Source organism: Orcinus orca, chromosome 3 (genome assembly GCF_937001465.1).
Source record: "Orcinus orca chromosome 3, mOrcOrc1.1, whole genome shotgun sequence".
Classification (NCBI taxonomy): Eukaryota; Metazoa; Chordata; class Mammalia; order Artiodactyla; family Delphinidae; genus Orcinus; species Orcinus orca.
The window spans coordinates 9,320,826-9,547,596 of NC_064561.1; the positions used below are offsets into that span (position 1 = coordinate 9,320,826).

The following is a 226,771-nucleotide window of genomic DNA, read 5'->3' on the forward strand; positions in this document are numbered from 1 at the left end:
TAGGTTCATCAGTACCGTTTTTTTTAGATTCCATATGTATGCGTTAACATATGATATTTGTTTTTCTCTTTCTGACTTACTTCACTCTGTATGACAGACTCTAGGTCCATCCACCTCATTACAATAACCCAATTTCGTTCCTTTTTATGGCTGAGTAATATTCCATTGTATATATGTGCCACATCTTCTTTATCCATTCATCTTATTTATTAGCTTTTCAATTACAATCAACAATAAACCTACTAATGATAACGAATAACATTTTTAATGAAAAATAATCACATTCAAAACAAAAACATGCCATAAAAAGAGAGGCATTGTTTTACATGTTTGCTTCCCATTAATGTTGACTGAACAGAAAGCAGCTGGATTCTCATATCTGATGCTGCATTCCACCTGTTGCAATAGCCAATCTCCCCTGGAAACTCCACCATACACCTGTGAGAGAATGAAAGTGAGAGAGGCAAAGGACATCTTAATATTATAAAAATAGTTCATGGGAATTCCCTGGCAGTCCACTGGTTAGGACTCCACACTTCCACTGCAGGGGGCATGGGTTTGATCCCTGGTCAGGGAACTAAGATCCCGCATGCCGTGGAGCACAGCCAAAAAAAAAAATAATTCAGCCTGATGGGCCCCCCTGGAAGGGTCTCAGTAACCCCCAAGTTTCTGGACCCCTTTGAGAACTGCTGTTCTCAGAACAAATGATATCTGGCCCATAGTAAGCGATTTTTTGCTATGGCCATTATTACCATTACATCAAAGAAGAAAGTTCCAAAAGGACTTGCTCCAGACCCCAAGCCTTGAGCTGAACTCGGCTAGAGGAGGCTGAGGGACTCCAAACGGCAGGACAGGCAGAGCGCCCCCTATAATAATGGCACCTAAGAAGAGACCAGTGGAATAAGAAACTAAAGAGGGTTTTAGCTTCCTAACCAGGCAGCTTGCCCAGTCACAACCCCCGCAGACTTCTAGACCAGCTGCCTGCCCGAGGCAAGGCTGGTCTCTGGCAAAGGTCCCCTTCCTGGGGTGCTGGGGCAATGCAGGAACAGGTAGATGCATGCAATTCCCTCAGGAGCCAGGGAAGCTGCAGCCACCTGTCCACCAGGGAATGAGACCCACTGCCCAAGCCCCCCACACCTCTGGACCCAAAGGGCAAGACTCTGGCTGAGTGCTGGGAGGCTGAACCCCAGGCGTCCACAGCCCACACATTTAGGCTGGAGCGAGTGTAAGTTGCCCAGGAGACACAAAGTGGGAGGATTAGAGGATAAAGAGGCAGAGTGGGGCTTAGGCTGTGGTCTCACATCCCTTTGGTCCCTGATCTGAGCTGCATCCTACGGAAGGCTGAAGAAGGGGCAAGGAAACAGAAACTCTGAGAGCAAGGCATGCCGTACAAATGCCCTGGGCAGCTCCCTTCATAGAGATCCAAAAAATCCAGACTCCATTTCAGATGTGTCCTTGGGGCTTCAAGGAATCACTGCCCCTTCCCTACAATCCACAGCCTCCAATTGCTACCTGAGCCTCAAGTCCTGTCTGTAAAATGGGGACCCACTACTGTGTCAAGGAGGCAAAACTTTTCCTCTACCTCCTTAGATTCAGTGACTAGGGTCTGTGAATTAAACCAACAAATGACAGATTCATGGAAGAAAAGGTACACACTTTTTATTAATATTTACATGCATGGAAGTTCACAGAAAAGTAGTGAAACTCAGAGAGCAATTAGACTCAGGGACTTATCTAACATTTTAACAAAGGAAAAAGGGTTTGGGGAGTCAGGGCTGGAGACGTATGGAGAGTTTCTGAGTTGGCAAAAGCATCCCCATGCCCAGAGAGTGGCACAGCCCAGCTCCATGGGGACAGAAGCTTCTGCTCTCAGGACCCTCCCAGGTCTTGCCCTGTAAACCTCTTCATCTGGCTGTTCATTTCTTTTTTTTTTTTTTTTTTTTGTTCATTTCTTTATGATAAACCAGTAAACATCAAAAATGCCCTCCTGAGTTCTTTGAGCCATGCTAGCAAATTAACGAACCTGAGAAGGGGGTCTTGGGAACCCCTGATTTAGAGCCAGTGGGTCAGAAGTACAGGTGGCCCGAGACTTGGGACTTGTGTCTGAAGTGAGGGTGCTCTGTGGGACTGAGCCCTTTAACTTGTGATGTTAGCTCCAGGAAAATAGTGGCAGAACTAAATGATTTGTTGGACATCCAGTTAGTGTCAGAGAATTAATTGGTTTAGCATGGGGGAAAAAACCCACACGTTCGATGTCAGGAAACATCCCAGTCCCATTCTGAGGTTCTAGGTGGACATGGATTCCAGAAGGATACTATTCAACCAGTGACAGTAATACAAGCAGTAAAGTAGATTTGGAAAACCTGAGATGGTGCTCGTGAATGAACAAAGTGTGGGACACAGCCAGACAAGGAAGCGTTTGGCCCCTGGCTCTGTCACCCATTGTGTGTCCTACAGGAGCTGACTTCACCCTGAGCCTGTGTCTCCTGTACACAATTACTGTGATCAGGAGTCACCCACTCCCTTGTCAATGCTGGCTGATGCTATAGATTGAACGTTTGTGTCCCCCCAAAGTTATCTGTTAAAACCTAATCTCCAATGTGATGGTATTAAAAGGTGGGGTTTTGGGAGGTGGTTAGGTCATGAGGGTGGAGCCCTCATGAATGGGATTAGTGCCCTTATAAAAGAGACCTCAGAGAGACCCCCATGCGAAGACACAGAGAGAAGAGAGCCATCTATGAACCAAGAAGTGGGTTCTCACTGGATCCAATTGATCTCGGACTCCTAGCCTCTGGAACTGCAAGAAGTAAATGAATGTTGTTTATAAGCCACGAGTCCATGATATTCTTAGCACCTGAACAGACTAAGCCAAACACCTGCTGAAGGCCTGGTGGGGATGCTGCAGAGGACGAGCAGAAGAGGGCTGCTGCCCCAATGTTCATTGCAGCACTATTTACAATAGCCAGCATACGGAAGCAACCTAAATGTCCATCAACGGAAGAATGGACAACGAAGGTGTGGTAGGTATATACAATGGAATATTGCTCAGCCATAAAAAAGAATGAAATAATGCCATTTGCAGCGACATGGATGGACCTAGAGATTGTCAGACTGAGTAAAGTAAGTCAGACAGAGAAAGACAAATATCATATGATATCACTTGTATGAGGAATCTAAAACAATGGTACAGGGACTTCCCTGGTGGCACACTGGTTAAGAATCTGCCTGCCAATGCAGGGGACACCGGTTCGAGCTCTGGTCCAGGAAGATCCCACATGCCACAGAGCAACTGAGCCCATATGCCACAACTACTGAACATGCGCTCCAGAGCCCACAAGGCACAACTACTGAGTCTGCGTGCTGCAACTACTGAAGCCTGCACGCTGCAACTAATGAAGCCTGGGTGCCTAGAGCCCGTGCTCCGCAGCAAGAGAAGCTACCGCAGTGAGAAGCCCGCGCACCGCAACGAAGAGTAGCCCCTGCTCGTCGCAAGTAGAGAAAGCCCACGCGCAGCAATGAAGACCCAATGCAGCCAAAAGTATAAATAAATAAAATTTTTTAATTGGTACAAATGAACCTCTTTACAAAACAGAAATTGAGTCACAGATGTAGAAAACAAACTTATGGGGCTTCCCTGGTGGCGCAGTCATTGAGAGTCCGCCTGCCGATGCAGGGGACATGTGTTCGTGCCCCGGTCCAGGAAGATCCCACATGCCGCGGAGCGGCTGGGCCCGTGAGCCATGGCCGCTGAGCCTGTGCGTCCGGAGCCTGTGCTCCGCAACGGGAGGGACCACAACAGTGAGAGGCCCGCGTACCGCAAAAAAAAAAAAAGGGGGGGGAGGTGGGCTGCTGGCTGGAGGAGAGTCTGTAGAGGGGATGGACACAGAACCAAAATCATCCCACCCCCGCCCTCGATCTGCCATGATAGCCCCATCTGCCAAAAATGCCACCCATTTTCCATGGGGTCTCCTGTCCCTGTTGAGAATGGAGGCCCGGGCCCTCCTGCAATCTCCCCATCAGGCCCACCACCTCGGGCCCTGCAAGCTGCCCAGAGCTCCCACCTTCCTCCCCACCTCCCAGACAATTCCCCACAGGCCCAGCTCCTCCCCACACCCTCCCCCTCATCCACCCTGCTCCAGCTCTTAAACAGGAGAAAGAATTCACCATCGAGGAAGTATCCTCCAAGACCCCATTTGCTCAGTAGAAAATGATCCAGAGACGTGCTCAGCCAGCTGTGGACCGTTTTGTTTATCTCTGAAGAGGGTGGGGAAGGCCCTCAATGGAGGGAGTGTAGACTTTGGTACTGTACTTAATTAATTCTACAAATACACACGATCACTTTTGTAATCAGGAAACAGTTTTTAAAGGCATCCAGACGCCTTCTCCTGCAAAAAGTGCTTTCTCTGATCTCCAGATCTCCCAGGTCAATCAAAGACTACATAATAATAATCAATCCACTGGACAACCAAATGAGGCTGTGTTCCCCCCAAAACCAAGGCCTGGGTCTTGTTCAAGGACATGTCCCCAGCTCCTGGTCCGTGGGAGCGCCCAGGGGGCGTTGGTTGAGCTGAGGTTGCACAGGCTGGACCAGTCAAGGTGCACCAGGCAGGCAGGCAGCGCCACCTAGAGGCCAGATGGGGAATGGCCGAGCGCGTGATCGCTGTAACTAGGAGTGGGGCGGGGGGGTGGGGGTGTCCGCGAACGCGGAAGTGGAGCCAGAAGAGAGCGTGAGAGCGCCCCTACTCCCTGCTCCAAGGTCAGAAAGAGGACCTGCGGGACATCACGCAAGTAAACGGCAGGGCGCTCTATTGAAAGGACTTTCTAACGACTACTCAGAACGGAGCAGATGGTTCAGGGGGACCCAGTATCCAAGCCAGCTAAAGCTGGCTGAAGCTGAAGACCCTGTGAGCCGCTAAGTTTCTGGCTCCACTTTTCGCAGGAAGAGCCCACTGGAGAGGGAAGCCAGAAGAGATGCTTCTGGGAGCGTTGTGAGAGGAGGGACTGGATAGGAGGAAATGAGGGAGGCACTTTCAGATAAAAGGTTGAGAGTCTAGAAATGTTCGATCCTTTGCCCAAGGTCACATGGGTGGAAAAGGGTAGACCTTGAACCCTCATCCACTTGGTTTCCCTCCAGTCAGCCCTGGACATGACATGCCCCTGCCGGTTGGAACCTAGTGACCTCTTGTCTCCTCCATGCTGTGCCCTCTTTTCTGGTTCTGCTGTCATCTCATCCTAAACCCACTCCCAGGTGACACCTCCCTGCCCACCAGGACTGCTGGGGGCATAAACCACCAAACCACCAAGCAACAGGAACAGTCTCCAGGTCTCTGAACTTCAGGTGTCAAAAGTTCAAAGTGGTTCAGAGTATTGCACCAACCTCAGTCCTCCATTCCTCTGGCCAGCCAGGGAGAGCAAGGTCATGCTGCCTCACTATCTGAAAAATACATCAAAAGTCCCCTGGTGGACAGGGATGGACAGTCACAGCTCCCTTCCCCCTCTCCTCAGCCCCCAGGACTATATCTCTTCCCTGCCCTGCTCCAGGTCAGCAGTGGTCCTGGGGGTTTTCACCCCCTGAGCAGAGAGTACAGGTGTGATTTGATCCCCCTGAAGGCACAGTGATCTAGACCAGCCATGTCCAACGGCAATTTAAAATGAGTCACACTTGGGTTTTCTAGTCACCACATTAAAGGAAGTAAAAATGGAACAAGTGAAGTTTTTTAGTTTTTTTAAAATTGCGGAGAGATTCGAGATTCACATAACATAAAATTAACACTTTCAAGTGGACAATTCTTCAGCATTTAGTACCTTCACAATGTTGTGCAACCACCACCTCTAGCTAATTTCAATATATTTTTATCACCCCAAGATAAAGTCCATCCCCATTAGCAGTCACTCTCCAGTCTCCCTTCCTCAGCCCCCGGCCACCACTAATCTACTTTCTGTCTCTGTGGATTTGCCTCTTCTGGGCATTTCACATAAATGGGATTACACAATCTGTGACCTTTCAATCTGGTTTCTTTCACTCCGCATAATGTTTTCAAGGTTCACCCATGTCATAACATGTGTCACAACTCCATTCCTTGTTTTTTTATTTATTATTATTTTTTTAATTTATTTATTTTTGGCTGCGTTGGGTCTTTGCTGCTGCGCACGGGCTTTCTCTACTTGTGGCGAGTGGGGGCTGCTCTTCATTGCGGTTCGTGGGCTTCTTATTGCGGTGGCTTCTCTTGTTGCAGAGCACAGGCTCTAGGCACGCGACCTCCAGTAGTTGTGGCACGTGGGCTTGGCAGTTGTGGCTCACGGTCTCTAGAGCGCAGGCTCAGTAGTTGTGGTACATGGGATAAGTTGCTCCACGGCATGTGGGATCTTTCCGGACCAGGGCTCGAACCCGTGCCCCCTTCATTGGCAGGCGATACTTAACCACTGTGCCACCAGGGAAGTCCTGGAAATTATTTTGAGTGATATGTTTATTTAATAATACAACATAGCCAAAATATAATCATTTCAACATGTAACCAATATGAATATTATTGTGATCTTTTACATTGTTTTTTCGTGCTGAGTTTTTGAAACCCAGCATGTGTTTTTCACTCAGAGCACATCTCCATTCAGATCAGCACCTTTTCAAGCACTCAATAGCCACGTGTGGCTCATGGCGACCATCCTGGACAGCACAGGTCTATCTCACGCTCCTGGCATCATTCTCCAGCTCTGTTGTGCCTGGCAGGGGAAGGGGGGGTCACCCCCACCGCTGCCCACTAGTGTCCAAGTGCAGGATCTCACTCATCTGTGGGCCTCAGCACTGGGGTAAGTAGGTGATATCTGCATAGTAGGGTTGGACAGACCATCCTCCAATCCCTTCTCTGCCACCTACACACATACACACACATGCTGCTATGGTCTGAATGTTTGTGCTCCCACAAAATTCATATGTTGAAGCCCTAACTATCAATGTGATGGTATTAGGAGGTGGGGCCTTTGGGGTGATCAGGTCATGAGGGTGGATGAAGCAACTGACAAAGGATTAATCTCCAAAATATATAAACAGCTCGTGCAGCTTAATATCAAAATAACAAACAGCCCAATCAAAAAATGGGCAGAAGACCTAAAAGACATTTCTCCAAAGAAGACATACAGATGGCCAACAAACACATGAAAAGATGCTCAACATCACTAATTATTAGAGAAATGCAAATCAAAAATGAGGTATCCCCTCACAACAGTCAGAATGGCCATCATCAAAAAATCTACAAACAATAAATGCTGGAGAGAGTGTGGAGAAAAGGGAACCCTCATGCATTGCTGGTAGGAATGTAAATTGATATAGCCACTATGGAAAACAGTATTTTTAAAAAACTAAAAATAGAACTACCATATGACCCAGCAATCCCGCTACTGGGCATACACCCAGAGAAAAGCATAATTCAAAAAGACACATGCACCCCAATGTTCATTGCAGCACTATTTACAATAGCCAGGACATGGAAGCAACAGAGGAATGGATAAAGAAGATGCAGTACATATATACAATGGAATATTACTCAGACATAAAAAGGAACAAAATTGGGTCATTTGTAGAGACATAGATGGACCTAGAGACTGTCATCAGAGTGAATTAAGTCAGAAAGAGAAAAACAAACATCATATACTAAGGCATATATGTGGAATCTGAAAAAATTGGTATAGATGATCTTATTTACAAAGCAGAAATATAGACACAGACATAGAGAACAAATGTATGGATACCAAGGGGGAAGGGGGGGTGGGATGAATTGGGAGATTGGGATTGACATATATACACTATTGATACTATGTATAAAATAGATAACTAATGAGAACCTACTGTATAGCACAGAGAACTCTACTCAATGCTCTGTGATGACCTAAATGAGAAGGAAATCCAAAAAAGAGGGGATATATGTATACGTATAGCTTCACTTTGCTGTACAGTATAAATTAACACAATATTGTAAAGCAACTATACTCCAATTTAAAAAGAAAATGTGATGGTATTAAGAGGTGGGGCCTTTGGGGTGATCAGCTCATGAGGGTGGAGCCCTCATGAGTGGTATTAGTGCCCTTATCAAAGGAAACCCAGAGCACTCACTTGCCCTTTCTGCCATGTGAGGACACAGCAAAATGACACCATCTGTGAACCACGAAGCCCTCACTGGACACCAGACCTGATGGCACCTTGGTCTTGGATGTTCCAGCCTCCAGAACTGTAAAGAATAAATGTCTGTTGTTTATAAGCCTTCTGGTCTATGGCATTTTGTTATAGCAACCCAGATGGACTAAGATACATCCCAACCCTGGACTCAGCCTTCTAATCAATAAAATAGGAGTAAGGTAAGGAGGACATGTGTGTGCAGGCCCCTCGGGGCTACCTGGCACTGTGTGTGCATGCAGTGCCAACCACAGTGGCACATGGTGATGCTATAAAAGCAAGAAAACGTAACAGTGCACTTCCAGAGGAAGAGGATGCCTTGGGAATCCTGCAGGAGTTACCTGGCTACAGAGGCCACTGCATAAGCCCAGGGAGCCATCACTGGTCCTCAGCTGCCTGTGGGTACCCCTAAGTCAGGGGTCATTCATTGGGCTTCTCACCTGGTGCACAGCTGGGGCAGGGATGGGGAGGGTGGCCTGAGCAAGGAGATGCCAGGTCAGTAGGGACCCTGCTGGGGCTGCTACAGGATTATTTCTTGAGGAGTTTGCTCCCAGCTTCTCAGGGTGGACCCGGCCAAGCCTTGGGGCCACACCAGCCCTCCTTCTGACTCATTCATCAGTGGAGGCAGAGAAAGCAGCCTTTAAATATAGCTCAGCACCATCTGAGACTCTGGGGCTGATGGAAGGAAGCCAGCAGCCGCCCCTGACCCAGCCAGCCGTCCTCCACGCTGGGCTCAGACACCCCCGCCTCTCTGCCTTCTCGCCCCTTCCCTTGCAGCCTCAAACAGCCTGCTGTCACGAGGCCCAGGCTCAGATGTTTAGGCTTTCTGTAAATGTGAGCTATAAAAAGAACCATGGGGCGGGTGGAAGGGTGGGAAATGGCCACCAGCTTGTTAAGAGATACCACCCCCATGCTGCCCCTAGCACAGCAAACATCCCCCCAACCACCGCCCCTAGAGATGAAGGCTCCTGCTTGCGTGCAGACACACTGTGACAAGCTGGCATTTAGAATCAGGGATAAGGAGGCCAGCCAGTTGGGGGAAAGCCAAGTCTGACTTTATAAAGGTCCCTCTCCTTGGCCGGAACTGGGTGCTGGAAATTGCAGATTGTGCAGATGCCTCCAGCTGAGGCAGGTCAAGCCCGCTCCAGGAGCGTACCTGGGTGGGGTGGGGGGGTGAGGGGACACATGGACACTGTGGGACACAGGCTGCCAGCCCTTAGCAGGGCTCCAGCCCCAGGCTGGCCTCCCCAGGCTCTGAATGTGCATGCAGGACAGCCACCCATGCAACAGCATCATTCATCTGTCCCTCAGCCTCACCTCAACCTGATCACGCTTCCAGCTTGCACTTGTGCCCAGTCGCCCAGCTCTCCACACCCACTGCTCCACACGGGCAGACCCTCCCTCCTCCATCAGGGTAACTGCAGCCCCCACCCAGCCAGCGCCCCCCTTTCCCTGGGCTCTCTGCTCATGCAGCCCACCTGCAGCCCAAGCTCCCCACACCATCCGGAGCTCGAGATGTCCACCTCCTGCCACAGCCTATCCCCCCCTCCCTTGCGGGGACTTTCTGCCAGTCCTTCAACTGTACATAGGGCACCGGTTAGGTGCCAGGCGCAGGTCAGGAGCTGAGAATGCACGGTGGAGAGTAAGATGGGCACTGTCACATCCTCACGGACTCCCAGTCAGATGGAGGAGGCAAAGGGCACATTGACAAAACTACATCGACAAACCAAAAAGAAAAAGCAGGGAAATAATGAATGACAACTGGGATGTGTGCTGTGAAGGAACAGCCCAGAGCACTGCAGAGAGGCTGACCTTCCTCAGAAGGGGAAGGGAAAATATACACATGGCCTGAAGGACAAGGGTCTAGTGGGAGAAGGGGGAGGGGTGGGGACATTCCATGCAGGGAAAGAAGTTCTGAGTAGGAGCAAATTGAGAAGACCAAGGTCCCATGTACATCCTCCTTGGGACTACTTGGTCTTTATTCTGAGAACAGAAGAGAGCCTCTGAAGGCTCAGGAGAGCTGGCGTGCTCAGACTTCCATTTGTAAAAACTCACTGACTTAGAGACAGAAAGAACGGTGGTTACCAGGTGCTGGCGTGAGGGGAGTGAGGAGTTATTGTTTAATGGGGACAGAGTTTGGTTTGGGGTTTTTTTTGGGTTTTTTTGTGTGTGTGTGCTATGCGGGCCTCTCACTGTTGTGGCCTCTCCCGTTGTGGAGCACAGGCTCCGGACACGCAGGCTCAGCGGCCATGGCTCACGGGCGCAGCCGCTCCGCGGCATGTGGGATCTTCCCGGACCGGGGCAAGAACCCGTGTCCCCTGCATCGGCAGGCGGAGTCTCAACCACTGTGCCACCAGGGAAGCCCTGGTTTGGGTTTTTTTGTTTGTTTGTTGTTGTTTGTTGGTTGGTTGGTTGGGGTTTTTTGTTTGTTTGGCAGCATTTCACGGCTTGCAGGATCTTAGTTCCCCAACCAGGGATTGAACCCGTGCCCCTTGCAGTGGAAGCATGGAGTCTTAACCACTGGACCACCAGGGAATTCCCAGGGACAGAGTTTCAGTTTGGAATGATGAAAAAGTTCCAGAGATGGATGGCGGTGATGGTTGGGTGACAATATGTAAATGTATGTAAAACCACTAAACTTTAACTTAAAAACGGTTAAAATGGTAAATCTTATGTATATTTTACCACAATTTTAAAAAGTTTAAAAAATTATCAAAATGGTAAAATTTATGTTAGGTGTATTTATGTCATGGGTTAAGGTGAAAACAACCCACATGTCCATCAGCAAATGAATGGATAAACAAATTGTGGTATATCCATACAATCGAGTGTTCATTCAGAAAATGATCAAAGTTTTGATACATACTACAACGTGGATGAATCTCAAAAACAAACTAACTGGAAGACACTAGACACAAAAGACTACATAGTGTATGATTCCATTGATATGAAGTGTCCAGAAGAGGGAAATGCATAGAAACAGAAAACAACGATTGGTGGTTGCCATGGGCTAGGGGAGGTGGAATGGGTATGGCGGCTAATGGGTACAGTGTTTCTTGAGGTGATGGAAATGTTCTGGAGATGGATGGTGGTGATAATTGCACAACATTGTGAACGTCCTAAATGCCAGGGAATTGTACACTTTAAAATGGTTTGGGGAATTCCCTGGCGGTCAGGTGGTTAGGACTCCACGCTTTCACTGTGGAGGGCTCGGGTTCAATCCCTGGTGGAGGAAAAATAATATCCCTAGTCGAGGGAACTAAGATCCTGCAAGCTGCGCAGCATGGCCAAAAAATAAAAATATAAATAGATAAATAAATAATAAAATGCTTTGGAATCCCCTGACAGGCCAGTGGTTAGGACTTGGTACTTTCACTGCTGGGGGCCTGAGTTCAATATCTGGTCAGGGAATTAAGATCTTGCAATGGCTTCCCTGGTGGCGCAGTGGTTGAGAGTCCGCCTGCCGATGCAGGGGACACGGGTTCGTGCCCCGGTCCGGGAAGATCCCACATTCCGCGGAGCAGCTGAGCCCGTGAGCCTTGGCCTCTGAGCCTGCGCGGCCGGAGCCTGTGCTCCGCAACGGGAGGGGTCACAACAGTAAGGCCCGCGTACCGCAAAAAAAAAAAAAAAAAGATCTTGCAAGCCACGTGGCGCAAGCCAAAAAGAAAAAAAAAGTGTATTTTATGTTATTTATTTTGCCTCAATTAAAAAAAAAAAAAAAAGGAAAGGAAAGGAAAGTTCACTGGCTACGCTGAGAAAAGAGATGATTGGGGCAGGGAGACCAGGGAAGGGAGGTGGGGCACATCTCGGAACCCAAGGCAATGACAGATGATGGCACCAGGGCGGGGCAGGGAAAAACAGAGGGAAGGGAGAAACACGGAGACAGGAGATGGGACCCTGTGACTGGTTAGATGGCGGGTGGTTAATGGGATGGTTCTATCCCATCCATCAGCCCAGGGTGAGGCCATTACTTGAGACAGGTCTGGCCTTCCTGTCTTTGCTCCTGCTGTGCCCCCACCAGCCTGCCCATCTCAGTGCTCAATCCCACTCCACCTTGAAGGCTCAAGTGTCCCCTCCCCCCCGGGGGGAATCCTCATCGTCCCCTCCCCAGTGTTAATCATCAGAGTCTTCTGCGTGTCCTCACTCCCCTCCAACTCCAACTCCCACCCACCTCTTTGCTGTGCCAACCAGGAAACATCCCAGGAAGCCCCGAGTCAGCATCAGGTAACATTCAGGTCTTAGGCTCCTCAGAGCAGGGGTCTGCAAACATCTGGAAAGGGCCAGACAGGAAATATTTTCTGCTCTGAGGGCCAGGCAGTCTCTGTTGCAATGACTCAACTCTGCCTCGTAGTGTAAAAGCAGCCCCAGATAGTAGGTAAATGAATGAGCACAGCTGTGTGTCAATAAAACTTTATTTATGAACTCTGACTTTAATTGAAATATATTTGCCATATAACACTGTGTAAATTTAAGGTGTCCAACACTTGACACATTTATATATTGTAACTGATTTAGATATTATAATATGATTGCCATTGTATCCATAATTAGCACCTCTATGATGTTACATCATTATTTCTTTTTAGTGGTGGGAATAATTAAATTGCTAGTCTCTTAGCAAGTCTGATGATTATAATACAAGACTGTTGTCTATATTTACTCTTCTGTGCATCTGTGGAACTCTAGGACTTATTTACTACTCATTGCAAGTTTATGCCCTTCAACAACATCTGTTCTATCCCCCCAATCCCTTGGACATTAAAATTTGAATTGCAGATAATTTTCAAGTCGTGAAAATTTTTTCCAGCCATTTATAAATGAAAAGGCCTGGGGACTTCCCTGGCGGTCCAGTGGTTAAGACTCCATGCTTCCACTGCAGGGGGCATGGGCTCAATCCCTGGTCAGGGAAGTAAGATATTGCATGCCGTGAGGCATGGTCAAAAATGAAGGAAGGAAGGAAGGAAGGAAGGAAGGAAGGAAGGAAGGGAGGGAGGGAGGGAGGGAGGAAGGAAAAGAGACAAAAAGAAAGAAAGAAAGAAAGAAAGAAAGAAAGAAAGAAAGAAAGAAAGAAAAAGAAAGAAAGAAAAAGAAATAAGAAAGAAAGAAAGAGAAAGGAAGGAAGGAAGGAAGAGGGAGGGAGGGAGGAAGGAAGGAAAAGAAAAGGCCATTCTTAACTCACAGGCTGTACAGAAACAGACAGCAGACTGCATTTAGCCACCATGCTGTGGATGGTTCTAGCACAATCTCTTGCCCCACATCTGTCGCTTCTAATAGTGTATATCAGGGAGTCTTGGTTATCTTTATAAGGGCACTAATCCTATTCATGAGGGACCCACCCTCATGACCTAATTCCCTTCCAAAGGCCCCACCTCCTAATACCATCACCTTGGGGGGTAGGATTTCAACATACACATTGGGGGTGGGGGGAGACACAAACAGTCAGACCACAGTAGTGAGTATGCAGGTTTTCAAAAATTATTATAGGGGTAATATAAAACTGCACTGTTTAAGCAAAAGGTCACATGGTACAGAGCCCTGCTACCTGCTCTCTCTCATGCTGCACCTATGGCTTCCTGGGGAGGTCCCTACCATCAGTTAAGGGAAAGAAAATTCAGGCCTGGTTTACAGATGGTTCTGCATGATCTGCAGACACCCCCTGAAACTGAACAGCTGCAGCACTATAGCCCCTCTCTGGGACACCCCTGAAGGACAGTAGTGAAGGGGATCCCAGTGGGCAGAACTGTGAGCAGGGCACCAGGTTTTGTTGTTCATTTTACCTGGAAGGAGAAATGGCCAGATGTGTGATCTTATGCTGATTCGGAGGCTGGAGCCAGTGGTTTGGCTGGAGGATCAGGGACTTGAAAAGAAGATGATTGGAAAATTCATGATGAAGAAGTCTGGGGAAGAGATCTGCAAACAGGCTTCTCTGAATGGGCAATAAGTGTGAGGTATCCCATGTCAATGCTCACTGCTATGTTCTGATTGTTTGTGTCCCCCCCCAAACAAATTCATATGTTCAAATCCTACCCCCCAAGGTGATGGTATTAGAAGGTGGGGTCTTTGGAAGGGAATTAGATCATGAGGGTGGGTCCCTCCTGAATGAGATTCAGTGTCCTTATAAAGAGACCCCGGAGAGCTCCCTGGTCCCTTCTGCCATGTGAGGACACAGCAAGAAGATGCCATCTATGAACCAGGAAGTTAGCTCTCACCAGACACCACATCTGCCAGCACCTTGATCTTGGACTTCCAGCCTTCAAAACTGTGAGAAATAAATACCTGTTGCTTATAAGCCACCCAGTCTATGGTATGTCTGTTATAGAAGCCTGAACAGACTAAGACATTCACTGAAGGGTGGCCTTAGCAGAAGAGGATTTTAATAATCAAATGGATAGGAGTCTGTGGATAACAACTGGCCTCCTTCCCCAGCCACCCCTGTGTTGACCCAATGGGCTCATGAACAATGTGGCCACCCAGTGCCTTCCTGCCTGGGTGACCACTGTTAGCCATCTGGTCTATATTGGGACTCTGTTCTCACCACCATCCTGAGAGTTCACTGTTCCTGAGCCCCTCCAATGGGCAGGCACAAAGCAGCCACCCTTCCCACAGACCGGAGGCCACATCCACTTGTGCAGACTTGGCTGGGAGGCGCAAAGCCTTGAGGACTGGTAGGAGAAGGGGATTGATACTGGGCAGTCTCTTTCCTTCACTCCTGGACGGCACTGCCTCCCACCCCACACCCTTGTAAGTCCTTTTATTTAAAGACAAAGCAGAAGCATGCAATACTTACCTTTGGTGACTTGCTTGTTTTTTTTTTTAAGTTGAGGTAAAATTCACAGAACATAAAATTAACTAGGAACCACTTCCTTTCTTTCTTTCCTTCTTTCCTTCTTTATTTCTTTTTTTTTTTTTTTGACTTCCAGAGAATTCCCAACCAGTAACCATCATTCTAAACTGTACAGGGACTTCCTTGGTGGCGCAGTGGTTAAGAATCCGCCTGCCAATGCAGGGGACACAGGTGTGATCCCTGGTCCAGAAAGATCCCCCATGCCACGGAGCAACTAAGCCCGGGCGCCACAACTACTGAGTCTGCGCTCTAGGGCCTGTGCTCCGCAACAAGATAAGTCACCACAATGAGAAGCCCGCACACCGCAGTGAAGAGTAGCCCCAGCTCGCTGCAACTAGAGAAAGCCCACACGCAGCAATGAAGACCCAACGCAGCCAAAAATAAATAAATTTTTTTTAAAAAGTAATAAACTCTACGATTTGGTGGCATTTAGTACATTCACATTTTTTTGAAGTATAGTTGATTTACAATGTTGTGTTAATTTCTGCTGTACAGCAAAGTGATTCAGTTATATATATATATATATATATACACACATTCTTTTTCATATTCTTTTCCATTACGGTTTACCACAGGATATTGCATATAGTTCCCTGTGCTATATAGTAGGACCTTGTTGTTTATCCATTTTATATATAATAGTTTGCATCTGCTAATCCCAAACTCCCAATCCATCCCTCCTCCACACCCCCATCCCCCTTGGCAACCACAAGTCTGTTCTCTGTGTCTGTCTGTTTCTGTTTTGTAGATACGGTCATTTGTGTCATATTTTAGATTCCATATATAAGTAATATTATACGGTATTTGTCTTTCTCTGTCTGACTTACTTCACTTAGTATGATAATCTCTAGGTCCATCCATGTTGCTGCAAATGGCATTATTTCATTCTTTTTTTATGGCTGAGTAATATTCCATTGTATATATGTACCACATCTTCTTTGTTCATTCATCTGTGGATGGACATTTAGGTTGTTTCCATGTCTTGGCTATCGTGAATAGTGCTGCTATCAACACTGGGGTCCATGTACATTCACAATGTTTTGCAACCATCTTATCCAGTTCCATAATATTTTCATCACCCCACAAGGAGACCTCATGTACATTATGCAGTCACTCCTTATCCCCTCTTCCCAGCTCCTGGCAACCACTCATCTACTTTCTGTCTCTGGATTTGCCTATTCCATAAATTTCATATAAAACAAAGTCATACGATACGTGACCTTTTCTTTCACTGAGCTTAATGTTTCTGAGGTTCGTCCATGTTGTAGCATGTATCAGTGCTTCATTCTTTTTAAGGCTGAATAAAATATTCCATCATATGGATGGACCACTTTTTGTTCATCCCTTCATCCATTGATGGACAATTGTTTCCACCTTTTGGCGATGGTAAACAGTGCTGCTATGAACATGTGTGTAAAAGGATTTGTATGAATGTTTTCAATTATTTGGGGGATGACGACTTGCTTTTTTACTTAACGATACAGCAAAGACATCCCAGTGGCGGGCCAATTCTGCACCCAGTCTTTGATGGTTTGCAGGATGAGCTCATTAGAGGTGTGTGGAATGAAGCAATGAATCAATATTTAGATGAAACTTTCCTGGGAGCACTGCAGTTTTTGTTAACAGAGAAGTTGACTGGCTAGGGTGATGGCCTTAAATGCAGCAGCTGGGATGGGATGGTGGTCAGGTGAGCCCAGAAAAATGGAGAGGAATGTAGGCTCCTCCTTCCTGAACTCTAGGGACCCAAGTGGTTTTCTGGAAAGGTCTCAACCTTCAAAGTCCAGCTTTAACGAACAGAAGGAACAGGGTGCTGGGGTTCCCCCGAGACAGCTGCCCAGAAGGTGAGGCCAGCCTGTAGGGTAGAGGCAACATCCCCCCACAACGTGCCCTAGGTCATGTGTGTCCACCATCCTGCAAGGCCCACTCCCTGCCTGGCCCACACTACAAATGCCAGGGTGGGAGTAACCCAGGAGAAAGGGGCAGAGGAAGCAGACAGGGCAGGATGAGCCCTTTGACAAGCTTATGTGGAAAGGGTCAGGGAGAAATGTACAGGACTCAGTGAACGAGAATTCCTCTTGCTCTGCATCCTCACCAGCATTCCATGCTGTCAGCGTTCCCAGTTTTGGCCATTCTAATACATGTGTAGTGGTATCTTACTGTTGTTTTACATTGTGGAGTTTTAAGAGGGTTTTTCTGTTTTGGTTTTGGTTTTGTGTTGTTTCGTTCTGGTTTTGTATGTTTTGGATATCAGTCACTTATCAAATGCTTGTTTTGCAAACATTTTCTCCTAATCTGTAGCTGGTCTTTTTTCTCTTAACACTGCCTTTCCCCCAGCATTAATTTTAATAAAGTCCAAGTTATTATCCAAAAAAAAAAAAAAAGGAAATGTATAGGAGTCTGGCACTGACTTGCATCTGGCCGTCAGCACAGAGTGGCTATAAGCAGGGTGGCAGGTGACAGCTGGGGACAGCTTCCCTCTTCTCTTCCCCCCTCCACATCAAGCACCTTCCAAATCCCCAAGTTAAACTGCCCTGAGACACTGCCCTGACCCCTGGGACACCAGGTCACTTCATCATGGCCACAGTCAGAAGCCAGAAATCCCCTAAGCACTCCCGGGGCCGTCGGCTGCCCAGGAGGAACAGGTTGGCAGAGATCAGATGAGGGGGTCTTTGCAGCAACACACACAGACCTCCCTTCCAGGCCTGGGATGGGAAGAACATTCAACTGTGCCACTGACCATCTTTCTAAATTGGCCACCACTCCGCTCTCCCCCCAGCACTCTCTCCTTCTCTTGTAACCCCATTGTATTTTCTTTTTTCTGAGCTTACCAGTGCACTTGAGTATCAAATATTGCCTGTCTCCCCGACCCTGATGGAAAGGCCCCCACCTGTACAATCCAGATACCAGCAAGCAAGAGGCAGGTCAGGAAATATGTCCGGGTTGGGAGGGGGGTGGGTCTCTGTCACAACTCCACTCTATCCCTTATCGTGAAACCGCACAACTCAGACTGGGACTCGAACCCAATCGCACCTCAGATGAGACTCGAACTCAGCCAAAACTCAGACTGGGACTTGAACCCACAGGCTGACACTCAAACCCACTGTCTTTTTTTTTTTTTTTTTTTGGCGGTACACGGGCCTCTCACTGCTGTGGCCTCTCCCGCTGCGGAGCACAGGCTCCGGACGCGCAGGCTCAGCGGCCATGGCTCACGGGCCCAGCCGCTCCGCGGCATGTGGGATCTTCCCGGACTGGGGCACGAACCCGTGTCCCCTGCATCGGCAGGCGGACTCTCAACCACTGCGCCACCGGGGAAGCGCCCCACTGTCTTTTAATTGAAATAGCACACCTGGTCTCAGGACTTACTCTTTACATCTCATCGCAGAAGGAGTTCAGCAAGAGGCAAAGTGACAGGTAAGATTTATTGAGAGAGATACACAACCCATAGACAGAATGGGGTCTGTTTCGAAAGGTGAGAGCAGCCCAAACTATAGGGTGGTTAGTTTTTATGGACCGCTCCCCAGCACACACACTCTCTCATCCTGGCCTAAATACATTGCAACCTCAGACATTCCATGCCCCACGCTCATTTCTGTCTTCCTGCTGTAGCGCGGTGCCGAGAAAAAAAAAAAATCCCACTGGTGGGGGGCGGGGAAGGGGGATGGCAGTGTCACGCAGGGAGAGTAAAATGCAGAGCCCTCAAGGGTCCTGGTCTTAACGGGGATGCTGGGAAGGTTGAGGATGAGGGGGACACCCCACCCTGCATTGTTTCTCTCCTGGGCTCTGCAGCTCTGTGAGTCACTATCCTGGCAGTTGCTGGCCTGGAGCCAGGGCTGGGTGGGATGTAAGGGTGGCAGGCAGGCAGGTGGGGGAGACCTACTTTAGCCTCTGGTTTTTCCTCCACACCCACAAGGGCCCTTGTGTCTCAGAGCACACACCCGGGCACCCGCCCAGTAAATCCGGAGGCCAGGTCGTGGCTCCCCATACCCTCTGGCTCCTGGGTTGCCTCTGCCACTATCACCCACCCCTGGGAACCAGGAAGGAAGAAAAGGGCTGCCTGTCTCCACCTGCCAGGGCCTGGGGAACCTGCACGCCTCCCACCAGGAAAAGGGGACATGGCCTAGAATGACAGCCCCACTGACCCCTCCCTAAGATGCCAGAACCTACCAATCACCTCCATCCCCAGAACTCCATGCCTGTTTTGGGGAAAAGACACACACACACACACACACACACACACACACACACACACACACACATTTTTCAGGCGGGCACCTATGTGGAGAGTCAGGGCAGTCAAAGGCAGGTGGTGAGGCTGCCCCACACCCCACACCAAATTAAAGCCACATCTGGGGACATTATTTGTTGCCATGACTGTAGGAAGAGGCGCTCTGATACCTAGTGTAAGTAGATAGGGTAGGGGGTCCCCAAAGAAAGAGAACCAGACATGGCTTTCTTGACATAAGTGAAGCCATTTCTGGCCTAAGCCACTTTGTGATCTAAGCCTGGCCACCACGCTTGCCCTTGAACGGGTCTCAGTAATCAGTGACCTTAAGGGAAGCGAGGGAATGCGGGAACACAGGAAAAGTAGTCAAGAAACAATATTTCAGCAATAAAATAGAGATCTAGCTCCTCCTGAAGGGATATACATAACAATCTGATACAGGTCTTTGAGTTCTGCAGAAACTAAGGCCCCAACCCAGGTGGAGGATAGAATGATGTTGTTGACCCTTCTGACTTCAATCAAGTAAAGCTTGGACTCCATCTACCTCTGCCCCAATTCTATGTTGAATTCTCTTCTGCTCAAGCCCCTTCCTAAATATACACGTACCCTTACTTAAAACTTCCCCAGTTTTGCTGTTCAGACAGACACTGCTTTAGGAAAGATCTCTGGTATTCTCCTTACCTGCTGCAAATAATAAATCCTTCCTTCTCCCAATCTTTACCTTGACACCCTCCTAGAGGTGATCCCAGTTTTCAGGTAACACTAGTGGATGGAGGCCAGGACTGCAGCTCAACATCCTGAGATGCACAAGGCAGAGCTCCCACCCCCAACAGAGAACGATCCAGCCCCAAATGTCAAGAGTCAAGAAACTGGCACTGGGCTTCCCTGGTGGCGCAGTGGTTGAGAGTCCGCCTGCCGATGCAGGGGACACGGGTTCGTGCCCCGGTCTGGGAAGATCCCACATGCCGCAGAGCGGCTGGGCCCGTGAGCCATGGCCGCTGAGCCTGCGCATCCGGAGCCTGTGCTCCGCAGCGGGAGAGGCCACAACAGTGAGAGGCCCGCGTACCGGCGGGGGGGGGGGGGGGGGCAAGAAACTGGCACTTTTTCGCTGTAAAGACTATATAGAGCAGGCAAGCTATCCAGCCCCCCTGGGCCTCAGTTTCAACAATGTGAAATGAGGATAAGGTAATAAATCTTTGCGGTGAGGACTCCATAGGTAAAGTGCCTCACTAGGAAGCAACAGCTGCTATGATGATTGTCATTCTTAAGACCTTAGGCTCCAAGGCTCCCACAGACCCCAGTTCAAATCCGAAATTCAGACAAGTGCTATCACTGCCTGTCTCAGAGTCATGGGGGGAGACTACTGGGGCACACAGCCTCGGTGTGGTGGGGGGGATTTAGGGGTACAGAGTAAACTCTCACAGAGCTCAGAAGTGCCTGAGCCTGGAAGGGGCATTAGGGAACATAAGACCATCTGGCTTCTGGGTACCACAGATGCCATGGCAACGGGACAGGACGGGCTCTGTTGCGATATGAATTAGAGAAGGTTTGGGGGAAGAATCATGCTGGCCTTGAGCACAGAGCAGGGAGCATGCCTGAGACCTGGCCCATCTGGTGGGTGGCTGGCAGGACGATGGTTCTGAGGATCCTTCCCTAGCTTTCTAGAACATATAGGGTAGCTGCAAGGAGGGAGATTCACCAAGAGCAGGGACAGGTACACTAGGGTAATCCAGGACAATCAGAGGGAACCTGGGCCATTCAGAGGGTGGGCAGAGAATTTCCCAGAGCCGAGAAGACCCAGCCTGCCTGCCCACTCGCCCAGTCTGACCAGAAACCCAGGTCCAAGCTTGGGACATGTGGCCCTGGGGGTGCACCCTGGTTCCAGCCTCCAGGGACAGAGCTGGCTTTAGTCACAGTGGAATCACTGGGAGATTGGGCAACAAGTATGCACCGCCCACAGATGTCCAGAAAGTCGTGAGAAAAAGGGACAAGCCTGGGGATAAGGGAGGGGGGTCACGGGAGACAGAAGGACGCCCAGGCTGCAGAGACAGACACATTAGTGCCCGCTGACTGCAGTCCCCAGAGGCCCTCTCTTGCACATTCCCTCCTCCGTAGCCTCATCTCCGCAGCAGCAGCAGCCAGAGACACAAAGCCAGGAGAGGGGAAGCCCCCCTTCCTAAAAGGAAGGTTCTGGAGATCCTGGGGTAAGCCCCTTCTCACAGCCTCAGTTTCTCCCTCAGAGGGAATTCCCTGGCAGGCCAGTGGTTAGGACTCCGTGCTTCCACTGCAGGGGGCACGGGTTCGATCCCTGGTCGGGGAACTAGGATCCAGCAAGCCCCAGGGCATGGAAAAAAAAAAAAAGGAACTGGTTTCATACCCACCCCTCTCAGAAGGTAATGCCTTGTCCCAAACAACAGGAGAGTACTTTGAAAATCCGAGTATCTGTTTACAAGACAATATCCCTGGGTAGCCAGAAGCCAGCAGGGGACTACCTGGGGGTAGAAGCTGCAGACTTGAACCACCACTCCAGGCACACGGCCCGACGGGGAGGAGCTCCACCCCCGCCCCATGCTGAGCCTCCAAGCCGCAGCCGGCAGGGCCCCAGCAGTAATTGCAGGCTTGCTTTGGCCTTCCTGGTGGCTCCAAGCCAGGACAAGTTTCATTCCGGAAGGGCGGGCCACAGCAGGGGAGCGGAGTGGCGGTGGAGGCGGGGTGGGGGGGGCGGTACTCAGGTGGAGGCTGGTTGGCAGTGGGCTGGCCTGGGGCCCATGGGCTGAGGCCCAGACTCCTGCGGCCTCTAACACACCCCTAACATGGCAGGTGGCCTCTGATGGCCCTCCCGGCCTTCCCTCGCCCCACCCCCGGGTCTAAAGGGTGAAGCAGTGAGCCATTTCTTGTTCCAGACACCTGCAAGGGGGCCCAGCAGCAGCCTTTCTAGTCTAGCAGTGTGGGCGGTTTGGATTTGCTCACCCAAAACAAAAAGCAACAAAAACTAAAACCCAAACCCAACTTTGTCCTCATCAAGCCCCTGGGCTGAGCACGCACAGATTGGCCTCTGGGGATGTTTTCACCAGAAGAAACAGAAGAAAAGACAGTACAGAATCACCCAGCAAGTGGGTCTGCAAATGCTGAAGGAGGAAGCTGGTGGGCGAAGCTAGTGGGTGGCTAGCCCAGGATGCACGAGAGAAAAGGACGCCCGGTGGTGGCCAGAGGACCTGGACCATGGATCTCACCACCCTGAGCTCTCTTTCCTTATCTATGATAAGGTGCTGGGTATACACAAGCAAAAGTCCACTGGTCTGGAGAAAGATCGCTACCCACCCACCCCATCCTCTGCCCCCAAATCCAGGAGAGAAAGAAAAACAATGGGCTTTGTTTTAGTAGACACGTTTTCTCTGTGCCTCAACTCCCTCATCCGTAAAATGGTGCTAGTGAAAGTGCCTACTTTAATTCTGACCCAGGCTTGGGCAGGGGTTAACTAAGTGAATATGCAGAATGAGCCCAGCAAAGCACCTGGCGGGCAGTAACTATAAATACACACTGTCTCTTCTAAGAACAGGGCATGTGATCTGGTCTCTAACCGGCAGCCCCTGGGGTTGAATGCTGAGTCTTCAGGGGCCCTTCAGAGGCTCACAGAATCTTCTGAGGGTGCTTCTCAGGTTAGCTCTGTAAACACCCAGGACTTTGCATGAAGCCTCAACTAACACAGCGGCTAATTCCCCAACATGTCTTTCCAGGGCTCCAAGGAAGAGCAGAGCATTTCCAAGACTCCCCGCTCAGCTCACCCTGGCCCCCTAGGACCACCCTGTGCTCTGGTCAATCCCTTGGGAGAACTTCCCAAACTGAGGGAAACTGAGGCCCAGACTACCAAGGGAATGGCTCGGGGGAGCGCAACCTCCAGTTCGCCCGGCAGGGCAGTTAGAACAACCGTGCTTGGCAAACATAGCTGTACTTTGGACTCACCTGGGACACCTGAGTCCCCTGCCCGGCCCAGCCCAGCCCAGCCCCAGATATCCCGGGATTTCTAGCCATGCCCCGTCCCCTGATGGTACAACCCTCAGCAACAGAGGGGAAAAGAAACAGGCCCTGTGACTCCATTGAGGAGGACAAGGTCTGCATTCATCTCACCATTTCCAGGTACTTTCACAAACAAGTCGTGGAACAAGAGAAAAAGCTGTGCATTTGCTGGTTTTGTCATTCCCCTCGCCTTGCTCCCCCCTCTGCAGCTGGGCCCCGAGTGAAGAGTTAACAGGAAGTGCCTGGCGTCCTGCAGCCACAGAAGCCCATTGTTCTCCAGCTGGCCCCCTCCCCCTCGTCCAGGAAGACCCTCCAGGGAGCTCCTTCAAAAGGGCCGGGCCGGTGTCGCCATACTGCAGGCCAGCCAGTCAGGAGAGCCAGCACAGGAAAAGGAAACCCGCCGGGCGCGGGCTGGGGCACAGCTGTCACCGCAGAGTCTCGGGGGGTTTCCGAGGAAGGGGGGCTCAGCCTCATCCGCCCCTGGCGGGGGGATGGTGCAGCCCTCCCCCACAGTCCCCATCTGGAAGCCGGAAGGCTTTGATCTCAATTCTTTAAGTACAACTTAAGCTTCTGCCTCCCTCCACCCATTTGCCCCCCACCCCTCCCACCCCCAGCATCTCTGGGTTAGAAAGTTTCACACCGCACCCCTCCTCCTTCTGATTTCAGATCTCTCTTGCAGGCACTAACCGCCGGCTTTTTCTGATTAGCAGACTCGGATTGCGGGGGGCTGGGCAGTGGGCGCTGTGCTTTGGCGGGGTGGCCTGGATTTGGGGGGCCAAAGGAGGCAGAGAGCTGCGAGCAATTCCCTGGGAGACCCTGGGGGGCAAGCAGGGTGAGGGTGAGCAGCTGGCAACCAGATGTGAGTGGACAGGTTGAGGGGGAAATTAATTGGTGCCAGTGGGGGTGGGCGGAGAAGGCAGGACCCCAGGGGGCCCCCGGGTAGCTACCTAGGTACAGGAGGGAGGGTGGCGAGACTGAACGCTGAGATAACTTCTTAAGTGAGAGTCAACAATGTGCTGGGGAGGGGGCGCTGATCTGAAGCCGATTGGGCCAGGAGGCTGGAAGGCAGCGAGAACTAAAAGGGCAGGGAGGGGCGGCGAGGTAGGGACTCAGGGGAATTTCTGCTAAGAGGGGCTGCAAGAAAGAGGCAGGCAGGAAGCTGGCCTTGGAGAGGGTTCGGGCCTGGACATAAGGTGGAGGGCCTTAGGCCCTAGGCTCAGCTCTCCTGGACACAAATTTGGGGTGACCTTAGCTCCCCGGACACAGGTGGGCAAAACACCCCTCTAGGCTGAGCCTCAGAAAACAGATATGAAATACCCTAGTGAGAGCAGTCCCGGACACAGGTGGGGAAGGTCTGGGCTCCCCCGAACACAGGTGTGCGGATCTGAGCTCCACTACACACTGCTGTGGAGGTTCTGGGTTCCCCTAGACACCGGTGTGGGGTTCTGGGCTCCCCTAAACATACATGGGGGGAGGGTTTCAGTAGCCCCCACGCCAAGGGCGGGTAGCGTGAGCCTCAAACTCTGGCAACCCCCATTTCCCTTCAGCTTTTCTATGCCATTTACCTGATTCCGAGCCGACGCCCAGCCCCAGGAACCCCCTGCTCGACCTCTGCCTTCCTGCTCGGCGCCTAAACCCCGCCCCGCACCTAAACCCCGCCCCTACAACCGCAGGGCGCCCTGGGGCGGGAGGGGGAGGCAAGCGCCGAAGGTCTGGGCGGAATCCGGAAGGGACCAGTTTGGGGGCGAGGGGGCGGAGCCGGGGTCACAGACCAACACCTGGAGCTCTAGGAAGTACTTAGCTCGGTGCAGCGCGCGGGGGCGGGGCCCAGAAAGGAGTGCAAAGCGGGTAAATTTGCATATCCCGCCCCCGTCTGTGATTGACACCCAGATAACCCCGCCCCGCGCCCTGGCTACGTTACCCACCCAGAGAGCCCAGCCTCGGACTTAAATTTCCCAGCCTAAATCAAGTCCCCGCCCCGCGCCACTAGCAATCTGGACGAGGCCTGCGTTTTACCGCCGCGGGCGGGTGGACGTCTCTCAGGTTCCTGGAACCGGGTAAGCCGGTCTGGGAGCCGCTTCTGGGCTGGTCTCGACCTGTGGACCGGCCCTTTCGCAGCTCAGCGGAGTCCGAACTGGGGCATCTGTTCCTTGGGTCCCACACAGTGGAGGAGGCGGGGGTGGGGGTGGGCGTGGTGAGCGAATATCTGGATGGTGGGGGGGCGGGAACACCACTAGACCTGTCCCGTATTTGCTCTCCTGCAGGACAATCCTCTCTGGACCTCGGTTTCCCAGTCTGTGAAAAGTGGACATTAAAAGGACGGACCTCAAAGGAAAGTAGCAAATGCATTATTCACTCACAAAAAACACTTAGTAAGCATCTACTAGATTCATCTCTGCCCTGATGGAGGCCACAAGCTAGAAGAGGAGACAGACCCAGAAAGAAATGTAACATTGCAGTTGTGATAAATACTACTGCTACCACCACTACCACTACCACTACTATTACTACTACAAAGTAGTTCCTGATCAGAACAGCAATAAATATAGGGATCTTAGGCTAAAACGGAGGGCAGAAAGGTAAGTTCCCTGATGATTTGCCCTTGAGCTAAGCTGACTTAACTAGGTAAATAGGGAAGAGAAAAGACTCTTAGCAGATAATAGCATATACAAAGGCCCTGTGGCTGGAAAGAGTGTGGAAATATAAGGAACAAAAAGCAGATCAGTGTGGCCAGAGAATGATGCAAGATTAGCCAGAGATGGGCTGGGCACAGATGAAGCAGTCTTTCAGACAGTCGTAGGGGTTTTGTCCCTCTTCCAGAAGCAGAATTTCCCTAACTCTGGGACAGTGGGCAAAGTGATTCAATGTTATTTAAATAATGTAACGAATCCCTCAGAGTCTCTCCCTTTTCAGCTAGTCTAAGGATTGTCTTTGGCAATAATGTGTCTTTAACCTTTCTAATCTTCCTTTGTAACAAAGGAAGCTGTCTGGAACCTAACATTGGCTACTGTTTCAGCAGGGTCTTACGACAGTGTTTCATTTTCATTGTAACTTTTATACACTGTTACCTTCTGAGTATGGTGAGTGATTGACAAGTGGGTTAAGTTTAAAATATATATTACTTAAATAATAGTACTGTTGTTAAGCAGATATGACAAAAATCCTGACCCTCGACTGTCTGAAGTTTGGGAAATTCAATTCTAAGAGCCATGGGAAGCCACTGATTAATGAGATAATAAATATTAAGCATTTAGCACCTGCTTACCCCAGCCAACCTCATTCACTTACTCAGGACTGGGCTGGGCATTCATGGAATTGACATTTATATGGGGCCATGGATGCTAAATAGAACTTAAATATATCCTTTCAGGAGGTGAGCAGTGCTCTAAAGAAGGCTGAACAGGGTAAAGGGGTAGGTAGCAGAGTGGGGTGCTATTTTAGATCAGGTAGCCAAAGAAGGCCTCCCCAGGGAGGTGACATTTCAGCAGAAAGTGAGGATGGACTTGTGGATGTCTGGGAGAAGAGCATTGCAGGCAGAAGGAACAGCAGGCGCAAAGGTCCTGGGGTTGGAACACACCTGTCCTGTTCTCCAAGCAAAAAGGAGGCCAGTGTAGATGAAGCAGAGGAAAGCTGGGATAGTGAAATGATCCCGTTTGCATTTTTATAAGATCAGTGCAGCTGCTGCATAGAATAGACTGTGGGCGTCAAGGGCAGGGAGGAAGCCACTGCCCTCACCCAGGTGAGAGGTGAAGGCAGCTCACAGCAAGGTGGGAGCCATGAGGATGGGGAAAAGCTTGGAGTGGGATGGATAGTCAAGTTGACAGCACCTGCGACTGGACGGGGTATGAAGGAAGGAGAAAAGGGAAGTCAAGGAAGATTCCTCCTCCGGTGAAAGGCTGGCAGGAAGCAGCAAGAATCCTCTTTAGGTCCTGCTAGGTTTGGAATACCTTAGAGCCTCAAGGGGAGACAGAGAGAGAGGACTTGGCCAGACAAGTCTGGAGGTTGGGGGGAGGTCCAGGATGGAGAGCAAAATTTGGGAGTCAGCATAGAGGTAGCAGTTAGGGCCTTAAGACTGAATAAGCCTACCTAAGGGTGAGTATAGACAGAGATGGACCCAGGGCCTGAGGCAGGAACCACAGGTGAGGTGGGAGTGTGAGTGTGGGGGCCTGAAAGCAGGAAGAATCAGCCCTGTCAAATCATTAGCATTAGACCAGACTCAAGCTGGGAGGGGAGCTCTCGTTCACACTGAGCTACTGGATGAGGAACCATTCTTCCAGCTCTCTGGGCTTAGCACAGTGTCTGTACACACTTTCCCATACATATACATGTACTTGTATTGCTGTATGTGCTTTTATTATTTTTTTCAAAACAAACAACTTTTTTTAAATTGAAGTATAGTTGATTTACCATGTTGTGTTTGTTTCAGGTGTACAGCAAAGTGATTCAGAGATATATATAGACATAGATAGATGCACCTTTTTTTTTTTAAGTCTTTATTGAATTTGTTACAATATTTCTTCTGTTTTATGGGGGGTTTTTTGGCCCTGAGGCATGTGGGATCTTAGCTCCCCAACCAGGGATCGAACCCACATCCCCTGAATTGGAAGACGAAGTCTTAACCACTGGACCGCCAGGGAAGTCCCTAGATATATATTCTTTTTCAAATTCTTTTCCATTATAGGTTATTACAAGATATGAATATAGTTTCCTGTGCCATACAGTAGGTCCTTGCTGTTTATTTTATATATAGTAGTGAATATCTGCTGTATGTGCTTTTTTATAAATTTATTTATTTTTGGCTGTGTTGGTTCTTCATTGCTGCGAGCGGGCTTTCTCTAGTTGCGGTCAGCAGCCTTCTCATTGTGGTGCTTTCTCTTGTGGCAGAGCACGGGCTCTAGGCACGCAGGCTTCAGTAGTTGTGGCTCGCGGGCTCAGTAGTTGTGGCTCACAGGCTCTAGAGTGCAGGCTCAGTAGTTGTAGCACATGGGCTTAGTGGCTCCGCGGCATGTGGGATCTTTCTGGACCAGGGCTCGAACTCATGTCCCCTGCATTGGCAGGAGGATTCTTAACCACTGCGCCACCAGGGAAGTCCCCAATTTGTGCCAATTTTGGACAATGCTGTAGTGAATACCCTTCTGGAACCTCTTTTTCCAGGCCTGAGGTTCCGTGGGGATCCACGGGCTATGAGATCTGTGACAGTTTTAGTTTTCACAGCTATTGTCCAATCGATTATTCCCCAGAGGGCTTGTCCCAATAACCCAATGCCATGTAATGGCGTGGAAAGTCCATGGCTCATCAGTGTCGACTGTTGTGACAAATTTTCAATTTTGTCTCTTCTGATGGGTGAAATGGGGTCTTGGGGAAGGGTATACGTTAAGCGGATGTATGTGAGGGGCACTTGGCCTGTCTCCCACAGCATCACCTCCAGCCCTCAGCCCCCAGTGACCGAGTACCGGAAACCCCCAGGCGGCCCGGGCGGGGGCGGGGGTCGGCCAAGCAGCTTCCCGTGGAAGGAAGCGCCCGGCGGTTCCTGCGACAGGATGCGCAGTGATGCCCCTCCCCAGCCGCCGGGGACTTCCCGGGCCGGGCCAGGTTCTCGAGGGAGTTGCCCCCACGCGGACGCATTGAGCTACCGCGAGGGGTGTGGGGCTCCAGTCCCCCAGCATCCCACTGCGGAGCTGTGGGTCGGTCCCCCGAGTGGGCGGCACTAAAGTCTTTCACATTTCCCGGGAGGGAAACGGGCTGCGGTGGAGGCGAGATTCCCCTGAGGGGCCCTGAGGGAGGCAGGGAGGAGGGAGTGCGATGAGTGAACGACGCAGGAGGGGAGCCAGGGGCGGGCATTCGGGGGCGGGGCCTCCCCTCCCCTGCGCCCTCCTCCCTCAACCCTCGGGGTCAGGTCCCCCGGGTCTCGGGAGGCCAGCCGTGGCGGAGCCTGCCGTCTGGAGGCGGGGCGGGAGCTTTCCCGGCGCCTCCCGCCGCCTTCACCGCCCGCACCTGCGGCTCCTTTGTCCTCCCAACAGCCCCCATCCCCCACCCCCCAGTCCCAGTGCAACATCTACAAACGCTCTCCTAAACCAGCACTGGGGAAATTGTGAGGGGTTCCTCCTCTCTGGGGGGCTAACCTGGGGATGGGGTGGGGCCAAAGCAAACAAGCGCTCCCACGGGAATTTCTAAACCCACAGCCTCGCAGGGAAGCTGTTGAGGCCCACTTTGCAGATGAGGAAACTGAGGCTGGGAGCACACCTCCTAGCCTGAACCACAGTTATACCGCCAGGGACTGGAACTGGGCATAAAGTGTGCTCCAAAGCTCACCTCAGTTCCACCCCAGTTGTGGGATCCCTGCTGATTCAGTTAATCAAGCGGGGGGGGGGGGGAGGGAGGACTGTTGGGAGACATCCTTCAAGTCTCCAAAGGAGGTGTGGTCCCCCGACTCTGCTGCGGGCACAGTACCCAAAGTATCCCCCAAACGTCTGAACTCGGAAAGCACTCTGACCCAGCCAGAAATACAGGAGAATGTCCAAGGAACCCCCAAACGTGAGAGGGTTAAGGAAAGGTCAGAGCACCAGGCAATCAGCACTCAGTGCTCTGGCAAAGAAAAGGCGCCCGGCCCCTTCCCGCCCACTCTGCCCACGTGGTAGCCGGTCAGACCGGTTTCTGGGGCCCCAGCAAGCCGCCAGCCAGCTCCTGACCCCTTAACCCTGCCCCTCCCCCACCAGGGAAGAAAACCAGACGGGCTCCACAGACTTTTTCTTCAAATGGTCTTTATTTTCCTATCTGGCATTTCTAGCAAAAAGGCCAGACAGATGGAGTTAACAGAATCCACCACAGTAAAGGTAAACAGAACCCCCCTCCCCCAAAACTGGCCCAGTCTCACCAGCAACTGATCCCAGCTCAGCTTTACAGCGCTCTGAACAACCCCCTCCCCCCATTTCCGTGATTCATACCAGGAACGTCTGGGTTGATTGTGTCTGTAGGTCTGAGGGAGGCTCAAGCTTGAGACTGTCAACATATTCCCACCTCTCACACACCAGATGAGAAAAATTTTAACCTGAAATTTGATCTGCCCTCTGCCCCCGAAGGCGTAGGGGCTCGGGGCAATAACCCACACCACGCGGAGGCGAAGTGACTCAGGCCGCCCTCCTCCCATTCCCCTGGGCGTCCACACCCCAGATCCTCCTCCCAGGCCTCACACCCACGCAAGACAACAGGAAGCTCCCCACGTCTGCCCATGACGCAACGATGACCGCTTGCACAAGTATGTCACTGGAGGGGAAAGGGAAGTGCCTGGAATTCTCTGAGGTTGGAAACGCAAACACCAACTATTGAAAAACCTTGAAAGGGCAGCACAGCCCCCAGTAAAAAATAAAGTACGACCCTGAGGAGTTTAAAGAACCAAAGCTCCCTTCTCCAAGTCCCAGAAGGAGAGCGTAAGGTCCATATCCCAGTCCGTTAAGACAGCACCTGTGGGCGCGGCAGGTCTGGGGGAAGACGCCCGCGCCCCCGGCTCAGGTTTCTTGGTGTCGCCGCTGCACACATGTGGCGACGGCACCCCGTGGGTAGAGTCCCTCTCAGGGCATCTCGGCAGCCAGGGCGGCTGCCCCTCTCCACGGTTTCCACGGGCGCTCCCCCGGGGGTGGGCCTCGCCTTGGGTCTGCTCACTCTGGCCGACGGTTCGGCCCGCGCTATGGGCTCTGGTAGCGCCGCTCACGGACCCTCAGAAGGCCACCACGGCCCGCACCAGCACGTTCAGCATATTGTCCGCCGGGCGGCAAGCCGGCTTCGCCTCGCACGCCGGCGGCGCCGTCGGGGGCGCGGCGGGGCTGCAGTTCAGAAGGCCGGAGAAGCGCCTCTGCAGGACACGCGCCAGGTTGGGGAATGCGCCCTCCGCTTGCGCTGGAGGGGGCTGCAGGCGATCAAGGACGTCCGAAGAGGCCCTTTCCTCCTCCTCCTCTTCTTCTAGGCGGGCTTTCTTACTCGGGACCAGTGCAGCGTCCCCACCGTCGCTCAGGCTGCAGCTCCGCCGCTTGCGGCTGACTTTGGCGGGGCGCTGGGCACTGCGGGCAGGGGTCTCCTCCGCTCTCGGTGTCTCCTGCGTGTCCATGGGTTCCGGAGAGGGCTGCTCACCGTCGCAGGGCGCTACCTCTGCTGCGGCTTCCGCTTCCCGCGGCGGGTGCAGGCAAGGGTCAGGGGAGCCGGCGGGCGGCAAGGGCACCTCGGGCTCCTGGGCTTCCACCTTGGCCGAGAGGTAGAGCTCCCGGGCGCTGCGCATGACCAGCGACAGCTGCAGACTCCGGTGCAGCCGCAGGCCACCGCGCTGCATGCGCGAATGGTACATCTTCCACACCGACAGGGTCATGATGCGTTGCGCCTCCTTCTGCACTTCCATAGCTGCTTGACTGAGGGGCGAAGGCGGCGGGGACACGCGGCTGGGCAGGGCAGGTGGCAGGTGCACACTGGACAAGGCGCTCGTTCACGCCTCTCTGTACAAGTCAACCCACGCCGAGACGCTGCCAGGACGCTCTACCCCGGCGCCCGCCACCCGGGCCCTTTTGTACCTCAAGTGAAGTCACTGAGACGCCCCGCCCAATCAGAAAGTCGCATCCGGGCTTTCCACAGCTCTGAGGCGAAAGACTCCTTAAAGCGACAGGGTGGAATTTACCGAGCAAAGAAAAGGGACCCGAACTCGTGTGAGGAGGAGCGTTCCCCAGGCCAAGCTGAGCTCTCGGGGTGGTCTGCTTCTTCAGGGCCCCCCACTGCACCCGCGCGCGGGCCCAGGGGACAGGCGCCGTGGGTGGGGCTCAGGGTCCACCCACGGGTTGCGTCTGGAGACCCCTGCGGGTCGTAGGCGGCACGTTTCCCTTCGCACCCGGGAAGACTTGGGTTCTAACTGATACATCCCCCATGGGAACTGTGCCTAGCATCTACCAGGCGCCTAATTAATGTCTTGTTTTTGTTTTTTTTAATCAATAACGATGCTTACACTTACTAAGCTCTTACTACGTGCCAGGCGCTAAAGGCTTTCCTTTCACAAACATCTCATTGATCTCTCACCTCCACTCCGCGGAGGGTAGTTATATCTTATTTCTTCAGGTGAGGAAACCGAGGCAGAATGACTCGTCCAATATTTGCTAAACGAATAAATGAGCCACGGCGGTGAAAGGGGACCACTGGAACCTGAAGCTCTCCTGTCTCTCCAGCGTCCGCCAGCCCCCGTCACTCCCCTCGTTTGGAAGCAGTTAAGAAAGCGGGACACGCTGGCTGGCTCTAGGTCAAAGTTGCCCACTACACGGGCGGCGGACGTCTGCAGACACAAGCGCAGCCCAGGCTTCCATCTCTGCGCTCCTCTTTGAGCATCCCCCCTCCGCCACCCCAGTTTCCGTCGGCACGAAATCCACGATGGGCGTGGAGCTCGTAAGGCGGAGGACCCGGCCGCAACACAGCCCGAGTGAACATGTGGCTGCGGTCCCCCAAACGACGCAGACGTTCTCCGCCTCTGCTTCCCGGGAGGCGGAGTTGGAATAGGACCTAGAAACTGAGCCACGCATTGATAGAGCAGATAGAAAACATCGGCCCCACCTTCCGCTACGCACTACAGTTCCAAGAAAACCTAATTCCAGTTCCTCAGAAAATGCAGAATTGTTCGAACAGCTCCATTCACTCGTGGTGCGGGCCCTTTAAGGGGAGGCTTCCCCCGCCACACACACACACACACACCCCCGCACCGGTGCGCGAACCTTCCCGCCACTAGATCTGCCAGATTTCCACAACTATATTTGGAAGTAATGACGTAGGGCATGCGCGCTAGCCGCTTCCGGCTGCCCATATAAGGACTGGGGCCAGGATCTCTATACAAGACTTCAGCCGGCTTTTTCCGGGCCAGCGGGCGGGCGTGGGTGGTGCCTTACCCTCCTGGCAGGCCCCCTCCGCTCTCCCTCTCCCAGCCGCTAGAGCTGGTTGGAGCCCCCGGTTTCAGGAGCGGCGTCCAGGGGGGGCCCGCAGAGAGCGAGAAGAAACTTTCGCTTCCTTCCCTCCGGAGTCCAGGAAGGTGTGACGCCCCTCCGGAAAGCCCCCTGCCGGCAGGTAGGGGCCACCTCAGGGCTCACACTGACGCCATCTCCCAGAGACCTACACAAAGACCTTGCCAACACAAGCAGCTACTCCCTGAGGACCACTACATTCCTGTCCCGCCCCTCCCCCCCATGGACACCCTGCCAGGCCCCCTCTCATGTATTCCTGCCCCTCCGCCAAAAAATTGCTCTTCTCGTTCACATTTGGAGCATGCTCATGTCCCCCACTCCCAACCCCGGCACATGAAAACAACAATTATTCTCTCTTCTAAAAGACTTCTCCCAAAACTGTCCCCATTCAGCGATCCTGCCACATATTACGGCAACCTGCTGAGGACACCCCCATCCTCCCCCCCCACGAAACTCCACAATGACATCCCCAGCCCAGACGCTATCTGACACACAACGGGGGCGACCCTCCGAGGACTTCTTCAGACATCCCGCTCCAGAGATCAGGACCCCACTCAGCCGACAGCTGCCTCCCGCCCCCATAAAAAAAAGTGCTTTCCCGGAGACCCTACACAGAAGGGCTCTGTCACACAGGTGGCGACCCTATGAGTCCCTCTCCAGACATTCCTGACCCCTCCTCACAAGCAGAGGATTTCCCTGCAGATCATCCTCAGAGCCACCACCACACCCACTCCCGCACCCCCAGGCTCGCACCCAGAAAGACCTCACCCCCCAGAAGCATCTCCGGGCCCCCACTCGCGGCCAACCCGCCCTAGGGCGATCTCGAGGCGTCCCTCCTCCGCAGGAAAAAAGAGGAGGAGAGAGTCCAGCAGAACTCCCCACACTTCACCCTGACCCCGCGGGAAGGTGGGGATACCACCTCTCCCAATACTCCTTACCAAACTTGCCACTCCCGACCCTGGGCTGGGACCATCTCTCATCTCCCATCTCCTAGGACAGGATCTAGGTGCAGGCTCAGGGAGCCCATGAACATGATCTACAAATTGAATGAGCCCCTTCCCCAGCCATAATCTCTCCTGATTTAAAGGAGACTATTATTATTTACATTGCCCGGAAGGGAAACAGGTTGCGCAGCAACAATCCGAGAGGTTGGGTCTCGAACCGAGGGATTTGGAGCTCTGAGTCGAACCCAGCCAGACGGAACTAGGACACCTCCGGGGACCAGGACGCGAAGGGGCGGTACGTGCAGACAGGAAGCCGTCTCTGCCCACAACCAAGATGGCGAAAGAGAGAGCGGATGTTTCCGCACTTCGGGCTGCCAAGGCCTCTCTTTCTCTCCTGGCGGCCCAGCTCTCAATGATGGCAGTGGTCACGTGACGGGGGCGGGGGTGACGGCTCGTTTTGCACCTCTTGGAGGGAACCAGCTTCCCAGGCCGAGAGGGGAGGGGGCTTGGCTTCGGGCGGGTGAGGGGCGTGACATGTCGCTCGAAGATCCGTTTTTTGTAGTCCGAGGGTGAGTGACAGCGATGGGGGAGGACAGAGGGTGTGCTGTCCCCCTGCCAGCCAGTGCCCGCGTGCCATACGGAGCATGTCAGGCATTCTGGGCACCGCCGTCGGGATCGCCCCGTGGCCGTGTGGGAGGGGTACGCAGTGGGATATGAGGGTCTCCTGAGTCCCCAGCTCGTTTGGGGGCGCAGTGGTGGGAGGGAGGACCGCCTGCCCCCAGCCGCGCCCGCTGTGCCCCTGCCCGCAGCGAGGTGCAGAAGGCGGTGAACACGGCCCGCGGGCTTTATCAGCGGTGGTGTGAGCTTCTGCATGAGGGCGCGGCGGTCGGACGCGAGGAGCTGGACTGGACGACCAATGAGCTGCGGAATGGCCTGCGCAGCATCGAGTGGGACCTCGAGGACCTGGAGGAGACCATCGATATCCTGCGGGGGGGGGGTTGGAGGGCGGCATGGGAGAGCCCATTGAAGTGGCAGTGGGCCGTGGGAGCCAGCCCTCGGGGAGGCTGGACACCTAGGAGGTGTTTGAGGGCTTTGAGGCAGAGGAGGGCGTTCTGTCGGGCTCTGGCCTTGACTCTTGACTCGCGGCTTACGCATAGTGGAAGCCAACCCAGGCAAGTTCAAGCTCCCAGCCGGAGACCTGCAGGAGAGAAAGGTGTTTGTGGAGAGGATGCGGGAAGCAGTCCAGGTGAAGAGAGTTTCCAGTGGGGTGAGGGTGGGGAGGTTAGGGTATCATTACTCTCTGATGCTGTCCTTACCCCTAGGAAATGAAGGACCATATGGTCAGCCCCGCAGCCATAGCCTTCATGGAGAGGAATAATAGAGAGGTAAAGGCATCCCGACCCAGTATCCTCACCCCCTGTCTCTCGGGGTGACCCTCCCCTTGGAGTGCAAGCCACCCTCTGTGTCAGTGCTCATCTTCTCTGTGCACAGTTGTCTCCATGCTGTCTACCCGCCTGCTCTTTCTGGATGTGAGCTCCTTCTGTGTGTATAATCTCTTCTGCCTTCTCCTGTGGGTCTATACTGGTTTCCTGTGGGGGGGGGGGGTGGCCTATCTCCTTTCTTTTTTTTTTTTTTTTTTAGCTCTCTGTGTTACTGTTTTCAGGATTTGATGCTTACCTTTTTAATCTGTGTATGCACTTGACCTCTCTGAACTTGACCTCTGAGTGGATCCCCACCTGCCTTGTGCATGCACACCATTTTCCTCTGTGGGTGTGCTTGCCCCACGTGTGTACCCACTCATGCCTTTTGTGCGCAGTCTCTCTGCTGCCTCTGTCTGTACACCTTTTCCCTCTGTGTTGTGTGTTCGTTCTTGCATGTTGTAAACAGCAGCCTCACCCATTAAACCCACATGGGGTCTGGGAGGGTGGAGGGCTGAGGTCTGCAGCAGCTTGGAGTCCTATAGCAGGGTCCACATGCCTTCCATGTGTGCTGCTTTGGGTATTAAAGTTCAATTCTTAAATACATGTGTTTATAGGATAATAAGTGTTCTCCCTGGATTAATTCATTAAATCCTTATTCCATCCTCAGGAAACAGGAATTATAGCTCTCCCCATTTTACAGATGAGGAAACTGAGGCACAGGGAAGTCAAGTGATATGGCCTCGGGGTCACCTTGCTAGTAAGTGGTGGCTCTGAGGAACCCAGGCCGTCCCACTCCAGAGACTGCCTTCCTGACAAACCACCATCTAAATTTGCCACAAACCTTGTCTGTCTCTGCCGTGAGTGGGCGACCCTCCCTGAGCCTGTGGTCTTGGCCTCCACAGATGCTGACAGGCAAGCCAGCCACCCTGAAGTCAACCAGCGACTTGCTGGACGCCAGTGTGGTCTCAACCACCTCTCGCTACATTGAAGAGCAGCAGGCCACACAGCAGGTGTGTGTGGGTGGCTGGAGGCCCCGGGCTGGAGGAGCCTTCAGGCAGCTCAGGGCTCCCTGCCGACCGCAGTTCCCACCCCTCCAACCTGCAGCTGATCATGGACCAGCAGGACCAACAACTGGAAATGGTGTCTGGGAGTATCCAGGTTCTGAAACACATGTCCGGCCGCGTCGGGGAGGAGCTAGATGAGCAGGGCATGTGAGGCCAGGACCCCGGGGGTGGGCCAGGAACCCTTGCCCGGCTGCACTGGTGTGCACAGACCCTCCAGGGGCTGATTACCTCCTGATCTCGGCAGTATGCTGGACACCTTTGCTCATGAGATGGACCATACCCAGTCCCGGATGGATGGGGTCCTCAGGAAGATGGCCAAAGTATCCCACATGACCAGTGGTGAGTCCCGTGGAGGTGGGGGGGGGGCAATTCGGCAGTGGGGGGAGGGGGTTGTGGGTGGTGCTGCCTCCCCTCTGTGAACTCTGACCCTCTTGCTCCCAGACCGCCGACAGTGGTGTGCCATTGTGGTGCTGCTGGGGGTGCTTCTCCTGGCCCTCATCCTGTTCTTCTCTCTCTGATCCTGGTCCTCCCCAGGAAGCTGGTCCCTCCAGCTGGGGGGCTCAGCAGAGCCTTGCCCCCTGGGAGGAGGGGGATCATGCCTGGGGAGCTGTCCCAAGGCTTCATCCAGAGCCAGTAGGACCCTCATGGCCCTGGGTGGGAGCCCCCACCACTGGTTCTGTCTCAAGTGCGCTTAGGGGGTGGTGGAGGTAGGGGGACCTCAGACACGCCCCTCCCCATCTCTCCTTCCCGTGCCCCAAAGCCATCGCTTTGCCCGTGTGCCTTCTACATGTGTCAACTTGGAAATAAAATCCCAGCCTTTGTTATATACATTTGTATCGTATGATGTGTCGATCTGAACTTGTGGCTGTCCCTGAATGGGAGCTCCTGTTCTAAGCCCCCTGCTTGCACACGCTGGGGCCAGGTGTGCATGTGTGTGCATGTGTGTGTTAAGAATTTCAATGGTTGATATTTGGTGCAGAAAAGACTGTTCTGGTTTATTTCTTGGATTTCATGATGGATAATTTTATTACCATCGAAATTCCAAACACTGATTCTTCTTGAGCTTTTGAAGTTCAGCCTAAACGTCTTTTGCTTGTTCTTTGTCTAAGGTAGGTAGGTGAGTCCCTTAGCTGTGGAACTGAGCTGTCACTTCCGAGGGGCCTCTGAGTACCACTAGGCTCCCTCATACACCTGGTCACTCTAACAAGAAAGCATTTGTCAATTTAAGGGCTTTGCCATAGAGCCTTCCTGAGTAGGAGAAATGATTCCTATAAGCCAGGTAAACTTGTAAGTGCTGTGAATCTTAACTTATTGTCTTAAATGTTTCCGTCTTGAGCATTATGTAATCAGGCATCAGGCCCACCCTTCTCAGTCGCTCATTTATACATTGTAAAGTGCTCTTACAAGGATGTCTGTCATTCCATTAGGCTGATTTGTCAGAGAACCAAATATGTTCAGATTATTTTTTTTTGGTCGCACCATGTGGCTTTTGGGATATTAATTCCCCGATCAGGGATCAAACCCAGGCCCCCTGCAGTGGAAGCGTAGAGTCCTAACCACTGGACCGCCAGGGAATTCTGCTCTCCCCCCACACACACACACACTTATTTTTTAAATGCAAAACCACTACCACTAATGCTGTGGTTCAGGTTGTCTTGATCCATTCTACACTTGGTTCTAAGTCTTCCTGGGGTTAAAAAGATGTGCTTCTGGGAGTCTGACAGTGTTTCCACCTACCTGGGCTTGCCTACATGTTAAGACAGGCAGACTTCCTGTTACTTGAAGTGATTCTGGACCAGAGTCACCTGAGGATTTTTGTTGATGCTGCTGTTGGCTCCCCCAAACCCCTGCTTTCTGTTGGTTGAAGCTGGGCTTCAGGACTCCAGAGGGGGCTGGTCTTACTGAAGCATGCCCAAGTCACCCTGTGAATTGAGTCACCCTCAATCATCTGCCCCAAGGAAGTCTGGAGCTCCCTCCAATCATCGTGGGGTGGTGAGACCTGGACTGGGCGGAGATGAAACCCCTTGTCCACCTCCCCAGCAAAGATCTTTTGATTTGGTGGAATCCCTAAGGTCTGTCAGTAGTCTTCCCACACTGCTTGAGATACCTCTGAATCAATGGGACCCTAGGGCACGTTGCATCTTTTCTATTTCGGTTGTTAGAACATTTTCCCACTCATATCCTCAGGGCCCTACAGCTCTTCCAGTTTTTTTTGTTTTTTGGCCACCCTGCACAGCATGTGGGATCTTAGTTCCCTGACCAACCCGTGCCACCTGCAGTGGAAGTGCAGAGTCTTAACCACTGGACCACCAGGGAAGTCCCTCTTCCAGGTATTTTAAACAACCACCGGCTGATTTTAGGCTTGCCATCCCGACTTTAGTGTTCCTTCTGACTTTAGTGCTCCTTCCAGACGCAGTGGCTCGGGACGGGGCGAAGGGTGTGGGCTTACGTTCAGGACACGTTTCTGGGGCTGGGAGTGTCAAATACCATGGAAGGGCAGCAAGTGGATCTGTAATACAGATAATTCCATGGAGCAGCTGGCCTTCTAGCTTTGGAGGGGCTCCCGTGGGACGCCCATGCAGGATTTAGGGCCCACACGTGTGAGGGAAGAGCCTAGGGAGGGTATTGTTTGTACATACTGGGGCAACTTGGAAGCTGCTGGAAGCTGTTTTCCCACCTAAAGAGGGCCCTCCCCTCAGGCCGACATTCTGAGGCATGACGTTTGGCATGGCCGTTCTGAGCACACCCCAAGCCGGGCCCCCACTGCATTTGTCAGTGTGAAGCCCTGGGGAATGGGGATGTCGCTCTGCGGAAGGAGGGGGGCCCACCACCCCGCGCCCCCAGTGAGCAGCTTGCAGCAGGGCTGTTACAAAGGCGTTTAGTTTATTCTCCTCATCAGTATCACTGATATTCTCATGGTTCACATTTCCCAGTGCGGCTCCTCTTCTTACAGTAGTTAATGTGCAATCTCACTTATGGGCCCGGGGAGGAGGGGCTCGGCCCAGGGCAGGGAGGGTGTTGGCACTCCACGCGGACAGGGCGGGTGGTCTGTCCTGCGTGAAAGAGACGTGGGTGAATGGGCGGCCGGGGGAGGTGGAGGGGGGCCCCCATAGTCTTTTTTGCGTTGGTCGGTGATCCTCCATTCATGTTCCTTCCTGGCTGCCCCGGGGGGTGGGGGGGTTGTGGGGTCCATGCAGCTCAGGGCAGGGCAGGGCCAGGGGAAGGGAAAGCAGGAAAAGCAGCAGGCCGCCCAAGAACGGGGAGGGCACGGCGGGAGGGCGCAGGGGTGGCTCCTGGGGTAAGGCACAACCCTGTCTTTGGCTCTCCTGGTGAGGAGTTTCCTCCCCTACGCCCCTGCCCAGCCCCTCTCCCCCGCCCCATCCCCAGACCTATACACACAGTCCAGGGAGCCAGGGGCACCTCCTGGAGTCCCTGAAACAAGAGGGCTCTGCCACCCAACCCAGTGCTGCAGGGGCTCGGAGGAGGGACGGGGCAAGCCCCACCCGAGGACAAGGCGAGGAGGGGCTGGACAGGGGCCTGCCCAGGACAAGGGGGTGGGGAGGGAGAAGACCCCAGTCCCAGAGAGCTGGCCCCCGCTGAGGCCTGGAAGGAGGGGAGCGCCCGGGGACTCCTGCTTCCTTTGGGGTCTGGCTGGAGCCCCAGCCCACCCCCGGCCTTGGTCGGCCCGGCAGCTTGCCGAGTGCCAGGATATTGTGCTTTGGGATCTACGCTGGGGTGGGGTGTCGAGGCCAGGATGAGGGGGCAGGGGAGGTGCGACTAAGGTGCTTGTGCTTTAGCTGGGGCTGTCGACTCCCCCCCCACGCACTCGGACCGGCTGAGGGCTAAGGTACTGGGGCTGGGCCAGGAAAGCAGAGCGCCAGGGCCCCGCTGGTCTGACCCCACCCCCACTCCCACCCCCACCCCCCGGCCCCTGGCAGCAAGCAGATGTCAGGAAGGACCCGCTCCCCGCAGGCTGGCAGGGGCTTCTGGGGGGGGCGGGCAGGCCTCCAGGTCAGATCCCAGTGGTCCAGCTGGCCACCACCCCACCTCCTGTAATCCCCTTGCCTTTGGAAAGAGAGAGGCTGCTGGGAGCAACGGGCTAGTCAGACTGCGGGGGAGACAGAGGCGGTGAGAACCAGGGCTAGAGACAAAAATGTGAAATTGCAAAGAAACGGACACCCAGCATGTGTGGGGAGGGGTGCGGGGGGGGGGGAGAGTTAAAAAAACAAAAAGAACCCTCCGAGTTTACATGTAGAACTCAAAAAAAAAAACACAAAACCACTCGTGGAGCTAGGCCAAGGATAGAAAGAGAGGAATGGTAAAAGAAGATTCTGCAAACAATCTTTAACCATGAAGCGGACCTGGCCCTGCCAGGAGCTGGACTCAGCCAACCGGACAAACCAGGGACACCCTTGCAATGTAGCCCTTGGGGGGAGGCCCTGGGGTTGAGTGTGAGCCGGCCAGACCCACGGGAGCCCAGGCAGAGCAGGGCCTGGGGGGCCCCCCCCTCGGCAACGCGCGCCCCCACTCCACACACACGCGCACATTCAGCCTGCCCCTGGCTCCCCACTCCGTCCTGCCTTCCACAGCCCCGAGGACCGAAGGGGACATCAGACACGGTCCCGTTGGTTTGAAAAATAAAAGGAATCTTATACTTCAATATTTCATTAGCTAAAAAAATGTTTTAAAAAGTATGTACAGGGGGTGGGGGCTGGGAGCCCTGCCGTGGGGGGTGGGGGTTGGGGAAAGGAGGGAAAGGCAGCAGCACCCCCCAGCCTGCTCCCCTGGGTTCCACCCCTGGTCCTACTGCCTCTCACGTCTTTATCTGTTTAAAAGCAAAACTTCTACACACGCACGCGCACACGCACACACACGCACACCCACACGCTTCTGTGAGCCCCGGAAACCTCTCCTATTCTCAGAGACCCTCGGTCTGCCCCCAAGGGCCCCCTCTCAGGACTTGCCCCTCTCAGGCCCCAGGGGGCTGGTGGCGGCAAGAGAGGCTGAGCACAGGTGGGGGAAGAGAAGGGCGCTGGGCCTGCCACCGCCCGCCACCTTAGGTCGGTCATGGAGTTTCTCTGAGCCTCAGTTTCCTCAGCTGTAAAACGGGCAGTCCTCACGGCCTCGCCTACCCCAGCCCCCAGGCGCAGGGACAGACAAGGGAGACAGGAAGGCGCTTTTGGAAACGTGGAAGCACTGGGAGGTGGTGGCGGGAGGGGTCCTGAGAACCCGGGGCCCCTGTGAGTCCCCAAGGGGCTGCAGTGGGGGGCGGAGGCTGAGGAATGCTCCGGCTAGGTGACCCAGCGCCTGGGAAGGGGGTCTTCCCAAGCCCCCCAGGCCAGCCCCTCCCTGTGCCTGGCCTGGTGAGTGGGGAGACAGTTGCTAGGGGTTAGGAGAGGGGGAGCAAGAGCCCCCCGACTGTGCACGAGTGTGTGCTAGAGAAGGCAACGCAGACCTCGCACCACCTGCCGTCCTCTCCCAGCCCGGATCCCTGATCGGATTGGGGTCAGGGGGTGGGACGGGGAGGCAGAGGGGCCAGGAGCATGCAGTGCCCCCCGCGGGTCCTGGGGAAGGACAGACAGTAGCTCGTGACCAAGATGGTGGGCGGGTGTGACAGGAGGGGGAGTGTGACAGCCCCGCGGGAGGGTCCGGTGGGGGTTACTGGAGGGCCTCCTCAGCCGAGGGGCCGGCCTCGCCGTCATGGCTGGCCGTCTCGAAGCCGTGCTCCACACCCATCATGTCCGGCTCTATCTTGCCCGTGTAGCTGATGAAGGTGGTGTACGCGTCACCCTCGGCCATAAGCGGCTTGACCTTGGGGATCCAGCTCTTCCTCACAACGCGGCGGGCATTGGTGCACATGTCGGCTGCGATGGCGTTCATCTCGCTCTCCTTGAAGTTGGGAGCAAAGTTCTGGCAGTAGTCTGTGCGGGCAGAATGGGTAGCTCATGCCGAGCGTGGCCTGGGCCTCCCACCCTCCCAATAGGCACTCAGCCCCCACGCTGCTCCTGAACCCCCCCCCCGGAACCATGGCACCCCTGAACGCCCCCCTTGGAGCTGAGGAAACTGAGGCCTTGCGGACAGCACGCTATACCACATCAGTGGGCCCAGGACTGACAGAGCTTGGCCATGCGTATGGGATGTGTGGATTTGATGCGGGATGGCCCAGTGCTCTTGAAAAACGTGGGTCATTCGCCAGAATTCAGAAACTGGGAGATTCCACTTGAAAACCTAGACTTCCCTCCTGACAACTGGCTGAGGCCTGGCCACTTCATCACTCTGATGACCAGGATAAGTTTGAGACCCCCCCTCCCATAGGCTTCGTGGCTTTCCTTCAGTGTCCTACCCACCCCCTCAAGAAATCTCTAACCAAGAACCCTCTAACCAATCACAGCCCTCTTCCCAACAAGCCTAGACTGAACCTCAGAATCCTTCTTAATACCAAACCCTACCTACCCATCCATCAGGGCCAACACCAGAGAAAAGGACCACCTGCCCGCCCCAGACCTCCATCCCCCAATCCCGACTCCAGAAAGGTGGACACTTACACTTGACAGCGTGCAGGACGCGGCTATCCAGCGGTTTGCGGCTGGGGTTGTTACTGGAAGAGCGGATGCCAGTGCCACAGCTATTGGCCAGCGTGTTCCTGGGCGAGGGATATGGGGGAGGGGAGTCAGGCCCCCTGTGGTGGTGGTGAGGGGCATGGGGCACCCCGTCCTCCCCCACATCTGGGCTCTGGCATGGGCCTCACCGGTCAAAGAAGGAGGCCAGGAGGCGCCGCAGTAGGACCTTGTGCCGCGTGCCCGCGCTGACGTGGCAGTTCATGAGCTGCGCCCTGGTGATATACACGTTGGTGCCTGGGGGAGGGGGAGCCAGAGGATGATGGGTGTGGGGGGCAAACCGCCATGTTCCCCACTCGGCCAAGCCCCGTCCTGGGCCCAACCAAGACCCCCCCACCCCGCCCCAACCACTCAACTTAGAGCGTCCTCCTCAACACTCAGGAAAGGACAGAGACTGTGGCGCCACCATCCACAGGGCACCCAACGTGCCGGGGCCCTTGCCCACAAAACCACCAGCATCAGAAAGAACAGGCAGCAGATGCTCGCACCCTGACACCCTGAGTCCGAGGGCCAAATTCTTAACCACCGTGTTGATCAACCCTCAAACCACGCTATGAAGCCACTGATCTACTCCCATGTGGCCAACAATGCTGGCCCACACTTACACCAGCCTCCGGGGTGGAAAGCTACAAGCCAGTCTTTGATTTGTATCAATGCAAAGAGGTGTCAGCTGCCCCAGGACACAGCCAGTGGGTGGCAGGGCTGGGGTTGGACCTTGAGCCTGGCTCCTAAGCACTGTGCTGCAGGCTGCTGGCCCAGAGGGCATTGAGGCCCAAGGTGGGGGAAGGGGGAATTCAGGGAGCAAGTGAGGCCAGCCCACCTGTTACCAGCTCCAGCTTCTCAGAGGGGTCACCCTCATCGTAGAGCTTGGGGTGGCAGCGGTTGCCGATCTGGTTGATGAGCTCAGCAGGGAGAGACGCCAGGTCTTGCCGCACTCGGATGCGGTTCCGGGACTCGGGGGCCACCTGCTCAGGGAGGGCCTCCACCTTCTCGGCTGTCAGGGGCGAAATTGGTGTGTTGGGGGCAGGGCCGGGGGCGGGGGCGAGGGGCCAGGCTTGGGGTTGTGGTGGGGCACCTCACCGGTCTGGCCGACGTTCATCATGCTGTACATGGTGTACATATTGCAGATCTGCCGGTACTGCTCGTCTGTGCCCTCCTCGCCCGCGTCCTCCTCCTCATCCTCCTCGTGGTAAGAGCCGGGGCTGTCACTGGTGTAAGCGCTTGAGGTGCCCGGGCTGGTCCGCTCCGACGTGCTGGGCCCACTCACCACTCCGCCTGCCGCTGCTGCCACGCCCCCTGCCGGCTGCCCGGCCCCGGGCCCCCCCGCCACTCCGGTGGGCTGTGCTGCCGCCACCACCGGGGCCTGCTGGGGCGGCCGGTTAGCGGCCAGGTCCGGCGTGGAGAACTTGGCCATCTTGCGGCTGCCGTTGCCACTGCTGCCACTGCCGGCCTCCTTCTGGCTGCTGTCCCACAGCCGCTTGGCCACGGGCGTGCACTGCACAGAGTCCGACTCCTGCTGCTCTGTCTTGACGCGAGACACGAGGGGCAGTGGGGTGCCGCAGGCCGGCCAGCTCGACGTCTGCGCCACAGGGCTCTGGGGCTCGGACGAGGGGGCCTCCTCGGCGTGCAGGCCCTGGGAGTCACAGCTGGGGGAGCTCACCTTGAGGAAGAACTCTGTGCCCTTCTCCATGATCTCCTGGATCTGCAGGAAGCCCGCTGTGTACATGAGCAGGAACTGGTCGCCCATGTTCATGCTCAGCCGGCCCGTGTAGCAGAAGCTGAGGATCTGCTGGAAGGACTGGGGCTGCACAGCCGCCGGCAGCTCCACCACCGCACTCCGGCTGCTGTTGAACAGGTCCCGGAAGTAGGAGCTGCTGGCGGCCAGCACGGCCCGGTGGGCCTTGAAGGCATGGCCCTTGACCACCACCGAGACATCACAGTACAGGCCCTGCAGCCGCTGCTCGTTGAGGCACTCCAGAATGCTGTTGCCGAAGTTCGGGATCTCCATCTGCAAGGTCTGGGCCATGGCGGCGGCGGCTGCGCAGGGGACAGGGAGAGACGGAGGGACAGGGTCAGATGGCAGACTCAGCCCGCTGCAGGGAGACACACGGGAGCGTGGACATCCACGTGGTGGAATTTGCCACGACTGTAAGAATCACAGGTGCTGCCCACTCCTGTCCCAGCATGGCCTTTCCTCTGTGACAGACTGTCAAATCAGCTAAGTCAGCTATAGGCCGGGGTGGCCTATGCCGTCCCTTTGCAGAAAGGAGGGCAAAGGCATACTCACACATCTGTGCTTGAATATTAAATGAGATAACACAGTGAGCCCCCCGTGAGCATTAACCACCACTAGCACTACACACACTACACACATAGGGTAACAGACACCAAGAAGGCAGAGTCATCCGATTTTTCACACTGCGTTTGCAGTGCTGAGCACGTGACCCTCAATCACCATTTGCTGAATGACTGAATGACCACTCGAGAAACCCTGAAACTGCATGAGAACATCACTAGTCATCAGGGTAATGCAAATCCAAACCACAATGAGACACCATTCCACACCCACTAGGCTGGCTAGAATAAGAAAGATAAGTATTGGTGAGGATGAGAAATGAACCGGAACCCTCCTACACTGCTGGTGGGAATGTGAAATGGTGCAGCTGCTGTGGAAAACCGTTCCTCAAATGGTTAAACATGAAGTTGCCATGTGACCCAGCAATTCCACTTCTAGGAATTATTCCTGAGAAATGAAAACATATATCCACACATACACCTGTACGTGAATGTTTACAGCAGCACTGTTCACAATAGGCAAAAGGTGGAAACAACCCAAATGTCCATCAACTGATGAATGGATAAACAAAATATGGTCAATCCACAATGGAATACTACTCAGTCATAAAGAGGAATGCACTACTGCTACATGCTACAACTTGGATAAACACTGAAAACGTTATGCTAAATGCAAGAAGCCAGACGAAAAGACCACATATTATACAATCCCATTTATATGAAACGTCCAGACAGGCAAATCGATGAGAGACAGAAAGCAGATTAGTGGCTGCCTGGGGCTGGGGGTGCTTGGAGGATTAGGGGAGTGTGAGCAAACAGGTGCAGGGGTTCTTCTTGCCCTCGTGAAAAATGTTCAGAAATCGTGGTGATGGATGCACAACTCCGAATATACTAAAAACTCCTGAACCTGTACACTTCAAACGGGTGAACTGCTTGGTATATGCATCTCAATAAAGCTGTAAAAGGACGAAAGAAACCATAAGACTAATGTCCTCTGTGTAGAACTGGGGATGAGACTTACCATGTACATTCTTAGGGTCTTTTTTTTTTTTTGGCCACACTACACGGCTTGTGGGATCTTAGTTCCCTGACCAGGGATTGAACCCAGGCCCTTGGCAGTGAAAGCTCAGAGTCCTAACCGCTGGACTGCCAGGGAATTCCATCTTAGGGTCTTTTAAATTTTGAACCTGGTGAATGTATTACCTATTTACAAAAGTAAATAATATTTAAAATAAAGTGTGTGGGACTTCCCTGGTAGCGCAGTGATTAAGAACCTGCCTGCCAGTGCAGGAGACACGGGCTCAAGCCCTGGTCCGTGAAGATCCCACATGCCACGGAGCAACTAAGCCCGTGCACCACAACCACTGAGCCTGCGCTCTAGAGCCCGCGAGCCACAACTACTGAAGCCTGCGCGCCTAGAGCCCATGCTCTGCAACAAGGGAAGCCACCGCTCGCCTCAACTAGAGAAAGCCTGTGCACAGCAACAAAGACCCAATGCAGCCAAAAATAAAATAAATAAATTTTAAAAAATAAAATAAAAAAATAAAGTGTGTGAAATCACACCACAAACAATTCACCCCAAAGTGCTTGAGGGGTGGGTGGAGAAAGAAATGTGAATTTAAGGAACTGCATGAGATCCTGCTCAGGGAGCCCACCTCCATCCTGACCTGTGAAGTACCACCTGGGGGGCCCTGGCACCTCTCAAATGTGTGACCTTCTGCATCAGAGCCTATTCCATCAGTGCATGTTCCAACCCAGGAGGAAGAACTGGTCGGGTGAGGACAGCATGTCTGATGCTCTGGGGGCAATCATAAAAGGGCTCTGAGGGAAGATATGGCTTTACAAGTGCCCCCATTGGTAAAACTGAGTCCCCTGCCATTCTGTAGTTGTGGAGGGCAGTCGTCCTGAATGCGCAGGTATGGGTGAGAAGAGAGGCCTGAGCAGAGTGTCAGGCTGGTGAGAAGAAAGAGGAAAAAGGTGAAGAGTGTGTGCAAAGGCCCTGAGGCAGGAACTAACTAGAGCCCCCAGCTGTTCGTCTCTCACTCCCATGTTAGCTCTCATGCATCTTTCAGTTTTTTTTCTTTAACCAGTCTATTCTAAGCTGCCTCGATGGGCTGAGGATTGGGGATGCAGTGAAGACTTGGGCCCTACCCAGGTTCATTCAGAAAGGGCTACCTGGAGGAACACAAGGGGCCATGCGCCCATGGGCTCAGAGGTGCACTTCAGGGCAAGGGTGAGTCCTGGCTCCCCCAGATCTGTCTGGGCACTGAAATCCATGATTCCCCTCTGCTGTACCCTCCTCTTCCTCATCAAAATCATTGTCGCCACCGCGAAAAACAAAAAGGCAATCAGGAGGGGGAGGCAGAGACAGGGAAATCCTAATTAGACGGCAGCATGCACGTCCCAGGAGGTCAAACTAAGGGCCGGACAGGCTAGGAGCTGGTGCTTCAGTTTCCCCTACCACCTCATTCAGAGCTGGGCCTCTGAATGAGGCGGTAGGGGAAACTGAGGCACCAAGAGGAGGCAAAGGATAGAGCCCAGAGAGCCTCCTCCAGGGCCCTGGTAGCCCTGACCCGCCTCCCCAGGCTGCCAAACAGAAGACCCCCCGGGTACTAGGGCCCAAGTGACCAGGGCCGAGGCAGCCAAGGAAGAGGCTGCCTGGCCTCTAGTCCCTGGAGGGGTGCTCTAGACCCCTGGCTTGGAAGGCTTACACCCCAAGGGGGAGGACCAAGGCAGGACATGCATGCGGTGGAGCTAGAGTCCCTCAGACCTGGGTTCTGCTGCTAGCCCCACTCTGAAGCTGCATGACCTCAGGCCAGCCGCTCACCTCTCTGTGCTTCAGTTTGTTTATGTGTAAAATGGGGAGGTATACATCCAACCCACCCGATGGACTGCAAGGTGCTGGGGACATAGCCCTGAAGAGGACTGGTTGTGCCCACATGTAGCTCACTGTCTAGTGAGGAGCCACAGGGCGTGATTTTAGTTGGGGTGAGTGTGTCACTGAGTGAGCGAGGTAAAGATGGGGAGATGGAGAGAGCAACCAACAGTCCTGGGCAGGAAGGAGCCAGTGTGGCTGGAAAGCGGCACAGGGTGTGGGACAGGTGGGCCCTGGCCTGGTGAGGATGAATGTCTGAGAGTGAGCAATGGGAAGCCCGGAGCAAGGGAGACTGGGCCCAGACCAGCTTTGGGAGAATTCCCAGCATCAGTGGCGGGGACAGAGAGAAGCGGGTGAGTGACTCAGGAATGAGCCTCTACGGGAGACAGGGTATTGTTTTAAAAGTTGTAGACAGGGGACTTCCCTAGCAGTCGAGTGGTTAAGACTCCATGCTTCTACTGCAGGGGGCACGGGTTCGATCCCTGGTTGGAGAACTAAGATCCTGCATGCTGCATAGCGCAGTCAAAAAAAAGTTGTGTAGATAGGTACTCCGCAAGGAGACTGTCAGCTCCAGAGGGGCAGGCATGCTGGCAGATTTGCTCATGATTAGCTCATCAGAACAGAGAGAGGCGGTCAATAAATATTTGTAAACGTGTCAGATAGTGTACCAAGGCAGGAATAGACTGCTCCTGTCTGGGAAATGGCAGCTGCGGGGTGGGGGTGGGGAAGCATGGGGGAACGGGGGGAGGGGGCTGAGGCAGTACACATACGGGCGTGGATGCTTCTGGGGCTACGGAGGGCATTGCAAAGTGTCCTCCTAACTGTGCTCGGTGTGACGGACACTGTTGCACGCATTTCCGGAAGGCTACCAAAGTGCTCACAGCACTCCACAGTGAAGGCTAGCAGGGCCCCACTTTGTGGGTGGTGATCACAGCACCGCCCTGCCCCGTCCCAAGCAGTTGGACTTCAGGGTCTGACCCCTCACCGGGAATTGGTGCAGGATGGCTTTGTGGTGAGCGCTCAGCATGGGGACGATAAGGTTCTCAACAGGAGGGAAAAGAGATGCAAGGAGGAGGGCTCCCGAGGGCGAGAGCCAACCTGACATTCAGTCTGGGGTCCCCAGGCCTCGTGAACCCCATGGGGCCTCAGAGCCCAGCACCCAGGGCTTTGAAGCCTTCAACTAGCAATGGCAGCGGGGGGCGGGGGCACAACTTGTGCAAAAGGCTGATGCAATCCGTGCACAGGCACGCACCCTCTGCAGTGACAGGGAGTGGGGTGCTAGGTCTGCCTCGCTGCCCCTGTAAGTAGGACAGGGTATGGGGTGGGGGGAGGTGGAAGAGGCCACTGGAGACCACTAGAGACCCACCCCTGGATCGTGGCACCAATCCAGGCTGCCAGACTCAGAAGAACAATGGCCGGTGGTCCTGCCCCTCACCTACACCAGCTGTGAGGGAGGAGCCATAGAGCCAGATCAGGCTTCCAGAGGAAACAGGTCGAAAGCAGCTGGCGCTCGGCCTGGGTCACCTGCTGGTTGGGAAGTCGTAGGATGGAGAGCCGGGGTGGGGTGGGGGTGGGGGGCGGTGCGGTTCTCTAAACCAGCCAACAGTTCTGTCCTCACCAGCCCGAGCCCCTCGCCTGTACTGCACGGTTCCCCTCAGCCAGACCTTTACCCAAGCTGTGCACCCTGCCCGGAGCGCCCTTCTCCTCCCACTACCCGCATCTTCCTCATTCACCCTCAGCTGCCCCGTGCTCTGAGAACTCACCAGACTGGAGAAGATGCCCTCTTCGGCACTCCCCGCAACCCCCAAGCCACAGGGCCCTTATGCTTACCTCTGAGAACATTAAATCCCACTTGACTATAATCTCCCCAGGGGCAGAAAACCGTATTTGAATTCTCTCTCCTCACAACTTGGCACATGAGCCGGCACATCTTCTGGGGTGCCCAGATCCCCCTGGAGGGAAGGGGCGGCCCCCAGACCCACATAAGGCCAAGGGGACCCTTCCATCGCTACTCCTGGTCCCGGAAGAGAGTGGGTTTCCTGACGAGACGCAAGGGCACGACACAGGGTTTCCATGACCTCTCAACAGTCACTCAACAAATATTTGCCAAGCGCCTTGCCTGGGGCAGGAAGTGCCCAGAGCCTGAGGCAGGCCACCACTAAGACAAGGCCCTGCCTCCGGAGCTCATGGTCCAGGAAGAGACATGACCATTCATCCAGGGTCACACGGATCAACGAGCTGCAGGTCTGCGCCTCTGACCTCACCCGGAGGAGGGGACACTGGAGCTGAGATCTGGGGGGCACAAGGGGGTGGAGGTGGGGGGTGATCTAATGGGGCAGTGGTGGGCTGGGAGCGTGGCCCTCAAGGAACAAGGAAGGTGTGCAGAGCCCCAAGGGAGAAGCAGGCACGGCCCTTCCAGAAACTGGAGGAAGGCAAAGCTGGCTCTGGGCTCAGTCTTCAGTCTGCTTCTCTCCTTGGGGGATCACACCCAGTCTCAGGGCTCTGATGTGGACTAAATTGTGTCGCCCACCCCAATTTCTAAGTTGAAGTCCTAATCCCCTGTGTGGCTGTATTTGGAGACAGGGTCTTATCTGAAGGTAATTAAGGTTAAATGAGGTCATAAAGGTCGGGCCCTAATGCAACAGAACTCTTTGTCCTTATAAGAAGAGGAAGAGAGAGTTCTCTTTCTCTCTCCAAGCGCAGACACTAAGGGCCACATGAGCACACTAGAATCCAACCAGAACCTGACTGCGCTGGCATCTTAGACTTCCAGCCCCCAGAACTGTGAGAAAATGTCTGTTGTTTAAGCTGCCCAGTCTATGGTATTTTGTTATGGCGACCCAAGTGGACTAAGACAGGCTCAAAACACCATCTACTTGGACTTCCCTGGAGATCCAGGGAAGTTAAGACTTCATGCTCCCAATGCAGGGGGCACAGGTTTGATCCCTGGTCAGGGAAGATCCTGCATGCCGTGGCCAAAACCAAACAAACACCATCTACTCACCCCACAACTCCCTCATGGAGCCCCTGGCCTGGACCTCCCCTTGGACGGCAGACTTGCACATACCCCAGATGCCCACACAATGCGTCCTCAGCCGAGCCCTTCTCCCCTCAAGCCTGCTCTGGCTGCAGTGCACACAGGTTCTATCTAGCCCTCCTTGCTTGGGTGAAGAGCCTAGGATTCACACCTCCGATTTCTTCAAAACCAGTTCTCACCACCTGGGCCCCTACGATGTGTATGGGGGTCCTGCACAGTAAGGACTGCCTGCTCTCAGACCTCTTACAAGGCAGGCCCCAAGATGGTCACAGCCCTTCATCACCTATCAGGTCACACCCCTGATCACCTATCTCAGATTTCCAAAGACAGCCTTTGCCAACCCCAATTCCTCCGGCCACTTCTGCTTCATTTTTCCTCCTTGGCACTTCACACCATCTACCAACTAGATGTGTCCTTGGCTTTGTGTCAGCTCCACCAGGGCAGGGCGACTGCCTGTCTGGTTCACACTACTATGTCCCCTGCCCCCAACTAGACAGGCACACAGTGGACGCACAATCGTTGTTAGCGGAATGAATGAATGATTTGTTACTTCCAACTACACTCCCCTTTTAGTCGCACTGTGACTAGAACAGAGTGGGACTTGGAAGAGGTCTCTGAGGCTGGGCAGGGGTGCCACCCGCACCGCTGTGGGGGCCGCCGGGGCCAACGCAGACGGTGCTGCTCAGACAGACACCCTCCTCTGGCAGCCATAGCAGGTGGGTAGCCTGCAGTCAGGGTCCCACTTGGGGCTCAATGTAACTGAACTTGGGATTCCCACTGACTGCTGTCCTACTGCCGGATCCCGCTAGGGTGCGGCAGGCTTGAAACTGAGGTGCTTGTGTTGCAGTGCAATTCCTAGGGGTGGAAACTGCCAGCTCTTTGAAGGAGCTCCGAGTACCCCAGCCAGCAGTGGCTGGGGGGCAGATCTATGTCTGCCTCACCAAGGACTGTCTTTTCTGGCTGACTTTCCAGGGAAGTGGTGAGCTGCCCATTGACATGTAAGCTGGTTAAGGGAACCCACTAACTCCAAGCGTAAGAAGGACAGAGGCCCCTGGAAAGTCCCACAATCCTTCACCCAGCTCAGCATGAGGTCAGAGTGACAACTGGGGGCAGGAAAGTGGCACACCCCGCAGGCTGCTCGGAGTGCATTCCTGGCCCAAAGCCATTCGGACCCTCTGCAGGAGCCGAACTGGAAGGTAGTTTAGGCAAACATTAGCTAGTGAAGAACAAGGCAATACCCGATTGTACAGATCTTTTTAAGGTACATGCACATTTAATTCATTTTCTTTTTCCCTGAAAAGCTCCTGTTAACTCCACAGTGGGTGACAGGATTAGCAATGGTTGGTGGCATGGAAGTTGCCCCTACTGTGCACCAGCACCCGACGAGGGCTCAGCTATTCCTCTCACCAGTTTCTGAGGAAGAAATGAGTCTTCCTGCCATTTTACAGATGAGGAGAGCAAGGCCCAGGATGGCATCCAGGCCACGTGGCTCCTGTCCAAGAATCAGGAGATAATGGCAGTTGGGGCTCCCTGACCATGGCTGGCCCAGGCTGCACTCATCCTCCGCATGGCCCTGCTGCTCCCTGTGGCAGGCGGCCACCACAGCTAGACCCATTTCATGACTGGGAAAACTGAGAAACCAGAGCTGAGAAGGGAAGCCGAGACCCGAGTTGGGGTCTGCTGCCCACCTGAGGCCCCAGCCCAAGGGTTCTAGGTGCTGCTATTCCCGCTCTCCCTGAAGCCTTCTTCTTTCCCCCAGCCTCCCCCAGCTACTCTCTACTCTTCCTCCCCTCACTGCCACCTCCGGGAAAGAGCAATCCAGCCTGCTGCCTCTCCTCCCTCCCCCCTCCCACTCTCTCCTCGAAGTCCTCAGCAATCTGGCTTCTGCCTGCAGCAGCTCCTAAGAGAACCCAGCCAGGCCCCACCCCCTTCCCACTCTGACCTCAAGCCCACCTTTGTGAGTTACCTCATACTCCCAGTGTGCCTCCAGACCCAAGGACAAGGGGGCAGGGCAGCAACTGCACAAAGGGTGGAGGGAAGTGCAAAGGCCCTGAGGTGACCTTGGGGAGGCTAACACAAAGGAGGCTGGGCGTTACTGGGGATGGGTCATGGAGATGTGCTTGGAGACCCTGCAGGGCCTTGGCAGGACAAAAGAATCAGAATCCTGTTTTACTAGGCTCAAATATCCCTTACAAAGCTTCCCCGCTTAGAATTACGCTTTCCTTCCTCTACGCTCCCAGAAAACATTTATCTGTACTAGTGCTTACCACCCCCGTCAGTCTTTCCCAACTATAAAACAAGCAGCCGCCTCACAAGGCTGTTTTGAGGATTAAACCACCTTAAGGTAACACAGGTAGGTAGGCTGGTGCTGACTTTGCAGTCAGTGCTCAGCTGCTATTATTAGTTATGTTCCCCCTTCTGTCTGTCCCCCTAGCCCCTCACAGGACTGCAAACTCCCTGACAGCAGCAGAGGCATCTTATACCGCTCACCATCTCCCAGAACCTTAGGCCATTTCATGAGCTATCAGGCCATACTTACTGAGGGCTCCCTGCACTGCCTTCCCAGCACCAGCTGATCACACCCCAGACACCAACGTCTCACATGACCCTCCCAATAACCACGCAGCGGGGAGCCCCAACTGAGGCCCTGTTGCCACTGGGGCCAGATCATCCGCTGTCGTGGAGGCTGCCCTGTACATTATATGATACTGAGGGGCATTCCTGGCCTCTACTGTGACAGCTGTGACAACCAAAAATGTCTCCAGACATTTCCCAAGCATCCCTTGAGGGGGGCAGAATCACCCCTGGTTGAGAACCACTGCAGTGCAGGTATGCCTGCTTGTCCCCACTTATCAGATACTTAAACTGAGGCGCCAAGGCCACAGCGTTTGCCCAGGGTCTCCTGGCTGAGCAAGGTGGCACTAACAGTGGAATCTGACTCTCCACTACACCATGTTTGCTCACCTTTACCCACCCTCTGCTTAATTCAGTCACGGTCCTCACAGAGGGCCCTCGGATCTCTAAGGATGCTGAGACCTTCACATCCTGTCTATCCTGAGGAGACAGGGGCAATGATCACAACCAGATACTGGACACAACGAGACAGCCACCTGTTCAGTCCCACCTCACAGCCTCTGTGGCTCAGAAGGCTCTTCAGGAGGAGACAGAGGGATGACACTCTTGCCCAAGGGGACCCAGGAGCAGAGGCAGGGAGGTGGGCCTGCGTGCTCATGCTAGGCATAGGCTTAAGTGATTTACAAATGGGTGAAAGTGCTCAGAGCAGCGTGACACCCAGGAAAGGGATGGGAGTGATGAGAGGCAGGGAGGACCCAAGAGAAGGAGCAGAGGCTGGTGCAAACACCACCTCCGTGTCTTCAAGGCTGGCTCACCTTTGCCTCAAATGCTGCAAGCCCCACCTGAACCTGGCAGGCCCTCCTCCACCACAGTCTCTGGCAGTGACACTGATGAGCCGGGTCAGACTTTCCTGGACCAACCCGCAACCCTCTCCAAACCCCATGCCTCCAGGCTGACCTCCATGACGGGTCCTGCCAAACTGACCGAAACTCATTTCCTTGCAGCCCTGTGCAAGAACCTGCTGGGGCTTCCCACTGCTTGGCCGGGGCAACAGATTTTAGAAGGCCTTGGATGTAGGCCAAGGGGTCTGGACTTGCATTTGTGGGCAATGGGGGGATCCAGGACACCCTGAGATCAGACGCTTCTTTTCTGGGAACGGCACTAAGGGTCTCTTATCTCCACGCTAGGGTCACCCTTCACTCCTTCCCTCATGAAGACAAAATGTTTAGAGCACTTAGCAGGAGCCTGGCACATGCTAAATAAAGGCTTTCAATGTGTTGTCCTGTCTGCCTAGAACATTCGCCCCTCCCTGCCGCAGCTCCCCCACCAGCAGGCTGATCTCTTATTATTCAGAGCTCAGCTCGCCTGGAAGCCTTCCCTGACCACCCAAATCTAATGCTTTCCACCCACCCCAGCACCATCACTTCACTTGGTTTTACTATATTCATGAACGCGGGGATATCAGAAATGAGCTTGATCATTTGTTTGTCTGAGGTCAGTCACCTTCAGACAAACTTTTGTCTAACCTTCACTAGAAGTTGCTGAGAGCAGTTCTAGGAGCTGCTTTTCAGGGCTGCTCCCCGGGCCCCAGCAGGGAGTTGGCACCCATGTGAAATCAAACTGTCCCAAGGGTCCCTTAACTTGTTGCTCTTGCCTGCCAGGCTATTTTGGCCTCCTCTGGCGCCCCAGGTCTGGGCACCCTAAATCCTCACAGAAAAGCAATTATTAAGAGTGCTTTCTCCAGCTCCAGGCACAGGCTCGGACTCACTGCCCCCTTCTCTGCCATCACACACAGCGGCCAACTCCTACCAGTCTCTGCCCCCGTTCCAGCTCTATGACTGGAGGCAGCTGTGCCCAATCCTAAGTACCCAGCCCGGAGCCCCGGCCGAGGCCCCAGGCTGCGCCACGGCAGCCAGCCTCAGCCCAACCAGGCAGGGGGAAGGCTTCTTTACATGGGGCTGCTGGCCCAGTTTCTACCCCTCCCAAAACCAGGAGGCCAGCCAAAGAGGGGAGGAGGGCCGAGCCCAGGTGGGGGCAGTTCTAGGAACTACAAGGAGACTGGGGGAAGGGAGGGAATGAGGTGACAAGCCATCATTAAACCCAGATCTAGCTGATACCACTCGACCCAGCAGTTTGTGGTTCCTGCCTCAGGTACTGAGGCTCCCAAGTCAACGTTCCCAGGACACATTGGTAACAGCTTTGCAGTTAGCCCAGAGAGAAGGAACAAAAGCAGGGGTGGTCTGACTGGGGACCAAACAGAGGGAAAGATAAACCAGGAAAAAAAGCAAAAATCCAGCTCCAGAGCCAGGTTCCATCCTCATAACCACCTCCCTCTGCCAGCCCACAGCTCTGTGACCCCTGACCTCTTGGCTCCCATTATAACAGGGATGACCTTGCCTCTGGGAAAAAAGCTTCCACTGATCTGGCTCCCTGGGACACCAGCAAAACTGTCCGCAAGGGATGGGCAAGAGAAAAGTCCTGGACAGAGAATTCCCACCAGGGAATCCAGAACAGTGGGCTCTTCCAGTCACGCCCCTAAAAGGCCAGCTCCAGGGGACTGCGGGCTGGGGCGGAGGATCAGTCAATCCCAGTCGGCCACTGTCTAGCTGTGGGACCTGGGACAAGTCATGGGGTCGCGGCTTCCTCCCCAGTACCATGAAGAAGGCCTAAGTTGACCTGGTGGTGGTGAGCAATCAATGAGCTCATTTAACCAGCAAGCTCAGCACAGGGCCTGCCCCAGGAAGAGCACCGCAGAGGCAGAGCCCTGGGACCCGGAGCACCAAAGGCCTGGGCCAGGGTGTAGGTGCCTGGTTTGATCCCTTTCTTGGTGACCTGCCCTCCCCCCATCAGGAGCCTTCAAGACACAATGAACAGAGCTTTATATGCTCACCTCCCAGTAACTCACCTGCGGAGAGCTGGTGCCTGAAAGGTAGTGAGGTCCCAACCCCTAGGCTTGAGCCTCAAGGCTCTGGTCACAAAAAGTGGAGAAAGAATCTTAGGACCCTAAGATACTCAGATAACAGGGGCTGGGCTGCCTCCCTACAGATATATGGGGTGGGGGTGGACAAAAAGGTGGTAAACAAGATGCCCGAGCTAGGTGTTCCAGACGATTTCCCAAGCTGCCCACACAAACGCCCAGGTGGGCGGGCTAGCACCTTGGAGCAGCCAGCAGAGGCTTGCCCAAAGGGTATGTCGGGACCCAGAGCCTGAGACAGGCAGGGATGAGGTGTGAGAAAGAAGAAACCCCTCAGATTTGGCCCCAAGCTAACGCCTGGACGGGGAAGGGGGGAGGGGGTGCACCTTGGCACTTGCCTTTTGATCACATTAGTTTCTCCGGACCTGCTCCCACATCCCCACTAGCCTACTTAGCGCAAAGGCTCTGCCTCCCCCGGACTCCCAAAGCTCCTACAGTAGTTCCTCAACCTACCTGATCGCCTCCGTATCAGGTCCTCGCCACCCCCTCCCCACTCTCCGAACTGAAACCTCATGTGACCCCTGCAAACATTTCAGGGATCTCCTAACCGCCCCCACTAGAACTAACTCCGCCCACACCCACCCTGCCCCACTTCCTGGGCTTCTCCTCAACCGCCCCCAGGCCTGTAACCTGACCCACCTCCTCCAGCGCCCCGACTGTACCTGCCAGCCCGGCCCCTCCCCGCCCCCCCCCGGGGCCGTTTCCCTCCGGCCAAGCCACTCTCCCCTCCTCCCCCATTCGGCCGGCCCAAAGCCCGACTCCTCCTCCCCCTCCCCCTCCGGTCTCCCCGGCGCCTCCTCACTTTTCCTCCACCGGCCCTCCCTCCAACTTCCCGGCCCCCAGCCACCCCTGCACCTGCCCGGGCCTGGTCTCGCTCCCCTCTCGCGGGGAATGACAGGAGGAGGTCTGGGCCTGATCCCGACGCCCCCAAGCTCCGCGGCCCGGCCCGGGGCTGGACGCTCAAGGCCGCTCGCGGGGACCGGAACTCTCCGCACTCGGGCCGGGGCACAGTGCAAGCTGCTAACCAGGTTCCTCCCCGGTCGGAGGAGGCCCCCATGTCCTCCCCCCTCAACCCTTAGCCGGACCTCGGATGCCCTCCGGCCGTCCCGGCGAAAGGAGGCCGGAACCGGGCCTGGGGCGGGCCGCCTCACCTGCGCCGTGGCCGCGCTCCGGGGGCTCCCGGCGAGCTCCGCAGCGGCGGCTGGGGCCGGGCCTGGGCCCGGGGAGCGCCCCCCTGCGCCGGGGCCTCGGCGTCCGCCTCCGCGGCCTCCGCGGCCTCCGCTTCAGCAGCAGCGGCAGCCGCGGCGGCCATTCATTGTGGGCCAGGCCGCCCCAGCCGAGCGCCGAGCGAGCGCAAGGCGCGCCGCCGCCGCCGCCGGGCCGGGGAGGAGCGGCCGTGGCCCCGCCCAGGCACCGCCCCCGGTGCCCGCCCCCGAGGCTAGGCCAGCCGAGCGCCGAACGCGCCCCTTCTCTCCTCAGTCTCTTCCCTCGGCCCCTCGGAATCCCCGTCTGGACCTTGGCTCTCCTGCAGAGTTCGAGTCCCGACCTCGCCACCATCTAGTCCCGCGACCTTAAACAAGTCGCTCTGCCTTTCGGAACTTTAGTTTCCTGTAAAAACGCAAACAATAATATCTGTTGTTTATTGTGCCAGGAACTGCTTTAGGTTCTTTACGGGATTATCTCGTTTAAACTTCACAGTAGTATCTTTAGGTAGGAATTATTTTATAAACACACACACACTTTATAGAAAATAAGAAAGGGAGGCACAGAGAGATGAAGAAACCTGCTCCAGGTCACACAGCAAGGAAGTGGTGGCGGGTGCCAGGATTCAAAACCGGGCCCAAGAAGAAACAATAAAAGTTAACACTTGTCCGATGCTTATGCGACGCCAGATTCCATTCTATGCATTCTACCTGCACTAACTCGTTTAATTCTCATCACAACTCAATAACGAATGTTAAAAAGTTCTGCCCATTTTGCAAATGGGGAAATATAAGCAGAGAGCATTAAGAACAAGTAGGAAGGCAAGCTGGGGCTGGAACCAGTCAGTACCGACACTACGGTCTCCTTTCCTACACCGGTTAGAACGTTCTGAGGGTTTGCTATGTGAGAGAGCCTACTTTGCACATTTCCCAGGCATTCTGTCGTTTAATCTCTGCTCTATCTTGGAAGCTAGGGCTCTTATTTAACAGGTAAGGAAAGTGAAGCCCAGAGAGTTTAAGTAACTTGTCAAGAGCATGTGGTAGGACTGGGATTCAAACGCAGGAAATCTGATTTCAGAGTCTGAGTTATTCCCGCAGGGTGCCCTGACATACTGTGTTTACAAAACCCAGCACACAGGAGGCGATCAATAGGTGTTGGATTTCTCCGCTTACCGCCCCTTTTCTGAGTCTCACCTTCCTCATCCGTGAAATGGGGCTAGTGTGGTGTCCCCTCCCAGGGGAGCCGCAGTGATTAAGGCCGTCACACACCACGTTCAGCGCTTTCCGCCGTGCATTTTGATCCCAGCTGCCTACTATAGGTAGCATCAATGATTGACTAAACTCTGTCACATGATCTGCCCTCCCACTGTGCCAACATGGCGGCGCCCAGGTCCTAATCTGGGGAAACGTGCACCGAGACCAATTTGGTTTTCGGTGCCGCAGGAGAAGGTGAGGGGGGCCTGGGCGACGCGGGGAGGGATCCGGAGCATGGGTGCGCCCGCTCGAGGGCTTCCGGCTTCTCAGGGACAGTCCTCCAAAGACGGGGGGTGGTGTCAATTTACTGAGGTCACAGGGTTTCCTTAGTTCCTACTTTACACTTGTGTAGGCCATCCGGCCAGGAAAGCAGCTCTCTGATGCTTTGGCTATTCTCTCCCCCGCCCTCCGAACTAGGCTTGGCGGGCAGAGGCGCCCGCGGATGTCCCGTGCGAGGATCGTTCTGTGGCTAAGCCTGAGTCTCCGCTCCGCCCGCAGCTTCTCTAGAGCCCGGTTTATGGAGGGGCAGCCCCAAGGGCCGCCAAATCCAGCGGCAACGGAGAATGGCACCGAGCCCTGCGGAGAAGAGCGCCCACCTGAGGTTCAGGAGACGACGGTCACTGAGGGGGCCGCCAAGATCGTCTTCCCCAGCGCAAACGAAGTTTTCTACAACCCAGTGCAGGAGTTCAACCGGGACCTGACGTGAGCAGAGTCCGGGGTCAGCTTGGCAGAGGGCAGTGGGTCTATGAGGATGAAGGGGTGTGAGCTGACTCTCCGTTTCCCGCAGATGTGCTGTGATTACCGAGTTTGCTCGCATTCAGCTTGGGGCCAAGGGAATCCAGAGTGAGTAGAGATCCAGGCTCCTGGTGGGCAGGGGTGTCACGCAGAGCTCTCTCGTTGCCCCGCCCCTTCTCTCCCTTACCTTCCAGAAAGAGTCCAGCCGTGTAGCAGGCCCTGGGCTCTGCTCCTCTGCCTTTCTCCAGGGACTTTGGGGAAGATTTTCTTCCCTGAATCTTCTGTATTCTGAAGAGTTGGGGGAGGTTTCTCAGATGGCGCTTTGATATCCCCTAACTCGTGCGTCTGGATGGCTGCAGTCAAGGTGCCAGGTGAGAAGGATTTGCAAAAGGTGGTCGTGGACTTGTCGGAGCAAGAGGACGACAAGGCTGAAGTGAAAGAGGGTGCAAAACTGGCCCCGGGAGACCAACCTCGAACAGCTGCCGTGCGGGATATCTGCGAGGTGGGGCCTGAACGTGGGAGGTAGCAGCCCGGGAGTCCAGTGGGTGGTAAAAGAAGGAAGGCTCCTGGAGGGGGAGAGCGATAGGAGCTGGGAGGGGGGGGCTCCTTGGCGCCCAGCAGAGGATGGAGGCATGGATGTGAGTGGGGCTCCCTGCTTACTCCAACAGGAAGGCCTGCGAGTGCTGGAAGGCCTGGCAGCCTCCGGCCTCCGTTCCATTCGCTTTGCGCTAGAGGTGCCTGGGCTCCGATCCGTGGTTGCCAATGATGCCTCTGCCCGAGCCGTGGATCTCATGCACCGTAATGTGCAGCTCAACGATGTGGCCCACCTTGTACAGCCCAGCCAGGCGGATGCCCGGTAGGTGCTGGGCAGTAGAGGCTAGCTGCTGGAAGGTGCTTTCTGGAACAGAGGTCCCTGGGGTCAAATCCTGGCTGTGTCATAATCTTGCTCTGTGATCTTGGGAGAGTGGCCTTAGCCTCCTAGAGCCCGAGTTTCCTTGTCTATAAAACAAGGACAGTAGTTTTATAGGGGTTGCTGTATTTTATAGGGGTTACTGATTATACCTGTGTGGCTTGTGCTCTGAGGTGGAAATAAGTACCATTATGGTCTCCATTTTAGACTCAACTTCTTGTACTTTTATTCAATCAAGTGAACCAGTGTATATCCAGTGCCAGGCACCATTCTTTTTTTAAAAAAATAAATTTATTTATTTATTTTTGGCTGCGTTGGGTCTTCGTTGCTGCGCGTGGACTTTCTCTAGTTGCGGTGAGCGGGGGCTACTCTTGGTCATGGCGCACGGGCTTCTCATTGCGGTGGCTTCTTTTGTTGTGGAGCACGAGTTCTAGGCACGCAGGCTTCAGTAGTTGTGTCACGTGGGCCCAGTAGTTGTGGCTCGAGGGCTCTAGAGCACAGGCTTAGCAGTTGTGGCGCACGGGCTTGGTGGCTCCGCAGCATGTGGGATATTCCTGGACCAGAGCTCGAACCCATGTCCCCTGCATTGGCAGGTGGATTCTTAACCACCGCACCACTAGGGAAGTCCCCAGGAGCCATTCTGCCTGTCAGGACTGCATCGGTAAACAATACAGACAAAATCCCTGACCTTGTGGAGTTCATAATGCAGGGGTCAGCAAACTGCAGCCTGCGAGGCCCACGCCTGTTTTTTTATGGCCTGCCATCTAAGAATGTTTTTCACATTTTTAAAGGTTTAGAAAAAGAAGAATATGTGATAGGGACCATATGTCTCGCAAAAAGCCTAAAATACTTACTACCTGACCCTTTACAGAAAATAAATGAATTAAAAATGTTTGCTTTCTTGACCATATTAGAATCTAATAGGGGGACTTCCCTGGTGGTCCAGTGGCAAAGAATCCACCTTACAACGCAGGGGACGCGGGTTCGATCCCTGGTCAGGGAACTAAGATCCCACATGCCGCGGGGCAACTAAGGCCACGCACCACAACTACTGAGCTCGCGCGCCTCAACTAGAGCCCGCGTGCCACAAACTACAGAGCCCACACACTCTGCGACCCGCGTGCCACAAGTAGAGGAGAGAAAACACACCACAACTAGAGAGAAGCCCGCGCGCCAACGAAGAGCCCGCGTGCCACAACAGAGACCCGACGCAGCCAAAAATAAATATAAATAAATAAATAAATAAATAGTAAATAAATCTTTTTTTTAAAAAAAAGAATCTAATAGGAAACACAGATGATAACCAATAATCATGACAAATAAACAAACTGTGTAGTAAACTAGAGGTGAGAAGTGCAGGAGGCAGGGGTGAAATAACAGGGTACAAGGGATGGACGAAGGAAGGGTTGCAGTTAGAAATTACACGGTCAGGAGCATTTGCATTTTCTCACCTGCAAAGAACAACAATAGTTTCAAATCTGTGGAAGATTGTGTGATTAGATGAGTTAATACATTTATAAACCGCTTGAAACAGTGTCAGGTAAATATGTGCTGCATCAGTATTGGCTATTATTATTGCCATCTTGTTTTTCTGGTTTTTTTGTTTTTGGGTTTTTTTTTTTTTTTTTTTTGGCCGCACTGCATGGCTTATGGGATCTTAGTTCCCCGACCAGGGATTGAACACAGGCCCTTGGCAGTGAAAACACAGAGTCCTAACCACTGGACCGCCAGGGAATTCCCTATTATTATTGCCGCTGTTGGATAGGTAGACAGACCCAAGAAGGAAAAGTTAATATAGTTAGCAGATGGATAAGCCAGGATCTGAAGCCGCGCAGCTGGCCCCCAAGTCCAGGCCAAAACCATCACATTGTGTGAGTGAACGTGTGTAGGGAACAGCACGGGTCCCTGGTGCAGGGGATTGAGGACCTGGCCCTCTCGCTCCTAGGATGCTGATGTACCAGCATCAGAAGGCGTCGGAGCGGTTTGATGTCATTGACCTGGACCCCTATGGCAGCCCCGCCCCCTTCCTGGATGCAGCTGTGCAGGCTGTGAGTGAAGGAGGTGAGGCCAGCCTGATGCAAGGGCGGCGTGGGGATGGGTTGGGGGGGGGTTATGTACTGAGCAGGGCTTGGGGTGTTGGAGGGTCCTCACTGCCGGGTCCCTCCCCACAGGGCTGCTGTGTGTGACCTGCACAGACATGGCAGTGCTGGCGGGGAACAGTGGGGAGACATGCTACAGCAAGTACGGGGCCATGGCCCTCAAGAGCCGGGCCTGCCACGAGATGGTGAGGGGCCTCCCAACTCTCCTCCCACCCCCAGACCTGCTTGGCCAGATCCATCCCAGGCTTTCGATGACAAGCACGTTCTTTGTTTTTTTAAAAATATTTATCTATTTATTTATTTTTTTGGTTGTGCTGGGTCTTAGTTGCAGCAGGCGGGCTCCTTAGCTGTGGCATGCGAACTCTGAGTTGCGGCACGCATGTGGGATTTGGTTCCCTGACCAGGGATCGACCCCGGGCTTCCTGCATTGGGAGCACGGAGTCTCAGCCACTGTGCCGCCAGGGAGGTCCCAACAAGCACGTTCTTTAACCCGCATAGTTCCTGAGAGCATGGCTGCCAAATATGGTCCTTTGGGGGTGGGGTGGGGCAGTAGTTTTGCCCAGGATAAGAGTGGGTGATTATATTATTCTTTCTAGTATTCTCTACTTCAACAACTTTGCAATTTTCTTTTCTTTGTTTTGTTTTTTGTTTTGTTTTTTGTTTTTGCCGCACTGCATGACCTACAGGATCTCAGTTGCCCGACCTGGGATTAAACCCAGGCCGTAGCAGTGAAAGCCTGGAATCCTAACCACTAGACCACCAGGGAACTCCCACAAAATTATTATTATTATTATTATCTCTAATTTTATACTTCTTATTTATTTATTTATTGGCTGCTTTGGGTCTTCATTGCTGTGCGCGGGCTTTCCCTAGTTGCGGCGACCCGGGGCTACTCTTTGTTGTGGTGCGCGGCTTCTCATCGTGGTGGCTTCTCTTGTTGTCAAGCACGGGCTCTAGGCGCGTGGGCTTCAGTAGTTGCAGCACACGGGCTCAGTAGTTGTGGCACGCGGTCTCTAGAGTGCAGGCTCAGTAGTTGTGGTGCATGGGTTTAGTTGCTCCGCAGCATGTGGGATCCTCCTGGACCAGGGATCAAACCCTTGCCCCCTGCATTGGCAGGCAGATTCTTAGCCACTGTGCCATCAGGGTTGTCCACAAAATTTTTTTTTTTTTTTTTGCGGTACGCGGGCCTCTCACCGTTGTGGCCTCTCCCGTTGTGGAGCACAGGCTCCGGACGCGCAGGCTCAGCGGCCATGGCTCACGGGCCCAGCTGCTCCGCGGCATGTGGGATCTTCCCGGACCGGGGCACGAACCCGTGTGCGCTGCGTTGGCAGGCAGACGGACTCTCAACCATTGCGCCACCAGGGAAGCCCACAAAATTATTTTTTAAGGCAGTTTTTCCAGGTTTGCATTTGGCTCTGGGTTCAGGTCCTAGTTTTGCTGGTGGCTTTGGGCAAGTGACTTCACCTTTTCTGGGCCTCTGTTTTTGCATCTGTGAAATGGGTATGATGATGACCCAGACCCCACCAGGTTGCTATGGGGATTCAAGAAGGTCGGGTTGGCTATGTTGAGGGGCTGGGAAAGGAGGGCTCTTGTCCTTGTTCTTGACCTTGTTGTCAGGTCAGTCTGGAAAATGCTGCCTCCTTTCCCGTGTCAGAGTCTTACTGCAGCCTCTGGCAAGGAGAAGGCCCCAGTAGTTCGCAGCACCCAGTATCCTGCCCAGAGGAATGCAGGTCCTTGTGCCACATCACACAGCATGGGGCATGCTGAGAATGCTAGTTGGAAGAGGTTTGGTTTACTGGGCCTGTGCTTTCCTTAATCATTTTGGGGGGGGCGGGGCGTGCTGCACGGCACGTGGGATCTTAGTTCCCCGACCAGGGATGGAACCCATGTCCACCGCACTGGGAGCGCGGAGTCTTAACCACTGGACCGCCAGGGAAGTCCCTTCCTTAATCATTTAGTGCCAGGGCCTTAAAGAGACAGACGGGTGTGATTTCATAGATGAGGGAACTGAGGCTCTCACTTGCCAGGGGTCACTCAGGGCTGGCCTGAGAACCCGGGGAGCCGGCCCTGACCCTGTACTTGCGAGCACCTTGTGTGGCTCCCTGTAGGGGAGGTGGCGGCGGGGGCAGGACTGATGGCTGGCACCCGTCCCCCACGCCAGGCCCTGAGGATTGTCCTGCACAGCCTGGACCTCCACGCCAACTGCTACCAGCGCTTCGTGGTGCCCCTGCTCAGCATCAGCGCCGACTTCTACGTGCGCATTTTCGTTCGTGTCTTCACCGGCCAGGCCAAGGTCAAGGCCTCGGCCAGGTTAGCCTGGGGCAGGGAAGGGTGATGGATGAGGGAGGTCACGGGGCCTTTCCCGGGGCGGGGGGAGGGAAGGCTGCCCTGGGGAGCCCAAAGGGGACCCAGTCAGCCTGAGGGAAGAGTTGGGGTGTGGTGGCAATTCCAGGAACTGGTGGCCACCCTGGTCTCCCACAGCAAGCAGGCGCTGGTGTTCCAGTGTGTGGGCTGCGGGGCGTTCCACCTCCAGCGCCTCGGGAAAGCAGCGGGAGCCTCCGGTGGCCGGTGAGCAAGGGGGAGCTGGGGGGGAAGGTGAAGGGGGCATCCCAGCCAGGGTCACCACCCCCGACCTCACCCCTCTCTGTGCAGGGTCAAGTTCTCTGCAGCCTGCGGCCCCCCCGTGGCCCCAGAGTGTGAGCACTGTGGGCAGCGACACCAGGTGGGGCTGGGCGGGGGTGCGGGGGGGAAAGGCCAGGGGGAGGCGGGGGTCCTGGCTGTCCTGATCCCTGCTTATCTGGTCCCTGTGTGTCCATAGCTTGGTGGCCCCATGTGGGCGGAGCCCCTCCACGACCTAGACTTCGTGGGCCGTGTCCTAGAGGCTGTGAGCACCAACCCTGGCCGCTTCCACACCGCCGAGCGGATCCGCGGGGTCCTGAGCGTCGTCGCCGAGGTGGGGACCGCGCCGTGACCGGGAGGAGGCCCCGCGGGTGCCCAGCCATCCTGCCTCGGTCCGCCCCACACCCATCCCGTCCTCTCTCGCAGGAGCTCCTGGATGTACCTCTCTACTACACGCTGGACCAGCTGAGCAGCACCATCCGCTGCAGCACGCCCAGGCTCCTGCAGCTGAGGTGAGGCTGGGCCCGGGGCGGAGCCTCGGCCTGACCCCTGGGTGCCCTTGGGCACGTCGGGTCCCTCTTGGACTGGAGTCCCCTATAAAATGGAGGTCAAACATAACCCCGGTCTAGGGCTTCTCATGCACAAGAGCTTAGAACAGCTCTTGGAAGCCATGAGCCCTGGCCACGGGGATAGTCTTACTGTGAAGGTGGTTGGCATTATGCAGGCAATGTAGTCACCGGGAGACGTGCAGCCACGCCAGTCTGTGAAACAAGGGTCACACTCACAGGTGAGCACCGACTTTGGGGTCCAGCCTTCCCCTCCCCCTCACAATCCCTCCCGGTCCCCAGGTCTGCCCTCCTCCATGCTGGCTTCCGGGTCTCCCTCTCCCACGCCTGTAAGAATGCCGTGAAGACGGACGCCCCCTCCTCGGCCCTCTGGGACATCATGCGCTGCTGGGTGAGGCCAGACCTGACCAGATGGAATTGGGAAGGCAGGGGACGGTCAGTGCCAGCATCCTCTGACCTCTGACCTTTGCCTCCCAGGAGAAGGAGTGTCCGGTGAAACGGGAGCGCCTGTCGGAGACCAGTCCGGCATTCCGCATTCTCAGTGTGGAGCCCAGGTAGGGGCATGGCACGGATACGGCTGCCCGCAGGCACGGGAAGTAGACGACACAGACCCTTCTCCTCACAGACACATGCTCATTCTTCAAGTGAGATCCAGAATCCATCCACTTCTCTCCCTCCCCTTCTGCCCTCACCCTATTCTGGCCCCAGTACTGCTCAGCTGGACCAGTGCAGTGGCCTTCACCACCTGGTCCCCCAGCTCTCCTCCCCCCACATCCTGTTCCCCCCGCAGCGGCCAGAGGGCACCTGTGAGCACAAGTCAGATCCCGTCCCTCCTCTGCTCAGAACCCTCCGTGGCTCCCACCTGACTCACTAGAAACAATTCTATCTGCAGGCCCTGCACCATCTCCCCCTCACCTCCCTGCCCTCATTCGTCCACCCCCCCCCCCCAACTCCACACTGGCCTCCTCACCCAAACTCACCAGGCACAGCCCCTCCTCAGGGTCTCTGCATGGCTCCCAGACTCTCCATTCCCTCTACCGTGCTCTTTTCCCCAAAACTCTTAATCTCATGCCCTCACACGTTATAATTTGCTGATTTCTGATTTGCCCCATTGCTTGCCTCTCTTGTGCATTAGAATGTCAGCTTTACCGGCAGCAGACTTTAGGCACACCGTAGGCACTTGATAAATGTTTATTAAATGAATGATAGAAACCTGACGTCTGCAGACACAGTTTTCCCAAAGTACGTCGAGCTGCACTGAGGTGGGCAGGTGGCCTGGGCGGTGTGTGCCCGCCTGCCTGGTAGATGCCCTTCAGCCCCCATCCTCATTTCCCTAGGCTGCAGGCCAACTTCACCATCCGGGACGATGCCAACCCCAGCTCCCGCCAGCGAGGACTCAAGCGCTTCCAGGCCAACCCCGAGGCCAACTGGGGTCCCCGGCCCCGCGCCCGGCCACGGTGAGTGAGAGTGGGATGGGGGTGGGGCTTGGCTGGGGGGAGTGGGCACAGAGGCCAGATGGAGCCTCCGCTACTCGTCTCCCTACGCAGAGGCAAGGCGGCAGGCGAAGCTGTGGAAGAGAGACGCAAGCTGCTCCAGAATAAGCGAAAGGAGCCGGAGGAGGACCTGGCCCAGCGGGCTGCCCAGCTCAAGACATTTCCCTGCAAGAGGTTCAAGGAGGTGAGGGGCCCCCCAGCCCCCACTGAAGCACACATGGGTTCGCCTCCTGGCAACAGGGCTGGGCCAATGGGCAGGCAGGGCTGGGAGAACTGGGGCCAGGCAAGTGTGTGGGAGTGAGCTCCCCATCCAGGGAGGGAACCCAGCAGAGGCTGCTGAGCTCCGGGCCAGGGTTCATTCACACCCATCATACTCCCACCAGGGCACCTGCCAGCGTGGGGAGCAGTGCTGCTACTCGCATAGCCCCCTGACACCCAAGGCCACTGCTGAAGCCACCCCCACTGACTGTCCAGAGGCCCCCAATCAGAACCCCCTTGGGCCTGGGGCTGCTGCTGGTCCAGGCGAAGACTGAGCCAATAAAGACTTTTCACCTTCCCCTGACTGTCATTTGTCTGAATGGGGAGGCTGCCTGTGGTGTGTCTGTCCATCTGCTGGAGGGGCTCTGTCCATCTCTTCAGCTGCTTGTCTGGGGTCTTTTCCTCTGTCCATCTGTTTTGACTCCCTTGGGGAGCTCTGTGCATCTGGGCTGTGTTTGTCCCTGCCCGAATGAAGTGTTGTCATTGTTTCTGACGGGAGTGTTCTGTCTGTATTGGAGAGGTGGGGAGCTGATCGTCTTCCTGCAAGGTGCTTAGCCACCCATTTGCTGGCGCCTGCCGTTCCCGAGGTGGCCACGGGGCGGCAGCCGTGCGCTCACGCCCGCAGGGACCTTTACCCCCTTCCCCTTCCTCCCACCCTCCCAGCGTGGGCGCGCCCCCTGGACGCAGGCACGCGCGCAGGCTGGTGTTCTAGACCCCGCGCCCGCTTATGGACTCGCGCCCCCGCCGCCGCCACCTCGCCGCCTGGTTTCTCTGGCCCAGTTCCCGCCAGGGCCCCGGTGGCGGAAGCCGGACCGGAACCAGGCGCCTCAAGCATCCGCTCCAGACCAGGTGCTTCCTGCCCTGCGGCCCCTCGGGCTCGCACACTGAGGCACCCGGCAGCCTGCTGCAACCCCTCCCCACAGGGAAGGGGCGGGTGGCAGCATTAACGAAGAGGCCTGGGGCAGAATCCCCACCCTGCCACGTGGTAGCTGTGGGACCCTGCAAGCACCCTTAACCTTGCTTCATCCCCATCTGTAAAATGAACCTAATTCCAGAACCCACCTTGTAGGGATACCAGAGTTAACTCGTATGTTTAGAACTGTACTCTTGCTTCCCTGGGACAGTAGGAAGGTTGCTTGTGGGGTCCTGGGCTTCACCTGATTCCTGAGTCGGGGGGCGATAGTTCGGTGCTGGGGGGCAGCTGAGGGCCTGCCTGGGGCTTCTGCAGTCGCCCAGATATGCACTGGGCAAAGTACGACTGACCTGGTGGGAGGTTGCTGGGGATAAGGGACAGTGTTATGCTGACAGTGTCACTGCTTACGTTGTGGTACCCAGCACCCCTCCCTTTGTGAGGCCCAGCAGGAACTTGAGCTTTACCACCATTCCAAGATATTTACCCAATGCCTCCCTGAAGTGGACCCCACTGTGGGATGAGGGCCAAGGACCTCTGAGTTGGGGCTATGTGATCCTGTGACGTGGAGGCCCAGGATTGTGGGGACCTGCTGGGGAGGCACCTATTAGAAGGTTCTGCCAGCTCTGGCATGGGAGGAAATCTCCCCCAGCTGTGGTACTTCCCCTCACCCTCCTGGGCCTGGAAAGGTGGTGTGGATAGTGCACGGGGGGGGGGGGGGGCAAGACACCTGCCTAGGCTGGACACCCAAGGCCAAACTGTCAGAACTGCCCTCCAGTCAGTGCCCCACTCCAGGGTGGGGTTGGCAGAAAGGCGGGGAGGCACTCTGTAGAAAGAGGAACCAGGCAGGGTGAGGAGAGGAGAAGGGGGCCCCTGGGTCACGAGGCCCCAGCAGGGCCGGAAAGAGCTCTCCTCCACCCCCATCAGCACGGACACAGCAAGGGGTATTCAAAGCTGGAGGACAGGCCCAAATGACATAGGGACCACTGCATCCATCCCTGCCTCAGTGTCCCTTCTGCATGCAACTGGGCACCTCACTCCTAGGGGTGTGCACCCTGGCTGGGATCCTTCAGTGCCTGGGGGGATGGAAGGTGAGGCCTTGAGGGGTGACAGTCAGTCCTGCATGTGCCGGCTGGGGGCGGGGACTTGAGGCCCGCGCTAGGAGATCCCCGCCCGCTGGTTTCCTCCGGGGTCAGCCCGGCTCCTTATCAGGCGCGGCCAGGCAGCCAGGCCCTTATCTGCACTGGCCCAGCATCCTCCAGCCGCTGCGCCAGGGGTGAGAGGGAGGAAACCCGGCCGCCAGGGGCGGGGAGAGGGCAGGCGGCCCGGAGCTGCTCACTTTCCCTGGAGGGACCTACCCTGTTGCCACCGCCGCCGCGGTGGCCCTTGGGAGCCAAGGAAGCGGGGCGGCCTGATGCTGCGGCCCAGACAGGGCCTCCGGCCGCCAGCAGCACAGAGCGCAGAGGCCCGAGCGGGCGGCGGTGCCTTGCCTGAAGTCGGAACCACATCCTGGACCTGAAGGACAGAGTCACGGCCATCAGTAGGCATCCGGAGCAGTGCTGGGGTAAGAGTGGCGTGGGCCTGAAATTGGGGGATCCCGGACCCGCCTACATTCATTCATTCGTTCCTTCCTTCATTCATCTAGGGGGCCCACTAAGTGAGAGACTAGGCGTAGCTAGGGAAGACAGGGCAGAGGGGCCAGGAATCCCAGACATTGCTGGGACATGCCAGGCCATGAGGCCAAGAGTGAACAGGGATGTGGAAGCAGGGTGCAAAGGGGTGAATACTGATGGGGGGTGGGGAGGACACAAGAGCCAGAGGGAGGATTAGGGCATGACTGTGCTGGGCAGGAGGGTTAGCATCTGGAGTCAATGTCAGCAGTGGGGTCACAGGGGACATTTTCAGCGGGTGGGGGCGTGGTCACTGGAGTGATTATGGAGGACTTTCAGAGTCTGACATGGAGACAATGGGAAGAGCCTCAGGGTTATAGCTGAGGGCCACATGGTCAGCCAGGGGGCAGTGATCAGTGAAGGGTCAGTCAATCGTGGAGGGATTCCAAGGTCCATGGTGTCAATGAAGGGTCTTGGGATCAAATCTGAGGGTTACAGGGGCACCCTGTGGTCAAAGGGTCCATCATGGGTTCCCTGCCTTGCCCTTCCCTCCAGGCTCCAGGCGAGAGGGGATTCTGGAAGAAGGGAAATTTGCTCAGGGGCTGTACAACTAAGGCCTCATGGGTCGCAGACAGCTCAGAAGCAGCATTGCTGAGCTCAGTGCTGCCCAGCACCTCAGTGGGCACCTCCTGTCCTTGTGTTGGACCCCCTCCCATGTCCTGGTAGTTTCTGGGCCCACCCTGCATCTGCCTTTGCCCACTGAACTGCCACCCCCTCCAGTCTTCCTCCCATTTGAGGGCTCTGTTGGGCTAAGGGTGGGGGGTGGCTTCTGATTCCCCCCTCCCCGCTGGCTTCCTTCCTCCCACAGGTGAGCACCCCCTCGGGGTCCATGTGCCCGCCCGAGGCCCAGGCAGAGGTGGGCCCCACCATGACCGAGAAGGCCAAGATGGTGTGTGCCCCCAGCCCAGTGCCTGCCCCGCCCCCAAAGCCTGCCTCGCCTGGGCCCCCAAAGGCGGAGGAGGTGGGCCACAGAGGCTCCTCGCCACCCAGGCTGCCCCCTGGCGTGCCAGTGATCAGCCTGGGCCACACCAGGCCCCCAGGGGCAGCCATGGCCACCACGGAACTAAGCACCCTCCGTCCCCCGCTGCTGCAACTCTCCACCCTGGGAACCGCCCCAGCGCCCCTGGCCCTGCATTACCACCCTCACCCCTTCCTCAACAGGTCAGTGGGGGACTGGGGCCTGGGGGGAATCCGGGGTCAGGGTCCTTACCCACAAGGCATTAGTGACCCACGACCCCTTACAGCCTCTACATTGGGCCGGCAGGACCTTTCAGCATCTTCCCTAGCAGCCGGCTGAAGCGGAGACCAAGCCATTGTGAGCTGGAGCTGGCTGAGGGTGAGTATGGGTTTGTGTTCGCCCAGCCATCTCTGCTGGGGCCCACGTCTGTCACATAGCCTTCCGCAGGGAAAGGTTATGTGACATCGCACACAGACATACACAGGACAGCCCACACAGGGGCTCAGGCAGGTTACACCCACGTGCAAAACCCCAGAAAAATGGCCAGTTCCACACAAGCACAGCCACCCAACGAGCCACAAAGGGTCGCGGCAAGACACAGCATGGCATGGGGGCTTCAAAATGACAGCCACGCACATGCGCAGGCACACAGGAAACAGCCACGGGACAGCAACCATCCAAGAGACAGCCACACGAGAGAGAGAGTCACAGGACCGCAACCACAGCCACTGAGGTCCATGGCCACACAGGAATTCGCCACACAACCACACGGCAATGATCACACACCACAGCCATTTAGATATACCAGGAGTTCACAAGGCCACCTGAGACATGAATGGCACCACAATCACTGGGAGAGAAACTCTCAGAATGAGAACCATAGGGACAGCTCCCCGGACCGGCAGCCACATTCCCTAGAGAATTTCAGCCCTTAACATCAAGGTGTAGACAGAGGTACAGAAGGCTTCAGTTGTCTGCAGCTTGGGCCTGTGACAGTCCTTGTCTAGGCAGCTTAGAGGTGGGGCTGCGGGGGCTGCTAACTGGCAGGAGGGCTACACGTGGATCCTACGTGTGTATCCCTTGGGTGGAGAAAGGCCCAGCTCCCCGCCGGGGATGAAGTCCCATGAGGGTGCTGGGAGTCTGGAGTAAGGGCAGGTGGGGGTGCCTGCTTCCCCCGGGCCATGGCGCCAACCCTGCCACTCCTGTCCTCAGGGCACCAGCCCCAGAAGGTGGCCCGGCGCGTGTTCACCAACAGTCGGGAGCGCTGGCGGCAGCAGAACGTGAACGGCGCCTTCGCCGAGCTCAGGAAACTGCTGCCAACGCACCCGCCCGACCGGAAGCTGAGCAAGAACGAGGTGCTCCGCCTGGCCATGAAATACATTGGCTTCCTGGTGCGGCTGCTGCGCGACCAGGCAGCGGCTCTGGCCGCAGGCTCCGCCCCTCCAGGGCCCCGCAAACGGCCGGCGCACCGAGCCCTGGACGACGGCGCCCGCCGCGGGCCTTGTCGCAAGGCCGAGGTGGTGGCGCGCCCGCAGCCCGCGCCCCCAGGCGGCCCCGATGGCAGCCCCGGTGGGGCAGGCCGACCCATCAAGACAGAAAAAGCGGCTGTGAGTCCGGAGGTGCGATGACCTCCACGGTGTCGCCTCTGAGCCGAAGGGCACTGGGAACTCAGCCCAGGGCCGTCCAGGAAGGGGCGGACGACGCTCAGCGCCTGCTCTGGAGATAACTCCCCCGAAGAAGGACCAGTGAAGAGTCCCCTACAGGGGAAAGGGCCCGGGGGTCTGGAAGGGCGACCGTCGCCCCCAGGGGCCCTGCAGACCCTTTTATCGCCCACCGCCCGCTGGAAATGGTCTTGTCCGCGTACCCCTCCCGGGGGAGAGGCCCGGGAACCAACACGTCATCGGAGCGGTCATCGGACCCAAGTGGTGCCGCATTTTTACGTGCTGGGGTCACCGAGGGAGGTGGGGAGGGACCGGAGAGCCTACTCCTTTCTCACCGGCGCCCCCTCCCGGAGACCAAGAGATACGTGCTCCTCGACGGTGGCGGCCGCCGGCCTGGCGGGAGGAGGCGCAGAATCCATGCGGCGGCCCCACCCCACCGATCCCGAAACTGTCCCGCACGATCGCGTTAGCGAAGGCTCAGGCGCTCTTGCTTTTGTTTTTCTTTATTTCTTTATTTCACATACACATTAGCCATTCAATGGAGAAGCCGGAGAGAGTCAGGCAAAGATGGTATAACAGAAGCGCAGTGACGGGGGCGGGTTGGGGTGGGGCGGGGCGGAGAGGGAACGTACGGGCTGGCTGCCTACTTGCATTCCGCTAGGACACTGAAAACCCAGAAAACAAAACAGACAGTAAACTACCCTTGTTTCTTATGTATCTCAGTGCAGAGACGGGGGTGGAGGGCAGAGAAGGGGAGACCAGGCTGAAGGAAGAGGAGCGGAGGGACGGGGACGCTAAGGGGGAAGCACACCAAATCCATTAGTACTATATATAGAGATACTCGTATATACTGCGTTTCTTAGCCTAAGAAGAAACTTGTTTGACGGGACGGGCGGCCTTTGCGGTCCGCGATGCTGGTGCTGGTCGGGCGCACGGATCTCCCGGGGCCGAAGCGGGGCTGGCCCAGGCTGGCTTGCGGGGGGAGGGGGGCGCCCCAAGGGTGGGTGGGGGGGAGCAGAGGCGGGGCTGGGGTGCCCCTCGGGCTCTCGATTGGGGGACGAAAGTTCTCGTGACTTTATTGCTCCTTTATTTTCTCTCGTGTGTGTGTGTGTCGGGGTGGGGGGTGTCCGTTCAGCACGGTCGGGGTGGGGAAGTGGTGGGTCGTCTGAGCCACCCGGCCCCTCTGGGACCCAGAGCGCGGCGTCCGCTCCGCCAGCACGGGGGTGAGAACAAGGCACTAGGTCGGCCGGCCAGCGCGGGGGCGGGTGTGTAAGGCAGTCGACGGGGTTGGTTGCAGGGTAAGGATGGGGCTGTGTGCGGGGCCGTGTGCGTGCGTGCGTGCGTGCGCGGGCCTGGGCGAATCGACCTGTCAGCTTGGCTGGTCCTGTCCTGGAGCGTCGAGCCTTCCCCGTACTCCCCGGAGGGTGACCGGGGTGGGGGTGGGAGGGTGATGTTGAGTCGCGGGCGCCGGGGAAGCGGTGGGGGGCGGGGGAGGGGAGAAACTACCAACTTGCTGAGCGCGCTCCTGATAATGCTGGTGAGGGTCAAGTTGGCGTCTGGCTCAAAGAAGGACGCTCGGGTTGGAGAGGGAGGGAGGGGACGTTTGTTCGTTGGCATTGACCTCTGCGGGGGAGGGGCTGGGGACCCGCCGCCGCGCCCCCGGGCCCGGACGGGGATGGGGCGAGGAGGGGGCGCTGGGCCCCGGGGAGGGGGCGCCCGGGGAGACCCGCGGCCAGAGCAGCCCGCCGCCGGGCGCACGCCGCTGTCCCGTTCCGTTAAACTCAACAAAGAAGGGATATGCGTGTTCCTAACAAGTGCAGGATATTTAATTGATTCATAAACTTATGTATAATAGTTTGTGGGTTTTTTAAAACGTACTTTATAATGTAAGAAGCACCAGGGTTTTTATGTTGAATTATCTTTAAAATAATTTTCTCTCGTCCTTTTCCTTTTTGATCTTGTGTTGGTTTTTTAATGTCGAGGTGTTGTTTTTTTATTTTTCAATTCTAAAATGTGAACGTTTCCTTCAGCCCTCCCACCGAAACCGAGAACGAACGACGAAACAAATAAAAACCCCAGATCATCCTCGTCAACGCAGGAAAACGACTTAAAAAAAAAAAAAAAGAACAAAAAAAAAAAAAAAAGGAAAAAACACTCAGCTTTCGTTACCCCCGCACAAGGCGGGGCAGGCCCGGTTCTTTTAGCGTCCCCAGAGCCGCGAGGACATTACAACAAAAATAGAATTTTTTTTCTTAATCTCTTAACATACAAAGATAGGAAAACTCTCTGATGCATTGCACTTGGTTCAATGAAAAAAAAAAAAAGTTCATTTCCCCCATATATATTTTTTGTGGGTTTTTTCTCTTCTAACACGTCCCCACATCTCCTGTCGCCCTCGTCGCCCCTCGCCTGCCCCTCACAACAACACTTAGGAAAGGAGCGGCCCCCAACCCCCGTGCCCACCCCGGCAGCCCTGCAGGGCGCGCTCCCGCCCCGGCCCAGCTGGCCTGCAGCTTCCGACCTCGCCTGGGCGGGCGCCCCGCAGACCCCCGCCCCCGAGGACCCACCGCGCCCGCGGCCCCGATTGTCTTCGAGGGAAGGGGCGTGTGCGGCCGGGCAGGGGGGCAGGGGTCCCTTCTGCTCCCCTCTCAGCTCTGACCCTGTTTAGCCAACCAAACTGAAAAATCATTGCACTTTGACCGCGCGTCACGCCCGGCCCACCCGGCCCCCCACCCCCCGCCCTACTCCCCACGACCCCCAGGCTCCCGCGGATTCCCCTATCCCCTGCTTCTCAGACCCGGTCCTCCTCGAGGGCTGCACGCGGATGGGGGAGGGGCTTCGCTCAACTTCCAACAAAAGCCACCCCTGGGGCCAGCCACCTTGTGGCTTCCAGCTGGGGAGGAGGCACCACTCAAGCTGGCCCCTTTTGCCCCAGGTAAGAGCTCTCCTCTCCTCTCCAGCCACCTCCCTCCCCTCCTTCCCTCCCTTTGCTTGGGGCCACAGCCTCACAAACTAGATTCACAATAAATAAAGCCCATAACCCACCCCTATGTGGTGCAACGTTGGGTTGATTGACTTTCAGAGGATCCTGACCTGTGCTTTGTGTTTTCATACAGTTAAGAAGGAGAGAGAAAGAGAGAGAGAGAGGCACAAGGACTCCAGAAGGGGGCCAAGATGCAGGGAGGAGGGAGTAAGGCACAGAAAGACAAGCCAGAGGGGCCAAGTCACACCCTGGAGGCGGGCTGGGCGTGCTCTTGCTCCCCTCCCTCCCAGGGGGGCTTCTGAAGACCCTCTGGACAGGCCCCCAACCATCCCTTGGGGGAGGAGGGGGCTGTGGTGGTGGTGGTGGGGGAGAGCTACTTCTTGTGGTGTGTTACCAAATTGTTCCCAAGTTGCTCAAATGGAGGAGTTCCCAATTGCAACAGCAAAAGACCGAAACAATGAATGCCCCACCCCTAAATAAAGAGTAAAGACATTACAGCTGAAATCCAGAGAGAAGTGGCCATGGGGGTGGCGTGGGGGAAAGGGGAGGCAGAGAAAGCTCCAAAACACTTTTGAAAAAGGACGACACCCAACACCCTCCAAAGGAACTGAAAGTCGGCAAGCAGGACGCCTACCTAGCGCGGGTGGCGGTTTAGCCAACGGCAGCGGCGGCTGCCTCGTCCTCCTCGCTCGACTCCGGGGTCCCCTTTCTGCTCCACTCTCCGGCCCGGCCACAGCAGGGCTGTCTGCGTAGGGGCAGGGGCAGGGACCGATGGGGCGGAGCGAGGGCACCTGCATGCGGGGCTGGGGTGTGGGGGCAACCTGGGGCCCACCTCCCCTCACGTGTAGCATGTCAGGACGGTGACCTTCCTGGCCTGCCTTGGGAGGGAGGGAAGAGGGGACCTGTCCCAGGCTGGGATGGGCTGTCTAGAGCATTCCGACCTTTTCCTATGGACTGTACAGAGGGGTTTGGGGCCCGGGGAACTGCCCCTGCAGCTCAGGGTCGGGTGGTAGAACACCCTCCATTCTGGGAGCACAAAACTAGCTCCGGGAGATGCCCCCTGCCCAGCCGGGGTTGGGGGGCTTCTAGCCCGAGGGTGGGGCAGAGGGACATCGCGAGGCTACCCTGCCTCACCCGGTCCAGAGCAGCTGGGGGAAGAAGCCAGAGGCAAAGGCAGAGAGGGAGGGAGGGGGTGGAGTCTGGAGGGGAGAGCCCTCTGGATCTGCACCCCATCATCTTTACAAGCTGGTCCTCTGAGCTCCCTAGTGAAGCTCCGGCCCTAGTCGAGGGTGGGGTTCCCCTAGGAAGGGTGAGGGTGGGGGACAGGCCCCTTCAGAATTGTGCTGGTTGCTTTGTTTGGGGATTTTGCTCCTTCCCCAGAAGGCCGGGACGGGATGTGGGGGGAGGAAGGCAGTTCTGCATCCTTTCTTTCTGTCCTCTACTTGACAGAGTCCGTTTTGCATGTTTCTTTCTGCTTGGCTGCTGGTGCACAGCTCCACCGAGACCTCTTCTGAGGCTCTCCGAGAACTGAGCTGCTTCTGGGGGCCTGCAGGGGTCCCCGGGCTGGAGGAGAGAAGGGCTGAGTGGCTGACGACGTCTAATGTTTGCTTTTCGGTGGGGCTGGGCTGGGCTGGGGGATTTTTTTCCACGTCTCAAAATTTCTTCTCCCCCCTTTTGAGGAACCTCTTCTTTTCATTTTGCCATTTCTTTTGTCGATCTTATCAGAGGAACCAGGACTGAAATGGGACGAAAAAAGAGGCGATATTGAGAATAGCAGGGGCAGGTCCCTTCTTGCTCCCACCTGGTCCTGTGACTCCAGGCTGGTTCCTGAGGCCCCTGGAGGGTCCAGCTCCAGCAGAGCCAAGGACACCAACACCTCGTGCAGAGGTACATCCCCACTCTGTCGGTCCCTCCTATGGGGATCCTGACACCCCAGGAGACCCTGCCTCCGGTGCTAGAGTCCAGCTGGCCTTCTCGTGGGTACCGTGCCCAGCGGGTGAACCCCCGTGGCTGGCACTGGCACAAGCACAGACCTGGGATCTGGCCATGTTTCCAATTGTTTAGGTTTTTGTGTGGGTCCTGGAGGGTGGGGGAGGATGCCAGGCTACAGCTTTTGTCCCCAGAGGGGTTTGGGGAGTGGCGTGGGGGGTAGCCCAGCTTCTTGCTGAGTTTTCTTTCTGTCTCTTTGGATTAAAAGCAGAAATTCCCATCTGCATAGCTCAGCTAAGGTCCCACAGCCTGAAAGTCTGGGGAGGGGTGGGTACCACATGGCTTCAGTCCCTAGCAGTACCAGGCCTGGGGGAAGGGATCAGTAGCCCAGTGGGCTTGATCTTCTACCCTCCTGGGTGCCACGCCCTGTGGAAGACCTGAGGCTCCCTCGGGTGGGCATCGCTTCCCTCAGGGTGCCAGCAGGGGGCGCCGCCTTCCCACAAACAGGATCTGGCAGCCACTCAGTACAAAACACACCTAGGGTGGACCCCTGGGAACTGGGCTGCCTGGCAGAACCCTCCACAAAAGGCTCTGGCCCCACCTCATGGCCAAGGGGCGGGGCAGGGGGGTTCTACTCTATGGTCTACAGTGCCTGGGTATGTCTGGTTGTACCCTCGGGGCAAAATGGTGGTGGGTGGTCCCTGAAGATGCATCTTGGGGCCTCTCTCCGGCTCAGGGTCACAGACTCAGATCTGCAGAGGCCAAGCAGAGCTAACTACAGAGCATGCACCTGGTGCGGACTCATTCTATCCTCACTCCAACCCTGCACAGAAGCCAGGTGAAGAGAGGGTGGCTGAACTGCCCAAGGCCACACAGCCCACAGGGCCAAGTTGGGACTCAAATGCAGGGGGCAGCTCAAACTCAATGCTCCTAACTGCTATGTGTGGCGTGTTCACAGGGAGGCAGGGTCTGTGGTGACCAGGACACCAGCACCTTTCCAAGGCTGTGGCCAAGGCTGCCACATCAGGGTGAGGGCCTAGGGTGGCTAGATCAGCCAAATTTTCAAAAGAAGCTTGAGGGGCTTCCCTGGCCGTCCAGTGGTTAAGACTCTGAGCTTCCAATGCAGGGGGTGCGGGTTCGATCCCTGGTCGGGGAACTAAGATCCCACATGCCATGTGGTACGGCCAAAAATAAATTAATTTATTAATTTGAAAAAAAAAGAAGAAGCTTGAAAGTCCAGACAATTTCATGTGAAATTTTTCCAATATTTGAAACACTTGTCTTGGTCACACAGATTATGCCTACAGCCCTCAGGCTCTGGTTTGGAACCGCAGGCCACGGTCCACCGTGAGATGGAGACATCAAGTTTTAGAGTTAGAAAGGGCCTTGGTTATACGAGATCATAGATGTTTACTAAACCTATCGTGGCAGTCATTTCGTGATGTATGTAACTCAAGTCATTATGTTGTACACTTTAAACTTATACAATGCTATATGTCAATTATATCTCAATGAAACTGGAAAAAAGAAGAAAGACAGGGCCTCGGAGATCATCTAGAACCTTCTGGGACAACGGAAATATTCTCTATTTGTGCTGTCCAATGCAGTAGCCACTAACAATGCATGGCTTCTAAGCTCTTGAAATATGGCTAGTGTGACCAAGGGACTAAATTTTTCTCTAGTTATTTACTTTAAACAGCCACATGTGGCCAGTGGCTACCACACTGGATATGGAGGAGGGCAGATGGAGGGCATTTGGAAACACGGGGGTTTGGGGTTGCCACAATGACTGGGGGCACTGCTAGCATTTACTGGGTGGGCAGAGATACTACACTTCCTGCCATGTACTGGACAACATGCAGAAAGGAGACCTGCCCTCCTTTGATGGAGCTCCTGGAGCACCTGCCCGAAGTTCAATCCCATCGACTGATTTTAGGCCAAATGGAGGCTCATGGGGGCCTAGCAAGGTGTGGGGGAAACCCGGGCCTGAGGCATTCTCAGAGTGGCTGGGGGAGGGCTGGTTCAGCCGCCAGCTCCCAGGCTTTGGTCCTGGCCGGAGGAACAGGGAAGCTGCCCGGGTGAGCCCCCTGTCCCTGCAGGCTCGGGTGTTAGTGTTCTCTGGGACACCCACACACACACACACCTTCCCGAGGGGAGACTACACCAGAACCCTTACACCATCACCCTGGCTGCGAGCCTGCCCCTCCCCCTTCCTGTGAGGGAAACGAGGCCGGGGACAACCAGCACAGGGAGGACCTGCTTGGCCTCGATGCCCTTGGCAGGCCAAGCCAAGGCCCCAGACTGGCCCCGTTGGGGTCTCCTGAGCTGCACAGTGGCGGGGGGTGGGGGGACGTGCTCAGATTGAGGGGCCCTCTCCTCAGAGGAGGAAGACTCTGGTTTCAGGCCTGGAGTCAGGGACAAAGACAACTCCGACGGGACTCCCCGGTGCCTCCCCACGGGTCCCAGAGATGGGGGATCTGCTGGCAAGCACGGAGCGGCTTTTTCTGCTCACCCCTCCCTGTTTCCTGAGCCAGGTCCAAAATTGATTAAAACTAAGTAAAAAACGCTGCCCAGGGAATGACAAAATTGGTAAAATTCTCTTTTCTTCCCTCGTTCTATTGTTCTCTCTCCATCTGGTGCTCCAGAGATCAGCTAAAGTCACTGGTTACTGTGGAAACCGCCCCCCACTGGACCCCCTGCGCCCGACGCAGCCGCCTGCCTGCCCCCAGGCCCGAGGGCTCCCCGCTCGCTCGGCTTGTCCGACTCCGGCCCCCCAACCCCCATCCCCAGACACACCTGCCTGCTCAGGGCCCCGGCCCAAGGCTCCTTGTAGGAACAAGGGGAAGAAAAACTGTTTCCCAAACTTGCCTCAGATTCTGAGTTGGCCCCAACATCCAAGCAAAGTGAGCAGAGAAAGTGAAGAAGGGAAAGCATGTGGAAGCGGAAATGGGGTGAATGGGGAGGGCTCATGGCAGTGGTCCCCGAGAGTGAGCAAGCGCATATACAGTCAGAGCTGCAGGGCGGACAGCGGGAGGGAGGGTGGGCAGGCAGGGGCACCAGAGCCCTGCCGCCTGGTGCCAGCCCAGAGCCAGGAGGGGAGGCCCTCCTGCTGTCCCTTCCTCTGGCACCCCCTCCTGCCCTCTACCAGCAGGGCTCTCTTGGCCTCCCTGGCACAGAGCGGAGGGGGCTGGCTCCAGCCCCTGCTCGGAGCCATTGTTTTTCTTCTCAACACCCCCAAGTTCAAGTTCATCTGGGTGTTACATCATGTCTGGTTGCTCCTGGAAACCAGACGGGTCAGACGTGACTCTGGGGAAAGGGGGTGGGAAGCTGGAGGGGGTTGAAGTTCTCCTCCCCTCCCCTCCTTGCCACTAGGGAGCTCTGAAGTTTGAAGTTTGACAAAGTTTTTTGGCTTTTTTTTTTTTTTTTTTTTTTAGGGAGGGAAAGGAAAAGGGAAAAAAACAAAACCTTAAACCACACACACAAAACTTCCATCCACCAACTTTCTTTGGACTTGGGCCTCAGAGCAAAGAGGGAGCAGAAGCTGAAAGAGGTGTTCCCAGGGCTGAGGAAGCCTCCAAGGCCCTGGGCTCACAGGGTGTGTTTTTGTAAAATGTGCAAAAGAAAAAGATATTTGCATGCTCCCCTCCCCTCCATTCCCCAGAAGCCTCATACTGTAAAAGCTGCCTCTGCCCTGCTCCGGAGGCTGGTCCCTGTGCCCTGAGAGCCCTGGGCTCTACAGGCTATTCCCAGCCTCTTGGGGACAGGCACAGGGAGGAGAGGGCCTGCGTGCATGTGTGTGCAAAGATGCCTGTGCAAAACCAGGTCCAGGGGCCTCCAGCAGGAGGGCTGGAGGGGTGGCATTTCCTTGTGGGAACTGGGGGCAGATGGCAGCAGGACTGGGGGCTCCAGCAGCCTGGCCTCCCCTCTAACAGGATTCACAGGACGTGGGGGAGCCGCCCCTCCAGGGCGGCTTTGAGCCCTGCCTTACCCTCAGTGCCAGAGTCTCTGGGCACATGGCCCACCAGGCCGCTTCTGTCCCTCCTCCACCCCCAACCCAGCCCACCCAAAACCAAGGAAGAGGGGAGGGCCAGGGGCTAGGGCATCCAGCCGGAGCAAAAGGAGAGCAACAAGGCAGACCCTGTCCTCCTCCGGATGGAGCCTCCTGCTTCCATCTTTGCTTCCACCAGGCCTGGCCCAGAGCGCCTCTAGCCTTGGGTCCTTGGCTGCCTTCCCCAGGGCCAGGGCTGTCAGAGCTAATTATCCAATTAGCTGATTAGCCAGGGGGCCTGGGGGCTGCCTGGGGAGGCAGGCTCAGCTGGGCATGCAAAAGCCTGAGCCTTCCAGCCCTGCCCCAGCCTCTTCTCCCGGACTGCCCCAAGGATCCCTGCCTCCTCCCGGACACCAAGATGCCCCCACCCCTGCCTGCATCCACCTGGTGGGCAGGGCCTCCTACCTGAGACTGCTGTGGGATGTTCAGAAAGTTGCCGTCCCGGGGTCCGATGCTGACAAACCGGTTGGCAGAGGAGGCGCCTGTCGTTGCGAATGCTGTGGGGAGCAGGGGAGAGAGGGAGAGACCCCGTGAGGACTTGGAGCCTGCCCGGGCACTGCCCTTTGGGACTGCTGAGAGAGGGAGAGACTAGGTTAGACCACGTTGCCTGGGCTTAAGCTGGCAGTGGGAAGGACAGGCCCGAGGGGCCCCCTCCTCCTCTCACTGGACCAGGAGCACACAGTCCCCCACCCCTGGCACTCCGTTCCAGCCAGGCATCCTCTTTCATGGCCCTGGAGGCTATAGCTGAGGCCCCATGGGCCCACTTCTGTCCCCTAAACAGGCACTAGGCAGGACCAGGGATACCCCTCATCCCAGAGCACCCGAAGCAAATACCCTCGCTTTCCTACCGGCCCTCTTGGGTCTGGAGAAGAGGGAGCCGGGGAGGGCGGGAGTTCTGGCAGACCGGCCCCATCCTACTTGGAGAAGGCCATCTCAGCCAGGCCACCCCTCCAACTGGGGTGCCTAATTGGGTGCTACACCACTTACCACTCTGGACCCAAGGACGGGGCCGGTGGTTTGGGAAACCTGAAGGGTCCCAACAGAGGGCTGAGCTGGGTGGGTCAGGGTCAGAGAGGGGTCTGGGTGCTGGCTGCTGGCTCAGGCACAGGGGTGGCAAGGCTCAGGCCCGGCACACATCCTCCTCCTTCGATGGATGAGCCAGGTCCTATGGTCCTGCTGTTCCCTGGGACCCGAGGTACAAGACGAGGAGGAGGCCAGAGGGCCTGGCAAAGGCCCAGGGCTTGGGCACCGGGGCAACGGTTCTAGGGTCTGGGGGGCAAATGGGCCAAATACCCAGGAGCTCTTCTTGGGTTGTCTGGCTGGAGCCCTATGGGAGGGGACTGGCGCTGCACCCCCAGGAGGAAGGATGCCCCCAGAGAGGACGAGGAGTGTCACAGCTAACTGGGAGCCCCCACCCCACCACCCCCTGCACCAGATACACCCCAGGGACCCCGTGCTCACCAGATTCTGTCCATAAGTGGCCCCCAGCCACCCCGCAGCCTGGCTCCCCCTCTCCCACCCTGCCCACCTCCAATGACCATGACCATGACTTCGTGTCTTGTGGCGAATGCAGATGAGAAGATGGCATGAAGAGGATGGACAGGGGAAAAGAACTCAAACCAAGAAAAAAGAAGGTGAGACAGAGAGCGCGAGACGAAGAAAAGTGGTGAGATGGGCCACCCCTTCCGCCGCTGTCCCGAAGTCCTGGCCCACGGCCTGCCAGCCCCCAGAGCGCCCGAAGCGCTGCCCACCCGCCACCCACAGTCCCACAGACGGCACGCCGCCCACCCTCCGCCTCTCCTGTCCTTCAAGCGTCGTCGGGTCTAGCTTGGGCCTCTCAACTCAGATTTTTCTCTTCCCTTTGACAAAATTTGTCATCGGTTTAAAAAAAAAAAAAAAAAGAAAGAGAGAGAGAGAAAGAGATGAAGTAAGCCAAGGCCCAGAGCCCTTCCTTGTCCTTGGAACATCCAACCTGGGGAAGAAATTGAGGGAAGGGAGAGGGATGGGAAGGGGGGGAAAAAAAAAGAGGAACAACGAGAAACCAAATGTGAGACTGAAGGCTGAAGGGAGGGGATCGGGGGCTGGCCTGCTGCACCTTTAGAGGCCTGAGGGACCCAGAATGGAGGTGAGGGGGGCAAAGGCAAAAAGGGGATGGTGGTGGCGTCGCCTTGTGGTCACATTTAATTTTCTTGGTGTGGGGGGGGGGGCACAACGAAACAACAAAAAAATCAAAAAACGAAAAAACAAAAAATGAAAAAACAGCAATTAGGCATGAAGATGGCATGGCTGTGCCTCCCCTCCCCCCTCCCCCCCTGGCCAGCACCCCTGGCCTGTGTGCCCCACTGTGCTCCCTCTCCCGCCCCCCGGAAGGGGCCTGGGCCAGGGGCCCCAGCTGGGAGCAGCGGGCGGGCAGGGGGGCTAGTGGGGTGCTGGCTGGTGCAACTAAGGCCCAGGAGGCCGTGGTTGGGGGGCTCAGCTCTGCTCTTGTCTGGGTGGGAGGCTCCGTGGCACTCTGGGTTGGGGGGCTTTGGCAGTGAGGGAGGGGGCTTTTCTTTTTGCAGTGGAGACTGTTTGGATGGGCTGGGGACGCTGGGCGTTGTGGTTTCGGTTTCATCGTCCACTTACAAGGTGATGGAGGAGTCAAGGCGGCGCCGTCTGGGGCAGTGCTGGTGGATTTGGAATCAGGCATAGGAAGGGGCACAGGTCTGGCCACTGGAGGCGGCGGTGGTAGCAAAAATGACCCCGGGACTTTGCCCTGGCCGCTACCGTTGGGCTGCGAACAACATAAATAGAGTGACGCATGAAGGCACATCACACACAGACACACGCTCCCCTGCGCGGCCACGCCAGCTCGCTCCTGAGAGCGGGCGCTCCCGGCGGAAGATGATGCAGGACGGGATTCTCTCCTCCAGGGCACAGGGTTGGTGAGGGCGTAAGGCCTCTATTTGGTCTCTCAGGTGTTTCTCTCTTTTTTTTTTTTTTTTTTTTTTAAGTTCTCTTTTGAAGTTGTGGGAGGGAAGAAGGGGGATGTCCGACGGGTGGTTTGTTATTTCTTAGGGAACAGGTTTTAGGTACCGAAACATGCCACCTAGCCGTACAAGCAGCTGCACTCAGAACTCTCACGCTCTTGAAGACCTTCTCCTATGGCAGGAAAGATGTACCAGCTTACCTCCTGTGCCCCCCTAAAACACACACATGCCTCCCCTCCGTGGGCCCCTGGGGTAGGACCAGCAGACCCCACCAAGGACCACAGGCCCACCAGCATCTGCCCCATGTCATGGCCTCGGGGGGATGCCAGGGAGCATGCCCTGGGCTCTGGTAGCCTGAGGACAGTGGGGTGCTGGCTTATCTGCTACAGAACAGCCCAAGAGGAAAATCCATTGCTGGCAGCTCTGGTTCCCACAAGGTTCTTTGAGTGGCTTTCCCTCAGAAGCTGGGGATGTCTGGTCACCAGATCCACTAATTGTCCTTTATTCCCTCTTGTGCCCTACACTTGAGTTTCCTCCTCCAGGCCCCATGTGCGGCCTTGTGTTCAATCAGCCTTTGGGCTTCAGGGGGTGTAGGAACCACAAGGAAGGGCAGAGGTCCCCAGCCTCTGGCAGACACAGCTCCCCTGGGCTCCACACCTCCTGCTGCTCTGGGCAGTGCCCTCGATGACCACCTGCAGCCTGGGCTCAAGGGGGCCAGGCCACAGCTTTTCATCCTAAACTGGTCCCTCTCCTGTGGGTCAAACCTCTGCCCTCCCAGCTACCCAGGTTTAGGACCTTGGGAGGTTCCTATGCTCCTCCTTCTGTTGGTGGGCAGACCCTGTGGGGCACACCCCTAGACGTGTCCAGCTGGGTCGTCCTTCTCTCCTAACTGGTTTCACCTGGACTATGACAGTGAGACTCCCAAGGGGCCTCCCCTCTGCCGACAGTGTGCTCAGCAGCTCAGCACCCTTGGCACCTGGCTCTGTACTAGGCCCTTCACTCAGGTTGTGTCCGATCCTCCAACCACCCTGTAAGGCAGTGGTTCTTGCTTCGGGGCAGTTCTGGGTATTGACAGTGTCTGGAGACATTCCGCTTAGCACAGCTTGGGGATGGAGGCTGGGGATGCTGTTCAACACCCTACAACGCACAGGGCAGCCCCCAGGACAAAGGCTCATTGGCCCAAAGATTAACAGTGCTGTGGCTGAGAAACCTTGCTGCGAGGGAAGCTCTACTCTCGGCCTTTCACAACAGGGGATACTGAGGCTCTTCATGATTAAGTGGTCTAGCCAAAGTCACCCGGCTGTCATTGGAAAGGCCTGAGATTCAGAGTCATGTCTGTCTAACTCCTAGGATCCTACAGATTCTTTCCAACAGACTCATTAACCCTCTTCCCAAACCCAAAGGAGTTCAGACTTCTCCGATGCCCTAAAACCTTCCACAGCTACGACTACATCTGACATAAAACATAATCTCCCCGGCCAGGCACGCAAGGCCGCTGTGATAGAGCCCAGATGGGGTCTTCCACCACTCATGCCCCTACACTCCCTCCCCGCCGAGTACTTCCCATTGTAAACCTACTGGGGTTTCCAGAACTCAGCCTAAGCAGTCGGGGCTGCACACTTGCTAACTGCAGAACCCACTGTTCCAGAATGCCCTTTCTCACACCCTTCAAAGCCTGCTCAGAAAACACCATCCCCAGCATGGGGACCAGCCAGGTGTCCTGAATCACCATCCATCTCTCTCTCTCTTGTTCTTCCAGGACACTGTTGACCTCCACTGGAGCCTCTGAAGCAGACTGCCTCCAAGGCTCCCCAACAAGCAGGTGGAATGTCACCTCTGTGTGGCCCAAGCATGTAGCACTCAAGTCCCACTGACTGAGTTGAATCAACTAGTCCGTCCTGCTGCACTTTAAAACCATAGAGCCCCATGGCTGAAGCACGCAGGCCATGCCCTTCTGCGTTCCTGCTGTCCCACCCTCCATCCTTCACCTCTAGTGACCAGTCACCTAGGTCTGACGCTGTCCCTCCAAACGGTGCCCTCGACTTGATCCTTCCTGCCCACTTGGAGGCCCGTGACAAAAGCGAGCAGTGGCTGCCTCTAGTGCTTATTGGTGTCCTGGGCTGAAGACCCTTTGTGCTGGGTGTCATTTTGGAAATGGACCTTTCAGTTCCAAGCAACAGCACCGGCCAGAGAGCAAGGGTTTCCGGCTCTCCAGGGTGGTTCTGACATACACGTGGAAACTGCCTTCCCTCATTTTCACAGTCTATCTTGTTCCTATCTCATTCTTCCATCAGGGCAGGAAATGGAATGATCCCAACAGATTCACAGCCTCACTTCTTCTCTCCGGGCTGTCCTGAGCTTGGGCTCCAGGGGGGCTGGGACACGGGAGCTTTCCAGGCAGCCCTTGCTCCCATAGGGCAGCCTCTGGCTCCTCAGAGCCTGTCTCTGCCTAGGAGGATCTAAATCACTAATCCCATCCAATAAAGCAAATCCTAGCCCAATATGGCCAGACATCGAAACCTGCTGATTTACAACATTCAATTTCCGGAAGCAAGTCCCAGCCAGGCTAGGATGTCTCAGCTCTGGTTGGGGTACAAGTTGAGGTTTTAAAAATCTCAAGGTCTTGTGACTTTGCAGTGCCTTAAGACCTTGTGAGTTAAGATCTTAGAAGGAACCTAGGGGCTGGGATAGCTCCTCACATTCATCTGACAGATGAAGATGTGGGCCTGGCCATTCTGGCACTGGTGGTCAAGGCTGAGCTAGTAACCAGGCTTTCTGCCTCCCAGAGTCATACTCTCCCATCAGGCCCTGCAACTTCTCCATCGTGCTCACCTGGTGGCCTCTTCTCTATGACAGAAATACAGCTAACCAGGTATCCTCTTTCTGCCCTTTGCATGTCCTCTAAGTGGTGTCTCCATTTGACCTTGGCCTTTACCAATGTGGTTTTCTCAATCAGGGCCTTATGCTGAGGTCTAAGAGGTGCCTGGGAACCATTCTGCAAGTTGTCTGTAAAATTTTGTATGCGTATATTTTTCTGCAAAGATGATCCATAACTTCAGATTCTCAAGGAGATTAGGAATTTACTCCTCTAGTCTCTAGATCAGTGGTTCTAAAAGTGGGTCCACTGACCAGAAGCAGCATCACCTGGGAACTTGGGGGCGAATGCAGATTCTCGGCCCCACACCAGAACTGCTGAATCAGAATTAGGTGAGGCCCAGCTACCTGTGTGTTAGTGAGGCCTCCAAGTGACTCTCATACATGCTAAGACTGAGAACTACTACCCTGGAGGTGGCTATGGAGCAAGCACAGCCCTGTACCGCCACCGTCTGCCACCAGGTCAGCTGCAGAGCCCAGGGCCTCTCTCTGGCTCGCCCCTCCTCCATAGCGTGATGCCATCTCTAGCCTCCTCTCAGAAACTGGGCCCAATGGAGCAGACTCACTGCAGAATTCAAGCCCCACCCCCCAACTCTTGGGCACAACAGGCCACAAGAGGAAACCTGCAGAGACTGCTCTCCAGCCGAACTAGACTCTCTGTTTAACCAGAGGGGCTGTTTGCTCCCCTATCGGTAGTGTTTTGTCTGCGGTATACTCCAAGCAGGCACCTGCCTTGAGAAGAGAACCGTCTAGGCCAAGTGAGCCCTTGATCTTTTTTTAATTTATTTTTTGGCCACGCCACACAGCTTGTGGGATCTTAGTTCCCTGACCAGGCACTGAACCGGGGCCCTCGGCCGTGAAAGCACAGGGTCCTAACCACTGGACCTCCAGGGAATTCCTGAGCCCTTGATCAGGGACAGGCTCAAGACCTGGCCATCAGGATGCCCAGGGATGGACTGACCCCCACTCTTGAGGGTCCTGTGGGTCAGCTTAGGCTCTTTGGGCTAAGTCGTTCCCCCAGGTGGCTGTCATTTTGATCCCAAACCCCAGCTGCGTCCTTAGGTGAGAAGCAGGCACAGAAGGGTTCCTGGCCTCTCTGATCCATATTCCAGACCCCAGGCCCCTTGGGGGCTGGGACACATGCTGGCAGCTCCCGTAGACTCTGCCAGTATCTCTGAAGGAAGCACGGAAGCTGTTGGAGTCATGTCCACTTTTCCCTCCATGCCCCTAAGAGTGGACAGAGCTTGTCCAGAGAGGTGGGTGAAGCTCTGAGTGTGCTAAGGAGCTGCAGAGCCAGCAAAAGAAACCCTTGCAGGGCAAAGGGGAGAAAAAGATGAGAAAAGTGGAAGAGGAAGAAGAGCGGGAGGTAGGGAAGGAGACTGGCTTCTGTCCTAGACAGCGAGAGCAAGGAGGCTGAGCCACGGCCCTGCCCCAGATCAATACACCAGCACCACGCAGGGCGCCCCAAGGCCGCACCAGGCTGAGCGGAGGGGCCGCTGCTCTCGCTGGGCTGCCTCTGGCGTGGGCTTCCCAATGTCTTTCCCTACCAAGGCACTTTGAGTGTCCTCCCCATCTGATCTCTCACAGTGGGGTTCCAGGCTGGACCAACTGTGGGGAAAGGAGCTGGGCCTTCTCATAGCACAGCATGCTGCTGGAGTTCCAGAACATTCCCAGAGGTCTAGAGACCACCATGCCCCAACCTGGAATGGTCTCCCAGGGACTAAACAAGGACCACTGTCCTACGGAAGGGTCACCTTTGGCCCACTGCCGTCTGGGATAATTCCTTTGCTGAGTGGCTCTGTGTTTCTGCTCATCAGTGACCAGGCCCCGGGGGCTTGCTGACGGAGAAGGACAGTGGGGCCACAGAGCTCCATGGGAAGCCAGTCTCTCTCCCAGGCTGAGGAGCAGAAGACTTCACTCCAGAACCATGACTGACCCGAGAACCCCCTTGTTAAGAGTCCTGCCAACAGGAGTCTCATGAAAGACCCTGTGGAACTAGGCCTGCCCTCTACTAAGGGCTTCTCACTGGGGGATGATGATGCCCCCAGGGCACACCGAAATCTGGAGACATTCATGATCAACACAGCTGGGGAGGGGGCGGTGTTGCTGGCATAGAGTGGGTGGGGGCCAGGGATGCCGCTCAGTACCCCACAGTGCACAGGACATCCCCACACAACAGAGAATGAAGAACCCCAAGTGTCAATAGTGGGAAACCTTGGTCTAGAACCTACCAAATCCCTGCAGCCCTGAGGTTTAAGAGGGGTGTTAGGAGCTAAGGGGCCTGGGCCCAGGTTGGACAGATCATGGGTACACTCCTGCTAGAGGAAAAGACCACAAGGAGGGCAAAAAGCCCAAGCAAGGTGGGCCCAGCCACTGCCCCCTCATCTCTGGACCGTGACAGACAGGCCCCGGCCTGATACGTGGACCCCTACTCCCAGACCCAGAAGATCGAGGTGTTCGGCACTACCGGCTCTCTGCTGCTGCAGCCCCAGGTGGGCTCCCAGCTTTTGGGCCCTCTCCCTGTGAGCCCTGAGACAGACAGACAGACGCAAAGATGAGCTGTAGAGGGGCTCGTGGGGTCCTCTGGACTCACCTGTCCGGTGGCCTGGCCCGAGCCATCCGAGCACACAAACTGCACAAACTCCTTCAGCGAGTCCTGCCCGTGGTGGTGGTGGTAGCGGATGGTCGGGTGCGTGAAGTATGGGCTCGACTGCTGGATGATGGATGTGGAGGGGAAGTGCAGCGCTGATGCTGTGGCCCGTGGGCTCCCTGCATGCACGTGGCAGGAAGAAAAGGGCATCGTCAGGGCCTAGGAGGCAGTGGGGTGGGGAGCACTGAAGACAAGGAGAACTGCTGGTCAGAGCACTTTGGATCCAGAGAACGGGCAGGAGCAGGGCAGGGACCAGAGTGAGGAGAGCGAGGCACTGGCCGCTAGTGTGAAAGTTAAGATGGTGCCAAATAACTCAGCAAATCAAGATAAATAACATTTTAATGCAATATTTTAAAAAGTCAGATTGGCAAACCGGGACCCACAGACCAGCTGCTTATCTTTGTAAATAAAGTTTGACTGGAACCAGGGCCAGAGTTAGGGTGAGGGAAGTGAGGGTCATGCAAGCGCAAGGTCGGTCCGATCTTTTATTTAAAATATTGACATTTGCTCATCGTGTATCTCTGCAATCGGTTTAATTTTTAGAAATATTGCATTAAAGTAAAATTTATCTTGATGACTGAGATTTCAGGGGCTCCCTGACATTTTGCGCCGAGGTGAGTGCCTCACTCGCCTCACCCCGGTCCGGGCCCCGGGTGGGGAGCCTCGATGAGGAGACAGACAGTTCTGTGGGGCTGCAGATAAACACACAGCCCTGCGCCAGTGCAAGAGGGGCCCCTGCAGTGCACACACACATCTCCTGCGTGCGGTGGGTGTGCACCTGGCTGCTGCCGCCCAGGCCACATTCTTCTGTGCTCAGCCCCATTGCTCGTACGCACGTCCCCGAACGCACAACTCCCACCCTGGAGCAGGCCCCAGCTCTTCCCTGGCCAAGTCCTCCCCCTCCTGTCTGTTTCCAATCAGCTCCCTCTTGCTCTCAGTTTCATTAGGGGCCTGAAGAAACTTGGCTTCTCTCTGGAGTTCATAAAAGCTGAGTCGAGCAGGGCCTGCTGCCCTCCCGCTGCCTGTGCAGAGGGCCTGGGCTCCCCTCCCCCACCTTGCGGCCACCATGCCCTGCCCCGCTGCTGGCTGCCTCTGGGCTCCCAGCCAGGAGGCCCTGAGGAAGAAGCCAGGAGGGTAAACCTCAGTGTTCTCCGTGGAAGGCCCAGGAGACAGAGGGTGGACACAGGACACAGGGCAGTGTTCAGAAAAAAATCCAGGCCTCTTTCTGCCAGACAGGTGCCAAGAGAGGGAAGAGGCAAGTGGCTGAGGACTCAGCTTCCACAGCTTCCTGCCTGATTCCATCCCCTCCAGAACATGGAGGCATCCTCCCCTCGAGCACTCTCTCCGTGAGACTGAAGCAAGAGAGCTCCCAAGGCAGCAGGGCCAGCTCCTTTCCCTGAAGAGCAGCCCAGGTACCACCTTCCCCCTTGGCCTAGCCCTTCACTTCTGGAAAAGAGCAGGGAGGCCCCGAGAAGGGAGCCTGGGCTCCTAGGAGTACTGTTCTCAACCTGTGCTCACACCAACCTGGGCTGGTGCTGGGAAAACAGGCCCCGGGCTCTGTGAGGAGTTGAGAGACAAGAGCTGAAAGGAGGGCAGAGGGAGAAGCCTGTGCTATCCCACCCACAGCTGGAGGGAGGACAGGAGAACTGCGTAGGAATGGGCCTGAGGCTTCTGCAGTCAGGGGTAAGTGGGAAGCCTCAGGACAGGCCTGTGCCACACACACGAGCACACACGCATCCGATGCACGTACACAGCACCTGCACACGCACACAAGCAAACACACACACTCATGTGCACGCACAGCGCACAAGCATGCATCATGCACAGGGGGTGTGAGAAGCGAGTGGGAGAGTGCTGAGGAACAAGGTGAGGAGGCCCAAGGGCTGGCCTGGGTCTGGAGGAGGCGCTGCTGCGGAGGGAGGGCCCGTTCCCATGCCCACCCACTGCCATACCATAGCCCATTCAGAGAGCTTGGGGCTGTCACTCAGGGTCGGCCCTGGCCCCTTTGCCTGGCCAGTTGCCCATGTGGGCTCCTCTGCCACCCCCACTGCCCCCCTCCGGGCCCTCCATTTCTCACCTGGTCTGACTCCAGCAAGCACAGGCAGCGGGTGGTGAGTGAAAGCCATGCGCGGGGAGCTGCCCTGAGAGGAGAGGGCACTGCAGAAGTCCAGCTTTCCTGACTTCTTTAGAGAAGCCGGGCCTGGGGGGAGGAATCAGCAACACAGGGCAGGTTTAGCTGGGCTGCGGAGGGAGCAGGGGAAGGTGGGAAGCCAGCAGCTCACTCCTTCTCTCCTCGGCCCCCTCCCGGCTGCCCCTTCCCCCACCAGGCTCCCTCCTGCCTCCTTTGCCTGACTGTGGCTCTGTTTCTCAGGCCGTGTGCAGACCATCCTGCCGTGGGTGCTGCCGACAGGAGAGGAAAATAAGGCCCTTCGGTGCACTGGGCAGGGAGTGAGCAAGGGGGCCCATCTTGCCCCCTGACAAGCAGATAAGGAGCTCAAGGGGCACAGAGTAAAAGGGGGGATGCAGGGCCAGAGGGCAGGGAAGGTGTGCAGGAGGAGCCCGGGAGAGCAGCTTCAGAGCGAGCCGGCCCAGGGACTTCCCTGGCGGTCCAGGGGTTTAGGACTCCCGCGCTTCCATGCGGGGTGGGGTGGGGGTGAGGGCGCGGTTTTGGTCGCTGGTCAGGGAACTAAGCTCCCACGCAGCGCGGGCCCTGGGCTCTGGGAGGTTCCGATGGGAAGAAACCAGAGCTCCTTACGGGAAGGGAAAGCACAGCCATTGGCCCTTGGGAAGGACCACAGTGGAGAAAGCATCTGACTGGAGAGCAGGGAGGAGGCTGGAGGGCTTGGGCGGATGCTGGGGTTACGCTAGACAGGAAAGGACTTCCTCAGTCAGGGGACCCAAAGGCCGGACTGTCAGAGCATGGGTAATTCCAGGGCTTTGCTCGGCTCCCAGTACCAGAGATGGGGTGACATTCAGCAGGAGACAGGGACACAGAGGATACCCCATTTGAGCTCTCCCTCTAAGAGCCTGATGTTGCCAATCAAGGTCATCTCTGCGCCCAGTGGGCATGACATCCAAGATGCTATACAAAGCAGGGCCCCCAGGCCAGGTCCCCCAGGGGAGCTTGTCTCCTGTCCTCAGCTGGGCCTTGAGGCTATGCCCAGGCTGGGAGGGATAAGGGGAAGTCAGGGCAGATATCCAGAGCTGCCATCATTGGGACACACACTGAATCGGTTTGGGTGGGGTGTGTGTGTGCTGGGTGGCGGGGGATTCGGGGGGAGGCTTCAGAACACAGAAATAAGAGCTGTCTTAACCACGGAGGGAAGAGGCGGGGAAAGGGTGAACTCGCAGCCGCCAGCAGAGGTGTTATCTGGCAGCAGCTGTGTGCCACCTGATAGCTGGCACGATGGGGGGAGCGCCTCCACCAGCTGTGCACAGCTGTCCCCATGGCCGCACAGTGCCTCCCCAGCTGTTCCCAGTCCTGCAGCTGGGCTGCTTAATTGGTGATTTGTCCCAGAACAGGAAAACAGCACAGGGTCGGTGGGAGGAGGGGAATGAGTACACAGGAAAAGGGGGGAAGGCGAGGGAGCTGGGGGTGCTGCAGGAGGATGCTGGGGCCGTGCGTGGCAGGACTGCTGGAAGGAGCAGAAGTGGCAAGCTCGACAGCAGGCAGCCAAGAAAAGGAGAGAGAGGGAACTGCGGAGGGGAGGGTTCCTCGGGAACCAGGTCTGCGCAGAGGGACCTGGGGGCCCATGCCTCAGGAGCCAGCAGTAGACATGGCCCTCAAGGCACACCAGTCCTTGAGGAAACACTTCACTGAGGCCCTAGCTGGGGAGTCTCCAGGGCCTTCTCAAGCCCTTCTTTCTGCACCTCCAGAGGTTCCCCCAGGGAAGCATCTGTGCTGTGCTGGCCACGACACCCTGGGAGGGGCACCCAGAGTCGTGCCGGAGCGCTGTCCGGCAGAGGTGAGCCTTGCTGCTGGTCTAACCCTCTCCCTCAGCCCAAGGCCCGGAGGTGAGTCCTCTCTTCCTCCCAGGTTGCTGAGAGCAGAAGCCAGAGGTTGCATCTGGGGCAGCAGGAAAGCAGAAGCACGCCCTTGCCCTTTAGTCTTGCTTCCCCCCCAGCCCTGGCCCCTGCCCATCCACTTGGCCCTTCCCGGTAGGGGAACATCTACAAAATACCAAGCAAAACACCATCAGGTAGACCCTCGTCTTCCTGCGTCAGAGAACAAGGCCCCTGTCCCCAGGCCTGAGTAACGCAGACACACCTCATGCGCATCCCGTACAGAGGTCTGCACTACCTGGTCCCAAGACACCCATACTTTGAGGACACACACAGGCTGCACCAACAATGTGTCCGGCAGAAGCACCCTGCAGGCAGCCTCCTTATGCACACCACCTGTGCAATACACACACACACACACAGCCCCCCTCTGTCCCGCCTGGGCTCTCCAGGTGTGCCCGTACCTCCTGTCAAGACTGGAGGTGAAGGTGGGTGTATTCACCAGCAAGGGTGCGGTTAGAGAGGATCGGGAGGCCTGAAAACAATGCTGCTCGCTCTTTACTAGGCTCTGCTCCTCTCTGTGAGGGTGGGCCCTTTAGACCAGTGGTCCTCAACTTAGGAAGGTCCTGTCCCCACCCAGGGGACATTCAGCAATGTCCAAAGACCTTTTCGGTCATCACACCTGGTGAGGAGGTTTGCTCCTGGCATCTAGTGGGTGGAGGTCAGGGCTCTGCTCAGCACCCTACAGGGCCAAATGGCCCCGCTCCAGAGAATACCGTGGCCCCAAACGTCAAGAGTGCCCAGTTTGAGAAATGGCTTTAAACCACGAAGACCATAGAACCGGGGCAGCCTCTCTAAAGAAATACCAAGAGAAGGAGGATGAGGAGGCTCTGAGCGGGAGGCCACGGCCCCCACTGCAGGGCCCCGGAGGCTCAGGGTCGGGGCCTCTGCTTTCCTTCTGCCACATCTGTGGGCTCTACTGCCCACTCAGGGACAACCCAGCTGCCCGCCTCTGCTCTCCTGGTCTGCCCTCCTCTGGAAGCTCAGGGGGTGAAAAGACAGGCAGTGCCACCAACAGGAGGAGGAACGGTGGGAGGTTTGCCGGGTAAACTGAGGGGGAAGAGGAGGCTCCATGCTGCCCTTGCTCCAGGTCGGGCCTTGTGGCGCCCATACCTGCATCCACATCGTTGGGCCACCCGCTGGACTGGCTGCTGCCAGCTGCTGGGGAGCGGCCTGTGCCAGGATAGAAGACGTCATCGACAGGGCTCTCCATCTCGCTGTCATCGATGGACTTGGGGCGCTTGGTGGTGCTGGGGAAGGAGGAAAGGGGTCAGGTGGGCCAAGGATGAGCTGAGGTGCCGGTACGCAGGCCGAGGAAGCCTGCACTGACAGTCTTCCATGTGGGGAGTGGGTGCCCGCTGTCAGCAGCACTTCAGGGCACTCGCTGTGTGCCCACCCCCCAAGGCCAGACCTACAGCCCCTTGGGCCCAGCCCACCCACTCCTCCTTGAGCCCCTTCTCAGTCACAATACCATCCATCATCTATGGAGCTGCCCAAGTCAAAGAAGTGGGCAAAACCCTCAACTGCTTCCTCAGCCCCACCTTCTATTTCCCATCAGCTCCTATGGCTAGGGCGAGGCGTGTGAGGCACTGGCCAGGGACAAAAATGCCAGGGGGTGACACAAAACTCAGTCATCGTGATATTATGTTATTTTATATTAAAGTATGATTAAATATGAAAACATCATGACATTTTAATGCAATACTCTAACATATCAAAATGAATGCCTAAACCTCACAATGAACCAAAATGTCCACGGTTTTTTTAAAAAGGGACAGGATCCCACCTTGCCCTGCGTGACCAGGGCCTGACCAGGGCCTACTATATCTACCTCCCAAATATCTCTCAACTCCATCCCTCCCTCTCAGGCCAGTCCCCCATCTGACTCAGGCCCTCCTCCCCTCCAACCTGCTGGGATAGCCTCTAACTTCTTCTAGAAGTACTTTCTAGAACACATATCCCCAGCATCTTCTACTTAAAAGCCGTCAGTGGATTTTAAGCCCTAAACACCCTCCTCTGGCCTCTGAAGTCCTCCGTGGGACAGTCCCGCCAGCCCGCCCAGCCTTGGCCAGGTTGAAGGCTGCTTCTCTCTACCTCGAGCATCCACCCCATGCCTGTACCACACCCCTGGGCTCAGATGTCACATCCCCAAGAGAGAGGCCTTCTCCAGTGCCCACCGGGAGCACCTTCTAGGCAAAGCCATGCCTTGTTTGAGTTTGTGTCCCCAAGGCCGAGTGCCTGTGTCAGCACAAAGCAGGAATCTCAGGGGTTGGGGAGCATAGTGAGCCCCAGCTCTGGAGCCAGTGCCCTCAACAAAGGATGATGTTCTGAAGCACCCAGGCCACAGTGGTACAGCTGCCCAAAGCGCCTGAGATGCCTGGGGGCTGGGGGAAGGCCGGGGTGCAGGGCTCACCTGGTGGAAGGAGGGGAGGTGATGGACCGCCGCCCCAGGGTCACCTGGTTTATATTGTAGTAGCTGGGACTCTCCAGGTCTGCCAGCGAGAAGTTGGGCCCTGATGCTGTCGCAACAGGAGCTGGGAAGAAGGGAGAGTGTGATGAGGTTTGGAAAGTGTGGGTGCCTGTTTTGTTGCCATGAGCAGCTCCCCAGAAGCCCTGGGGTGAGTTCACTGTGAAGACCGCTGAGGAAACCTCCTCCTGGCTGGAGGTTGTTGGGAAGAGTCCTTGGTTACGATTTTTTTCCTCCAAAGCAATGGAGGTTAGAGGTGGGGCTCTCTGGATGCCTCCATTCCACCCAGCCCCATGCCAGTGAGGCCGAGAGTGTCCCAGGAAACCTGTCTGCCCCCGCCCCAAACAAGACCCCATCAGTGGGGGGCTACGTGGGGTCCAAGTCCCACCGCTTCACCCCCATCCCTGCTGACTCAGCCCTGGCCCAGAAGGAAGGACTCACTCTGTGATACTCTCACCAGCTCCGTCACATTCCAGACCCCGGAAGTCACAAAACAGTCCTGGAAACTTAAGTGCCCTGAGGAGGGAAAAGGGCAAGTGAGTGAGTGGAGACAAGGCCAGGAGGGGATGTCTGCCTGTTTCCCCAAAGCTCTCCCCACCCTCCACTTGCTCCATCCCATGTCCCATGTCCCAGCCCCAGGCTGGCCCTCGGGGGTCTCAGATCTCCCTGGGAGTTAGGGTGTGCTACCGATGAGCGCCCTCCCCCTCTGAAGAGCAGCCCAAGTTCAGTCGAGGGACAGCTGAGTGAAGGGGAATGGCAGGGGCAGGCCTGCCCTGGCCGGGGAGAGCAGAGAAGGGTGTGGGGAGGACGTGGTGGGCACGGCAGGCCAGGGAGGCTGGGTACAGGCAGGAGGGCAGGGGGCACTGACCGTTGGGCAGTGGTTTGATGTCCGCATCTCCTTGCTGGTTTGAACTATCTGATTGTCCGGATTCTGCAGGAGACACAAAGGGTGGGGATGGGTCAAAACCAAAGCGCTCCACAAACACCAGGCAAGCAGCTGCCCCTCGAGCCTTCTAAACCCCTTCACTCTCCTTCCCTCCCTGAGCAGCCCGAGGAGACCAGGGAGAGAAGGAACCACTGCCGCCGTGGTGGGGCTATCCTGGGCTCTGCAGGGTGTTTGGCAGCATCTCTAGCCTCCACCCCCCCACTAGATGCCAGCAGCACCCCAGTTGTGACAACCAAAAGACCGGTCTCCAAGCACTGCCTGATGTGCCCTGGGGGCAAGCTGCCCACGAGTGAACGCACTGGCTGAGAGTCAGGGCAAGGAGGCGCCCAGGAGAGAAGCCAGCGACTGTCTCTTTGCACAGCTGGGATGGACCCAAGGGCCCCCCATTCTCTACCCAGCTCAAGCTCCAGAGGAGCAGCCCCTTCCCTCCCTTCATTAATTAGAGCCGTTCCTGTCTGCCCACGCCACCCCCACCTCACCTTTATGCTTACGGGCAGTGCCTGGCAACACGGGGCTGGGGGGGGGAGGTTTGCCTTGACGCTGTCGCCTGCTCTGTGCCAGCCTGTCTGGGCTGTCTCATGCCCCAGTGCCACAGCTGCTCGGAGGGAGCCCCGAGACAAGGGCCCATTGTGCGGTGGGAGCTCACAGAGGGCTGGGGGCAGGGTGGAGTGTGTGTGTGAATATTTTGCTGAGCTTGGGAAAGCCCCCCGCCCCTGCCCCCCAGGTCCTCAAAGCTTTGTGTACCAGGGGCACAACGGGGACCTCCAGAATGCTTGCCTGGGCACGACAGCTGGTGAGAGGGTGGCAGAGGGGGGCCAGGGCAGGTTGTGGGGCAGGGGAAAGGCGGGCATTGGGTAAAGAATCATCTTCTCACACGGGGACCACATGGGGTGGCCTCAGAAAACCGGGCCCCGGTACTGGCCAGGGCTTTGCCCGACTCTTTGGAGTAACCCTGCCTCCACCACCCTCGCCCACCACCTCACAATCAGCCGGCTCACCAGGGTGTCCATCCTACACTGGCCTCACAGTTGAGCTGCTCACGTTGGGGAGTGACCAGCAAGGAGGTTCCCTAAGAGTGACATGGGCCCAAGAGATAGAAGTGGGGGGACCCTGCAGCCACTTGGGAAGGAAGGAAGAGCCCTGGGTGCTGGGGCTGGTGGGCAAAATAGTAGCCTTTTCAGAGCCCAGGACCTACTGCGGCTCGACCGAGTTCCTAGCCTCCTGCCTCACTGGGGCAGGTGGAAAAAAAACAGGCTGCCCCCAGGATGGTTACACTTTTTTTTTTTTTTTTTTGCGGTACATGGGCCTCTCACTGTTGTGGCCTCTCCCGTTGCGGAGCACAGGCTCCGGACGCGCAGGCTCAGCGGCCATGGCTCACGGGCCCAGCCGCTCCGCGGCATGTGGGATCCTCCCGGACCGGGGCATGAACCCGTGTCCCCTGCATCGGCAGGCAGACTCTCAACCACTGCGCCACCAGGGAAGCCCACTTTTTTTTTTTTTAATTCTAAAAAAAAAAAAAGTAATAAATCTAGTCACAGATCAAGAAAACGGAGCTTTATAAGTGCTAACAGGGCCCCTTAACCCCCTTGTGTTTGGGGTGTGTCCTTCCACACCTCCCTGTGCACTCACCCCTGTGGTGTGTTTAGGGATGGCGAATCCCACCCCAGGCCACTTCTCTGCTAGTGGCACTCTGCTCTGGAGAGAGCCCACAGGACTTCCTTCCACGCTCCTGGGAGGGCAACCTCTCTGTGGATGTGAGTTTTCTTGTTGTTCTCTCACCTCAGCTCATTCCTGACTCTCTGGGTCTGATTCAAGCCCCAGCCGGTCCAGGAGGGAGCAGGCAAGGGGCTGAGGCAGTAGGCAGCCCACCTTAGGGCCTCCTTGGACCAGGGCCCTGAGCCTGATGTCTCTCAGGGCCGTCCTTTCCCAGATTCATACCTCAGGAAGAGCACAGCTGCAGCACCTGCATGTGGAGCCCAGCGAGGGGCACACAGTCAAGGCTTTGCTGCCGAGGGGGTCCCTGCTACCGACCCCACCTGTCCCAGGACCAACTCAGTCCCCACGGAGCCCTCCAGGCCAGAGACAGTGGAGTAGGAGGAAATGGAGGAGGCTACTCAATGAGACTGGTCCCAGCTCTTCCAAAATGGCCAGGTGGAGACAGAAAGCCGCACGCATGCGCACACCCAGCCCAGGGACAGAAAGACGAGAGAACCCGACAAAGAGATGGAGGTGGGCCAGCGACAGAGGCAGAGACAAATGGGGCTCCAGGAGAGCGCGACAGACAGGAAATCCTTCTAAACCAGGACACTGCCCTGAAACATTACTGCTGCTATTACTATTATCTCCACGTAAGGGAGAAAGCAGGAGTGAGGATCCAGCGCAGGCAAGGCCCGCTGCCACGCGCCTCCAGGCGCTGCTCCGGGCGCTGCTGGCAGCCATTTTAGCCCTTGGCAGCCATCTTACGGCTGGCGGCCCCAGCCAGCATCCCCGCAATGCCACCACCGCCGGCCCCGGCACGCTCAGCTCAGCTCCAGGACAAAAGGCAGAGACACTAGAAATCTGGACCCGGGCTCAGAGGCAGAAGAGCCAGCCCTGCGACGGGGGCAGCTGTGGCCAGGGCCCCACCATCCTGCTCAGGCGGCACCCCCCTTCACCCTCCCGGCCAATGCCAAGTGGAATGGGCAGGGAGGGCCGAGGCTAGGGCCCACTCAAGGTGGCTGAGGCCCCCACGGGCCATCCCCAGGCCAAGGGCCCTCAGTTTACCAAGTAAACCCCTGCCCCGACGAGGTGACGGGGTCCTCAGGGGGCATGATGGGGGCAGGCCCTTGTCCACCCAGTTAGCTTGGGGGCACACCTTGGGCAGACAGGAGAAGGGGGCTGGCAGGGGCCCAGTCAGTGGCTGCAGGGCCCAGAGAGGCCACTAGGACTGTGGTGGGCAGGCTCCTGGGGAGGGCAAGGAGATGCCCTCCCCACCCAGAGGCGGGAGCCAGCCTGGCCAGCTTTCTTAAATGATGTGCCCTTTGGGGAGCTGTGCCCTCGGGTCAGGGCCTGCTCTGGACAGCCCCTGGGGATCCGGAGCTGCACCCCAGGCCGGCACATCAGGGAGCATGACACCCCAGCGCCTGACTCCTTTGCCTGTCTGGGCTCCCTAGGGAAGGGAGGGGATAACCCCAGGCCTTGGGACAGAAACAGGCAGGCCCCTTTATGACACCCCTCCCCAGGCCCCGCCTCATGGCTGCTTGGCTTTTATCTAGCAGAATGGGGCTTATCAGAGCCACCAGCTGAACAAACACACAAATCCACGGTTAGTGAGAGAAAACCCTCTGCCTGAACTCTTTATCTCCTGTTCGCAGGCCCCACGCACTGCCCCCTGCCAACGGCACAGGAGCCCTGACTGCTGTGCAGTGAGGGATCCTCTCTCTGCCACCCCCCTTCTCTCCTTGCCCGACCCAGCACGGGTGGCTCTCCCCTGGCAGTCCCTACCAGGCGGCCTTGCATGAGTGAGCTCCTGCCACATGGGAGCCCCCCTCCAGTGTCTGATTTCTCACTGGGGACAATGGGCCAGCTGGTGGCCTGTGGGCCAGTGGAGGGGCAGGGAAAGTGTTGGCTGGCACAAGGCGGGCAGGTGCCCGACTCCATTTTTATCCTCTCCCGCCCAGCCCACGCCTCTGAGGCTGTCGCTCTGATTCCCCAGCCTTCTAGGGCCATGTCCCCTGGCAACTTTTCCAGCCTTGGCTTTCTCTCCAGCCTAGTTACCAGAGCAGTACGGACCCTGACCACACACCCCCAGTCCAGGGCCACCCTGACTAAACCCCAACCCCCACGCCTGCACCCCTCTCCAGGGACCAAGGCTGCCTTCCCCTTCTGGAGAGACTGGAGATGGGACAGAGGGACCAAAGGCACTGCTACCTCCCTCCAGTCCTGAGATAACATCTTCCTGCATCCTGGTGCTCAGAACCAGAGAGTGCCTTCCGTGCTCTAAGCTTCCTTCCACTCAGCCCATCAAATGCAGCCTCCTCAAAACCAAGTCCAGCCACTTTGTCTGATGATGGATGCCTGGGCGTGCAGGCATCAGGCCCTTGCCTGGTCCAGGTTTGGGGATGAAGAGAATTTTGGAAGCCACAACTCGTCCTTGATGCTGCCAGGGTGGAAGGGGTGTGTTCAGGCTGGCTCGTGTCATACATGAGAGCACGCTCTGCTGTTTTCCTCTCAGGACTGGGGCTACTCGTGCAATCCACACCTCCGAGGCAGAGGCCTCGCCTGCCAGTGGTGCCTCAGGGCTCAGACCACTGCAGAGGCTTCCAGAAGGGAAGGCCGTGCAGGGGCAGGTGACGAATCTGGACTCGTTCTAGGTGTGGGCCCAAGCAGGCTCCGCAGAGCAAGGCTCTGAGATGGGATTTGGCTCACGGGTCCAGGGCCGCTCTCCATTCATCCCCACACGTCATCAGTCACCCCCCGACCCCGGGTCAACGCTTGTGGACCGGAGGCCTTGTGCAGCACCCAGACCTGGGCCAGGCTCAGCCAGAGGATGGCAGCGTGGGACCCTCTCTTCCTCGGGGTTCCTCCATCTCTCCTGGAACAGCCAAAAAGCCCCCGAAATACTGTTTTTCTCACCCCTCCACCGGCTCTACTCATTCTCTACCTCTTCTCAGTTCTCAAAGCCCCCCTACTTCATCCAGCTCTTCGCCTTTCCCTCTGGAATCCTATTTCTGGTCTCATTTCGCTCTGTCTTGGCTCCATGCCCCTCTCTCTGTCCTTCCTTCTCCTTCACTTTCCCTCTCTTGGGCCCCCTTTCCTCTCCCAATCCTGCCTGTTTGCACAAGTGTGTGTGTGTGTGTGTGTGTGTGTGTGTGTGCACGCGCACGTGTGTGCACACGTGCGTGTGTTTCCGAGAGGGCTCTGCCTCTTCATCAGAGCTCTAGAGGGGAAGCTCCAGCAGCCAGAAGGAGCCCAGAATCGCACATAAACCCCAACTGACAGCATGTTTTTAATATATATATATTTCCAGCCATAGACAGGGAGATATTTATGGCTCCTACTAGGTGAGGGAGGAATTCCTGCTCACTGCAGCAAATGCTCTCCCTCGTCTCCTACCCGAAAGAAATTCTCTCTGAGAAAGGGGCCACATGTAATTCACCGGCTGGCTGCCCCCACGCACATCAAAGATTGAGTGCGTTTTTCGGGGGCTGAGAGGGGCGCGCAGGCCCAGCTCAACCACACCCACACGTGCGTACCCAGGCACGTGTGTGCACTAGGGCGAACACTTGCTATGCATCCAGACACGCACATACACACACTTAGAGATGCCACCAGCCACTTCATGCTGTCCAGCAGGGATGGAGTGAGATGGTGTGTCCAGAGCTGTGGTTAGCATGCTCAACGCTAAGAGGAACCCCCTTTGGCTCTGTTCAGACCATTGGCCTTTGAGGGCTGGGGAGACCAGCCCTTGGGGTGTGCCTGCCTTTCCCCTCCCCTGGCCCTCCCCAAGTCTGAAGTTCGAGAAGCAGGTGAGGGTGTGCTCTGTTCTGGGGGTCCCATACTCTGAACGGCCAATTCGGGAGCTGATCCCTGGCCCTACTCAGTGTGGTATGCCCCCCCCCCGCCCCCCACACACCTTCTCTGCAATTCAGGAGCATCCAGGGCATGAGAAACCCAATCTCAAGGGGAGCCAAAGGCCTGGCCTGCAGCAATCAGAGCTGGAGAATGTAACTATTGTGCCTCTTGAAACCCAAGTCCGAGAATCTGAGACACCCTGAGGAGGGGAGCGGCAGACGGATGGGGGGCTAGGGGAACGGGTCACAGAGGGGTTCTCCCTGTCTCTGCAAACAGGAGACTCAAGACCGAGGAAGTTCTTGAGAATGCAGGGCAGCCAGAGGACAGAAGGGGGCTGGGCTTGGCCTGGACCAGGCCCAGGGGGCTTCTAGATCTTCCCCTCCTTCCCTCCACTCTCTACACCACCTCCATGAGCCAGCATGTATGCGCACAGGACATGGGGCCATCCTGAGGTTTTTCCCTCCTCTGTCATCCCTAGACCCCCACGTGGCTGGAGACAGAAGCCTGACCAGGAAGCACAGCTCTGAAGCTGTGGGTGGGGTGTGGGCAGGGGCAAGGCGGGGAGACATGTCACTCCCCCCCCATCACCCTCCTCTCTTCTCTCATTTCCCCTCCCCTCATGGATGCAAAGGGGCTCAAACCCTTGACTTGAGTCACCTGCTGGGGGGAAGAGGAGATGAGTGACAGGGAAGAGAAAGAGACCAAGTTACAACCTCGACACACATGTGGTCTAGATCTGCTCTGGCTGTCCCTGGGGCCTAGGTTCAAGGAAGGCCATTGGGGGTGGGGTGGGGGATGGGGACAGCAGATCAGGCCACGGGGATCTGCAGCCGCCTCAAGATGGGACATTCCACTCTTGGTCCCTGACTCCGACCGTACTGCCTTTTCCACCTCAACACACCCTGCCTCCATGGTGGCTATCTGGGGTCCCCTGGGGAGCAAGGGCCAAGTCTGGCTACAGCAGGGCTCATGGCCTGGCAGTGAAGCTGTGGCATGGGAAGAGAAGACAAGTCCATGGGCTTATCTGGTGCCCAGAGGACGAGCAGAAGGGGATCTGAAGGCTGGGCTCGGGCAAGCAGATCCAAGCCCCCCAGCCCGCTCCCTAGTGTGAGCTGCTCAGTGTTCTCTGCCCTGCACCTGCCAGAAGAACCTTTGTTAGCACTGCCCCCAGGCCAGGGAGAACTAGAGATGGGGCCTGGGCACTGAAGCCTGGGGGAACTTGGTGCCCAGGTGCTCATCCCCAAGGCATGACAGATAATGGCCAGCGAAGGAGAGAGGAGGGACATAGCCCGGTGCAGAGCAAAGCACCCAGCAGGTTGATAGAGGGAAAGAGCCCAGGCCCATCAGCCTGTCAGCTGCCTCTCCAAGCCCAGCCCAGTAGTTAACAAACGAGACCCCCACCTACAGCAGCACTAGGAGTTGCAGGTGGGCCTGCAGGCTCCTCCTGGGTCTGCCCTTTGCAGGGGACCCAACACTGTCCCCAGCACCTCAGATATCAGTGCTCCGTGGCTGTCTACAGACTGAACGGGCAGACCCAGGGCCGGGCAGTAACACCATCCTGGATGTTCCAGAGATGCCCAGGGGCTAGGAGGTCCCGTCAGAGCAGAATTCACACCAGCGAGGGAATGAAGGTGAGACAGTCGCTAATGCAAAGGGAGGGACCTGTGGTGAGACAAAGGGAGGCAGGTGCCCTTGGCCCCAGGCCTGCCTCTGCCTCCACCCTGAGCCTGCCCTTGGCCCACCCAGGGAGGTACACTTCGTTTGGACCCTGTGCCCACTAAGGGCCCCGGCACGGAGGGGAAAGAGGGGGCACACCAAGGGCAAGGGGAGGGAGGAGGTGGGCAGCCAGCAACAGTGGAAAGGGGCTACCCTGAGTTCACATCCATGCTCTAGAACCTACCGGCCCAGTGACTTTGGCCAAGCTCTGAACTGTTTCCTCGTCTGTAAAATGGAGATACCGCCTGCACCCTAGGGTTCCTGGGCGAGGAATAAATGAAAAAACAGGGATACGGTGCTTAGTCCAGGGCCCAGCTCATGGTAGGGCTTCCATAAACGTCAGCTGTCCTTCCACTGGGATCACCAATTCCCTTCACCCCTCCTCAGCTAAAACTCCACCCCTCCTCCTGGGCTCAGCTCAAATGCCACCTCAGTGGGGAAGCTGTGGCTAACCCTCAGCTCCCCTCCCACAGGAGTTCATATTCTTTATGATACATCAAGTACACCCTAGATGATAGTTTTTGGTGTCTCACCCCAGAGACCACCACCAGCGAGCAGAGGGGTTCCCTCAAGACCTGGCCCATTACCATCAGCAAAGAGGGGCAGAGAGGTTTCTCTGGAAATAAAAGGCAAAACAGAACGCCTTCTACAGGTGCATCCCTCCCTCCCCAAATTCAGCAGCCACAGTAAATGGTCTCAGGACAGTCACGATGTTGGAAACAGTAGGGGAGAGACAGGGAAAGGAAAGGCCTGAAGATGGGCAAGCTAACAGGAGAGGGGAGAGAGGCTCGTGCCCCTGGATTCTGAGGGTGCTGAGAACAAGGCCCTGCCCATCCTAGCTCAGCGCCAGGCACGCAGAGAGCTGAGGGCACCAGGAGCACAGGTACTGCCACACAAGCGGCTGGGTGACTCTCCTGGCAACACAGGCTAGTGCCACGACTCAGACGGCAGCTGGAGCCAACATTTCCAAGAAGGCCTGGGGCCACAAGTCCCCAGGTGGGGATGGTGGGGCCCAGAAAAGTGGCCCCCAGGCCCTGAAGGTTCTGTTCCCTCCCAACCTGACGGATAGAAACTGATAGTGGAGAATGCCCTCCACACTCCACAAACCAAGACAAGACAGGGACCCGGCAGAGAGGGCATATCCAGATAAGGGGCCTGCAGAGCTGCTCCCCTACCCCTGTCCACTCTATTTCCAGTGCTGCCCTTTCTGGCCCTTAGAGCCGTCCAGGCCAGGCCTGGCCAGACAACTGCCCCCACCCCAGCTGCTCTTAGGACTATTAATAGTGTCCCTACCTCCCAGGGCCAGGCGTCACCTTCCCCCCAACCCCTAAATACACTTGCCCTTGGTCTAATTATTTGTAAGGGGACAGAGTCCTCTGGGTGCTAATGCCAACTTGGGATGAGAAAGGGGAGGCAAAGGCTCTGGAGGCCACTTGAGGGACATTCCTGAGACAAGCAGGAATTTAAGGGAAGGAGGGAAGAAGGCAGTGAACCCACGAGCAAAAGAATGACAAAAACACAAAATTATAACGAAAAGAGAAGGAGGGGCCAAGACAGAAAATCAGAGTCAAAGCCAAGTGGGTCAAAGAAAGAATATAGAAGGAACCTGAGGAACTTCCCCGGGGGTCCAGCGGTTAAGACTCCGCACTCCCACTGGGGAACTAAGATCCCGCATGCCGTGAGGTGCGGCCAAAAAAAAAGAAAAGAAAAGAAAAAGAAAGAATCAGAGAAGTGAAGTAGAACATTATAGGAGAGACAGGGAAAGGGGAGCAAGCAGAGAGAGAAAGAAAAAGCAGAGGAAATGATGCATTAAAAAACAAAAACAGAAAGGGAGAAAACTTTCCTAAAAATACTCAGGAGTGGCTTCATGAGCACAACTTTCTGGTCTGCATCTAGCCGCCAGCATCCCTCTGTAGGGCGCTCGGCAAAGCGAGGGACTGGGCAGACTCCATGCCAAGGAACCCCTACCCACCCACCCTCACAGTGTCCTTGGTAAGGGAGGAGATGCAGGGAAGGAATAACTGACCAGGAAACGAAGGTGGGAAAATCGAATCCCCAGGATTAGGAAATTCACTCTCAGTCCCGGGAAGGGGAAGGCCCCCACACTTGGAGCCTCCTCACCTATTGCAAAGGGAGCCAGGCAGGACAGAGGACGGTGGAAATGGGGAAGCATCAGGGCCCCCTGGCCTCCCTGCGCTCCATGTTCCATCTCTCCTTCTGACTGTGAGCAGAGTTCTGCCCCCACCTGCCTCCCACTGTCCCCTTTCCTTGGGAGAATCCATCCAGGAACCCTTGGGGCCTGGAGAAGAAGAACCCACCTACCTCCATTCTCCTCTGGGGAAGCAGAAGTGGACAGAGGCCATGTGCCTCTCATCCTCAGGTGCTCTAACTTCCTCAGCCTCCTAAGAGCACCTGGTACCCAGGCTGGTAACCCTAAAGGAGGCTCCTCTACCAGGCACTTGCCTTGTGGAGGGAGTCAGACTTGGGCTCATGGAAGAGCAACAAACACAAATGCATGCCATAAGCAAATGCCTAAGTGGAGAGCTTCTGCTTGGAGGATAGAAGCTGAGCAGCCCTTCTTTCAAATCCCACCCATACTGGGAACCTCTGGCTGGCCAGGGCTGGGGGAATAGGAGACTCTGGCTCTGGACAGCTTGAGAGACCTAAGGACCTGGCCAGCAGATCTCCTAGGCTGGTGGTTCCCGGCCAGGAGTGCCCCACCAGACATTCAGTCCCTTGGGGTCAAGGCTTATCAGCGTTTTGTTCATTACTCTCTCCTCCACACCTGGAAGTGCAGTTTGAGTGGATAAAAAGATTCTGAAGAAAGCCTTCTAGATCCTTCTTCCAACCGTGGCTACAAAGACCACCCAGGAGACAGAAATGTCAGCTAGCTGGCACCTTCCCACTCCTGAGAGAACATCTTTCCTGAAGACCCAAACCTCGACACTCATACCCAAGGAATTGATTTGGAAAGCCCAGAACCACTAATACTCCTGCAAAGCCCAATTGGGCCTGGATGCCAGGATTGGACACATTGGCCTTCATGCCCGATGACTGGACTGACCAAAGGAAGGAACAAGAGTCTCCCCATGAAGGTAAGGGCAGGGGAGCACTCTTGCAGGCCTGCTGCACTCCCCATCATGGAGGCCTTAAGGCAGCCACTGTCCAGAGCTGTCCAGACGAAACATGAGGAATTTGGGACTTTGATTGCAAATCTCCAACTCGGAGCCCTGAGAGCCCAGGCTGGGCCGAATGGGTGGGCAGGCAGGTGACCTCCCTGGGGGCTGAGATGGCTCTCTGGCTGCTGGAAGGAGCCCTGGGCTTGGAATCAGGAGCCTGGGGTCCAAATCCTAGACCTGCTGCTATTCGGCACCCAGCATGTCTCCCGGGCCTCCTCTCCCTCTCTGTGCAACACAACCCCAGGCTTACCTTAGAAGGCACGGGGACACGCGAGCAGGGATTTTGACAGTGAATGAAACGGGAAGATTTTATACACTATAAAGTGCCAAGCATACATAAGGAGCTATTGATAGGGTAAAGGTGGCAGCTTCTGGGACTATATTTCAGGGTCTTGAGGAGCAGCAGAAGGGCATCTTCCAGAAGCCCAAATTTGCACAGAGTTCAGAGGCTGGCGTAGGAGGCAGCTACCCAGACTCAGGGCTGGGACAATTCAAGCCGCTAAAGGGACAAAATGACATCGGTCCTACAGAATGGCAGGTGCCAAATTCCCCACTCACGCTGCTCTGAAGTACCGAAAGGGTCTTCCCAGGGCGGTGGGGCTCAGGGGCCCGCACCCCCGAGAGCGGTGTGCTGCACTCCCTGACTCGGCAGCTAGGTGGCACAGCGAGTTAACACTAGCTGCCCTACGCAGGCTGCGGCGGGGGCGAAGGCGGCGAACTTGCGCACAGTCCGCCCTGGGCTCCGGGGGCCTGGGTTCCCCTTGCACAGCCACAAGGTCCGACCTGGAACGAGGAGGACGCGGCCAGGCTCCGGCCACTCGGACCCAGGGTTGTGCTGCCTGAGGCAGCAGCTCTGGCTGCTGCCGCTGCCAAGCACATCCCGTGATGTGATATGAGGGCCGAGCTTCCCGTTCTCATTGATTAGGAACAGCTTGCGGTGCGGGGGCCGGATGCAAGGGGGCCGGGGAATGGGCGAGTGAGGAGAAGCGGTGGGGGGCGGGGGGAGGACTGCCAGGTGCGTGGCTGGGAGAGGTAATCCAATGAGCTCAGGCCCACCCTGCGCAGCCGCCACGCCACCGCAGCTGAGTCCCGGCCTGCCTCCCCCAGAGCGGGGCTGCCCTGCATGTGGGCAGGTCTGCGGCCGCGTGACCCCCAACACGCCCACGACGCCCCCACCTTTCGGCAGCACAGACGTGCCTCTGCGCTTGATAAACGCCTGAAGAGGAAGATTCCTTTCTTTCTTTTTTTTCACCCCTCTCAAAAAGTGAAAAATGGAGACTAAAAGTCAGAGATCGGGAACCAAAAAGAGGGATAGAAATGGGAGAAAAGTCAAGAAGGGAAAAAAAAAAAAACCCACAGGCCAGTGCTCTCTGCAGCGGTGGCAGCAGTCGGGCAGGCACACCCTCCCAGGGCAGGCGTGGAGAAAGGCTCCTTTGTTCCGCAGGGAGGTTAGCCGAGGTGAGGCCCGCCCCGCCCCCTCCCCCCTGACCCTAGGCTGCGCAGATCGCTTCTCAGGGCCCCCGGACTGGGCCCAGCTGCTTCTCCGGCCCCCCAACCCTTCTGCCAGCCCTCCTGCCAGCCAGTGGAACAGCCCAGCAGCCGGGGAAGGGCTGCTCCCTACCCTCTGCCTTGCCCAAGCACCAGGAGTCACACATGTGGGGCTGGGCTCCTCCAGTGGTATCCCCTGGATACCCTTGCTGCCAGCCACTAACAGCTCGCCCAGGCTGCTCTTGAACTGTGGGGCTTGGGGGGCAGATTCTGCACACAGCAGGACCCCTGCCAAGGCATGGGGAAAGATGGTGACACATCCTAGGAGATGGTGCCCCAGGCTGACTGACCATGCCCCTCTTGCCCACAGTGAGGCTCCAGGGCATCTCCTGTACCCATTCCAGATATGGGCCCTTTCCAACACCCTCAGGCTCTGGAAAAGGGGTGGCTCGTGCTGAGCTTCCTCAGAGCGAGGTCTGGGCTGTGGTGCTGGGATTGCCCTCAGCTGAGAGGCAGGGCCTGAGTTCACTCCATCTGTTCCCTAAGGAGGTGCCAGAGTGGGGTCGTAAAGGGGGGCTGAGAACAGGCCCACCCCCCAGAGCCTGCCAAAGGAGAGACTGCAGAGGGGGTGGGCAGGGGTGGGAAGGGAGAGGTATTGAAAAGCATCCCTTTTGCTCTGCAGCACATCCCAACCCCCATACCCCCTAATGGCTCACGTTGGACAGGGGACCCGAGGGATGGTAGTACTGTGTGCCACACACTGTGTGCCCTCCACCGGCACCCCCACCCTGTGGATTAAGGCTCCTAGCCACTCCAGCAGGGATGCAGGCTCCCCAGAGCCCTCGGACCTTTCAAGCAGAGCTTGATGGCTTTACACTTGGCCAAGACGTTTCCAGCCAGCGGCACTCTCCAGCTCCCACCCCATCCACAGCAGCAGAAAACCTGGAATGAAGGACTGGCAGGATCGTTCTGCTCCAGTCCCCTGGCTTCAGGTTGAGGGGTACCTGCTCCACAGGAGGCCCTGGCCTCCTACCAGCAGTATTGGAAGGCAAGGTGGTGAGAGAAGGGAGGAGGAATGAGGTGTTGCTGACCTTGCCCTCCCCAGGTGGGGAAGTGGGCGAAGGAGAGAGGGGAGAGGAGCAGCAGCTGGAATCGCAGGGAGCCTGAACCGTCCTCTACGGCACTGAAACTGCTGGAAGAAGCTGCAGCTCAGATACACAATGTCCTGCCAAACCCCAGTCCTTTAATTCAATTAAGCACGGGACGGACTCCCCAGATTTTTCTGTGTGTTCGAGAGCATGTGAAAAACCTAATGTGTTGAATCCTGGGAGCTATAAGCTTGTGTGCATGTGTGCACACATGTGGATGTGTGAATCCTGATGGTGGGGGAGGAAGATGAGAGGATGCAAATGTTGAGGGGCGGGACAGGGGTGGGGCAGAATGGCTCAGGGGAAGAGTGAGTACCTAAATCTTTTTGGAGGGCCAAACTCCAGACCAGGGTTCTCAACCCCCACCCAATGGACCGTTCTCTGTGGTGGAGCCATCCTGTGCCAACAGTAGGATGCGAGCATCTCTGGCCTCTGCCCACTAGATGCCAGTAGCATCATGCCCTCTCATTTGGGACAACCCAAAATGCCTCCACCATTGCCAACCCCCCACCACCACCGCAGGGCAGAATCAGCCCTGGTGGAACCCGCTGCTCTTGGGCACCAGATGAAAACCATGGTTTGTGTATTTACTACCGGCACTTTGCCTCACCTCTCTCCTTTTGGGCTTAAGTCCCAGGGTGCTTGGCTTCCCAAGTGTCTCGGGTATGGCTCTCTTTTCCTGAGCCATTCTCCCTACCTTACCCATCTGGCCAGAGGAGGTCTAGAGCTACTCAGGCTCAGCGACGGTTTTATAAAGCTCCGAGTGCTAGGAAGTGTGGCGGTGGAGGAGGCCCTTGGACAGGGAAAGTGAAAGCTCAGAGCATTTAAAAGTCACGAGCCTGAGGTCATGCCTGGGTCCAGAAAGAAGCCTGAGCTCTACATCGCTGGGAGCAAAGCCCACAGGAGAGATGAGGACTTGCTTGAGTACAGACCCCTGGAAAGGTACCCTGCTCAGCCCCTGGAGGTCAGTGAAAGTAGTGCACAACTCTAGCCATCAGACTACCCTCCTGCTTGGGGGCTCCAGAGAAACAGGAGTTTAGGTGTCCCCAGCTAAACCCCAACCCAGGCCAACCCCCTCCCCTGTTCCTGGGGTCACCTGTAGCTGTCCTGGTGGGGGTGGGGGGACCCAGTTCCAGCAGCCCTTCTCCCCTCAGGGCCAGGGAGCTTGCCTCTTTCCCTGGCCCTCCAGGAGCCCTGAACAGCCCCCTTCTGGGAGCAGAGCCAAAAAGATGGAAGAAGGATGTTTATAAGCTGCTAAAAGGGAAAAGGAAAAAAGTGGGAGGCGGGGCAGAGAGGCCTAGGCTTCCAGGTAGTGTGGACTGGGGCCTCGGTGGGGAGGGAGTGATGCCACCTTCCCCGGGGATCATGACATGGGGCTAACCGGCTAACTGGTGAGGTGGCGCCCCCTGCCCTGCCTCACTGGGCCACAACAGGGTCTAACAGTGTGCACACGCAGGGGTCTCTCACCCCACAGTGGCCTGCCAAATGATGGTTTCTTGACACTCTTATCCTGACGCATAGGACTCTGAGACACTACTGGTTTTAGCTTGTCCCCCTGCTCAGCCTGGGAAGGGCAGAACTAGGGAAAGGGGCAGGGCCCTGGGGATCCCTGGCTGGGGGTGTGGTGACAGGAGCCCGGCTTGGTGGGAGCGAAAGCCAAGTCCCCAGCTCCTAGGGCTCGGCACACAGCTAATGGGAGGCTGGCAGTGGCAAACTGTTGTTTACTTTTAATTAAGTAAACAATGTCAGCTTTCCACCTCCTCCCCTGCCATCCCAGCCAGTAATTTGGGGGATGACAATGGGGTTGTTTCCTTCCTCATGCCTTCTTCCCTCCCTCCAAGCACTCCTGCTCGTCCATCGTGCCCTGCTCCGCACAGCACAACCACTGCAGCTTGCTAGTGCCGGGTGAGGCCCCACGGGATGGGGGTAGGGTGTAAGAAGGTCCAGGCTGACCCGCTGCCTGCTGGGCCCAGTGGGCGGCAGGTTCTACCTCATGGGGCATGTTTCCACCGTCAGGCTCTCTGGAGGGCGGCAAGAGGAGCCCTGTCCTTAGACTCTCTAAGCATGTAAGCTGTAGCCCATTCTCTCTCTGCCCCCTCCCCACACAGCCCTCCTCCCTAACCACCATCTCTAAAATCCAGAAAATGGGTGATCCAGAGTCTCTGATGGAAGCAGCAGCAGAGACCAAAATGAGGTGAAGAAGAGACTTTCCCAGAAATTGGATGGGTCTCCCTCACGAGTAACCACCAGGTGGAACCTTCTGGTCTACTCAGGCAGAGCAGGGTCAGGCCCGAGGTTGGTCAACCTCTGGGGCCAGATCTCACTTAGCCCACTGGCCGCCAGGCAGTGGGTACCAGCTTTTCTCGAAGCAAGGCCATGGCTTCACGGCCCTGGTTTCTGCTCTTCCCGTTGTGAAGTTCTTAACTTTCGAACAAGAGGCCTTGCGTTTGTTCTCATTCTGCACTGGGCCTTACAAATTCTATGGGTGGTTCTGCTGAAAGGCCTAAGTGAGTGAGGAAAGGGAAGGAAAAAGAAAGCTAAGCCAGCCTTGGCCTTTCACTGACTGGGGCCCCTGGCCTGGGGTGCAGGCACTGGGCTCCCCTGAGTGAACAGGCAGGCCAGAGGGGCTGAACCCTGCGTCTCTGGCGGAGGCTGGATTTCAAATGACTCCACTTGGGTAGACAGGCACAGAGCATTTATGTGGAAACAAAATGCTCCTCACATCCTTTCTCAGGAAGACTGTAAATGGGCCCACCTCTTCAAGGGCGCTCCGCAGATGCAATGGCAGAACTGAGCAGGAAGCAGAGGATGGGAATCTCTTAGTCCCCTCTCCCGCCCCTGCCTCCTAAGGATCAAGCATTCAGGTCCTGAGCCAAGCCGGGCCTTGGAGCTCACTCTCGTCCCCTCCTCCCTGAGAGGCAGAGGACTCTCTCCGAGGTGTTGGGGGCTGGGGGGCTGAGTCGTGTGCAAGCCCTGCTCCTCCCCCTGCCCCGGACTGCTCCCCAACCTCCTTCCGAAGGGTGGGACTGCGGCGGTGGAGTTGGCTGGGGCTGGATGCAATTTCAGCCACAGAGCTGGGCTCCCTGGCTGGAAGCAATTTTCTCATTAGGACCCCAGGCCTGCCTGCACGTTGGTTCTCAGCCCTCACTCCCCTCCTGCGAAACCACACCCCACAGGCCTCCCCACAGACCACTCACACGCACAGAGAACCACCACACGTGTGCAAGTCAGAGGGACGATAGTGGGGTCAGCGCAGTAGGGGTGCAGGAGAGAGGTACTGGCACGAAGCCCCTGCAGGGGAGGCCCACGGAGAGGTCAGGGCTCCTCCCGAGGCTCCTAGCCACCCGCTGCCTGCCGCCTGGTTCAGGCTCCCACACACAGACAGCCGGCCCCTCCTCGCCTGCTTCAGGGAGTGAGGATCCCAGACCCTAGGACCGAGAGAGAGGAGGCTGGGGGTCCTCGAGCCTGAGGGCTGGCCTCACACAACACTCCCGACTGCTCAGCCATCTTGCCAGCCCATCCCCTTCTTTGCTCATCTGGCTGGGGGCAAGCAGATGGGCTGTTGGGAAGCAGACCCCCTCCCCCAGCCCCAAGGCTGCGCAGAGTAAAGGGTGGTCTTTACGAGAAGGAGGGGGGAACTGAGGCCCCGTGAGGGGCGGCTCCACGCTCTTGCTCCGCAGACACATGTGGTTGGACTTAAAAAGCTATTAGGGAGCGAGGCGCTGGCGGGAGTGTGGCCGGCCCTCGCACCAGAGGCGGGGAGGGGAGGGCAGATGCCGAGGTGGTGAGCTCAGCACCTCCCACTCCCTCCCCGGCAAGGCCCCCGGACTCCAGGAGAACTCAGGGGACCCTCACTCAGCAGGAGAGTGGGGGCGAGCCCTGGGGGTGGGGGCGGTACGGGAGAGCAGGCAGGCTGCCGGGCCTGGGTCCGGGCAGAGATTCCAGGAAGTGCTGCTATCTGAGGGCTCGAGGCCTTGGAGGGCAACCTCCGGGGGCAGGGGGAAGGCAGGGGTTGTGCCAGGGCTTGCCTGGGGCCCAGGAGGGCACAGACAGGTTCTCGGCCTTACTTCAGCTTTCTTGGGGTGACAGCTGGCTGGAGGTCTCCTATGTGTTTGGCAGGGCTGGGGAGGGGCGATTATTAGGGGAGCAGGAGAGAGAGGGAAGGGAAAAGTGAGCCCCACCCATCACGAGGCCAGAAAGAACCGACGGAAAGTTCCCTAGAGCTGCCAGCTTGTAAAAAGCTTCTTTTCTTTCCAAAATATGAACATTTTTTAACGACGGGGGTTGGGGGGGGAAGAAAACTCAGAGCAGCAATCTAGGACTTCATTAGGACCGTGTGTTTGACCACGAGTGACTGGTGACTGAAGGTGACGGGTGTGTATTTGCTCAGTTTCCAAAGAGTTCTACTCCAAAAGCCCAGCCAACACTACCTGGGGCTCCCAGCCCCACCCCGCTCCTCGGTCCCCTTATTTTCAGAGATCTAAATCCCCCTGCCCCACGCCTAACTCAAAGAGGGCTGCTGTTACAGGTGGTTGCCAGGACGGGCAAGGGGCACAGGGAGCGGAACCAGGCCTGGGATTGGTGAGTCACTTGTTAAAGACCCAGCTCCGTCCTTTAGAAGGAGAACTGCCTGGGGTGCTGGCGTTAGCACGCCCAGGAGTAGGCTTTAGGCTCCGGGTCTGCCGTAGGACTGTAGAGAAATGCCCCCACCTCAGGCTCTTGAGATCCTTGGAGCTCTTCAGCCACCCACTGAGGTCACTGACAGCCCCCCAGCCCCCCAGGGTGCAGTGCAGAAGTGGGGAGCTCAAGTTACACAGTGCCTCCGCTGTGTGGCAGGCAGGACCTGGGTGTTTCGGAGACATTTAATCTGCCTGACAGCCCCATGGGGTGGCTGTTCTTTTCCCCAGTTTTAAAGATGAGAGTATCAAGGTTCAGTGGAACCAAACCGAGATCAGCCAGAGCCTGGATGGATGGAATCTCCACAGGCCTGGTGGCAGAGCTCCCAGGGCTCTTCCTTCTCGGCCCAGATCTGTTGATGGGAGGCATGGGAGCTGTGAGGGGACCCCAGGCAGGGCAGAAGACAGGAGACTGCTCTGAGCCCCCGAGGAGTTGGGCTGGTGGGGGAGGAGCTGACCACGGAGCTAGTGCCGGGATCTTGCTCAGGAAACACGCGAAGAATGCAGCTGGCATCAGGCCAGTGGGCCAGGACCACAAAGAGGCCTTTGTTTTAGGAGGTGTCCAGGGAGTGGATGGACAGAACAGCAGAGGTGGGGGCAGCACCCCCTTGGGGGTTTGACTGGGGAAGGGCAGCCATGCCTGCACTGTCCCCACACACCACCCCCTCCTGTCTTCCCCTACTCCTGGCCCCAGCAGTGGTGGGATCTCATATCAGGCCCCAGACTCCAGGGGAGGGAGCCCCTGGGGCCAGGTTCCCCCATTCTCAGCTCCCACTTCCCTTGGCTTGGGGAGTGCTCTATGCTGTATCCCAAATCCACCCTTCTGAACCCCAGAAGTCACTTCCCTTGTAATTTGATGCTGCAGTTCTCCTCTGACTCTGCCTCACAAACGCTGGCTGCGGGGTTTCTGAGTGAGGATGAGGGGGTTGGGGATGGTGAAGGGGCTCCCTGACCTCCAGGTGGGCTGTATGAAGTACCAGAGTCACCCCACTCCCCTAGCTGTCCCTCTTTTCCACCACGGGAGAGTGGGGAAAGGCCTTGGAACATGTTCCCTCCTCCTTCCCCCTCTGCAGTTGCAGGGTTTCTCCAGCCCCTTCTTGGCATCTGGAAAAGTTTGGGAAACTTAAAAAATTTTTTTTGAAGAGTTTGTCTATTGCTCCCCAGCCTTGGGGAGGCACAGCCAAGAAGAAGGGAAGGGGGAGTAGGGGACGAGTAGAAACTCAGAAGAGAAGCAGAGCAAGCAGGGAAGGCGGGGAGACCCAGAGGTGCCCCACCAGCCAGGCTGACCCCTGGCCAGCCTGACCCCTTGGCCTACCAGCCTCTCCACAGCCAGAAAGATGGATCCCCGCAAAGCGCTCTCAAGCCCACCCAAGCACACCAAGCCTGTGATGGCCGCTCGCTGCTGGAGTCCCACCCAGTGCACTGCTCAGCATCTTCCTCGGGCCGCCCCCTGCCAGACACATGTGCACCCAGTTGGAGGGGCAACCTGTGACTGTGACCCCCAGGAAAGGAGAGGATGTCTTAAGATGGGCAGCTCCGAAGGCGGACTGAAGAGAAGGCAGGTGGCCTCCAGGCCTGTGGGGTTTCTATCTAGGTTTTCAACTCCCTGTGAGCAGGACGAGGGCAACATGGGAACTCACAGACCCCCACGGGCTAGGCAGAACAGGAACGGGGATCAATGTCCCTGTGCCCAGCATTCTCCCTCCTCTGGTAAGTGTGTGAACGGGGGTAGGGGCTGCCCCCAGCAGCACAGAGCAGCCAGGTAGGGCTGAGACGGCCTATGGTTCACTCAGAGGGTAGGGTTAAGGGCATGTTATAAGCAGAACTCTAGGTTCATCCCAAGAAAGGGAACACGTGTGTGACACATGACTGTTTCTCTAAGAGGACCCAGATCATCATGTCAGGAGGGTGCCCCCTCACCCTGACATGGTCGCCATCAGAATCATGACCAGGGAAGGCAGGAAGCTCCCTTTCATGACCCCAGTGTTACACCATGGGTCCCTCCTGGCAGCCCCTGTGTTGTCACCAGGCCATCCTCAGGTGACCCACCCCGTGCTCTCAGAATGCAGTGATCATTCAGGGGGGTTCTTGCCCCACCAGGACAGCTCCCATTTGAATGCCCTTCCCGGGTGGCCAACAGTGTGCCTCCTCAGCCTCCAGGTGAGTGTTGGGGGGGTGCAGCCTGGAGGAGGGGTAGCAGCTGGGAACTAGCTGGAAATGCAGATGCCTTCTGGGGCAGGCCCAGGAATCTGTGTTGTAACAAGCCCTCCGGGGGAATCTGATGCAGGCTCTGGCGTGAGGATCACTGGCCAAGGGGGAGGATCCTGAGCGGGACTGCAAATGCGAGGAGGAGAGAGAGAAAGAGAGGGAAGGAGCGCAGTGGGGGAGGATGGGGCACAGAGGCAGTGCCACCTGGATGCAAGGGGGCATTTGGTCCTAAGTCCTACAGGCAAAGTGGAGAGCAAAGACAAGACAGAAGGGAGTGGTGGCAGAGGGGGTGGGGGGCAGTGGGCAGCAGGGGATCTGCTGAGGAAGAGCAGGAAAGGGGGAGCAGGAGGGCGGGCACAGTGGGCAGGGAGCAATGCTGCGGAAGCTCCTTCCCACCGCAGCCAGAGCTCCCAGGAGCCACCCCGCCCCCTCCAGGCACCTGCTAAGGCGGCAGCAGCGGGTTGTGTTTCTTTAACCCCTGGGGCCTGTTGACACAGATTAGTATCGCTGGTCAGGGGTCAATAGGGAAGGCTCTTGAGGTCAAGACCTGAACAACTGGAGTTGTAATGAGCCACGTGGGGAAGAGGCCCAGGGAGAGGAGAGGGCTGAGGAGGGAGGAGGAGGAGGAGGGCTGGGCTGTGCCTAGGAAGGCAGCGTCTCCAGGAGGGGGGCCACTGGGCTTCCAGCTTGCCTGGAGCCTACCTGCACTTGGGGCTTGGAGAAAATCAGGCTCACTGATTCAGGTACAGGAGCGATGCATTGCTGGCTGACCAGAGCTGGATCACCAGCCAGGGAAGGACAGGGATCCAGTGAGAGGGAAAGACAAGAGATGAAGTGTGGCCTCACCTGACCGCTGACTGCTGCGGACCCCCTCAGGTGCAGACAGCATTCTTCCCTCCTTCCCCATCTTCTGTACCCTGAGTGAGTGTGCCCCTGCTCCTCCCTGAGCCTGCGGTGGGTTGGCTGGGGTGGCGCTGCTCCCACCTGAGCTACCCGCCCATCCTGGGCCACCTGGCAGAGCCTGAGCATAGTGACTCATTTGGAGACCGAGCGAGGCTGGTGCGTGGGCCAGGCCGTGTCCCAAACACCTGGTGGGACCACTTCTGCCCCACCTTCTGTGACAGGATCTGGGATCCAAGATCCAAGGCACCTGCCCAAATCTGGGGCAGCTACTACCCTGCTCCTCTGCTCACCTGCTGCCCTGGCCTCAGGAAGGTCCCAGAGGTTCACAGGTGCTCGAGCCCAGCCTATGCTAATGGCCAACAACATTGGGCCCTGGAGGCCACTCGGAGGCCACCTCCAGAGAGGCTGGCCTGGATGGGAGGAGTGGACAACATGGGGCCGTGGAGGTGGAGGAGTGAATGGGAAGACACTGACACCCCAGGGTCCAGAGGGGATTGGAGACAAAATGTAAGTGTATGTTCATTTGTATGTCTGCAGGGGCACTGGGGTGGGTCACACACAGATCTGTGACATGCAGGAAAAGCAATACAGTGCCTTAAGGTTAATTTGACAAGTTTGTTACGCACCTATTACCTGCTAGATGCTCTCGAATACAGAACCAGAGAAGCTGCCCTGGGCAACTCCCCCTGCAATTGGAAACTGGGTGCATAATGGACAAAATACAGCCCCACCCTGACCCTGCAGAAGAAGAGATAAGCTCTGGGGGTGGGAAGTGATGTGGGAAAAGGCTGCACACAGCTGAGCTGGGGTGTGAAAGATAGAGGCACTTGGACAAAGGGGAAAAGAGAAAGGCAGACTGAGAGAAACTTGAGCAGAAGCCCAGGGAGGAGGAATAGCACAGCAAAACAGCAGGGCCTGCAGACAGCTCCATTTGCTGCAACCCACAATGCCTGGGAAGTGATGGGAGACGATGCTGGAATGGTCAGTAAAGGCCTGTCAGAGATCCTGTGTGCCCGCCCAAGAAGATGGCGCCCCTGGGAGACAGTGTGACCAGATACCAATTTGAAGGTGGTTACAAAACTCCAGGAGACAGCAATTCCCCTACTAGGTGTATACTCAAGAGAATCAGAAACATATGTCCACATAAATACTTGTATACAAATGCACATAGCACCACTATTCACAATCACCAAAAAGTGGAATTAATCTACGTGTCCGTCAACAGGAGAATGGATAAGCAAACTGTGGTATAGCCATATACAATGGAATATTATTTAGCTATAAAAAGGAATGAAGTTCTGACACAGGTTACATTGTGGATGAACCTTGAAAACCTTATGCTCAGTGAAAGAAGTCAATCACAAAAGGCCATATAGTGTATGATTCCACTGATACGAAATGTCCAGAACAGGCAAATTCATAGAGACAGAAATCAAACTAGTAGTTTCCAGGAGCTGGTAGGAAGGAGGAATTGGGACAAATTGTTAATAGGTATGGGAGTCTTTTGTTGGGGCAGAGCGTGATGGAACGGTTCAGGAATTAGATAGTGGTGATATTTGCACACCATTATGAATGCGGCAAATGCCACTGACTGGTACACTTTAAAATAGTGAATTTTATTATGTGAATTATAACCCAATAAAAAACAAGTCCAAAAGAGAGGAGAAGAAGCTGAATTCGGAAAATGACAGTGGTAAAGAGGCAGAGACACTCTGGAGCTGCCACAGGGCCACAATTGTGAGGGCTCATGAGCTTGGATAGCTGGTGACACCCCCAACCAAGACTAGGCAGGGAACAGAGAGAAAAAAGGGGAGCTGGGAGTGTGGTGAGGTCACTTATGGACACAGCGTGGGGTATCAACTGGATGTCGGCCTAGGAGCTGGAAAGAAGAGTTTGGAGAAATCAGATCTCAGATATGCCAGGGGTATCAGCAGTGAGGGACAGGTGTGCACAGAGGGAATGGGCGCCAAGCTGCCACTCCCTAGTGCAAAGCCTACAGAAAGATTCTTCTGTGCATTGGGCTTCCAGGCATAACTCAAGGATTATAACAGCATCTAGTGTATCAGACTGTCGTGGACTTAAATGAGATGGGGCTCAGTGACGCTGACAAGTAGCATCACCGATTACAGGTGAGAGTGCAGGAGGAGAAGAGGAGAATGAGCAGACCCAGGAAAACCAACCTTTCCAGGGCAGGCAGAGCAAGAGGACCCAGGCGAGGTGCATGGAAATAAAGGGGCCAGGATGCCTCAGGGTAGAGAGAAGGGCCTCTCTTCTGTGGGCTGAGGGACCAACCAGACCACAGGCAATTGCATATGGAAAGCCAGGCCTGGGAGAGGAGGCCAAGTGGCAACTTATCAGGTCCTTGAACAAGTCACGTGGGATGTGTGGGAAGTAAGCCACTCATCCCCAGAGCCTCCTGATCCCATGCTTCCACCCTCCTCACCCTGAGCGACAGCCCTGCCCACGGTGCTGGGCCCTGGAGCTCAACACATGGCACCACTCAATGGTTTCTGGCACCAGGGAGGAATTTATTTCCTGGACGAAGCAGCCAAAATCGTTCTGCACCTTTGTTCACGAGCATGGTACAGTCGGAGCCGACATTTTCTAGCGGGGCTGGGGAAGAACAACTCAAAATGGATTCAGGGAGGGTGTCGGCTGAGGAACAGCTGAAATGCAGAGCATTCCGTGGTCTGGAAGGCTGATGGCGGGGAAAAGGATGTGGTCAAGTTTATAAAGTCAAGTAAACCAGGGTTTTTAGTGAGTTTGCTCTAAGTCAACTCCTGGGATAGGTAAGCCACCTGAAGCTTAAAAAGGGACTGATCTAATAAGGCAACAAGAATTTTTACTTTAAAAAAAAAAAAAGTAGAACAGGAGTGGCCTTGCAGACTGTACTACCTAAGAGACAGCCTCATGTCCAGGGAACAACGGGCTCCCATTCATGGGTGGCAGAATGACATTGCTCCCAAGAATCTAAAGTGATCAGTTGATGCTGAGAATAGTTCCCTCCAGGACCCACCTCTCAGGGCCTAAGAGTCCTGGATACCTGAACTTCAAGGTCAGGTTCCAGACCTATGGCCTTAGAAAGGAGGATGGGCCCCCATCCCATCCCAGCTCTCTGAACAGTTGGCCCAGGGCCACTGTGGCAGGCAGTGGCTTTTTCTGAGGGCCCTCTCCTGATAAGGGCCTGTGATTTGGACCAAGACCATATCCCAGAAGGAAGAGAGCCATCCCAGGGCCCCCGGAAGCCATCCCTCTCCTCTCTCCTCCCTTCTTCCTCTCCTTCTCTTCCCTTTCTCTCTGCTCCTGACACTCACACGTGGAGATGTGCACAGACACAAAAAGGCACTCTGGTGCACAGGGATCCGTGTAGAGTCATCGCCTCACAGCCTATTTACAGACATTTTACGAAACAAAACATCAACCCCCAATGTTTGACAGGAAGCCCCTCCCCTCTTGTCAGAAGCGATCCCTCCTAAAGGGGGTTCCCAGCGATGAGCAGCAAAAACCCCAGGAAGGCGAGAGGGAAAAAAAGGAACACACAGGGCGGGAGAAGGTAAAATTACAAGGTTGGAGCTGTCAAGGCAAAAAACGGGGGAAAGAGGCTAAGCGACTCCACTATTAGGGACTCGGTGTGAAACACGGAACTCACAACAGCCGAAAATCTCTGTGCTTTGTCTGCGGAAAACAGAGACACAGCAGCCTAAGGGCTGGGAGGGCAACAGGAGCCACACCGCACAGCCTGCTCGCAAGCAGTGCACATACCCTAAGATACAGGACCCGCAAGCCACTCCCCACTGTGCCTCCTATTCGAGCATCCTGTCCTCTCTCCCAAGGGGCACCTTGGAAGGGGCCCAAGTTGGAAACAAAAGTGGGAAAGGGGCAGTACTGCCCTTTCTGTGGACAGGAATAAATGGTGGAGAAGCCTATCCAGAAAAGAACAAACTCCACTTTACTGATGAGGGGCCTCTGTCCTGCTCTGCTCCATGCCTCAGAGGGGAAGCTGGGCCAGATGTCCTTTCTGGAGAAGCCAGGATGTGGCCAGTGTCCTTGCAGGATGGGAACCAGAGGGTTCAAGCCTTTCCCATCCTTGCACACCTTCCTCTCGCCTCCTCCCACTCAGAGAGGCCTATGAGGCTCAAACTGAGGGAGAGGGTCTGAGCCCTTCACTCCCAGGTGCCTTGGTGGGCAATGAGGACATGAAAGGGGGGAGCAAGGGCAAGTGTCCCGATCCGAGTCCAGCTCTTGCTGCTGGAAGAGGAAAAGGCCTGCCAGAAAAGGGAGAGGAATGGACACGAGGGCCCATGGCCTCCAGTCCTCTGACACCCACCACGGGGTAAACACACTGGGGTTGTCAGCCTGGGATTCGCCCTCTCCTACCTCCCCAGGGACAGACCTGCTAAGCACCCTGGGGTGAAGTCTCCAGATGCAGCACCAGGCAGTCCTTGGGTCCCTCCTTTGTCCTGACTTGCCCGTTGCCATCACTTTCCGCTGTGGTGGTCAGGGTTTCCCGGCTGTGACACCCCTGACATTGGGGCAGGATCATTCTCTGCTGCGGGACCTTCCCATTCATTGTAAGACAGTTGGCAGCATTCCTGGCCCTAACCCACTAAATGTCAGTAGTGACCACCCCCACCCCCATGCAGTGTCAACCAAATAGGTCTGCAGACATCGCAGAAGTGCCCCCACTGAGAAGCCCCATGCTTTACGATCGTCCACGTTCTGTCCTGCCAGGATCATGTCACATACAGCTTTGGACCCATGCCAGCACAGACCAGGTACTTAGGTGTCCGCACCAATCAACAGGAGCTGGTGGCTGTACAGCCCCCTAAGAAGAGAGCTATCGTCCCACCCTAACTGCCACCACGTCTCCTGCATTCTGTGCCTGCAAAGGCCCATCCCTTTAGCATGGGGCCCGTGAGGGCAGGGTGCCTGAGGGCCTCCTCTGCCCTCCCTGTCCTCAGCCCTGATGACCTCCTTATGTCATGCCAGAGCCTTAGTGGGACCCCAGCCCACCTGCCCATCCCCTCAGGAAGGGCTGTTATCCCTGCACCATATCAAAACATGGGGCTTTTAATAGCAGCTTCTTGTGGGGCTGGTCTCCCCCCACCCTTCGCCTCTCACTCAGCTCTGCTCCTGCTGGTGGAGCCGCAGCGCCCTGTAATTACAGCAATTGTAATCTCTTTTACTAACAGGTAGATTAATAGTGAGGCAGGTTCACAAAGAGCCCCAGATAGGAGCTGCTTAGCTGCTGAGAGGGCTGGAAAGGCATGATACTTCGCAGCAAGTAAGCACACGGCTGACTCAGATGCTCACTCCAGGCCCAAGGGGCTCAGAGCCTGGAGTCTGGGCTGGCCACGCCCCTGGGTGACCTGGGTACTCACTGGGTGACTGGGGGCAGGTAACTGCACTCTCCCTAGGCTTCTGTGTCCTCGTGGGAGCAATGCGAGTTTGAACCTCATGACCCTCAGAGTTTACTCGTACGTCCCTGGGGTGTGACTCGCACTGACATTTACACACACACCCCAACCCACACTAGTACACAGATACCCACCTCCTGACACTCGGCTACTCATGCACAGACACTCACAGGGTAACACATGCTGAACACCCCCAGAGTTAAAAAACGAACCAAGCTCCATAAACACAGGAGTCCCTGCCACGATGGTATGACCACGGGCCCTCTAGGCACTGGACGCCTGGCACTGCCACTGCAAGAAGAGGGAGAAAGGCTTCTACTGCCTCTCCCTGTCCTGCACGACCCCTCCGCTGCTGCACCTCACAGGCTTCCCGCTGGGCCTCAGGGGTCATTTGGAAGTTCCTACTACACAGGGCCCAAGGATAGTTAAGTTCTGGGCAAGATGGAGCATCAAGTAGAAGGGGCCCAAGACACTGCAGCCTTGATGTAGAAGGGTTCGAAGTGAATGAATACACATGTGTACATGCAGACGCAAAGGCATGTGACTAGAGCCAGTGGGAACTGAGCCCGACAAGAGCATGCTCACATACCTATGCCTAGGGACTTTCGGGAAGGAGATGGCTCTGGCCCTGACCCTGGCCCTGGGGCAGGACGCAAGGAGCTGTGTGTCCCAGATATGTGATGATACCCCTGGGGGATGCCATCTTTGGGGCACAGGGTGTGAAAGTGTGTGTGTGTGTGTGTGTGTGTGTGTGTGTGTGTGTGTGTGAGTGAAGGCAGAGTCTACAGCTTGGAAGGAAGAGTTCGCCCTCCCTTAGCCTCCCCTCCACTCGTAGGAGGACACGCACTTCACCAGACAGGCCCAGGGTCCTGGTGGCAGACAGTGGGGCTGGCCTCAGGGATGGGGAACAGCTGCTTCCTCAGGAACTCTTGGGGCACTTGCTGGTGGCCACCATGGGCGGCGGCGCTGGGGGGCTGCTGCCATTAAGATGCCATGGCCAGCACCTGCTCACTGCCAGGCAGTCCCCAGGCTACCCTGCCAGCTCCTGGCCCAAGAGAACCGACACTGCCATGCCTGAGGCCCTCAGAAACCTTCCCCTTCTAGCAGTGCTAACAGAGGGAGGCCTGGGAGAGGGGACCTCAGACTCACAAAAAAATGTAGGTTGGAGGATGTGAGTGTGTGGGGTGATGTCCAAGATTAGCTCTTTCATTGGACGATAGCACGCGTCCATCAGGGGACATGTGAGCTGATGCAGTGGACACACACCTATGACGGGATGGGACGTGGGTTCATAAAAAGCACATCCTCATGTGATATGTACATGATACGTGCGTGATGTGTGCAAATGATGGTAGTGTCTTTCTGAGGCGCTGGGTAGCACAAACAGGGTACAGCTGGGGATGTGGTGAGATGGACCCTCACGTGCCATCTGTGGGCATGAAATTTCCAGACAGCAATTTAACAACATATGTGACAAGTCTTTGTAAGAGTCTATACCCTATGCCTGATAATTCAACTGTTAGGAAGCCTTGTCTGAAGTTCATAAACAGAGCTACAAAGCTTAATGCACCCGGATGTCCATACCAGCAGAATTTACAACTTAAAGGCCTGCACACATGAGGGATTATATCAACTCTGGAACACTGAAGTGTCATGAGCTGTTCAAAAAGCATGTTTGTATTTTTTAAAAATAATCATATATTACATTTATAATAAAAGGTAATTTCTTATTTCCCAAATGAAAAGAGGATAGAAGTCACTAGAAATGTTGAGAATTAGGGACAATGCAGCTAATAATAAGATGCTAAACCACCACAAAGTATTTTTTGAAAAATTGTGACATGGTAGAATGCACAAATTTTTTATAAGTAGCACCCTAAAGTATTTCTATCATAAACTCCAATTTTTAAAAAATAAAATATGTGCATGAATAGGTATAAAAAATGCAACAAAAGGCTATTAGTGGTTAAGTGGTAGAATTTTGATCATTTTCATTTATCTAGACTTTGTGCTTATTTGGTATTTTTATGATGGAATGGGCACTAGTCTTATAACCAGAAAAATGCCTTTCTTAAAACAGTGGATGGATGAGAGACCGTACGTACGTGATTCTCTCCCCAAATCGTAGCAGAGCATAATGAGGTGATGGCAAACCACAGCCCTGCGGGTCCAGCCACATTCGTGTTCGCTTGAGCCAGGCAGGCCTCCGCCTCAGGAACTTTCATGCTCAGGCGGACTCCAGGTCAAAGGACACAGAGCAGGAAAGAGGGCAACACCCCCAAACCCCTGTCACACTGCAACACTCCTGCACACCACACTCCTAAGACTACTGGGGCACCAGGCCACCCCTCCACTGACAAGTAGAACTTTGGAAGGGAAAGCAGATCTTCCAGAAAGTCAAGGACAGGCACAGGGGGCCAGAGGAAAGAGGTTCAGGACCAGGGAGGAGGTGCCTGACTGGAGATTCTTAAGGTGGAGGGAGGAGAGCTGGGAATTCACTCCAAAACTAATGGAACCGACTCTAAAGTCTGAGGCAAGTGAAAGGGCAGCAGCGGCAGAATCGACCATAGAATCGGCTCAGAGAAGTGGCTGTGCGTGTGCGAGTATATGAGAAACGCACTGTTCGTGTTCCTTTAATAATTCATTGCTAAGAACCAAATCTAGCCACCAGAGCTGGGAGCATATACACCAGCTGGGGAACGGCAGCCATCTTCAGCCCAGGAGGCCTGGGCCACAGGGGTCCCCAGGAGAGAGAGGGAAGGAAGAGCCAGCCACGTGTCTGCATCCGCAGCCACATGAGGAGCCTGCAGGCCAGGGCTTCTGGGGAAAGGGGAGGGGATGAGGGGGAACCCCTGAGCAAAAGGCAAACAATCTCCATGCCCCGGGGCTGCTCCCTGCCAACCTGTGCTACAGGGCATCTGATAGGCTAGCAGGGTGGGGAGGATCTGGCATGGGAGGAGTTCCCTTCACGGGTGGGCTGGGGGCTGGCGGAGGTGGGGGTTTGGGGGGTCACGTATGTTTTGCCCCTTCTGTCTATTAGGACTAGACAAGGAGACAGAGGGAAGGCCTGGGCGAAGGTGGGACCGGCTAAGCTGGAGCCTATGACCCGCCCAGCAGCGGCCCGTCTAACAAGGGGACCAGGGAGAGGGCTGCTCTTTCCCCATTCTCCTGACACCTCATTCCCATTCTCAAAAAGGGGAAAAAAGAAATTTGAGAAACCAAGTCCCTTTCAATCAATTAACCTACGGCTTCCCACTTGCCTGCCACATTCCTTCCAGCCTTCCAGAAGCTTCCATCACTCATCTGTCCGTACTCTCTCCTCATGATGCCCACTCAGAAGGCACACCAGCCACTCTTCCCCGCTCCACCCCTTTCGTTTAGCAGCCCCATTTCTGATTTTTATGCCATTTCATGCCTTTGCATCATCTCAAGGATGTGATGGGCCGTCGGCTGCTTCCCATCTGAAGGTAATTCAATATTCAAAATGGGTTTATGGGGTTGTATAAAACTATACACTGGGCGAGAGCCAGATGCCAAGGCAGATAAAACATAGTCCCAGTTCCAAGATTCCAGCCTAGCAAAAGAAACCTACAAAATTAAGTGCAAAGTGTCATAGGGGAGCAAAATTACCCGGCCCTCAGCCAAGCCTGGGTCCAGCTTGCATTCAAAGGGGGCCTTGCCCAGCTGACTGCTCACTTCTACTGAAGACTCTGCAGAGGTGCCCGTCTCATGACAAGATGCATAAAGGCAGGACCTGGCACCGTGGGAATTCCCCGCCTCTCCCAGGGAGGGTGCACTGAGGAAGCCAACACATGCCTTCAACCACCATCCATAAACCAGGGAGTAGGGCTCTGGCTCACCAGGGGCGTCCCTGCAGCCAGAGTGCTTTGTTGGAGAGGAACACAATTCAAGAGGCCTTGCCAAGCCAGGCTGGCATTTGAGTAATTATATTAATGAATCTCTGAGTTTCAAAATCTAATATTAGACGGTGGCTTCAGGACCATCATCCTCCGTTACTGTCCCACGAACACTCCTGGGTAGCAGCACGGCTACAACCAACCGTGTGTGTGTGTGTGTGTGTGTGTGTGTGTGTGTGTGTGTGTGGTGTGTGTGTGTGTGTGTGTGTGTGTGTGTGTGTTGTTTAATTTTTTTAAAAATGCATGTATTTGAAACTATGCCCAGAGATCTGTATTCTGGGCCCACTTTATAAACCACAATACCATGAATAAGTGAGAGAAATCTGGCCTATCCTTGGGGCAGGGGCCTCTCATTTGGCCATATCTCTCGGGTTGGCAATACCCTGAGGATTACTATTCCATGCAGCAATGGCCTTTGTGTTTGAAGCCAGCACTGTTCCCCACAGAGTTCCCCTTGGCACAGCAGGCAGGACTTGCCTGCAAACCCATGGGCCCTGCTTTCCCACCCGTGCTCATTAGCTGTCTCAATCCTAAGTCCAAACTCAAAAGTTGGGCTTGACACACACAAGAGGCAGCTGATCCTCTTGCTCTGGCTAACTCCCTGGTGCAGACCAGACCACTGCACCACCATCCTGGCCATCATCTGTGGGCCCTGTCCCAGGCCAGCAGTAACGATGACCCAGTTGGCCACACTATGCATGGTGTCGGGGCCAGAGGGGACCAAGTAAACTGCAGCCAGGTAGTAAACGAAACAGGCACTAAACAAAGGTGAGAAAGAAAGAGTTTGCTATACTCTTGTGATTATATTTCACGTATGCCGTGCAAAATGTAATCTGCTATAAATGATATCAGGTAGATAGAATCCAGATTTCTGTAAACTCCACATGCCAGAATAGAATTCAGCTCCCTCATCTGTTCCATTTGTGAAGTCTCATTGGGTGGCAGAGACTGGCCCTGGTTGCTGAGTCTGGGAAATGGGCTTTTGTGGAAACAAATTCTCATCCTGGGACTGGTACACTCAGGGGGCGCCATGACCCAGAGGCTGCCGTGGCCTGCTCAGGTCTATGTGGGAAGAGCTGGCCTGAAAGACGGGGGGGTGGGGGGCGGGGAGCAAGCACGTCTTGCCTCTCGGAAACTCTTTGGTAGGCAATAAGGGATCGCTCTTTCATGATTCTTTCATTACTATTAGTTTTTTAGTAACAGGCAAAGGATCCACTCAGTGCCACACTGCCAGGTGGGGCTCACTCTCAGCACCGTCTTAACTGCAAAGGGACTCTGAGCTTTGAGAGGGCAAAAGACCCTCTCAGAAGCCCCAGGATTCCCTAAAAAAGGTCTCCCAGCCCCAGAACCCTACTCACAACCAATCAAAACATGGAAAATAGAGCTGCAACAAATTCAGAGGGGAGGCCCGGCAGGGGTTGGGGGCCTCCGCTAGCAGAGGCAAGGGATGGCCGTCGTAAGGAGAGACACACAGGTTCTGCTCACCCACCTCCAAGGCAGGGCTTCTCAGTCTCACCACTACAGACAATCCATGACTTTTGATGGTCTGACTCACAATTTTTGACTTTACGTGGTGCAAAGCAACACGCGTTCACTAGAAACCATACTTCAAATTTTAAATTATAATCTTTTCCTGGGCTAGCGATATGCAGTACGATACTCTGATACTCCCTTGTGATTCTGGGCAGCAGCAGCGATCCACAGCTCCCAGTCAGACAGGCAATCAGGAGGGTAAACAGCCGATGCACTTATAACCATTCTGCACCCATACAGTCACTCTGTTTTTCACTTTCAGTACAATATTCTGTAAATTACGTGAGCTATTCAGCACTTTTTTATAAAATAGGCTTTGTTAGATGGTTTTGCCCAACCGTAGGCTAATGGAAGTGTTCTGAGGACGTTTAAGGTAGGCTAGGCTGAGCTATGACGTGGGTTAGTATATTAAATGCATTTCTGACTTAACAGTGTTTTCAATTTATGACGGGTTTATCGGGATGTAACCCCACTGTAGGTTGAGGAAGATCTATAGTGACATTAGGGGCCAGGTGATTCCTTCTTGAGAGAATGTCCTGTGCACTGGCCTTGACTCACTAGATGCCAACAGCACCCTCCCCTGGTTGTGACAACCAAAAGCGTCTATGGACATTGCCAAATGTTCCCTGAGAGGCAAAACTGCCCCTGGTTAAAAACTGCTGTTCTAGGATGACCAACCATCCTGGTTTTCAGGGGACAAAGGGCTTTCTTTGGGAAGAGGGACTTTCAGTGCTGAAACTAGGAGACTCGTGGGCAAACTGGGACAAGTAGGTCACCCACCCTCCCTCCCAACTAACTTTAATCCCTCTACCTACCATCAAAACACATTTCCGGGACTTCCCTGGTGGCGCAGAGGTTAAGAATCCGCCTGCCAATGCGGGGGACACGGGTTCGAGCCCTGGTCTGGGAAGATCCCACGTGCCATGGAGCAACTAAGCCCGTGTGCCACAACTACTGAGCCTGCACTCTAGAGCCCGCGAGCGACAACTGCTGAGCCCGCGTGCCACAACTACTGAAGCCCGAGCACCTAGAGCCCGTGCTCTGCAACAAGAGAAGCCACCACAATGAGAAGCCCGCGCACCACAACGAAGAGTAGCCCTGCGCGCCGCAGCTAGAGAGAAAGCCCGTGCGCAGCAACGAAGAGCCAACGCAGCCAAAAAATAAATAAATAAATTTATTTTTTAAAAGAAACAAAAAAACCCACACATTTCCTCGGGACTTCCCTGGCAGTCCAGTGGTTAAGACTCCGTGCTTCCAAAGCAGGGGGTGCAGGTTCGATCCCTGGTTGGGGACCTAAGATCCCACATGCCACGTGGCCAAAAAACAAAAAAACATTTCCTCCTCTACCCTCAGGGATGTGAACAGTAGCTCTTCACCGCCCTATATGAAACTACCGCTCACACACCTAAAAAGATTACATCCTACCCTATAGCTTCTTCTGGGACCAAAATCTTATCCTTGTCTCCTCTTTCTTCCCGGGCAGCATCTCCCACAGCCATGACTTCCACGAGGCTCTCTGAGCCATGAGCCGAATTGCTCACATATTTCTTATATTACTAAGGCCAAAATTGACCTAAAACGTCTGCTAGGAGAAATGGCCCCACCCTGGGGAGGACATTACTGGGGTGCAGAGCTCCGGTGTGCACACATTCAACTCCCCTTCAGCAAGTGGCCCCAGAGCCAAGGAGAGATCACCTGGGAGATGGAAGGATGGGGAGACACCATTTGACTCCCCTTTTGTCCCTGACACTCGGCTGAGTCTCACATGACCTGCTGGACACAGGGACAGGACCTGAGACCCTCTAAAGACGACATGAAAGGAAATGGCATTTTCTGCCCTGGTACTGGTTGAACACCTGGGAGTCCTCTGCACAGGGGACCCCACTCGGTCAGCCCCAGGTTTGGCAAACCTCCCCCCCCCCACCAAAGCTTTCTATCCATTTGCCTCCTCCCTTTAAAGGCCTCCTTTCATTTGGTCCCCCAGGGAGCCATCTCGTTACTACAGAAACAATGACGTCATGTGGCTGGGTGGGGCTGCGGGTCCCTCCTACCACTCCCTAACTAGGTATCGCGCGCCTGCCTACATCACGGCTCAGAAATTTATAGCCCAGCGCTGGGTATTTATAAGGTGGCTCTGGTGTGACCACAGATTCAGTGCAGGGCTGGTAACTATTTATAGCCAAAGGATATATACTTATTACATGCCCCCCCTCCGTCTTCTGGGCCACGTGTTATATAACTGCCATTATGCAATAACGCCCATTACATAATAATTATGCACTAATAGGGATATAATCTGCAGGCATAATAAGGACACACTCGCCAAGGGCTGCACTCGGTAGGCCTGCCTCCAGGGGTCTCCTGATGTCTCTGCACACTCCACCCAGTTGAGAAGAGTCACCAGGTGTCACCCTACTCCCACTGTCATCTGCAGCCTCCCCTAGACCATCAGACCCAGCTGCAAAGCTCTCTCCAGATTCCCTCCTCCTGTCTTGTCCCTGACCCTGGCCTGAAGAGAACACCTCTGCCTATCTTTAAGCCCGACACAAAGAATTGTGAAGGGATAAATCCTGGAAGGTTAAGGGACACTCTCCATTTCAAGAAAGGAAAAGAGCAGCAGCAGTCACCCCTGGAAGGAGCCTGCAGGGTCTAGAAAAGCCTCCAGGACGCCAGGCCAGTTGGCAGAGGGTTGGCCGCACACAGAGGAGCACCGTGGCCCTCCAGGAAAGAGCTGGAAGGAGGCAAGGACTGGGGCCAAGCCAGCACAGTCAAGCAGGCCACTTCTCAGTGTCTCCTCCTTCCCTCATCACCCTGTGGTAGCTGCGCCTTTGGTAGGGCCCTTTGTGTCGGGCTTAAGGATATGGCAGACAGAAGTGTTCTCTTTAGGCCAGGGGCAGGGACAAGACAGGAAGAAGGAATCTGGAGATTTGGTGGAGCCCTGATTTCTGCCATCGGGGTTACGCTGCCAGCAGGAATGCCCTAGAGCAGGATCCTGGCTGCTCAGACAGCAGCACATGCTCTGCTGGTCACCCTGCTCCCAGGAAGGACAAAGAGAAACTGTCACCTCAGGGGAAAAGAGTACAGGGACATGGGCTCTGCACCTGGGGTGATGGGGGACACAGGTGGAATGGGCAGGGGACAGGAAAACTTAAGACCACAATGGCACTCAATGGAGCCAGTTCAATTAGCCCAAACATATCATCTGCTCTTAAAATAGATATCTCTGTATTTAAAAGTTGTTTGATGCAAAGTTAATTGATGAAAAAACTAGAAGAACCTATATGGATCTGGGAAGTAAGTTTCTCTCTGGTGCAGGAGGGTGATTTGGGGAGCCTGTCTCTTACATTTCTCTATTGTTTGAATTTTTAATAAAGAGTGCGTTTTACCACCGTAATAAGGAAAATCAAATAACTTCCTTTAAAAAGACCAGTGCTGAGGCTCAGGAGACACTTCTGATCTCTGCTTCCCATGCTGCCGAAACAAATGCCTGCTGTTCTTTGGGGTCTGGGGTGGGCCTGATGCGGTCAATGGCTCACTACATAGGCCTGGGTCAGCTGAGTAGTAAATCCCCTGTTCCAGTCCCCAGAACAGCATCCCTGGCACACAGAGAGACCATCATGCAAGACATCAAGAGGGATGTTCAGTGCGAGACTCAGAGGGGGACTCACGATTCCCAAGGGGAGAGGAGCCCCCAGATGGTTTCAGCCCAGGGTCCTTCTGCCCAGAAAGGGGAAAATGGAACAGGACATGCAGGGGAACAGCCAGGGCTCTGAGGTTCTGTTGCCATGTGAGAAAACGTAAATAAGTTCCTAAACTGGAAGAGAGGCAAGAGGTGAATCTGGGGTACATTCTGTCTGAATTGCTCTGTTTCTTACAGGCCAGAGGGTCTCAGCTGGGGCAGCTCTGTCCTCAGGGACACTTGGAAATGTATGGAAATATTTTGGTTGTCACACATGGGGCGGGGGTGGGGTGGGGTGGGTTGCAACTAGTGGGTCAAGGCCAGAGATGTTGCTAACCACCCTATAATGCACAGGGCAGTCTCCATGACACAGAAGGATCTGGCCCAAAAGTCAATAGCGCCATGGTTGGGAAACCCTGCTCTATGGGACCTGATTCCAATGGTTAAGAGGTCAAGTCCCTATCTCCTTAGCCACGGAAACAGGAAAATCTCCAGCAGTAAGCTAGCCTCTCTCACAACCCAGCCACCCTCAGCATATTGGAAGAGTTTTTATATACACAGCCCCAAAGTGTTCAAACTTTAAGAAAGGGGTAAGAATGAGAGTCTACGAGAATTCAGGAGCATAAAAGGCAATGAAGAGCAGATTACTGCAAAACTTCCAGCGATCATCTGGTTAATTAGGATAATTACATTCATTTTTATTTCAAACTGCAATTCCAAGCAGACTCCCAGGAAAAAGGCGTGACAGAGCAAGGATCAGGGATCCCAAGATCCAGCCGAGCCCGCATGACCGCACACCTGGACTTCCTGCACACTCTACCTGCCCTCCCCATGCTCCAGGATGGGGTGCCAAGAAGCTGAGCTGGCCACAGCAGGGTGGGGGCATCCAGCCGAGCTTCCCCGGTCTACGCTAGCATGCTGCCTCTCAGGTCAGAGGCAGGGGGCTGGCCGGCGGGAAGGGAGACCAGTGTCAAGGACAGGCCAGGCTCCCGCCTGCTGTTTCCACCCCACATGCTCAGCAGCTGGGGGAGCCCTTGAGCTGAATCACAGGCTAGGCTCCAGCCGCTCTGTCTCAGCTCCTAGAGAGCAAGGGAGACCACGGGGACCTGCTCGGCTTTCTCCTCTGAGACTCCACCAAGGCCAGCAATCCCCATGAAGTTCAAGGAATGGCAAGGCCCACGGAGGGAAGCCAAGGTGCTCAGTGACCTGAAACCTGGGGTCCTTCTGCAGGAAACTGATTGTGTGACCCAAGCGCCCTGACATCTCTGTACCAGGTTCCCTTCTCTGTACGGTGGGGATAATGATACCTGCCCTGCCTATATCACTCAACCATTGTGAGGAGGGAATCAGCTCAAGGCAAGCTGAAAAGGCTCAGCCAGCTGACAAAAACCAACTAATTCCTCACTGTCTTTCAAAGTGCAATTCAAGCAGGTCATCTTCCAGGAAGCCTCCCAGGTCCTCGAGTCTGGTTCACCAATTCCTCACTACACACAAACACCCCTGTCTGTGTCACCCTAGTGCACAGGCTCAGAGCCGGGAATGTGGGTTTAAAACTAGAATCAATGTGAGAATTTGGGTGGTTAACACACGAACAGGACTTAACACGGTGCCTCGGCCATATTGGGCCTTCAATGGAAAAATGGAATTAAAGGGAGGGATGGAGACCACGGGTGTGCCCTCTCCTCCACCGACCGGGAACAGAAAATTGTTTGGAATCTGGACAAAGGAGTGTCTCTTAAGTTATTGGATGTCCCCCAAATTTAAAACAAGTGAGGCACAGGGAACTCTACTCGATACTCTGTAATGAACTATATGGGAAAAAAATCTAAAAAAGAGTGGACATATGTCTATGCATAGCTGATTCACTTTGCTGTACACCTGAAACTAACACAACATTGTAAATCAACTATAATCCAATAAAAATGAAAAAAATAAAAAATAATGTCCCTGACCCTGGGGCAGTGGCATGCCGTGTCATCATTAAGACATCAAAAGTGAGGAGGGGAGCCGGAACACCCCCACCACCAACAGGCCACGGTGGCTGGTGGGGGGACAAGTCACTTGGGAGACAGGCCCACAAAGGGCAACCCCAAAATATTTTTTTAAATCCCCAAAGGGCCAGAAAATCAAATATTAGATATCCATACAGACAAAGTAAGGAACCCAGGTACCCAGGGCGGTAAGGCCCAGTCCAGCCAAACCCCCCTGCTGCAGCCCCTGCACCTGCTGGGACCCTTTTCTAATGCCAACACCTCTTCTGCTCAAACATGCTTAAAATGGCGACGGCGGCCTGCAGGGCCAGGCGTTTGTCGTACTGTTTGCCATGGTGCCCTCAGTGCCAAGAAAAACCTATCATGAGAAATGCCATCAGCTATATTTATCTATCTCTCAGCCCCCCAGCCTCCTCCTTCCGTCTGCCAACCAGGCCCTGCGGAGCCCCCCTCACCCAGTGGGCACACTTCCCTGTTGCTGACGCCCGTGACCACCTGCCCAAGCCTCGCTTTCCGGCGCTCTCTTCCCCAGCCCCTGCAGTCAGACCTCCACACAGGCGCAACGACCAACAGGCTGCACCCCTTCTTACTGGTATATCAGGGCGTGCCCACGTGTGCTTAAAGTTTGCACCCACACAGGCGTTGGTCGCCGTGTCTCTAGTCCCAAACCACAGGCACCGGTGGTCCTCCATCTCCTTTCAGCCTCAGCTCCCTGCTCCTCAGGCAGGACCGGCCTGCCCTCAAAGTCCTCCGTGAGCCATGGGCTGGGTCCTCTGGGAGCGGTACCTATGCTGCAGCCTCTCACAAGCCAGACATCACGGGGAGACAAGAGGCGCGGGGTGAGAGAGCAAGCCCTGGGAGGACAGGGTCTCCTCCCGGGCCTGTGTACCACTGCCGGCAGGACGCCAGCTGCGGGGTAGACCTCTCACCCTTCCACTTCCCTGACTGAGAGTGGGGAGCCACAGCCTGTATTTCAAGGTGCTAAGAATTTCCAAGGAGTGTGCATGTTAAAAGGACCCCCACCCCCTTCCCCTCCAACCAAGAGGGAATGATAAAGGGATGATAAAGGGATGATAAAGGGAAAACGGCAAAGTCAAGGTTCAGGACTGCTCAAATCCTACAGCTGTGACCAGGCCGTTGCTAGGGATGCGGCTAACAGGACAATGTCCTTTGGTGTCAGGCACTTCAGACCTTTCTCTACACAAGCAGCAGGGCTCCAACCTGACCCTTCTTACCCTCAGGCCTAGCACAGAACATCTGAAGGTGAATCAATGACTGTATCCTAATCCTCCAAACCTCCTCCTCTTGCTTCAGGAGGCAGTGCCCACACCCCATCCCAGCCTTCTCCCCAGAAGGCTACCTCCCGCCTCTGAGCCCCTAACTCAGAAAAGAGTTCCAGGGAGCCAACTCCTCTGAGAATGAAGCAACCCAAATAAAAATTTTAAAACCCAGAAGCTCTTTCTCTCCTGCCCCCTCCCCCTCTGCTGGCAAATGAAAACAAACAAGAAATCAAAGAGGCCTTTTGTGCGAGCACTGCGCTGACACTGCTGGGGCCTTTGAAAGGACTTCTGAATCGGACACTGAAGGATAAAATAACTGAAGCGTGGCAGCTCCTGAGACAGGGGGGTGGGGTGGGGGTGGGACCGACGGGGCAAAGAGAAAAAGGGGTGGGGAGGGAGACACCTTCTTCCCAGGGCAGAAAGGGAGATGTTTAGCTGTACCCTCTCTGCCCAGCTGCTGCAGGACGCAAGAACGGAGAGAGACCATGGCACAGCCTTCTACCCCCCTGGCCTACCCTTCCTCAGCACCCTGGGTCCCTGCAGCTCTAGAAGGTGGCTGAGATGGGCCCTGCCTCCTTCTTCACAGCCCACCTGGAGCTGCGCCTGATGAAGCTCTGCTGGGTCTTCCCTCGCCTCCTGCATGGATCACTGTTCGTTCACATCTATAGGACGGTGTCTTCTAGAATTTATCAGGAGGCCTTCACCCAAACCCTGCAGGCCACATGTAGGAGTCTCTGATTCTTAGAAGGGCCTTGCTCCCAGTAGGTTCACCAAATGCGTACGTATTTCATGAATAAAGGAAATTCAACCATCCTCTGGCAGTGCCAAAAAGTAAACTGAATCCTCAGGAAGTCCTTCTGTACATCTGGACCCCAGCTCTCCTGCTACAGAGTGGCCCTGTTTCCTCTGGGTGGGCAGTGGAGCACAGCTGGTCACCATGCTTGGGCTCCTAGGTCCCCTCCAGCTTATTCATGGGCCGAACTCTGCCAGCTCAAAGCTCAGACAAAGGTAGTTCTTTTTTTCCTTGAGCTACAGCTTCCAACTCAACCATGAGAGTGAGCACTCCACCAAGATGCCCTGCACATCACAGCCAGTGCGGACCCCTGGCTGACTGGACAGACAAGCTACAGACAAAGGGGATGAGAGCAGATGGTCAAGGGAGTCCCAGAATGAGACCAGCCCAAGGAGTGGGTCTGAGTATTTCTGAGCTCCTCTTTTGGGTCATGCCCCCTCCAGAGCCAGCCTGAGCCACATCACCCTTTTACACCATCCAGAACCAGGCACCCCACGTCACATTAACAGAGCAAATGTAGCCTGGACAGACCTCTCGGATATGTGACCTGGGCAGTCACACAGACCCTGTGCTTGGTTTAATGATCCAACTGTTGTCTCGCTGTAATTCCTCATCATTTTGAACTAGGAACCCCTCACTTTCATTTTGCACTGGGCCCTGAAAATTATGTAGCTGGAAGGCCCAGCAAATCGTGTAGCTACCATGGGATCGGATCAAACTTGGACTTTCCTTGTTCAATACAGAACGCTCCGGTTTAAGAGGGCCTCCAGAGGGTGATGACCAAAATGGCAAGTGCGCAAGGAGCCGTATCAAATGTGGGAGGCGTGAGAGCCTGGCAGCGTTTGGCCTGGAGAACGGACAGCTTCCTGGGAAGAGGGGTGGAAAGGAACCATGAGCCCTGTCTTCAGCACTTGAAACGCTGCTATGTTACAGAAAAATTAACTGTCACTTAGTTCATCCCTTAAGGCAGAAATAGTACCAACAGGTAAAGGTGACAGGGAGACATCCTTGGGCTCACGGAATCATAACAATTGGAATTGCAGCAGCTGCCGTCCACTGCTTTTCTGCTGTGTGCCAGTGTCTTCACATATTAGCTGGTTTAATCCCTTTAACCAACTTCTGAATTAGTTGAACAGAAGACTCTTACAATGACCAAAGCTCACCCTCGAACAACAGTGACATCTCTTCTGGGTTGCTCTGAAAGGCATCTAACCCTACATTGGTATATCTTGCTAATTTTAGGAATCTGGTAACTAGGCCCTGCAGTCTTCAACAGCCCTGGCACCAGATGGCGCTGCCTCAAAAACGCAGACCAGTGGCATTTCTGGGCCTAGAAAAAAGAGGCACGGGTGAAGTGGTACAGGGGCCTCAGGAGGAGTTAGGCCTCCGGAGATGGTGGCTGGTATGCCTGTGGCCACCCCCGTGCACTCACCCAGAGCCACCAGATGGGCCAGGCATCCAGCAAAGGCTTGGGGGACCTCACTGGCATCAGCCACATCCTGGCAGGACTGACGTGGCGAAGCAATGCCTTCCACTGCTGAGGAAGGACGCAGACGTGGAGCCCTCCCTTGGACCAGAAAACCAGTGCTCACCGCAAAGCCCCAAGTCCTGAAGCAGACAGCGAAAACCATGAAGCTCTTATACTGAGAAGGGCAACCTTGCACTTGAAAAAGTTCACTTAGACAGATCCTGAGGTGCTAATCCATTTCCTGCGACAGGTGAAGGCCCAGCTATCCCCGGACCTGGAGGTGAGGAGGGAGGCGGAATCTCCTTTCAGAGCGGCACACTGAAGAACGCAGGGGAACACAGCCTGCAGAGTCCAAACAGGGAAACCCTACCGGATAAACCATCAGGTTCCTTCCACAACAACAACCCAGAAACTGCCAGGAAAGAAACCAAGATGAAAGAGGAGGAGGAGGACCACCTAGAGATTATAAGACTTCAAAGATGGAGCAACCCACTGCAATGCATGGACCCGAGTGGGATCCTGATCTAGACAAACAAAATTAGGAGGTAATTAGGGAAATGTGAACACTGACCAGCTATTCGACCATACTAAAGAAATCGTTTTAGGTGTGACAGTGATATTGCGGTTACATTTTTCAAGAGTCCTTATCATTAGAGACATGTACAGAAATATTTACAAATGAAAAGCTATGATGCCTGGGTTTTCTCCTAGACAGCCCAGTGTAAAGCTGGGCAGCAGGGGGCTGTGGATGAATTGAGACTGGCCATAAGTCGGCCCTGGTGATGGGGGTTCCTTCTATGTGTAAATTTCTCTGGAATGAAAAAGCGGAGATAAAGAAAAGAATACCTGGACTTCATGGACCTCCACGGTGGGCCTGTTGGAGGGATCTGATGGGGAGAAGCTGACATTTCCATCCAGTAGAGCATCTTATTACTTTCAGATTGTTTTTCTTTCCTAGGACCGAGGCCTAGGTTAAGGAAGGTCTGAAGATGCCGGTTTACCTTCAGACTCCCGCAGAAGCACTGGAGATAGTCTAGTTGTGCTTCCAGACCAGTTCAGCCATCCTTCCTCACACAAGCATCCTTCCTCCTGGCCCCAGGCTCCCCTCTGTCTCCAGCCACTGCCCTGGGACACCCCCTTTGGATGGAAGGACATCGGCAGGAATGTACTACCTCCTCCCCGTGGCAGTGCTCTCTGACCCTGCTCTGCCTCAACATCCCCTCCTAAATGGAACAGACACACAGCGACATTCCTTCCCAGCAAGAAGGCCACCCTCGTGACGGGTGCAAAACACTCTGGGTGGCCTTTTAGGACCGCGTATTCTGGGAGTGGAGCTCCTGACGTCACACACACACACACACACACACACACACACACACACGTCCTTTAGTCCCTCTCAACCATGCCACCTCCTAAAGCTTCATGTGGGACAAAAAAAAAGCACCTACAAGGGCCATGGATGACAGATGACAATGGTGCCTGGAGGCGAAGCCATGCCCCCATGCTTACCATCATGTCAAGTTTGCTTGTCATCAAACCTGGCACCACCAGCTCAGCCCAGATCAGGTTCTTCAGCCCAGTTTGAAAGGAAGGAAAGCATTTCTTTTAGAATTCAACCTACCTCTTGTCTGAGCCCTTGCCAGCCCAGCCCCCAACCCCAGTTTATACTGGAAGGAAGGAACAAGTGGCACCCTACTGAGTATGTCTTTGCGTGGACATGGAGAAGGAACGTCGTGCTATTGGACTGACACTGTTTGGGGGCTCAGCCAGAAGAAGACATTTTCTAGCAAACTGGAGTGGCTTAGAGAGAAAGCCATGCCCACTCCACGCCATCTCGAGGCCACTTACCCAAGGGCCACTGGTAGCTCATGCCTCACCAACTCACCCCCACTCCTTCAGTAAGGCACCCTTGAATTAAAGCAATTTCAGCAACAAAAATCCTACCTTCACTGAAACTATCTGGAGTCCAGGGACTTGAATTATAGACAAATTATAAGAAAACATCCTCAGTTCTCCACTCAGCTTTTGTCAAGGAACTCGGCCTCAGCTGGGACAGAGGTGGCCATGGCTGCATGCAATGGGGCATGAATTTACTCATATTCTTGGGCAAATCATCTCATTATGGCTAGGGGGCAAGTGGGGGCGCCTCCCTTCTCCTGACACCTGCCTGGTCAGTCCAGGACCCAGGTGGCTGGTCAGGAAATGGTCTCCATCACACATACTTCATCCTACCTCAGCCCCATGCTGGCAGCAGTCAAAACTTTGGCCTAAAATAAGAGAAGCCAGGGAAACAGCTCAGCTACAGGGATCCAGCTACAGAGCAAGGTAGGAGGAAGCCGGCTCAAAAGGAAGATGAGTATTAATTTCATCTTAGAGGCCCTAGTTCCAAAATCGGAAGGTGCGGAATCCCCTCTCGGAGGAGCTATCTGATAGACACAAGCTCAAGGGTCCAAGTCTGCCCCAAGCCACTTCCAATACCACCAGGCACACACCCTCCCCACTCTGATTTGCCGAGTAGACAGAGAATCAGGGAATAACTTTTAATTTTTGCTTTGGTCTCTTTTCCAGAAAGAAAAAGGATGAACGAGGAAGAGGACCGGCAGTTGGTCATTCTTCGTGAGTGGGCCATGACAGTCACACAGGGCCAGGTACAAGCCTAGAAAGATCCATGGAGGGAGGGACAACAGGAGTTGGGGGGGGGGTAATCCACTGCCTCCAACCAACTACCAAAGCCACCTCTCAGAATGAGAGAATGAGCTAGAAGAGAGGCCTCAAATACCACCTTTTCCTCCCCAGAGTTCTCCAACACATAAACTCTCAGTGCTAATCCCAGTCGAGGTTCCACTGCTGATGCAATGCTGAAAGTGCCCCAAAATTTCCTTTCTGGATTAAGTCATACCTCTCCTCCCAACATCCCAAACAGGCAAGGGGGTAACCACAGCAGAAAAGTGAGTTGCTTTTCTTTTTTGTGAATGAACAGGAAGGAAGATACACACACACACACACACACACACACACACACACACACACATATTTGCGGGAAAGAACATTCACTAGAGTTGAAGTTAAGCCACATTCTCTTACATTCGCATGAAGAGAGAAAGAAAGGGGGAAAAAAGGGGGGGAAATACTGGAATGGTGGAAAGGAAAAAAAAAAAAACACAGAGAGAGAGAAAGGTTTGGTAGCCCTCTCATTACAAGTTGGTTGGGCATAATGTAAACACACTTCTGCCTTGCTTAATCACAGAGTGCCGCCCGTTTAGGTTTCAAAGGCGGCAGTAAATTGGGCGTAGCTGAGTGGAGGCTAAAAATTAACCAGCCATCTCTGTTTCAATTTGTAAGAAAACAAAAGCGGAAAGAAATTATAAAAAGGGAAAGGGTAGGGGGGAAAAAAAAGGAACAGAGGAGGAGAACTGAACCACACAACCCAAAATGCAGGGTGAAATTGGAAAAGCAAAGAGGAGAGCTGGAACTACTTGGAACACAAAAGGAAAAGGAGATTTTACAGAGTTTTGATTGCTTGTTTGTTTCTTTAAGACCTTCCACAGCAATGCCCACTCCCTGGCATGCCTATGCTGGGGAGAGCCTCTCTGCCCCCCAGCAGAGGTATGGGGGCTGCGGGCATCCATCCGGGGGTCTCGCCACTTCAGCTGAAAAGCGAAGGGGAAGGGACAGTGAAGGGCAAGAGCTCGAGGAATCTCGTGCTCATTTTCACTCTCTGTGAAATTGAATGACTTTTCTCCTCTCCGTCAGCCAAATCCCAGGCGAAACAGCTCCCGCCTGGGCATCTGGGCCTCAGAAGCTGCCCACCTCTGCCTTCTTTCCTCTTTTCTATTCATTCTGTCTCATATCCGGGGGTTTTACACGCCCCTCTCTCCACCGAACTGCTGCCCACCCTGCTTGTGCCAAATCTGGCGTTTCCCCAGGACTTGAGGGGACGCTGCAGGAAAACCAGTACCTGCCCCCCAATACTTCTTCTCATTTTAAATCAGAGCAAGGAGGGATTTTTTTTTTTTTTTTTTTGGTGGTAGTGGTGTTCATCACAAACTCTCACCATCCTGGATAATTCTGGGGCATCCTGGCCCCAGTCCTACGACCTGCAGCGTCTTTTGGGTAAGATGAGTCCTCCAAAGACGGAGGGGCACGACAATCAGTAACACACGGCAAATGAGCAAAGGAGGAAGAATGGAGAGAGTGGAGGGAAACAGAAGGGAAAAGGGAACATCAAACGTGCTTCAGGCCTCAGCAGGAAGGACGCACCAGTTAGGCCCATCGCGTCTATGCATGTATCGTTTGGAAAGACGAATCAACAGAACAAATGCCAGCCAGTAAAATAAAATGGGGTGGGCAAAAGGGGGATTGAGAGCAACCTACCCGGAGTGTGGACAAAGTAAGCCAGATAAAGATCCAGTTCTTTGATTGTGACTCCAATGTGATGTGGCTGCACGCACAGGCCGGGGTTCGAGCACTGGGGCGACTTGTAGAGCCGCTCCCCGTCAGTACTTTCCAGGGGGATCCCCTTAAACAAAATCACCATGACCAGGTCCAGCCGCCACACCTTGTCGGCCTGGCGAAGGCAGTCAATCCGCCGGATCTTGCCCTTCTGGTCGGGGTTGGAGAGCACACAGCAGGGGGGCTTCTTGCCCGTGATGGTCAGCACAAAGTCCTCTCGGAACTCGGGCCGGATGTCTTTGCGCAGCTTGGCCAGCAGCCGGGATGCCCACTTCTGCTTGATCTCGGGCTTCTCGCCCAGCAGCTCGTCCTTCACCGCCCGCTCCTCGTCCTTCGACATCCGCTTCTCGTGCTTCTTGAAGTACTTGCGTTTCCGCGCCTGCAGGTTGAACCAGGTGTAGGAGAAGGCGCGGACGTGAGGCAGCAGCGCCTCGATGAACGGGTGGAACTCATCCTGCAGGCGGCAAGCCGGGAGCATGCGGGGCGAGGGAAGACAGGAGGAGGGGAAGACGGGGTGAGGGGGAAAGAGAAAAGGAGAAAAGAAGCGTTAGAAGGGGGGCACAAGAAAAATCGCCTTCTCCTCCTCCGCCCCCCGCACAACAATTTTCTCTTGCGATTGTTCTAGGAAAGTGTGGTCTGGAGCTGCCACCAGCCTAGCCAGCCGCTTGCTCCCATCTCAGCCTCAGCAGCCAGACAGAGACACCCAGAGCCTGAGCACACACCTATTCTCTCTCTCTCTCTCTCTCTCTCTCTCTCTCTCTCACTCACTCACACACACGCGCGCACAGACAACGTTGCCGTCCACACACACACGCTGCTGGTATCCCCGCCAGGCTCTGTCGCGCCCATGACATCTCCATGGTCTATCGCAGCCTCGAACTCGTCTCAGCTCGCCCCAGCACAGTGTCCAGTCTGCACAAATGCCCGTGGACGCACACGCAGGGCATGCGGGGGCCACCTCACGCCCGGACACCGGTAGGTTTTTGGCCACCCCCAAGAAGAGAGAACATGACATCCACGAGCCAGCGAGCGAGGAAACGGCTTTGGCTTCCCCCTCCCCAGGCTGTTTTCATTCTCTTTTCTCCTGCTCCGATTGGAACATCCACCCCAGCATTTTAAAAATCAGATCTAAACCCTAAATATGTGATTTCAGCTTTGTTATCAACACCAATACTAATGTTAATCTCAGTAATAAGGAAGAAAACGCTTCTTGTTAACACAAATAAGGTGGTGGTATCAATCAACCACATTAGGGTTAAAAGCTACACGGGGCATCCTGCGCCCCATCCCCACTGACCCCTTCACCCTCCTTCCCACTCAGTCAGGTGACAGAGGGCCGGGCTCTCGGTTTTTGGTTTTTTTTCTTTCTTCTTCTTTTTTTTTTTTTTGCTTGTTTGCTTGTTTGAAGTTTAAATAATAATTGATTTCTGTTTACAAAAATAAAACTGGAAAAAATTAAATAATTACCATTGATCTGAAGCACCCGGCAAAGCCCAACGCCCGATTCTGAGCTTCTGGACTCAACAGAGTTGTGAGTTGGGGGCGGGTGGGGGGAGGGGGGAGGGGGAGGAGCAGGGGAGGAAGGTAAATGTTTTAAAGGGGGTTATTATTGGTGTTCTGGGGAATAGGGGCCGGGCTTGGGTGGATTCTCAAACCCTTCCCCCTCCTCCCCCCCACCCATGCTCCACTGCACAGAAGGGGGAAATTAATATTTTTTTTAAAGGAGCAAAAAGAAAGAAAGGTCAGGGATAGCAAGCAGAGAGAGGGAGCGAGTTGGTTACCACACACGCCAGGTAAACAAAAGCCAACAAAAAAAATTTTTTTCAGTTTCACCCCCTGTGCATCACCTTCCAGTTAAAAATAAATAAATAAATAAATAAATAAAATAAAAATATGCAAAATTTAAAAGTCAAAACCTACCTCCCACCCGCCCCCCCAACACACAACACGCCCTACCCCACCCCTGTGCAAAACAAAAACAAAAACAAAAACCAGGAGGGGGAAAAGCGGCAGCTGAAGAAAAAGGCTTTCGGCTTTGGCAGCGGCACAGGGGTATAAACTTCGAGCTGCCTCCCTCCGCCTCTGAGCCTGATCGCAGGCAAAGGGGGAGCTCGCAGATTCCCGGGGAAGAGGACGAGTTCGGACCGGCTGCAGATCGTCGCTGGCAGAAGCGTGCAAAAGAGGGAGGGAGCAAGGGAGGGAGGGAGGGAAGGAGAGAGAGAGAGAGGCAGAGAGAGAGAGAGAGGACGTGGATGGGATGGGGCTGTGTGTGTGTGTGTTGTGTGTGTGTTTGTGTGTGTATGTATGTGCTCTGGTTGGGTTTTGGATTTTTTTTTTTTTTTTGCTTCTTTTCTCTCTCTCAAACTCCCTCTCTCTCTCCCCTTTCATGCTCAATCCCCATCCATTTGCTTGTGCCAAAGCCAGTAAAAAAAAGGGGGGGGGGAGGAAGGGGGGAGGGAGAGAGAGAAGGATCCACCTATTTGGCAATGAGACATCCTCGAGCAGCCAATGGCTGCGTCCAAGGGGAGGAGGGAACCGGGCAAGCCGAGAGGGTGGGGAGAGCCCCCGGCAGTTGGAGACCAAAAACAATTTGCCCAATCGACAAGTTCACGTCTAATGAACAAGCAAAGTCCAGCAGTTATGAATTTTTCATTCCAGGCTCCCACTCGGGTCCATTTGGCAGCGGCCACCCAGCAAATCTGAAGGGGGTGAGGGGGACTGGGGCTGAGGAAGACACAGAATTTTTTTTTTTTTAAGCCAGAAAAATAAATAAATAAAGGCCTGACTCCGGGCAGGCTGTCGGGCGGGAGGGAGCCCCAGAAGGCCTTGGGGAAAGCAGCTGCGCCTTCTTCTCTGTGTTTTGGTTTCAGTCTCTTTCTCTAAGGCCCGCACACTCTTTTTCTGGTTCTATTTCTTTTTTTGTTTATGGGACGCACAGGGGCGAGTGGAAGTTTTCCTCCCTGGCCATACACACAAGCCTGCCTGCCGTGCTATGAATAGAAAGAGAAGAAGAAAGAGAGCTCGGAAAGTGTCGATGCCAGCAGCACTTCCAGGGCAGGGACCTGGCGCCCAGGGTGTAGCCACCCTTTCCCCCGGTCTGGCTGCTGCTCACAGGAGCACTCCCAGACGAGGGAGGCAGGCCCCCCCAGCACCTCACAGCCTCCCTCTCCCCAGCCCCCAGCGAGCTCAGTGCCTCCCTCGGCGGCGGCCCACACCCAGCCACGCACGCTCCATTAGCAGTGAAGAGGGATGCCAACGCAATGCAGCTCTGCTCGAGAAACTGCAACAGTTTATTAAAATAGCCTCCTGTCACAGCACTCCACTGACAAGCACTACACGCAGCCACAAACACAACAGCCAACCCCGGGAGGAAGTGACAAAGGCACGGAGATGGACACTACTTCCAAACACAGGGTCCTGCCTGTGCACGACCACCACCACCACCACCACCACCACCACCACCTCCTGAACTCTTGATTCTTTGCTTTCTCCAGCTCTGCCCTCTCCACTTGGTCTGTGTTTAGTGTTTCTTGGTTGGAGGAGAGGGAACACTCACCTACCTGTGCCCCGTTCAATTCAGACTAAAGGGCCCAAACCATATGGAGGAAGGTGCAAGAGCGTGAAATAAGAGCCCTAAAGGAAAGGAAGAGAGCTAATAAAGGAAACAGAAAGCAGGAAAGAGCTCTATCAGGAAACGTGAGACAACCTTGGGGAAACCGAGTCACCAGGAAGAGCTCCCCAGGGGAACCCCTGCTCTGGACCTTCCACCCAGACAGGAAAGGTGAACATGGGGGAGAGAAGCCAGGAGTGTGGAAGCCTCCACTGGGTCCTCTCCGGTAGGGGCCCTTGAGCAGCCATGCTTTAGGCCTTTGAGAAGCAGTAAGGAGGGGACAGTTATTAAAGAAATGGAAGAGCAGAGGAGGACATGAACACAGACAGGGAGAGACTGGTCCTACTCAGAACCCAGTCCCTACAGCTGCCCTCTCCCCAGGTGGGGCTCAGCCCTCAGCTGGCAACAGAAAGGTCACTGCTCACTCTCGCCCCTTTCTTCCCCATCTGAAACCCTGTGCTCGGTGGCCTTTACGCTCAGCGGAAAGGTTCGAGGAAGAGGGCCCCGGGTGTGACCAAACAAAACATGCAGCCCTGGGCTGGCGCTGGACCCAGACAACAGGAACAGTGCCGCTCAGCACCTGGGACCCCAGTCCAGGCCCTGACTGGCCTGACTGGCCGAGAGAAACAGTTAGAGGCGAGAGAGCAAGAGGCAGGTGTCACTGCAAGACAGGCCTCTTAGGGTGGTGTTCAATAATTAACATCACGTTAATAACCAGCTTGGGTCCAATTAGTCAAGGATATTAGCTGAGTAACATAAGGTACCAAACCCTGTCTCTCTCCACCTTGAGAGAAGCAATGTTACTTTCTAAAGATGAGACGAAACAAACAAAAAAATGTAATAAAGATGAGATGGTAGAAACTACAAGTGAGTTTATATTTGGCATGGGGGTGTGTTTTTCTGGTATTTTGATTCATACTAAATATTAGACACCAAACAGAAAACGGCCAGTGTGAGCCTCCGAGAGAATTCTACCATGTTCCATCTCACAGACCACCATGCCGGGTGCTAAACATGGGTCGATTCTGAATCCGGTGGTGCAACTGGGTAGGTGGCAAGGGAGATGGTGGATGCAAGGATCCACTTGTAAGTTAGGGAAACAGGACAAGATCCATGATTCACTCCTGGATGAAGGGAGAGGTCAAAGGTCGATGGAGTGGTGGAGAGACTGCACATAAAAGTGGCCCAGGAGGACCAATGGAGTGTCTCCATGGAGCCACAGGGACCCACTGCACCCCCTCAATTCTCCCTTAACAGGAAGAGCAACAGGCACTTCCCAGGGGAGGAACAGGGAAGGAGAACAATCATCAATTGTCCTTCACCTGCCAGTGGCCTGTAACCTTGAAGGTGGGCTGAGAGGATTCCCAGGCAGCACTCTCCCCTCACCCTGCTCCCACAGAGGCATCTGGCTCTGGGGGGGGGGGGGCCTGCCTGGGTGAGCAGCCAGGGTATTTCTAATGACTGGGTCTCTCTCCCTCCTGTGGGGCACACAGAGAAGAATCGCTCAGGTTCCAATAGAAACACTTGGCGAACCCGACCCCTACAGCCCCCTCCTCCTGAATGCCACTGATGGCGGCTTTCGGTCCTGGACACGCCCCTCAGAAACCCCTTACAAAAGGGGACTGTCCCCCTTTTGTTAAGAGAGTAGAGGCTCCTGTTGGAAGATTACCTGTCCCAGTCTCGGTCTTGGCTAGGAACTCAGATACTCTGCACCCTGCACCCCGATCAGAGCCAAGGCAAAAAAAAAAAAACCTCTGAGGATTCAAGGCTTCTCCAGGGCTGAGCCACCTGAAAATGTAAGGGCTCAGGGGATGGAGGGAGCAAGGGGACAGGCAAGCCTTGGAGGAGAAGGAGAGGGGAGGGGAGAAAGGGAATGAGAGAAAAAAACGGAGGGGTAAGGAGGCCAGTGATGCTGGTGACAGTAGTGAGCAAAAAAGAAAATTAAAGACAACAAAGAGGAAAAATTAAGGAAAAGCAGGGAAATTCGAGGGGAAAGGTATTTTCCCTCATTTAACAGAAAAATCCCAGAAGCCAGAGATTTGACTTTTAAAATTCACATGGGCTTGTAGTTTGTGGAGAGGAATTTTTCTGCCTTTGTGAGAGAAAGACCTCTCTCATTACTGTCACGTATATAGAATTTGATTTTTTTTTAAAACAACAACAGTTTTCACTGAAACATTTCTGAAATACCCATGCTGGTTTCAGCCATCACTAGGAAAAATGTGCCTCCAAAAGAAAAAGAATGAGCAGGCCGTAGGAAGAGGAGGAACAGGCGGAGGGGGAAAGAAGGAGAGAAGGAAGCCCAATCCTGAGAGAGCAAGACAAGCTGGGCCCAAAACTGCAAAGAGAGAGGACAGAGATGGAGGGAAAGAAGACGCAGCTGAAAAGGGAAAATGAGCAAGGAGAAAAGATAAGGACTCTAGGACAGGGGGAAGAAGAAGAAGAATGAGAAAGAGAAGCAGAAGGGGAAGAAAAGAAAAGAAAAACTAGCTAAAGTGACTGCTTCTAGCTTGAGAAAGTTAAATGTGTCATTTTCCAAAAATCCACAAAAGAAATGAGGCCTTCTGGATTATTTAAGGGAAAACAGGGAAATGTGTACAGAATCTCACTCATATATACAGTATTCAAAAATATTCAAGGAAACAAAATAATTTTCCCAGCCTGAGACGGGTTTTGCAACTGGCCTATACCTGCCAATAGTAAAACATCTAGACGCACAAGAAGTTATATCTTTAAAAACAGGGCCACTATTTGGAGGTCACTTTATCTTTAAAAAAAAAAAAATCCTATTTGTCCACATCCTGCTTGCTTTAAGGCTCAGATTTATTCTTTCAGACCCTGGACACATGCTAGTTTTATATATGTCCGTGTTAATTTGGATAACTGTACACAGTGCAAATAACTGACAAAAACCTACATAGGAATTACCAGATATATCAGGATCCATTTTACTACTGCATATCTGCAGCCTGGGTGAAAAAAGATGCAGGAAATTTTAAAAGGCCACAAATAGAGCCCTGATTAGCCTGTCCAATTCCCGGGATTTTATAATTCAGCGTTGGCCTGAACCGAAAAGAAGCCAACTTCGTACCCCTGAGATCTTCCATCTTGTCCCAAAGAAGAAGGGATACAAGAAAGCAGTGGCCCGACTCCCGGACAGAAATGGAAAGAGAACCCGTAGGCAGCAAAAGGAAGGGGCCGGCTGCTTATCTGAGAGGTGGGTGGGGCCTCCCCTCTCTGGGTGGTGGTGGGGGCGGGCAGGCAGGAAGGGGCTCTGCAGCCACAGTAAAATCATCCAAGAGTCTGGAACCGCCAAGCATGGAAACCAGAATATGCACATTGCGAGGAGGCTCGGAGAATTTGGACAAAGCGGGTTTTTGGCTGACTTGGGCCTGTTTTTCTCTGCCCAGGAATGGCGGACCGGACGGGGGTTTTCTAGCATCCTCAGCTTGCTGAATGGATTTGCCCTGCACCCCTTGCTGGGTCTAGGATGAGGCCTGCCTCAGAACCAGGCTGCACACTCCTATAAACCAACACCCACCCCCTTCCCTTCCTTTTCTCCTCCTGACTACAAACCGGGAGCGGTGGCCTGGGATCGGGCCAACAGGCAGCCTCATTCTGGCTCCGAACACTACCCTGCTCCAGGCACATCTCCCCTCTCCCTCCTGGCACTGAATAAAATCGGGCAGGAATAGAGGTATTGGGGGAAGACGATCTATTCTCTCTAGTGCAACTGGAAATTGTTTACTTTCATCCTCTACAGAGTATGGGAAACAAAACCCTAGTCTTTAATTCACTATTTTGCTTGAAACTTTCTTGTGTCACCAAATAGAAGTAAAAGCCGGGAAAGTCAGAGCCCGGTCGTCCATTCAGGGAGCTCTGTGAGGACGGGACCCTCCGAAGGTCAGAATGAACCAACGCACAGGACAGATGACAGTCAAGGGCTTCAAGGGGCAAGGGCAGTGCGAAGCCTGAGCCTCACCCACCAGGTCGGTCTGGAAAGTGTCACTCCATCGTGGTCAAGGGTCCGGGAAGAAGGAAGAACCCCACAAGCCAACTTCACAACTTTCTCTAAAGAAAAACTGACAAAAAGCATGGTAAGGGGAGACTAGCAGGTGAAGATGAGGTCTGTGCCCAGCGCATTGAGAAAATATCTGGAGGGCAAGAGAGGAGGCCAGAGCAAACAACAAAATGTTGAAAACTCTCGCCCAAGGCCCGGCTGCCAACTACTGACCCCAGAAAATGCTTGGGGATCCTCCAGGGAAGATGGTCCTCTCCCCTCTCCCCACCACTCGCCCTGCACTTTGGAGACAATTCCTGTGGCCTTCCCAAGTCCTCTTCATGAGCTCCAAGAGTTCCGTCAGGATGTTTTGACACCCCCTTGCTTTGCCAGGTCTATTCCCCCTGCCACAGGAGAGAAGGGCCAGGGCAAGAGGAGAGTTTCTCTGAGCTCCGGGTGCCCTCTGCCTGGTCTGCACTCCCCTAGACCCAGAGAGAACCTCTTTCTTGCAGTTGCTGTGGCAACAGGCAGTGCCCAGAGCCTGGGGCAGAGAGCTGGTGGCCAGGATGGGAAGAGCCCGAGGTTTTCACTGCTCGAGGGCTCAGGGGAGCTGGATGGGCCCTGTCCAAGCAAGCGGCTTCCCCCAAATGTACAGTTTTAGGAGTTGGAAGGAAGACATTTTTCAATCCCTCAAAATGTATTGTTCTCCCCAACTATTTTATTATCAGGATCATTGCCAAGGAAACCCGAGAATCCTTATCCCCCCGGTGTCTAGCCCCTTCAGAGGCTGGCACCAGGGTGCCCAGAGCTTAGGACCATGCCCACCCCTCGGCCACAATCCGTCCCTCACTGGCTCCCTTTCTTTCTTACCCTCTCTCCCCCTCTGTGTCCTCCAGCTCCAACACAAACTGTTTGCATGGGAAGTCTCCCTCTATGACCCGATTCAGCACACACAAGAGAAAACTGTGGGCGACAGACCCAACGTCCTAACGAACTTGAGTTAATTAATGCTAAGGAAGAAAAGAGGCGCCCTCGCTCTGTTGAATCACGGTTCACTAGCCCTTTCAGTTTGCTGTGGGTGGAGGAAAAAAAAAAAGAGGCTTTTTGGTTCAAATATTTTTGGGGGGCGAAGGGAAAACAAAAACACCGCAGAAGGGCCGTGGAGGGCGAAGCTGTCAGTACCTGCCCAAAGGAGCAGAGGCAAGAGCGGCCAAGCGTTCTCCCTCAAGCTTCTGGCCTGAATGGTGCTGGAAAGGCCAAGAAGGGGAAAGAAAAGGAAGGGGATTATCAACTGATTGCGGGCCTGTTCAAATAAATCGCTCCAAAAAATTATACTGTCAGACTGTAAGATACATACATATACATACACATTTTTTTTAAAAGCCCAAACCCAACAATTTGATTTCGTCAGAGCCGTGAAAATGTTTTAACAGTGCAGAAAACCGAAGTACGAATGGCACAAGTACAAAAAATTTAAGTGTGCAGAAAAAAAAGAAGAGGTGGTAATGGGGAGGGGGAGAACAGCTGCAATTTTGCTTTCCAGATGTTGAGAGCAAAATGTAATTGGCATGTAACTTCTTCCTTACCAATTTCTATCCTTTGGTCCTGAGATGTTAAAATCCTACAGCTAAATCTAAGTCTGCAGGTGGTTTCCAGGCACTCCGCACATGTGGAGGAAGGAAGCCTCATGGGCCACATGCCTGAGAGGTTTTTTATCAGCCCACTAATTTTTACAAGCCCTCCCACCATTCCTTAGTGGAGAGGCCTGAGCAAAGCAGGCTGGAGAACTTTCTTATTTAAATAATAATAATGATTATTATTATTTTGTAACCCTCAGCCTTTACTTTTGAGGCTGTGCCTTCCTTTTTAAAAAATAAACTTTTTAACTGAAGTGTGGCACACAGAAAGAAGGCACACAGTTCTAAGTCTTACACTCGATACATTTTCACAAAGTGAACACACCTGTGTACCTCCACCCAGATTAAGAAATAGAACATTTTCAGCACTGCTCAAGGCGCCTTGAGTGTTTCAACTACAGAGTCCTCATAATTCATATGCCTTAGAAATAGCTCCTGCCCGCACCAGCAGCCTCAAAATTGAGCACCTATGTATACACGCACGTTACAGAGCCAAGTGCACTACTCATGTGACCACAAAAATTCATAGTGAAAAGAAGCCGCTTGAATCCTCACTGCTGCAGACGGGTTTCTGCGCCTGTCTGTCTGTCCGTCTCTCTCTGTGCTTGCCCAACTCTGATCCCATCAACAGGGCAACCAACTATGCAGCGGGGTTAGTGGACAAGCAGGGCAAGTGTGGGAGACAAACTGGGCCCACCGAGCTGAAAGCTGACTGACGGGAGTAAGCAGGCAGGGACTGGGGGGCCCTGATATTAGGTGGTCATGAGGGAAAAGTGGCTCTGCAGAGGCAGGGGTTCCTGAAGAGTGAATGAGCACGCAACAGGACAGGCTCCCCTCGTCCCTGTCCAAAAGAGCCTTGCAGGGAGAGGAAGGGAGTAGCAGTGGCAGAAGGGGGCCTAGAGAGTGAGGGGGTCCTGGGGTGGAGCTGCCGCGGGAAGGGAGGCCCAACTCTGCTGCATCTGCCTCCCTCTTTCCCTGGCTCCAGCCCCAGCTGGCTCCCCCCTCACTTTCACTCGCACTAAATTTACTTTAAAATTTTAAAAAAAGCAGGAAAGAGAAAGCACTGAAGGCAAAATACCTCCCACAATATCTTTCCAAGGGGAGAAAAAAGTTTCTGCTTATGTAAAAAAAAAAAAAAAAAAGCAAGGGATCGCTGAAAAGTCTAAGCACCGAATAACAAGGTAAATAAAACAGGAACCCTTTTAATTAAAAACACCTGAAGCAAATAAATAACTCCCTTTGCAATGCGAAGCCACTGCTCAGCCACTGGTGCCTGGGGCACAAGCCCCTACCCCCAATTTCTTGCCCTCTTTCCCCTTTCTTTTCTCACGGGAGCTGCGTCTTCCCCAAGCACCACCAAAGCCTCTTTTTCCTTCAAGCCCGTCCACCCCACACCTGGGGGAATGACCAGGACAGTGGCTCAGCCTCCCACCAGCCTGAAGCAAACCTCTGCAGCCCTGATGAAATGTTTCTTCTTCTGTTCCTACATCTCCCTAGGCTGTGCCCACCACTGGCCCTGGACCCTGCTCTCCTGCCCCAAATCTAGGCCCTGTGGGTAGTGGCACCATCCTGGGGCTGGATGCCAGCCCCAGCCCAAGTAGACAGCTCTCTCCCCTACCAAGGGCACGGGGCTGCCAGGGCAGGCTCTCGAGGACCGAATTTTCTCTTCCTATTGCATATGAGGCTGGGAAGAAAGAACTGTTCGGCTTAATTTAAAATATGACAAGGGATCTGAGCTCTCTGAGACTTCAATCTTTAGAAATACTGGATTACTTGATCCTTTTTTTTGGCGGGGGGGCGTGCAGGGTAGGCGGCGAGACTGTGCATCTGAGACCCCACACCCGCCAGCCACCGGGTTTGACTCTCCCACCAGCCGGCCGCCAGGGAAACGCGCCCTCGGCTGGCACGGGGGTACCAGAGCCCGGCTCCTTTCTTCCTTTCTTTCTTTCTTTTTTAAATCGCTCTAGCGAAAACCAGGCAGTGGGTCAGGGCCCAGAGGCAGGGGAGGGAAGAAGAGAGGGTTGTCTCTGAAAGAGGGGGGAAAAAAGGAAAGCGAGCCTCCAACTCCGGGAGAAGAACGGCCGCCGCGGCAAGTTTCCCGGCTTGTGCCAGTTTGGGGATTTGCGAATCAAACCGGAGCGGAGGGAAGGCGATTGAGAAATAAAGCCCGCATTAAAACTAACTAGCTTTGCCTAAAAGTGCGCTTTCCACCCTTAAATAAGACAATACCGAGGGGAGAGGAGAGACGAATTATTTCTCACTCTTTAATTATTCCAATGCTTAGCATTATTAAAAAAAAAAACCGCACACATTAGCCAATGATATATTCTAACCCTCAACAAAGCTGGTATTTTTCTCTGATTACAGACTTTGCGGTGGCAAACCCGGGCTCCGACGACAGAGGCAGTGCAGAAGCGCGCTCCTAAATGAGACACAATTTTATTAAAATCATAATAATTCCTCGTATTTCTATAGCGCCTTTTCACGGGCAGAGATCCAGGTGCCCCATGCCGGTTCTACCAGGGAACCGGCGACCAAAAAGCTCAGTCGCCAAGCAGGCGAGGCTCGAGCTCCACGGACAGCCGACATGTATTTCTTCCTTTCTCTTTTTTTAAATGCCTGTTTCCATTAAACAGCCTCTCTCTCACGTTAAGAAAAAAAAAAAAGTACAAAAACTCCTTACAATTTTTAAAATAATTTTTTTAAAGAAGAGGGAAAAGATGACCCGAAAAATAAAGGGGGGGAAAAAAGGGGAGCTAAGTGTGGTCTGGGAGCCTGAGGGGAGTGGATGCGACTGGGATGGGGCGCCTCCCATCCCATCGAGGGTGCCGAGCGCCGTGTCAACCGCTGCCCCGGGTCACCTCCCCAGTCGCAGCTGGAGCGGGCTGAGTCATCCGCACGTGGAAAAGGAAAAGGACCTAACACCATCAAAGCGCCCTTAAGTAATTCGGGCGATGAGAAGTCGGGTTTATGACTGGCTTCCGAGGGGCAGATCGGGAGGCCCCTGAGTGCTTTCTCTGAACGCCCGGGGGCTGCTCGAGCTCCGGGGGTAGACTGGGGGGGACGCCTTCCGGACACTAGCTTCCCTCTCGAACAGGTTAAGTCGGATCCACTCGGCGCACACGTTCTTTCTCCACTTTTCCATCCTCTCCCCCGGCCTGCCCAGAAGTGCTGCAAAATGGCTGGAAGCAATGGGTGGAGAGGCCTTAGCGCCCCAAATTCAAGAAGTCAGCGCCGAGGGAAGGCGGTGTCGATCAGAGGATATCTGAGGGGGAAATTTTTTATAAAGGTTCTTAGAAGCTGCGCAACTCCCGCGGCCTGAGGGCGGAAAAGAGGGAAAGGGAAAGCGCATTTTCTAACACTTAGTCACATTTCTTCCCTGTGCTCGCTGGAGGCCAAACGCCCCCAAACCCAGCCAACCCTTGAAACAAACAAAATGCTCCCCTGGTAAATTTCCCCGCCCTTATTCACACACAAAAAAAGAGGCGACTTGGGGAGAAATGGGGAGGCTCTTCCGAGGCTAGGGGTCTGGAGGCTGAGACGCGTACGAGGGATTCTCTCCGTAAGGACGCCCCAAAGTTGCCCTCAAGATTCTGGGGCAGTTAAGCTCAAAAAGTCCCTCGAGCAGCTAAAGAACAGGAATCATTAACATCGCATTCTCCCCAAAGCCCTCTCGTTATCCGCTGTCGGGTATCAAGATGGCACAGGAGGAGGGACAATGAGGAAACGGCGGCCCGGAACCTCACGTCGCGCGCCTGGTGAAGGGACCGAACCCGCCTCGAGGCCAAAACGCCGCCATTTGAGCCCCTTCTGGCGCAGGCCTCTGGTGCTGCAAATGGCGAATGTCCCAGAACGCGAACCAGGCCGGCCCTCGACGCCCGCACCGGGTTACTTTCTGCGGGGTCGCGGGGAGGGGTTGGGCCGCAACGGGGCTGGAGGGAGCCGCGCCTGCGCAGTGCGGGGTCCGAAAGGCCGCCACAGACCCCCTCGGGGTCTAGTTGGCACCATTCTGGTGCTTCTGGCTGCGAACGCAAACGGCCCTAGGCCTCGCCTGTCGCCGCTGCTCCTTCACACCCATTCCCGGTTTCCCCTCACCTGCCCGCGGGGGCAGTGGTCCTCACTCCTCATTCAACGCCTGGAGCCGTTCCGCCTGCCGAGCGACACAACCTTGTGCCACAGGCGCTTTCCACATCCGGGGCTTCAACGCACCACTTCCCGCCTTTTCGCCTCGGCGCACGCGCACGCCCGACTTTAAGCGCTGGCCCTCAAACGCCCTCGGGTCCCGGCCGTCCGCACCTTGGAGGGCTATGCTGTCCTCTTCTACCCTGTGGTGCGCGTTGCAAGTGACAACGACAGTCAGCACCCAAGTTCCGCGCGTGGAAAACACCCAGCCCTCCCCTTGCCTGAGCCCAGGGGAGGCCTCGCCACGACCCTCACCCACCTATGTTGCCCCCCAAGCCAAGCGTGAGCCAATTGCAGCGGGTCGGGGAAATGTCACGCACTTAAAGAATACCCGAGAGGTGACAATGAAAGGAGTCGCAGGAGGCGGGAGCCTGGCGAGGGGCATACACTGGGGCTAGCACACGGGCACCGGGCACCCGCTGCAGGGCTCTGCCGGAATTTCCACAAACACACGCGGACTGGGGGGCTTCAGGGCGACGTGGGGGACGGTCGGGATCCTCCCCTCGGGGCGCTCTGGAGAAGGCACGGAAGTTGATCTTTCTTCGGAGGGCGGGGGCATCCGGAGCGCTTTGGTTGGGCAGTGGGGCCGTCTAGGGAGTCTTGGGACGCCCTCCCCCCACCTCCGTTCAGCGAGGCGCTTCTATTTTAAGACATCTCCCATCCCTCCAAAACCCACCCACACTCGCTCCTGAGGTCCACGGTGCTCACAGGGAACCCGCCTCCAAGCCCCGGGCGCACCTGAGGGAAAGTCCAGGAGGGCTGGTAGCGCGCGGCCTGAGCTGCCAAGCTGGACTCAGGGGGACAAATGGAAGTTTCGCCCGAGAAGTGGGGGGGGGGGCATTAAATGGCCTCTTTGTGGAGAGGAATTGCAGGCCGTCACTCAGGATTAATTTAAGCAGCAACAGCAAACACACCAAAAAGCAATGTCTGGCCACCAGCACCCACCCCCGCGATTGTGTTTCGGGGAGGGCTTGGGGATTCGGTGATGTAGCTCGGCCTTTCGTGGGAAGGGGGTCCCTAGCCTTTAAGAACGAGGGGCGTCCACAGTGGGAAGGGGGGAGGCTGCTCCTGCCTCGCCCCACGTCCCTGCTTGGAGAAATGGGGTTTTTTGCAGGTTTGGGAAGAAGCCGAATAGGGATGGTAAAACCCAAGTATAAACGTGGAGCGGGAATGGGGGGAGGTTCTTACATATAAGAAATAGATATAAAGGTACACATTTCCAATATAAATATAGCACATGCAGGGGCGCCACTGGGCAACAGTTCTGGGGCGTCTCACCTGCGCCCCAGGGACATTTGGGGAGGCGGGTGTTCTAAGAGAGATGGGGGCGGTGGGAATTAGGCCTCCGATTCCCAGTCCCCTCCCCCAAAACCTGAATGCGGTTTTGCAGCCAGGTGCCCTGGGCGGCCTGGCAGGTGTGCAGCTCACGTGAAATACACGCGTGTGCAGACTGGGGAGGTGTGTGCCCGCGTGGGCCTGGAGCCACGTGCGTGGGCACCGGCAGTTCCTGCAGGCTCACCTAAGCCCGGGACCCCCGTAGGGACGCAGGGCAGTACCAGCGCTCAGAACCTCGGTGAGGATGCAAGCAAGAGCGCATGGGTGTGTGTGTGTGTGTGTGTGTGTGTGTATGTGTGCGCGCGCCGCGACCCCATCTGAGGTTGGGAAAGGGTATTATTTATGGGGGGGTGTGCTCCCAGCAGTCCCATTGGGGCGTGAGGCCCGTGTATGCGTATAAGCTGGCGGTGCCTGGGATCCCGGTCGGGGGCGCCTGGCTAGGGCACGCTGGCGACCGGGGTCTGAGCCCCTGTGCAGGAGCGTGCTTACGTGCAGTGCGTGCGCGCGGCCGAGTGTCCGCTGGGGCTTTGGACCTGGGATTGCGCCCGCCCGGGTGCCCCGTCGGGGCCGATGCGCCGGGGTGTGCGCATGTGCTTGCCCTAAGGGTAGCCACGTGCGCCGGGGCCGCCGTCGCCGCCACGCCGAGCCAGGATTTGGCCCCTGAGCGGGCCAGGGGGCAGGGCCCGCCGCCGCCCGGCGGGTCTCAGCGGGATGTCGTTGGAGCCGTGTTGGTTTTGGCCGTGGCAGCGCTAATGGGGGAAGCCCCGGGGAGCGGGGCGGGGGTGGGGTGGGGGTGGTGGAACAAAGAAGGGGAAAGCGAGCTGCAGAGGAGGAGGAAGCGCCCTGGAATGCGGAGGGCCCTGGGGAGTAGGGGTACAGGGCAGCCCGAGTCTCCCGGGCATGGCTTGGGCCGAGGGACTTGCCTGGCAGCCTACGGCTTGCCACTCCCACCCCCAACTGTGGATGGAGACAGAGGTTTTGAAGACCCAGGACTTCTCTGCCTTCCAGAACCCTGGCCCCAGCCAAAGGCTCCTACATATGGAATCCAGCAGAACCGCAGGCTGCAGCCACCGCGGTCCAAAAGGAGCAAAGTAACATTTGGGCTGGAGGGCATGGCTCACACTTCCTCAGGTGAAGGCAGACAGTGTGAGCCCTCTTACGCAAGGGGCCAGGAGGCCCCTTCCCCTGTTTCCTGGCTGGGCTGCTTAGAACCTCAGTTTTTCCCATCTGGGGAATGGGAAGGGAACTCCCATGGTGGGGGGTGCAGAAGGGGGAGTCTCAGATGGATAGGAGTGGGTTGAAAAGCAGTGAGATCTGTTTAAATGTCGCTTGCCCCTGGGGGCCTGGCTGAGTAATTCCTGCCACCCCACTTCTAGCCTCATGACCTTGGCACGTGACCTTCCAGCCTGTTTCCTCATCTGTAAAACAGGTTACTCATACCTGCCTTATGCTGAGAGGGTTACAGGAGGTCACGTGCACCCGCCCACCCACTGCCCAGGCATAATTGCTTGGGAGTTGGTAGCTGTTATTTTTATTGTGAGGAGTCTATGGCTGTGACAAGCTGTGACGCTTGGTGTGATCGCGTGAGGCTGGCTGTGTGTGTGACTGTGCCGCTGTGTGTGTGTGCGTGTGTGTGACAGGTTGTGTGTGAGACTGTGCGTGGACGACAGATTGTGCCGGTGTGCGGCGGTGCCTGTGACAGGCTGTCACTGCGCGACAGACTGCGGGTGGCGGGGTGTTGCGGGTACCGACTGTGAGTGGAGATGAAGCGGTGTGTGGGGCTGGGACCAGGGGACCCCCATAAACCTATCTCAGTGAGGGTCTGGCTGACAGTGAGATGGGGAGGCTCTCAGGGCCTGGGGGCGGGTCAGTCCGGTGTCCTGTCCAGCCTTGGGCTTTCTATTGTCCAGCGGGATCCCATCTGCTTACAAACCTCAGGAGGGGATGGTTCAGAGGGACCCTGTGAAGGATCTTCCCCCTCCCACATTGTGTCAGCTCAGATGCCCACCCCCCAGCTTCTTGCCTGAGTTTGGGGAACTCCAAGAGGCTCATGAGGGACCTCAGGGCATGGAGGACCCCAGGCCTGTCTGGCTTCGGTGAGGAAAAACACACCCCAAGCCTGTTTCCCACGATTTCCCTGAGCTCCAGGCCTGGGCAGGGCTGGTGGAGACCCAGAGAAGGAGGGATTTAGGGAAAGATCAAGAAAAGCCAGGAGAGAAATGGAGGGAGCGGGGAGAAAAACAGAGACCTCCCTGGGAACTGGCAAACATAGAGTTGCTTGAGGTCGGGGTCTCCAGTCAGGGTGGACACCCATCAGGTTTGCAGAAATGCCACATGACACCTATGAGCACTGCTCGTAGCCCACGCCTCACGCTCAGACCCTGCTATTAGGGACTCACTCCTCCCTTCAACGATTCCAACCCAGGCACTCTTCTCATCAGTGTGGGATTCTGCTTCTCACACCCTCTGGGCCCAGCGCCTCCTTCTACAGTTGGAGAAACTGAGGCTGAGAAAGGGGAAGGGACCCATCTGAGCACCCACTCACGCCCACGAGACCTGAGAATGCAGGACTCCAGGCTTCGTGGCCATGCACTCTCCCAGTGTGGAAAAACCTCACCAGCTGGAAAAACCCCAGGGCCTGTGGGCTGGGGGCAGCACCCTCCAAACCCTCCCCTCCCCCCTGGGTGTGTCAGTATGTGTGTGTTGTGTGTGTTATCAGTGAGCGCTATGATCCTTGCCTGTCATGTGTCTGGTGTCGCAAGCTACGGCATGATGTGTGTGTCCCTCTGCCGGTGCGGGCCTCTGGGTGTCTATGTGTCCGTTCAGGGCCAGCCCCTGCCAGAGAGAGGGGAGAAGCGTCGAAGCACCCCCCACCCCCACCCCACCCCCCCGAAAGTGTGTCTTTGATACTTGCAGCCTCGGCAGCGAAAAACAAGTTTCCACAGGGCCGCCTTGGGCTGAGGCCAGGCCGTCCTCAAATAACATTTGAAGTTACTTAGCAAACTTTGTTTAGTGCCGAGAGAGGCGGGCAGCGAGCTGGGGTTGGGGGGGGGGCAGTAAACCGGTTCCTCCGAAGTCCCTTGTCCCTCTGGGGGCACGAGTGCCCAACGTGGGGCTTGATTCCCCCACCCCTGGCTCTGGACGGGGGGAACAGAAAACTTGAAGTCCCGAGGACGGGGGTGACTTGGGGGAGGAAGGGTTGGAGCACCCTACAAACGAAGCCTTGCTTTTCCCAGTCCAGACCCCCGGCTTGCACAGAAATGCCCACCTGGTCTCCCAGTGGCCCAGAGGCTGACACGAAGCCCCGGGGCCGGTCAGAAATGCGAGAGTCTGCACTTCTCCGCCACCCCCTTCCTGCAGCCCAGCTCTGCCAACCTCAAGGCTGGTTGCACGAGCTGGCTCGAAGCATGTTTCCCCCTCCAGACACACACTCACACAAGCACCCAGAAAGCCCCCCTCATGCCCATATGCTCGGCCCCCCAAACTCTCTCTTCCAGGGTCCCAGCCCCAGGCAGCAGAGGCCAGAGAGCCAGCAATGGCGGGTTTGGAAGTGAGGTTGGCGCCTATGGGAGGGGGAGGGGGAGGAGATGCCAAAAATGGTGAGCCATTACAGGGAAGCAGGCGAGAGAGCGAGGAAGCGAGCAGGGAAGATGGAAGCCAGGCGGGCATCCTCGCCGAGCTCCAGGATGCAAAGGGGCAGCGGGAAAAGCAGCCCGGGCCCTTCCAAGGAGTAGGCATGGGGGACAAGTCCCAGGTGGCACGGGGCGGGCAGGGGGCCGGGAGGTGCCCAGCGTTCCCCCACCCCCACTCCAAGCTTCAAGATGGAGACTGGCAGCAGCAGCCGCTCGGCTCTGCCCAGGCATGGGGTGGGGGTGGGGGGCAGGCAGGGTGCCAAACCAAATGCCACCAGGCTGGGCATGATGGTTGCCAGCCAGCAGTGCCTACCCCACTAGCCCCAGCCCAGAGCCCTCACACCTGGAGTTCTGGGGGTGGAGGGAGATGGGGACCTAGTTGGGAATCGGGGGTCCGGCAGACAAAGCCAGGTCCCCTCAAGCCCTGGGCAGGTCCCCAAGACCCTACAAAGATGGCACAGCCTGGCACTGCCAGGGTGACAGGCTGGGGTAAAAATAAACTGGACCCGCCCCAAGGGAGCTAAATTGAGGGGCCCAGGTGGAAGTGCCACTCCGGGCCACCAGCTGCCCCAGCCCCACCCCCCAGCTCAGAGCGGCACAGTCGAGAGTGCCCGGTGCCCATTGACGCCCAGTTTCTGTAGAGAAGAGGCGCCGGCCATCTTGTCCCCAGGTCTTAGGCGGGCAGCCTACGGTGTATCCACCAGTACGGATAATGGATGACCTCAGACAGCAGCGACAACAGGCTGTGCGTTCCGGGCAGACGGTGGGGGCAACCATGCTAAGTCACGTACCCCTGACCTCTGCACCGCCCCCTTGCAGAGGGCAAAGGGCCTGGGAGGCCGCACTTGAGCTGTGGCAGAGCAACAGAGTTGAAAGTCAACACCGAACACCGAGCCACGAGGCCTCCCAGACCACCTCTGCTAAAACCACAGCTGCCCAGCACTTCCGAGGACCCTACTGTTGTTCTCCTTTCCCCATAACACCTATCGCTGTCTCAAGCGCTGGACCCTCCCTTGTTTATCGGGTTCACGGTCTACCCTCTCACCGGGGCTGGCACCCCCACTGATTTTGCTCCTCGCCGAGCCCCCAGGGCCTAGAACAGGGCCTGGCACCCAGGAGGTGCTTAACAAATATTTGTGGAAGGAATGCACAGGTCCCTGGCTGCACCCCCAGCACGAGGGCTTCAGCTAGGTGCCCAGCAATGTGTGGGAGAGGGTGTTGGGCCCTGCCAGGAAGGTGAGGGCAAGCCTGGCCAGTGGGTGTGCAGAGGGGATGAGATAACCATCCACTCTCATTCTGAGTCCTGGACAGAAAAAGATCTGAAGGTCAGAGCAGTAAGGATGGTTCAAGGGCCAACAGCAGGGACATACTTCAAATGGGGGTATGGAGGCCTAGAGGCCCACTCCGAAATTTGGTAAAGGCCAGAGAATAAGCTGCATTTTTGTCCCATCAGTAGGATTTAGGATGGTGGCAATCAGAGAAGAGGCTCAGGCTCCACCACTTTTCTAGCCCTTGGCCTTGTTCCAGGGTGCTTCTTCTCTGAGTCTCAGTTTTTCATCCATAAAATCAAGCACTTACTTCACATCAAGCACTGTTTTAAAGGACTCTGGATAAGCCAACTCCTTTCTGATCCTTACCACAACCCTGTGAGAGGACACGGAGGCCCAGAGAAGTTGAGCGACTTGCCCAGGTCACACAGCTAGTGAGTAGCAGAGCCAGGATTCAAACCCAGGAAGTTGGCTCAGAGGCCCCATTCCCCTAATAATGTCCAAATGTCCCAAATGCCAACAGTGCCAAAGTGCAGAAACCCTGCCCTAATATACTGTCAGACACACACATGGGCACAGCTAACCCTTGCCACACCCGCCTCACGTGGAAGGATTCAGGGAGACAAGCTAGGGAGGCACTTAGCACAGGTCGAGACACAGCGAGCACACAGCACACTTTAGCCATTGCTGTGATTTTTAGGACAAACGCTCATTCACTTATTATCCCACAAAACGCTTTCTTCCTGTATGATTCCCCCAGTCGTATTTCTCCAGAGTCAGAAACGAGGAGTCAACGGCCAGAGGATTAATGAGACAACCACACGGCGGACAAGAGTCTCAGAGGCCAGCCTCGCCTCCATCCTGGACGGTCTCCATGGCTGCCAGAAGCAAGACTGTGAGACGGGGGCCCCTAGCCGCTAGGCCCAGAGGGCCAGGGTCTCCTGGGCATGGGTGGGCATGTGGCCTCCCAGCAGTATCCCCCAGGCCTCTACAAACCAGCACAGGGACTCAGAGCTCCCAGTTCCCTCAGGAGAGGCTGGGGTGGTTGGATCTGCAGCTCAAAGACAGCCAGCAGGGCCAGCAAGTAGAGGGGAGGTACAAGGAGGGCAGGTCTCGCCTCTCAGGTGCCATTTCCAAGGAGGGCCAGGTGTGGCCCAGGTGTGAATGGGTGTGTGGGTGTGACCCTCGTCCCTGTGTGCTGGAGCAACATGGGATTGTGTACATGCCACACCATCTGCACCTGGGCTTGTGTGTGTGAGAGGTGGGGGACCCTGCATTTGTGACAAAACCTGCGTCCTAGTAAGCAAGACACTGTGAGATACTGTGTCAGCTGGACTCTTGTCCGTGTGTGTGTGTGTGCATGTGCGCGCAGTGGGTGTCAGGGGTTAGCTGGGCCCGTGTGTGTAACTGCTGACACTGGGGGCTGGATCATTATGTGCGGTTGGGGCCGTCCTGTGCACTGTGGGGTATTGGGTAGCATCCCTGGCTCCCACCCACTAGGTGCCAGTGGCAAACCCCCCTCCAGGTGTGACAACCAAATGCTTCCAGACATCGCCAGGTGTGTGTGTATCACCGTGTGTCTGACAATGTCACCGCGTGCGTGTGCCGTGTGCTTCTCACCACGTGTCTATGGGGCCGTGAGCTCCTGTGTGTTGGGCGGTGGCAGTGCCTGTGTCTGTGCTGTGTGTCTCACGGTGTGTTACCGTGTGACCATGTGTGCCCCAGGGTCTGCACCCACATGTGTGTCCCTGCGTGTGTAGCACGAGCCTCTGTTCAGTGTGGCGGGCATCCCTAGGTGTCTGGGTGCGAAGGCGAGCCTCTGTGTGGGAACGCCTGTGTCTGTGTGCTGTGCCAGGGTGTGCCGTGTCTGTGTGACAGCGTGATTCTTTGTGCCTGTGTGTGCCAATGAGAGTGTGCGACTTTGTGTGAGATGGACCCGGAATAAACCCCCGAGATGATTCTACTGAAGCCGATATTTGGACGGACCCTCCTGGATGATTCGGCCCCCACCCCCAGCTCCTGGCTGCCCCGGACTGAAAGCCGCTTCCTGGGGCCGAGGGGGTGGGGTGCGCCTCTGAGCTGCCCCTTACTCCAGCTAGGCTCCTGAAGATTCAGGTGGGCACAGACCCCCCCCCCCGCCCTTGCCCGATCTGTGCCAGGAAGGCTGGCCCCGAGCTTTCAACCAAGGGGGCAGGGTCCTCGGCGGCGGTGGTGGCATTGCCCCCTACCCACTGCTGGACACCAACCCCAGCTTCCCTCAGGGTGGGGCCCAGTGGGGGGAGAGCTCCCCAGTGCAACCCCGGCTTCCGATTGGCTATGGAGCGCCGCAGTGCCCGCCACCCGCCTCCCCCTCCCCGCTGGCGCAGCCACATCGGTAGTGATGGCAAACGCAGCTTGGCGTTCTGGGCACAGCTGCGCCTCACAGAGGCCTGCCAGCCCCACCAGAAGCCAGACACCCCAGCTCCGTGCCCCCGACCCCTCCCCACCCGGCCGCCCGCCCAGCCGGGCAGCATGGTCACCCCGGCCACCACTCTCTCGGGCTGCCAGGCCCAGTCCACCCAGCCCCCTCGCCCACCAGGCCTGTGCCCCCTTGGCCAACCCCGCTTGGGGGCCCAGGCCCCTGCACGCGGCCACTCCCGCCCTCAGAGGGGCTCCTCCAGAGGGGGGGGAGGCAGCAAGGAAGGGGGGCGGGGAAGGGGGGAGCTAGCCCTTCTTTTAGTGAACGCGCCCAGAGCTGGAGCCAAAAATCGAGGAGGAGAGATATTCAGACGGAGCCAAGATGCGTTTGGCAGGAGGAGAGAGAGAGAGGGAGCGAGGGAGCGGGAGGGGGGAGAGAGAGGGAGGAAGGAGAGGGGGCGGGGGAGCAGGCAGGGGGCCTCAGTTTCCAAATCCGCGCTCTCAGGGCCTCGGAGGGACAGCGGGCGGCACGGAGGTGTGGGACCTGGGGCAGGCTTGGCCGCTGGGGACGGTAGGGGGCGGTGGGCTCTGGCCCACAGAGACAGCCGGACACCCCAGCTGGCCAGGCCAGGACGGACACAGGCAGAAGCCAAGATCAATGTGCGCCGGGCAGACAGAGGGAGGCCTGTGGGCGGCCCAAACACACACCCGCACCTCGCCACACAACGGGCTTCTGTCCATGCCGGGCCAGGGGCACGGGTGGGGCCCATAGCAGGGCCACCATGGCCGCCCCACCTCATGGGAAGCCTCGAAGAAGGCAGCCTGCTCCCAGACACTAGCTTGGCCGCCATGGTGGGCACTTCACAAGGTGCCAAGAGGCCAAGGGAGGCCAGGGAGAGGGGCCCATGCGGTGAAACACACATTGATGGTCACAGGGACAAGCCCGGGACGCACAATGCCATGGGGGCGATACCTATAGGCGCACGCATTGACACAGGTATGTCAACACAACAGGCCGCCACGCACGGTAAGGCACACGGATACAACGCTTGTCACGACGATCAGACACCCAGAGGATTCGATGATTTGTTTAGTGACATACCACAGCGGCACCGTGACACAAAGACCACATCAGGTATCCCGACACACACGGTGACACACACCACCAACCCCACTGTCACCCGAATACACAGAGACGGAGCTTGGAATGGCCCTCAGAGACACCAGGCAGAACCCAGTGACATACCGTCCGGAGACACAGGGACATTTGGAAAGGGACCCACACACACACGCACAGCCACACTGCCGTCCTCGGGAAAATGGTGGCTCTAAGGCTCACCACGCCGACGGACGCACATGCGAATCGGGGAGAAGCCGGGGAGCTGCTCAGGGATGTCTCCCCTGGCCCCTTCGCCTCCACATCCAGGGTTTTGGGGGTAGGAAAGTGCAGACGCCCCCTCCTTTCTCCCACCTCAGCTAGGAGGGACAGGAGCCCCATCCTCAGCGCCCCGTTGGAGGGAAGCACGGTTGTCCGGGCCTCCTCATCCTCCGTCGGTTCAGCTGGAGGAAAGTGTGAGACCCCACACTTGCACTTCAAGAGCAGAGGACAGGAACCAAGCAGACCAAAAAGGCCAGGCTCCCAGCGGGTTGGAAGTGGAAGCAGGTGGTCAGTGCGGGGGGGATTTCACTGTCAGCCACAGCTGCATGCCCACCCCCTGCACATACCTGAAACGCCCGCTTGACCCTGCCAAGTGCCCACGTAGGGTCCCGCACATGCATCCTGTCCCCGTGGTGGTCCCAGGTGACAATGCCCTGATGCAGAAATGATTCTGGAGCCATGCAGACATCCCTAAGGTCACCACTGGGACCCACCCAGGTCTCTAGGCTCTTTGCCCCACTCACATTTGGGCACTCATGTGCACACACACTCCTGCACATTCTGGCACAAGGCCTCAGAGCCCAGCCCCAAAGCGGGCCCGGTCGAGGTCAAGAAAAGGGGCCAGGGCAGCCAGAGCCCCCAAGAATGGCATCTGGTCCCCACGGGGCAGCCCAGGCCTTGGCATTCTCCCTGCCCCCTCCCCTACCCCCATCATCACCTCTCCCTGCCTTGCACCCCTGCCGTCCCCTCCTTGGCCTACAGGACCCCACCTAAAGGAAAACCGCTGGGCCGTGAGCTGGCCTCTTTCCTCCTGAACTCTTCTCTTGCTTCCTCCTCCAGACAGTCCACCTGGATTTCTATGGTTGGGAGGTGCCTGACCCTGGCTTCCATCCCTCTGAAGCAGCCTACCCTCAGCTGGGAGGGCCTGGGGCTGGCCTAATGATGATAACCAAAATGACACGTCATTCCTTTTCTTGAGCACATGCCATGTGTGCCAGGCCTGACACTGAACCTAATCACAGCATGAGAGGTAGGTACTATTATTGACCATTTTGTTTTTTAATTTTTATTTATTTTTTTTATCGCCCATGTTACAGACCAAGAAAGTCCTGTGTTTCGGGTCACAGGATTTAAGATGTAGAGCTGGAGCTCAAACCCTGTGCTGTCTCATTTGCAAAGTCTAACCCTCAACCTCTGCTCCCACAGCTCCACCTGGGAGCCCTTGAGGCCACACAAGACATTCTTGGCTGGGCCAGGACCCCTGGCTCCAGCCCCCAGAGAGAGGGGAGCCTCTTGCCCCCGTGTTAACTCAGCAGAGCCCTCGGCTCTGAGCTCAGTCTGTCCAAGCTCAACCTAACCCCAGGCATGGCCTACTCTGTCCCAGCTCGTGGCCACACACACCTCCCACCCCAGCAGTGGACGTGAAGCATGCAGGGCCAGAGCCAGAGAGAAAATGCGCCATAAAAAGGAGGCCCCTGCTGGTGCCGGGACAGGGAGCAACAGCTACACAGGGACAGAGGGGAGAGAGACCCAGGGAGAGAGCTGGGGGGGCATCAGGGAGGCCCCAGTCCATTCCCCTCCCCTGAAGGAGTGTGTATGTGGCTGCGTGGAAACAAGGGTACGTGAACGTTCCGCTGCTCCCGTGGGGCCATGTGGCAGGTAATGTCGGCGAACATGCGTGTCCGTATACACACCCAGGTAAGCCAACAGCCTTGTGTCCTGTGTAAAGGTATGTGCCCTTGGGTCTGTGTAAGTGTGGGGGTGAACACACACTTGAGTCAGCCTGTATTTGAATGTGTCTGGACGGTATCGCCGTGTCTCCGTGCGTTTATGTCGGTATACATATCCCATCTCAAGGGGTTTGTGTGTGTGTGCCAGTGGGGAGAGAACACAGGTCCACCGTTTCCTGTGTCCGTAAGTTCGTCTGTCCATGGCCGAACTTGCTGTGTCTGGACATCAGCATAAACATGTCGTTCATGTCCTCATCTTGGTGGCAGCAGTGGTGTATGTGTGTGTCCACATCCTGTGTGCCGCTGTCTGTTAGGGGTGCGGGGCCATCCATCCACCCCTTTCCCCTCCACCGAGGACTCAGGCCCGTGGCTGCAGTGGGCTCAAGCAGCTCCAGTAAGCACCCCGCCCAGCCGCCCTGGATTTCGATGCTTTTTCCAGAAGGAGATTTCCCCCCACACCCGCCCTTCCCCCTCGCCCACAGTGCCTTTCCCCACCAGGGCCCCGCTGCTCCAAGCTCGTTCCTGCTCAATCATTTATTGACTTTAAAATCGAAGCCAATTCTGGTTTGAAAAAAAGAAGAGAGAGAGAAAGAGAGACACACACCACACACACACACACACACACACACACACACACACATACACACACACACAGGCCAGAGAAGAGACAGAGTCCGAGACTCAGGGGGAGGGGGGGAGCAGAGATGGGGCCAGAACCAAAATCAGAGAGAGACAGGGAAAGACAGGGACAGTCAAAGATATAGGACAGAGAGACGGATGGAAAAGGGGCAGACAGAGATAGAGGAAAAGACAGAAACTGGCAGAGCAAACTATGGAAGCAGAAAGATTTATAAAAACAGACTAGCTCCCAGAAATGTGGCCGTCAGGAGGGTAAGCCTGGACCCTGCTGACCAGCCAACAGCAGCCTCCTGCCCAGAGCTGAGGGGCTCAATCTAGCGAGTCCGTGCCCTCTTCTCTCCCCTGACGCCCTGGCATACTCAGGCCTGTGACACAGAGCTGAGCCCTTGCTCCCTTCGAAGGTGTCAGAGAGCCAAGCGCCGGCCATCACCCTGAGTCTGGGGGCTGCCCCAGCCCCTCCCTAGTCTTGTCACCAGTGGATCAGCTGGTATTTTCTTTCCCAAGGTCTGTGACATGTGAAGAACCAAGTTCTCACCCAGGCTGAGGAGGAGGGTAGGCCAGGGAGCCGAGGTGGCGGCGGGTGGGCCAGGGGCCGCTCACGCATGAGGTCTTGGTCCCACTAGGCCCCGAATATCAGCCACATCGGCCAGCCAAATGCGGCACCGAAGGCAGCCACAGCTCAGACCCAGCTAGGTGGGCAGGGTCGTCATGCGGGGGCCCAAGATGGGTGGCCGGCCAGTCAGAGGCACAGATATGGGGGTCCCCCACACTGCCACAGTGGCCAGGGTGCCTGCTCACACCTGCAGGCACACCGTGATACATACGTGCGCATGTGTACCTCACCAACACATACTCACATCCTATACAGGAAGACCCTCACCCTGGGCCATACCCGTGTCCATACACACAGGGCCACAAGCAGACCCCCGAGATTGACTCACACACACACTTGCATCTGTGGATACGAGAGTGTGGTGTGGGCATTCTGTTCGTTACGCGGGGGGCTGACACACACCCCTGACATACCCTCTAGCCCCTCGCCAATACCACACCCACAGAGCAGCCATATTCACAGGGACTCCCACTCCCAGCCTGGGCACACTTGGCACACAGCTGGCAAGGCTCAGACTGGCAAAGGGGACAATTAGGACCCAGGCCTTGCCTAGAGACTCCCCCCACAAACGCAGGCCCTGCTGGCAGGCAGGGTTAGGAAGCCCCCAGGTGTCGCCTCTGCGGAGTCTGGGATGCCAGCTATAGCGTGGCCCAGCAGACAGCGCTACCAGGGCTGCTGTGGGGCTCTGGGCAGCTTCTGTGCCCTCTCAGAGCCAGGAGCCACCACCGGAAAGGGTGGGGTGGCAAGGCAGGCATCCCCCGGGCCTTTGCCGCCTGCCGAGCGCGGTGCAGGGAACTTCGCTGGAGGCGGGACGCGCTTTCGCAGCGCGCCAAGGTCGGCATAGCGCCCGCGGCTGACCCGGCGGCGTGGCCCCAGCACCGTCGGCAGTGTCCGCGGCTCCCGCCAGCCCCTCCCGCCTCCGGGCAGCGGGATGGGATTCCCCAGACCCGCCTGGTCCACCGAGCGGCAGCCGGGGTGGCTGGGGCCGGAAAGTTTAAGCCGAGGAAAGTTTTTTTTTTTTTTTTGTGGGGGGGTCGCCGCGGCTGCGGCGTCCAGGGTCGGCGAAGAGGCGCGGCCAGGGCTGGCAGCCCGCCCGCCCCTCCCTCCCCTCCCCTGCCCCACAGAAATTTGGGAGCCCCGCCATTTTCTTAGCCCCGCTCCCATGTGAGGCCTGAACAAAGACTTTGGGGAGACGCCCGGGCTGCTCGGCCCGCCCGGGGCACCCCGGCGGCACGCAGGGGCCACCACCACGCACGCCGGCCGCTGCCACCCTCGGGAACCGCTGCGCCCGCCCCAGGGAGCGCCGCCAGACACAGTCCCCGCACTGCGCCCTCGGGACCACCCCCTGCCACTCTGTCATCCCGCAAACACTGCCAGCGGCCACGCTGTCCGGGTGCACGCCACAGCCGCCCACAGGTCGGCGGGAGTCCCGCTGCCCACTGCACCCCAGTCGAGCGCGCGCGCGCGCACACACACACACATACATACACACACACACACACACACACACACACACACACAAACACAAACACGCACTCCCGCTCCGCGCTACAGGGGCAGCGCCACGCACGCAGCCGGCAGCCCCCGGAACCCCCAACAGGAGTCTGCCTCCTGGCCAGGGTCGCACGCGCACGGGGGCGCCCGCACGCGTGGCCGGACTCCCCACCGTACGGCTTGCACCCCTCGGCCGCCCGTGGACTCACTCCCCCCAGCCGCCGCGCGCCCCCTCCGCCCTCCCGCCCGCGCCGCCGGCCGGCCTCCTGCGCCCGCTCCCCTCCCGGGTCGCGCGGGGGCGGCGGCCGGTACCTGGGTGAGGCAGTACGGGGAGTACATAGCTGGGCGCCCGGGCGGGAGCGCGGCGGCCGGCCGCGGCGAGGGGAGGCCCGGCAGGCGGCGGCCGCGCTCGGGCTCCGGCTCTGGCTCGGTTCCTCCGGCCTCCGCCGCGCTGCGCCCGCCCGGCCCGCGGCCCCGCGCTCGGCCCGGCGCCGCTCCGCGCTCGCCGCTCGCAGGCTCGGCCCCGCCGGCTCCGGGGCCGCCGCCGCCGCCGCGCTCGCCGCTGCCTCTCGCGTCCGCCGCCGCAGCCGCCGCCGCGCGTCTACTCCATGCCGCCGCCGCTCGGCCGGTCACCCTCGCCCGCCGCCGCCGCCGCCGCCGCCGCCGCCGCGCTGTGAAAGTGAAAGTTTAGACAAAGTTTGGAAGCGGCGCACTCCGGGGAGAGGGAGCGGGCGGGCGGCGCGGGCGGGAGGAGGGGCGCGGGGAGGGGCGGGCAGGGCGGGGGAGCGACGGCCGGCGCGCGCGCACACACACACACACACACATATGCACGCACACATGCACACACACACACACACACACACACACTCAGACACGCGCGCGCGGGGGCGCACGCCAACACGGCCACCCCGACACGTGCTGGCCCGCGTTCCAAAGCAGACACACGCTGACACGCAGTGAGGTTCGGAGCCCTCCATACATGTCACGTACAGAACGCATTGCCACACGTTCCACATTCCAACAAAGCACTCGCAGTCACCTACGCGCACACAGCATAGGCACACAACCCACACACATGCACCGACACCCCCCCAAGACTAGGAAAGCAACCCACAACCCACACACTGACATGCACACAGGGCCCACCATCACACGATACCCACACATATGCATTTCAACAACAAACCATGTTTAGACTCCCAGATACAGGTGGACACACTCCAATATGGGCCTCACACAGAGACACACTGATACACACCAAGACACACACACCAGTGCATGCTGACATCTACGGATTCATGCTGACACACTGACACTGGCATGATCACACAACCACATCCTCACACACTCCAGGCACACAACTCCTATACATAGACACCCGAATGCACACACAACACACGCACAAAGCGGCACCAAAACAGATGCACTAATGCACTGTCACACAAACACAAACCACCAGACACCGGGACGTACATGCCAGACACAGGGAAAGCTCTGACCCTGACACAAAGTGACACTGGCAGAGACAACAGCACACAGGAACACACTTCACACACCTGATGCCCAGATGTACACAGGTATCACATGCATACACCCAGGCCCCTTCCACGCCCCACTCCCAACACACACACACGCACACACACACACACTTGTACTTGGCCCTGATCATGGACACACACACAAATCTAACAAGGACCACACAGCCCAACCATCAGGGACAGAAATGGACATTGAGGCCTCAGGGACATGTATTCACACCCCCGGCGAGGCTCCATTCCTCTCATGCCGGCCCCTGGTCCCCCATTTCCAGAGCAAAGAGGAATGGGGGGAAAGGTTTGTGCTGAGGACCCTGGCATGGGGGCAAGAGGAGCCCTTAAGTGACCCCCCAGGGTGGGCGGGGAGGTGGTGTCTGCAGCCCCCAGGCAGCTCCTGCCGAGGCAAAGCTTCCTCCTGCTGCCAGGTGCAGCCGGCACTTTCTCACCCTCCTGGGGCAAGAAGCCGTGGCAGTTCTCAGCTATGCATTGTCTGTTGGAGGGGTATCGATGCCCAGGTGTGTGTGTATGTCCATGTGAAAATATGCCTGAGGGTATGTGTTCCTGGTCACATTGCGTCTTTGAGGCAGGGTGGCCAGAGTTGTGTTCTTGGGAGTCTGGGCGGGTCCGGGTGTCCTCTGGGGGAAAGGAGGTGCAGGTCAGTGTATGTCCGTCTAGGAGTCTCTTTGAATGGGCCAGTGTGGTGTAGCAGTGATGCGGGTCTGGCTGTGTACCTGGGGTGTCTGTGAGTCAGAGGGTGAGTGTCTGCCAGGCTCTGTGCCTAGCACTGGGGACATAGTAGGGAACGAGACAAAAGACCCTGTGCTGGGGGGCGCTGACATTCTAGTGGGAGTTAGGTGTGGAGGTCACCTTGGCAGTGTCTGGTCTTTGACAGGAAGTGCTGGTGATGTGGGTGCCTAGGTGAATATGTGTGTGTGTATTGAGCTGACCACAGTGTGTGCATCAGCTGGGAGGCTCTCTCTGTCAGAAAGTGTCAGTGTACATAACAAGCTTGTGTGTGTGTGGCAGGGACGCGGGTCTCTCTACGCGTCCCAGAGTGTGTGTGACCCAGGGGGTCTGTCTGTAATCAGGGTCTGTGTGGCTGAAAGTGTTAATGGGTGTCACTAGGAATGTTTCTCTCTGTTGGGTCCCTGTGAGTCTGGGGCAGTGATGAAGATCTGTGTGTACCAGAGTATGTGTACACAGGTGACTGTGTGTGTCAGGGAGCGGGGTTCTGTGTCTTTTCAGAGATGTGGGTCTGTGTATCGGGCTGTGTTGGTGTGTGTGACTAGGTGTGTGTGTGCGCATGTGTGTCAGGGAGGGAGGTCTCTGTGTGCCTGAGGATGTGCCTGGGTACATGTGTGTCTGTCATTGCCGTACTTGGGGGGCTCTATCCTGGGATCCCGCCGATCCGACCCAGCCTTCCCCCTCTGCATCGCAGCCGCTGCCGATGCAAGGCCGTGGCAGAGGGAATCGATACGTCCTTAAAAATTCAAGGGCTTCTCGTAAACAGAAACTTTTAACACCGTTTAAAGTTTCAGGGCCGCCGCTGCTGCCTCCCGGCCACAGCCTCCACCGCTGCAGTCGGAGGGCGTGCGGGAGGAGGCACCGGAGGGGGGGGGGCGGGTGCCGAGGAGAAGGGGCGGGGCTACATGGGGGTGTTGGAGGAGGGGCTGCAGGAGGGCACTGGAGGATATGTGGGACTGAGGGGAGGGACAGGAAGGGGATTTGGGGATCAAGGGGCTGGGGGCTTGGATGGCTCAGGAAAGGGATGTGAGGGATAGGTCAAGGGGGAGGGAGATAGGGAGGAGAGGGGAGCAGGAAGTTGGGGGGCGACAGGGATGGGTCTGGGGGCCTTTGAGGAGGCCCAAGAGAGGCTGGAATGTCTGGGAGAAGGAACTGGGGATATGTAAGCCCAGGAGAGGTTTGGGGTGCCAAGGTGGGGCTTGGATGGCTGAGGGAAGGAGCAGAGGATAAATCTGGGGGGTTACGGGGCCTGGGTGAAGGGGACATTGGAGAAGTGTGGGCCTGTGGGGGCTGGAGGGGAAGGCAATAGGAAAGGTTTGGGGAGGGGGGAGGAATGGTTGAAGGGTTTGGGGTGTCTGGGATCTTTCATGTAACTGGGGAATTGGGGAGACCTCGAGAGACAGGTGGACCCTCCTTGCCCCTCTGCAAACAGCCATGAAGGGGTCACCCCTCAGAAGCCCCATCAGCTTTGGCCCAGTCCTCTCCCCACCTGCCGACCTGTCCTCCCAGCCCTGTTCCACCATCCGTGCCAGGCCCTAGGGCTGGGGTCTGCCCACTCCCCCCTCACCCTCCCGGTCCGCCTCTGGCGACAAGCCTGGGCTCTGCTTGAACCAGCATCCCATACCCACTTCACACACGCATTCCATTCATCCACACACACACAACACCCATCCTTCCATTCACACACCCTCACGCCACAACACCCTCCCTGTGTGCACACACACCCCCTCTCTCTTCCTTACACACTCGCACATCCATCCATGTTCCCACAAACAAAACATTTCCCCCATATTCATGAGCATATCCGCACTCAGAATTCTCTCCACGTTGCTCAGACCACCCCCATACCCACAACAAACACCCCCCCACGCCATGCACACACATCCACATCCACTCTGCTCCCCCCTCCACAGCTGCCAGCTGGGAGGATTTTTACAGAGAGGCTGAGGGGTTGCTGTGGAGGACACCCGGGCCCCCCCTCCCCCCACCAGCCCAGGTCTTAGGACCACACCTGGCCTTCAAGAAATCACAGGGGAGGAGGGTGTTGCCGGGGGGCTGTGTACAGCTGGGATGCCACAGCTGGAATCTCCCACATTCCTCCCTGCCGGGGCTGCCCACCTGGCTGCGGCTGGCAGCAGGTGTGTTCTTACAATGCAGGTGTGCCGGGGGAGGAGGAGGGAGGAGTGGGCACCAGGCCCATGGCATTACCCAGCCGGGATGCTGGGGGCAGTGGGAGGCGGTACCAAAACATCTGGGCTCCACCAGCCAAGTCCTGGGCCACCAAAGGTGGGGCCAGGCAGTGCTGCGCTCCGGGGCAGGTGGGCAGGCCTCCCCGCAGAGGAGGACGAACATCTGGTACACGAGATAAGTCAAGAGCCAGGCTGAGGGTGCTGCCAGGGTCGGGGAGGGGTGCTCCAGGCCCTCCTGGCAGGACTGGGGATCCCTACTCCCCAAGAGGGCCTTATGCCTCTCCTGCCCAGCCTGGAGGACATGGTCTGTGCCCAGGCTGGGGTCCTAGCCTTGCGCTCGCTGCCCCCTCCCTGGGCTGGGAACCTGTAGTGGGGAGTGAAGAGTTACAGCCCCACTGTCAAGGCACCTGCGTCCATGCCACACACACACACACACACACACACACACCCCAGACTCCTACAGTCACGTGCACACAGAATCACAAAGACACACACAGGCATGCTCAGACACACAAAGATACAGACCCTCCTCCTCCTCTGGGCAGTCATGTAAAATGCCATAATTACACACAGACACAGGATCACCCAGAAATGCTGTCGCACACCCTTAGTGCACGGACACACAAGCACACAGCTGCAGAGAGAATCCCACACAGATCTCCCCCACAGAGTAACACCAATAACACTCCAGTCACACACAAAGACCTTCGCCATCACATAGACCTCCCCCACAGAGACCCAGATTGACACTGACTCACAAAGACAAACCCAGTTACACAGACTCCCAGACTCATACGCTGAGTCCAGTTACACAGGTATACACAAAGTCACACAATTACACAAAGTGTTACAGACCTTTTGAGTCACGTACACAGATGTTCTCAAAATCACCCGTAGACCTGGCACACGCAGGGTGCCACAAAGATACACAGATCACATATACACAGACACACAGGATCGTCCATGGTCACAACTGATCACACACTGACACCCAAACACAGACACAGGCATCCCCAGATCACAAATGGGGATACTCAGGCCAGCCCGCAGCTGTGCACAAGGTGGCACAGACGCGCACTCACACGTGCCCCAGCAGCACAGCGTGGCTAGCGCCAAGGACAGGCAGGCGGCAGGGCTTCCTGTGGCTAACGCTCATCTGGAGGCAAGGGAAGGAGCTGGGGAAACATTTCATTTGCAGCCCGCTGGAGACCCACCCCACCCGTCCTGGAAACCTGGCCCTGGCTCCTGAATGGGGCCTCTGTGTGCTGCCACCACCCAGCCGACCAGGGTGTGGGGATCAAGGGGGGTGAGGCCGGCCGCACTGTGTCCCTGGCTGAGCACCAGGGGCCACCCAGCCACATACCAGGGCCCAAGCTGGAGTCCCCCAGACCAGAGGAGCCCCCCTCGCCCCCATCCCCACCGCATCTGGAGGCCACTCCCCAGCCCAGCCTGCAGGGGGAAGACACAGCAGCAAGGCAGAGCCCCGGCTGGCACTGGGTCTCCAGGTATCCCCCGTCTCAGGCCCGCGTGTGTCCGCAGGCTGAGCGGCTGCCAGTCCCATGTCACAAGGCCCCTCGATCCAGCACAAAGGTAAGACACCACGGCTGGATGTGACAGCATTGCTGACGATGTGACAGTGTAGCTGTGTGTGGCGGTGTAGCCGGGCTCCCTGTGCAGCCTTGGGGTGGGGGTGGGGCAGTCAAAGCCCCTTGGCTCATGTCATCACACACTCACTGTCACACACATAGTGTCACCATCACACCTTCAATCACACAGCCACACACAGCCACACTGTCTCATCTTCAGTCACACTGTCACACACCACCACACTGTCACATATGCTGTCACACCTTCAACCACACACAGAGTCACATTGTCACACCTTCAACCAGAAACCCTGCCTGTCACACCCCCAGCCACCCTGTGACACACAGAAGTACCATCACAGCCTCAAGGATTCTGGTCACACATGCCTTCAACCACACTGTCTCACACATCCTCACACTGACCCTGACACGCTGACCCTCACACTGTATTCAGTGTCTGACCAGCAGGGGCACACTCACATACCCGGTCCGGGTGCCCCTTCAGCTGTGTTAGCCACGTGGCCACACGGAGTCACTGCCCCACTAGGTCACAAGGAGGGGAAGCAGCTCTGAGCACTTCATTCCCAGGGTGTGGTGCACAGCTGCCCCTCGAGCAATGTTTGAACCCAGCCAGTGGCTCCAATAACGCGACAACACACCCTGATGGTCACAGAGCAGGTAGCCAGCAGGTACAGGCCACTGCAGAACTGCTCACAGACATTCTGATGACGTGCACTCAGCATCTCACTGTTGCAGGTGACAGGTACACATCTCGCACTGCCCAGAGTCCCCGGACAGAGCTACAAAGAAACAGTGGGGGACAGCCACACCACGGTGACAAGGACATCCTGTCACACAACAGTCATTCTCCCCAATGCCTGTCACAACGTTGAGACAGTCCCGTAGCCATCCCAACAAGCAGCGAGGCACACTGACATGACCCCCACAGTAGTCACTAGGAAGCCCTCCAGCCCCCCAAGTCATGGAGACGGGGAGAGGCCCACGCTGCTACCCCCTCTCCCCACTGCAGTTGGTGCCTGGAGAGCAGGGGGGGCTAATAGACGCGCAGCTGTAGGCGGTGGGTGCCAGCCCCTCTGCCTGATGAATATTCATCAGCTGGGGCTCTCCTGAACCTGTGGGGAGTGGGAGGTCCCAGGCAGCTGGGCACCCCCTTCTGCGCCAGGAGGCCCTCAGGTGAGGGGGCGCTTAGCCAAGCCCTGGCAGTCCTTGGAACCTATACCCAGTACACGCATAGGCACATATGAGTTTGTGAACACGGACCCCCAGACCCACAAACAACCGTCACACAAACTCGCAACCACACCCAACGACGGGGCCAGCCACCATCACACACACACACATACACACACACACACACACGGCATGCAAACACAGGCACACACACTATCACACGAACCCATAATCACAAACACAGAATCACACCCAAACCACAGACACCCACCATCTCTCTCTGTCTCTCTCACATCCACCCCTCAGGCATGCAAACACGGACACACACACTGTCACATGAATTCACAAGCACATAATCACACCCAAACCACCGACACACACACACACACACACACACACACACCCCAGGCATACAAACACAAGGGCACACCGTCAAAAGACCACAAACACACAGATACACCATCACACCCAAACTACACACTCACCAACACACACAGGCATGAAAACACACACACACACAGAAGTACACAGAATCTCACTCTGCCCATCCCCGATGTTTTACAGAAGGGGACACTGAGGCAATGAGTGGCTGAAGGCCCCTTGAAGGAGCCCTGACTCCAGGCAGAGGGTACCGCCGAGCGCCCCCTGCTGGCCCGGCCCCTTCACGAGCGCGCGGGGCGGGCACGCGCCTGACGTAACCATGGCATCCTCTTGGCACGAGCGGCCCGCACGCGGGGCGGGCGGGGCGGGCGCGTTGCCATGGCGCTGGCTGGCCGCGTGAATGGGGCATTGTTCGCAGCGGCGCCCGGGCCGGGCTGTCCCGGACCCGCCCGGACCCACTCGAGCCGGCAGAGACTGGGAGAGATAGAGACGGGGAGAGACAAGAGATGGAGAGAGACAGAGCTGTAGATGGGCAAAGACACTTAGAAGCCGAGAGAGAGACAGAGATGGAGAAAGAGAGATGGGAGAGACCTGCAAGAGAAACGCACAAATAAGGAAGGACAGAGGGAAAGGGCCAAAGGGAGGCAGAGTCGGAGATCGAGATGGAAGATGAAGGGCTGGAGTGGGAGACAGGACCAGCCAGCCAATACCCACAGAGCACACTGTGCCTGGCAACAGGATGAGGCAGAGGACCAGGACCCACAGACAAAGTCAGAGATGCTGAGAGGTGGGAAGAGACGCTGCCGTAGAGAAACCCAGTGAGAACGAGGGTCAGACATACCTAGGGAAGAAATGAAGGAAATGCTCTGAGCGCCTCTGGTCCCACCCACCTCGGTCCCTTCTCAACCCCCTTTGGACCACACGCCTTCCCTGGTTCGACACTCTCAGAAGGCACACCTCTTTCCTACACATCTTCACACCCCAACTGACAAGACATCCTACACATCTTCACACCCCAACTGACAAGACATCATTGACACAGGGTCCCAGTCTTCGGGAACCCTCCCCCAGACACTCCAAGACACCCTCACGAGCACAGTGACACCCACAAATACACCCACAGCCACCCAGTGACCCAGTCATGGTCATAGCCAGACACACCCATATGACAGGGATTAGTGCCCCACACCAGAGTGGCACTCACAGTTATAGATACGGCTCCTAGATGTGCCGTCACATGAGGATCCTGCCAGACACCTAGTCCCCGTAACACATGGCCACACACCACCACACAGGCTCACGCTCCATGGGAACGCTGTTATATGTGGCCACTCCAGACACACAGTGCACTCTCACACATGCACAGATGTTTCCCTACATTCATTGACACCTTCACAGACACACACGTGCCTTCTGCCCAATCTGCCCCACTGACTGGGCACCCTGTCCCTTGATCCAGATTGGTATCTATGGGGATGCTGGGTCCAGTTCTCCATGTTTGACAGACATCAGTCACCGGCCGACACTGGGAGGGGTGGGGAGGGAAGTGAAGTCCTGTCCCCGTCCCCCCTCAAAGAGCCGTGTCAATCCGGGCTAGGGTGGTCCCCTAACTCCTCTGTGTCTAGGTCAGCTTGGCCCAAATCTGAACCAAGGGTGTCCCCTGGTGGCCATGCATGTTATCTGCACCCATCAGGTTAGGGGGTGGGGTGTGTGTGCAGGGGATGGTGGGCAGCCCAGTGGCCCTGTCTGAATAGAAGGGCAGAGAGGACAGGCCAAAGTCAACACACAGAACCCAGAGACGGGAAGCCAAGGTCCAGCAGCGAGGACCCAGACCCAGAATTCAGAGCCTGGAATCCAAATCCCAGAGTCCAAAACCAGATCTCAGAATCCAGAATCGGAATCTAGATCCCAGATACCAAGATCTAGAATCCGAACCCGGAATCTAAAATCCAGGTCCAAGCATCCACCATCCACAATCCAAACATCTAGATCCCATCCTCCAGAATCTAGAATCAAGGACCCAGCGGGAATTCCTCGGCAGTCCAGTGGTTAGGACTCGGCGCTGGCACTGCCAGGGCCCGGGTTCGATCCCTGGTCAGGGAACTAAAAAAAAAATCCCACAGGCCACGTGACGTGGCCAAAAAAAAAAAAAAAAGAAGTAGCATCAAGAACCCAGAGCCCTCCTCAGAGCCAGCTCCCTGCCTTCCCCAAGTCCCCGACATCAGAGCCCTGCCGGCAGGGGTTGCTGAGGACAGGAACAAACTAAAGGGGCAGGAGAGGAGCCCTGCGGTGACCACACAGAGCCTCTCCCAGCTGCTGCCCCCGTGCATTCACACACACACACATACACACTTCGACGGGATCTTATACACAGACCCACATACCCAAACATACAGCCTGTGACCATCAGGTGTACAGCACCACACACCCTCAGATACACATGCACAGTCACACAGACACACACACACACACACACACACACCCCATCATGCATTCACCCAGACACACCATCACCCAAAGACACCTGGAACTGCCATACGCTCCTCTCCCAGCACATGAACACATGCCCATCTGTGTACCCACATGATCTCAGAGCTGCCCCCCAGCCCTGGCCATCCCCAAGCTCAGACACACAACCACCACGCCCAGAGACACACAAAAACCCATGACTCCCAGCCCTGCACGCAGATACGCTCACTCACAGAATTGAGGAGGCTGGCGCGCGCGCGCGCACACACACACACACACACACACACACACACACGAACTCTCCCAGGCACAGAGAAGCCCCGTGCCTTGGCAGCCACGCAGCCCCTGGGAACGGGACCCCCGGGACGGGGCTCACCGCACACCCTCATGCCCACCCCAGCCCCCCCACCCCGCCTGGCCGGCTGGCGGGCTTTAATACAGATGCCAAACTCGTAATTGTAACTGAGGGTGACAGGGTCACCTTGAGCCCCAGATGCTCGCGCGGTGACAGATGGCGTTGGCAAACCTGATTATCGGCCCCTGTGCCAGCGCCTGTGGCACCTGCATTCCCTGCCCCTCCCCCGCTCCCCCAGCACTCATTACCCACCCATTACTGGGCCTGGGGGGCGGGGGTGGGGGCCGGCTGGCATTGCCCGGGAGGGGGCAGGGACTCTGGGGGCCCCCCTGTCACCAAGGTTCCCAGCTGGCTCCCCGGCTGGCAGGAGGTGGGCACAGCTGAAGGGGGGGAAAGCAGGCGCCTCATGCCTGCCAGAGAGAGGGGTGCTCGCGGTGCCAGGGCTGAGCTGCCCACTCGGACACTGCTCAGGGTTGGCACAGAACCCTGGAGGGAGGAGGGAGAGTATGCCCCCGACTCTGTGGGCCCCTGGTGATCACCCCCCACTTCAGGGCCCTTGGAGCAGGGGCTTGGGAGCTGCCTGCCTGGCCTGTTCCCACCCCTCCGTGCAGGCCTGTGGGGTCAGAGGTCACAGGCTCCCACGCCCCGCTGGCCCATCTGTTTCCTTGGGTCCCCGCCTCCTGCTCCCCTCACCTGGGGCCTTCCTTCCTGAGGCAGGAAGAAGGCTGAGGGGGGCCTGGCCAGCCCCCGCCCTGCGCTCCGGGGGGCATTTGGAGGCAACCCTGACAGCGCCACATGTCCCCGCGTCTGTGCCAGACGGGCCCATCTGCTAGGGCCCTGGTTCCAGCCGCCCAAAGCCAGGCTGCCCTCGTCCACTGCAGACCCTGAGCCCAGCTGAGGAAGGAGCACCCCTGATGCCCACGCTCCAGCACAGGGCCACCCACTCCCAGGAAACCCCAATTGGAGAAACACACACACACACACACACACATACACACACACACACACAACTAGACTTGGCCAACCTTTATGGTTCCTGTAAATGCCACACTGGGCATGGTGCTGTGTGGAGACTCGGGGGAGGTGGAGGGACAGGAGGGGCAGCTGGGGGCACGTGTGTCCTGCCTCTGACTCGGGGAGCCCAGGTTTCCCCCAGCAGCTCCGTCTGCCTCCCGATCGCTAAGACCATGTCATCACTGTGTCTCCTAGTCTGGGTGGGGCCATCTATCTTCCTTGCAGCTGGGAGAGTCTTTGACTCATTCTGGGAGAAGAGGTCCAGCTTGGTGGTTAAAAACAGAAACCACCATGCCTTGGGTTCAAATGCCACCTCTGCCATGCACTGCTGTGTGACTCTGAGTGAGTGACTTTGCCTCTTGGGACTTAGGTTTCCTTTTCCATAAAATGTGATGCTACTAACCCCTATGTCATGGGGCTGCTCTGAGGCTGACATGAGTTAGTACTTATCAAAGACTTAGAGCAGGGCGTGGCAAACAGTGAGTACTCAATAAATATGCACTTTGACTATGAGTGGTCCACCCCCATGGGTGGGGCTGTGCCTGGTGTCCCTAGGAGCAGGGTGAGGACTCTGGAGACCTGTCTGGCTGTCCTGCGTCCCTGGTTGCTGGACCCAGTGTGCATGGTCCAGGTTGGCGTCTTTCTCAGCCTGTCTTCCCCCGTCTCTCCAAGGTGCATGCATCTGTGTGTCCATTCGTGATGCTCAGCTCATGCCTTTGGTCCGCACTGACACCCCTCAACCTGCACAGTGGACATCCTTCACCTGGCGACGGGAGGCTGGGCTGCCCGCCCAACACCAGAGCACCACAGGTGCCCAGCGCGTGCGAGCGGGCACACAGCTGTTGCAGAGGATGAACGGGGATGTAGAAAGAGGAGCAGTGGCCAAAGCAGAGGTGATTGAGGAAGTAGACAGCCATGCAGCCCAGCCGGGAGAGCACCTGGGGCCAGAGGCAGGGAGATGAGTCAAGGGCAGTGGAATCTGGAGCCAGAGACTTCATCCTACCTAGAGAGGCATGGATGCCTGGGTTCAAATTCTGACTCTGCCATCTGCTGGCTGTGTGCCTTGGGGCAACTTACTCAACCTCTCTGGGCATCAGTTTTCTCACCTGTAAAATGATCAAAGTTCAACCAGGAAAAAAAAGAAAACCACTCTAGGGTGAGGGACAATAGGAAGGGTGGTATTCCAGGATCCCTGGGGGGGATTAAAAAGAAAACCCTTAGCTCATTGCCTGGCACACAGTTGGCACTCAGTAAATGCTAGTTCTTCCTATGATCCCCTCCACCTAAGTGGATCTATCAACTTGCTCCCAGATCATGGCCCTTCTCTGTTTAAACCCTGCACCGCCCTCCCGCCTCCACATCTCCCTGCCCTTCCCCCCATCACTGCCCCAGCCACCCTGGTCTCCTCGATGTTATTTCTCTCTTTCTTTCTATTTATTTATTTTTTGATGTGGACTTTTTTTTTTAACATCTTTATTGGAGTATAATTGCTTTACAATGGTGTGTTAGTTTCTGCTTTACAACAAAGTGAATCAGCTATACGTATACATATATCCCCACATCTCCTCCCTCTTGCATCTCGCTCCCACCCTCCCTATCCCACCCCTCTAGGTGGTCACAGAGCACCGAGCTGATCTCCCTGTGCTATGCGGCTGCTTCCCACTAGCTATCTATTTTACATTTGGTAGTGTATATATGTCCATGCCACTCTCTCACTTCGTCCCCTCCCTGTGTCCTCAAGTCCATTCTCTACGTCTGTGTCTTTATTCCTGGATGTGGACCATTTTTAAAGTCTTTATTGAATTTGTTACAATATTACTTCTGTTTTATGTTTTGGTTTTTTGGCCCCGAGGCATGTGGGATCTTAGCTCCTTGACCAGGGATCATACCCGCACCCCCTGCATTGGAAAGAGAAGTCTTAACCACAGGACTGCCGGGGAAGTCCCCCTTTTTTAATTATTTGGCCACACCATGCAGCATGTGGGATCTTAATTCCCCATCTAGGGATCAAACCCGAGCCCCCTGCATTGGAAGCACGGAGTCTTAAGCACTGGACCACCAGGGAAGTCCCTATTCTTTCTTTTTTTTTTAATTGAAGTATAATTGATTACAATGTTGTACTAATTTCTGCTGTACGGCAAAGTGACTCAGTTACACACACACATATATATATATATATTCTTTTTTTTATATTCTTCTCCGTTATGGTTTATCCCAGGAGATTGGGTATAGTTCTCTGTGCTATACAGTAGGACCTTGTTGTTTATCCATTCTAAATGTACTAGTTTGCATCTACCAACCCCAAATTCCCACTCCATCCTTCCCCCACCCCCATCCCCCTCAGCAGCCACAAGTCTGTTCTCTATGTCTGTGAGTCTGTCTCTGTTTTGTAGATAGGTTCATCTGTGCCATATTTTAGATTCCACATATAAGTGATATCATATGGTATTTGTCTTTCTCTTTCTGACTGTACTTAGCGTGATAATCTCTAGTTGCATCCTTGTGGCTGTAAATGGTATTATTTCATTCTTTTATGGCTGAGTAGTATTCCATTGTATATATGTACACATCTTCTTTATCCATTCATCTGTTGATGGACATTTATTTTGTTTCCATGTCTTGGCTATTGTGAATAGTGCTGCTATGAACATAGGGGTGCATGTATCTTTTTTTTTTTTAAATAAATTTATTTATTTATTTATGGCTGTGTTGGGTCTTGGTTTCTGTGCGAGGGCTTTCTCTAGTTGTGGCAAGCGGGGACCACTCTTCATCGCGGTGTGTGGGCCTCTCACTGTCGCGGCCTCTCTTGCTGCAGAGCACAGGCTCCAGACGCGCAGGCTCAGTAGTTGTGGCTCATGGGCCCAGCTGCTCCGCGGCATGTGGGATCTTCCCGGACCGGGGCACGAACTCGTGTCCCCTGCATCGGCAGGCGGATTCTCAACCACTGCGCCACCAGGGAAGCCCGCATGTATCTTTTTGAATACTAGTTTTGTCCAGGTATATGCCCTGGACATGTGGGATTGCTGGATCATAGGGTAGTTCTATTCCTCGCTGTTCTTTCAATGCACCAAACTTGTGCCTCTGCCTCCGGGACGTTGTCCCTGCTGCGCCCTCCACCTGGACTTCTCTTCCATCCACCTTTCCCAGAGCTCATTCCAACTCATCCTTCCTTCCTCAAAAGCACCCCCAAGGCAAATTTTACCCTCCTGGTAGTCTTTCTCCTAGCATCCTCATCTCTTTCTCCAGGGTCTCATAGCAATTTATTGTTATGTCTCTTTGGGGGATTGTCAATGTTCCTCTCTCTCCCGGAATATTCACTACCTGAAGGCAGGGACTCTTTCCGTCTTGTTTATGGCTACAGCCCCAAGAATCACAACAAAAGCTAACACTTGCCGAATCCTAACACCCTGCCGGGCCCATGCTGCTCACCTTTGAGGAACTCCCTCCTCCCCACAATGCTGCAAGTCTGGAACCATTAATATCCCCATTTACAGATGAGGAGACTGAGGCTCAAAGAAGTCCCTTGCTTGCCTAAGACTACGCAGCGGCCGAGGGGTCTGCTAGCCTTTAGAGCATCCTTGTGCCCCCCCGGGACAGTTGCAGCTCTGGGAGAGGGTACACAGCTGGATCCCAGGTCAGGGGTCCCCTCTGCTGTGTGCAGTGTGCACGGCTGTATGGGGCAACTGAGGCAGCTGGTCCAGGGCTGTGCAATACCACCGAGTGGTCTGGATTCAATAAAGGTTTGCTGAATGGATAACAAACCAAGGGGTCCTGGGAACTGACACCCTGGTAAGCATGGTGCCAAACACTTTGCATGAGTTCTCAACTATTATTAACTCCCTTTTGCAAAGGTGGGACTTGAGGCATAAAGAAGGAAAGCCACTTGCCCTGTGTCACACAGAAATCAGCAGCTGAGGCAGAAGTTGAACTTAGGTACGCCTAGCTCCAAAACCTGGGCCATAAACAACACATGGTATGAATTTTCAAAACCTTTATGGAGCGCCAACTGAATGCAGCTGTACGAGTGCTTCCCTTACCCCTCTCATTCAGGCTGCCCAATAGCCCTTAGGAGGCAAGTACTACTATTATTCATTCATTCATTCATTTAACAAATACTTAGTGCCCACTGTGTCTGGCTCTGCTCTAGAGCAGGGATGGGGCTACAGAAGTGAACAAGACATAAAAATCTCTTCCCCGGGCTTCCCTGGTGGTGCAGTGGTTGAGAGTCTGCCTGCCGATGCAGGGGACACGCGTTCCTGCCCTGGTCCGGGAAGATCCCACATGCCGCGGAGCTGCTGGGCCCGTGAGCCATGGCCGCTGAGCCTGCGCGTCCGGAGCCTGTGCTCCGCAACGGGAGAGGCCACAACAGTGAGAGGCCCGCATACCGCAAAAAAAAAAAAAAAAAAAAAAAAAAATCTCTGCCCTGGTGGAGCAAACATTCTAGTGAGGGAGATAGATGGTAAATGCAACTACAAAATCAATTTCGTTTGTTAGGTGATGATGTGAACTACAGCGAGAAATAAAGCAGAAAGGGGGGACATTTTAAAACAACATCTGAGTAAAAACCTGGAGGAGGTGAGAGAAGGAACCATAGAATGTTGGGGGTGGGGAGTGCTAGAGGCAAAGGGAACAGCCAGTGCAAAGGACCTGAGGTCCACATAATATTGGTGTGTCTGGAGAAAAGCAAGATGGCTGGTGCGGCGGGAGGAAAGTGGGTGAGGGTGAGAGTGGGAGGAGGGAGAGTGGGAGAGTGGGAGGAGGTAAGGGCAGGAGATGACAGGCATTGTGTGCAGGGCCTTGTGGGCCACAGGAAGGACTTGGACGTTCACTCTGAGTGAAGTGGGAGCCATGGAGGGTTCTGAACAGAGGAGGGATGTGATCAGACTCAGGTGTTCCCAGATGCCCTCTGGCCACTAGATGGAAAACTAGACTCAGGAGACAGGGTGGCCATAGCAGAAGCTGGGAGACCAAGATGGCAGCACTTGCATTGGCCCAGGTGGGAGATGCTTATGCCCCATCTTACGAGGGAGAAAATGGAAGATCAGAGACATTTAGGTGAAGGATGCAGGGTTGACCCCAAATCTGTCTGGTGCCACAGCTGGTGCTCTATCAACACTGAAACCCAGCCCTCTCCTTCCCCTGCTTGAGTGAAGGGCACGGCTTTGCACATCTCCTGGGCCACTTCCTGTGGGTCCAGCGGCAGAGACAGTGATGGCCACATCCTGCCCGTGCTGCATCCTGCCGGTCCCCAGCTGCCCAGTTTTCTGCAGACCCAGGAAGGCCTTCCATCTGCCAAGGGCAGAGGATGGCACTGGGAAAGCTGGGGCCCCTTGACCCAGAGACTGGGTCTCATTGGCAGCAGCCTGGGGCTGAGCCGGGAGGCCTCGGGGTCCAGGCCTCCCTAAGCCTGTGGGCGGCCAGGCCCCACTGAGCAGGCTCAAAGGAGTGGTCAGCTGGCTGAGGATCATCTGTTTGTCCGTCTTTCCGTGTGTTGGTCAGTCTGGGACTGGGCTCGGGGTCCTGGGCAGCCAACCCTGCTGTCTGGTAGGTGGACTCTGTGCTCTCTAGATCCGCCCCCCCCCCCCCCGAAGGTGGAATCTGTGCTCTCTAGATCCGCCCCCCGCCCCCCCCCCCCCCCCGTAGGTGGAATCTGTGCTCTCTAGATCCTGACCAGAGATTGAACCGGGTCCTAGGCAGTGAAGGCGCTGAGTCCTAGCCACTAAGGGCACCAGGGAACTCCCCCCAGATCCACCTTGTTTGTTGTTGTTTGCTTTGTTTTGTTCTTAATGTTTATTTATTTATGTATTTGGCTGTGCCGGGTCTTAGTTGCAGCATTCAAGATCTTAGTTGTGACATGCGGGGATCTAGTTCCCTGACCGGGGATCAAACCCTGGCCCCTGCGTTGGGAGCGTGGAATCTTAACCACTGGCCCACCAGGGAAGTCCCCAGATCCACCTTTAATGGCTTGCCCCCAACCTGGTAGCCTGGGAGGCATCTCTGCAAACCCACAATGGGGAGGAGAGTAAACCCCTTACCTGCTGGGTTCCCCCACCACCACCCTGGCACGGGATCTGGCGGCTGGGCTTGCGAGTGTGTGGGCTGTGGAGACCAGAAAGGAAAGGTGGAGAGGCAGGGGCTTAGGGGCACAATGCTGAATGCCCTGAGGGGCTCCTTTCCCATCAGGGCCCCATTCTTCCATTTAGCAAACTCAGACTTTGCAGTTATGCTTCTCAGGCTTCAAACTCAACACTGAAACTCCCTGGTTATGCAACCTCAAGTCCCTAAACCTCTCTGGGCCTCAGTTTCCTCTTCTGTAATATGGGGATAACAACAGTCCCTGCTTGGGGGAATTCCCTGGTGGTCCAGTGGTTAGGACTCAGTGCTTTCACTGCCAGGGCTAGGTTCTATCCCTGGTTAGGGAACCTATCCTGCAAGCCAAGAGGCACCACCAAAAAAAAAACAAAAAATAAAACAGAAAAGCCAGTCTCTGCTTGGTAGGGTTGTTCTGAAGACTGGAGATGATTTATGTAAGGAGCTTCAAATAGAGGTTGGTACACAGTAGCACCATGAATAAGCTATGATTAACACTATTGCTGTTGTTTTTTTCTTTGGCATGCATTAGAGGCCAGGAATAATTCTGAGCCCTGGGGATACAGGAGGACAACACAGAAAATGGGTCCTCGCTGCCACAATGTTTTATACATTGTAGAAAACAGACAACACAAGATAAGATGATTTCAGAGTCTTAAGTGTTACGAAGATACTAAAATGGGATGTGCCTGGGCTTCCCTGGTGGCGCAGTGGTTGAGAGTCCGCCTGCCGATGCAGGGGACACGGGTTCGTGCCCCGGTCTGGGAAGATCCCACATGCCGCGGAGCGGCTGGGTGCGTGAGCCATGGCCGCTGAGCCTGCGCGTCCGGAGCCTGTGCCCTGCAGCGGGAGAGGCCACAGCAGTGAGAGGCCTGCGTACCGCAAAAAATAAATAAAATAAAATGGGATGTGCCTTAGAGGAATCGGGGTGGGGGTTTCTGACCCCAGGGTGGTCGGGGAAGGTCTTTCTGTGGAAGTGACATTTTTGCAGAGAGCCTAGGTGCTGTGGGAACAGCCCCGTGGGGAGTGCTGGTTGGAGTGCTGGAAGCACATAAACAGCCCCGTCCCAGGATTTGGGGCCCTGGAGGCGCCTGGGGGTTCCAGTCCTGGCCCTGGCACCTGCGCGGCCCCCACCTCACACCCAGGTGAGGAGCTGTAGGCCCCGGGGCCCTGAGATGCTGCAGAGCCGGTCCTTCCCGTGCCCCCCGGAGCTGCGAGTGCGATGGGGTGCGCTTGCCCTCTGGCGGCAACTCTCGGGATTGCACGGCGACCGTGCCCTGGACAACTGCCTCCCGGACGTCTCACCTGGAGGTGCGCGGGCAACTCCCACTGACCCCACTACATCCGAGCCCCTGAGCGTCCCCCAACCTGCCCTTCCGCTGTCCTCTAGACCCACCTAATGGCAGCGCTGTCCTGCCAGGTACTGAGGCTCCAAACTTGGCAGCATCTTTAAGCCCCCTCTTTCTCTGACTCCCCCACCCCCAATTTGATATGACTGCAAGTCCCTTCCACTTCAGAATCTACCCAGAATCCGCCCATTTCTCACTCCCTCTTCGGTCACCAACCTGCACATAATCCTCATTATCTCCCACCTGAACCAGTGCAGTCCCTCCACCCTGGTACCCCAGCTCCCGCCTCCTCCCTCCCTCAAAGTCTATTCCTCCGACAGTACCCAGAGGGCTACGCCGGGAACCACCTTACTGAGATTAACAGCCAAAATTCTCCCTGAAGCCCAGCAGGCCCCACGCTGTTTGCTCCCATCACCACCCCACCCTCGTCTCTCCGCACTCTCTCCCCCGTTTTCTCACTCCCTCCAGCCACGCGGACTTCTCTCTTCCGTAGACTCACCCAGGCATAATCCCATAATCCCACACAGTTGTTCGGGGCTGCGACACTCTTGAAGTTTCAACATGGAAAATATAAATAAGAAAAATGAAGTTAAAAAAATTGCACAAGAAGGTGCTGACGTTTTGGGGAAGAGGGATAAGAATTTACAGGTACAATTTTTTAAAATTTATTTTTGGTTGCATTGGGTCTTCGTACGTGCTTTTTTCTCTAGTTGCAGTGCGAGGGCTTCTCATTGTGGTGGATTCTTTTGTTGGGAGCACGGACTCTAGGCGGGCGGGCTTCAGTAGTTGTGGCTCACGGGCTCTAGAGCGCAGGCTCAGTAGCTGTGGCGCACGGGCTTAGTTGCTCTGCAGCATGTGGGATCTTCCCGGACCAGAGCTCGAACCCGTGTCTCCTGCGTTGGCAGGTGGGTTCTTAACCACTGCGCCACCAGGGAAGCCCCTACAATTAAATACAAATTTAATTGTATTTGCACACTGAAAAGAGCAGCAGGATTCTCCTGTTGGGGAGGGACATTTAAATAGGCAGATGAGATTGGGGGGGGCGGAGGGGGGAGGGGGCGGTGTCCCTTTAGAATTTAAAAATTCAATGCAAAAAAAAAAACCTTAAGGAAAAAGCACAAATGAAAGCAATCAATACCGTTGTTCTGCCCCTTGTTTTTTAAGTGATTTGGGGCATTCAAGTAAGTATAGATAAAAATAGATAAAATATATAATAGGTATAGATAAGTATATAGTAATATATATATAAGTAATATATAATATAGAGAGATAAAAATATAACAAACACCTCTGTACTCATTACCACAATTAAGAAATAAAAGATCACAGATATGAGAGAAACTGACTCTATACTTGTCCCTAATCCCTGAATTTGCCAATTATAATCCTCAGGCCTGTATTCATAGTTTTACCGTATATGTGTCCATTCAGAAAAGATACATAAAATTGTTTTGTTTAAAACAATATACACGGTATCTGAATGTATATATCCTTTTAACTTTCATCTGTCCTGCCCTTCAGTATTTCACTGCACATATATACACCCCAATTCTTTTCTCCATTATCCAATTTTTTTTTTTTTTTTTTTTTTTTGCGGTACGCGGACCTCTCACTGCTGCGGCCTCTCCCGCCGCGGAGCACAGGCTCCGAACGCGCAGGCCCAGCGGCCACGGCTCACGGGCCCAGCTGCTCCGCGGCATGCGGGATCCTCCCGGACCGGGGCACGAATCCGCGTCCCCCGCATCGGCAGGCGGACTCTCAACCACTGCGCCACCAGGGAAGCCCCATTATCCAATTTTTTAACCATCACAAACAATCCTGCAAAGAATATTCTGGAACGTAGCTTTTTTTCACCTAGGTTTATGCACTTACTCTATCTGCCAGAGTTTGCTCCTTATCAGTGGTTCACATTCCTGGCTGCACATTAGAGTCACTTGTAAATGAGGAATCGATGCCCAGAATCTGCTGCAAATCAATTACTACACTGGAATCTCTGGGGATGGGACCCAGGCAGTGGTGTTTTTAAAAAAGCACCTCAGGGCTGCTGTGAACCCATGGGCTGCATCGTTCTATACAGCAGTAGATCTCAAGCTTGAGCCCCGCATCAGCATCACCTGGAAGGCTCTCGCACAGATCTGATTCTGGGATGGAGCCTGAGAACCTGCATTTCTAATAAGTTCCCAGGTGATGCTGCCACTGGCCTGAGGACCACACTTTGAGAACCATGACACAGAGAACGCCTTTATTCTTTTTTAACATCTGCATAGTATCTCACTGTACGGATAGTCAGTAATTTCTTTGACAAGTCCTGTATTCTTAGACATTTGGGTATTTTTCATCTTTCATTACTACAAAAAAAATTGCCCATTGTAAGTCAACTATATTTCAATTAAAAAAATTTAATGGTCTACAACAGAATATCATTCAGCTATAAAAAGGAATGAAGTATTATATTAATATGCTAGGGCTGCCATAACAAAGTACCACAGACTGGGGGTCTTAACCAACAGAAATTTACTTTCTTACAGTTCTGGAGGCTAGAAGTCTGAGATCAAGTCGTCACCACACTTGGTTTCTTCTGAGGCCTCTCTCCTTAGCTTGTAGATGGCCATCTTCTCCCTGTGTCTTTACACGGTCTTTCCTGTGTGTGTGTCTGTGTCCAAATTTCCTCTTTTATAAAAATACCAGTCATACTGGATTGGGGCCCACCCTAATGACCTCATTTTAACTTGACACTTTTTCTACATATGGTCATGTACTGAATGTTAGCACTTTAACATATGAATCTGGGGGGGACACAACTCAGTCCATAACAAGTACTGATACATGTTACAGTATTGGATGAACCTCAAAAACATGCTAAGAGAGACTTCCCTGGTGGTCCAGTTGTTAAGACTCTGCGCTCCCAGTGCAGGGGGCATGGGTTCGATCCCTGGTCAGGGAACTAAGATTCACACTTAGATTTATTTGGCACAGCCAAATAAATAAATACATACATAAATAAATAAAACCAACTAAGGAAAAGAATCCATACACAAGTAGTCACATCGTGTATGATTCCATTTACATGAAATGTCCAGAATGGGCAAATCCGTAGAGACAGAAAGTAAACTAGTGGTTGCTAGGGGCTGGGTGGGGAGGGGGACTAGAGAGTGACTGCTTAGTGGGTACAGGTGATAGAAATGTGCAAGGAGTTAAAGAGAGATGGTGGTTGCGTGACACTGTGAGTAGACGAAATGCCACCGAATCGTTCACTTTACAACGATTAATTTTCTGTCATGTGACTCTTACCTCGGTTTAAGGCCTGCCCTCAGAAGCCACTTCCCCATGACCATTTGGTACCTGCTGGGTGCAGAGAACTCCAGCCAGCAGCTGAAATTCAACCCAAGCTGGTTTGACCTCAGAGTGCCTACTTTTAACCTCTAAGCTCTGGTTCCCAGCTTAAAACTCAGAGTGGTTCCCACATTTCCTGGTCTGGTAGGAAGCTGTAGCTCAGATGTCCCACACCTGGCTGCCTACTCCTTTGCCTCCACTATAATGGTTTGTTTTTCTCACCCACAAGACTGGGAGCTGTTTGAGGTCAGGGACTGTCTCTACTTCATTTCCTATCTCTTCAAAGGTCCAAGGAGCCAGGGAGGTGTCCACTGAGTTAAACCTGAATGATAAGAAAGAGCCCACCGTGTCTAGATCCTGGAGACAGTTCTAGGCATGATAACAGCAAAAGTAATGAAAAGGCTCTGAGGTCGGTGCAGGTCAGGGACCATGTGGCCCCTTCTGCCTCTTAATGGGTCTTCCTGCTTCTACATGTTGCCCCACTCAATATCTTTTCTGCTCAGCACCCAGAAAAGAATTGTAAGTCATATCCATTACTGCTCTGCTCAGAAACCTCCCATGGCTCCCCATTGCCCTTGGAATAAAACCAGAACCCCTCACCATGCCCTATAATTCCTGCATGGTTGGCCCCTGCCTAACACTATTCATTTTACCTCCCCCTTCAATCCTCTTCATTCACTGGACCTCAACCACGCTGGCTATCTGTCCCTCAGCAAACCCTGGGGACAGACTTGTTGAGCACCTCAGGGAAATTTCCCCGTGGGCACATGGGGACACAGACAGGGAGGCTTACTGCAGCATCATTTCTGCAACCAAGAGAAATTGGAGGGACTTCCCTGGTGGTGCAGTGGTTAAGAATGTGCCTGCCAATGCAGGGGACACAGGTTCGATCCCTGGTCCGGGAAGATCCCACATGCCACGGAGCAACTAAACCCGTGCGCCACAACTACTGAGCCCGGGTGCCTAGAGCCTGTGCTCCGCAACAAAAAGAGAAGCCACCGCAATAAAAAGCCCACACACCACAACAAAGAGTAGCCCCCGCTTACCGCAACTAGAGAAAGCCCGCGCACAGCAACGAAGACCCAACGCAGCCAAAACATTAATCAATTTTTTTAAAGAAAGAAAAATTGGAAACAAACATCCATCAAAACAGCCTGACAGAATAATTATAGTTTATTCATACTACAGATAATACTGAGCAGATATTTTCTCCAACTTTTTTTTTAACCGCTAAATGCAGTAAGAAATACATTTTACACTGTAAACCAGAGGTAGCAGATTGTACTTTCCAAAGAGGCCTCGACAATATGTCCTATCCTATATGCTCTACGTACAATCCTTTGTATGCGACTGTGACAATGTGACTTGGACAATCCTTTGATTTAGTGACAAGGTCTCTGACCCCCTCCCCTTGAACCTAGACAACCTTTGTGACTGGCTTGACCAATCGAATACAGCAGAAATGAGTCCTGTGACTTCTGAGATTCAGTCATAAAAATGCCATGCACTTCAGTCTTGTTCACTTGGGATCCAGCTGCCACGTTGTGAGAAAGCTCAAACTAGCCCACGCAGAGAGACCACTGTGTAGCTGTTCCAGCCAACAGCCCAGCTGAGTATCCAGCCAGAATGAACCATAAACCATGAATAAATAAAGATGCTTTCTGATGATTCTAGCCACAGGGTATAAAGTCACTCAACTTTCAGTTCTTCCCACTGGGGCTGCAGATAGCAATGGAGCAGAGACAAGCCACGCCCACCGTGCCCTGCCCAAATTCCTGATCTACACAATGAGCGTAATAAAATGGTTGTTTGGGGAAGGTTTGTTAGGTCAATCACAATTGTACCGCCAGTATATACATACACGTATCTGTGACAGAAATAAAAGCTTTACCAAACAATACTTACCCTTACTACACGTGATACAACCTGACATTTTAATTTTATTCTATTTTTTTCATTAATAATAACTGCTATACACCTATGTTCACAGGAGCATTATTCACAGTAGCCAAAAGGTGGATGCAGCCCAAATGTCCATCAGTGGTTGAATGGATAAACAAAATGTGGTAAATACTTATGATGGAATATTATTCAGCCTTAAAAAGGAAGTAAATTCTGACCCATGCTACAATGTGGATGAACTTTGAGGACATTATGCTAAGTGAAATAAGCCAATCACAAAAGGACAAATACTGTGTGATTCGACTTGTACAAGGTCCCAAGAGTAGTCAAATTCACAGAGACAGAAATTAGAATTGTTGATTACCAGGGGCTGGGGGAGGGGAGAATGGGGAGTTAGGGTTTAATGGGGACAGATGTCCCCTTCCGTTTGTTTGTTTTTAAGAGTACACACCTTTATTTCTTTATTTTGGCTGCATTAGGTCTTTGTTGCTGTGCACGGGCTTTCTCTAGTTGCAGTGCGCGGGCTTCTCATTGTGGTGGCTTCTCTTGTTGTGGAGCACAGGCTCTAGGAGCAGACTTCAGTAGTTGTGGTGCACAGACTTAGCTGCTCTGCGGCATATAGGATCTTCCCGGACCAGAGATCGAACCCGTGTCCCCTGCATTGGCAGGTGGATTCTTAACCGCTGCGCCACCAGGGAAGCCCTAAAAGTAAATAATTTTTAAATTAAAAAAAATGATTTCTATGAATCATCCTTCCCTTAATTGTAAACCTGGAAATAAATAAATAAATGCTGGTTGGAACCCACTTCACTGACTTCCTGAATCAATAACGGCCCTGTCACCCACACTGTGAAAAACACAGCTACACAGTATGTGCAATAAATCTACATGGATCCAGGACTTCCCTGGTGGTTCAGTGCTTAAGAGTCCGCCTGCCGATGCAGGGGACATGGGTTTGAGCCCTGGTCTGGGAGGATCCCACATGCTGCTGGAGCAGCTAAGCCCGTGCACCACAACTACTGAGCCTGCACTCTACAGCCTGCAAGCCACAACTACTGAGCCCGCGTGCCACAACTACTGAAGCCCACCCGCCTAGAGCCTGTGCTCTGCAACAGGAGAGGCCCCCACAGTGAGAAGCCCGTGCACCGCAACGAAGAGTGGCCCCTGCTCGCCGCAGCTAGAGAGGGCCCACGCACAGCAATGAAGAACCAACGCAGCCAAAAATAAGTAAATAAATAAATTTATTTAAAAGAAAAAAATCTACATGGATCCACCTGGAGATATCTGGAAACCAACAAGCGGAGGGAGAAAAGTTGCAAACTAATACATTCAGGATACCATTTATGTAAACTGTTTAAAATATATATTGATATTGTTTCCACAGACTCCAGATAAGTGGCAAAGGGATAAAGACTGATCCTGGAAGAATATGCTAATTTCAAAGTAACTGTTACTCCTGAGAAATGGGAGGGGGGGTGGGGGTGGAGGGGGGGGCATCTGTAGGCGGAGGCCTTACTGTCATTGGAGGCTTTCATAATAGGGCTCAAGTTATATTAAAAGGAATTTTTAAAAAAATATCTGAAGCAATCGAGCCAAAGTGAATATTTGTTAAACCTGGGTGATGACACAATGACTGTACTCTTCTGACCCTGTGAAATAATCCATTAACACTGTTAATAAGAATGTATAAGCAACTCTAGGATACATAAGAAACTAACACAAGTGGGGGTGGAGGGGCTCAGACACAGAGGCAGAGGATGGGAGATGGGTGGGGATAAGACTTCTCACTGAAACCCTTTATGTTGCTTGTATTTTCATTTTTTGAATTGTGAAATATAATAAAGCTACAAGAAAGTGTGCAGCCCACACATATAGTTATATACAACTGAAAGAATAATTATAACTCAGGCATCACTGAAGCCCAGATCAAGAAATAACATTGAATAAAGTCCACTTAGAGAAAAGCAAACAGAATTGGAATGCCCAGCTCAATGACCTGTTACAAAGCAAACCCCGCCCACCTGCTGCCACGTGACCACCACCCAGCTGCCTCCACAGCCCGGCGACCCATCCTGACTTCCAGAATGATCACTGCTTGGCTTTTCTTTATCTTTTACCCCTTAAGGTGTGCATCCACAATGACACTAGGATTGTTCAACTTTATAAAAAAAGGACAATTTGTGTAAACTTTCCACAATGAAAAATATTCCTTTATGAAAAGGAATCATTTGGGTCCTGCTTCCTTTGTTGCATAAAATGTCGGTGAGAATCATCCACATTGCTGTGAGCAGCTGTGAATGCTCCTGCATTCCGGTGCAGTATTCTGTTGGCTAAAACATCACAATTTAGGTATCCAGTCTACTGCAGATGGACTCAGGTGTGGATTGTTTCCGCTTGAGACTCATATATATGAGATATACGTTACTGCTCTGAACTATGAACACTCTTGTCCAGGCTTCTTTGCTCACTGAGCAAACTGAATTTTTTTTTTTTTTTTTTGGCTGCGTAGGGTCTTCGTTGCTGTGAAGACCTAGTTGCGGTGAGCAGGAGCTACTCTTCCTTGCGGTGCGCGGGCTTCTCATTGCGGTGGCTTCTCTTGTTGCAGAGCACAGGCTCTGCACATGCAGGCTTCAGTAGTTGTGGCACGCGGGCTCAGTAGTTGTGGCTTGCGGGCTCTAGAGTGCAGGCTCAGTAGTTGTGGCGCACAGGCTTAGTTGCTCCGCGGCATGTGGAATCTTACCAGACCAGGTATTGAACCCGTGTCCCCTGCATTAGCAGGCAGATTCTTAACCACTGCGCCACCAGGAAGGTCCCTTTTTTAATCATTTTTAAGTGTACTGTTCAGTGGCATTAAGCACATTCACAGTGTTGTGCAACCATCATCACCATCCATCTCCAGAACTTTTTCATCATCCTAAACAGAAACTCTATACCTATTAAGCAATAACTCCCATTCCCAATCTCCCTGCCCCTCCCAACCACCATTCTACTTTCTGTCTCTATGAATTCCACTACTCTATGCACCTCATATAAGTGGAATTATACAATCTATGTCCTTTTCTGACTGCTTTATTTCTCTCAGTGTTATGTCTTTCAAGTTCATCCATGCTGTAGCATGGGTCAGAATTTCCTTCCTTTTCAAGGTGGAAATCCTTTTTTAAAAATAGTATTTAGGGCTTCCCTGGTGGCGCAGTGGTTGGGAGTCCGCCTGCTGATGCAGGGGACACGGGTTCGTGGCCCGGTCCGCGAAGATCCCACATGCCGCGGAGCGGCTGGGCCCGTGAGCCATGGCCGCTGAGCCTGCGTGTCTGGAGCCTGTGCTCCACAACGCGAGAGGCCACAACAGCGAGAGGCCCGCGTAACGCAAAAAAGTATTTAATTTCTACACCACGATCAAAAGTTTTAAACGTTTTAAAATATAAAAAAAATAAATTAAAAGGCATAAAGTAACTATTTTCAATAGAATTTAAAATAAAATTTCTACATAAATATCTTAAACAATAGCTACATTCAAAGTTAAATGTTTTAAACAGAAATGTAAATATTTAAAATAAATGTTAAGTAAAGCTTTAAATAATTATTGAAAATTAAAATTTTAATAAAGATACTAAGATCAAATTAAAAAGCATAAAATAAATAATGTTATGAACAATATTTAAATAAGTGTTTATAAAATTTAAATATTTCGAATAGATTTAAAATATTTAAATTAAAATATAAAGTACCACGTAGATTGAACTTAAAATTGAAATGACATTTGAATGTTTAAATATTTAAATGATTTTAAATGTTAAACATTTAAATTTTAACATAGAAAGTAATTGCTTTTTTTTTTTTTTTTTCTGGGATCTTCCGGGACCGGGTCACGAACCCGTGGTCCCTGTATCGGCAGGCGGACTCTCAACCACTGCGCCACCAGGGAAGCCCGTAAGTGCTTTTTTAAAATATATAATTAAATTTTAAATACGACTTTAATAAATTAACTGCTACAATAATATTTAAAATTACACTTGAAGATGTGTAAAAAAATATATTACTCCCCTCTTCTCCCTGCCCAGAACAGAGGCAGTAGGGAAGCTACTGGCCTCCTCCGGGACTTCAGCAAACCTCACGCGCAGGCAGCGCCTTGGCCAGCCCGGCCAGCTCGCGAGGACCCCGTAGGGCCAATATGGCTGCGCCCGTACGGCAGGCGCGCAGCCTGCTCGGGTTGGTGACGACCCTAGGCCCGGGCTCCCGCGGCTACCGAGCGCCTCCGCCCCCGCGCCGCTCAAGGGGGCCCTGGTGGCCCGACCCAGATGACCCACTGACCCCGCCCTGGCAGCTGGGGCCGCGCTACGCAGCTAAGCAGTTCGGGCGGCATGGCGCCGCCTCCGGGGTGGCCGCCGGTTCTCTGTGGCCTTCGCGGAAACAGCTGCACGAGCTGGAGGCTGAGGAGCGCGAATGGTACCCGAGCCTGGCGGCCATGCAGGAGTCGCTGCGGGTCCAGCAGCTGGCCGAGGAGCAGAAGCTACAAGCCAGGTGCGTGCGTGCGGTCGGGCAGGCGCGGGGCTGCGGGCCGTGGGTGAACTGTGTCCCAACAGCAGTACTTAGTCCATTGGGCAGTTTATCGCGGGGTTTGTATGCAGTATTTACGTGAATCCTCACCTAGATACAAAACAGACTTCTGAATAACAGTTCATTTAGTCATTCATCAACAAATCTTTACTGAGCGCCTACTGTGCGCAAGGTCTTGCCCCCACTACTGAGGACACAGCAGGGAACAAAACAAAGATAATTTCAGGTGTCGACAGAGAGCCATTAGGAAAATAAAATTGCGTGGAGAATGCATGCCTGAGGGGGACTTCGGTTTGGTAGGCCTCAGGCCTGAGAATTTGACGTTTAAATGTTTAAGCAGAAACCTGAATGATCAGTGGTAGTCATGGGAAGATCGTAGGCAGAGCGTTCTCAGTAGCGGGAACAGCTGGTGCAAAGGCCCTGAGGTAGGAATGTGCTTTAAGGAACAGCCTGGACATTAGTGTAGCTGGGGAATAGTGGGAAGTGATGGGGCATAGAATCAAGGGCAGAGGTCAGCCTTCAAGGCAGGTCTGAAGGATTTGGAGTAGAATGGAAGCAAGACCAGGGACATTGATTGTGCCACTTAACCGAAGGGAGGGGGCAGCCAAAGGCAGGCAGGTGTGTTCCTGGTGTTTATTGTTCTTGTCCTCACAGCAGCTCTAAGAGGAAGAGGGAACCACCCTTATTTCAGAGCTAGGACACTGAGGCCTAGGAAGGTGAAGTCACTTGTCCAGTCACTTAGGCAGTGAACGGTGGAGTTAGGATGTGAACACCTCTCTGATGACCCCAGTTGTCCCAGCTGGTTGACCCTGCCATGGGGCTTTCAGCTTCATGTTTCTAATTCTTAAAATGGGACAGTGACTCACACCTACAAACTCACAGGATTGGAGGGAAAGGTCCAATCCATTTCTTGCCTTCACTTCTGTGCCTCGAAGTAGGCCTGGCATACAGTGGTTGCTCAGTGATGTCTGTAGGACGGAGGAGTGAGCTGTGGGAATAGCTGGCGTAACACGCAGCATAACATGCGACATTCAGTAGACAGCTCAGGGAAACGTTGCGTTGACTTGGGGTCTGCTCCTAGGAATTACTGGGACTTGGTTCTCTCATGCTCAAGGCTACACATGTTGGTTTCTCTTCCCCGCCTCTCTTCACTTGTCAAGAATTTTTCTTCACAGTTTTAATGGCCACCATAAGTCTTCCTGGTCTTTCATCTGGAGATGTGGGGGTGTTGGGAGAGGCAGGATGTGGGCAAAGGCTTGGGGGTGGGTGGTGGGTGGATGGGTACTGCTCTGGCTGCCCTCACTGACCACTCTCTTTCCCCTGCAGGGAGCAGCTCATTGAAGAGCGCATGGCCAAGATGCCACAGATGATTGAGAACTGGCAGCGGCAGCAGCAGGAGCGCAGGGAGAAGGAGCAAGCAGACAAGGAGCGGAGGGCTCGGCTGCAGGCTGAGGCCCAGGAGCGCCTGGGATACCACGTGGACCCGAGGAGTGCCCGCTTCCAGGAGCTGCTGCAGGACTTGGAGAAGCAGCATCGCAAGCGCCTCAAAGAGGAGAAACAAAGAAAGAAGAAGGAGGCACGAGCTGCTGCGATGGCCGCTGCTGCAGCCCAAGACCCAGCAGACTCTGCAACACCCAGCTCCTGAGTTGTGTTCTTTCCCAATAAAACCTGCTGCCTGATAGCCTCACCCCTGAAGAGCTCTGCATCCTCTCTTATCACACCCCTCCCTGGGCACCCTGGTTCTTTCCCCAGCACCTGGAGCCAGGGAATCCTCACCCTTCCCTGACTCTGCTCACTTAGGGACTCTAGGCCTTGCCGACTAACTCTGGGGCTTCAGGGGGAGTGAAAGGGGGATGCAATGGGGAAATAATGGAGGAGCAGATGGCAGAGGAGAAGAGGGCTTCTGTTTACCAACATTAATCTCCAGTAATTAGCCAATTACCAGGGGGGAAGTGTAGCCAAAACAGACTGTGGTGATGATGGTGGGGGGCAGGGAGAAGCAGCCCTTCCAAGGCTGAGCCAGGGCTGGGGCTCATTGCCTGGGAGTGAGACAGCTTGGGGGAGGGGGAGTGAAGACACTGGGAGCCCCAGTCTGCAGAGGTTGACAGACCCCTCTGCCCTTTCCTGGCATTCCCGCATCTCCTGTGTCCAACTAGCCCCAGACCCATACAAGCTGGAGTGGGAAGCCCCAGCAGGCACAAACCACAGGACTGGCTTTTAAAACTTTATTCACTTCAAAATCTTTTATCAGAGACACGGTTCTGTTCTGGGGTGGGGGGTGGCCTTGACCTCCAGAATGACTCTGATGTTTCCCCTTCCCCAGGCAAGACAAACCAGACCTCCTCCTCCCCAGCAAAAGGATGCAGGATGAAGGCCAAGGCCAGACCATGGAGGGGTCTTGGGCCTCTGAGTGCTCACCCCAGATGGAAAGATTTGGGCCACTCCAATGGAGAATCAAAGTTTGGAGCTCCAGCTACCCCGCACCCTGCAGGAGGGCGGGGGAGCTCTCAGGGCCTCTTTGGGGGATGGGGAAGCAAACAGCCGCCTCTCCATCTGGCTGCAGGGAGCTGGGACAGAGGCCAAGAGGGGCCCATCTGTCACCTCCAGTCCTGCCAGCTCCTTGGAGCAGGCTGGGCTCGGGTGGGGGATGGGAGGACAGCTGTCTGGCCCAGGTCTTCTCAGGCCAAGATGGGAATGCGGGGCCACTTTAGGAGAGTGGGAAGTTGGGGTGGAGTGTTTTGGTTTTTCTTAGTTTTTGATTTTTTTTTCCACTTCTTAAATAAACATGAATATATATATATTTTTTTCTTTTATAAAACTTTTGTGGAGTTGGGGGTGGGGAGGAGGGAGCGGTGGGCAGCCTGGCCTCCCGGCATCACTCGTCATCAAAGTTCTGACTCAGGAGGAAGTTGGCAGCCAAGTTCTCGTTTTTTTCACAAGCGAAGTAGGCCTGGATCACCAGGCTCTCTGGGAAGCCCAGGGCCTTCAACTGCAGGAAGATGGGCAGGTATGAGCAAGAGGTAGGGGCCCTGCCCACCCATGAGGTCACCCCTCTCAGCCAGATCTCTTACCCTCTCTATAGCCTCTTTTTCCTGCGGTGTCACCTGGATGTAGTTCATCTGTGGGGCCTCCTCGCCTATCGCGCCCACCTCACCCTCCACGTCCGAGATGTCTGCCAGCTCCCCAGGGGGCTCGTTCAACATCTGGATGAATTGCTCCTGGTGCCGGCTGATTTGCTGTGGGAGACGGAGAGTGGTGGTGACCCACAGCCCTTGTCCCCCGCCTCCCCAGGTCCCTGTCACAGCCCTTGCTTTTTCTTTCATTCACTCAGCAAATATTTAGAGGGTGTCTATTCTGGCCATACAGCCACACGGTGGACATGGGCCCTGTCCTAGAAGGAGCTGATGTTCCAGGGTGGCAAGGCAGGCCGTAAACAAGCAAGCAAGTTGACAGCAACTTACAGTGTAAATACTGGGCGTAACATACATTAGGGTAGATCTTGGGCTGGGAAAGACACTTTAGGCCAGGAGCGAGGGCCCTGTGAACTACTGGGTGGGGAAGGAAGTTTCCCTCCACGTAGAGCAAAAATCAAAGTGCAAAGGCCCAGGGATGGGGTCCATTTGGCAAATTCCAAAAGCAAAAGATCCATGTGGCAAAACAGTAAACAAGGAAGGGAAGGAGGAAGCAGAAGATCAGATCAGAGAGTCAGGGACCAGATATGCTTTCTTCTAGTGTGATGGGACACCACAGTGGTGAGGATTAAATAGGGAAAGACATCTGTGTACCTTTTAAAAAGATTAACTCATCTGGGTGTTGCGTATCTGGGGGTTCTAATATGCCTCTCTCTATTTTTATGTACCTCTGAAAATTTACACATCAAAGGAAAAAGTGCTTTTTCAGGAATCTGGCTCCTAGTGGAGAATGGACCGTGGGGGCTGTGCAGATGCAGAGAACTGGGTGGTGGCTGCCAGGGGACCTGGGAGAAGATGAGGTGGCAGCCACAGAGGTGGAGTGCAGGGCTGGGCTGAGTGAGATGTTCTGGAAGTAGAGCAAAGAGGACAGGTGAGAGACAACCCCAGCAGGCCCCCAGTGCCTGGGGCTCAAGCAACCCCAGGTCCTTGCGGGGTTACGGAGGGCTGGGAGGATCTGTTCTGGTCTTGGATATCTAAAAAGCATTTTCATGGAGGTATCAAGTCAGTCACGGGAGAGCATGGCATCCAGAGGGTCCAGACTGGTCATATGGATTTAAGGGTCACCACAGACTGAAAGCCCCAGGATTGATTGCAAATAAATGGAGATGCGCAGCCCTGGCCCTCCAACATCTGGAGGTGAGCGGGAGTCAGCACAGGAGACTGAAAAGTCGGCGGTAGAAGCAGCAGACGCCTGAACCAGGAGAGGCAGGTTTTCACAGAGGACCCAGGAGACCCTGTCACACCCAGGGGCCACTGCCCCTCCGCCTAGGAACCTTCAAGGACAGGATGGAGCCTTGCCGAGCACAGTGGTCCCAAAACCAACTAGGGCACAGCAGTCCTGGGTGCTGCCATACAACCCTATGGACATTCAGAAAGCAACAGCTAAACGCGGAGTGGAGCCAGAGCACAGGATCCAGAGACTGGAGGCAGACACACACTCCACCAGTTGCCAGGCTGCTCCAAGCCTCTGACATCTTCCTCCATGGAGTGGAGATGACAGTAGCACCCACACCTTACAGAGTGGTTGAGAGCATTACATGAAACCACGTAGGTCATTAGGTCGCACGGAACAGCAGAAGGCTGTCGTTAGTCCTGCTTTCCAAGCATAGAGATGCCTACATACCACACTGGGCCAGGCTCACTCTCTGGGGCTGTGGTACCCACAGGAGAAGGGAGATGGTACCTGCACTGACTCCCTCTGTCCCCAGGCCTGTACCTGTAAAAGCTGGGGGTTCTCCTGGCCCAGCTGCTGAAGCAGGGCTGGCAGCAGCGCCGGATTCTGCTGAATCACCTGCCGCATGTTCTGGAACTGGGGCTGATCCCGCAGGAATTCCAAGGGGTTCTCTCCTGCTGGCAGGAGGAAAGGGTGCGGTCAGATACCACCCTGGGCTCCCTGAAGTATGGGGGGTTGGGATGAGTCAGGTGCCTTGATAGCAGACACCCCACATGCACACCTCCCAATCCACTCACCTGCTTCTGTGGCTGGCTGCTCGGGTACTTGGCTCTCCTGGACAGAACCGTGTTCTGGCTCGGGGCTCCCAGGAATTCCCTGTCAGGGGTCCTATTTAGTTCAAAGCACAGACTGCCCACTGCCTCCTTCCTGCATACTCAGCCCTGGCGGGAGACACGTGAAGCCTCTGCTCTGCCCTCCACAGGTCCACCCCATCGCTCATGTCCAGGCTCCTGCAGGAGGTCTTTCCTGGCTAGAACCATAACCCAAAGGCTTTTGGGGGCAGATTTTGACCAGCCATCAGGGCACCGAAGCCTGCATGCTCCCTTGAGGACTCCCCAGGCAGCAGCAGCCCCACCTCACCGTGAGTAGATACTCCACGGCCCGGTGGGGATTGTTATAGCTGGCCCTCAGGGCAGCCACGACCCGCTCCCGCTCGTAGCCCATGGACATGATCTCCGTCAGCATCGTCTCGTACTCAGAGCCAGTCACTGTGGAGGGAGTGGCAAAAGGTGGGTCACCAAGGAGAGGGAAGGACAGCTCCCAGGCCCTCCCACACCCCCACAAGGCCCAGCTGATGACTGGGGCACCCAGTCATTTTCGCTCTGGGGACCACCCACCCACCTAGCGTGGAGGCCGCGTCTTCCTCTCGCCCGCTGCTACCTGAAGAGGGAACAGAGCTGCAAATTCAAGAGAGAGAAATCGGACCCTGGCTTCTGGTGGCTTTCCCTCCCCCAAGGTGTGTGGAACCACAAATGTGGGCGCTGAAATGTGCCGGAAAGACAGGGCCCAATCTGGGGCTGCTGCTCCCTGCCTTACCCGGACACAGACTCCGGGGAGGTCGTAGGGGCTGATTCCTCCGATGGGCTCTTGTCCTCTCTGGCGGTAGGTGGGGGATTGGACATGCCTGAGGCAGGGGCCGATGGGAAAGATGTGGAAGACTCCGGGGCAGCAGTGGGTGAAGCCTCTGGGGGTACTGAGGTGCCTGGGCTAGTTTTGGCCTGTGACACCCAGAAAAAGGGAGCAGGCATCAGTAACTCTATCTAGCCCCAACATCCTTCCACATCTCAGCCCCACCCTGTTCATGGCTAATCTCTCTTGGGCACACATGCTCTTTGCCAGCTCCCCAGCTAATCCACCCATCCTCCCAACCAGCATACATCACCCACCTTGGTCACCATGACGACCACGAAGTTCTTCTCATCGATGTGATAGTCCTTGATGGGGACATCATCGCTCAGGATCTTGCCAGCATAGATGAGTTTCTGTCCAGCCACGGGGAAAGCATCACGACCCTTCTCAGCTTCTATCTTCTCCTTCAGCACCTTCACCTGGAGGAAGGGGTAGACAGTCACTGCAAACCCCAAGATTCTCTCTTCCCTTCTTGTTTGGGGGCAGGGGGGAGGCTGCATGCCCTGATGGCTGAGAAGCTAAGCTTCATAATCAAGCATACTAGACCATTCCACCATTAAACAGAATATTTGCTGAACACCTGATATGTGCCAAGTGCAGTTTTAGACACTGACGATACAGCAGAGAACAAAACTCAATACAAGTCCCTGTTCCCATAGAGATGATATTTATTTGAGAGAAGAAAAAACACATATTTCAGATGATGTAAACATGATGAAACGCAAATCAAAATAAACGGGAGATAGGACCATTCCTCGCTCCATGCTGCTGAGAGTGACCTTTACTAAGAGAATCCTAAGTTGACACCTCTATTGTAAACGTACACGGGTCACAAGTTTAAAGCCTCATATTAACTGAGTGAAACAGTTACCATTGGCCTCATTTTATATTTGAGAAAAACAGAAGTACAGACAGATTAACCAACTTGCCCCAAATCAAAAAGTTAGGCTGGTCAAAAAATCCGAGTCTGTTTCCTTTTCTACAAAAAGTGAACTTCAATGTGTCCCTCGTGGGGGAAATTGTGCAAAAAGTGCCAAGTACATATTTTTGTTAGGTCCTAAATCTCTTTTCAGCTAAAAGGACAGCATCATGTTTAGACCGTGGGCTCTCACTTGAGGCAATTCCGAATTGAAACCGCTCTGCCATGACTTGCTGTGTGCATATGCAACTATACCGAAGTTCTTTAATCCAAGTTTCCGCATCTGTGAAGTGGGGAGACTCAGAGTCCCCAAATGACAAGCCTACTTCGCAGATTTAGTAAGATAACATAAAAACGCTCAGCGACTGGTGAAGAACAAACACGGACCACTGAAACTCAAGACCGTTTATTATTATCGTCGTTGCTGTCATCACCCGGCATCTCCTGGTCACTACTCCCAGATTCGGCCACCAATGTCCCGAGGAGAAGCCTACAAAGCTGGGAACTCGGAGCACCCATCCCAGAGCAGGCCGGCCGGGAATCCGAGCCCGCGGCTCCCGCGCCCCGCGAAGACACTGACATTGGACCCGGGGCCTGGCGGGCGCCCCGGGGGGTGGAGCCTCGCCTGGAGAGAGATCCAAGAGCTCCGCCCGAGCCACCAGGGGCTGAGCCGGGGACCATCAGGGTATCTGGGAAAGTCAGGCCCGTTGGGAGAATGGGCACTGCCCGGCGCCGCGCCGTCTTCCCCGCCTCTCTTGTCAGGATCCCGGCCTCCCCGCCCCCACCCCATCCCCGGCACCCGTCGCTCCCGCTCCCGGGCTCCAGCCTGGCTCGCACCGTCTCATCAGGCTCCATGCGGATCTTGAAGGTCTGCTGCTGCAGCGTTTTGAGCGTGATCGTGACGGCCATGGTGGGGCCCGAGCGACGCGGCGGCCCCGGGATCCTCACACAACATGCAACTCACGCCGCCGCCATCTTAGCGCCCAGCCGCGCCGTAAGCCGACCGCTTCCGGGGCAGGCGGTGCGCGCGCCGACCACCGCAGCACGTGTCCTGAGCGCGCCCCCTTTGCCTTCGTGAGCATGCACAAGAGAGCGGCCTCGAGCCAGGCATGCGCAGACTAAACTCTGCTCCGGGGGTGGGGGGGCTTCTCGCTCAACTGTCACGTGGCTTCCTGCGAGTGACGCCATGCCCGTTAGCGGTGACGTCATGCGGCCACAAAATGGCTCCGACGTCCCCAGTGTCAAGCCTACGAGTTTCATTTATTTGTTGACGTTGAACTCTTCATGTACTTGTTATACTTTTATTTCTTCCATAAAATGTTTGTGTTTTTTTGCTCGTTCCAAATGAGTTTTATTCTGGTCTGGCTACCCTGACAGGAAGCCTGTCAAGCCCTGAAAGAACTAAAGGATACTTGAAAGGTCACCAACAATTAAACGAAAACTCTATAAACACGTTTGGCCAAGGAACTGGGGACACGAGGCCATTTTGTGGTCCCATCCATTCCTCAGGGAAGAGCTGGATTTTTGGAATGAATCTGTTCTAGCTCCTGGGTCTCCCCACGTCTCTGCTGCTCCTTCCCTGATCACTTTGTTCACCCACGTACCCCCAGTCTGACCCCGAAGTTTTTAAGGAAGATGTAACTTTCAAGGCTTCCCTACACCGAATACAAAATTCTCTCCTTAAACTTTCCCTGGATATGCCAACCCTGGAGGCTTTCCAGAAGGGTGGCGCTAGGCCACAGGACACAGGAAGCTCAAAGGAGGCCTATCCAAGGGCCAAGGAATCGAAGAGTTGGTTGGCCGAAGCTGAAGAGGGTGCTTCGGCAGACAGGATGGAGGTGCTGGTCTCATCTTCCAGTTAATGGGTGGACTCTCCCCCACAGTCCTGAACTGACCATCACCTGCCTCCTAAACTGCTCTTCTCAACATTCCCATCCAAGCAGGACACCAGGCAGTCGCCTGCCACCTGACTCATTACCCAACTGTTACCAGGTCCTACTGCTTCTCCCTTCACTGCATGCCCTGAGCTAAGAAGCTTCCACAAGAATAGGCCAGACTTGGCTGAGGGATTCTTAACCTCTGGCAACAAGGGACATCAGTTCCCAACCACCCACTGGACATTAAGTGGCAGCCTTCAGGACCCCAACAGAGGTGGGCCTAGGCCAACCTTAGGGGCCCGCACTCTCCTCTGCCACTTTTACACCATCACTTGGTACCACCTCCTTCCCTTCAAGAGGTTCAAATCCTGACTTGGCCACTGAAGACCACTGGACAAGCTAGATACCATTTCTGAACCTATTTCTCCTTGACTATGAAGAGAATTAATAGCTTTTGACACTAGCTAATATTAAGAAAATGTGTTTAAATCTGTCCAATAGCTCTGTGTAGTCTTGCTCCTTAACAGGTAAGACGTACATATGCGGCGCAGTGTAAAACGGTTCGTACGAGTTGGTGGCTAAGGTGTGGGTTCAAACCCCACCTCTTACTAAATCTCAGCCTCATCAAACACAACTGGTACTAGAACCAAAACTCACCAGTTTGATGCAACGACTCAATGAGCTAATAAGTGGAGTATTTGTAATGGCACTTAGAATAGTTACTCTTTCCCACCCGTTTGGGGTTCTCCGGATAAACAAGGGCCCCTGTAACCTTATGGGACATTCAACCAACACTTGTAGTTGCTGCAAAATGAGCCTCACTTAAGAGTCACCTACCCCAAAAGGAAACACAGGAGGAAGACACAAAACTTAATTTAATAGAAATTTCATTTGTAGTTCTTACATTCTCAGTATGAGCCGAGCTAGAACCCGCTGCCCCACTCGGAACTGGCCCAGTCCTGGGGGCAGGGGAGAAAGGAGAGAGGGAGGTCAGAGCTCAGGGCTTAGGAGCCCCATTCTTCCTCAGTGCTGGGGGGCTGGTGATGCCACCCTCTTCTCCTACCACCCCCCTGTGGGATCCAGGAAGGAGAGCAGATGGAATCTTGGGCCTGGGGCTTCTCCTCCACGCCACACCCCACCCTGAGTCCCCAAGTTGGAGGGGAGCTAAGGGATCTGGGGAGATAAGGGGACAGCAGAAAGCAAAGATGTCAAATCAAGAAAGATGAAGGCCAGGGGTGAAGGGTGAAGGAGGATCAGAGACAAAACACCAGTTAAAAAAAAAAAAAACTTTAAAAAAAAAAAAAAGGGAGGGGGAGAACAAAAACAAAATCCACCCCAAATTGGAACCCGCCTGGAAAAAAATGAAAGTTCTCCAGTCTCACAGAGACATTATTTGGCGCGGCCGGCTCTGCGGCAGGAGCACTCAGGCCTCAGTCCAGCCCTGGAGGCGGCGGCGGCGTGGCCCCTACAGCTCATCCTTGGCCTGGCCAGCGGCAGCGTCTTCCTCGTCCTCTTCCTCTTTCTCGTCCTCATCCTCCTCATCCTCATCCTTGTCCTCCTCCTCTTCCTTGTCTGCCTCCTCCTCTTCCTTGCGCTTCTTCTCCTCCTCCTCCTCCTTTAGCCTCTGCTCTTCGTCTTGCTTGTCCTTCATTTGTTTTTCTGCTGCCTGTGTGCAAACCACACACCTCAGGGCCCGGACTCCCTTGGCAGCCCTGCCCACCCCCAAGCCCAAGACTGGACCCTGGTCCCACCTTCGTAACACCCCATGTCTCGTTGCCAAACTCCTCAGCATATGCTTCGTCGTTGGTGATGAGGAAGTTGTCAAAGATGGTGCCAGACTTGACCTGTATGGGGCCAGGGAGTAGAGGGGTGGTCGGAAGGGTGGTCAGAGGGGATATACCTGTTGGCCTTGGCCTCGAAAAGGTCTCCCGCCCATATTCCCATAACCACTACACAATGCTACAGTTTAATGTTGCAGTTAAAAAACAGGCTGCCTGGGCTTCCCTGGTGGCGCAGTGGTTGAGAGTCCGCTTGCCGATGCAGGGGACGCGGGTTCGTGCCCCGGTCCAGGAAGATCCCACATGCCGCGGAGCAGCTGGGCCCGTGAGCCATGGCCGCTGAGCCTGCGCATCCGGAGCCTGTGCTCCGCGATGGAAGAGGCCACAGCGGTGAGGGGCCCGCATACCGCAAAACAAAAACAAAAACAAAAAACACAAAACACAAAAAAACACAGGCTGCCTGGGATCCAACACCAGCTCTGCCATTTCCTGCCTACATGATCTCAGGCTGGTGACTTCACCTCTCTGCACCTCAGTTTCTTCATCTGTAAAAAGGGGTCTCACTCCCTTCTTTAAATATTTCCCTAGTACCTACTACGTGCCAGGCACCATTCTAGGTGCAGAAGGTACATCACTGCACAGAACAGACAAAAATTCAGTCCCTGTGAACCTAATTTTCTAATGGTACTATCTAACCACCTTCTAGGTTGTTGGGGGCAATAAAATGAGTTGGTTCCCGTAGGTACTTGAAAAAGTACCAAGAAGTTAGTAAGTACAACTTCAGAGTGGGTGCTGTAAGAATGCCATAAGGACAAACCAGGAATTTCTTTAAAAAAAGAAAAAGCACCATTTTGGAGTCAGACCTCCTTTGTCCCTTTCGTCCTGGGTTGACCCTGTGCACTTGAGGTCCTGGGATCCTTCTCTTCCCTCCGTGTCTCACCTGCCATAGATCCAAGCCCAGTACAGCAAAGTTTTCATAGGCGTAGATGTTGCTATCAGGGGAATACTCAGGGTTGTCGATCTCTGGGTGGATCCAAATGCCCTTGTAATCTGGGTTGTCAATCTGTCGGGGCTTCCACTCACCCTGCAGAAGAAGTGAACTGGTGGGTGAGTGGAGATCAGTGCGTTCCCCACTGTGTACCGCCCTGCTCAGAGCCCCAGGCTCACCTTGTACTCTGGGTTCTGAATCACTGGTGGTTCCCACTCTCCGTCCATCTCTTCATCCCAGTCCTCGGGCTTCTTAGCATCTGGGTCAGGAATGTGCTCAGGCTTGTCCCAGTCCTGCAGGTACATTAGGAGGTCAGAGTTGGCCCAGTTGTCCTCCACACCCTCCATGGTGGGGAGCCCCTGCCCAAGAACGAACCTCAGGCTTGGAGTCCGTAGGGTCATCAACCTTGGCTCGCTCGTCCCAGTCCTCAGGCTTTGCAGCATCAGGATCCTTTATCTTCTTGGGAGGCAAGAAATCCCAATCGTCCTCCAGAGAGCCTGACTCCACCTGGCTGTTGTCAATCTTTACCTCATAGGTATTATCAGGCCGCACAATCAGCGTGTACAGGTGTGTGAATTCATCGTCCTGAAGAGAGTGGGAGATCAGTGCCCCGCCCACCAGGCTGGCCTCTGAGCCTTCCCTTACAGCCATTTGTCACCACCCCCAGAGCACACCTTGCAACGGATATCCTTGTTGATCAGCACGTTCTTGCCCTTGTAGTTGAAGATGACATGAACCTTCTTGGTGCCAGGACCACAGATGTCCGGGCCTTGATGAGAAGCAGATCCAGTCAGAACTAGAGATTGTCTACCATTATGAACCCCTCCCCACCCATTTATAAAAAGAAAACTTGGTTCTTAAACTCAGGTCTGTCAAGGTGAAAAGACAAAATTCAGATATCTCTAAGGGACCGTGATTAGGGATTTAAAGAAAAAAAAAAAAATCAGTGCTCTAGAAGTCAGTATCTTTACTTGCAGAATTAGTAAATGCCTACCTTATAAAATTGCGCAAATTAGCAGTCTTAAATCAACGATAACAATATAGAAAGTTGCTACTAACTGTAACTATTTTCTCAGCTTCTCCTCCAAAGAACTGTTTAACCATTTAAGTGTTTTCTATGATCTTAAGACCACTTTTCATGGGCTATAAAGAACTCATGGGGTTTCAAACTCCCTCTAACTAATCAGAGGTCAGCATCAGGGTGGGGCCCGCTCACCAAACATGATGTTGTATTCAGAGTCTCCATGCATGTCTGTCTGGTCCAGACCATCTGGAAATAGCTTCACGTAGCCGCCCCCACAGTCGATGTTCTGTTCGTGTTTCACGGTGAACTGCACCACCAGTGTTTGACCCTTATTGGAGAAGGGCTCGAATCTGGCCGACAGAGCATAAAACCGGGCATCCTGGCTTGTCTGCAGCCCTAGCAAGGAACGGTAGTCAGATCACGGCTCAGCAACAACCCCCGGGAGACCCTTAGGATGGGAAATACAGACGACTCTCCCTTCCTCCACCTCTTCTACTTCTAGGGATACCCAAACTGTGTGGTGACTAGGGCTTCCTCCAGGAAGTCCTCCTGGATCTGAGCACCCATCCCTAGGCTCTTACCTTTATCTTTCTCCTGGTCACCGTAGAACTTGCCGGAACTGAGAACGAATTTGCCAAAATCTGGTTTGTGTTTGGATTCGAGCCAGCGCTCGGTCCATCCGTCTAGGGGACCAAAGGGGCAGGTCAGAGTAGCGGTGCTGATCACCCCCCACCAAACATCTACCAGGAGCTACAAGCTGCTGGGGGCAAGGAAGGAGATTCCCCCTCCCCCCGACTGTCCCCACCCCAACCTCTAGCTTGACAGCTCTGGTGGCTTAAAAGATCCTCGGGCGAACCCTAACTCCCGCCGCGGAAGACCGCCGCGCCCTCCCCGCTCCCCAGGGACGCAGAAGGAAAGATCGCCTGCGGCTCTAGCCCCTGAAGGCCACTGTGTTGGTCCTCTGAGCAGTAATTACAGGCGACACGCAGATATGGGCTGGGGGGCCAGCCGCGTCGTTAGGACGGCCTCAAGGCAGGACTAGCCGTTACCTCCGTCCAGAAACTGCTCCTTGAAGTAAACGGCGGGTTCAGCAGCGCCCAGGCCAAGAAGGCCGAGCAGCACCAGCACGGGTAGCAGCATGGCGGGCCGAGGGGGCGGCGGCGCGCGGGCCCTTTAAGTCACTCTACCAGCAATAGCTCTGCAGTAGGGACGGACGGTGCCGCCGGCCGTGCGATTTTATAACCGGCCGCCTCTCAAACCAACCTGGTCCGGCCTCTTGGCCCTCCTCTCCCACTTTATCATTGGTCTGCGGCCACAGCTCTGCCTTTCCATTGGACCCTTGTGGGTTCAGCAAGTTAGGCTGTGCCTCGGAACGCTGGGTTCCCAGATGGCCGATTTCTATTGGCCGCACCGCTGGCCAATGAAGGTCGACCACGCGTTGTGGGGGACGCCCACCGGTGTAGTGGGGGCCTCGAGCCCCTCAGGCCAGGTCATGTGACCAGACCTCGGCCCAACCCCGCCCTCGCCCGCTAGCAGCGCTAGAGGTCTAGGCGTTTAAAGAATCCGCGCGAGAGCAGGTGCAGCTGCTTAGAGCTAGGGCCCTGCTCCAGCATCGACTCCACTTATCCCCTCTACAGGGATGGGTAGGCAAGGTTTTCCTAACCTTTTCTACCCTGAATTTGGGGAACCCCACCACTCCGACCCTCTCTCTCTCCATCTCTCTCTCTCTCTCTCTCTTAACCCCCGCCCCCCGCCCCGCCAGGATGGGGCAGAGGGCATCGAGCCCTAGGGCTTCACTTCACCCCAGCGCCTGAGCCGTGCAGGCCTCCGGGGGGAGTGCCGGCTCTCTCCTCCGTACGGCCCCTAGTTCCCTGGCAGCCTGTCAGACTGCTGCTGTGTGAGCTGGGGCAAGGCATTTAGCCTCTTTGAAGGCACAGGAGCTCGTGAAAGGCCAAGAGGAGCGACCCCGGCCAGCTGCTGGCCGGCAGAAATGCTTTCAAAGCTTTCAGGGATGTCTGGGACAGAGGGAAGGAAGCCCTGAACGGCTCGAAGTTGTGACTATAGGCTGGGTCTCCTACGGTTGTTCACCTTATTGCAGCCTGTCCTTTACCCCTCATCCCCTCCTCAGCCGGTAAATGAAAGGGGTCACAGTCTTGTGGTCTCCCACAAACGGCCTGCTTTTGCAATTAAACGGCTAAAGATGAGAGGGCAGGGGGTTCCGTTGGGGAGGGACAAAATGGGACAGATGGTGGGGAAGATAAGGTCTAAGGGAGGTGGCCAGGACCCCTGAGACTAGAGCCTTCTTAGGAAGGCAGAGGCACATGACTGAAAGTAACACACCAGCTCCCTGCCCCTAGGCTGCAGGAAGGAGGCAGGAGAGGTGGGGCTTTCCCAAACTCTGAGCAAATTGGCTCTGGACCTGGGAAGTGGAAGTAAACTGCTGAAGGGGGTGGATCTTGGCAAAAGGGTGGGGAGGGGGTGCTTCCCCTCTAGTGGTGGGGACTCAGAAAAGAAAGGAATTAGGAGTCTTGGAGAAGTTGGGGTTCTGCCCCTTCCCCAAGACAGTATCCAGTATTGCCCAACCTGGTCCTCCCCAACGAGGACCCCCCAAGTCTGGGATGACCACTCTAGGCCTTCCACTGACCTTCCCCCTGCCTTCCCGCCCTTCCACCATGTGTCAGGGACACATGGGCTAGGTGCTGCCTGCCAGAGGGTAGACACTATGCCTGTCTTGTTCACCTCACCATTCCCCCCCGCACCCCACAGTGTCTCCTGCAGCATCAGGCACAGAACAGGCTTAAAACCTACTTGACGTGGGACAGAAGCAAGGAAAGAAGGACTCTTGCTGGAATTAAATAAGCAAAAATGGGGAAAGTGCTTTGAAGCTAAGAAGAGACTTTGAGGGATGCATTCTGAATTTTTATCAGGACCTCACTGTAGGTCCAGCATTGGGGGATATTAGTAACCCCATTTACCACGCTCAAATAACAGTTGTGATGGCTAAATGAGTAGGTGCTTAGAACAGCACCTAACACAGAGTCCACACTCAATTTAGTACCAGCAAGTATTGCATGTGTGTGTGGTACTATTTCACTTAATTCTCACAGTAACCTGGGCTCATATCATTTCCATCCAAGCGAGGAAACTGAGGCACAGAAAGATTAAGTGATTTGGCTGAGGGACAAAAATGGCAGATCTGGGATTAGAACCTACTTGTGCTGTCTAATGTAGTCTCCACTGGCCACATGTGATTATTGCCTTTTGAAATGCAGCGGCTGTGAAGTAAGCTGTAAGTGGAAAATATACATCAGAATTTGAAGACTTAGTGTGAATAAATAATGTAAAAATTTCACTAGTAGTTTTATATTGTGTTGAAATGATAATGTGGACATTTTAGGTTCTATAAATTCTTTAAATTAATTTCACCCCTTTTGTTTTTAACGTTGCTACTAAAGTGTGTAAAATTACATTTCTATCTCGAAATATATTTCTTGTTTTGTCTTGGCCAAGCTGCGGCATGCTGACCAGGGATCAAACCCGTGTCCGCTGCAGTGGAATAGTGGAGTCCTAACCACTGGACCACCAGGGAATTCCCAGTATCTTGAATTATATTTCTATAGGACAGCACTGATCTATACTACAAATTATTTTCCTGACATTGGTCTTCTCAGAGCAGGGGTATGGGGAGGAGGGGGCAGGTTCTGGAGTGTTTATAATTTCTGACACTGTCCACCAGCTCCTTGCAGAACCTTGGGCAAGGCATACCACCCTCCAAGCCTCAGTTTTCACATCTGTGAAATGTATATTATATCAGTATCTACATCATACAGTTTTGGGGAAAATGAAGTAAGACACCTGAAGCACTTAGCACTGGGCTGGGCACAGGGGAGAACGTCCATACAGGTTAGCTGCAACCTTGAATATATTATTCAATAATATACTATTATTGAGTCCTTCTCCCCTCTATAAATAGGGTTGGTCCCTACCCAGACTCCCTTTTAAAATTTAAAAGTAGTTGACATCAGGGACTTCCCTGGTGATGCAATGGTTAGGACTCCGTGCTCCCAATGCAGGGGGCCTGGGTTCGATCCCTGGCCAGGGAACTAGATCCCACATGCATGCCGCAACTAAGGAGCCCTGGAGCCACAACTAAGGAGCCCATGTGGTGCAACCAAGGAGCTGGAGAGCTGCAACTTAAGACCCAGTGCAACCAAATAAATAAATAGATTTTTAAAATAATAATAGAAAAAATAAAAGTAGTTGACATCAGCAGGATGACTATATCTGGAGTCCACCAACCACAGCCCTCCTGTGGGGGGTAAGAAAGAATCCCCAAGGGAGGACTGGTCTGAGGCCCAGAGAGGGGGAAGTCCAAGGTCACACAGCCCCTGCTGGTGAGGCTGGGTGAAGCTTAAAACAATGCTGTGAGTCTGTCTTTGATGGTATTAATTTGACCTCTCTGGTCAACAAGAAACCACCAGTCCAGCCAGTACTGGGTCCCTAACCCCCTCTTAAGTTCAAGTGACACGCTCAAGATGGCGGCACCCGAGCCCTGCAGCATGGTCTGCCACACTCAAGATGACGGTGTACGCCCCCCGGCGCCGGTTCCGGTTCCGGTTCCGGTTGTTCTGGCCGCCGGCAGGCGCACGCCGAGCGCCCTGGGAGCAGTCATGGCAGACGGTCCGGTGGCGGAGGTGCTGCTGCAGCGGCTGGAGGCGGCCGATGGCGGCTTGGACAGCGCTGAACTGGCGGCCGAGCTGGGCGTAGAGCATCAGACCGTGGTGGGCGCCGTGAAGAGCCTGCAGGCGCTGGGTGAGGTGAGCTGGGCCGGTGATGCCGGGCCTCCTCGCTTTTGCACCTGCGGTTCCCTTGCCAGGAGGGCTCTGCCTCCAGGCCAGATTATCTCAGGCCTGGTTAGGAGTAATTGTATGTGTCCCGCCCAGGGTGCGCAGGCGGGGAGTCAGGACCGAGTGCGGGCCCCGGGGTACGGATGTTCCTCATGCAGTAAACGTCCATTGAGGCATGATCAGTGTTGAGGGGGTGGAGAGGAGAATGGTGGACCAGAAAGACGCAGTCGCCGCCTTCACGCAGGCTGCGGTATAATGGATATACTCAAGTGACCGGAGTGATGGAGGAAGCACGGGGAACTCAGAGGTGTTAGCAGACCCAGCCTTGAGGATCAGGGAGAGTATCCCAAAGGAGATGACAGCTGAGTCGGGTTTCTGCATTGAGTAGAAAAACCATGGCACTTTAAGGAACAGTGGGGTAGGGAGGTGGCACAAGTGGTGAGAGAGACCCAGCAGAGCCAGATTTTGCGAGGCCTTGTAGGTCTTTATCTCACAGGGGTACTGGGGGGCCATGGCAGGAGCTAGAGCCAATGAGATGTGTGTACTGCCTACATCACTCTTGGAAAGGATCGGTGCGGGCAGGACTGGAGGCAAGGGGACAGTGGCAGAGGCTGGCACATCCCCAAACTACAGGGTATGGTCCCTGGCTGTAGAGAGGCAGCTGGAATGGAGAAGGGATTCAGGTGAAGGAATGAAATAAGGTTCATGGAAATGTAGGGGTAGCTCGGATGAAGCCCAGCCTTCTGACTTGGACAAGGGAAGGGTGATGGAGCCAGAGGGGGAGGATGCTGACCGACCCGTGGGTCACCCAGCAGGCTGGATCCATGAGGCTAGGACTCAAAAAACATAGCTGAAAACATCAAACTTACATGATGTGCCCTGCTCTGGCCTCAGATTTATTCCTCATCCAATCTTTGATGTGCCCTTCAGTTGATGGCACTGTTATTATCCCCATATTGCAGATGTGACAACTTCTAAGCACTGGTCAGAATCTTGATCAGTGTCACTAGAAGGAATAGGCAAACCTGGATTTGAAGCCTGAGGTCGTCAGTGCAGAAAGGGATTGAAGCTATGGTGTATGGGATGACAGTACCTTGATGGATGTGAAAGTGACATTTGTGTAGGTTACTGAGGGTTAAGTGTTGGCAGTTTAATGGGGTTCATTGTAAGGATGATGACGATGATATTAATGTAGTAGTAGTTATATTTATGCAGCATTTGCTGCATACTAAGCGCTCTGCATCCTTTCTGTGTATTAATTTAGTTACTCAAAACAACTCTCTGAGGTAGAACCCACCACACCCTTCTCTCATGGATAAGAAAATTTGCTCAGGGACGTTAAGCAACTTTCCCAAGGTCACACAGCAAGAGAGGAGCAGAGCTAGGAATTAAAACGAAAGGGGAGCCTAGGGTTCCTGTGTGTAATGTGGGCAGCCTGGGTTCTTCTCTGACGTCTGGCTACACTGAGATGCATGTAAGTGTGGAAATAAATCATTTCACCCGAGACTTTAAAAAAATCTTTCCCAGGTTCAAAAGTGATAGGATTTGTTCTTTGCCAGGCAGGTAATACCCTCAGTACTTTACCTCACCCTGGGAGGTGTGAATCATTTTTGTCATTTTTCCCATGTCACAAAAGATCTACTGAGGCTCAACGAGGCGAGATCACTCCGCTGGGAAGTGGTACAGCTGAGAGGCAAAGCTGGCATCACAGGCTGTTCTTTGACCCGCGTCCCCAGTGCTGCGGCAAGGGGGTGCCTGGACCTGAACCCTGTCCCTGCCCGTGTCCCCCTGTTTTCCTACAGGTAATCGAGGCTGAGCTGCGTTCCACCAAGCGCTGGGAGCTTACCGCTGAGGGCGAGGAGATTGCCCGGGAAGGCAGCCATGAGGCCCGGGTGTTTCGCAGCGTCCCCCCAGAGGGCCTGCCCCAGAGTGAGCTCATGGTAGGAGTCTGAGTGGGCAGGGCCTAGGGAGGTGTTGGGATGAGGGCGACCCTTGTGTCCCCCTCACTGCAGCCTTGCTCCCACAGCGACTGCCCAGTGGCAAGGTGGGCTTCAGCAAGGCCATGTCCAACAAGTGGATCCGAGTGGACAAGAGTGCTGCCGACGGGCCCCGGGTGTTCAGAGTGGTGAGTCCCTGCCGGGCGGTAGTTGGACAGGTAGTCGGACAGTTGGGCCCCCTGCCCTCACGGCCCCTCACGCCCATCACTGTGGCAGGTGGATAGCGTGGAGGATGAGGTGCAGCGGCGGCTCCAGCTGGTCCAGGGTGGACAGGCCGAGAAGCTGGGAGAGAAGGAGAGGAGCGAGCTCAGGAAGAGGAAGCTGCTGACTGAAGTGTGAGTGGGTGCCGCCCCCCCGGCTCACACCTGTGTCACCTGCATGGCCCTGGAGCAGAAGCGGAGCCATTCTGCCCACACTGGGCCAGGGTGCTATCAGTCTCCTCCCAGCCTCCCTTCACACTGTGGTTGTCGAGCACGCACGCCAGGCTCATGCCGTGTCAGGGCCTTTGCCTCTGTTGTGCCTTCTGCTGAGAAAGAGCTTCCTGCTCTTCTTCAAAGCAAGTTCTGACATCAAACCTCTGCTCATGTGTCACCTTAGAGAGGCCACCCTGACACCCTTTCCTCCCTTCAAATTCCATAAAAGTTCCTCACTCCTGGCCTCCATCCCTTGTGCCCTGTTGACTTCCTTTACAGTCCTAAGCACCATCTGAAAGTTTATGACTGCTGGGACCTGGACAGGCTGGGGGCTCTGCCCTCACAGAGCTGACGACTCCTTTGAGCAGACGTAGCAGTGGCCTAGCAGTTATAAGAACGCAAACTGGGAATTCCCTGGTGGTCCAATGGTTCGGACTCTGAGCTTCCACCGCAGGAGGCCTGGGTTCGATCCCTGGTTGGGGAACTAATATCCCATGTGCTGCATGGTGTGGCCAAAAGAAAAAAAAAAAGACTGGAACGGGGCTGCCTGATTCAAGTCCCAGCTCTGTCATATGCTAGCTGTGTGACCTTGACCAAGTCACCTGATCTGTCCAAGCTTCTGTTTATGCATGTGTAAAATGGCTCCTTTTCACACAGGATTATGGGATGATTTTATGGAGCAGAGCCTAGTGTGGAGTAAACTCTCTAAACTTGACCTATTATTATCACTCCCAGCCATATGCCTAGTGCCTTGAACAGACCCTGGTACACATTAGGTTCTCAGTAAATGTTTGTTGAATGAGTAACTGCATGAACATAGGGATGTAGGTCGGGGCCAGCTAAGAGGATTCTGGAGATGGTAAGTGTCAGGAAGGAAATAGAGCAGAATGACTTGGTGGGTGACTTTGGGGTCAGCATCAGATGGGAGGTCAAGGGAAACCACTTGGAGGAGGTAACAGCGTTGTCCTCTGGCCTCAGGAACCTGAAGACCTACTGGGTGAGCAAAGGCAGTGCCTTTAGCACCAGCATCTCCAAGCAGGAAACAGAGCTGAGCCCAGAGATGATCTCCAGGTAGGGGGTAGCCCCAGAGCTGGGGGATGGGGGTGTGGTAGGCAGCCCCCACCAGACCCATGTACCCTGCATCCCCCCATAGTGGCTCCTGGCGGGATCGGCCCTTCAAGCCCTACAATTTCTCGGCCCATGGCGTCCTCCCTGACAGCGGCCACCTGCACCCCCTGCTCAAGGTCCGCACCCAGTTCCGGCAGATCTTCCTGGAGATGGGGTAAGCATGGGGCCAGGGGTGGGGCTAGCCCACCTGCTTGGCACAGGCAGGGCAGTCAGGCTGTGTCTCCCACCAGGTTCACCGAGATGCCGACCGACAATTACATTGAGAGCTCCTTCTGGAACTTTGACGCACTCTTCCAGCCCCAGCAGCACCCAGCACGGGACCAGCATGACACCTTCTTCCTGCGAGGTGGGTGGGCCCCGCTGCGCCATCAGAGGTGCCAGGACTGGACAGAACCTTTTGGGGTGGCATACCGTTTTACAGGATAAACTCCATCCTCCTCAGTGTGGCCGACAAACCTGTGTGAGCTGCTATCATCAACTTCTGTTATCTTCTTCCACCTCCCCTCCTGCCCACCTCAGGGCCTTTGCCCGTGCTGTGGCTTCTGCCGAGAACTGTCTTCTCCCAGGTCTTCATGGCAGGCTCTATGAAGCTTCTGTTCACATATCACCTCAGAGAGGCCACCCTGACATGCCCTTGTCCCCCCAAGTTCTAAAAGCTCCTCACTGCTAGTCTTCAACATTGCTTCCCAGTTCTTTCTTTCTTCCACAGTTCTTAGTACTCTCTGAAATTGAATGACTTTCCAAAATGGTTGTTGTTTCCCCCACCAGCAGGGCAGATGAGGCTGTTGGGTGCCTGTTACCTGGCCAGGAGCAGCAGCGCCATTGTCATCATTTCAGCATCCAAAACTTGCTGAGCCGTGGGACTTCCCTGGTGGCCCAGTGGTTAGGGCTCTCTGCTTCCGCTGCAGGGGGGCGCAGGTTTGATCCCTTGTCAGGGAAGTTCCACATGCCATGTAGTGTGGCCAAAAAAAAGAAAAAAGAAAAAAATATATATATATAAAACTTACTGAGCTGTCACTGTCCTAATCTTTCCACCAACTATAGGAAGTAGACTGTTAGCCCTGTTTTGCAAATGAGGAAATTAGGTCTCAGAGAGGGGACATCACTTGCCCAGGGTCGCAGCTTATAGGCGGTGGGGCTGGGATTTGATGTCAGGCTTTTCAGGTGCACTAAAATTGTGTCTCTGGAAGGGAGTCATAAGAACTTGCACATTCGTACAGCATAGAGTCTGCACCTATGACTGAGCTCCTGTGTGCCAAAGTCTCTGTGAAACACCTGGGTCACAGCCAGGAATGAGACAGAAATCCTTGCCCTGATGAGGCCCGCATATCCTGGTTGGGTGAGATATGCATTTAATTCTAAGTAAGCTGTAAACCCGGCAATGAAAGATGGCAGTAAATGTGATGGGGGAATTGACGTTATGTTGGTGGGGGAGCACGCTGTCAATTTAAGTTAAAGGCCGCGGGCTTCCCTGGTGGCGCGGTGGTTAAGAATCCGCCTGCCAATGCAGGGGACACGGGTTCGAGCCCTGGTGCGGGAAGATCCCACATGCCTCGGAGCTACTAAGCCCGTGCGCCACGACTACTAAACCTGTGCTCTAGAGCCCACGAGCCACACCTACTGAAGCCCACGTGCCCAGAGCCCGTGCTCCACAACAAGAGAAGCCCGCACACTACAACGAAGAGTAGCCCCCGCTCGCCGCAACTAGAGAAAGCTTGCGCACAGCAATAAGACCCAATGCAGCCAAAAATAAATAAAATAAATAAATTTATTTTAAATTAATTAAATGAAGGCTGCTTGGGACTTCCCTGGTGGCGCAGTGGTTAAGATTCCGCCTGCCAACGCAGGGGACACAGGTTCAATGCCTGGTCTGGGAAGATCCCACATGCCGCTGAGCAACTAAGCCCGTGCGCCACAACTACTGAGCCTGCACTCTAGAGCTTGCAAGCCACAACTACTGAGCCTGCATGCCACAACTACTGAAGCCCGTGCTCTGCAACAAGAGAAGCCACCGCAATGAGAAGCCCGTGCACCGCAACGAAGAGTAGCCCCCGCTCGCCGCAGCTAGAGAAAGCCCGCCACAGCAATGAAGACGCAACGCAGCCAAAAATAAATTAATTAAAAAAAAAAAGTCTCCGTGCTCCCAATGCAGCGGGCCCGGGTTCGGTCCCTGGTGAGGGAACTAGATCCCACGTGCATGCCGCAACTAAGAGTTCGCATGCTGCAACTAAGGAGCTGGCGAGCCACAACTAAGGGGCACACCTGCCACAACTAAGGAGCATGCCTGCTGCAACCAAGACCCGATGCAACCAAATAAGATAAATAAATTTTTTTTTTTTTTTTTGCGGTACGCGGGCCTCTCACTGTCGTGGCCTCTCCCGTTGTGGAGCACAGGCTCCGGACGCGCAGGCTCAGCGGCCATGGCTCATGGGCCCAGCCGCTCCGCGGCATGTGGGATCTTCCCAGACCGGGGCACGAACCCATGTCCCCTGCATCGGCAGGCGGACTCTCAACCACTGCGCCACCAGGGAAGCCCCAATAAAATATTTTTAAAAATAAAATGAAGGCTGCTTAAGCAAAGATGGAAGGAGGTCAGGGAGGGAGCTATGCCTGGGGAAGGAAAGTTCCAGGCAAAGGGAATGGCCAGTGCAAAGGCCCTGAGGCTGGCACATGCCTGGTATGCTCACAGATCAGCAGGGAAGCCCTGTGGCTGGAGGAACTGATCAGTTAGGAGTGGGAGGAGAGAATTCCCCAGCAGTCCAGTGGTTAGGACTCTGCGCTTCACTGCCTAGGGCACAGGTTCGATCCCTGGTTGGGGAACTAAGTCCTGTGCAGGATGGCCAAAAAAAAAGAGGAAATGGGACCACGGAAGGTGCTGGGCAGAGGAGAGTTGTGACTGACTCAGGTGTTCCCAGGTACCCTCTGGCAGCTGTGGAGGGCGGGGGAGGGAGCTGCCTGTGTCACTATCTGTTTTCAGTGCGGTGGCTATTCGAGAAATGCTCTTTGACTGACCAGATGTTGCTCTGTCCTGCCCAGATCCAGCCCAGGCCCAGCAGCTCCCAATGGACTATGTCCATCGCGTCAAGCGGACCCACTCTCAAGGCGGCTACGGTTCACAGGGGTAAGGCAGGACCCAGGACTTTGGGTCCTGGGCAGGACACCCAGGGGTGTCGGGGGAAAGAGGTTGGGGGCCGTGAGCTGCATCATGGACTTCCTGTATGTCCCTCTGAAGGTACAAATACAACTGGAAACTGGACGAGGCTCGGAAAAACGTACTGCGCACCCACACCACGTCGGCCAGCGCCCGCGCCCTCTACCGCCTGGCCCAGAAGGTGTGGCAGGGCTTGGGCAGCGTTGGAGGGGCCAGGGCTGACATGCTGACCTTCTCACCCATGCCCGGGCTTGGCCTGCCTCTCATCTCCAGAAGCCCTTCACAGCGGCCAAATACTTCTCCATTGATCGTGTGTTCCGGAATGAGACCCTAGATGCCACGCACCTGGCCGAGTTCCACCAGATCGAGGGCGTCGTGGCTGACCACGGCCTCACGCTAGGCCACCTCATGGGCGTCCTGCGGGAGTTCTTCACCAAGCTGGGTGAGCAGGCGGGCTGGGGTGGGCAAGCAGGAGGATGCCTTGGTCGTCAGCCTGACCCTCCCCCTTTGCCCCTCTCCTCCCCCTTTGCCCCACCCCCACCCCCACTCTGTTTGGCTGCCTCCCCACCCAGGTATCACCCAGCTGCGTTTCAAGCCGACCTACAACCCTTACACCGAGCCCAGCATGGAAGTGTTCAGCTACCACCAAGGTCAGGGTGGAACCCAGTACTGGGACAGGGAGGGAGGTCTCAGGCTGCCCATGGCTCAGCCCAGGTCCCCGTCACTGCCAAGCCCACACCCCACCTCCCAAGCTAACTGCCAGGCCCAGTATCACCCACACAAGCCGCCCCATCGTTCTCCTGCCTTCACAGGCCTGAAGAAGTGGGTTGAGGTTGGAAACTCTGGGATCTTCCGCCCCGAGATGCTGCTGCCCATGGGGCTCCCTGAGAATGTGTCAGTCATTGCCTGGGGCCTCTCCCTTGAGCGGTGAGTACCCAAACCACTTAGGGTATTGGCTGCCTTACTCAGGTGGCTTGCCAGGCGTGGGGGCCTGCAGACTTTCAGCCCCATTCATTCGTTCATTCATTTGAGAAACCCTTAGTGAGCACCTGCTGTGTACTGAGTCCTGTGCTGTGATTATGACATACACATCTCTACTTCCATGAAGCCAGGGGTGCTAGTGGAACACAGAGGATGATAATTAGTGAGATAAATAACTCAACAAGTAAAGCTTAAAGTATGTCCAAAAGCAGTGTTACAGAGAAAACACAGCAGGGAGGGCTAAGGAGATGTCAGGGAAGGCCTCTCAGAGGAGGTGGCATCTGAGCAAAGACTGAACGTGGGTGAATTGGTAAGCCGTGAGGATATCTGGGGAATGGCGTTCCAGGCAGAGGGAATAGCCAGTGCAAAGGCCCTGAGGCTGGAGCGGGCCTGCTGTGTTTGGAGAACACTAAGAAGGCCAGTGTGGTTGGAGGGAACGAGTGAGTGAAGGTGGAGAATGGGAGGAGATGAGGGTGGGGAGGTGACAGGACAGATTGAGCAGGGCCTTTTGAGCCCCAGGAAGGACTTGGGCTTTTACTCAAGGAAGGTGTTAAGAGAGGTTCTGATCAGAAGAGAGCATGACCTGACCTCGTGTTAAACCATGTCATGTCCCCCCTCCCAAGCCCGACAATGATCAAATACGGCATCAACAATATCCGGGAGCTGGTGGGCCACAAGGTGAACCTGCAGATGGTGTACGACAGTCCCCTGTGCCGCCTAGATGCCGAACGGGGGCCCCCGTCGACACAGGAGGCCGCATGACACGAACCGCCCTGGATAGGCCGCCTTCCCCAAGACCCTGCTGCCCTTTGCATCCCTGCCAGTGACCCCCTTGTACTTACGAGGCCTCTGTGAGGCCAGTCCCCCTGCCCCTGGTATCTCCTCTTCCCCACTGGCCCCAGGGTCCCAGGGACAGGGGAGCGGGTAGCAGGTTCATTCTGTTGTCCACCTGTGAGGGTGGGCCTTGGGGAGCCCTGCAGACCAGCTGCTGGCTAATAAAGTGGGCACTTGCCCTCATCTGGTGCCTTTCCTTAGGGGTGGAGGGGTGCTGGAGCCCCGGGTGTGAGGCGTGGTGGGTTGGAGGTCTTGGATCTTCGGGAACCCCTGGCCAGCCTGAGCCACATCCCACCAGGGAAGACTAGCTCCATCAGGCATTTACTGATTTACCTCCTGGTGCCAGGTCTCTTCTAGGTGAAGGGAACAGAACCCCCTACCCCTGTGGAAGGGGCATTTGGGAAGGGGAGGCCAAGGCGGGCGTCGGGGCCCCAGGAGTCAGCATTCCCACCAACTGGGAGCCAGCATTGGTGGGGTGGGG

The 226,771-nt window shown here is 55.2% G+C and overlaps 11 protein-coding genes and 2 long non-coding RNA genes across 33 annotated transcripts; 6 read left to right on the forward strand and 7 right to left on the reverse strand.

The window, feature by feature from the left end:
* Nucleotides 1–249: 249 nt before the first annotated feature.
* On the reverse strand, nucleotides 250–24,880 carry LOC117195722 (uncharacterized). 4 transcript variants are annotated; one of them, XR_007476659.1, is made up of 4 exons: nucleotides 24,816–24,880; nucleotides 12,339–14,024; nucleotides 8,108–8,222; nucleotides 6,108–6,442 (listed from the first exon to the last, which is right to left on the reverse strand). It is a non-coding gene; the product is annotated as an uncharacterized LOC117195722 (long non-coding RNA). The 4 variants fall into 4 exon arrangements; XR_007476657.1 differs by lacking the exon at nucleotides 24,816–24,880 and having other exon boundaries at nucleotides 12,339–12,437; nucleotides 13,945–23,868; XR_007476656.1 differs by lacking the exons at nucleotides 6,108–6,442; nucleotides 24,816–24,880 and adding an exon at nucleotides 250–438 and having other exon boundaries at nucleotides 12,339–23,870.
* Nucleotides 24,689–28,045, forward strand: LOC125964064 (uncharacterized). The gene is made up of 2 exons (XR_007476661.1): nucleotides 24,689–25,307; nucleotides 25,515–28,045. It is a non-coding gene; the product is annotated as an uncharacterized LOC125964064 (long non-coding RNA).
* Nucleotides 28,046–29,994: 1,949 nt separating this feature from the next.
* Nucleotides 29,995–33,007, reverse strand: IER2 (immediate early response 2). Its single transcript, XM_004277440.4, has one exon. The coding sequence runs from the start codon at nucleotides 31,634–31,636 to the stop codon at nucleotides 30,965–30,967; it is 672 nt and encodes a 223-aa protein (XP_004277488.1). The 5' UTR covers nucleotides 31,637–33,007; the 3' UTR covers nucleotides 29,995–30,964.
* Nucleotides 33,008–33,039: 32 nt separating this feature from the next.
* STX10 (syntaxin 10) lies at nucleotides 33,040–37,482 on the forward strand. Of its 2 annotated transcripts, XM_004277441.3 has the most exons (9): nucleotides 33,041–33,330; nucleotides 34,345–34,740; nucleotides 34,981–35,150; nucleotides 35,323–35,417; nucleotides 35,494–35,556; nucleotides 36,495–36,602; nucleotides 36,697–36,803; nucleotides 36,901–36,995; nucleotides 37,098–37,482. In XM_004277441.3, exons 2-9 carry the CDS (start codon nucleotides 34,706–34,708, stop codon nucleotides 37,172–37,174), a joined length of 750 nt encoding a protein of 249 aa, XP_004277489.1. In that variant the 5' UTR covers nucleotides 33,041–33,330; nucleotides 34,345–34,705; the 3' UTR covers nucleotides 37,175–37,482. The 2 variants fall into 2 exon arrangements, with proteins under 2 accessions (XP_033257167.1, XP_004277489.1); XM_033401276.2 differs by lacking the exon at nucleotides 35,494–35,556 and having other exon boundaries at nucleotides 33,040–33,330.
* Nucleotides 37,483–39,517: 2,035 nt separating this feature from the next.
* NACC1 (nucleus accumbens associated 1) lies at nucleotides 39,518–59,552 on the reverse strand. Of its 3 annotated transcripts, none has more exons than XM_033401266.2 (6): nucleotides 59,425–59,552; nucleotides 44,354–45,310; nucleotides 44,094–44,267; nucleotides 43,405–43,510; nucleotides 43,202–43,299; nucleotides 39,518–42,577 (listed from the first exon to the last, which is right to left on the reverse strand). In XM_033401266.2, the coding sequence occupies exons 2-6, from the start codon at nucleotides 45,297–45,299 to the stop codon at nucleotides 42,315–42,317; spliced, it is 1,587 nt and encodes a 528-aa protein (XP_033257157.1). In that variant the 5' UTR covers nucleotides 45,300–45,310; nucleotides 59,425–59,552; the 3' UTR covers nucleotides 39,518–42,314. The 3 variants fall into 3 exon arrangements, with proteins under 3 accessions (XP_033257157.1, XP_049564246.1, XP_004277492.1); XM_049708289.1 differs by lacking the exon at nucleotides 59,425–59,552 and adding an exon at nucleotides 58,544–58,631; XM_004277444.4 differs by lacking the exon at nucleotides 59,425–59,552 and adding an exon at nucleotides 58,180–58,381.
* Nucleotides 59,553–59,554: 2 nt separating this feature from the next.
* On the forward strand, nucleotides 59,555–68,462 carry TRMT1 (tRNA methyltransferase 1). 4 transcript variants are annotated; one of them, XM_004277445.4, is made up of 17 exons: nucleotides 59,559–59,679; nucleotides 59,902–60,186; nucleotides 60,272–60,327; nucleotides 60,579–60,721; nucleotides 60,888–61,075; nucleotides 63,075–63,190; nucleotides 63,301–63,413; nucleotides 65,390–65,538; nucleotides 65,710–65,796; nucleotides 65,881–65,950; nucleotides 66,047–66,181; nucleotides 66,274–66,359; nucleotides 66,696–66,804; nucleotides 66,891–66,967; nucleotides 67,751–67,870; nucleotides 67,961–68,090; nucleotides 68,290–68,462. In XM_004277445.4, the coding sequence occupies exons 2-17, from the start codon at nucleotides 59,927–59,929 to the stop codon at nucleotides 68,437–68,439; spliced, it is 1,989 nt and encodes a 662-aa protein (XP_004277493.1). In that variant the 5' UTR covers nucleotides 59,559–59,679; nucleotides 59,902–59,926; the 3' UTR covers nucleotides 68,440–68,462. The 4 variants fall into 4 exon arrangements, 3 of the variants coding, with proteins under 3 accessions (XP_004277493.1, XP_049564244.1, XP_049564245.1); XM_049708287.1 differs by having other exon boundaries at nucleotides 59,591–59,679; nucleotides 59,983–60,186; XR_004475514.2 differs by lacking the exons at nucleotides 67,961–68,090; nucleotides 68,290–68,462 and having other exon boundaries at nucleotides 59,555–59,679; nucleotides 66,891–67,057.
* A 1,124-nt stretch (nucleotides 68,463–69,586) lies between these two features.
* Nucleotides 69,587–75,305, forward strand: LYL1 (LYL1 basic helix-loop-helix family member). Of its 2 annotated transcripts, XM_049708293.1 has the most exons (5): nucleotides 69,587–70,638; nucleotides 71,240–71,406; nucleotides 71,553–71,905; nucleotides 71,989–72,080; nucleotides 72,915–75,305. In XM_049708293.1, the coding sequence occupies exons 2-5, from the start codon at nucleotides 71,305–71,307 to the stop codon at nucleotides 73,328–73,330; spliced, it is 963 nt and encodes a 320-aa protein (XP_049564250.1). In that variant the 5' UTR covers nucleotides 69,587–70,638; nucleotides 71,240–71,304; the 3' UTR covers nucleotides 73,331–75,305. The 2 variants fall into 2 exon arrangements, with proteins under 2 accessions (XP_049564250.1, XP_004277495.1); XM_004277447.4 differs by lacking the exon at nucleotides 71,240–71,406 and having other exon boundaries at nucleotides 69,590–70,638.
* NFIX (nuclear factor I X) lies at nucleotides 73,855–172,301 on the reverse strand. Of its 9 annotated transcripts, none has more exons than XM_033401270.2 (11): nucleotides 171,920–172,301; nucleotides 143,615–144,146; nucleotides 98,214–98,276; nucleotides 97,787–97,861; nucleotides 97,292–97,412; nucleotides 95,992–96,128; nucleotides 92,894–93,016; nucleotides 90,760–90,935; nucleotides 84,949–85,096; nucleotides 82,729–82,820; nucleotides 73,855–78,082 (listed from the first exon to the last, which is right to left on the reverse strand). In XM_033401270.2, the coding sequence occupies exons 1-11, from the start codon at nucleotides 171,944–171,946 to the stop codon at nucleotides 78,068–78,070; spliced, it is 1,509 nt and encodes a 502-aa protein (XP_033257161.1). In that variant the 5' UTR covers nucleotides 171,947–172,301; the 3' UTR covers nucleotides 73,855–78,067. The 9 variants fall into 9 exon arrangements, with proteins under 9 accessions (XP_033257161.1, XP_049564248.1, XP_049564249.1 ...); XM_049708291.1 differs by lacking the exon at nucleotides 171,920–172,301 and adding an exon at nucleotides 170,036–170,054; XM_049708292.1 differs by lacking the exon at nucleotides 171,920–172,301 and adding an exon at nucleotides 151,289–151,305.
* Nucleotides 172,302–183,779: 11,478 nt separating this feature from the next.
* On the reverse strand, nucleotides 183,780–188,539 carry DAND5 (DAN domain BMP antagonist family member 5). The gene is given in 5 exon segments (XM_004277451.1): nucleotides 183,780–183,827; nucleotides 183,829–183,931; nucleotides 183,933–184,009; nucleotides 188,215–188,284; nucleotides 188,286–188,539. Coding segments are annotated over 5 exon segments (552 nt in total).
* Nucleotides 188,540–199,884: 11,345 nt separating this feature from the next.
* On the forward strand, nucleotides 199,885–203,097 carry GADD45GIP1 (GADD45G interacting protein 1). Its single transcript, XM_004277452.3, has 3 exons — nucleotides 199,885–200,263; nucleotides 201,626–201,944; nucleotides 202,623–203,097. Exons 1-2 carry the CDS (start codon nucleotides 199,914–199,916, stop codon nucleotides 201,942–201,944), a joined length of 669 nt encoding a protein of 222 aa, XP_004277500.1. The 5' UTR covers nucleotides 199,885–199,913; the 3' UTR covers nucleotides 202,623–203,097.
* Nucleotides 202,511–208,399, reverse strand: RAD23A (RAD23 homolog A, nucleotide excision repair protein). Of its 2 annotated transcripts, none has more exons than XM_004277453.3 (9): nucleotides 208,110–208,399; nucleotides 206,611–206,772; nucleotides 206,261–206,442; nucleotides 206,066–206,121; nucleotides 205,805–205,932; nucleotides 205,462–205,540; nucleotides 205,208–205,338; nucleotides 203,371–203,535; nucleotides 202,511–203,288 (listed from the first exon to the last, which is right to left on the reverse strand). In XM_004277453.3, exons 1-9 carry the CDS (start codon nucleotides 208,179–208,181, stop codon nucleotides 203,175–203,177), a joined length of 1,089 nt encoding a protein of 362 aa, XP_004277501.1. In that variant the 5' UTR covers nucleotides 208,182–208,399; the 3' UTR covers nucleotides 202,511–203,174. The 2 variants fall into 2 exon arrangements, with proteins under 2 accessions (XP_004277501.1, XP_004277502.2); XM_004277454.4 differs by having other exon boundaries at nucleotides 205,208–205,341; nucleotides 208,110–208,379.
* A 1,607-nt stretch (nucleotides 208,400–210,006) lies between these two features.
* Nucleotides 210,007–214,154, reverse strand: CALR (calreticulin). The gene is made up of 9 exons (XM_004277455.3): nucleotides 213,989–214,154; nucleotides 213,521–213,622; nucleotides 213,132–213,335; nucleotides 212,590–212,684; nucleotides 212,291–212,500; nucleotides 212,095–212,208; nucleotides 211,868–212,011; nucleotides 210,901–210,993; nucleotides 210,007–210,815 (listed from the first exon to the last, which is right to left on the reverse strand). The coding sequence occupies exons 1-9, from the start codon at nucleotides 214,077–214,079 to the stop codon at nucleotides 210,615–210,617; spliced, it is 1,254 nt and encodes a 417-aa protein (XP_004277503.1). The 5' UTR covers nucleotides 214,080–214,154; the 3' UTR covers nucleotides 210,007–210,614.
* A 3,412-nt stretch (nucleotides 214,155–217,566) lies between these two features.
* On the forward strand, nucleotides 217,567–226,473 carry FARSA (phenylalanyl-tRNA synthetase subunit alpha). Of its 2 annotated transcripts, none has more exons than XM_033401277.2 (13): nucleotides 217,567–217,756; nucleotides 219,589–219,726; nucleotides 219,813–219,911; nucleotides 220,000–220,118; nucleotides 221,175–221,267; nucleotides 221,350–221,478; nucleotides 221,555–221,670; nucleotides 224,361–224,445; nucleotides 224,557–224,656; nucleotides 224,749–224,917; nucleotides 225,048–225,125; nucleotides 225,288–225,402; nucleotides 225,518–225,616. In XM_033401277.2, the coding sequence occupies exons 1-13, from the start codon at nucleotides 217,610–217,612 to the stop codon at nucleotides 225,579–225,581; spliced, it is 1,452 nt and encodes a 483-aa protein (XP_033257168.1). In that variant the 5' UTR covers nucleotides 217,567–217,609; the 3' UTR covers nucleotides 225,582–225,616. The 2 variants fall into 2 exon arrangements, with proteins under 2 accessions (XP_033257168.1, XP_004277504.1); XM_004277456.4 differs by lacking the exon at nucleotides 225,518–225,616 and adding an exon at nucleotides 226,080–226,473 and having other exon boundaries at nucleotides 217,568–217,756.
* Nucleotides 226,474–226,771: the final 298 nt, after the last annotated feature.

Bases quoted from the DNA above. Each gene is read 5' to 3' on its own strand.
- IER2 (XM_004277440.4), bottom strand. From the start codon at position 31,636: ATGGAAGTGCAGAAGGAGGCGCAACGCATCATGACCCTGTCGGTGTGG.
- STX10 (XM_004277441.3), top strand. From the start codon at position 34,706: ATGTCGCTCGAAGATCCGTTTTTTGTAGTCCGAGG. The intron at 35,418-35,493 runs GTGAAGAGAGTT...CCTTACCCCTAG, and splicing joins GGATGCGGGAAGCAGTCCAG to GAAATGAAGGACCATATGGT. The intron at 36,996-37,097 runs GTGAGTCCCGTG...TCTTGCTCCCAG, and splicing joins AGTATCCCACATGACCAGTG to ACCGCCGACAGTGGTGTGCC.
- NACC1 (XM_033401266.2), bottom strand. From the start codon at position 45,299: ATGGCCCAGACCTTGCAGATGGAGATCCCGAACTTCGGCAACAGCATT. The intron at 43,511-44,093 runs GTGGGCTGGCCT...CCCCTCCCCCAG, and splicing joins GAAGCTGGAGCTGGTAACAG to GCACCAACGTGTATATCACC. The intron at 43,300-43,404 runs GTGAGGCCCATG...TCCCTCGCCCAG, and splicing joins CTGGCCTCCTTCTTTGACCG to GAACACGCTGGCCAATAGCT.
- TRMT1 (XM_004277445.4), top strand. From the start codon at position 59,927: ATGTCCCGTGCGAGGATCGTTCTGTGGCTAAGCCTGAGTCTCCGCTCC. The intron at 61,076-63,074 runs GTAGGTGCTGGG...TCTCGCTCCTAG, and splicing joins CCCAGCCAGGCGGATGCCCG to GATGCTGATGTACCAGCATC. The intron at 63,414-65,389 runs GTGAGGGGCCTC...CCCCCACGCCAG, and splicing joins GCCGGGCCTGCCACGAGATG to GCCCTGAGGATTGTCCTGCA.
- LYL1 (XM_049708293.1), top strand. From the start codon at position 71,305: ATGGGTCGCAGACAGCTCAGAAGCAGCATTGCTGAGCTCAGTGCTGCC. The intron at 71,407-71,552 runs GTAGTTTCTGGG...TTCCTCCCACAG, and splicing joins GGACCCCCTCCCATGTCCTG to GTGAGCACCCCCTCGGGGTC. The intron at 71,906-71,988 runs GTCAGTGGGGGA...GACCCCTTACAG, and splicing joins CCTCACCCCTTCCTCAACAG to CCTCTACATTGGGCCGGCAG.
- NFIX (XM_049708290.1), bottom strand. From the start codon at position 144,707: ATGTCATGTTCTCTCTTCTTGGGGGTGGCCAAAAACCTACCGGTGTCC. The intron at 98,277-143,614 runs GTAGGTTGCTCT...TGTCTCCTGCAG, and splicing joins TTACTTTGTCCACACTCCGG to AATCCGGACAATCAGATAGT. The intron at 97,862-98,213 runs GTCAGTGCCCCC...TTCCCTCCTCAG, and splicing joins CATCAAACCACTGCCCAACG to GGCACTTAAGTTTCCAGGAC.
- GADD45GIP1 (XM_004277452.3), top strand. From the start codon at position 199,914: ATGGCTGCGCCCGTACGGCAGGCGCGCAGCCTGCTCGGGTTGGTGACG. The intron at 200,264-201,625 runs GTGCGTGCGTGC...TTTCCCCTGCAG, and splicing joins GAGCAGAAGCTACAAGCCAG to GGAGCAGCTCATTGAAGAGC.
- RAD23A (XM_004277454.4), bottom strand. From the start codon at position 208,181: ATGGCCGTCACGATCACGCTCAAAACGCTGCAGCAGCAGACCTTCAAG. The intron at 206,773-208,109 runs GTGCGAGCCAGG...CCCTTCCTCCAG, and splicing joins GCATGGAGCCTGATGAGACG to GTGAAGGTGCTGAAGGAGAA. The intron at 205,541-205,804 runs GTGAGGTGGGGC...GACCCCTGACAG, and splicing joins CCGTGGAGTATCTACTCACG to GGAATTCCTGGGAGCCCCGA.
- CALR (XM_004277455.3), bottom strand. From the start codon at position 214,079: ATGCTGCTACCCGTGCTGGTGCTGCTCGGCCTTCTTGGCCTGGGCGCT. The intron at 213,623-213,988 runs GTAACGGCTAGT...TTGGTCCCCTAG, and splicing joins GGAGCAGTTTCTGGACGGAG to ACGGATGGACCGAGCGCTGG. The intron at 210,816-210,900 runs GTGGGACCAGGG...GTTTGCACACAG, and splicing joins AGACATGGGGTGTTACGAAG to GCAGCAGAAAAACAAATGAA.
- FARSA (XM_004277456.4), top strand. From the start codon at position 217,610: ATGGCAGACGGTCCGGTGGCGGAGGTGCTGCTGCAGCGGCTGGAGGCG. The intron at 219,912-219,999 runs GTGAGTCCCTGC...TCACTGTGGCAG, and splicing joins GGCCCCGGGTGTTCAGAGTG to GTGGATAGCGTGGAGGATGA. The intron at 224,918-225,047 runs GTGAGCAGGCGG...CTCCCCACCCAG, and splicing joins GGAGTTCTTCACCAAGCTGG to GTATCACCCAGCTGCGTTTC.